The 243,793-nt window shown below is 41.4% G+C and overlaps 12 protein-coding genes and 1 long non-coding RNA gene across 22 annotated transcripts; 4 read left to right on the plus strand and 9 right to left on the minus strand.

The window, feature by feature from the left end:
- Nucleotides 1–24,211: 24,211 nt before the first annotated feature.
- Nucleotides 24,212–35,594, minus strand: relb (v-rel avian reticuloendotheliosis viral oncogene homolog B). 5 transcript variants are annotated; one of them, XM_051078913.1, is made up of 12 exons: nt 35,279–35,594; nt 35,005–35,148; nt 34,707–34,727; nt 32,961–33,133; nt 30,099–30,434; nt 29,087–29,253; nt 28,851–28,942; nt 28,606–28,737; nt 28,360–28,464; nt 27,637–27,852; nt 27,380–27,451; nt 24,212–25,783 (listed from the first exon to the last, which is right to left on the minus strand). In XM_051078913.1, exons 2-12 carry the CDS (start codon nt 35,063–35,065, stop codon nt 25,347–25,349), a joined length of 1,812 nt encoding a protein of 603 aa, XP_050934870.1. In that variant the 5' UTR covers nt 35,066–35,148; nt 35,279–35,594; the 3' UTR covers nt 24,212–25,346. The 5 variants fall into 5 exon arrangements, with proteins under 5 accessions (XP_050934870.1, XP_018557612.1, XP_018557610.1 ...); XM_018702096.2 differs by lacking the exon at nt 35,279–35,594 and adding an exon at nt 33,654–33,716 and having other exon boundaries at nt 35,005–35,272; XM_018702094.2 differs by lacking the exon at nt 35,279–35,594 and having other exon boundaries at nt 35,005–35,272.
- A 1,774-nt stretch (nt 35,595–37,368) lies between these two features.
- clptm1 (CLPTM1 regulator of GABA type A receptor forward trafficking) lies at nt 37,369–49,324 on the minus strand. Its single transcript, XM_018702093.2, has 14 exons — nt 49,167–49,324; nt 45,564–45,706; nt 44,009–44,132; nt 43,611–43,769; nt 43,302–43,419; nt 43,101–43,186; nt 42,581–42,701; nt 42,165–42,409; nt 41,284–41,377; nt 40,981–41,171; nt 40,759–40,854; nt 40,356–40,491; nt 39,362–39,529; nt 37,369–38,595 (listed from the first exon to the last, which is right to left on the minus strand). Exons 1-14 carry the CDS (start codon nt 49,215–49,217, stop codon nt 38,414–38,416), a joined length of 1,914 nt encoding a protein of 637 aa, XP_018557609.1. The 5' UTR covers nt 49,218–49,324; the 3' UTR covers nt 37,369–38,413.
- Nucleotides 49,325–51,052: 1,728 nt separating this feature from the next.
- On the minus strand, nt 51,053–55,510 carry tbcb (tubulin folding cofactor B). The gene is given in 8 exon segments (XM_051078915.1): nt 51,053–52,343; nt 52,472–52,544; nt 53,056–53,247; nt 53,725–53,821; nt 54,424–54,498; nt 54,500–54,568; nt 54,720–54,875; nt 55,342–55,510. Coding segments are annotated over 7 exon segments (741 nt in total). The 5' UTR covers nt 54,840–54,875; nt 55,342–55,510; the 3' UTR covers nt 51,053–52,228.
- A 2,273-nt stretch (nt 55,511–57,783) lies between these two features.
- Nucleotides 57,784–66,259, plus strand: six5 (SIX homeobox 5). Its single transcript, XM_018702099.2, has 3 exons — nt 57,784–58,844; nt 60,921–62,437; nt 63,252–66,259. Exons 1-3 carry the CDS (start codon nt 58,159–58,161, stop codon nt 63,932–63,934), a joined length of 2,886 nt encoding a protein of 961 aa, XP_018557615.1. The 5' UTR covers nt 57,784–58,158; the 3' UTR covers nt 63,935–66,259.
- A 182-nt stretch (nt 66,260–66,441) lies between these two features.
- six9 (SIX homeobox 9) lies at nt 66,442–69,261 on the plus strand. Its single transcript, XM_018702103.2, has 3 exons — nt 66,442–67,116; nt 67,624–67,784; nt 69,091–69,261. Exons 1-3 carry the CDS (start codon nt 66,721–66,723, stop codon nt 69,242–69,244), a joined length of 711 nt encoding a protein of 236 aa, XP_018557619.1. The 5' UTR covers nt 66,442–66,720; the 3' UTR covers nt 69,245–69,261.
- A 112-nt stretch (nt 69,262–69,373) lies between these two features.
- On the minus strand, nt 69,374–75,490 carry qpctla (glutaminyl-peptide cyclotransferase-like a). The gene is given in 8 exon segments (XM_018702101.2): nt 69,374–70,602; nt 71,565–71,681; nt 71,772–71,802; nt 71,804–71,872; nt 72,149–72,310; nt 72,745–73,038; nt 73,129–73,275; nt 74,720–75,490. Coding segments are annotated over 8 exon segments (1,185 nt in total). The 5' UTR covers nt 74,939–75,490; the 3' UTR covers nt 69,374–70,456.
- A 1,001-nt stretch (nt 75,491–76,491) lies between these two features.
- On the plus strand, nt 76,492–81,309 carry LOC108900846 (ribonucleoside-diphosphate reductase large subunit). The gene is made up of 4 exons (XM_018702100.2): nt 76,492–76,662; nt 77,851–79,832; nt 80,501–80,689; nt 80,791–81,309. The coding sequence occupies exons 1-4, from the start codon at nt 76,644–76,646 to the stop codon at nt 80,980–80,982; spliced, it is 2,382 nt and encodes a 793-aa protein (XP_018557616.1). The 5' UTR covers nt 76,492–76,643; the 3' UTR covers nt 80,983–81,309.
- A 591-nt stretch (nt 81,310–81,900) lies between these two features.
- On the minus strand, nt 81,901–150,766 carry sipa1l3 (signal-induced proliferation-associated 1 like 3). Its single transcript, XM_018702130.2, is given in 26 exon segments — nt 81,901–85,676; nt 86,306–86,387; nt 86,831–86,957; nt 87,676–87,825; nt 88,118–88,292; nt 88,386–88,548; nt 88,899–89,129; nt 90,953–91,404; nt 91,500–91,615; nt 92,670–92,794; nt 93,369–93,551; nt 93,859–94,110; nt 97,791–97,966; nt 98,086–98,184; nt 99,460–99,980; nt 99,983–100,041; nt 100,149–100,306; nt 102,065–102,088; nt 102,090–102,169; nt 102,830–103,004; nt 103,698–103,886; nt 106,180–106,310; nt 108,559–109,546; nt 109,685–110,429; nt 118,723–118,808; nt 150,599–150,766. Coding segments are annotated over 24 exon segments (5,337 nt in total). The 5' UTR covers nt 110,186–110,429; nt 118,723–118,808; nt 150,599–150,766; the 3' UTR covers nt 81,901–85,496.
- Nucleotides 150,767–154,952: 4,186 nt separating this feature from the next.
- Nucleotides 154,953–190,437, plus strand: map3k10 (mitogen-activated protein kinase kinase kinase 10). The gene is given in 13 exon segments (XM_018702134.2): nt 154,953–157,708; nt 157,710–158,094; nt 174,919–175,099; nt 176,192–176,340; nt 178,533–178,708; nt 179,616–179,862; nt 180,826–180,948; nt 184,331–184,469; nt 184,991–185,103; nt 185,199–185,503; nt 186,594–187,106; nt 187,108–187,138; nt 188,801–190,437. Coding segments are annotated over 13 exon segments (3,384 nt in total). The 5' UTR covers nt 154,953–157,087; the 3' UTR covers nt 189,202–190,437.
- LOC108900870 (uncharacterized) lies at nt 158,101–166,137 on the minus strand. The gene is made up of 5 exons (XR_001963805.2): nt 165,673–166,137; nt 165,308–165,410; nt 163,136–163,213; nt 160,840–160,928; nt 158,101–160,558 (listed from the first exon to the last, which is right to left on the minus strand). It is a non-coding gene; the product is annotated as an uncharacterized LOC108900870 (long non-coding RNA).
- Nucleotides 190,438–194,194: 3,757 nt separating the features above from the next.
- ttc9b (tetratricopeptide repeat domain 9B) lies at nt 194,195–220,810 on the minus strand. The gene is given in 5 exon segments (XM_018702140.2): nt 194,195–198,729; nt 199,751–199,933; nt 219,967–220,003; nt 220,005–220,061; nt 220,063–220,810. Coding segments are annotated over 5 exon segments (759 nt in total). The 5' UTR covers nt 220,450–220,810; the 3' UTR covers nt 194,195–198,634.
- A 4,398-nt stretch (nt 220,811–225,208) lies between these two features.
- lg21h19orf47 (linkage group 21 C19orf47 homolog) lies at nt 225,209–232,441 on the minus strand. Of its 2 annotated transcripts, none has more exons than XM_018702144.2 (8): nt 232,372–232,441; nt 230,802–230,889; nt 230,435–230,549; nt 230,147–230,228; nt 228,650–228,775; nt 228,445–228,519; nt 227,289–227,362; nt 225,209–227,208 (listed from the first exon to the last, which is right to left on the minus strand). In XM_018702144.2, the coding sequence occupies exons 1-8, from the start codon at nt 232,388–232,390 to the stop codon at nt 226,669–226,671; spliced, it is 1,119 nt and encodes a 372-aa protein (XP_018557660.1). In that variant the 5' UTR covers nt 232,391–232,441; the 3' UTR covers nt 225,209–226,668. The 2 variants fall into 2 exon arrangements, with proteins under 2 accessions (XP_018557660.1, XP_018557659.1); XM_018702143.2 differs by having other exon boundaries at nt 228,370–228,519.
- Nucleotides 232,442–232,708: 267 nt separating this feature from the next.
- On the minus strand, nt 232,709–241,806 carry fosb (FBJ murine osteosarcoma viral oncogene homolog B). 5 transcript variants are annotated; one of them, XM_018702139.2, is made up of 6 exons: nt 241,493–241,806; nt 240,896–241,083; nt 239,051–239,434; nt 238,451–238,558; nt 237,626–238,000; nt 232,709–237,465 (listed from the first exon to the last, which is right to left on the minus strand). In XM_018702139.2, the coding sequence occupies exons 1-6, from the start codon at nt 241,554–241,556 to the stop codon at nt 237,400–237,402; spliced, it is 1,185 nt and encodes a 394-aa protein (XP_018557655.1). In that variant the 5' UTR covers nt 241,557–241,806; the 3' UTR covers nt 232,709–237,399. The 5 variants fall into 5 exon arrangements, with proteins under 5 accessions (XP_018557655.1, XP_050921337.1, XP_018557653.1 ...); XM_051065380.1 differs by having other exon boundaries at nt 232,709–236,547; nt 241,493–241,803; XM_018702137.2 differs by having other exon boundaries at nt 232,709–238,000; nt 239,081–239,434.
- Between the last annotated feature and the right edge of the window lie 1,987 nt (nt 241,807–243,793).

Below are 243,793 nucleotides of genomic sequence, written 5' to 3' on the forward strand. Positions count from 1 at the left end.
ATGTATGTATTTGTCACCATTTCCTTGTTAGAGATAATGAGTGGTGCCATCATAAAAACAAATGGCGTCATAATAAACCACACATCTGCCCAAATGAAGTAAAGATCCTTATATGGTACTCCTGTTGACAAATGGGAGGAAAAAGACGGAGGTTTATGAAAACATAAAAAGCCGTTTCTCGCCTGGTTTCGCTTTCAGCACCTCTGGTCTGATCTGTGTCAGTTGTATTGGTGTTTTGTCACTTGTGGTTGCAGCATGCTATTATGGTAAGATGGGGAGTCCCTACTGAGCTGGGGACTCCCGTGGGTGTGTAACTTAGGCAACGGAGAACAAAAATGATACCTGGCACCTGTAAACAGACAGATTCATTCCATATATAGATACAATCACAGCTTGGAATTTCCCTTTCATATTGTGCACATGATCAAATTCGTACATATGAACACAAACAAACTCTGAAACTGACAGACCAAGTGCCAAATATGGTGATTTTTTTCCTTTTTTGACAGACAGATCATAGAGGAACATCTGGCTGGCTCATCTTCACTCCACTGAGCTAAATAAAGATTAAAATTTGAAGATGTCAAACCCCATTTCTTAAAAATTTAAAACCAGGTCATGAAGATCAACTGTTATTAAATCTGACTAGTTTTTCTGAAACTGTATGTGTTACATTTTCCCAATAAATCCTTTGCCAATAACTTTGAATTGAGAAGGGGTAGAGGTGTCAGTAGAGGTTGACATTGATCATGGCTGCAGCTGCTCTCTCTTGTTCCATATCTTTTCTTGCCCAGCACTGAATGTCATTACTTGTATAAATATTTATTATGACAGATGCCTCCTTATCAGTCTCCTCTCCAGTCCACCTTTGGCCAAATATTGTTTTTATATTATGTAATGTTTACTGTCAGGTGTATTAAACTTCGAAAGGGACACAGTTATAAAAAAAAAGTTGTCCTTGATCCTTGATCCTCACAGACTGGAAAACCAAATAGATTTTTAAACACACTATTGGTGTCATTTTACTACTTTGGTCCAGATTACTTACTACATCCAGACACAGCTTCACATTTTGGATGCTGAGTATTGCAATTCTTGTATGTTGAAAGAATGTCGCCTCACATGGACAAGATGTGGAGAGACACTGTTTTAAAACTGAAAGACATACAAGTTTATTACTGAAACAATAACCAAAAAACATACTTAACGGAGTGAGGTGTGTTAGTCAGAGTTATGACCCGATGCTTGTCACCATACCCCCCTCAGCAACCTGGTGGGAGGCAAATTAGAGGAGTGAGGAGAGATAAGGATGCAAATAACATGAATACACATAGGCGCCCTAGAGACCCCAGGCGGAAAGAGTTGGAAAAACACACAGTTGAATTTTGTTGTTGTTGTTTCTGTTTTTTTGTTGCTGTTTTTTGTTTTTTAAAGTTAAAAAAGTTAAACTACAATATGGACTAATTTGCTTTCTTACTACATTACAACATAAACAAGCACAATTCAAACAATGAAAACAAATCAACTATTAAGGAGAAAAGAGAGTGGACAAAATTGCACCATGCAAAACGCTGTCTTTAAAATAAATAAATAAATAAAAATAACTCTGGCTACAAAAACATTGCCACATAAGTTACATTTACCATAGAGGAAGTGGCCACACACAACTTGAGCACTGGGCCTAATGGACTCTGCTCCAAACGCAGGTGAAGTTGAAGCCTATGTGTTTTGTCAACATTTTTTGTTTTATTGTTTTTTGGTGCTTGATAAAAGCTTCTCAGGATTTCTCAGTCTAATCAATTTGAGCATTTTCTACATCTAATCTCTTTATTCCCTGGGCTCTCTCCCTCTGTGTCTGTGTGTATCTGTGTAGCTTCACAGGTAGTAGTGTACTGATCATTTTCTCTTTGATTTCCTCCAGGTGTTTCCACTTCATCCACAACATCGTCCACAATCGCTGAGACGTCGTCCACGATCACAGAGACATGGTCCATGATCGGAGAGACATTGTTGAGGATGAGGGGGGTTTTGTCCACGATCGGAGACATTGTCCATGACTCGCAGAGACGTGCGAGAATCGCAGTTGATGGAATTCCCCGATTCGACAGCATCGTCCGCGATCAGAGACGTTGTCAATGACCACAGCGACTTTGTCCATAATCTCAGAGACATTGTAGGCAATCACAGAGACGTAGCCCACGATCACAGAGAGACATTGTCCACAATCAGAGAGACATCGTCTTCATACAAGTTGTTTGAGACCAGGACATAAGTCTCCAGGTAATTCACAAACAGCTTTACAGAGCACTGACATTAAATTGTTTATGTGCAGTATTCAGTATATCATAAAAGTGTAATAATAGAAATAATCTGCAAGATAAAAACTAATGTATAAGTAATCTGTATTAATGTAAAAGTAGTTAGTAATATTAGAAGTAAAACGTGAGAGTCAGTCTGTCACTATATGTAGTTGGAAACAGTAAACATTATCTGTAAATCAAAAATATGTAACAAGAAAAGTAAAATGTAATGGTTAAAGTAAGCTAATATTAGAGGTAATAGTAATCTGTAGTATGAAAGCAATTCAGAAGTAATAATAATCCAAAACAGAAGTAAAAATGTCCTGTTATATTAAGACAAAAGGAAATGTTGTAGTATAGCATCTGGTCAAAAATGTCAAAAGACATCACAGTGTTGTAAAGCATCAAAAATGTGAAAAAAAAATGACATGGTATATCAAAAATACCATAGGCATCACAAAAATGCCATAGTATAGTATGGCATCAAAAAATGTCATAGTATAGTATGGCATCAAAAATGGTCCAAAAATGTCATAGCATAGTAAGGCATGAAAAAATGTGAGAAACATGTTATAGTATAATATGGCGTCAGAAAACATCAAAAAATGTCATAAATGTCAGTAAGGCGTCAAAAACCATCAAAAAATATAGTATAGTAGTAGTAAGTATAATATGGTGTCGGAAATTGTTAAAAAATGTCATAGTACAGTAAGGCATAAAAAAATGTCATAGTATAACAAGGCATCAAAAAATGATATAATATAGTAAGGTGTCAAAAAATGTTAAATGTTCAGGTTCTGCTGTAATGTTGAATTTTTATTTGTGTTTTCATGGTTAAACTGTTGATGAGGAATAGGTAGTAGTGTATTGATCATTTTCCTTTGTCTGTTTCTCTTTGATTTCCTCCAGGTGTCACCACTTCGTCCACAACATCGTCCACAATCGCAGAGACATGGTCCACGATCGGAGAGACATTGTTGAGGATGGGGGAGACATCGTCCACGATCAGAGACATTGTCCATGATCGCAGAGACCTTGTCAAAGATGAGAGAGACGTTGTCCGTGATCAGAGACATTGTCCATGCTTCGTAGAGACCTTGCGATAGAATCGGCGGAGACGGGGGTCACCGATTTGACGGCATTGCCCGCGATCAGGGACATTGTCAATGACCACAGAGATACCGTCCGCGATCACAGAGACGTAGTCCACGATCACAGAGATGTAGTCCAAGATCACAGAGAGTCTTTCAAGTTCTTTCAGACCAAGACAGAGGCCTCCAGGTAATTCACAAACCACTTTACATCAACTGTCCAACATAGAGCACTGTTTAGTACAGCATAAAAAATGGTTAAAAAAATGTCATAGTACAGTATGGTATAAAAAAAAATGTCATAGTTTAGTATGGCTTCAGAAATGGTCCAAAAATATCATAGTATAGTAAGGCATGAAAAATGTGAGAAAATGTCATAGTATATAAGGCATCAAAAATGTCAAAAATGGTCCAAAAATGTCATAGTACAGTAAGGAATGAGAAATTGCGAGAAAAATGTGATAGTATAGTAAAATGTCAAAAATGTTCCAAAACTGTCATAGTATAGTATGGCGTCGGAAATTATTAAAAAATGTCATAGTACAGTAAGGCATAAAACAATGTCATAGTATAGCATGGCGTCAAAAATGGTTAAAAAATGTCATAGTACAGTAAGGCATAAAAAAATGTCATAGTATAGTATGGCTTCAGAAATGGTCCAAAAATATCATAGTATAGTAAGGCATGAAAAAAGGTGAGAAAAATGTCATAGTATAGTAAGGCGTCAAAAGCCATCAAGAAATGTCATAGTATAGTAAGGTATGAAAAAATGATATAATACAGTAAGGCGTCAGAAATGGGCAGAAAATGTTAAATGTTCAGGTTCAGCTGTAATGTTGAATATATATCTGTGTTTTCATGGTTAAATTGTTGATGAGGAATAGGTAGTAGTGTATTGATCATTTTCCTGTGTCTGTTTCTCTTTGATTTCCTCCAGGTGTCACCACTTCGTCCACAACATCGTCCACAATCGCAGAGACATGGTCCACGATCGGAGAGACATTGTTGAGGATGGGGGAGACATCGTCCACGATCAGAGACATTGTCCATGATCGCAGAGACCTTGTCAAAGATGAGAGAGACGTTGTCCGTGATCAGAGACATTGTCCATGCTTCGTAGAGACCTTGCGATAGAATCGGCGGAGACGGGGGTCACCGATTTGACGGCATTGCCCGCGATCAGGGACATTGTCAATGACCACAGAGACACCGTCTATGATCTCAGAGACATCGTCCACGATCACAAAGACATAGTCCATGATCGCAGAGACATTGTCCATAATCTCAGAGACACTGTCCGCGATCACAGAGACGTAGTCCACGATCACAGAGATGTAGTCCAAGATCACAGAGAGTCTTTCAAGTTCTTTCAGACCAAGACAGAGGCCTCCAGGTAATTCACAAACCACTTTACATCAACTGTCCAACATAGAGCACTGTTTAGTACAGCATCAAAAATGGTTAAAAAAATGTCATAGTACAGTAAGGTATAAAAAAAATGTCATAGTATAGTATGGCTTCAGAAATGGTCCAAAAATGTCATAGTATAGTAAGGCATGAAAAACTGTGAGAAAAATTTCATAGTATAATAAGATGTCAAAAACCATGAAAAAATGTCATAGTATAGTAAGGCATGAAAAAAGGTGAGAAAAATGCCATAATATAGTAAGGCGTCAAAAGCCATCAAGAAATGTCATAGTATAGTAAGGTTTGAAAAAATGATATAATACAGTAAGGTGTCAGAAATGGGCAGAAAATGTTAAATGTTCAGGTTCAGCTGTAATATTGAATATATATCTGTGTTTTCATGGTTAAATTGTTGATGAGGAATAGGTAGTAGTGTATTGATCATTTTCCTGTGTCTGTTTCTCTTTGATTTCCTCCAGGTGTCACCACTTCGTCCACAACATCGTCCACAATCGCAGAGACATGGTCCACGATCGGAGAGACATTGTTGAGGATGGGGGAGACATCGTCCACGATCAGAGACATTGTCCATGATCGCAGAGACCTTGTCAAAGATGAGAGAGACGTTGTCCGTGATCAGAGACATTGTCCATGCTTCGTAGAGACCTTGCGATAGAATCGGCGGAGACGGGGGTCACCGATTTGACGGCATTGCCCGCGATCAGGGACATTGTCAATGACCACAGAGACACCGTCTATGATCTCAGAGACATCGTCCACGATCACAAAGACATAGTCCAAGATCGCAGAGACATTGTCCATAATCTCAGAGACACTGTCCGCGATCACAGAGACGTAGTCCACGATCACAGAGATGTAGTCCAAGATCACAGAGAGTCTTTCAAGTTCTTTCAGACCAAGACAGAGGCCTCCAGGTAATTCACAAACCACTTTACATCAACTGTCCAACATAGAGCACTGTTTAGTACAGCATCAAAAATGGTTAAACAAAAAGTCATAGTACAGTAAGGTATAAAAAAAATGTCATAGTATAGTATGGCTTCAGAAATTGTCCAAAAATGTCATAGTATAGTAAGGCATGAAAAAAGGTGAGAAAAATGTCATAGTATAGTAAGGCGTCAAAAGCCATCAAGAAATGTCATAGTATAGTAAGGTGTGAAAAAATGATATAATACAGTAAGGCGTCAGAAATGGGCAGAAAATGTTAAATGTTCAGGTTCAGCTGTAATGTTGAATATATATCTGTGTTTTCATGGTAAAATTGTTGATGAGGAATAGGTAGTAGTGTATTGATCATTTTCCTGTGTCTGTTTCTCTTTGATTTCCTCCAGGTGTCACCACTTCATCCACAACATCGTCCACAATCGCAGAGACATGGTCCATGATCGGAGAGACATTGTTGAGGATGAGGGAGACATCGTCCACGATCAGAGACATTGTCCATGATCGCAGAGACCTTGTCAAAGATGAGAGAGACGTTGTCCGTGATCAGAGACATTGTCCATGCTTCGTAGAGACCTTGCGATAGAATCGGCGGAGACGGGGGTCACCGATTTGACGGCATTGCCCGCGATCAGGGACATTGTCAATGACCACAGAGACACCGTCTATGATCTCAGAGACATCGTCCACGATCACAAAGACATAGTCCATGATCACAGAGACATTGTCTATAATCTCAGAGACATTGTCCGCGATCACAGAGACTAGTAGTCCATGATCACGGAGAGTTTTCATGCAATGAAGAAGTTCTTTCAGACCAAGACAGAGGTCTCCAGGTAATTCACAAACCGCTTTACATCAACTGTCAAACACAAAGCAATGTTTAGTAAGGCATCATAAATGGTCAAAAAATGTCATAGTATAGTATGGCGTCAAAAATAGTTCAAAAATGTTATAGTATAGTAAGGCATAAAAAAATGTGAAAAAAATCTCATAGTATAGTGAGGCGTCAAAAACGGTCCAAAAATGTCATAGTATAATATGGTGTCAGAAATGGTCCAAAAATAAGCATGAAAAAATTTGAGAAAAATGTCATAGTATGGCATCAAAAAATGTCAGTATAGTATGGCATCAAAAATGGTCCAAAAATGTCATAGCATAGTAAGGTATGAAAAAATGGTTCAAAAATGTCATAGTATAATATGGTGTCGGAAATGGTTCAAAAATGTTATAGTACAGTAAGGCATAAAAAAATCTCATAGTATAGTAAGATGTCAAAAACCATCAAAAAATGTCATAGTATAACAAGGCGTCAAAAACCATCATGTCATAGTATAGTAAGGTGTGAAAAAATGATATAGTAAGGCATCAGAAAGAGTCAGAAAATGTTAAATGTTCAGGTTCTGCTGTAATGTTGAATATTTATTTGTGTTTTCATGGTTAAACTGTTGATGCAGAATAGGTAGTAGTGTATTGATCATTTTCCTTTGTCTGTTTCTCTTCGATTTCCTCCAGGTGTCACCACTTCGTCCACAACATTGTCCACAATCGCAGAGACATGGTCCATGATCGGAGAGACATTGTTGAGGATGAGGGAGACATCGTCCACGATCAGAGACATTGTCCATGATCGCAGAGACCTTGTCAAAGATGAGAGAGACGTTGTCCGTGATCAGAGACATTGTCCATGCTTCGTAGAGACCTTGCGATAGAATCGGCGGAGACGGGGGTCACCGATTTGACGGCATTGCCCGCGATCAGGGACATTGTCAATGACCACAGAGACACCGTCTATGATCTCAGAGACATCGTCCACGATCACAAAGACATAGTCCATGATCGCAGAGACATTGTCCATAATCTCAGAGACATTGTCCGCGATCACAGAGACGTAGTCCACGATCACAGAGATGTAGTCCAAGATCACAGAGAGTCTTTCAAGTTCTTTCGGACCAAGACAGAGGCCTCCAGGTAATTCACAAACCACTTTACATCAACTGTCCAACATAGAGCACTGTTTAGTACAGCATAAAAAATGGTTAAAAAAATGTCATAGTACAGTATGGTATAAAAAAAAATGTCATAGTTTAGTATGGCTTCAGAAATGGTCCAAAAATATCATAGTATAGTAAGGCATGAAAAAATGTGAGAAAAATGTCATAGTATATTAAGGCATCAAAAACCATCATAAAATGTCATAATATAATATGTTGTCAAAAATGGTCCAAAAATGTCATATCATAGTAAGGAATGAAAAAATGTGAGAAAAATGTCATAGTATAGTAAGATGTCAAAAACCATCATAAAATGTCATAGTACAGTAAGGCATGAAAAAATGTCATAGTATAGCATGGCGTCAAAAATAGTTAAGAAATGTCATAGTACAGTAAGGCATAAAAAAATGTCATAATATAGTATGTTGTCAAAAATGGTCCAAAAATGTCATATCATAGTAAGGCATGAAAAAATGTGAGAAAAATGTCATAGTATAGTATGGCTTCAGAAATGGTCCAAAAATGTCATAGTATAGTAAGGCATGAGAAAATGCAAGAAAAATGTCATAGTATAGTAAGATGTCTAAAACCATCAAAAAATGTCATAGTATAGCATGGCGTCGGAAATGATTAAAAAATGTCATAGTATAGTATGGCATCGGAAATGATTAAAAAATGTCATAGTATAGTAAGACATAAAAAAATGTCATAGTATAGTAAGGCATGAGAAAATGCAAGAAAAATGTCATAGTATAGTAAGATGTCAAAACCCATCATAAAATGTCATAATATAGTATGTTGTCAAAAATGGTCCAAAAATGTCATAGTATAGTAAGGCATGAGAAAGTGGTCCAAAAATGTCATAGTAAAGTAAGGTGTCGGAAATGGTTAAGAAATGTCATAGTACAGTAAGGCATAAAAAAATGTCATAGTACAGTATGACGTCAGAAATGGTCCAAAAATGTCATAGTATAGTAAAGCATGAAAAAATGTGAGAAAAATGCCATAGTATAGTAAGATGTCAAAAACTATAAAAAAAATTCATAGTATAATATTGCATCAAAAAATGTCATAGTATAGTAAGGTGTCAAAAATGGTCCAAAAATGTCATAGTACAGTAAGGCATTAAAAACCATCATAAAAAGTCATAATATAGTATGGCGTCAAAACCCATCAGAACATGCCATAGTATAGTAAGATGTCTAAAACCATCAAAAAATGTCATAGTATAGCATGGCGTCGGAAATGATTAAAAAATGTCATAGTATAGTAAGACATAAAAAAATGTCATAGTATAGTAAGGCATGAGAAAATGTGAGAAAAATGTCATAGTATAGTAAGGTGTCAAAAATGGTCCAAAAATGTCATAGTACAGTAAGGCATTAAAAACCATCATAAAAAGTCATAATATAGTATGGCGTCAAAACCCATCAGAACATGCCATAGTATAGTAAGATGTCTAAAACCATCAAAAAATGTCATAGTATAGTAAGACATAAAAAAATGTCATAGTATAGTAAGGCATGAGAAAATGTGAGAAAAATGTCATAGTATAGTAAAATGTCAAAAATGTTCCAAAACTGTCATAGTATAGTATGGCGTCGGAAACGATTAAAAAATGTCATAGTACAGTAAGGCATAAAAAAATGTCATAGTACAGTAAGGCAAAAAAAATGTGAGAAAAATGTCATAGTATAGTATGGCTTCGGAAATGATTAAAAAATGTCATAGTACAGTAAGACATAAAAAAAAATGTCATAGTAAAGTATGGCTTCAGAAATGGTCCAAAAATGTGATAGTATAGTAAAAAGTCAAAAATGTTCCAAAACTGTCATAGTATAGTATGGCATTGGAAATGATTAAAAAATGTCATAGTATAATATAATATGTTGTCAAAAATGGTCCAAAAATGTCATAGTCATAGTAAGGCATGAGAAAGTGTGAGAAAAATGTCATAGTATAGTATGTCATCGGAAATGGTTAAAAAAATGTCATATCATAGTGAGGCATGAAAAAATGTGAGAAAAATGCCATAGTATAGTAAGATGTCAAAAACCATCAAAAAATGTCATAGTATAGTATGGCATCGGAAATGATTAAAAAATGTCATAGTACAGTAAGACATAAAAAAATGTCATAGTATAGTATAATGTCAGAAATGGTCCAAAAATGTCATATCATAGTAAGGCATAAATAAATGTGAGAAAAATGTCATAGTATGGTATGGCGTCTGAAATGGTTAAAAAATGTCATAGTACAGTAAGGCATGAAAAAATGTGAGAAAAATGTCATAGTATGTTATGACATCAGAAATGGTCCAAAAATGTCATAGTATAGTAAAATGTCAAAAATGTTCCAAAACTGTCATAGTATAGTATGGCGTCAGAAATTATTAAAAAATGTCATAGTACAATAAGGCATAAAAAAATGTCATAGTATAGCATGGCGTCAAAAATGGTTAAAAAATGTCATAGTACAGTAAGGCAAAAAAAATAAGAGAAAAATGTCATAGTACAGTAAGGCATAAAAAAATGTCATAATATAGTATGTTGTCAAAAATGGTCCAAAAATGTCATATCATAGTAAGGCATGAAAAAATGTGAGAAAAATGTCATAGTATAGTATGGCTTCGGAAATGATTAAAAAATGTCATAGTACAGTAAGACATAAAAAAAAATGTCATAGTAAAGTATGGCTTCAGAAATGGTCCAAAAATGTCATAGTATAGTAAGGCATGAGAAAATGCAAGAAAAATGTCATAGTATAGTAAGATGTCAAAAACCATCAAAAAACGTCATAGTATAGTAAGGCATGAAAAAATGTGAGAAAAATGTCATAGTATAGTAAGATGTCAAAAACCATCATAAAATGTCATAATATAGTATGTTGTCAAAAATGGTCCAAAAATGTCATAGTACAGTAAGGCATTAAAAACCATCATAAAAAGTCATAATATAGTATGGCGTCAAAACCCATCAGAACATGCCATAGTATAGTAAGATGTCTAAAACCATCAAAAAATGTCATAGTATAGCATGGCGTCGGAAATGATTAAAAAATGTCATAGTATAGTATGGCATCGGAAATGATTAAAAAATGTCATAGTATAGTAAGACATAAAAAAATGTCATAGTATAGTAAAATGTCAAAAATGTGAGAAAAATGTCATAGTATAGTAAAATGTCAAAAATGTTCCAAAACTGTCATAGTATAGTATGGCGTCGGAAACGATTAAAAAATGTCATAGTACAGTAAGGCATAAAAAAATGTCATAGTATAGTATGTTGTCAAAAATGGTCCAAAAATGTCATATCATAGTAAGGCATGAAAAAATGTGAGAAAAATGTCATAGTATAGTATGGCTTCAGAAATGGTCCAAAAATGTCATAGTATAGTAAGGCATGAGAAAATGCAAGAAAAATGTCATAGTATAGTAAGATGTCTAAAACCATCAAAAAATGTCATAGTATAGCATGGCGTCGGAAATGATTAAAAAATGTCATAGTATAGTATGGCATCGGAAATGATTAAAAAATGTCATAGTATAGTAAGACATAAAAAAATGTCATAGTATAGTAAGGCATGAGAAAATGCAAGAAAAATGTCATAGTATAGTAAGATGTCAAAAACCATCAAAAAACGTCATAGTATAGTAAGGCATGAAAAAATGTGAGAAAAATGTCATAGTATAGTAAGATGTCAAAACCCATCATAAAATGTCATAATATAGTATGTTGTCAAAAATGGTCCAAAAATGTCATAGTATAGTAAGGCATGAGAAAGTGGTCCAAAAATGTCATAGTAAAGTAAGGTGTCGGAAATGGTTAAGAAATGTCATAGTACAGTAAGGCATAAAAAAATGTCATAGTACAGTATGACGTCAGAAATGGTCCAAAAATGTCATAGTATAGTAAAGCATGAAAAAATGTGAGAAAAATGCCATAGTATAGTAAGATGTCAAAAACTATAAAAAAAATTCATAGTATAATATTGCATCAAAAAATGTCATAGTATAGTAAGGTGTCAAAAATGGTCCAAAAATGTCATAGTACAGTAAGGCATTAAAAACCATCATAAAAAGTCATAATATAGTATGGCGTCAAAACCCATCAGAACATGCCATAGTATAGTAAGATGTCTAAAACCATCAAAAAATGTCATAGTATAGCATGGCGTCGGAAATGATTAAAAAATGTCATAGTATAGTAAGACATAAAAAAATGTCATAGTATAGTAAGGCATGAGAAAATGTGAGAAAAATGTCATAGTATAGTAAAATGTCAAAAATGTTCCAAAACTGTCATAGTATAGTATGGCGTCGGAAACGATTAAAAAATGTCATAGTACAGTAAGGCATAAAAAAATGTCATAGTACAGTAAGGCAAAAAAAATGTGAGAAAAATGTCATAGTAAAGTATGGCGTCTGAAATGGTTAAAAAATGTCATAGGCATGAAAGGCATGAAAAAATGTGAGAAAAATGTCATAGTATAGTATGGCTTCGGAAATGATTAAAAAATGTCATAGTACAGTAAGACATAAAAAAAAAATGTCATAGTAAAGTATGGCTTCAGAAATGGTCCAAAAATGTGATAGTATAGTAAAAAGTCAAAAATGTTCCAAAACTGTCATAGTATAGTATGGCATTGGAAATGATTAAAAAATGTCATAGTATAATATAATATGTTGTCAAAAATGGTCCAAAAATGTCATAGTATAGTAAGGCATGAGAAAGTGTGAGAAAAATGTCATAGTATAGTATGTCATCGGAAATGGTTAAAAAAATGTCATAATATAGCATGGTGTCAAAAATGGTCCAAAAATGTCATATCATAGTGAGGCATGAAAAAATGTGAGAAAAATGCCATAGTATAGTATGGCATCGGAAATGATTAAAAAATGTCATAGTACAGTAAGACATAAAAAAATGTCATAGTATAGTATAATGTCAGAAATGGTCCAAAAATGTCATATCATAGTAAGGCATAAATAAATGTGAGAAAAATGTCATAGTATGGTATGGCGTCTGAAATGGTTAAAAAATGTCATAGTACAGTAAGGCATGAAAAAATGTGAGAAAAATGTCATAGTATGTTATGACATCAGAAATGGTCCAAAAATGTCATAGTATAGTAAAATGTCAAAAATGTTCCAAAACTGTCATAGTATAGTATGGCGTCAGAAATTATTAAAAAATGTCATAGTACAATAAGGCATAAAAAAATGTCATAGTATAGCATGGCGTCAAAAATGGTTAAAAAATGTCATAGTACAGTAAGGCAAAAAAAAATGTCATAGTATAGCATGGCATCAAAAATGGTTAAAAAATGTCATAGTACAGTAAGGCAAAAAAAATAAGAGAAAAATGTCATAGTACAGTAAGGCATAAAAAAATGTCATAATATAGTATGTTGTCAAAAATGGTCCAAAAATGTCATATCATAGTAAGGCATGAAAAAATGTGAGAAAAATGTCATAGTATAGTATGGCTTCGGAAATGATTAAAAAATGTCATAGTACAGTAAGACATAAAAAAAAATGTCATAGTAAAGTATGGCTTCAGAAATGGTCCAAAAATGTCATAGTATAGTAAGGCATGAGAAAATGCAAGAAAAATGTCATAGTATAGTAAGATGTCAAAAACCATCAAAAAACGTCATAGTATAGTAAGGCATGAAAAAATGTGAGAAAAATGTCATAGTATAGTAAGATGTCAAAACCCATCATAAAATGTCATAATATAGTATGTTGTCAAAAATGGTCCAAAAATGTCATAGTATAGTAAGGCATGAGAAAGTGGTCCAAAAATGTCATAGTAAAGTAAGGTGTCGGAAATGGTTAAGAAATGTCATAGTACAGTAAGGCATAAAAAAATGTCATAGTACAGTATGACGTCAGAAATGGTCCAAAAATGTCATATAGTAAAGCATGAAAAAATGTGAGAAAAATGCCATAGTATAGTAAGATGTCAAAAACTATAAAAAAAATTCATAGTATAATATTGCATCAAAAAATGTCATAGTATAGTAAGGTGTCAAAAATGGTCCAAAAATGTCATAGTACAGTAAGGCATTAAAAACCATCATAAAAAGTCATAATATAGTATGGCGTCAAAACCCATCAGAACATGCCATAGTATAGTAAGATGTCTAAAACCATCAAAAAATGTCATAGTATAGCATGGCGTCGGAAATGATTAAAAAATGTCATAGTATAGTAAGACATAAAAAAATGTCATAGTATAGTAAGGCATGAGAAAATGTGAGAAAAATGTCATAGTATAGTAAAATGTCAAAAATGTTCCAAAACTGTCATAGTATAGTATGGCGTCGGAAACGATTAAAAAATGTCATAGTACAGTAAGGCATAAAAAAATGTCATAGTACAGTAAGGCAAAAAAAATGTGAGAAAAATGTCATAGTAAAGTATGGCGTCTGAAATGGTTAAAAAATGTCATAGGCATGAAAGGCATGAAAAAATGTGAGAAAAATGTCATAGTATAGTATGGCTTCGGAAATGATTAAAAAATGTCATAGTACAGTAAGACATAAAAAAAAAATGTCATAGTAAAGTATGGCTTCAGAAATGGTCCAAAAATGTGATAGTATAGTAAAAAGTCAAAAATGTTCCAAAACTGTCATAGTATAGTATGGCATTGGAAATGATTAAAAAATGTCATAGTATAATATAATATGTTGTCAAAAATGGTCCAAAAATGTCATAGTATAGTAAGGCATGAGAAAGTGTGAGAAAAATGTCATAGTATAGTATGTCATCGGAAATGGTTAAAAAAATGTCATAATATAGCATGGTGTCAAAAATGGTCCAAAAATGTCATATCATAGTGAGGCATGAAAAAATGTGAGAAAAATGCCATAGTATAGTATGGCATCGGAAATGATTAAAAAATGTCATAGTACAGTAAGACATAAAAAAATGTCATAGTATAGTATAATGTCAGAAATGGTCCAAAAATGTCATATCATAGTAAGGCATAAATAAATGTGAGAAAAATGTCATAGTATGGTATGGCGTCTGAAATGGTTAAAAAATGTCATAGTACAGTAAGGCAAAAAAAATGTGAGAAAAATGTCATAGTATAGTATGGCTTCGGAAATGATTAAAAAATGTCATAGTACAGTAAGACATAAAAAAAAATGTCATAGTAAAGTATGGCTTCAGAAATGGTCCAAAAATGTGATAGTATAGTAAAAAGTCAAAAATGTTCCAAAACTGTCATAGTATAGTATGGCATTGGAAATGATTAAAAAATGTCATAGTATAATATAATATGTTGTCAAAAATGGTCCAAAAATGTCATAGTATAGTAAGGCATGAGAAAGTGTGAGAAAAATGTCATAGTATAGTATGGCATCGGAAATGATTAAAAAATGTCATAGTACAGTAAGACATAAAAAAATGTCATAGTATAGTATAATGTCAGAAATGGTCCAAAAATGTCATATCATAGTAAGGCATGAAAAAATGTGAGAAAAATGTCATAGTATGTTATGACATCAGAAATGGTCCAAAAATGTCATAGTATAGTAAAATGTCAAAAATGTTCCAAAACTGTCATAGTATAGTATGGCGTCAGAAATTATTTAAAAATGTCATAGTACAATAAGGCATAAAAAAATGTCATAGTATAGCATGGCGTCAAAAATGGTTAAAAAATGTCATAGTACAGTAAGGCAAAAAAAAATGTCATAGTATAGCATGGCATCAAAAATGGTTAAAAAATGTCATAGTACAGTAAGGCAAAAAAAATAAGAGAAAAATGTCATAGTACAGTAAGGCATAAAAAAATGTCATAATATAGTATGTTGTCAAAAATGGTCCAAAAATGTCATATCATAGTAAGGCATGAAAAAATGTGAGAAAAATGTCATAGTACAGTAAGACATAAAAAAAAATGTCATAGTAAAGTATGGCTTCAGAAATGGTCCAAAAATGTCATAGTATAGTAAGGCATGAGAAAATGCAAGAAAAATGTCATAGTATAGTAAGATGTCAAAAACCATCATAAAATGTCATAATATAGTATGTTGTCAAAAATGGTCCAAAAATGTCATAGTAAAGTAAGGTGTCGGAAATGGTTAAGAAATGTCATAGTACAGTAAGGCATAAAAAAATGTCATAGTATAGCATGGCATCAAAAATGGTTAAGAAATGTCATAGTACAGTAAGGCATAAAAAAATGTCATAGTATAGCATGGCATCAAAAATGGTTAAAAAATGTCATAGTACAGTAAGGCAAAAAAAATGTGAGAAAAATGTCATAGTAAAGTATGGCGTCTGAAATGGTTAAAAAATGTCATAGGCATGAAAGGCATGAAAAAATGTGAGAAAAATGTCATAGTATGGTATGACATCAGAAATGGTCCAAAAATGTGATAGTATAGTAAAAAGTCAAAAACCATCAAAAAATGTCATAGTATAGTATGGCATCGGAAATGATTAAAAAATGTCATAGTATAGTATAATGTCAGAAATGGTCCAAAAATGTCATATCATAGTAAGGCATAAAGAAATGTGAGAAAAATGCCATAGTATAGTAAGATGTCAAAAACCATCATAAAATGTCATAGTACAGTAAGGCATAAAAACCCTGTACCCAAACCTCTGGCTAGCAGGGGCTGAAAGCTGTAACCCTAACCCTAACTAACTGTCTACAATTGGCCTCTGGTCATTAAAAGATGCCACAGGATATTATGTTGTTAAAAGAAATACAACAGCATATGTCATGAAAAATAACAAAATAATTTATTAAAGTAACTTATCATTAAATAACATCATTTTAGTAATAGTACATTTTAAATTGTTTTCCTGTATTCATTACATGGTTCATGTTTATCTATTGAAATGATGAAATTTGATAGATAACTATGTAACAGAGTTTCAGAACTATTTCTAGTCATTACTGTGACTGTAATAATAACACACTAAAATATGTGATACTGAATGAGCTGTAAGAAGTTTAGTTTAAATCACCATAATTAGGTATCAACAATGAATAAGGTCAGTTTAGGAAAGAAAAAAAAATTTTTTTTTTGATTTACTGATCAGTTTCTGTGATTAACACGTGTTCTTGTCTCTGCAGGAGGAGAAAACGACAGCAGCTGAAGACCTGAAGTGGATGAAAGAAAACAAAAGTGTTAAAGTTTTAAGTGACTTTACCATGTATAATGTAGTCATGGGAAAATTTTCCAAAGACTAATGTGTCTTAATGAAACCCCTGTGAGAACATGAAATTACTACTTATGATACAACTATTTAATTAATAATTGTATCACAAGCAGGAAAATGTGCTCATAACTACATTAAACCTAACCACCTCTAACAAGTGTTTCCTTGTGGTCAAATGTCTGTCATTATCTTTGCTGCAATTTATTAAATGTCCGGAACAAAATCCATGAACGTTTCTTTTTAAACTTTTGAGTTGCATTTCTCTGATTTTAAACTGATGCTATACAAATCATTTTACTGCATTTTATTTTAAGAAAAATGTCATGATTCTCATGTTTAAATTTTTTAGATCCATTTTTAAACATTTTAAAAATATATTTTTTATAGTCATTATTCAGACATCTTTCAGACTTTATACTTGTTTTTAGACTTATTGTGCTAAACTTTTTATGGGTTTGATACTTATTTTTGTGACATTTTTTACAGGTTTCATGCTTAATTCTTAAATGTATTTTTAAAGGTTGAATATTTAAAGGTTTTAACCTTATTTATTAAACCTTTTTATAAGGTTTTTTAAATGTTTTATATTTAACTTAGACATATTTTTTGAAGGTTTCATACTTAACATTTAACGGTTTTCAATTTATTTTATTAAAACCTATGTATTAAAAGGGTTTCTGTTCTATTCTAAATTAAGGTTTTATATTTTCTGTTTTATATAAAAATATATTTTGTTAGACTTATTTTATACATTTTATTTTATACAGATAATGACAAGAGTCAGGCTGAAAAGAATAAACTAACACTGACCTTCTGGAAATGTCTTCAGGTCTGTCTCTTCTCTCTCTGATTTAATGGTTGGAGTTTGAATCCTGTGGAGAAAAACACAACAAACTTTAATATAAATATGTGACTTTTAACACATCAAAATAAAGGCACTGAGAGTTCCTGAGTATTGAACTTCAAACTGTCATAGATAGAGAAGTAAAAGACTACAAAAAAAAAAGTGTGGACTAACTGGTTCTGAACTAGTCCAAGAGGTGCTTTCTATACAATGACTGAGGAAGCTGCTCTGACTGGAGAACTGATTCCATGAGCTCCTGATATTCACACAACAGCAGTGGAGAGAAATGTTTTTTTCTCCAAACTCAGTTAAAATTTGGTCTAAATTTAATTGATAGAAACCAATATGAACCAAAATGACAGTGTTTCTAGTGTGAAACTGAACTGGATGAGTTCTTCACATTTTTATGATTTACTGTACTATTGCGAAAGACAGAGAGGGGGAGACAGAGAAAGAGAGCGAGAGGAAGAGAGAGAAGGTGAGTGGTGGTGGGGGGGCACAGACAGACAGAAAGCATGAGTGAGTAATAGAGCAAGGAAGAGACAGGAGGCAGAGAGAGAGGGGGGAAGGAGACAGACAGAATTAGAAGGAGCAAAGCAGGGTACACACCAAAAGATAATAGGGCAGATTATTGGCCAAATCCCCCCTCCTGATCAAACTAAGCAAAGGCTGATTATTGTTTGGTTTTAAAGTTGATTTTGTCTGATTTTCCTGAGGTGTGAGGTGTGTTAAGAGTGATTTTACCCTCCCTGATCTGCTCTGAAGACGATCAGATCGATAAATATTAAACATGATCAAAATTTACAATCGAAAATCTTGTATTGGGGACTACACCAAGGAAAGCTGTGCATGTGCTCTGTGGATTGTCACATGGAACAGAACAATAGCCAATGAGGAAGCAAGCTGACTGAAGACAGAAGCACAACAAACGGGAGACATTGTTGTCCGCCATGTTTGTTTACTCTAAAGTTGTGAGATTTGGAGTTCCGAGAGTCCAGACTCTGGTTGTTGGTAATGAATCGGTTAGTGTGTGGTGTGGTGTGTTGGTCTTCTCTCTGCACATCACACATTATCACTCACAAAACTCTGAACTCTGACATTATGTGTCATGTGTATGGTCTCTCACATTTTCTACATCAGATAGGATTTTAAAAATCTTTTTAGTGTGTGCCAGGCTTAAGAGAGCGAGGGAGTGAGATGGAGAGAGAGAGACAGAAAAGGGGGGAGAGAGAGTGAGAGGGAGCAAGAGTGAGGGAGAGGGAGGGAGGGGGAGAGAGAGACAGAAAGAGATAATTCATTTATGTCAGTGCTCTGTGTTGGACAGTTGATGTAAAGCTCTTTGTGAATTACCTGGAGGCTTCAGTCCTGGTTTCAAAGAACTTCTTCACTGTACAAAGACTCTCTGCGATTGTGGACAAAGTGGTGACACCTGGACAATAAAAAGAGAAACATACAAAAAAGAAAGATCAATACACTATGACCTATCCCTCATCAACAGTTTAACCCCAAAACACAGATAAATATTCAACATTACAGCTAAACAGAACATTTTCCAAACATAACAGGAGTGTCTAAGTAAATGGGCTGTTTACTGTCACATATAACAAGAAAAAGCATCACATCTTTAGGAATCAATAATAATAAATATTTAGGAAAATTTAACTGAAATGATTATCTTAAACCTTAAATTTCTATATTAATCGTCTGTCAACTAATCACTGGAGGAATCATGTATATTACTATGAACTGCATAACAAAAGCTTTCACTTAACTACATTTCTGAAAGCGAGGTTTTAATTTGTGCTATTTTTAAATTATACTTTAGTCCACAGGCAGAAAACTATCACCATAACACCATCATTAACATCAACACATTTTTTCAGACTGGGTAAATCTTAAGGACACATGCCTGTTTGGTGGTGAGAGCTGGTATTTCTGTCCACACTGCAGCAACTGAACAGGTACAACACCTGAAAAACAAATAACCTTTTTAATAAAGAACAGTTCACCTCCAAACCTTGAACAGTGTAGAAGAATACAACACTGAAAACTTAACACTAGATCCTTGACAATCACACTTTGAGTTTTGAAGTGAATAAATTAATGATGTTAATAGAATGACTTAATTGATCTCAGAGAGAAAAGTAATTTTTAAAATATTTTTTATAATGATTTCAATCAGTAATCTCAGCTCATACAGTATGACCTACTCTTGAACCTTAAAACTTGTGGAAGATCACAGACCCACATACCATGCAAAACAACCACAAAGAGGCTGACTATAAATAGATGTAAATGATCACATAGACATATTAATCCACCAAAGAATGACCAAGATGGAGCACAAAATTATAAAGAAGCAGTAAAATGTCTGCAGGATAATTGTAAAGAAATGCAAATACAAGCAAAACAGACAAACTGACTACTAAACAGTTACCACACTCCACAGCTCATGTCAGGGACACTTTAGTCACAGAAACACAAACACATTTTTAACCTATGCAAATAAAAACGACGCCAAAAAGGAAACAACCCCAAAGAAATCACTTAAGGATAAGGCTAATGCTAACGATTGACACTGATGCTAATGCTCGCCACTTATGCTAATGATAACACCTAGGTGCAAAATAGCCAGGTAGAGATGCACAATGATATAAAATGACCACAGATAGCCACAAACTAGTGACAGTGACATGATAGACCACCATAAATTGAGTTAAAATGACCAGGATGGAACAAAAAATAACAAAGAGACGCAAAATGTCGGTAAAGTGAAAACAAACGGGGATTTACTAAAAGTCCTTTGCGCTATCATCTGTCGACGTTGGGGGTCCACAACTCATGTCAGGGACGCCTCAGTCACAGAAACACAAACATACTCTTACCCACGCCATATAAGCGACTGATAATAGAATGAAACGATATCATCAAGGTAATGCTAATGCTAACGCTCGCGGCTAATGCTAACGCTAGCTGCTGTTGGCCTTACCTTCGTGCTGCATGTGTGTTCGGTGTCCAGCCTCACTCGTGTTCGACAAAAAAGCAGCTCCAGAGTTTGTTTTAGCATCCACACCACTACGTTTACGACGTTTTCTCATAGTAGTGACAAACCGAAGTAAAAGTTCAAACTTGGTTTTAAATCTGTTTTCCTACTTCGTTTCTCCGCCTCTCTACGCCCCTCCCCAAAAAGTCATAGCCAATGACGAGCCACGTCGCTGTCAATGACGACATACGTCACCCACTGTAAAAAACAGAGAGAGGCTGAAGATGTATTATAAAATCTGGCTGGAAGCCGTGCGCCAGACGCATCGTCAGTGCACAAAATCTGAAGGTGAAACTCCTTTATTTGTGACTGTTTTCTGACGAACTAAAAGTGAGCCTCATGTCATTTGTAATAGCTAAGATAATTAGCATGCTCCTGTAATATATATGTACTCTGTAGTAAGTTACAGCAGCTTTATTGCTCTTGATAGTGGGTTTAAGGGTATAAAATATACTTTGTTACTCGATTTATTTAACAGTCTTTCACTGGCGCCTGGGGGCGACTGAGGAGAGGATGATCAGCATCCCCGGAAACTTCAGGTGGAATTACTGCAGGTCCCGCTTCATCCAGCTCCATCTGTGATCTACTACATGATGAGGATTTACCACAATGAGACAGTTAAAGCCTTCAATAAATAGATAAATATGAACAGATGACAGGTTTGATGAACTTAAGTCGCCATAGACTGTATATAAAAATATGAGACACTGCACAGGTCACATAAGCTATCACACATAAGGTAAACAACAAGAATTTAAAATACCTCTGTCAAAGGCAAAAAAAACTGTCATAGGCAAAAATGCCCTCCATAAAATGTGTGTAAAATACTCCCCCATAAAATTGCTGCTGTAGCATGATGTGTACCCATGATGCTCCCTTCATATTTCTGACTGCCGCCACATATATGCTTGCCTAGAACCATCCCTGGTTGAGGTTAAGAACTGTACAATCTCCTCCGACTCTCTCCATACTATCATTTCTATATTAGATTGTTTCCACCACAAATGACTCATCCTGTGAGCTCAGTATTCCCCAGAGTCTCCGCAGACCAACAGACACCTGCATAAATCATAAAACTGAAAGTTTGAGCCAGACCACGACACTTTTATGCCTGCAGTCTGAAATTGGTATTTCATTATGTTGAGAAATATGACAAAATTATTATCATAATAATGACTTAATCAACAACTGTTTAGAGAATTGATGAATAGGTTAAGATATACATTTTTAATAATCTGGTTCTCTGGTTCCATAAGATTTTTGAAGATGTCTCTTTGGGTTCTAGGAAACTGTAATGAGCATTTTATTGACAAACAGTTAATCAATTATCAATAAATAGGGAAAATAATGTGAAAACTAATTGATCATTAAAATATCCATTGTTCGCAGCCCTGGAGAAAATTGCTCACTCAATTGTTCTGTTTGGCTTGGTTGATGCAGCCATGCCCAGTGTTCACTGAGCCACAGCCTGGACAGGTGTCCCAGTTTAGTATGGGGTGAGTACACATCATATCTGAGCTTTACAAGAACATGATTACATGAATAATATGAATATACAGTCCCTGATGTCTTTCGGAACTTCTTCTAGACGTAAACATTTTAATAGATGCCTTTTTCAAATTTCACAAAACTCACATGGAAATAATCTTTTTAATAACAAAGACATGTGTCGTGTTCACAGCTGTGAGCTTGACACGTGTCTTTGTCAGCTGTGAACCTGAAAGAAGTATGTTAATATTTAATGTGGCTGTTACAAGTCCATTGGAGCCAAGCTACAGCTTTAACAGAGAGGATGACCATGTGTTAAAACTGATAGTATGAACATGTCTAAACAAGTCTTAACAGCTGGATATGATGGTACCATTTCACAGGAAATAATGTCTATCTGTGTGTGTGTGCACTAAATCAAAGGCCTTGGAAACGAGCCCAGTGTGGACTTTCCCAGTGGCTGTAAGCCATCTGCGTTCAGGTCAAATCAGCAATGACGGGCATAGCCAGAAAAGGTAACACCTGCTCTAACACACTCCCAACAGCAGCACATTAAGTAACCAGGCGCACAGAAGCAAGTCTGACAACGCTGAATTAAAATTACTCATCTGTTACCCTTGTTATGACTGCGCTGCTAAGGTGTCTTTTACTTCTCTGTACAAATGGGTTAGGATGTGAACAAATGAGCTGAAATAACTGAGTCACTAATCAGATGAAGCAGCCATCTTGCCTGTGAAGCAAAAATGCTGAACATTTACTGGTTTCAAATTGTACATACAATGTCACCTTGGACTCTAGTGATGGGACATTTTTCACTGATTTATTATGTTGTATAGACTAAACAATGAACAGATGCAGGAAACAATCATTAGTCTTTGCTAAACGAATCTATGTACGCAGTAGTAGTGGAAGACTTAGATCTTTTACTTAAGTAAAAGTAGCAACACAACTGTATAGAAATATTCTATGTTACAAGTAGAAGCTCTCAAATGGTACCTAAATATTAAGTAAATAAATATACCTAAAGCCCCAAAAGTAAAAGTACTCAGTATACAGAATGGTTACTTTTAGAATAATGTATTGATCTATTAATGTGATAATACAGATAAATATGGGGCTAATTTTAATAACTTTATGTACCTTTGGGTAGCCTGAGAATTTCATCCTCTATAAAACCTTATCTACAATATATATAATGTTTTATTAACTATGTTTTGTAATATAATCTTAATCTGGAAAGTAACTGAAGTTATCAAATAAATGTAGTGAAGTAAAAAGTACATTTGCCTCTGTAAAAGAGGTGTAAATTATGAGTAACTTTACACATGATGTTTTGAAATGGCAGTTCGAAGAAGAATGGTGCTAATTTCCCAATATGTCTCAATCTGTAAAAATTTCTAAAGTGGTGTTAAAAGTTTCCCTAAAAACATGTGGCCTTACAAAAGACTGGGTGACTCAGCAGAGACCACAAAATCTGAAGGAGGAAGGAGAAATAAGAGACTCCTTTTAGCCTGGATTACAGGAAGATGTGACAGGCTTAGTTTTTGAGAATAAAAAAGGCATTAATGCTTGTGTGAGGTTAAGACGCTGTTACTGAGGTGTTCAATAGTCATAAACAACAAAGGACAATTGTCAGCCTGAGTGTCTCTGTTGTGACACCGCTGACATTTAGAGCCAAGATGTGAAAAGCATAAAACCATCTTCTACATGTTGTTGCCAAGATTCATTGTTTTTATGACTGAGCGAGCAGGTTAGGAATGTGTGTGGGCAGGCAGATAAATACAGGTCACCTTCAAGTGTCCCTTTCTATCTGCAAACTTTTCCTTTCGGCGTCTAACAAATCATTACAAAAGCAGTTGTCAGTTTCAGAGGAAGTAATGATGTGACAAAAATAACATGTTTACGTTTTATTTGCTATATTTACAGTGGAGTGCCACAGCGAAGGGGGTGGGGCGGGGTTGGACATGTTTGAATTAGCACGAGAGTGAAACTGCAGAACAAAAGGAACTGACACAAAGAGAACTATGAATACAACACGGACTGGTTTCTATTGCATTTGTGTTGATTAAATATTAAACAAGCCGGCTGGTGCAACAACAAAGAGCAATAGCAAACAAGAATATTGTGAAGAGGAGACTTTTTGTGTTGTAAAACTAAAATCCTTTCACACTGCTGACATCTTCTAGTAGGAAGTCAGCCTTTTTTTTTGTTTTCTTTTTTTTTTTGGAATAAGCAAAACAGATCTCACAAAAACACTAAACAGGTATTTCAGTCTTACCAACAATTAACTACAATAGACAGCAATTTACAGAAGGGTTCTGCTGTTTCCAAGTTACAGGGAGAAGTTCATGAGTTCTCTTTTTAAGCTCCACTCGTACTGTGAGAGTCACCTTCTTTTCACCTTAAGCCATTAAGTTAATGCTAGCAGCATTTTTGGACAAATATTTAGAAATGTTAACCTTGCTAAAGCCTTGACCAGCGAGGCTTTGATGCAGGGCTAAAGTGAGGGTAACAGAGCAGAGCTGTGAAACTAAATTACTTTACAAACACATTACAGAGCGCAAGCAGCTGGCACAAATGAGGCATTTAGCTTCATCTTAGATTTGGGACAACATAATCTCATCTAGCTCTGAAAGGTTAAAAATGTAGGTTGGCATTTCAGGAAGTGCACTTATTCTCTTCCTTGCAGAGAGTTATGCTTTAATTACAGAGCTTTAGAGGAGCTGGTATCAAGATTCTTTTACCTTCGGACTGAGGCAGGCCAGCTGTTTCGCCCTGCTTCTACTCTTTAATCTAAGCTAAGATAACCATGCACTGGCTGTAGTTTAACATCCAGAACATGAGTGGTATCAATCTTCTCAACTAAGGAAAGCGAATAAGCGCGTTTTTCAAAATGTCAAACTATTCCTTTACAGAATAAAGAGAGAGAGAGAGAGAGAGAGGAGAGAGAGAGAGAGAGAGAGAGAGAGAGAGCTAGAGAGAGAGAGAGAGTGTGTTAATGATGCTGAATGTTAATGAAGATCCCGTCCTCATAGTGCCTCTTCTTTCTTCACCTGAACCACATTGGACAGACTGTCCTGTGGCTCTGACTGTGGAGTCTGGTTCTCATTGACTAGCATGTTGAACTGCAAGTCATTGAACTGGGAAAAGTCCTGTGGGTATGAGCTGAAGTTCTGGTTAAAGTTCATATCCACGTTGGCAAACGTGGAGTTGCCATCAGGTAACTCCTCTAAGTCACAGGACAGGTCGAGGTTGGGGTTGCAAATCATTTCCCATAATGCAGGATTGTCTAGCAGCTGATTAAGGATGGCCGTGTCTTCGCTGTTTGAGTCCTGGGGTACATTGTAACACGCCTCCCCTACAGCGGGCACCACAGGCTGGGCACCGCAAAGCCTCTTATCTGGAGACATCATGGCTTGAGGCGGCGGGAAGTGGAAGGTCTGCTCTGCTGCAGGTGCACACTCGGCTGCGGGAGAGGAAGTAGATTGTGTTACAGACTGAATAAATACCTGTGAGAAATATGATGCAAGGTCAGTTATTACGTAGTGAACTTAATACATGGATCATGATGTGTGATTCTTGCTGTTTGACTCTTGATATTATTTAACTATTGGCAATATATGACTGCTCTGCATCATTAGAAGTTTTCTGATGGCGGTGTGAGAACAAAATGTGTGTGTGACAGCAAAAACCAATTTAACGTTCAAGATGTTAACATAAATACAGAGGCATATATTCAGTTTATTAGGTACACTTAGCTAAAACAAATGCACTCTAACACAACAGTCCTGTAATAAAACACAGCTCTAAAGCAATTCCAATAAAAACACAACATTATAACCTTCATGAAGGTAGGATTTATCGCATGACTGCCGTATTACACTGCTTTAGTTTTAATTGTGAGTGTAAATGTACCTCTCTGTACAGTTAAATTCATTGTTTGTAACTTGGAAAATTGTAACTGGTACTATTAATGCACTGCACTTTATTTGTACTTCTATTTGAATCTACTTCGATATGTATTTGATTTGACTTTGTATGTAGTATCTATGTCCACCTTGGTCACTACATAAGAGTTTCCTATAAGAGTTTCTTGTTTAATGTTTTTGTAATAAGCCTACCATACATATTATAGAGAGTCACATTAACTGTATATGTGACAGTCTTCATTCATATTTCTGTACATTCCAACAGCCTGTTTGGGCAGCTGTGGCAAATGTCATGTTATCATGTGATTACAATTCTCTGCCGACTCATCACCATGTGAATGAGTAGGCAAATATATTATCACATGATGATAAGATGAAATCTAAGGTCACATTTTGTTGCAGGGAAATATTGATTTTTTTTTTTTTTTTAAGTCAGCGAGAGGAGAGTTTTTCCTTATTCAACTCAGTGTAGGTCACGCCAGTGTGTGAGCACAATAGGGCTTTTTCACAGAGAGCACAGGTGTTAATATTAACATAATAAAATTAATGATGGCTGAATTCCTGTTTAACTGCGTCAGTTTGAGGGCCCTGACCGCCTCACTGTCACAGCTCACTGGGACACTTGAAGCTGGGCAGACAATTGGCTGTTGCGTATCGTGTGCGGCTGATTAATTGTCTTATTTATTATTAGTCTTGCAGCATGAGCAGTTCCTCAGTCCGATGTTCCAGCCGGCTGCCGTCAAGCGGTCAATTATTTACAGTTACTGCAAAAAGCAATTGCTACTTTTGCTCCAGTTAAACGATCAGAGTATGTCTTCCATTGTAAAAGTCTTTGGATGTGTAGAAAGGCCAATTAAAATGTGTAATTTCACTTAACACAACACACAAGTTATAGAATAAATGCACAGTGTCTGCCCAGCTTTAACAGAGCAGAGTTATTGTTAATGTTACTAGTAACATCTGTGCTTTTCCTTCAATGACAAGTCAAAATGTCTGCTGTGAAAAAGGCCTGACAATCCCATAATGTCAAAGGCAGACCACCTCTTAACTGCTTCAACATATACCAGGACAAGTAAACATGAATAAGAAAACATCAAATCGAAAGACAGAAAGGGACGAGATCCAGGCCTCACCTGTCAAACAAGATTTCTCTCTGAAACTGATGTCCGTTTTTATCCTACTCTTCCGCTTCACCTCGTATGGATCTGAAATGGAAAACAGTTTGGAAATATTTAAATTGACCTCCCTGTTATTGTTTCTGTCCCAAAACAATCTGCTGCACCTGGTTAAATTTAAGCCCTGACCTGCCATCTAGACTGATTTAAAACAATGACAGGAGCAAAAAGATTCCAAAGACCAGACGGTTGAGCGTCACACATTCCTGACTGACCTGGGTTGTGCGGCAGGTACGTGAAGGTGACGGGCTCGCTCTCCATCTGGTCCGAGATGCGACGTAGGACGACATTGACGTCAACCTCCTCTGTGATGTTCTGGTCCTGGTAGGGCGGAGTCTTAAACACGATGGCGATCTGCCGGTGCACGTCCGTCTGGGCAAACTCACCGTTCGCCTTCCACGACCCTCGACTGAATCTGATCTCTATGTCATCTGTGGATGAGCAACAACACGCAGAGCCATGTTTGTCAATATTCATTTTTATTTTTTAAATCCATCAATCAGTTTCCTGCTTCTTATCCAGGTTGTGTTTAAAGATATTATCATGAATTATTATTATATACCCCTGGAAGGTACTGACAAAAATGTGATATAAATGTCAATAAATTCACACACTGGTCTCTATCTTTCATTCTTTGGCCAGTACGAGCGAGAAACAGGTGTTAAATGTCATTTTATGTGGTATTAAAAATGTCTGAAAAATTCTGAAATGTAACTTTGTGAACCCTGTTTTTTTTCCTGGTTTTAACTATGAACAGCTTTTACTATAACCATATACTATAGAGGTGCAAAGAGGCCAATAAGATGCTGATTTACCACTGAAAACCACAGACAGAGCTTATTTAATGTACTCTGTTGTGTCCACCTAATTTTGTCCAGACTGTTTTTATTTTATTTTATTATTTTTTAAAACTGCACGACTGAGGGTTTTTCTCACACCTTTCTGCACTTTGTCACACAGCATGTAGATCTCCGTCTTGCCTGTGCAGGGGCCTCTATACTGGTTCAAACAGGTGATCTTCAACTGTGATGTAGTCGTGGCCTCTGGGAAAGAAATAAAATACATACAAAACAACAATACATGAGAATCAGGGAGTACATTTTCTGTGCAGCTGGTTATATTGTGGTAGAGAGTCATAAGTGTGTGTTTGTGTGTGTGTGGTTGGCATGTGATGTGTGTCTTACTCTTGTCATAGATGGTACTGGACACCACTGGGCTGAGACTGTCCTTTCTGCCGTCCTCCCACTCGAGCTCACACTGGAAACAGAGACGCACCGCGTTCATGTCCAAGTCTTCAATGCCCTTCGAGTGACCAGCTGAGGGATAAAAAGATGCTAAAATGAATTGAAATTGTATCTACGTAAATACATGGATGTGTAGAAAGCTCTGATGTGGTGTGTGTCTGTGTATATGTTAGCATGTCACTCACTTTGAAAGGGGTCGATATTTTGGCTTCTTCTTTTCTGAAGTGACATGTCAAGCTCTTTCCTCCTCACACACTGGATACCAAGGTTAGCAAAGCTGCAAGTTCAAACAGGTATTAAAACAAAAACACATTTTGTCAGGACACTGAATGAAAAAAAGCTAAAAATACATGGTGACAGTAGAGTCTAAGGTAAGAAAGAAACTTATTTTATACATATTATGTTGTTGGGAGATGTGCACCTGTGCCGCCGGTTGGTGTGAGGGTTGACCGTGACCACACAGATTCCTGAACCAGGAGGGCAGTCTTTACCCACAAGGCAGTGGGGGTGAGGCCGGTGTGGGGGGTCTTTGGTCACCAAGGAGACGGTGACTGTGACCCTCTTTATGTGGTCAATGGGACCCTGTATCTGAAAGAGGAAATAAAACAGGAAGATAAATTAATGAGTAAACACATCGTCCCCCACATCTGATGTAGCCCCAACAAACATCCTGTTGCCATCTGTCATTATGGCAAAAAGTTAAATCTGAGACATCTGGGCCATATGGACAGCAGGAATTCCACCTTCACACACACAACATGACAATCGACTAATCATTGCAGCTCTAATCCAGTGTTCTCTGTGCTGCCGAGTGCCTGTATTTGTTCATATTAAATGTTCTTACTTTTTAGGCTCCCTCATGTGTTATCACTGACCCATTTGGAAAGTCTTTTTCCACCATTTCTCATGGAAAATAATAATTCATCCTAATTTTTCCCCCTAATTGTGATCACTGGTGTCTATGGTCCCAATTTCAAATCAAGAATAAAAGATAGGCAGTAATGCCAAAAACAAATCTAATCTGCTACATTGCCCTAAATATCAATCTTGAATAATTACATTTCAAATAGACAAAATATGAAATCCAATGTTTTTTTGCTGTTAAAATCCCCTCACAGTGTCTTTCTGTTTGCATGAGGAGGTGGTGAATATGTAGGAGTGTTTGTTAGTATGCAGGCAGGGGATAAACCGCCTGTCTTTGACCACACATGAGATGGGATTTGCGGGGACTTTCTAATTGACTCCAACAACCCACATCCTCCAGCTCCACCCATCTACTCTGTCTGTGCAGGGGGTTTAGGTGTACACACCAAACTAAATAATTTGTGGTTAAAATCTGCCTAACCGTCTTCGAGAGCTAGTAAACCCCCGTTTGAGGTCAAAAACTAAACCCAATTTTAAGTAAGAGGAGATTGATTTGACGGTGGCTGTACCTCTATCGCAGGCTGAGTCTTGTTGGTGTCAGTGCTGGACACCCCCAGGATGCTGCCGGCCGAGCGTCCTTCACACTCATACCGAAACCTCATGCCTCTGTCCTTGGGCTCCTCCACCACCACGAGTTTGGGGTTGTCCAGAATCCGCTCCAGCATCTCTGTGTCGCTTCGGCTCTGAGAGGAAACGCCAACGGATTTCCTGGAGGCAGGCAAACACAAGCCTTGACCGCGGCGAGAGGGATTGGATAGTGAGGTGCCAGGCCGTGACGGAGGAGCTGACGCCATCTCATTGGAATTGCCTAACCGCAGCTGGGGCTGAGGAAAGGTGCAGTTTGGCTGTGGAAAGAAAAATATCAACATGACGTTATTGACAACATTATTCAACCATGTCCCACTGAGGTCGGAAACCTATTTTGCAACAAACACCTTGCCACAACCGCCGCCAAAAAAAGAACTAAAGTTGGATAAAACAATACAAAGGGTTTAAGGCTGAGAACAGACAGCATGAAGAAGGAAGTCATTAACCACAGTGGACTTTAATTCTGACTGAATTATCATCTTCATCAGTTACATTTCGAGTTGAGTCAGGTTAATGACTCGTTGGTCAAACCGTCAACCAAGTTGAGTAATCATTCCAGCCATTTTTCAGCCTCTCATTAGAGAGGATTTGTCTTTTCTTTTATCATTGTAAACCAAATATAGACTTTTCGGCATACAAAACAAAACATTTGAAGATGTTACCTTTAGTTCATCAAATTTTTTTGGATACTTTTTTGACATTTTGTAGAAAACAAAAAGACAAAGAAAAGCCAATAATGAAAATTATCATTAGTCACAGTCCTTGAGTTGTTAGCAGTTTGACCAAACAGATTTTTGTCCTCTAAACATCTCAAATCCAATATTTCATAAAAAAGTCACAGTCAGATATAAGTCCAAAATAGAATAAAAACATGTTAAAGGCTTTCTCATAACATTAGAAAACATCAACTTACAATCAGAGAAAGTCACAGTCATGTTCTTGAAGTATATAACAGAGAACCAGATGTCTGTGATCCATAACAGCAGATGACAGCGTAGGTGAAACCAAACAGCAAGACTGAGTCACTGCATGTTTTTCCTTCATACATGTGCTTTTTATCAGTGCACAGAGTTAACCATGTGCTCTTCGACTCCTCCTCTTGCATTTTGAAGTCTTATTTTTTCCGTTACACCACAGGCCATGAAGCTTTTCCGCTCCCACAGACTCAGTGTTTAGTCTCTCTCTCTCTCTCTCTCTGCTGCTTTTACTTTCTCTATCTGCAATTGTCCCTGACATCAATCACCAGTCTCCAGTGAGGTTTTCAGTGGCCGTAACGTAAAACAAAGCAAAAGTATCACAAAAGACACTTAAGTTTTAGTCTATGTGTGGCAGTAGAGTTGAACAAAATATGAATAATCAAACCTGCAGGGAACAAAGAAGCGAAGAGGTTGACTCCTGTCGCACCCGTGTGGCAGTAAAATCAGCCTCAGGGCTCATTAAACCGTTGCCTCAGAGATCTGGATGCTGCCTCTGCATGAGATCATGTTTCACAATATCCTGTCGAGCATATGTCGGCTGCACTGTTACCATGTTTATCTGGGCATACCTGTTCGCCTTTAAACAGTGAAGCTAAACAAAAGCCAGGCAGACTTAGCCAGCGAACAGGAAATAGGAAGTAAGTTAGACCTGACGCAGACCAACCAATGGAAGAAGCAGTGTGGCGCGAAGAATGTAACCTCTAACCTCCACCGGTGGGTTTGGCTAATAAACAGAGAGGACGGCAAACTGAAAGTAGGAGTCAGGTTACAGTTCTTCCCAGTCGTCCACCCGCTGCTGCTGCTGCTGCTGCTCCTCCTCCTCCTCCTCTTCCTCCTCCTCCCTCTCAGCCTCCTCCCACAGAAAAGCATGCTGGGGAGGTGTGTCAGCCTCTCTCACAGGCCGCAAAGACCCAGAACTGTTTAAACCAAACTGTATTTACCCCCCCCCCCAAAAAAAAAAAAAAAACCAAAATGTTGTAATCACACACTGGCAGATCATTTCCTAATACAGAGTTAAAGCTGTTTTCTGATGCCCTACATTATTTGCACCCATCTGTGTGGCCTACAGCGTCACTACGGTCTTATCAGATTACAGCACTTCTGATCTCTGATGTCTGTAAATCACGTGCTTTATGGTAAGAGTCTGACCTGCCTGACTACTACTGCTCTGCACAACAACAAAAGATCCAACCATCTGCAGGCTGTACATGCTCCACACTGCAGTTTATTCCACCATCATTTAATCCTTCAAAAAACCTCCTCACTAAATCAGAGAGGAAGCCGAACAGAAGCTTCCTCCAAAATTATTAACCAAGTGCATGAGTTCAGTGAAATTTCTGTCACATTTTTGCTTGGACTTTCTAGAAGTCTACAAAAAATAATTACCACATCATAGTATATATCATTAATTAATCAGTAAACACAACCTGGACGTGTATAAGCGGCAAAAATGGATGGACAGATGGTTGGCGGTTTGGAGTAATAATTTCCTTTCGACAGTTTTTTGCTAAAAATAAAAAATAACTTTCCAAGACCTGCAGAGACCCTGTATTAAACCATGCTTGTATTTATCACTGCCTTGTGGTGCCCCAGTTTCCCATAACAGGCCACTCTCGCCTTCTTTTAGCTCACCGCCCACACCTGAAACAAACATCTTCATGCTTGACTGTTGGGTGTTTCCAACAATCAGGAAACCGCTAACTGAGGTAGAAACCAGACAGACACAACTACACAAATGACCACACTGGTTCAAACATACAACACTGGAAGAGGCTGCACCCCAAAGATGTCTTTGATCCCACTCACCTGGTGTGCGGTGCCTCTCGCCACCAGCACTGGCTGCGACGGACTCTGCTGGTGCATCCTGGAGTGCTGGCTGCACGGCAGCTGGTCGAGGAGGTCGGCAGGAGGGGGACCAGGTCTAGGGAAGGGGGCACTTGGCTGTTCAACGTACTCTGTTATGATTTCCTGAATAAGATCTATAAAAAAAACATTGTTGACAAACAGATAGCATATCAGCACTGAACCAATGATCCACAATGATGGGGAATGGAGTATGCGTGTAACACAAGGACACTTTATGAATAGAAAACAGGCCAAAAAACTATACTAATAAGAAAAACATGGCTAAAAATACACAAGGATATAAAATGATAGGTAACACATCATTTTACAGGCCCATTATTTCTTAATAATTTCCTGAAAGTTTCCTGGAAAGAACCATGTACTGGTTCAAACTGCAGGAAAAACACTGTTTGTTCACTTGTGTTGAGTTTATTATTGATTTCCAGCTGAATTCCCATGAAAGACGTTGCCCCATTTAAACCCAAGTGAATACTTATCTCTCACTAGAAACTTTATTTTTCATTCTTCACTTATGTATACTTGTTTGTAGATACATTCTGAATGTTTAGCTCATCTGCTGTCCTCTTAATTAAAGTCTGTTAGCCTAACATTTAGAAATAACTAGAAGTTCACCAGCGGATCACTTTCTATTACCTGTCATCAATTTCCAGGAAACTTCTTGGGAGATTATTTGGAAATAAATTAGGATTTACGGACCTGTAAAATAAAGAGTTATCAGATAATAGAACGAAATCCAATATAACAGACAAATATGATCGCTACAGGTGGATCTCTATGACAACATCTGCTTTAGTTAATGTTTATACTGTAAGTGGACCACTCTGCCTCCACTAACATCATAAACAACCTTTGTCACTTTTAATAATATCACATTAGCCTTGTTTGCTGAAATGTAGTGGAGTAGGAGTATAAACTAAAATTAGAAGTGGAAACACTCAAGTACAGTTTCAAAATATCTATATTTTACTAAAGTACAGGACTCGAGTAAATGCGCCTATTAACTTTCCACCGCTGCTGAACGCACCAGTGAAGGTTAACCAGTTAACCATGTCTTGTTGCCATGGGAACCCACAGTTAAATTTACCTTGTGGTCTGATTTAGACTTGTGGTTGAAGCCTACTGTGTTTAACACTAACAAACCACACAGAAACTACAGTTTCCTGCAGCGGCGCCACACAAAATACAAACAAAGCAGTCGTAAAACTTAAGAAAACAACTAGTTCCTATTATTGGCTACTGATTTCCTCGAACTTAATGTGACAAGTTACTGAACATCTCTAGGTTTTGAGCTGCAACTGTAACAAATATAGAGTAAGTATACTATAGACTTATACTATATATAGACAGTGAATGTGTAATGGATGAATAAAATTAGTTAGTTTCATCTTTAAACTCGCCACATGTGTTTAAATGAATGCTTTAAAATGCCATTAACTTATCTGAAATGTTATTTTGTCTTGTGTTTTGTTGGTTTGTTTTTCTGAGATATTTTGCACTTTCCTAACCAGAGGCAGCGTGTGAAACATTACAGCACGAGATAAGGAAGCAGAAATACCAATGATGGTTTACTTCTGCTTCTGCATAAGGTCATTTCAGGTCACACTTTGCAATAATGCCCTACATCCCTCACATGCATGACCCTCTTGAGCGTAAATATAAAAGGCAAAGCAAAGAGTCCATACTCACCGAAGTCTGATGGCCCTCGGTCTGCAGGACAAACAGAAAGCATAGTGTCAGAGAGGTCAATAAAACTTGGCTGTGGTTGTTCGTGTTAAACTTGCAGAGCAGCAGAGAGGGAGCAGTGGGAGCAAGGGAGCCGGGCAGGAGCTGCTGTGATCCCGGGAATGGGTGTTGGCTCCTCAGCTCTGACAAATCACATGCCTGAGGATGATGTCAGCTCTCTCTCGCTCTTTCTCTCTCCCCTTCTCTGTCTCTCTCTCTCTCACACACATTCACAAACTTAAAATTAACACTTAAAACCTACCAGAGGCACCACTGAAGACGTCCATGTCTTTCATCGCATGTGAGGAGTCCTTTAAGACCATGAACTGTCGTGTCCTTGAATTCTTTCCAGGCCGGATAATTCCCTGTATTAGACGTCTCTTCTCGGTCAAATCTTCTCCCTTTACTTAAAAAAAAAAAAAAAAAAACAGCTAAATACCCATGGGACGAGGCGTCAGCTCTGAATGTTTGTACCAACACGTGAAGAAGTGCTACATCGACTTGGCATTATGTCTCGAGTGAAGTCTGGAGCTCACTTTGCTTGACTTTTGTGTTTCCGCAGCAGCCTCGGCGCTGATTGGCTGATTCGGGGCGTGGAAATCCCCTCGGCGTGGCGTCACGTCACCTCACAGACGGGAACCCCCCCCCTCCTCTGTTGAAGCCTTGTAAAGTTGAACGCTAATATGCTAATTTGAATATCCAAAACCATTTGAAAAACAACATCGTGACCTCAAAAAGTTGATGTTTTTCCATTAGGTAAGCTAACCGCACGACCCGGCGCTTGTTTTTACGCAGCTCTGCTGTATACACAAAACCACCTGGCAATATTCAAATGAGCCTCCATCCCAGTTAACGCGACACCACCTATTTAACCAAGTACCGGTACCTACACGCCAGATCCAGCTTTTCACAGCTACAGATATTTGAGATTGCCCCTGGTTGCATCATGCCACTATCCTGCTGCGTCTCAAACAAACTGAGGCAGAAGCGGGAGAAACACTAATTTTATGATAAATTATAGTTTTGAAACTGCACCAATAACCCCCAGGCACGTTTAGTAGCTGCCCTTAAAAAGTGTTTCAAAACTTTTGACTGTTTTGTGAAGTTCTGAGGCTCGGCAGTGACACCTGCTGCTCACACAGAGACAGGACAGGCGGTTTAAGGGAAACGGAAAATGAAAGTCGAGGCATTTAGCAGAAGCAGCGAGTCAGACAAAGTTAAAGAAAAACAACTAAATACATGGATAATGATCTCAGCCGTAGGGTGTGGGCGATAAATGCGCTAAGGCCGTGAGAAAACTGATAGGACAGACTGGTTTCTCAACTCCCTTCTGTAAAAGTCTGAGTGAATCTTTAGAAGATGGTGAGGGTTAAGAGGCTGGTTCACACGATAGGAAAGAAGAAGAAAACATTTCTGCGACACAGTGCTATAACCTTTCGTTAGAAATACTGAGGGTGCATCTCCTCAGGACTGTAAACACATCAAACTGTTCACAACCTACAGTTCAAAAGGAGCCAATGCTTGGCTATTAAGGGCCACAAGCATGGATGAAATACTGATGAGCACCAGGGCCTCAAGGGTCAAGGGGCTTCTGGACCAGAGACTGTCTGAACTGATTGTTAACAGTTCAAGTAAGAAAGTATTTCAACTGACTAGAGAGATGCAACAAAAGCCGCAGACACACAATGTGACCATAAAAAGACAGAAAATGAAAACGGTTTCAAATCAACCACAAGGAGGTCCAGCAAGACCAAAACAGCACACAAAACCACCAAAAGATCTGAAATGACAGCTAAACACACAAAAACGGACCATAAGGAGATAGAAAACAACCACAGAGAAGCAAAAATACTACAAAATGACAAAATGCTGAGTCATTTGTAGTTATGTGTTGGTTTCAGTCTGGGTGTGCTGTAGGAGAGTTGGGGGCCTTTTGTCCCAAATTAAGTGGATTGAGAGTTTGACCCAGCATCAAGGCTTGGGTGAAGATTAATCAAACAAATCAAACCATCTTAAACATCAGCACCTTACTAACTGGTAAATGCATCATTTTGTGAGGGCAAAAGCAAACACTCTAATTTGGCCTCCTATCATTCAACCCTCCAGCTTGATGACCAGAATAAACTGCCATCATTTGTGCTTAACGATTGAAACATACTACAACAAGAAGTTATGATTTCCAAAAAGGGCTAGTTGAGGATCAAAAAAGGTTTGCATTACATACACATGTACTGTATTTAGTACGTCTGTCCACACATGCATTAGAAAGAGATACTGACCATGCCTCTGTCAAATTAATAAAGTACAGTTTAGCTGGAATGACTTAAATCAAAAGAAAACAGACTATTTTATAGCAATCTGAAGTAATCAACTTGGGCTATGGGAAACTATGATGAGCATTTTTCACAAATTCCTATCATCTTTTAGACAAAAACAAGGCATCAGGAAAATGAGAATGAAGATGTGAAAGATTACAACGACCTAAATAATGTGCATGCTGCATAAACTGCATCTCCTGTGAAATCAATAAAAATTTAAAGGTTTCATGCCAAAAAAATATTGTTCTTGGACCCAGCATAGTAAGTAAAAAAAGTAAAATTGGGGAAAAGAAAGCTTTGCATAGACATTTTAAATCACACTTAAGTTTTACTATAAACATGAATGCTCAAATTAATATGTGCCAACATGGAACCCTCTTTGTTTCAGGATTTACAGCACTCAAAATAAAAACAAGAGACACTGTAATTCTTCCAGCACACACCTGACCATCTCCACTGTGTCTGTCAAGGCGATCTGGCTTGGAGCGTGACACAATTTGAAAATCAGACATCCGGCTGGGGGGGGGGGGGGGTAAAAATTAGACTTGCAGATTAGCTATTGCTAGACAGTTTTGACATCTGTATTATTAACATGACAAGCTGAGATTCTGTACAGTCTGAGGACATACAAAAGAACGTTTCAGTGACTGAAAAACAAAAATTAAGTCATTGACAATATTAATATATTTATATTAATACCAACAAGGCTGTTATTTTTTATGTTCAAGTTTAGAACATTAACCATTTGTTTAAAATTGAGGGTAGTAGTCACTGTCTTGCACGTTCATCCATCTCGTCTCCAGTCACCACCTCTCTTCTTCATCCTCCGTTGTGACTCAGGACCTTTCCAGTTTCCTCCAGCACTACTCACCAGTTTCTAGGCAACCCGAAACATGGCGCTCACATGGAATGAAAAGAAAATTTCACAAGGAATCTACACAAAGAACAAAAGTTGCACTTGGCCTCTTTCTTCCCTGTATTAAAAAAAAGATATAGTATAATTGCGACCCGTTTCCCTCCCAACCTCTATTCCAAGACACTGTTACCCTCTGAGAAATCATACAGAATACAGTACATCACGTTTTGTTTTACTTCACTTGAACTGCAAAACGAGAGGGCGGGAATGGGCAGGAAACAGAAAGAAGAATTTACCAAGTCTACACTGAACATGAGTCTCTGTGGATCCACACAGAAATCAGAGGGAACAGTTGAACTGCATTATATATATATTTTTTTTTCTGTAGCGGCGTCCGTGACAGCTAAACGACAACTCCCCTCCCTGCCTAAAAATTCCACAAGTCCTCTTAGCCCCAGCAGTGAGGGCCAGGGAGGCAGATAAGGGCGTGGTCTTGCTTAATCGTTCTTCTTCTCCCCCTTTGGTTTTTCTGTGATGGCGGCGGCCACGGCGGGAGGGGAGTCTCCCGCTGTTGTGTTGTTCTGGTCATGGTCTACTCCACTGGTGCCAAACTCGTTGACCCTGTTGGGATCGACCCGATAGATCCAGCGCTGGTAAAGGTAGATGAAGAACACCACATCTGCAGGAGAGGAAAGACAGATTAGTCCAGTGAGAAAAATAAATAATTACATTGCCATTTGCCATCATCAAGACCGATGCATATTTCAGTGACCACTGGGTTAAAGAAAAGCGTTTGTGACACATTTAGGAAATCAGATGATCAGCTGAAAACTCAAAACCTGGTGTAACTGATTTCAATAAAGTAGATCTCTGGTTATTTCACCAACATAAAGTAAATTACTCCACACAGTTGTATTTAGTGCCAACCTCGGAGCTTGGTTAAAAATAATGAGTCTTTATATTTAATTATACTTAACAGTCTATCATAAATAATCCGGCAACAGGACAAGGCATTATGGGAATTATGGGTGAGATCTAGTGACCTGACACTAGGTGGAGTTAGAGGATCATTTACAACCTGCTGTGATGGACATCAGAGGCTGAAGTGGATTTAGACAGTTGGCCTGAGACCACAAACACAGAGCCATTTCCTCTGAAGTCAGCGTGCTCAAGTCAAAATAGAAGGACCAGAGGGGAGAGCAGCCTTTCCTTTAAACAATCAGCAAATCTTGCTGGATAAATTGCACGCTTGTTTTATCTACCACCATGCTGAGTAATGAGTCGAATCTGAGACCACCTCCGGCAAAACACAGCACTTCTGAGCTCATCTTCATGGAGCTACAAACTTAAAATGGTTCCTCTCGAATGTGGGCAGAGGAAGTTGACACAGCTTCTCCTCCCACTGGTTGATTTAGGTGATTATTTAACAACCAGAGAAGACATACCATCTCTGAGGCATCCTATCCTGTACATCATGGGCATCTTGATGACGAAGGCAAACAGGTCATCAATAAAGGTATTGAGAGCCTTGTAGGTGAGCATCCTCCATGGGAGGTGGGCCACAGACTTCATTTTGTAGTTGATGAATAGCTGCGGCGTCATCGTAATGAAACCTAAAACAGAAAGAAACCAAAAAAAAGAAAAAGAGAAAGAAAGGAGGCACGTTAGGTGATATAAACACTTTTACACCAGAGGCAGTAAATTAGACTGCAGGCAATATGACTGAGAGCACCCTCACAAAGTCTATTAATACACAGCACATTGGCAGAGGCTCCTGGGAATTGGGTACGTAACCATGATGCAAGTATGAAAACATTAGCTGTGTGTACATCCACTACAGTAATAATCAGCTGTATCTCTGGCATTTAAAATACAATCACATCAGCAGGACCAAAACCTGCTGGACATACGTGTCCCCAGAGAGTAAAAATCAATAAAAAGGTGAGTGCTATGAATTCAGTATGCTAACCTGTGTTCACTGCATCCTTTCATGTATATTAGTTAATTCACAAGCAGTTACATTGCACACATATAAATCAAGGTTATTTCAAATAGGTGAACACCTGTCCACGATGTTCTCCTTTTCCAACCTGTTTTTCTTTTACTAAGTGTTAAGTTTGCTTAATATATACAACGACAGAACGTCGAAGAAGATGTTATATCCTTACTTTTTTGGAATAGTGAAAAGCTGCTACTAAATTAAGGTTGTAGTTATGCTGTGTTTTATTTATTATATTTTGTTCTTATTTTACACCATGTGTCTGACTTGGTTACCTGTTGCTCACTGATATTCTGTAATATGTTGTCTTGCATTGCATTATATTCGTGTATTAAATCCTCCCCATGTGCCATCAGTCTATGTATCAAGTTTCTACACCTGACATTCAATATTTCCTCCTCTTAACTGTAGTAGTATAGAAATACTTGAGACAGACTTACCAAAGGTTAACAAGAAGCCATAGAGCATGCTGAGTACCCACGAGTACCAGCCTTTGTGCTCTACATACAATAAACTGTAGACCGCATAGCAGCCAAACAGTGGGTAGAGCAGCCACGACAAGTACTTGAAGGCCATCTGTTCACAAGGCAAGAGAGCGAGGAATTATCATTCAACTTGTTTCTTAAAACAAAAAAAAGTAATAACAAATTCACTTGTACAAAATATTGCTCAGTGGTTTGCTTTCATACAACATGTTTGAGCTGTTTTATTGATCCCAACAGAAAAATATGTATTTAAGATTCAGACGATCACAGAAATGTGAGTAAGAATTTGATGTAGCAGCATCTTCTGAATGTGGTCAGTGTTTAATGTGTTGCATTTGTGAATATTGGTTAAACTCACATCATCGTAGATTTTGGTTGAAGACTCCACATATGTTGACTTGTCTGTGAATACCAATCTTGGGAATACCCCTGCGATTTTGTTCTCTCTGTCCAACTATTAAAAGACAAAAGTAAGTGGTTACTGGAACATGGTAATAGTGGCATAAGAAGAAATGTCATGTATTAATATAAACGGTTCGCTGTGCATGAAAAAAAAAACATGAATGTTGCTCTGACTTACTCTGACATCCATGACCTTGGTGATTTTCCACAGGTCAATAAGGAGGCCAATGAAGACGCTGACCTGCACCACAAAGTTGGTTTCGTTGTCGAGTATATACAGCAGCACGACCAGAGACTGGAAAACTCCAAATATGATGGAGCGCACAGACAGACCTTCTAGAGACTGTCTGCTGTTCCAGAACTGGATATCTGAGGAGGAGATGGTGCTGAGGTGAAGCTGGAGGTAGACAGACACTGTACAAACCATTCCTTAGTTGTTAAAAAAAAAATCCTGAATACAGACTGGCTGCTGTGACCTTACCGTTCTTAAAGGCAAGAAACTCGAAGATGCTGTGCACAATGGAGACAACAATGGTGAGTCCAAGCAGGTATGGGTTGGTTTCCAAAAGGGCCACCTACACAGAGAGTGTATATGTTAAAGATGTTAGACAATCTCAGTTTTTATATTCAAATCAAAAACTTCACATTTAGCTGCAGGAGCACCCACACAGTAGTTTTCAGATTCGAAAAAAAAGTACTTGAGAATCATAAGTAACACTATAGTACAATACTCCTGTAATATGATTAGAACTGCAACCAATGATTATTGATTAATCTGCTGATTATTTTTGTGATTGGTAATAAATGCCAATTAATACTGAAAAAGGTTGCAAATGTTATTATCTCCTACAGACCAAGGTGATGCCTTCAATACCCCAAAATTCACAAATAATTTACTTTTCTATCATGTGCGACAAAGAAAAGCATCAAACCTTTACATTTGCGAAGCTAACAGCAAATAGTATCTTTAGAGGAGATGCCAACAAAAATGATGTGTCCCAATACAGGCTATTGCAGAAGGTGCATTATATTGTCAAACAATCAAATATAATACTACGTGATGTGTGACTGAAGAGCAGGAGTTACTGCATTATGAAGTAAGTATTTGTATTTCACACAGTTCATGGCATTTCATACAAAAGTGTCTGTCGTTAAGATACACCTGCCTGTCAAATCTTTTCAACCTCTATGAAACATGATCACTATACTGATTTAAATATCTAAAGAAGAACCACTGCCATTGCATCTCAGCTTAAAGAAACCCAAAGCAAATCTGTGTCAAAGAACCAAAAATACTTCTACCTCATCACATTTTTATTGTTATTATTGTATTTTCTGTCTCTGTGACCCTTGACCTCCTACCTTGACAGAGTCTTGGTCCTCATCAGACTGCTCGTAGGTGTCCTCAGGCAGGAAATTCCATGGTGAGCGAGCATTCTGGGCAGCATAAAGCTGCCAGCGCCACAGTGACAGTGGGCAGTAGGTGAGGCGCAGTGGGAGTTTTGTCAGGGTCTCGTTGATGGGATAGTAATCCCTCTGAAGGTTCCAGTAGTCATTGAAGTACACAATGGGGTAGTAGTCGCCACTTACAGCATCAAACTTAACATCTAGTGGTAGACAGGGTGGAAAAGAGGGTAGGAATGTCACAGATGGTTGAAAACAAAACTATAACTTTGGGAAGATTAAACTTCTGATAGAGCGGAGACCTTTAAAAAAAAATATTTAAACATTTTCAGCATAGTAGAGTAATGGCAAAAAGGTTAGTGAGTTGAACTTACGTTGATCTAGAGGAGGGGGCACAGAGCCTTTGACCCAGGCCGTGTGGTCATCTACCATGTTGATGGTGAGGTTGGGGTGCCAATGAGAGATAATCTCCACTGGACCGTGGCTCTCTGCTCGCTGTGAACAAAACACATTTTACAGTTTTCCCTAGGTTTGTGGAGGGTTAACACTGGTAAAACAAGGCTTATATTTTCATCCTTTCACAATGTAACAGCACTAGGCAACTTATAAACTTTCTATTCACTTTAACATCTGGAGGCAGGTCTTTTTATTTTTTACTGGCAACTGACTGAGTTATTGTAGCGAGTCAATTGCTCTCAGAATCATTTGACAGTTAACATTTATGAGACTAAATTGCTTCATACCTAGTTTGACATTTCTGTACGGCAATTTCTCTCAGCTGACATATACACAGATGCCAATATATAAATTTAATATATCTGCAATAAGATAATATCAGCTGGTTAATCAGTCAAATTCTACAGTGTACAAATAATAAAATAAAAATACACCAACCTTGATCATTTCTGGATCTGCTTCTGTTTCTCCTGTTAGCAGATTCTTGGTCTTCAGAAACTTTCTTCGTTTAAATTTATTCAGCACTGACAGAGTAAAAAAAAAAAGATTACAGAACATTTAGATATAATGAACATAGAATTATTTTATTTGACCTTTTGCTTGAAGTTTACAAAATGTGTGTTTTGCACATGTGCTTACTTCGTGTTGCGTGAACTGTTGCTAGTCTGCGATACTGCCCCTTGCGTTTGGGGTCTGGGTGGAATCCACTTTTAGTGAAGTAGACGTGAATGTAAAGGGAACCGTTCTGCTGTACTTTCTGCAAACACACAACACCAACACAGAAGTATTAGTTTCAGGTAAAAACACATGCCTGTAACAAATCTATCAAGTTCATTACCTACTCGTCTTTCCTGTCTAACATCCATTCCCTCTCACCATACAACTCCCTCTGCTACACCTGCCCCTCCTCTCACACAGCACCTCCCCTCCATCCTCAGTCAACCCCACCTCTGGGATGTCCATCTCCATATTATGCTGGTAGCAGCCGTCCCCGTTCTCTCCCATGTTCCAGTCTCCATAGACCAGGTCCCTGTGGAACCAGAACAGGGACTCTGTGTTGTTGAAGTCAGTGAAGACCTCCTCCTGGGACACGTACACGTACAGGTCCTGTAGGCACGGTGAGAAAATAAAAGGTGTTTATGATATTACAGAGTCAGGGGAGAGTGAATCAGCTACTCTGACTGGGAGAAATAACACTGGTTTTCTGTCCAGATACTTAAGGGGATCGGAGTATGCGGGGTGTATTAGAATGAATAGCTTTAATTCAATTAAAAAATGTTTAATAAAACAGCTGGCTGTGCAGATAAGGCAATGGGAATTTTCTGAAGAGGGAACAGGTGTGATACCATGAGGGTGTCCTTGGGGAAGAGGTTCCTGCTGGGTACCCTGGGTGCCCCTGCTGGCGTGTTGGGGTCAGGCGTGGACGGCCCCCGGCGGAACCAGCTACTGATCGCCCAGATTATGAAGATTCTGGAGAAACGAGAGCAAACAGAGCCAGAGGAAAAGAAAATTGATATAAAAGGAATTCCAGGAATTCAAAGATAAGACAAAGGAAAATACATAAAAAGAGGAAAGCAGAAGGGGCTTGTGAGTTACATTAACGCTTAATCTTGTTTGTAAATGGATAAATACTTGGTACATTAATTTAAAAACTCAAACAAATAATTTAGTTTTGACTATTTCCCTTGACATCTAAAGAACTGCTTCAGGAGAGTGAAACCAAAGGGGGACTAATCTAATTAAACTGTATCCAGTCAAACTGCATTACACTCAGACTTTAAGAGAGACGCCCTCCTTGCATCATAAAATCAGTCATAGGTCAGAAGAGGCAAAGTGGACTGAAAGAAGAACACAGTGCTCTGTGGCAAATAAAAAAAAATATTGCTGACATATCTTGGTTCAAACTGACAAATAATGCAGAATCAGTTACATTAGGTACAACAGTTTTATGGATGTGTAAACAATAATGCTAGAATTATTATTTTAATGAACTGGCTGAATATTATGTGTATGAGGGCAATTTCACCTTTTAGATGCTGGAAACAAGAATAGGTACAAATAAAAATACATTTTTCTAACACATCTAAATTTCCAGATCATGATACTGACTGATACTGAATCATTTGTTGCCAAAGACTGGGATTTTTAATGGATAATGCAGTGTGTTCTAATAAATGAACCTGTTCTTTTGCTGAGTGGTTTGCAGTAACTGTAACTGCTTGCCTAAAGCAGGAAAAACAACCATAGACAGTTATTCAAACTAGGTGCCAAAAAAAAAAAACCAGCTCCAAACATGATGTGCTTTGCATGAGCACTTCTAGTTCAAAATAACCTTGCTTCTAAGGTGCTGTACATGTTGTTATACAGAAACATATCACTTAGAAGTTAACTGGTTCCTGAATCTTAGAAATTAAGTGTTAAAATGCCCTGAACACAAGAATAAGGTAACACTTACTGTAAACTAAGCTCTTACACAATAGAAAGACAAACTCTGACTGTGAAAGAACCAGAACAACTGACTAGAGACAGTAGACAAAACACTCAACATTAAGTAGACCATAATTAGAGATCCATTCAGAGATCTGACCTTTGTGGACCCACCAAGTCTAGCAAGAACAAAATTTCATGCGCAACTGTATCAAAACAGAAATGGCAATCCATCAATAAACTATTCATTTTTTCTGCGCACACTGCGGCATAAACAAGCGAGGCAAATAGACTGATTTTTAAAAAGGGACAGAGTGAAGAACAGAGTGATCTTTGTAAGTAGTGAACTGAAGTCCAGCTGAGCTGCAGATCTGCTCGTTATTTTATACTTACTGGCTACTTTCTGCTCACTGTAAGCTTTTACCTGTGGGATGGCTCTGAGAGAGATCCTTCCAGATTTAAAGAAAAGCTCACCTGAAGAGGACTCCTTTAATGACCTGCCATGCATTAGGTGCTTGTTGCTGCTGCTGCTGTTGCTGCTGCTGCTGAGGGTCCTGTGCGTTTTCAGCCGTCTGCACCTGGCCATCTGTTGCTGCAGTGGTTCCATTGCTGCTCACCTACAATCATGCATACACACAAACAACACATGGTCAGTATGGCACAAAAGAATGTCACAATGATAGGGCAGCGATGGCAGCATAATGAAGTACATCATTAAACGAAAGCTGCTTCACTGAGAGTCAAAAGGAGTCACTTACGTACTTATAATGTACTTTAATGAAATCCTGAAGTGACGATATAATGATACAGTATCAATCTCCAGTCAGAGCAGGGAGTACATAGTAGAGTACATCTTTAAGGATTAAAAGATATAAAAGAAGTGACAAAAATACAATTTATCCTGGACTTTATAATGCAGTGACCTCACATAATGATGAACTACTTAATGACCTTTGTGTTTAAGCAGTTTATTAACACAAATTTAAGACCTGTCACTCTGTGATGTGCTAAAGTGAGGCAATTATGGCACACAGTTATTATAGCAAGAAATTTGCACTTAAACATGCTTGGAGAGTAACACACACATCAGATTGGAAAATTGAAACAATATTTTGGAGTAGGTAATCAGCAACCCTAATATTAATGACTGATAACATTTTAAGTCATCTATTTATCAAAAATGCAAAATATTCTCTCACCACGGCTTCAAAAAAATGAAGATTTGCTGTTTAGAAATTACAGGATATTTAAAGAAACTGTTCTGCTTTGATTAATCAATCAGGCAAAACTGGTATTGACAGGGTACTTATTATTTACACCACCATGATGCATGTCTGTCATATTAATAAAGCCTTTGTAGTCTGACATGGTTTTATCAACTCTTCTCATGGTCATCTTCATGTGAGCATCAGCATGCATATTTGCATATTAGAGAGAGACAGTAAAAATCTGTCAGTTTGTTCTTTAACGTAATTTCACCCTTGACAGCTTCAGAGTTTCTGTGTAACCCCCCGCCAGCCCTCCAGCAAGGCCACACTCTACTCAAGTGACACAATAGTCAAGCACATGCCAAGTCATGAGACTTGTTCACTATCTAAACATCTAATCTCCCCCATTGTCACCAACACAAGGGAGACCGGCAGTTGGCCTCGACACACAAACAACACTTGAGAGTAAAGCTTTTTTTTCTGTTTTAACTGGTTATTTTCATTTATTACGGCACAAAGGAGGAAAATGAGTTTGAGATATATTAGTGTCCCCACATTATAAACATAACATTTCAAGGCCATAAAGTGGCTCAAAATAGGGCTTTTCATCCATGCTGACATGTCCTGTTGTGTTAAAATAGAAGCAATTCTATTATCAGAGACATGGATCTCTGTCTCCTGGAGGGATCAGCGTAATAACCATCACACAGACAGATCACCAATATGCTCAACTAGAGAAACAGGGTATCTGTTCCAGCTTAGGATAATAATTTACAATTTACAGGCTGAACAAGGATTAACAATTAACCACCTATTCAGGGTTCAGAGTAAATACTTCACACTGGATCGTCACAGTGTCTAGCAGGAGGAGGGCAAAAAGTTCAGATACGACAATGTTTCACGGATAAATGGAGATTGCTCCTGTAGTGTTTGTTGCACATGGTGACAGTTTCTCCTACAAATGAAAGCAACATAAGGCGTATAATAAAGTAAAAAACTCTCTGTTTGTGCTACTTTACAGGTTACACTGGTACTCAGAATGAAACCATAATGGATCTGCTACTAGCCCTTTAGTGTTTCCCCCTAGATTAATACCACGGAAATTTTTCTCAACAGATTCACCGGCAGTGGGCCTCAATAGCAACATAACCACTCCTTCTAAAACTAATAGCACATTTACCCTGACAGAGCAATTTTATTAGAAAAGAGACACTAAGTACATGTTGTAGCTTTGGCCTAGTTTCTGCCACTTGTGTATTCCCATTACATTTCAATCACAGAACTAAGCATCAGCTTTTCTGGAAGATGAATCCCTGGCAATGCGTAAAAAACAAAATAAAATTGTTTAATAACATTTAACTGATGCTTTGATGGCATTTCCAGAATCCTAACAGACACTTGTAACTATCTAGGTAAAAAAACAGAAAAAACATTTGGCTGAAACAAAAAATATTTGTAACCCATTTCTTGAGGTTTTCCTTACACCCAGATGGCTGTAAGAGACTGGAAATACTTTCAAAACAGTGGTAAATATTGTTTAGCAATTATCTGAGTCTGTCAGGGATTAATCTTTGCTTTATCTATGCTTGGCTCTGTGACTTCAGCGTAAGGATAATAAATGAAAGCCGTAAACTGGGGCTGGAGAATAACGTAGTTTATAGTTATACCTAACCCTGAAGCGATTCACTGATCAATTATTAGTCAATTTACAAAAATTACTGGTGTTTATAAAGTAAAAATCCCAAATATTTACAGCTACACCTGATAATCTGATCAGATAAACCCTCTTCTGTGGGATTTACAAATTGTACACTGAGCCAAAACGTTTTCTTGGAATAAAAAGCAGGAGAAGAGATTTAGGAGTAGGTGAGAAATGTGTGAGGGCTGCTGGAGACTGGCCTGGGTAGGCAGTCCATTTATACTTAGCTCTGTCACTTCAATATAATGATAATACAGGAGGGGTTTAAACTGGGGGCAACAATACCCTAGAATAGAAACAATAAAGGAACCTAAAGAAGCCAGTTTGTTGAATATTAGCTTTTTCCTACAAGATTTACAATCTGTTTTTATCTCATGAATGTTTTGTATCACTAGTTATTGTTGTGTTTTTTTAGCCAAAGACAGACTGTGGACTGAGCACATAAGAGACCAGTAGTTTTCCTTCAAAGAGTGATGATTCACTTTGACCTCTGCTAACTTGTGATAGGCATTGGTCACTGCGGAAAATAATTGCTAGATTTCTAGTCACAACCCCAATGACCTCCAGCAACCGATAACACAATCAATTTAAGAGAGAGGATTTTCCAAGGTTAGGAGAATTTGACGATGGCTACACCTGATTCATCTCACTTGTCAACGTTAACAAGACGAGCTGCCAGATAAACCCTGTCCTGTGGGATTTACAAAATGTACGTTGAGCCAAGAGTTTTCCCTGAAGCGACTGTAAATAAAAAGGCAGGTGAGATGTAACAGTGGGTGAGAAATGTATGAGGGCTGCTGGAGACCGGCCCGGCAAGCTGCGTCGCTCAGGTTCAGGCCTTGTGGTGTCTAACTGACACCCCGCAGCAGTCAGCTGGCTCACACCGACACACCTGGAGTCAGCTAATTATCTTATATACCGTGTGTCTTCGGGTGAGATTTCACCGTTAACGCCACTCTGTCTCCGCACATCCACCCCGCTAATGGTCGGGATTTCTCGGTTCGTCGTTTCAAAACCAACCGGCACTGACAACGTCACTGGGACTCGCGTAACGATCGGTAACACGTTTGTGTGTTAGAGGTCCCGGGCCCGACGCTCAAACGTACCGAACTGCCCCCTTCGTCTGGACGGAAAAAGTTAATGTGGTGAGAGGAGTGTCATTCATTTTACCTCGCCGTTGCTCACGGTAGCCTTAGTCGCTTCGCTCTCCTGCGTCGCCATCTTTCCTTGTCTCTATCGCGCACACGCCACACCACACCACACTGATGTCTGGGAAACTACGCGCAATCTCGCGAGACGTAAGTTGTAGCGTCATTGGAGTGACGTACGGCTTCGGGGGAGTGACGAACACTCAGTCTATGCGATAAAAACCGGCTGATTTTTTTAAATATTTTATATTTTATTACAAAATATGCAGAACAGACACTACACAGACATCATTACAATGTCATTACAACAGTAATTAGGATATAGGTGTAACATAAATCTTGACACAATTACTTCCAGTATCATGGAGATGGACACATTGAAAAGGCAGTGAGATAAAATAAAGACTTATATAGTCTATGGAAAATGCAGGGGAAAAGGCAAGAAATGTGATTTGACAAAGTCAAGAATGAATCTGTTATAAAATGTCACTAAGCTACTATAACTTTTTCAGATGCAATAAAGGGCCATCATTACTCCCTGATGTCTAAGTGAATATATTCAAATTGCTTGTTTTGTATGACCAACAATCAAAAACTCAACAATGTTGAGATTACTGTCAAAGAAAACATTTGAGAGGCCAATGCCAGAGAATTTTTTGACATTTTTGCTTTAGAAAAAAGAAACAACTTAAACAATTAATCAACTCCCAAACTTGTCATTTTCATTTTCTCAGCCAACGAATCAACAAATCTCACTTTATTCGTGAGAAGAGCACTAGTGTAGTGTTTTCCATGCTGTGAACCAATTTAACTCATGGTGAGTGGTTCATTTGCTGGAGTAGACTTCCTGTGCAGCTGATAAATATTGTAAGCTGCTCGTTGTGACAAGGCTGATGAAACAGCATGAAACGCTATGCCTAATCATGCATCTTCAGTCATGTAACTATGAAATGAAAGCTACCTCAGAAGGGAAAATGGAACATGTATTGCTTGGGTTTGAAAATGGCTACAGACATCTTAATAAACACTAAACTCAAGCAAGCATTAGATCCCCGGTATCATATTTACAGCAGTGGAAAGTAAGAGAAATCAACTCAATTTGATAAGCTACTGTACTGGCAAATTATTTTTATTATGGAATACCCTTTGGCACAAAGTGACACTAGCACCTTAGAGATTAACAGAGGTTTTAAAAAAAGAAAAGCAAACAACACTCCATTTTTGTATATGTGGTAATGACATTTCATTGAAAAGAAAAGGCATACCATTCATTTGAAATGTACATTATCAAAAGCCGAATGTTGTGGTGATTGTAATGGAGAGAGAGGCAGTTGACTGGAGAGTGATTGATGTAGTTCACTGTTGGACAATTCAACAGTGAACAGCTACATCAACCCTTAACACAGAAGACACAAGAGCGGCAAATACATAAAATCAAAGTTACAGTTTGCTGTTCTTGTGTTTGAATTATTAGGACTGATGGCCAAACTGCTATTGATGTGTGTCTGATTAGAAATATGCATCTCATGCTACTCTGTAACTCTAAGTAACTTCGTATTTAAACTTCTCCACTAGACAACCTATTACTTAAGCCACCCACCTGAACAGAAAATACTAATTAATGCTAACAGAGATTGTGCTGCTTGAAACAGCATCCAATTCATTGTGTCATGCTTACACAGAACTGAAGGGATTTTAAAAAGTGCAGGGATTTTTTAAAATTGCCTTAGGTTAGGTATGACTTGAGAGGTTTGACTTGAAAATAGAATAAAAAAGTTCAGGTTGAGTTCTCTGATTTTTTTTGGATTTTGTCATTCAATTTGTATGTTTTTAAATTAAGCAGACAAATTATATTTGATAAATTGCATTTAAATTACAGAAAAAAATATTGAGCCTTGCAATTTCAAATTTTAAACTTGCAACAGTATTTTTTTATTTCAGTGGTTCAATATAAGCAAGATACATTTAAGTGCAGACAATTAAATGTTTAACATCATATCCACTTGGAAGCCAAAAAATGGGACTGTTTTACACACCACATACAAACACAAAATGAAATTTAAGGAATTTTAAGTTGTTTTAGAAGGGAACTATATATTGTTGCATACTTTAACACTCTTACCCGAGGCATTGTACATCTATGTAAACAACAATAACTGCAAGTATAACAGATAAAAACAAGAGTTTTTGCTCAAAAAGGTGAAAGTGCTAACCCCTGACCCAAAATACAACCAGCAGCTGTGCTTCACTATGGACTACTAAGGCAACTGCTGATGTGGATTTATTGTTTTTGTCTCTTGAGCTGTGAATTTCTTGTCTGTCATTTGTTAGTGAAAAATGCTAGAATGAATCTGTCCATTGAAAACTGATTTAAAACAAATAACTGGAAATGTTTCTCCAGTTTCACTCAACTGAACATCATAGTCAGGGCAACAAGTGACAATGCAACTTTAGATTTTAGTGTCAAAGTATTTTAGGATAAATTTTTCCTTCAGCAAACAGTTGTCCAATCCTTAGACCACTCAGCAATTTACAATCGTCAAAAAATATTCAGACTACAGTTAACTATAAACAGTTATATACAATCGTCTTTGTACACACTGATATAAACTAAATGAGGAAAATGCAGCTTGTATCCAAACTGTCAACATGACTGTCAGATGACACTGAACACTCCCATTCTGAGAAAGCATGGGAGCAACAAGTACTACTGAAGCAAGAAAATTAAACTGAATATAAATGTGTGAAGTGGAGAACTTCATGTTAACTTTCATTATGCTGCCTCACATCAACAAATAGTCTCCTTTATCAAACCTTGTTGGTGTGAGCTGCTCTTGTGATTATCCTGTATCATTTTCATTTCCAGTGCACCAAGAGACCACCACCTGACAGTCACTCCTGTCATGTTGCACTGAAGTTACTGAGGCTAAAATGCCTTTGGATCAGGCTTCCAGAGTAGCATGGGACAAAAACAAAATAAAAAACAATTTAAAAAAGACTCTCCATCATCTCTCGGTTGGTGAATGGATAACTTAAGCTGGGTGTTTAAATTTCAGGGACAGAAAAACTGCAAACTACACAGGCCTACATCTCATCTAGACCATAATCCTCCTCAGGGAAGTCTCCCACGGTCACACTCAGGGGCTTCACAAATGCACCGTATTTGTTCTCACATTCAAAGTATCGCTTCCCTTCAACACTGCGGAGACATAATTTTTAAAAAGGGTTAAGGTCAAAGTCAGGGAAAATCAAGATCAACGTAATTGAGATTGTGCGCTGCTAATAAAAAATAAAATAAAACAAAATAAATAAAGATAGTTCTCTTACATTCCATTGTTCTTTCCTAGGGGCTCATCGTACTTCACACCCACCCAATAGCCTGGCTTGAAATCTGTTGTACCTGCAATGAACATAACAACATTGTTCTTTACACCAGGTACTCCTCCTCATATTCATAGTTCTTTGCTTAGTCACAACCTCTGAATTCTCAGTCTTCATAAACTGCTAAAACTGATAACAAGAAAAATCTAATTTTACATTCATTCTTAGTTAATTATTTACATTTTTAGCTAGTTATTAGTGAGATGACATAGTTTCAACCACTGTTCTGTGTTACATGTAAGATCAGAGATTAATTTTCCATAAATCTGAAGATGATTAATCTTGACTTCTTCCCCCTGTGTGAACTACAATGAATTACAGATTTTTCTATTTATATATGTGCACATTATTAACATATCTGTATCTGAAAATGTAAAACAAATGGCTACAATTCCTCCTCTTTTGCAACAGGCCTTAGTCACCATGAATTAGAACAAAGTCTGCTCTGTTGGAGAGAAAATCCTCAGCAGCATAGGATTTAAACCAGTGTCTCGAAGAAAGTAAACCAGCTATGCTTTATCCAAACTCACCGACATACATGACTGTGCCAAGCTTCGTGGGCTGCCCAGGGACCTGCACTTTGCATCGGCTGCCAACAGAAATGACATCAGCAGCAGCCTTCTGTTCCTCCTCACGAGCAGCATGCTCAGCTTTCTTCTTGGCCATTTCTTCCTCATTGAAGTGACCAATACGTTGTTTCCTCATGAATGACCTTGCCGTGTCTGAGGGAAAGAAAAGTTGGACTGTGCTAAACACAGAATACTTCAAAACAGACTGTAAATGCTGTAGAAGCTGTTCTAGTAAATAAAGTTACTCCTTTACAACATTTGTCAGTGGTTAGCAAAAAATGTAAGCTTTTTAGAGACATTGTCTGATGATGGCATTAAATTTTTTATCGATGGCTGCAACTACCAATTGATTTTCATTATGGTTATCTCTACCAATTATTGTCTGGATCCAATGATTAACATTCAGTGAATAATTTTCAGTCCACTGACCTAATCATCAACTAATTAACTGAGCTAAAATCTTCACTACTATATTTTTGTGCTGCTGTAATGTTATCCTTTGCTGCTGCAATATCCCCATTACGTCATAAAATAAGGAAAATATATCTTATTTTAAAAAAACATTGGTAAAAAAAAGTTAATGGGATGAGAATAAGAAATTGGAGAGAAGTGTAAGACGGCAGACTGTACCTGTTTTCTTATCATATGCTTCATCTGAGAGTTCAAACTTCTGTACTTTGGAAACATCTGTGAACTCGCCCATCTGACCTCCACTTCTATCAATCACCTGAGCAGGAAATGAGATTAAAGATGAAACAAGGCCAGTTTTAAAAAGACCACACCAGCAGCATGTTTCAGTCAATAAATATAAATCACTTCTGTCTGGTCACAAGCGAGGAAACCAATCAGTGAGCACCGCAATATGACACTGTTGCATGGTAACAGCAGCTGTGAAGTTTATTATAATGGGAATATAGGGCTTGTTCATAACACAAAGAGCTTAGAGGTGTTTGCAATGGGATAATCATTTTATAAAACATTATCCACCATCTACACAGCAGTTTTCTCACTTTCAAACAAGGTCACTGAAGGGAACCAGTATTTCCAAAATTTCAGTACCTTCATCACTGATAGTGCAAGTGTAACATTTATTACATTCACAAAGATAATCAAGGATATTGCTCTGCACACTCAAAACCACTATTTTAAAAACACATTAGAAATGTAACAACAAATTTTGTTGTGTCAAAGATGTTGTTATTGTATATAAGGCAAGTTTGTCCTTGACTAAAGATAAAAAAGTATTATATTGTATTGGATCTACTACATCATCTACAGTCCTGAGACTATGTGAACGTTGCTACAATATGACACTGACAAACTACATACATGTATTCTGCAGTCATCATCCACAGGATAGGAACCCAGCAAAGCTTCACTGTCGTCCATTTTCTGTAGGAACTTCGTCAGAGACACTGAATAACTCCAGGTCCATGCTGGAGGCAGGTGCACCCACAACCATCTCCAATTTACCCTAATTACAGTAAAAACAAAATAGCGTCTGTGATACTGTGACACGAGGGAGGCAGAAAATACTAATAATCTCAACTGTAAAGTATATAGTGCAGGTTAGATCTGGCAAAACCAAACAGTACAGTATAATTTAAATGTAAGATGATTCTCACCTTCAGTTCTGCAATACTAATCCCTCTATTGAACCTGCGCTGCACCTCAAAGGAAGAGATGGTGCTTGTTAGACGCACATTCACAGTGGGATTGGTAATGACTGTCACTTGGCCGTCCATTATCTAGACTGTTTGGACACAGCTGCTGGTCAAAAACTGCAAAGAGTAAAAACAATGTGACATATTAACCAATGGAACTGATATTGATACATTGTCTCACAGCTGCAAACACATATCATCCATGATAAATACACGTCAATAGCTTAACTTGGATTCAAGCTGTTTTGTAGCAAAGCATTCCCTCTCTGTGATGACCCACAAAAATAAGGACTACGCCTACCTCCAATAGTTAGTTTTAGTAGCTAGCACTTAATCTCACATCGTTTTGACATTACTAAGCATGTTGAAGCATTGAAATCAACTGTTATGTTTGCCATCCTTTCTTCTCTCACTTTCAACCATTTTTTTTCAGCTGTGCTCGTTTAACTTTCACTACACATTTACTCATGTTAGCTAGCATGTTGGCTAGTTCAGATGCATTAGCTAACAGCAGCACAGTCACGTTGGATACACTGAGGCTGGATACCCTCGGCGAGACGGTAAGGTTGCCATAGTTACTTACAAAGGTGTATTTTTCTTCGATGATATACAAAACACTTTGACCACTCTCTATATCACAATTTAACCTGATGAATCCATCACTTTTACGCTACAATAACAGTGACGATGATACAATCAGCCTCGCAGTGTGGTGGGAAAATTAGAATACCAGTTCCTGCTACGCCCAGCTCTGGAACGTTCCACCCGCCCCCAGCATGCAAAATAACCAACCACATCGGGGATAAATTATTTTGACCAATAGTATTACGAAACGTAAGAAAATGGCGCACAGCAACCGCCTATTTACTAGTAGATTGACACGATTGAAAACCAACCACCAGACAGGAGTGAAATTGAGCGTAGCCACACGGTGGCACTGTCCTCCAATCTAAACATGAAGACTGAACATGTTCTCTTAATGAGGAATATTTTAAGCAGGAGGGAATCACTCACACATTTGGTCTATTGTCATGAAGTCATTTACTTTACAATAAGAAAATATAGGCCTGTGCATTATTTTAGCCTTCCACAAGTTTGACCTGAACAAGTGGCTTGATCTCCATCACTGGGAAGGAAATACCACACACCACAGGTCACTTCTGTATATCTTTTAATCACCCAAAAATTATTTGCTAAACATGAAGCAAGTATTCTCTGTATTACTTAATCACATGTTGCAATTTGAAAGCATTTTTATTTTTATTTTTATTTGTAAACTATGATTTATTTGATATGCCATTTCCCTGAAAAGATGTTTCCCTGCCTTTTCTTATATCAAGGACTTGCAGTGAACCAAAGTGTTCCACAGAGAACAAAGCAGAAAGCTACAAGAAAGCTAATTACCAGACAGGGAAGAGCAGAGGGGGGCTATGACAAGCCCACAGCCCCACAGAGAAGATTTACATTCCTATGGTTGTTGATGGAGATGCAGGTCTGCAAACCTGCCTGGTCTCATTCAGGCGACAGGTTACATCTTATCATTTCTTAAAGACTACTTTCTGTGTGACTCACATGCAGCTTCTCACAAATCTCTGAGATTCCTGGACATACAAAGTGTAAGTGTTTAGTTGTTATCATTGTAACGGAGAGGGAAAATAGAGATACATACAAGATATATCTTGTATCTTTTTTATAAAAAGAGACCTTAACTAATGCATATAAAGTATGACAGTGTTGGTTTTATGCATTAAACATGGAGACGCTGCCACAAGTTCTAGGATGTTCTCTTCTTTTAATAAGCATGATGTACATCCATTGCAAAAGATCATGTCACAAATGCAAACTGTACTTGCTGTTTAAGTCCAAATGTAATTGTGTGTGTTTGTACCAACAGTATTTGCATTGGAAACCACCTCGGACACACCAAACCATGAGATCCGGTTGGAGAACTGGGATGACAACAAGTCTTACCTGAACAAACATGGAGACACTGTCTTACAAAGGCCTTATTCTTTACACACAACACTGTTAACAGTGTTATTCTTTTTGAGAGCACATATCATGAGCCATTTTCTTCTTTTAAAGAAAATTCTTACATTGTCCCAGGGATATTAACTTAAGACTACTGTATGAATAAAATACAAACAAATTTTACACACTGGATTAACAATTTAAGACACATGAATACTCTTAAAATCAGGAGATGTCAAAGCAGAATTTCTGATCTGTGACATGTATTTAACCATAAACATCATAAATATGTCAGGAGTATTATTAGAACATTATTTAAAAATAAAATAAAAGTAGGATAAGATTACAGTGAAGTCACCTCCATCTGTACAGATCTGGGCTGAGATCTGAACACTGTCATAGAACTGAAACAATTAGTTAATTAACCAGTTGATCAAGTGACAGATTGAATAGTTCACTGGATTGATCACAATGATAATCACAAGATAAAGCTGATAATGAATGCACCTGTTAATTATATCTTCTCTAGTCTAATTACTTGCACATTGAGCACAATGGACAGATGTGATCTGCAGAGGTACAAAGTACTTAAGCTAAGGTTGAAGTACTTACTTACTTGAGTATTTACATTTTCTGCATTACTTTATATTTCTACTCCATTACACTACAGAAGGAAAACATCGTCATTGTTTGTACTGTTTATTCACTTACCAGTGAATAAATATGACGCACTCCTATAGCTTTGCTACCATTAGCTCCACCTTCAAAAGCAACAACTTAAAATTGCTGCCTGTAATGCACCAGTAATAATACAATAATAAAACAATCTGACAGAGATCATTCAAGCCACTTGATCATACAGATTTCAGAGGCTGGCATTTTATGCTAGAAAGCGACTGTAAAGATCACCTGCTCAACTAAATACATGCTTCTCTGTCAGCTGGACTTCAAGTGAGGAGATTTTTCTATAAAAATGTGTATTTTACTGCAGTAAAATCATGAATGCAGGACTTTTATCTTATTTGTATTTATCAAACGTTGACTCTTTACTCAAGGATTTCTGCACGCGCTCCATCATCCACACGAGTCAGATATTTGTGAAATGTCATATTTACACGGAACAAGTTTTATCCCGCTGCAAACGTGAAAGGTTCAACCGAGGGGAACATTGGTAGCGTAGAAAAGGAAAAAATGAGGAAGGAAGTGACTGAATAATATTCTCCCGCATTAAGTTTGGTGTTAGTAGTACTATGTAACCTCTGACAAAGAGACTGTATTAGGTTAGAAAAGGGGCGTGACAGCTGGTGGTTTGCAGGCACATTCACGGTTTGGTCGGCTGGCGGAGAATGGGAGCGAGAGCAGCGCTGCAGAGGGAGGGAGGGAGAGAGGAGGAGGAACTACTGGTGGAAAGAAAAAAGTTAAAGTAAAAATGGCTTCCTTGTCTTTGGAGTCTGCAGAACAATCTGAGAACAGCCCAGAGGAGCCAACGGCACCGGTGACCAAAGAAGAGAAAGATCCAGTTCAGGTTTCGGAGGAATTGCTCCAAAGTTTCCAAAAGTCGGCTCTGAGTTTTTCCACTGACCAAGTATCATGTCTCTGCGAGGCCCTTCTGCAGGCGGGCAATGTGGATCGCCTGTGGAGATTTCTATCCACCATACCTCCTTCGTCCGAGCTGCTACGTGGCAACGAGACCCTGTTGAAGGCCCAGGCACTGGTGGCTTTCCACCGGGAGGAATTCAAGGAGCTGTACGCCATCCTAGAAAGCCACGACTTCCACCCGTCTAACCATGGGTTCCTGCAGGACCTGTACCTGAAAGCCCGCTACAAGGAGGCGGAGAGGTCCCGGGGCCGCAGCCTGGGCGCAGTGGACAAGTACCGGCTCAGGAAGAAGTTCCCCCTGCCCAAAACTATCTGGGACGGAGAGGAGACCGTGTACTGTTTTAAGGAGAAGTCGCGAAATGCGCTGAAGGAGTGTTACAAGAGCAACAGGTACCCCACTCCGGACGAGAAGAAAAATCTGGCCAAAGTTACCGGACTGTCCCTCACACAGGTCAGCAACTGGTTCAAGAACCGCAGGCAGAGGGACAGGACCCCGTCCGGGACCCACAGCAAAAGGTAAGACCAGCAACATTAGAAACTCATTTCAGTTATTGCATTTATCTAGACTCTTATTGTGACTCTGACATTTTAAAATCATAATCAGGGCGACAGCTGCCTCCAACCTTCCTTTGTTTATCTGAGAGCGACTTGTTTTTATTTTGTGTTTTCTAACAAAGCCCACTCTGAAAAGTCACTGAAGCTCACACACCAAACCTTAGTGGTAAACAAAGCCTGCAGGCCTGCACAGGGCGCCACAGAAAGGACTAAACACATTAAACCGCGGAGTAACAAAACGAACATCGAAGAACACTGCATTGATTAACAAGATGGACAGAGGAGCAGACATTTGACAGCAGTGAAGCCACACAGGTCTGAGATCAGGAGCATGTTGCTTTGTTATGAAATGTGAGATCCAGGCGCCCACCGTGGCTCAAGTTTCCTTAAAGCCTGCACCGCTGCCCAGGGCCTGCAGAGCCGGGGTGACCCAGGTTAAGAGTTTAAAAAAAAAAAGAAAGAAAAAGAAAAAAGCTTAAACTATTGGGAAGGTGGGGGTGGCAAGAAAACGGCTGACACAGGCTGATATCTCAGAGTTTTACTGTGGGGGGGCAAATTGTGAGGAGATAAGAGGGAATAAAGCAGATTTATCTTATCAGACTTGTGGGTTTGTGGTGGTCTGGCAGAGAGTCAGTCTGAATGAACGACCAGGGTGATATACTCTCCAACACACATTAACCAACTACAGACCCTAAAAAGAGTTCAAGGAATCTGATCTGGGTTTGTCTTCCTGTCTACACAGAGAGGAGAGAGCTTTATACTGATCCACTGCACAATAAGGCTGGTTTTGTAGACAGGATGAAAATGATTAATAATAATACTTAATGACTGATGTCTTACCACAAGTTAACCACTCTGTCAAATACACAGGAGGACAAACTAGAAGAAAAGTCTGAATGTTAATTTGAATCTAAACATGTAAAAATATTTCATCTCTGGTGGACTTTCTCCATTTGAAACAAGTGATATATTTAATACTTTTGTTTTTAAATAGATTGCTGACTAATAATGGAAGTTACAGTGAAAATGTTACTGCAAATCCTGTCACACAAAGTACTTAAGTCATTATCTTTAAATAGCCTGATAATATCTATTTATGGGTTTATTGGTTCACTTACCAGAGACTGGACTTATTTATAAACAATGCAAATGAGGCTGAGTTTGCTAAAAGAAAACAATTAACAGATTCAGAAAGTCACCCTTAAATATATACATATAACAATATTTATACAGTAACCATTAACATCTTGAATGGATATAGACATATTTTGTACTTATCACATAATAAAATTAGCCAGAGCTAATGTTGAGTGTCATTACATGTTTAAGTGAGGATGTTGTTTGTCTGAGAATCTCTGGATTGGAGAATCTCTCATTGAATTTTTAGTAAACCAGAAAAGATCATGTATGATAACTTTTAAATGTCTCATGGAGATGCACTTTCAAGAACTGAGGGCGGGTGTGGTGGTGAAAAAAACGTCATTTTTTCATCATCATTTTGGAGTAGAAAGTTAGTGCTGCAAGATTTTAAGCTCTAAAATATGAAGTAAACAACTGTAACTCACACGTGCAGCAGATCTCAGATGAATTCCAGTTTTAGAGAATGAGTTACTTGTGGCAGGTAAAAAATCACCTTAAAACATGCAAATGTTAAAACTTTCACGTGATGATGTGAATTTTAGTCTTCATACACATACTAGCAAACTCAAAATCTAAAGTGAATAAATTCTCAAAAGTGGTGTTGAAGACCCAAACAAAGATGAAGCCTGATGGAGACACTTCTGTTGGCTAATAACATACAATTATCAGAAATCTAAATCTATATAACAGTGTAAATTTCCATTTACACTTGTGAGTAAAGTGTAGGGGGGCAGAGTGGTCTTGGTCCACCTCATGATCATGAGCTCAAAGCATTAAAAGGATTAGAAAATGTGTTAAAGTTGAGCACTGATAAAAGGATTTAGCCCAGTGCTCAACCCTCTAAAGCCACAGACATTCCCCTTTTGGTTTAACTCATTTGTTTTTCCTCCACTTCAGTGAGTCTGACGGGAACCACAGCACAGAGGACGAGGCGAGCGCCATGGATGACACCCCCGATAAACCGGAGGAGGCCTCAGGCTCCACGGCCTCAATCATCTCTCTCTCTGCAGTCCCCTGTAGCACAGGGAGCCAGCTCATCCTCAATGGGTCCAGCGGCTTCCTCACGGCCACCCAGCCTTTACTGCTCAACGGGAATTCCCTGATCTCCAGTACCGGCACAGGTGTCATAATTAACGGGCTGAGCTTGGGCGATTGCCAGACAGTCACGCTGAGTCCCGTCACAGCCAGCTCTCCTTTGATACTGAACGGGGCTCAGGTAATAACCAAATCTAGTGTCAGTATGCAGCAGCAGCAGCAGCAGCAGCAGCAGCAAGCAGTTTCTGTGGCAGAGCAGGTATCAGCCATGGAGGCCAAGCCGAGCAGTCTTCCAGCAGTCGTTCTTAGCAACACCACCACACCGGTCTCAAACCCTCCGTCCATAATCTCTCTTCCTCTGCAAACCAGGACAGACAGTGGCAGTGCAATGGATTACATCAGTGTGCCAGAGTCAGAGGGCAACAGCCAGACAGTATCTTCCTCCTCTTCATCTTTGTCCCCTGCTTCACCAACTCTGTCCTCCCCAAACGGTCTCCCTTCACTAGTTTTAAAGCAAAACACCCAGGAGTCCCTCACCCTCCCGGCCTCTATGTCGTCTGCTAGTGTGGATATCTCCAGTTCTGCCGTGCCTCTCTCCAGTCAGCATGGGGAGTACATTGTCTTGGCCACCACCGGCTCCCAGATGAATCCTCCTAAATCTGTGGTTTCCTCCAGCAGCGTCACCCCTCAGGTCTTCTCTCTGCCCCAGGTTGTGCCTTCGATCCAGGGTATACCAGTGTCCCAGCTGGTCCAGCACTCCTCAGGAGCCCAGGTGCCCCAGTGCCCTCAGTTGGTCCCAGTATCGCCCCTCACGTCACCAGCTCCTCCGTTTCAAAGCCCCCAGGCGGTGACCGCTGGCAACAGACTGGTGCAACAGCAGCACGACACCTCAGCAGCTCTGCCTGAAGGTGCCACAACCGTAGTCTCTATCCCACAGCTTAACAACAGTCAGCTGCCGCAGCGAATGGTGCACCAGCTCGGGGAACAAACCACAAACTCCACACCCAGCAAAATCCAGCAGCAGGTTATTTCCATCACCTCCCCAACACAAGTTGTCCCAGTCCCCCAGGCTAAAGGCACCACACCAACTCAGTTAGTGCCGCTCTCCATGCCTCAGCTGGTCCCGGTGTCTTCTATCCAAACCTCCTCCACCATCTCTTTCCCCCAAGTGGTGCCTGCCAGTCCTTCCCTCTCCATCCCCTCTGCTGGAGTGCCCTTACAGATCCTGACATCAGGCCCTGGAGCTGGAGCGGTCGCACAGAGTCCTCTCAGGATAAACCAGCTGAGACCCATTCAGAGCGTAGGTCCCCCAACCAGCATGGCCCCCGGGGTGCAGCTGCTCAACTCTGGGATCATTCAGCTACCCTCTGCTCCTCCAGGTACACTCACTTGATCAGATGTTTGTAAATGCTGCAAGCAGAACAACTGTTTTAAATAAGTGATTAACAGTTTAAATACATTTCCAGCAAAACTGCTTCCAGCCTCTCAAATGTGAGGATTTAATTTTAAAAAAAATTTTCATGTATGATATTAAACCAAATATCTTTAGGATTTTGACTGGTCAGATAAAACAAGCAATCTGAAGACATGAACATGAAATTGTCATATGGGCAACAACATCAACAACAAACAATAACAAAATAGTTTCCTTAAACCAACAGCTTTATACATTAATATTCATTTAGTTGGAAAAGAACAAGATTTGTAATTGTTATTATTCAGGATTCAGGAAATGATAAAGCTTACTATAGCTCAAGGTGTTGTCATGTTTATTTTTTTTGTTTTACCATCAGCCCCAAATCTACTCATTCACTTTACATATCACATAAGCAGAAAACACTCACAGCTGACACAGTAACCAGAAATATTTGCAATTTCTCAAAATATATATATATGTCATTGATGAACAATCATTCCAGCTTAAATATTTCTATGATGTTGTACTATTACATAAGAAACACATATGTCTTACATAGAACTGTCTGTGACAGTAGAAATGTAAGGAAAAGACCTCATTGTGATCCATGAAGCATTTGTTGTTTTTAAATTAAAACTAACAAGACAGACAATATTATTAATGACCGATTATTTTCCTTCCAGCACAGGTTTATTGTTTGAATGCTGAAAAAGATGCTTCATCTCACTGTTACACAGTTTTGATTGCTATCAACTTATCACGTGTCACCACTGTAGGTAACCTCCTCCTCGGTGGAAGCCCCTACCTGAGTGTCCAGCAAGGCAAGCTGATTCTGACCATCCCAGCAGGCATTCAACTCACTAGTTTACCCCTGAAACCAGTCCCAGAGGCTTCAGCCATCCCTGCTAATGGGCTTAGCCCCGTTCTCACGCCCTCCACGCCTCCTGTGGCCTCCCAGCCTTCAACCACCTCAGGCCCAACCCCCGGGAGCCTCACATCATCTCCTCTGAACTTCATCAGCTCGTCTCCACCGTACTGTGCTGCGGAGACCGGGGCCGCAGCCAGCCAGACGCCTGCCAACCCCTCCCCTCACACGCTGGACCATTCGGTCACCCCCACAACACCAAACACTCTCACCCCAGAGAGCATGCTCACCCTCAGTCCCATGTACAGCGGAGTCACACCCAACGCCCAGTTGTCCCAGCCAGCGTGGAGCCCCGTGCCCCTCTCCACCTCAGCCAGTCTAACTCTGTTTGATGTCCGCAGCAAAGGCGACCTACCTGTAGACCCGGCTTTGTTGGGTCTCCCTGGAGGAGAGTCACTGCTTCTAGGAAGCCCCTCTCCGGAGCAGGATGTGGAAGCCAGCTCACCACTTGGGAATCCAGAGGAGATGGATGGGGACTCCAAGATTCTTACTCAGCTGCAGTCTGTCCCTGTGGACGACGAGCTGGGCTTGTAGTCCCCATGTAGCAACCCCATGTCTCTAAAAACAAAAACGATGAAACACACAGTCAGTTACAGACTCTGCTGTGTGTTTTTATATTAATCTAAAAGACTTTATTCCACATTGTCAGTCCTCAAAGACATAGGTCTGTCTTTTACAGTATGTTGAGGTTCTAACACGTACAATGATACTCTCTCAGTAGGACCTGATGCCATCATGGTCTTGGCTGCCACTTTTGAGACAAACCCTCTGCAGCTCTGTCTCACATGGATGGGAAAGATTATATGGGATATTCACCTGTTCAACACCAGAATATTCCTGTTTCTGCCTGAGAATTTTGTGTCTCAGAGTTTTTTTTTTTTTTTTTACTAAAATCCGCATGTGCCTTACCGGTTTCATCAAATCCAGACAGAAGAACTAACACAGCTTGGTCCACTTACAGGTCCTGGTGTTTTTTTTAAAAAAATACCATATTATACAAGACTTCATGACTTTGCCTAGTCTCTCAGCTCCTCTTTGCAGTTCTTTGGATTGTGCTCCTTGGAAAAAGATGTCTGGGGATTTTGCTGGCAGTAGAAGTAGTTCGTTGAGGATCCACCACAATGGCTACACACCGGACTATCTGGCTATGGGACAAGTCTTGAAATAGTTGCCTGCCTGTCCAGAGCTCAAAGAGATTCAGGAGTCTGGTTTGGTTTTCTTTTTTTTGTTCACAGCCTGAACACATTCTACCGACACTCCAGGAATATAGTGAGGATTATATTGCTCACAAACAGATGTGAGCAGAGTAGGTTGAGCTTTATGTGATTCGGCTGAAATTAGTTTTCTTCAACTATTATTACATCACAGCTTCGAGGGCGATACAGTGTTTTATTATTACACGTTTCTGAAGTCTGGGTTTAAACATGCAGCCTGCTGCCCTGCCTTAGCAAAAATATACCACAGGAAATAAAAGGGTTTATACTCTATGCAATGCATGTTTAGTACTTTATAGGACACTAAGTGGCACAGTGGTGGAGTCAAAAAGCCAGTGCACTTGGGAGATGAAAAGCTTTAAAATACTGAGCTTTTAAATGGGGCGTGACAGTGCATTACACTAAAACATTTGCTGTGATCCTGCTAAGTGACATTTATTGTCAAACGCATCCAAAATCTGATCATTCATCTATACTGATAAGTGCCTTATTTTAAAGCATCTGATGTTGGAAAAACAAAAGGTTTTGACATTTTACAAATACCCACATTTCTGTATCTGTTCGATCTCCAGTGAAACATAATGTGACAGTTTTGGTTGCATAGTCAAAGCTCTATCTCTCTTTTTTGTATATTTTGCACATTTCATTCACACAATGTTTACGCTGCGCTGCTGTGTCATTATGACAGTGGTAGGACTCATTCTGTTTAGAAATGTCCTGTTCTCTCTTAATTGGACTGTAATAATCTCCACTTGAAAGAACAGCTTAAGAGGTATATGAGAAAACTGAAATCTGTTCAATTTAAACCTAAAATACAGTATGAGCTTTCTACTGTCATAACGCAGGTAGCAGTCAAATCTTTGGCCAATTATGGTACACAAAAATATACTTCAGTGTCGCATCTAGTTACAATAATGGTCTATGTGTTTTTTTTTTTTTTTAATTAGTATGTTTGTTGTTTGTCTCTTTTGTACATTTAATCTATTTAAAGCATGTATCAATCAGTTTTTAGTTTTAGCTAAATGAAAATGAGTCCTTGGGGAAGAAAAAGCTGATAGGAAATGATATTCATTTTCACTTGGAAGGTCACATCGCAGTGCAAACTGAGGTTTTGCAATCTCAGACGACAGGTATTAAATAAATTTTAAGGTCATTAACACTCATTTTGAGATAGGTCACCCCTCGATAAAATTTTAAAGTTATTTGTTCTCAGTCCCATTTGGGTTGATAATTAAATGGCTCTGACAAATCAGTTTTAGTCTGACTTTTACTGAACATTCAAATTAATTAAGAGTAAAGGGAAATGTGCTCTTTATATATGTAAAATATGGTAGCTTGCGTTTGTTTAAATGAGCCATTTCTTACCAAAGTATGTTGACATTAAAGCCTGTGAGGGTGTATGCACATTTTTAGCCCTGTTTTGTTTGTAGCATGGGATTTGTTTTTACTCTCCTACCTGACACGTGACGTACACGACTCCAGATTTAACCAAAGATATTGTGTGTTGATCGACTTGTTTTTATAGTTCTGAAAGGGATCGTTTGTGTTTGTCATTCCAGGTTCTTGTTTTTTTCTCATTTTTGTATTCAAATGCATTCTATTTTTTATATTATATGAAATTGTAATAAACTACATTTACAAACTGGTTATGGGTTTGTTGTTATGAGTGTGAATTATTGTTAGCAGTAAAACTATTTGTCAGGGAACTTTGCTTCTAATTTGGCAAGAAAATTTTATTCAAATGCGTTTTCTTCCTGCACTGTGAAACTGTCATGCTCTCTCTCTCACTGGGTGAATATCAGTACAATAGCAATGGTCCAAAATGTGTGTGAGGGTGTGTGTGCATTTGTTTGTACAAGACAGGGAGGGATGTATGGGATGTTGTTATAACCCTGATGGACTCAGGTTACCTGTAATTCAATTCTACCAGGGCATGATGATGAGTAATGATAAACACACAATCAAGCCACAATGCTCCACAGAGGCTTCGTCTCACTTCACTACAAACTTGATGTTAAGAGAGGTTGTTAGAGGATATCTCCACACTAAAATTTGGTTTTACTTACATGTCAGGACTTTTTGCATCGCCATCCAGTTTGCACAGTGATGATCTTCACAGCAGAGCAGGTGGCTTGTGTGTGCGAGGTCCTACTGCAGAGCGGCTACATGGATCGTCTTGCTGGCTTCCTCCGCACTCTTCCTCCTCCTTCCTCCTCCTCCCTCTCCTCTTTCTCAGGGGAGCTGGAGAGCGTGCTGAAGGCTAAAGCCACGGTGGCCTTTCACCAGGGGCGCTTCTCTGACCTCTACACTTTGCTGGAAGGCTTCCCCTTCTCCCCACGCAGCCACCCGCTGCTGCAGCAACTCTGGCTTCAAGCCCACTACATAGAGGCTGAGGGGCAGAGGGGCCGACCCCTGGGAGCTGTGGGGAAGTATCGCGTAAGGCGAAAGTTTCCTCTACCAAACACCATCTGGGACGGAGAGGAGACCAACTACTGCTTCAAGGTAGACAAAATCTTACATTATCCTAAATGTGCTCCCCAGCTGCTACTTCACATTTGGGGGGTAATATTGTACTTTTTACTCAGTATTTTTCTGACATCTGTAATTAGGCTATAATTAGTTACTCGACAGGTTCAGACTTTACAGGAGAAATAAATGATCCTCTAAAATATGGATTAAGTTTCTCAAAAGTAGGTTCACGTCAAGAAGTTAAACTTGGCTCAACTGTAAAATACTGACATTAGTATATAACTAACAATGGCTCTCACTGCTTACTGATAATGTTGCTAGCGTACTTTCACTTCAGTAAAAAAATTGAATGCAGGACTTTTATTTGTGATGGAGAATGTTCACACTTTGCCATTGCTATTTTTAATGTAGCTAAAGACTTTTTCCTCCACTGGGGAAGTTACAGTGGTGGCAAAGTGAAACAGCTGCTTAATGGGCTTACGGTCAGCTGAGGTGTTACCTATATAACCCTCAGATATCACTCTATTTATTCATTAACAGGAAAAATCCCGGAGTATACTCCGGAAGTGGTACCATCATAAACCATATCCCTCTACACGGGAGAAGCGGGAGCTCGCAGTAGCCACCGGCCTGACAACCACACAGGTCAGCAACTGGTTCAAGAACCGCAGGCAGAGGGATCGAACCACCGACGTTACCGGGTCAGTGACGGGGTAGTGGCTCACTATCTGGGGAACCATCTCATGATGGTTGACTTGACAACAGATACGTGTGGTGAGGTAGCTACTTAACCTCGACTCACATGGATGGACACATGGTGTCAGAACTAACCACTGGTGCTTAATGACAGTCTCAAGCCATTTTCACACTGTCTGAATTAATTAAAATCAATACTTGGTTAAATCATGTATAGATGGAAAAAGTAATGGTTGAAGTGAACATAAACTGATCAGAAATCTGTCAAATCTTTGGAGTGGTCTGACAAATGACTTGATTAGCCAATCAGAAGTGATTATCAAACATTACAATCAAATGATCCAGATGACAGCCCCTAAGGTACAACATCAACTCTAACAGGTCCTCCATCTTGTGGATCTGGTCTTGTTGAGGGAAATTTAGTTTATAGACCTTGTTTTGGTTTACATAAAGCTCATTTGTTTGAAGCAATTTGATAAAACACTTTAAGAGTAATTAATGAACAGAATACCTCAGGCATGGAAGTACTTCATCATGGGAGAATTGTGAAGCTGCTACCAACAATTATTTTCATTTTTGACGGTTATTTTCTTTAATAATAATTTAATAAATAAACATCATTGTTCCCTGAGGTCCAAGTTAATGACAGCAACAGCTGAAAGTTGTTGTATCAAACATCCACATTCGAGGGCATCCATTAGGAACAACAAATTTTTGCTCCAGGGATCCTCAGGAGGTTAATGAAGCCAATTAGAAGAAACTTCTATTCCTTTTCTGGTGAGCCAGTGAAAATAAACAGCAATGACTGTGTCTATAAAATCATATTTTAAGCACAGACCTCAGTGATCCATTGATTATTTTTGTTTTGTTTTTTGGCCATTGTTCTGTGGTTCCTGTTTGAGAACAGAGCAGGTTGAAGTAAGAATAATGGTTTAGGTGTTTAACGCCACCTGAACATCTGTGAACTATACAAGAGCTCAACTCATCCTTGCAACAATCTAAACATATAAAAACTGAAAGGAACAGCAGTCAACAGTCCTGCAACAAAGCCTACCCTCTCTTTTTACTGACATTGTTTTATAAAGGTGTTGATTCAGCTGCTGATAATTTTGGAGGCTGCAGTTTGTGGTGCTGGTGAATATTAGAAACACCTGTCATTAAAATGCAATACAATTCAACTCAGCTTTACATAGGTGTTCCTAATAAACTGCTGACTGAGTGTACGCCTGGTACATTTTTACTCAGTTTACAGCACCCTCTTGTGGTTAAATTAATGTAATGCTTTCTGTTGCTCCTCATCTCTGCCCTCAGTTTCCAAACAGCTGACTCTGGAGGACCCTCAGGAGAGGTCAACCCTTACTCTGATAACGACCTTTCACCTCCAGGCAGCCCACATCCCCAATACCATGGTCCTCCACCTCCACCCCTCTCTCACCCACCTCCTCCTCTACATCACATGTGCTGAGACCTCATCTAAGTCAAATCTTCAGATGTCTGATTTGTCACTTCTCTCACTCTGCTGTTTCTTTTTGACATAGTTTTGCACCTTCTTCTTGAATTTAAAGTCTCTTTTCTGGTGTCAGCAAAACAAACATTTCCCAAGTAAAGTTTTATTACCAAAACATGACTCAGCAGACATTTTACCTTGGCGTAAACATATATAGAACACAATACAAGACAGACATTAAAATTAAGCATCATATGGCTGGATTAAGTTCAGTTTACCAGTTCACAGGTGTGCTATAAAGCCATCTGGCAGATCTCTACACTCATCCTTCACCACTATGTTCCTACATGATACCAAGACATTTCTAACATCAGATTCTTCAACTCGTTAAAAGGGAAGATAAGATGGAACAATGCTGATAAATGCACTGTATCAAGAAGCTACAGGATTCTTCTAGTAACAGTGTTTTCCCGTGTTTTAGACTTCCCAAAGCTGCATCACATTCTGAGAGAAACCTAATAAACCATTTTAAACCATCTTTATTGCAGACTTTTCTCTACACCTTTCACGTGGCATAAAAGAGCAAAATGTGCAGAACAGCCACACAGTATATCTAACAATTAACAACAACAGGTTGTAAGGCCAAGAGGATCTTCACTCAAGTGAAGGTAAAGTGAAGGGAATTATTCACAGATATGACCTCGCTGTCACTGATCACTGTCACTGTATGAACAGTGTTCACAGCAGCTCAGAAAGCTCAACCTATTGTGACGTCTGTCTTTAAGAAGACATTATTGCATCACAATCATATTAACAGGGTAAATAACGGATAAGGCGATAATTGCTTTGTTTTTTGTTTCACAGGAATGAAGCAAAAAAATTAATTCAGAGTGCTTTTAAAGACACAGACACATTTCCCAGCTGCACAGCAGGTACCATGCTTGTGTGCCATTACAATATTATTTAAGACTCTGTATCCACTTCACATGCCCAGACATTTGGACATGTCTTCAACTCACCCATTACATGAAACCAAGGAGACTGGATAGTTCAGTTTTTGGTAAAGTTCAGCTGGTATCCCAGTTTAGTTTAGTTCATTTTTCTGGGGTCTCTTTTTGTGCATGTGGTTATTTATTCATAACCAGTGTGATAAACAGCACTCGTACTCCAGTCCAGAGTAAAATGTGGACCTTCAGTACAAATACACACACTGTCAGTGTTTTCATATGTTTAGAAGCCCAGGTACTCAGCCAGAAACACGGCCATGATCTTGGTCAGGTTCTCTACAGTGGGCCGGTGCATGTTCTCCTCTGTGTCGTCCAACGTGTGCCAGAACTGTGGGAAGGGAGTGGCAATGACATGAAGCACAGGGACACCTGCATGGACCGACGGAGAGGAAAGAGGAAGGTAGTGATGATGACTGACAGCAGGTGTTATATACCTACGAAAAACACGTATATTTCCTAACAAACTCTGTGATGCAGTTTGCAGACAAACAAATACATTAAGGGTACAACATCTAACAAAGGTACAGGCTGCTTGTTAACCAGAATATAAAGGAGGATTGGTGTTCTGAGGTTGTTTTATTTATCTATTTATTGGACAGCAGTCTATTGTGTTTTTTATTTTTCTATACCACTTCTGTACTGTTGGTATTTTTGTATAATATCAAAATATTAAAACAACCTAAATGACAAAAGGACAGGGAAGAGTTGAGGAGTGTAGGGTTTAACCATGGCTTTAGGTTAGGAAGGAGCAGTTCTCTTCAGGGCCCTGTAGGCCGGCGACAACAGAGTTTTGAATGTGCTGCAAAATGGAAGCCAGTGTAGTAAATGAACTGAAGAGCATCCTGGACCAGCTGCAGAGGCAGGAGCTACGGTGGGGAGGGAGATACAGGAGATGACAGATGCCTGGATGAGCACCTGGGCTGCCTCTCTGGTGAGGAATAGATGAATCCTCCTGATGCTGCAGGAGGAATCTACAGGAGCAGGTTTCATAGCTCGGTTTTCATCCGAATGTAGAAAAATTCAATCGGAAACTCTGTGTCCATCGACGACTGTTATGCAAATATTAAGAGTTGGTTCGTTGAGATAAACCGCTGTTTCCAGTCAGGTGGTTAAAAGAGCGCTGGTCAAACTTCCAAAGGTGGAAAACAATGTAGAAAACTCAAAGCTGTATCGCTCTGCAAAGATCTGTTGCTTCCATAGTTTGCTTTTCTCAATACACAAACCTTTCCACTTCAGCCAAGTCTAAAAACTGATATCGTAAGAGTTTTTACCGGATTGAAGATGTTGATATAGAACAAGTGTGTGGAAACCCACCTAACAGTATCACTCACCTTTGTGAAGGAAGGGGATGTGGTCGTCCTGGACGGGTCCGAGATACACATCCTTCCTGAAATACGTCTGCTCTGAGGGGTGAGACGTCAACAGACCCTGTCGATGGAGTCTCTTCTCTGTGAGTGAGAGGTAAGAGAAGAGAGTTAGGGCCACGTGACACAGAGAGGGATTTAAACATTCACAACAAAGTTACAGCTGCTGCTCACCTGCGGCAATCAGACGGTCAAACCAGCGCGCCTGTGTTGTCGAAGTGATTCGCAATCAGAGGATCGGGGCCGCCAAGCAGGTCCAGCAACACAAAGAGGTCCTAGGGAGAAGGTTCAGGGTGATAAGCAGGTGGAGGGTAGCTGGAAATTGCTGCTGAAAAATTAGTTTCATGTTGCTAAGATGTAAAGAAAAAACACATAGCACACAGAGACAGTGGTGTAAAGTTACACGACCAAATGAGAGACAAAGCAGTAACTTGATTTTGCTTGGGCCGTGTTCCTGCTAAATTAAGCCTGGTCGTACATAATTCAGTATGTGTCCGGATCAGGATGTGGGGACGTTTATTTCTGTGCAGAGCAAACACAAGTTTCCTCACCACGGCCTGGAGCGCAGTGGTGTGTGAGGAGTCTGCGGGGTGAGGCGTGTTGGCCATGCGCTCAGCCAGGTGACGAGAGCCGTACAGCGAGTCGGTGGCGGTCCACTCTTCAAACGACTCCTCGCCGTCGAAAAACACGAGCTGGAGGGAGACCGGAAGTCTCTAAAGGGGGGGTGGGGGTGGGGAGAGAAAGGGAATCTTATGAAGGCAGACTTAACAAAAAGCAGCAGCTGAGGCCAGTCCTCTGTTTCTGCAGTGTTGTCGCAGTGTGTGCATGCACATTATGTGTGTATTCCTACAGTAACTACATAAAGCGCAGCCTCTGGGGAGACACTACTATATACAGATGACTGCTGCGCTCAATACAGGGGGCTAGAGTCAGCATTTTCTATCCTATACCGCAGCCTCAGAGGCAGAGAGACGAAATGAGGAAATAAAGAAAAAAAAGAAAGAAAACACTCAGGTCAGCACCTCAGATCTTTACTCTTTGTCATGGGAAGGAACACAGGAAAGTACCAAACAAATAGGAAACTAATCTGCCAAGCACCTACTCAGGTTGTCAGTGCAAATGTGAGAAAACACAGCTGAACACACACCTGCTGTTTGAATGATCTAAGCTGAGCGTCCAGAGATGTAGCAAGCTCCAGGATCATAGCACAGGGCACGGCAGAGTCACTGGCCCCCAGAAACACCCTCTCTGGGGCCCGGGGGTCTGGAGGCAGGACCTTGGAGTCATAGTGGCAGGCCAGGAGCAGCCTCCGAGGGGCTGAAGGGTCCAGAGTGGCAACGATGTTGGTGAAGGTGACCTGGCCTCGAGGGGTCGGAGACTGGAAGGAGTCCAGGTCTATGGACCAGCCAGCAGACAGCGAGGACAGGGTGGAGGTGATGTGCTGAAGTAAAGTGACAGAGACCAGATTAAAGATGAAGGAAGGGGAAAAATGTGCACTGAAGAAGAGGAAAGTGTTTTGTTTTATACACACCTGCTGTACGACCAGACTGCCCTGCGTCCCCGGGAGCCTCTGTATCAGGATGGGCCTCAGGTGAGTCTCCCACAGACGAGTCCCGTCCACCTGAGAGGCCAGACGGCGGATTTGAGCTGGGGAGCACTTACTGGGTTTGTGAGACAACTGGAGGAAAGACGACAAGATCAATGATGAAAACGCAGATGTGGGAAGAAGAACAGCGAGTTCTGTGAACACACAATTAGGCAGGTGGTGTTGTAACAGCACAAAAAATGAGAAGTGAGGATGCGTACTTTCTCCAGGTCTTTATGGTGGCAGAATTACTTGGCGTCCTCTCTGATCCATTTTCTTTACATATATTCAGTCCTTGTTCACCTCATGCTGTCGTTCTGTTACTCCATATTATGACTTTTGTCCTTGTTTTAAGTTTTGTTTTGTGTTTGTCTTTATTTCTCTCGAGGGTTTATATCCTCTGTAGGGCTGAAACAATCATCATTTAACTAATAAGTCGATTGAAAGAAAACTATTTTCAACTATTTTGATATTTGATTAATTAACTAATTTGATATTTGACAGCTGACATCGAGTTTCACCAAACTGTTCTCTATCACATACCATAATAAAGTGCACGTCTTTGGTTTTTGGACTGTTGGTTAGACACATCACTCTGGGCTCTGATGGACAATTGTTCACTGTTTTCTGACATTTTTTTAGACAAAATGATTCATTGAGAAAATAACTGGCAGATTAATCAGCTCAGTCCTGATGTCGCACAGAGATGGATGAACAACATCAAAACCAAACCATCCCTGTTGAAGTGAGACACGAGATCAGTGAGAACTGGCACACCTGGACAGCTCCAGTGACTGTAAGTAGCTGAATGAATATTATCACCACTCTACTCTTCAATACACTTTGATGGGTCCAAAATAAACAGGGGGAATATTACTGTGGCTGCAAATAACAGAATCTAACTGATTTTTTCCTTGTGGATTTTCTTTCTTTTTTTTTTTTTTTTGTCAATTTGGTTTAGAGACCGTTGAATATGTCACCACTAACTTGTTATATCTGGTCAGAGGTGGAAGAAGTGAACAGGTCTTTTATTCAAGTAAAAGTAGAAATAACTACAGATAAATTACTCCATTACAACTAAATGTCCTACAATCAAAAATCTTTCTTTAGAAGAAGTACTAGCACAAAATGTACTTTAAGTATCAAAAGTAGAAGTACTCATTATGCAGAATGATACCTGTCAGTGTCATTGGATTATTAGACTCACTACTGTATAAGCTGTATTTTATATAGCTGGTTAAAGTATGTTTAACTAGTAACTAGTAGCAGTTTAATGTCTAACAATTCATCATATTTCAGAATCTGTTTGTATGTGAAAGGCCAATATTCAAAGTAAATAGTAACTATAGCTGTAAAGTAATGTAATGGATTAGATGGATAAAGTAAAAGAAAATAAAATACTCAAGTAAAATAAGGGCAGTTCTTGAGTAAATGACAAATGAAATGTTATGACAATGCAGCACCTTCTGAGGTCTAGTTTTTTTTGTTTTTTTTCTTTCCTCAGAGTCAGTGTTTATTTTTCAGTCGTAACCCTTACCCTATCTTTGGTGATATCTGCAGCTGGCATGCGGTTCACGTGTCCGCTGGTGGAGTCGTTGGACAGGTAGACTCCCAGCACCACCGCCAGCACCAGAACCCCGAGGAGACAGAGCAGCAGCACCCGGGCCCGGGGCATCCGCACCCGGTCACAGCCGGGGAGAGAGCCGCCGCCGTTGTTCTGCTGCAGAGGTTTGTATCGCCGACTGGACCTGGACATGACCGGAGATAACGAGCGTGTCTCTGCTGTCGCTCAGTCAAGTCCTACAGGGCGACGTGTAGATTTCACACAGGAAGTCGAGCAGGGGACGCTGAACTGAAGAAGACTCGGTGGAAACAGGCTGTGTTTGCAACAGTCTGTGGTCCTGTTTCAACACAACGACTCATCCTCGGCTTTTAAAAGTCTGTCTGTCCATTCACACAGACAGAAACGACTCCAGCAGCCCGGTTCTCCGAGTCCATGTATGACTTCAGTGCTGCTTTAATCCAGTTAATCCACAATACATTTTTATGATTTCACACAGAAACAGACTGATTCTGTTGATCTCTGGTTTCTGCTGTGCAGCGCAGCAACTCTTCACTGCTGTGTTAAAACCATTTTCATGCAGTAACAGCTTCTAACGACAAAAACTGCAGCAAAGTGACCATGCAGCAAACTTGTCATAACTCTTCTGGTGCAGAAGTCCATTAAAAAAATGTACAAATTTAACGCTTTCTCATCACGGGACATCTTCGTAGTCTCTGATCAAATGGCGTGACTTCTTCTGTTATTATTGTAGTTGTAAAACCACTTTGTGGTGACACCTATTGAGCAGGAGTATAAACTACAATTAAAAAAAGAAAATATTTTGTTTTTATTTACTCTTATAGAGCTGCAACCATTTGCCGATCGATAGAAGATTAATTCATTATTTTGATTATGAATTCTTGTTTTTAATCGTGCTTTGACTGGGAGAGCATTTGTAATAAATTCCAGAAATGACTGATGAAGTCCAGCAAAATGTGTGAGAACATAGGTTGAACATATTCTTAGACCTCACGTGGAGGGTAATTTAATCTTGCATCAGAACAAAGTGGACTGCAATCGGGTGGTGCATTATCGCCATCCACTGCGGTGTTACAGAAATAACATTCCCCCCCCTGATCTGTCCTCTCTTGTTCACACATGCCTGAAAACTGAATTGAATTGCTTTAGATTACAGTTTCCTCATCAATAACTGTCTTTTATTTGCATATGTGAGACTAACAGAAGAAATCACGAGCCACATTCTTTCCAATGGGGCAAAGAATTTAATTTAGTTTAGTATGTACTGATCAGACTCTTTCCTATTACCTTCCCACTCCTGATTCTTGCGGGATCTCATTCCCCCTTTATGATCTTCATCCCATTACCTCTGTTTCCTCATCTTGATGTTGCTCTATTCTAAATATTTGGCTTCTGCTTCACTTATTACATCAGCCGCTCTGCTTGATATGTTTTTATTTTTATTTTTTGCAGGCTGGTTGACTTATTTGATTCCCTCGAATGCCTACATGAGCTGGTGCCCATAAAAACTGTTCACCCAATCCTTATATTTACATGACCTACTTCTGAGTCCCGCCAGATTTGAAGCACGGAAAAGGAAACTGAAGTTCTGATATTCTATTATGACATTCTGCTCTCCTCTGATTGGTTCTCAGACATGAGGGTCCGTGTTCTCTTGCTGCTGATTGGTTAAACGGGCTGTCAATCTTCTCTGTCGTCGATGACGTCTTCCGTACAAATACGACGTTAGCGGGATTTTTCAGGAGTCATTCGCGCGTTCTTCTGTGAGTCTGAAAGGGGGTCCTGCTCAGCCGCACACCGTGACACCGAGGAGAAGTTAGACCTGTAGCCGGAGAGCTGCTGTTTTCTCGGGAGACGAATAACACCACACCGCGCCAGTATGCATGTGATCAAGCGAGGTGAGGTGTTTATCTTGTTGTTGTGGGGCGGAGTAGGTCGGGCCTCAGTTAGCTTAAATGCTATCTCTGTCAATATACCGGTGTTAGGACAAGTTACGTGTTATGTCACACAACCGAAACTCACGCTGTGCTTGAGTCGGTGCACCAGCGTCATGTTACTGTCGAGCTCATCCACGTGCTTGTTGACATTATCTTATTAAAACGCTGAGTCCGTCTGCTTCGAGTATTGATTGAGGTTATTGTTTATGGTCTCAGCCATTGAGCCTTTGTCATAGTTGGCGCCAAAAAGTTAAGTTATACAGCACAAGTATCTACAGCCAAGTCCAGTTGCTCTTGATTCAACCCTACCTTGAATAACTTATACAGTCCCACTTCAGTATCCGCGGTTACATGAAGATTTTTTCATTTTGCTTGAAATCATTACGATTTAAGATTTCACGATACATCTGTGTGACATTTGTCTTCCTCATTGGTTATCTATCTCTTCCTGAACATGGACATTTATCGTCTGTTCAGCAGAGTAGCTGCAGTTATTATTTATTATTATTATTGTTGTTATTATTATTGTTGCTGTATTAAACATAATTAACCGTAGATGACCAGCGCAGCTTGAGAGCAGCCATTAATGCTAAGAAACGTTCGTCGCCCCTCAGTGATGTAAAGACAGAGAGCATGCGCAGGACAAACACAGCCAGAGAGAAATCAGGTTAACTAGTTTACATTGTACGGTTTTTCTTTTGGCAGGTTTATGAGAAGGTTTTAACAAGTCCTCCGTAGCCGGTTGGCTTGTTTATTCAGATTGTTTTATACAGCGGTGCCGTGTGAGCCATACGGTACCATTAATGGTGTCCCCACCGTAAATGATGCATTCAGGGGTCTGCCTCCTCCCCTCCAATGTCCTTGTTGCCTGGCAGCCTGTTGTCACTCCTGACTGAAAGGGACAGTGACAGTTGCATCATGCCTGACCACGGCCACACTGGTGCTGTCGGTGGTGGCTGGTTAATAATATGGCGTTCTTGGCTAGGCAAGGTTTTGTCCCAGGCCTTTGCCCGTTAATGGCAGCCCCTTCATGCCCAGATTTGGCTCTCACTAGAGTGTCATGAGTTAAATCTTCTCAGCCAACTATTAGAGTAGTATATGAGTGTAATTTTTACTTACTGACAACTGTGTTTATTCTCTGTTTTTCAGATGGACGCCAAGAGCGCGTCATGTTCGACAAAATCACCTCTCGCATCCAGAAGCTTTGCTACGGGCTGAACTCTGACTTTGTGGACCCGGCCCAGATCACGATGAAGGTGATCCAGGGTTTGTACAGCGGAGTCACCACAGTGGAGCTGGACACGCTGGCCGCAGAGATCGCAGCCACTCTCACAACCAAACACCCAGACTATGCCATCCTCGCCGCCCGGATCGCCGTCTCCAACCTGCACAAAGAGACAAAGAAAGTGTTCAGTGATGTCATGGAGGACCTGTACAACTACGTCAACCCTCTGAACAAACGCCACTCCCCCATGATCTCCAAGGAGACCCTTGACATCGTCCTCGAGAACAAAGACCGCCTCAACTCAGCCATCATTTTCGACAGAGATTTCTCCTACAACTTCTTTGGCTTCAAGACTCTGGAGAGGTCCTACCTGTTGAAGATCAACAATAAAGTGGCCGAGCGGCCTCAGCACATGCTAATGAGAGTGGCTGTCGGCATCCACAGAACAGATATCGAGGCGGCCATCGAGACCTACAACCTGCTCTCAGAGAAGTGGTTCACCCACGCCTCTCCTACACTCTTCAATGCTGGAACCAACAGGCCACAGCTGTCCAGCTGCTTCCTGCTCGCCATGAAGGACGACAGCATCGAAGGCATTTATGACACGCTGAAGCAGTGCGCCCTCATCTCCAAATCGGCCGGAGGAATCGGCGTGGCGGTCAGCTGCATCAGATCGACGGGGAGCTACATTGCCGGAACCAATGGCAATTCCAACGGGCTGGTCCCCATGCTGAGAGTTTACAACAACACGGCCCGTTACGTCGACCAGGGTGGCAACAAGAGACCCGGAGCCTTCGCCATGTACCTGGAGCCATGGCACTTTGACGTTTTCGACTTCCTGGAGCTGAAGAAGAACACAGGGAAGGAGGAGCAAAGAGCCAGAGATCTTTTCTACGCCCTGTGGATCCCCGACTTGTTCATGAAGAGGGTGGAGAGCAACCAAGACTGGTCCCTGATGTGTCCGAACGAGTGCCCCGGGCTGGACGAGTGCTGGGGAGAGGAGTTCGAGGAGCTCTACACCAAATACGAGAAGGAGGGGAGGGTCAAGCGAGTGGTGAAGGCTCAGCAGCTGTGGTACGCCATTATCGAGTCCCAGACAGAAACCGGTACACCATACATGCTGTACAAAGACGCCTGCAACAGGAAGAGCAACCAGCAGAACCTGGGCACCATCAAATGCAGCAACCTCTGCACAGAAATCGTTGAATACACCAGCGAGGATGAGGTAGCGGTCTGTAATCTGGCCTCCATCGCTCTCAACATGTATGTCACACCTGAACGGACTTTTGACTTTAAAAAGCTGGCGTATGTGACCAAAGTAATCGTCAAAAACCTGAACAAGATCATAGACATTAACTACTATCCGGTGCCTGAAGCAGAGAAGTCCAACAAGCGCCACAGGCCAATAGGAATCGGTGTGCAGGGTTTGGCTGATGCCTTCATCCTGATGCGTTACCCCTTTGAAAGTGCCGAGGCTCAGCTGCTGAACACCCAGATCTTTGAGACCATCTACTACGCCGCCCTGGAGGCGAGCTGCGAGCTGGCTGCCGAGCTCGGCCCCTACGAGACATACCAAGGCTCCCCCGTCAGCAAAGGCATCCTCCAGTACGACATGTGGGAGAAGACGCCCACTGACCTGTGGGACTGGAAGCTCCTGAAGGAGAAGATCGCCAAACACGGAGTCAGGAACAGCCTGCTGCTGGCCCCGATGCCCACGGCCTCCACCGCCCAGATCCTGGGCAACAACGAGTCCATCGAGGCCTACACCAGCAACATCTACACCCGCAGGGTCCTCTCTGGAGAGTTCCAGATCGTGAATCCTCATCTGCTCAAAGACTTGACAGAGAGAGGACTGTGGAGTGAGGAGATGAAGAACCAGCTGATCGCTCACAATGGATCCATTCAGGTAATCCGTCCAGGTCGCACCATTCACAGGAATTTAACTTTTTACAAGATCTTGCATTGAAACATCTGCTTTTGTGAGCTTCAGACTAACTAAAGTAAACACATCACAACCTGACTTCATCATAATTAGAGTAAAACTGCTGGTTCCAGCTTCTTATGTGAGATTTTCTGCTTTTCTTTACATATCTGACATGACACAATTTTTCTGTGTTGTTGAACAAGTAGATATTTGAAGGTCACTTTTGCTCTAGAATTATGATAGACATGTTTTTTAAACAACTTTTTTGGCAATTTATACACGTAATTAATCAAAGTAATTGGTAGAATAATCGATTAGGAAAATAAGCGTTAGATGAAGCCTGGTCATGATGGACTAAACAGAAAGTTATTTTCTCCATTGTTTTGTCTATAAAATGTAAGAAAATGGTGAAAATTGTCCACCAAGGCTACACATTAAAATAGCTTGTTATTTACAACTAACAGGCTGAAACCCTACAAGTCAGTTCATTATCTTAAGACAAAGAAATGGAGAAAATCATGTTTTAGAAGCTGGAACCTGCTGATATCTGGCATTTCTTTTTGAAAGCACTTTTGACTAATTGTTTGAGCTCTGTTGCTCTGACTGTTGTCTGACCTGTATGCTAAATAATCTGATGTTTATTTCAACAGGACATCAGTGAGATTCCAGATGATTTGAAGCAGCTGTACAAAACCGTGTGGGAAATCTCCCAGAAGACCATACTGAAGATGGCTGCCGACCGCGGAGCCTTCATTGACCAGAGCCAGTCCCTGAACATCCACATCGCCGAGCCAAACTACGGCAAACTGACCAGCATGCACTTCTACGGCTGGAAACAAGTAAGTGACACCTGCAGGACAAATCAGAACAGGAGGAGAAAGGATGAGAACTAAACACCGTGAATGTGACATGTTTTAAATCTGCCTCACTCTCACCACAGGGTCTGAAGACAGGGATGTACTACCTGAGGACGAAGCCCGCCGCCAACCCCATCCAGTTCACCCTCAACAAGGAGAAGCTGAAGGAGGCGACGCCGACCAAAGCCTCAGAGCAGGAGATCAAAGAGCGTAACACTGCAGCCATGGTTTGTTCGCTGGAGAACAGAGACGAGTGCCTCATGTGCGGATCTTAAACGTTTCCTCACTCCACTAAATAAACCTGTTAAAGCTTGAGGTTGTTTTAATACAGCGGCTCTGACTTGACGGTGAAGTTTTGGATGATGTGCCTGATTTTGTTCAAGTGCTTCCCTAACAGTTTACAAACTTAAGCATTTTTCATTAATCACTTCTTGGGTGCACTGTTGGGAGCTTGTCACAATGTAAAGAGTAAATTTTATTAAGTGTTCTGTAAACTCACAGATGTCAGCAGAAGACAACAAGTACTTAACTATCAAATGTATTTTATGTTTGAAATAAAACGGCTTTGTAATAGAAAATAAAATGTTTTATATGCAAGTGGATCCATTGTGTTTGTGTGCGCTGGTGAATGATGACTTACGATGACTTTCACCATCAGTTAACTGACAAATTATTTCAGCTGTTTAACATCAACTTAAAGTGGAAGCCTGAGCCTGAGGAGATAAGACCAACAGTCCAAAACTCAAAATACGATTTCCTGTAATGTAAAACCAAGAGAAGCACACATTCTAGCAAATATTTGGCTTTTTTTTGCTTGAAAAATAACATGATTAGTTGAGAAAGTTCATCTGCAAAACATGTTCATTAAAATAGTTGCCAATTGACTTGCAGCAATACGCTGTGGCATGTTTAAAGTGTGAAATCTAGAGTTTTACTAACAGTTTCTTTTCCTGTGGTGTTGAAATGATCAGTTGATAAACTATAATATTGATAAATTGATGAATCAGTTCAGACATGTATCAAACAAAAGTGCCAAACACTGAATTCAGTTTCTCAAATGTGGGAATTTGGTGCTGTTTTTACAGTAACATACAATAAACTATTATTCTTCATTTGAAGATGTCACACTGAGCTGCGTTTACAACGAACACGAAACAATCTTTTACATTTCAAAGAGAATGAAAATCAGCAAATCATCTGATAGTTATTTTTTAATATATTTTTTATAAAATAATGAAAACATAATTTACACTTTAAAATGTACAAGTTATTATTACAACCCAAGGAAAACAATGTCCGACCAAACGTTTGTGTCTACGTGTCATGTACCCCTGCCACATGCAGAATGCACCGATGCACAAGGAGGAAAGACGACGTCAGAAAATAGAAAACAATGAAAGAATCATACAAATCAGTTTTGTACAGAGATCAGAAGTAAAACAGCATACACAAATAAAAACACAGTACCCTCTCATCTTCACTATTGTCTGCAACAGTGGCCAATGTGTTAAAAAATAAATTATCAAAATATTTAACATCTAAAAACAAACCTAGTTGTACAATATCACCATTAACCTTAATAATGCATTATTGATTTGTTCAACAGGGATTGCTGTGTATGCTATAAATAGCTTAAAATTATACATAACATGAACAAAATTCATATATATATAAAAAAAGAAGAAACCTTGCCCCTTTTACATAAGCGAACTAAAGATTAAGACTTGTAGAAAGTAAAATCACAGCTACACCTGCAAAGCTGCATGAGTGAAGGATTTCCTACTGGAGGAGGAACAACAGGAGTGTGTCACTCGGAGCCTGGTCCCCTTAAAAATGCCCAAACCTGAAACCAGAATAAACATGGGAGCTTTCTGAGGAGTGTCTGAACCTGTCTAAAGCCTGTATTTGTTTAGGACAGACTGGTCAAAGTAGTATTTCTGAACCCAAAGCAAAGAGGTTTAAGTATAAACGTTACTGGTATCAAAGTTACTGTGACGACAACAGCCCAACATGAAGCTGTAAAACCGGCTGCAGAGGAATAAGGAAGTAGTGACATCGAAGTGGATCAAGTATTTCTTTTTTTTATGGGCTGAAGAGAAGCAGGAGAAAATAGCAGTTTTCTGTCAACACTTTTTCCCTATTTTAACAGAGAGAGAAGTATTTTTGAGAGTAGGAGTGGGCGATATGGATAAATATCTTTTATCACGGCATAGGCAATTTTATATCAAGATATTGATATAGTCGACTTTACAGAAACTCTATTTAGAAATGGTTTATGTTTGTATGTTTTGCACTAATCTAGAAAATTAAATGCTAACTGATTTACCTACAATGACTTAATACACCCAGAAATATAGGGATAAGCTACTGTGGAATAAACAACATGTAAAAATCTGACTGCAGACAAACTGAAATTGTCTCGCAGCACGATACATCATATCGCCCACCCCTAACTGACGGTATAGTGTTACTAACAGCATCTTGAGAAACCTGAGCGAGTTCAAACAAACAGATCCAGTCAGACCAGGGAGGAAACCTGATGAGTGATGAGTAGCTGTTCCACAGGGCAGAGCAGGAGATGAAAATTTAGTACAATTTTATCAGCAATTACTAAACTGAAACAGGAAGATTAAGAGTCACCCTCTGCAGGGATGTGTTGTCCAGTCAGTACCAGCATCCAAAAAACACAGACGGACACTTATTTCTGTATGAAAAATAGATATAGTAGACAATATCGTTAAGCAAGCTAGCAGTATAAATAGTGTCTTTTGTGTTCATTTGGGTTTATCACAGAGCACAGGGACAAAATCCTCTCACACACACAGACAGACTGGTTCTGATATGAAGGAGCTTCAGTGTTGTCCAGTGAGTTTCATGTACAGTAAATGTTTTCTATAAGCACACATTACTGGTGACATAGCTTCATTTCGATTAGTACGCAAAGGAGATGCAGTTACAGGAAGAGTCAGACATTTTGGGAAATAAATTTGTGCGCTTTCTTGCTGAGAGGTGACTGATACCACTCTCACGTTTGTCCATAACTGTGTTTGGTTACTGTGGTTTGGCCCACTTATCAGCACAATTCGTCTGCTCTCGCTCAGTTAAATTTCAACACGCAGACATGATACACATATTTTTAGATTCAGTGTGACCTACACTTTCCAATGATACTATTATCTCTGACGTCCAGCGAGAGTAAACGTCAATAAACCCACTTAGAAATCATAGCAAAAAGAGGCTCCTTATAACTCCAGAACTTGTATGAGAATTATCACGTTTTTAATTTTTCTGCATTATCAAAGAAATCCAGGAATAGTTCTCAGTTCTTCACTGGTACATGTCATTGACAGAAACGGCTAAAAGAGAATTCGGCTTGCTTTATTTTCCAAAATGCAAACAACTAAAGGCTAAAGCTATAGTTATAGCCCACTGCATACTGCTTACTGAATCCATGCATCTCGTCAAAAGTGACGGACTTTTAATGTTTAAATCATTTAATTATACTGATATTTGTATGAAAAATATGCAAAGCTGACGACTGTTTGTTATGACAGACGATATTAGATTACTGAAGTGGTTAAAGTGACAGTGGTATCATCTTTTAATCTGACACTCAGCCAGAAAACCGGTAAGTGTAGATACTTCCCAAAATGTCCGACTACTGCTTTAAATAATACATAAAAAGATTATTTAAAAGTACTGTACTGTGATAACGACTCAAGGTTAAAATAATTATCCAGTACACTGAGATCTGAGATGATACAACACTACTGGAAACAGTGGAAATTAAATTCAAAACAAACAACGCACTACATTAGAGATATGATACTGGTAATATATCACTGAGTTTCTGACACCGACCATTTACACTCAACACGCTGATGGCTTGTTTCACATCTATGGGCCACGGTTCATCCATGTAAACGGAGGAAAGGAAAGTATTGTGGCCCACTGAGTTTCATATTACAGTAAACTAATTTGTTCATCACTCAGTTGTTCTTTAACAGACCATCACATTCAACTGCTTTCTCACACACTCCCACATTAACACACAAGCACGCACGCACATACACACCAAAGGGTAATAAAACGCATCTAGCCTTGAGCGCAAACACTGTTGTGCAGTAATGCTTCTGAGTATTCGCTGTACCATCAGTTACACTCACACATACCTCTTTAGTACGACTGTTATGCAATATCAGTACAATGTGGATAATATTGATACATGAGAATTGTACCACACAGGCATCTATCTACAGTACCATGTCTGTAGAGCTTCCATTACTTTTAGTGCATTCTGGGAGATGCAGTCTGTAATGAATCTGTTTTTATTTTTATTTTTTTGTTTATTTATTTATTTTTTTGGCTGATTCGCTGCAGGAACAGTATTAGGCCTCTCCAGGTGATGTAGTGTTCTTGAAAACAGTCAGGTTCTCCTCTCCTAGTCGCTCCTCCGGCATAGTAGCATATATATTTATACACGACAAGTATATAAGACTTTTTGACTTCAGTTTATAAAAATAAACACTCAGAGAATAGAGAGGGAGGGTCTCTACTTCGTCTATGCACAGGCTCGGTGGGGCTTGCTGGGAGTGTTGCATTTAAAAATTCGTCTTTCTCTCACTCTCTCTGGTTTAAGGCAGTCCACTGGAAGCTGAGTGAGGTGACGTCTGTGACCTCTGCCTCCTGAAAGAATATTTCTCTCACACTCACCCTCCCTCTGGCCTGAATCTCATTCTCTTCTTCTTTCTCTTCTTCTTCTGCAGCTGTTGATCACTCCCTCTTCGAGTCATTTTCGTGCGTTAAGGAAGTGAGCCTCGTGGTCACTTCCTGTCTTGTTGAGGTTGGTAAAAAACATGCTGAACTTGCGCAGCTGCTCACTTGCTGTCTGGCTCTCCTCCTGCAAGCGCTGGTTGTTCTCTCTCAGGTTGGCCATCTCAGCGAGCAGAACGACTTTGTCCTGCTTCTCCTGATGGTCAATAAATAAAAAACGCTGTTAAATTAAAGGAATAGTTTCACATTCTAGGAATTTTATCTGCTTTCATGCTGAGTATTAGCTAAGCCAGGAAACAGTTAGCTTAGCTTAGCTTAGCATAAAGACTGGAGGCAGAGGGAAACAGCCATGTCTGAAGATAAGAAAAATCCCATCAGTACGACAACCTGATGTTTTTATACAGACATTTTTGTACAGATTAAACAAATAAGATATCATCTGTTTTAGTGAGCTGTGTGTGTGCTGGTAGGCAGACTTTGTTACCTTTGAACAGAGCAGGCTAGCTGTTTCCCTCCGTTTCCAGTATTTATGCTAAGCTAAGATAAATGACTGTGGTCTGATGCTTCATAATAAAAGGACACGTTACAGCTTGGAAAACCTAAGAGTATTGTATTTACTTCTTCCCACTTCATAAATCAACAAAATATGTAAACAGTCTGATATATTCTTTTTAAATACAAACAATAAAAAAAGAAGCATGCATCTTAGCATGTGCACATAACGTTACGTTAAGTCCTGGGTTAAAATCTGGCACAAGACTTTCTACTTGTAATGGCTTAGACAAAGACAGAACAGAATAATAGTGAAGAACAAAAGATTCTCACTCTCTCCAGATCATTATTCAGCTGTTTTAACATGACTTCCAGGTGGTAGAGTCGACCAGACAAATCGTTGGGCGCCTCATCACTGTGAACAGACACACAGCACATACACAGGTGATGAAAGAAGACAGGGTTTGTTGATGTTTGTGTGTGTATGTATTCATTATTGTGCATGACTGAACCTCCTAAAAAAGGCTCTTCAGTTCCAGTAATATCTTCTTACTCCTGCTGCTCACTGGAAGAATAAATACCCTCTCAGACAACACACGAGCTGGGACTACAACTCAAACAACCAACTGCTTACTCTAGTGGGAATACAGAGAGGAGTAAACAACCTGAGGATTCAGTTCAAATTACGACAGCTCGGTGAGCTACCATAGGGTGGCAGTAGTGACAGAGTAAACAAATGCCTGAAGACAAAACAAAGCCATGAATATTTAGAGGAGTTGAATTTCTAGGGCTCTGTAACTGCACTACTTTACAACAATGGCTGATTGTTTCATCTGTTTGGCAGAGAAATTGACCCACCTGCTGAAGGTCGGTGTGGTCCGTGGAGTCTGAGGAGTGTGGAACTGAACTGGACTGATGACAGGTCTCATGTCTGGACTTCCAACCTGCGGCTCAGTCAGTGAGAAGAGGGAAACCGCTCTTTGTGCTGCAACAGAGACACAAGATCGTACTTTCAAAAAGGTGCATAAATTAGTCGTTTTACTCAAGAGTCCCTCAGGATATGTGCCACAGTTACACCTAAACACAGGTGGACCTGGCAGCAGGTGAGGCTGTGGATCAAGTGTTGGTTTCAGCTGAGTGTGTTTGCGCTGTGCTGTGATAGTCTTTGTGGCAGCAGAGGACACGAGGGACAGTGAACAGACCCAGGAAAGAAACAGTGGCTGGGAAGCAGAGCAGGTGATCGGGTACGAGGTGTAGATGAACGCACAAATCCCGCTTTCTTTCCCAGGAGTGTCGTGTGACAGGAGACAGCCGAGACGCGGTGAAACCAGTTAGCCCCCAACGGTCAGACAATAAATCCCACACTCATCTACATGAGGTTATAGGATTTTACCGTGGTTATAATTATATTTAATGAGTCCCACTTTTTCTTTTTTAATCTTAAAAATTCATCATTACAACAGAGTAAGCATATTTTTGTCCAATCTAGCTTTGTTTAAAACCATAGATAAATAAGCAGCTGTGCATGTGTGTGTGTAAAAGTAAACATTAACACTTTCACTCAATTTTAAGCTGCTAATTCAAAACTTTTTGGTCCAAACTAACTAACAGGAAAATCCACAAAACCCCACATTCATTACACTAAGAGCCCCACACTCAGTCTTAGTTGAACGAACCTAATCGTGAAGTGTCTCCATCCTCACCTTCGTAGGCTTTGGCGGCGTTGACCAGGCTGGACCACTCCAGTCCACAGGCTGTGTCAGGAAGAGGCATCAGGCCAGGATCGAGCCTCCTCAGGGGGGGAACCTTGTCTCTAACTTCTGTGAGAGAAAGCTCTGACGCAGACAGAGGCACTGGACAGGGGGACAGGTGAGGAGAACAGCTGCAGTAAGTAAATAAATCTGCATGACAGAAGGGCATTTACATACTACAAGGCTGCAGAAGTTATGAAAGCAACAAATACCTTGTTCATTACAATCATAACAGGATTGCTCTCAAACTACCACTGAGCTCCGTATGTCTCCAAAGAATGAAACTTGGCAGCTGGTACTCTCAACACAGCAGTGGATATTCAACAAAGCTTTCATATGTTTTATCCACCTGCCTGAAAACAAAATGACACCAGCTGTTGCAGTCTGGACTCACCCTTCTTGCTCTGCGTGTGATTAGAGGACACGGCGTGTCTGCGTGTCGGCAGGGTGCAGGTGAACAGTACGTCAGTGGGAGTCGTCTGGTTCTCAGAGTTGGCAAAGCTGGCGTCTCTGCGCCCGCTGCACAGTGACTCATCTGAAAAGGTGCGCTGCAAGGTTCGTCTAGGAGACTGCAGGGAGAAAAGCGAGAGATCAGACCCGTGTGCGTGAAAGTACAACTAATAGCTGACATGACGGTCCGTGAGCGTTCGCATCTTCCTCACTGGATCTCTTTGTGGCGTCTCTCCCGGGTTGTCCATGATGATCAGTTTCTTCAGGTCGTCCTCGATGGTGCTTTTATATGTTCGCCGTGGAGAGCGCAGGTCCCTCAGTGATGCTCGGAGTCGAGGTTGTCCAAACACATTCTTTGAATTCGTATCCACCTGCCTGAAGACACAAGACATGAGCACCAAGAACACATTGTGTATTTTCTCAGTCATGACTTTTTCGTGTCTCCCCACATTGAAAATTGGGTATTCACTGGTTTACACTACCAATGTAGCATATGATCATATTTTGTATGAGAAGCAGATGGATTTTTCCAGAAAGAACTAGCAAACTCTTTCCAAGATTATATGACTGTTCTTCCCACTAAAGATACACTGTCATGTTTTAGCAGCAGATAACTGAGACAGTCTGAAGTCGTTGTGAGCTCCATTAACGATAATGAAGATAATGTGTCTGTCTAGGGAAAGCAGCACTAAATCAAAGCGGATGCTTTTAAGTCTCTGTCTTACTTCTTGCTGTTACTGCTATCAGAGCTGGATGTCGTGTTTGTGTTTGACAGCGATGGGCTGTTGTCTTCGGTCTGCCAGGCGGTTTGTCTGCCCTTCCCGTATAAGGCCTTTGGCGCGGAGCTGGACAGAGGGATGGAGCCTAACTGAGCTGAAGTGGGTGTTGCCGTAGCAGCTCGGACAGGCCGCGCTTTCTCCGCCGTCGGAGTCTTGTATCCCTGTGGCGTGTAGGCCCTGAGAGATTTGAGGGGACACAGATAAACACATGATTAATGCATCAAAATCATCAACAGTGTAGCCAGCCACAGAAACTTAACTGGGTTTGGATTTCACTTACCATAATAATGGTAGCACATCAAAAAATAAAAGTGTTAAGTAAACCTCTGTATTGTAACTGTACTTAAATTATCTTAACTTTCTTTTAGATAGATAATGTTGTAGCTGCATCTTTATTATAAAGAGTACAGTGCTTTACTATCTTATAATGACTGTAAATAAAAATATAGATGAAATGTTTGGGGAAAAAAAAGCCCAGACAAGCTTCTCCAGTAAGGTAGGGTAGTTTGTATGGAGCCTGAGAGGCAATAAAAACTCTGCAAAGCATCCACTGCTGCTTGTTAAGCTTATTGCTGTGAGCCCATGGTGGTAACTGAGGGCAACGATAAGAAGTTTATCAACATGTTTATCAACTCTATCTTCTCTCATTTGGATTATGGGGATTGGATGGTGAGAGAGAGTTAATGTTCAGAGAGAAAATCAACCTGAGGCACAGTGAACAGTGAAGGGGGACAAAAACATGGGACATGTTCTCCTATTCCCCAGAAATAGAAATTATGCCTTTAGGTGTGAATAATTAGACTGAAGGTAGGTAAATGTGACAGGACACATACTACTGGCCACACCTTTTCAGTTTTTAGGAACTGGTGAAAGACTTTTTAGAGGGTAAGATTCTCAAATGCTCTTTTGCAGGTTCAATGAAATATTTCAAGGCACAAAAGATCCGTCTGCTACCAAAGAGTTACAGCCTTTTGAGACATAAAAAAAGGGACAGCTGTGGTGGATCCTCTGGTGAATAAGGACATGATAACCATGTAAAACACAGAAAAGCACCTGGATTTTAGTCATTTCACTGCTCTATGTCTATGTCATTATTTATACTGACAGAGCACGTTTTCCTTTCCTCCTCTTCATTGATCAGGCAGCGAAGACAGAGTACGCAATTAAAGTCCAGGTGCCAGTGTCCATTTAGCAACACTACATACATAGCAGATACTACATTACTGTCTGCCGATACAACTGTATTGACAACAAAGGTAAACAGAACAAGAGTTATGAACCACTACTACTATCATTTATCAACTCATTTAGCTGCCTTCCCACGCTGCACACTACAAAAGCAGGGGACTGAGATGTCTTTTATCTACTGAACCAGTTCTTCTCCACAGCAGAACAAACTTATTAACAACTGTATTAAAACATCCAAATTATTCCACTGACCTATTTATCTCTGAGAAGGCACCCAATCCTCTAACCAAAACAATCCATACGCCTTGCAACATTATTTTCCAAACTGCACACTATATCTGTGATGAAGCACTGGTGTCCTAAAGCCTTCTGGTCCGACACATCTGCACAGGCACAGGACTGCAGCATCAGAGTCAGTGACACTCAGGGTTTAAACAGAGATTGTTTTAATCCAGCACAGTTGGGAGTGGTTGAAGCCCATTTATGCTTGAGTTTAATGGCTGTATGCATTTGTGATGTGGGGGTGGGAGATGAGATCACGTGCTGACCTGTACGCTCTATGAGGATTAGGCTGCTTTTATCCTTCATGTATCCTTTAAAGATGCATTCACAGTGTTGTGATATGTGATCTGGTGGTGGTATATAACTGCTGCTTGTTTAGATCATTCACTAAAGATCTCTATAACTTGTTCTTACCGAGTACACACCTTCTCCATTCAGCTAAGCAGCATGAAACTGCAAAATTCACTCTCTCCATTAGTTAATATTAGCTTCATAAAATATGCATCTCATCAGTAAGTTTTTTCTCTCACCTGGGTTTGAAAGCATCCATTTTATCAGCACTGGAGCCAGGAGGCGGGAACGTCCTCGTCCGGTACCCTTTGTTCTGATTGGCTGCAGCTGGTATGATGGGTGAAGACTCGCGTCTCTTTGCTTCTCCCCCTCCACTGCTGCTCCTTCCCACGGACAGCTCCTGGATGCCGCTGTAGGTCGCAGAGCAGTGCATGGGCTTGTGGGACTGGTTGTTGGACATGTTCCCGTGGCGCGTGTTGTTGTAATGGGTGGAGGCGTCGATGCCGCTGTCGTTGGAGCCCCCTTTGTTGAGAAGTTCGGGGTCTGTGTCAGCGGGGTCACCGAGGCAGCCCCCGCCTCCTCCTCGCTCTCCCCCGGTTCCTCCGTCAAACCAGCGCTCGTCGCTGTGGCTGCTGGAGGCGTTACTGGACAGAGTGTTGCTGCTGGAGTGGCTGGAGTACTGAGTCTCGCCCTGTGGAGGACACGAGAAAAACAGTCGGACTGAGAGGCAGCGAGGCAGAGAGGGTGACAGGTGAACAAATGAGATGTGGTGATGACAGGTCTGACCTTGGAGTGTCTGTTTGGAGAGTCTTTGCCTGGGACATCCTGTCTGGTTATTCTCCTCTGCCCCCCTCCACCGCCTGGTCCCCGAGACGACGACGCTGGCACATGCCAGAGGGGTTCTAGACAGAAAACACACACAGACAGTCACAGGATTAAACCAAATTACACTGAACCTCCACGGCTGGCAAAGAGGATTAAATACTTATAGCACATTTAAACACTGACCTCCCCCCACACACCAACGCACAAAATCACACTCAGTTATCTCTGCCCTACTGTGCAACACACACTTTGAAACAATATAGAAAGCATGAATGTTGTTAAAGAGAAAAGTCTGATTAATGTACACCCTGCAATAACTAATGTTTTTGGCCACATATCACCTTTTAAGGTAGCAACATTGGCATTTATTTAGCAATGTGACAATGTTAAAGGGGCTGTTCATAGTGAGGAACCTACAGATTATTGAGAATTTGTAGCTCTGCTTGGCTTTACAGGGGTTTTATATTGAGTTGTCATTGTCTACCCACAACTTTACTGTTTTGGTTCCCTCTGGTTCCCGCTCTCATAGTGTTGTTTTGGCTACAGCAGGTAACTCTAAAACCCCACTGTGCCACTACATGTCACAGCTACTAGACAGACTAGTAGCTGGTGAATGTAGTGGAGAATTTAGCAGCTACAGAGCCAAATATTTCCTTCAGAAGCTGGTAGAGATCAAAAACAGAGCTTAAAAAAAAAAAGAAAAAAAGAGGAAATTGGACTTAAATTCACCAGGTGGACAAAAAACACAGCTCCAAATGAAAGAAGATAATTGCTGAATGTGTAAATACATTCACCATATCAACTTAAATACTGATAATATGCTTACAACTTGATAAAAAAAAACTATTGTTATTGCAGGTGTAAACCCAGTTTTTCCTCTTCACTAACTCCTGAGGGGAGTATCAGGCTCTTTAGCTGTCAAAGGCTCAATCAGTTGAAACCACAGTGAGAGAGAATCAAAACATTTAAGTTGCAGGCTGTAAAACCTAAACAATAAGCTGAAAATGCTAAAACACTGTGAAGCTGAGAAATAATTCCTAATATCAACATTAAAAAATATTTATTTTAGTTGCCTTAAAGTGACATTAAATGCAACAAAGTGGGGCCTGTAGTTTTTTGAAGGGGACAAACCTGTTTTGCAGCGCTCCATGGTGCTTTCCTGGCTGGTGAAGCCTGAGGAAGACTCTCCACTGGAGGTGATGTCCACGCTGAGATGGGGCTCATACGGCAGCAGGGGGCGCTGTCCTGTTCCATATCTGCACAGATCACAGGAGCAGGGGTGGTATGTGATTAATGAACACATCCATACATTCATGCTAATATCTATGGTAAATTTATAGTAACTTTCTTTTTTTATTCAGACCACAGGCTATCCAAAAACACATCACACATACACACACACAAACACATAATCAATACCGCACTATACTGGAGTATAGATAGGATCATGGGACACACACACTGAAGAAATTCTTCAAAAGCAAGACTTAAAAATGTACAGTTTCAATTTGACCAGAGGGAGATTTTCCGTTTATGTTTTGCATCCTGATGGCAGTTGAAAAAAACACGCTCCTCTGGTTGGGTGAGATCTTATCAGCCTCCACACTGTGAGGAAGAGCCACCCACACAACAGATCCTTCCTCTAGGAGACAGTGTGTTCATACACGTCTAACTGCAGACCTGAACACGCCACATTATTCAGCCTGTCTTATGGACCGATATAATCCGACTCGAGCACACAAAACAATACTTATGAGTAACATATGCCATGTTTAATCAAGATCAAAGCAGTGACGGAGGAGATCTCAGAGAACAAAAGACCACACGCACCTGTCGGGTGAATGTTTGTAGCGTACAAATGGGCCTGGTGTGATTCCAGGCGGCCCCATCGTGGAGAGGCCGATGAGACCCGAGGAGGGTGAGGAGAAGCTGGCTGAGGGGTTTCTGTAGGGCAGCACTCTGTCGCCTCCTGCAGGAGACAGAGTGTAGTGGTTCTCTGGGTAGCTCACTGGCCTGGAGGACATGGAGAGGGTGATGGTTGAATGAGAGAAAAACACACAGATCACAGAGAGGTGAGGGGTATGAGTAAGGCTGCAACTGCAACACAAAGAAAACATTAATCTAAATTTAGTGAGAAACCACGCTGGAGAAAGAGTGATCCAGTTGGAACCTGTAAGGATCTGACTGTGGCTGTGGTCTGTGCTTTTATATTTTATTTTAGTGATTTATCTTCTGCCCTGTTATGTCCCAATAAGAAGACAATTATCATCTGTATTACCTGAGACAGGTAAATGTACAGTCGACAGAGAATAAGTCTCACCTCTTGGAGTTGAGGTGTTGGGGCTCTCTGTAGGGAACAGGCATTAGGGCCTTGTGTGAGCGGGGCAACGGAGGAGGCGGGGGGCCCATGGGTGCCCAGCGCTGTGGGTTGGGGGTGCTGTGGAGCCCTGGAGGGATAGGTGGGCTGTCCCATCGCCACGTTGGACGAGGGGAGGGTCTGTAACCTGCCGCCAGAGGCTCAGGTTCTGGCTTCTGCTCCATAGTCTTCATCTCATACTCCTCTGTGCAGCCCCTAAAGAGACAGAGGGCGAGAAGACATCCAGCACAACAAGTGAACCAAAAGCTTGACTCTGAAATGTCGTTCATTTGTTGCTCCCCTCCCCCAAACCCCCGCCCCAAATTTAGTCTCCTCGACGCAGCCTTCATCCACAGTGTTTGATTCTTGAATGCAGGTCAGTAAAAAAGCAATGATGAGAGGCATCAGCCTCCTCTCTGAAGACCTAAACTGGCAGCTGAACCAGAACCGTGGCTTCTGTGCTGAGTTCACTGAGGAAAAACTGCTCGATAAATCTCCACAGAAAGACTCCACATTATCGTCCTCTCATAACATGCGTTGTGGATGCTCAAACACAAAGCAGACACATAACAGAGCTCACTAATGAGCTCCCCTGACACCGATGGAGTGAGAAAGAGGGGAAAGGAAACTGATTATTGGCACATCAGGACTCTTTCTCGCCTACTGTGAGACTGAGGTCAAATGTGTGCGTGTGAGCTAAGTGATAGCCCTCTAATCTCATCAAAGAGATTCTCACTCAAGGTCTTAGTATATACAGTGGATTTTTATATATGTGCACAGTTACTGCAATTTAAATTCAAGCTCAGTTCAAGTGTTTTGATTTTTTTTTAAAATCACATAACAGTATCAAATAGCAGTTCTTCAATGAAAATAAAATGAACATGCACCCTTTTAGCTCCCTGTAAGAATAAAAAATTAAAACATCATGAGAGGAAAACAGCCCTCAAAAGAAGATAAGCTGGCATTTATTCTCATCAATTATGAAATCACTGAGAGAGCTCCCAGCTGGAGGGTTGGTCATCTTTATTTATCAGCTGAGGACACAAACACAGCACTCAACTAAAGATGTTCTTGTTCTCATAGTAGCCTCACGCTATCTTCTACACATCATCATATTTTATTCACAGAGCCTATTACACAGGGCAGGAGGCATCAAATATGCATAGACGATATAATCGAGACCAGACAAATGCCAAGAGCAAAAGGGAGGAAGAGATGAGGGAGGAGGGTGACAGTGGAAAAATGGTGTTGGAGTGAAGAGTTAAAGTGAGATGAAAGTGTAATTCACAGTGAGATGAAACAAGGCATGAGAGGGATAAAAAAAGAACTTAAAGAGAACAACCACAACACAGAAGAGACTGAAATAACAGAGGTGAGGACAGTGTGTGTCCCTTAAAGGGTCTGTTCACCCAAATTAGGGCTGCAAGTAACAATTCAAGGTGACGTCTTCCAATGTGCTGTTTTGTCTAACTGAGTCTTCAACCCTAACACAAGCAAGTATTCTTATTTGAGAGGCTTCAGAATGTCTTCAACAGTTAACCAATTTTTAAAGTTTGTTGCAGGTCTGATCCACCTTTTTATTCACTTCCTCTGTTTTGGTGTGGAAGCAGAAATCTGTAGTGTATATCTATATCCCAAAATCTGTGTAAACAACGCTTAAACCATCTGCATGGCTAGACAATAGTACATGTTAGTGTGAGAGTGGACTTTCCCTTTAAAGTTTAACCTAGAATCTATGTACAACAGGAACGTAAACACATCATCAAATGACAACTGTAGAGAGACGTGGAGCTGCAACAATTACTCAGTTAACTAACTGGTCATCTATTTGGATAATCCTTTTTTTCATATACGTGTCAAATATTTGCTGGTTCAGCTTCTTAAATGTTAAAATCTGATGCTTTCCTTTTTCATACATGATAGTAAACTGTATCTTTGAGTTTTGGACAAAACAAGACATTTGAACACATCACTTAGGGCTGTCAGAAATGAAACTGATTTTTACAATAGTCTGATTTGTTTTGGATAAAATGATAAACCTAGAAAAAAGTCTGCAGAATAATCAACAATTTAAAATAATCATTAGTTTGGCAGCACTTAGTGATTATTTTCATTATTGATTATTCTGTTTTGTTGATTAATCATTTTTGTCCAAAAAAAATTTGCTGAGCTGAAGGTGACGTCTTCAAATGGCTTGTTTTGTTCAACAAAAAGTCCAAAACCCCCAAAATATGCAGTTCAAAGTGACACATGACAAAGAAAGGCAGCAAAAAAGAGGCTGAAATCAGCAAACAGTTGCTTGAGTTTTTGCTTGAAAATGGACTGAAATGATTGATCGATTATTAGAATAGTTGCCGCCCTAAAGGGATGTAAACAGAACAAGGATACTTTGCATTTCTCTACTCAGAAACACTATTTCATGCACATGAACACAACATGTTGTCAGGACATTTTGATCAACCTTTGAATATTGCCGAATCAATCAGTATCCATACAGTTACGTAACAGCAGTACATGCTGACTGTGTACACACACACACACACACACAACGTACAAACCTTTAGAGCGAGCAGAGCCTGCATCTGTTGACATGCAGTGTTTCTTCCATCACACTGGCTGAGGTGACACAGCTGGAGCTCCCCACACACACATACACACTCACATGGTCAAACACACCGCTGACATCACACCTCTTCTCCACTGTATCTGTCCATCTTTCCTGTGCACAGCCGAGGGAGAACGGCAAGGAAGAGCACTTCCTACTCTCGTCTCTCTTTCTCTTTCTGTCTCTCTTCCACCCACTTCTCTCACTCTCCGTGGTGTTGAGACACGTCGTCCTCACCGAGCGCTCAACTCAAATACACTCAACCCTGCCTTTCTCTTTCTCTCTCTCTCTCTCTCGCTCTCCCTCCCTCCCTCCCTCTTTTCCGTCTTTTTCATTCGCACAGGGCATGCATTTTTAATTAATCACTTCCACTCCTTTATTTATTTATTTTTTTTTGTGGTCTCCCTTTTTTTTCTCTTCTGCAGATTCCAGGCCTTAATCTCATGCAATCTGCTTGCCTGGCACACAACGACAAACGAGTCAGGGAGAGGGAGAGAGGGGAAGAGTGAAATGCAAGACTCTAATTATCAGCTCCTCCAATGCCACAGTAGAGTGTGAGTGTGGTGTGTGTGTGTGTGTGTGTGTGTGTGTGTGTGTGACAGAGGGATTTAACTTGGTGTAATTAAACTGCCTCCAACATTAAAGAAATCTAACCACCATGCGATCACACAGCCAACCACAATTACTGTATTTAGGAGCCCTGGTTCTCAGTCAGAAACACACACACATTGTGGTTATTTCTTCACCTCTGTAACTGTTCTGTAACGCCACATCAGAGTCTCATAAGGCCTCGTTATTCTGTCTCAGTCAAGGCCTTATGTGTAGATGAAAGGTTGGAAAAAGGGTGACGGCAGCGGAAAGAAATAGATTGTGGGAGGAGAGAAAACGAGACGAGATGATGAGATATGAAGCGGGGAAAGAGACAAAGAGCGGCAGATTTTGTTAATTCGTGTTAAACAAGCGCTTCTTTCTTTTTTGTCTATGTGCCTCATTTCGCCGATTTCCTCTTGAACCACACTTCGTTCTTTTCTCTCTGTTCGCTCGCTTCCTCTTCTCACACACTCCCACACAAAATCCTCTCAGAACATTGGAGTCTGGCCACTATCTCACTCATGCTTTTGTGTGTTTGAGTGAAGAGCGTCCTGCACTCACTCCCGCTCACTCTTGTCCTTCCACTACTGCCCGTTAACGATCAGCACCCTCCTATGCTGTCAGTCACTGCCTCAACATCTGCATCTGACTCACTCTCAATAGTTTGAAATACTCAGTAACCATGCAGACTTTAACGCACCTGCGAGGACCCCCCTCTTCATACGGAGGGATGATGACCACTTTGACCGTGACTGACGTCCTCAGCAGGTCAATCATCTGCTCGTGAGTCAGCGTCACCGCGGCCACCTTGCAGATCTCCACCAACCGACTGCCCTGCCGCAGTCCCGCCTGCCAGGCGAAGCCGTATTCCTCCACCTGCAAAAGAAAACCACAAATGAAAGTCTTCAAACAAGCCAGTTATGTACAGCCAAGATTCTTCACAAATGAGTATTGCAGTATGAGATCTGGTGCGGCAGATGGTGATCTGACAGTACCTCAGCCACAGTGCCGTCCAGGCGAACATGGAAGCCCAGTTGTCCCAGTCCGTTTCTTCTCAGAGTCATATCCACTGTCTCACATCCAATTGTCAATGACTGGACAAAAAGAGGAAAAAATAATTAGATTTACACCATTAATGTGTTCTTATACCTGTAATAAAATTAGTCTCTAGGTATCTTTAAAAAAAATCAAAGGAACTGTCATAAAACAGCCTGAATCAATACAAACAATAAGAGGCAACATCACCTGAAAATATATCAACCACAATTCAGTGAACTTTATCAGTCTCCGATCTGCCTGTATTTGGTTCCCTCAGAGAGATTCATTCATTTTCTCATATTCTGTTTTCTGCTGGATTAACACAAAGCTCACTGGAGTCCAGGAAATCTCCTTTTCCCAGCATTTAATTCATCAAATTTTTCAGGGCTTATCACAACATGAAATGCTGTTTATCAGCCAGAGCATGCAGTTGCACAGCTTCATTTAAAAAGTGAGTTACACAGCCATATAGAGTACACAAGTTCATGTAATAGTCATCACAGCTTCTCCTGGTAGCATTAATGTTGTTTTCCCTGAGTCTAAAATTAGTCTTTGAATTCACTACTTTTCCAGGTGGCTCAGGAAAGCTTTCAGGGAATGAAAAACAATACCTTCTGTGGAAATCCCCTGAGCTATACACGTCAAAGCAGATACAGCAGAACTAAGATTTTATACAGCCTTGTAATGAAAACAATTCCAACAAGTTTAAAGATAAAACTGTAATAATCACATATTAACAAGATCACAGTGACTTGACAAAGTATAATTAAGTACTTTACATGGTCTGAACTCTGAATTACAGCACTGTGGAGTGCTGTAATTCAGCACATATGGATCAGCACATATTTGATTCCTGATTTAGTTTCAAAGGTTCTCTGTGGAGTTTTTAACCACCGCTAGCTCTATAGGACAATGTTTTTACAAGGGGGTGCCCATTTTGTTTGTACTGTGCACACTCACAAATAGGCACATGCATGCGAGTGAGCATGGTTTCATGCTAATCCACTGACAGTTGGTGGCAAAGCAACAAAACAAATCCACAAACAAAGGCAGTGAAGAATAAACTGCAAGCTAGTAAAAATGAATATAAACACTGCAGGAAAATACTGTGAAGCCATTAGAAAATCGTTTATGGGGAAGAAAATGCACTAAACATGTTTGTGGGGCCTCAAGGACAGATAATATCAATGTGTTCTGGTGAGTAACGCTGAATGTAAACATCGTTTTGTTTGTTTACAGAAAAACCTCACTCTGTGTTCTTACACACAACACAAGTTATGTGCCTCAAAACCCACCACCACCACCATCCTTTACACTGACTGAACTCTCACCTTTAACCTCTGCACCACTTCCCTGATGTCCTGCGCACAGCCCTCCGGTACACGCACAGCAATGTGGTCTCCTCTGCCGTAGAAGATCTTCAGTGCCAGACGTTCTGGTGTCCAGCCGATCACGTCCGCACAGAAACAGTTAAACACCACCTCTTTGGTGGAACAGTCTATCAGGAGGACATACTCAGCCGACAAACCCAAGGCACAGGGGAGCTCCGTCCCACCTCCGCTGAAGTCCTGGGCCTGGACCCTCCAGGCGATGGCCCCCGCAGCTCCCAGCTCCGCTCCCTCTCTCGCCTTCGAGCGCTCGCGTTTTTTAGAAGCAAGGGAGATGAGGTTGTTAAGCTTGCCGGCTGAGTCGAGCGGCGTGCTGCTGATGTAGTTCTCAGCCAGGTCGCGCAGGTACTCCTGCCGTGTTCGCGTTGCCATGGTGTGGAACTTCTCCGACTTGTGCGCTGCATTTTCTGCATTGATAACTTTGGCTAGAAGGAAGTTCCGAAAGGTTTCTGGGTCACGGAAGTGACGCCACTGGGAATGGGTGGGCCAAAGGGGGGCACATCCTTCATTCTTGTCACAGCAACACTGAAAGCAAAGGGGAGATGGAAAGAATTTACAGTGTGAGGCACCAAAATATTTCTATATTTAATACATATCACATGAACATGTGCTTGTTCTGTCTGATCATTTACCTGTAACAGGTGTTTTCAGAGCAGGGGTTGTGTACACGCACAATAACGAAGACGTGCTGGAAGTGTGAACGAATATTCTGAGGAGTGAAAGGCAATGCCCCTGGCTCCTGGAAGATTATGGTGACAATGTCGTTCCCTATGTGCCTCTTCCTCAGTAGCTGAGGAGAGGAGAGGAGAGGAGGAGAGGAGAGGAGAGACAAATTAATAAAATGGGCGAACACAATTGGCACTGATACTCCTGACTCAATAAACCAGAGAAAGTCTGACAACGGAAACAAGAGATTGCGACGCTCACTACTAGACACCAAACAACAGCTCTTTATGTAATTTGTTTTTCAGATTCTGTGTGGGCTATTTGTGTCTGTGTGTGTCTGTGTGTGTGCTGGTTTGTCCGTCTATCTGTGTTCATGTAGGAGACGTGGTACACAGTCCAGGCTGTGTCTGTGCTGCAGCACTTGCCAATCCTCTCTTCATCTGCAGGGGGAAGTGTGAAAGTACCAATTATGTAATCCAGCCCACTGTTTGGCCACAGATACACAGACTCTCCAGCATGGTGCCACAGGAGCATCCTTCACTTGCACTCAGGCTGCAGATTGGAAAAATCTGATTACTGTGTTTGATGGAGTATACAAACATTAACTATGACTGCTTGAATTGATCACTTGGGGCAAAGAAGTTTACAACCTTTTATCAACACTTTGACTATTTGCCATTTTTGTTTGAGTTCTAAATACACTAAAATACTGCTGATGTGCAAAACTCAACGCTTATTTATTGTGAAAAACCTGGCTTGTGCTGTCCTTTCCTCTCCTTAAGCGATAGAGCCTTCATACTATTTATATTTCTACTTCATCCCTGATAGCTCAGCTCATCCACTGCAGGTTGTTTTTGATGTCAGATGCTGCCACCTAGAGGTTCATCCAAGCATGTGACTGTCTTTGCTGCTGCAGTCTCTAAACCTCTGGATGGAGTTATTGTGCCATTTATAAAATTACACTGTATGATTTTAAAGTTGATTCTAACAGTAACTGTTCAAACGCAATTTTAATTTGCTCCACTAAAAGCTGAAACCCTCATTTTTTTTATGTTAACTCACTTTTTACAAGATGTTTAATAGGATGATGTAACTGTCAAAAAAGCTTGTTTGTGCAAACAAACAATACACTGCTGTGTACATGGCAATAAAAGTATAGTTCTCCAGTTTACAAGATTAATTTATGATGATGATTTTGAAGTGTTTGAAATAATGTGGCCTACACAGTTCTACAGTGATGAGCTGACACTTAAAAACACTTAAAGTGTGTATACTAATCCTGGGCACCCACAGGGCCTGTGCTAGCACGTGTTCACCCGTGTGTGCCTGTCACGCAAAACACTTATGCAAACTATTAAAAATACCCACACGCAAAATGTTATCGTACACACAGGTCACTCACACGCGGCCCACGCTGCAAACACACAGCGCCCAGGAGAATGTGTAGGAAGGCAGAAGTGAAAAAAAGAGGGAGAAAATAAAGAAACTACTCACTACTGAACCCCACCCATCCCTGATCCAGTTAAAGAATGAGAGGCAGAGAGGGCAAAAGAAAAAGCCAGCAAGTAGGAGAGGAGAGAGGAGCCAAGACACAGAGGAACAAAGACTATAAAAAAACATGAGAGGCCGAATAAAAGAGGAAAGAGACTCTAAATGAAGAAGGCGACACAAGTCATGAGTTTCCACTTGGTGAATTCTTGCTGTGGTTTACGACCCAGAGCAAACGGCAGAACTCACAACTCACAACCACAGGCAGACTTTGAAAAGGCTTTGTGTGATGGATGCATTTTTCAGCTGTACACGCCCATGTTTGACCTGCAGCACGGCACACAGCCCCGGGCGACGGCGCTGTATTTAGGTAGGGGCGTTTGTAAGCTCTTACCTGCTGTGGGTTGTTGGGCATGTATCGGCAGCATGGTGGATACGTGGAACATGACCTCGTAGCCCTGGTAGGTGGTGTACAGGGAGTGGGTGCCTGTGGAGTCAGCTGGAGAAAAGACAAAGAGGAGGAGGAGAAGGATATTTTAATTTCACCCCAGAAGCTGTCAACCATAAATACACACTGTGATGTGTGAATTACACTTTCTGGTTCAAAGAGATATCTGTCACTGTGCTTTTCCTGGGGTTATGGCACTTGGCCTGTTTTGTCCCTAACAGCTTTATTCAGATATGACAGGACCATTACAGAGAGTCTTGCTGCTGGAGAAAAGTTTTTTTGTTTGTTTTCTTACAGGCTGCATCAGGAGACGATATACAAATGTGTTTTGGCAATGAAGTCTTGATTAATTAGGATTATGAAGGTAAGGAGATGCTAGCCTCTGCTTTGCTCTAGTGAATATCATCAATTTCCTCAATGAACATTGAGAAGGAGCACTATTATCATTGTCACAGTAGTTGCACTGAAAAGGACAAAAAATCATAGACTGATCTTGTGTGTGTTTTCTTTAAATATAGGAGATGAAAATTCAGTGACACATTGCTCAGTGCATATTTCTGTGGGCTAAATAAGGCAAACAAAACACGCTTGCTTTACTTGGTGCTGCTTGGTGTTGAAATTGTTACCAGATCTGCTGCCATGACTTTGACTGACATGTAAAGCTCTCGTCACATTTCCAAAACGATGTGCGTGTCTGACAGAGGCTCTTACTCTTTGTGTCGAGCTGCGCAGCGTATTTGGTGAATCCTTTGAGAAGCACCTGCTCCCCCAGCAGCTCCAGGAAAGCAGAGAAGGCGGGCGACGCCTCCTCGTTGTTGTACATCTCCTCCTCTGTGCTCTGGCCTGCACGGCACAGCAGAACACCCACCTTGTGCTTCTGACTTAACTACAAGGCAGAGGAGAGATAACATTAACACAACGAACACAAACAGCTGAAACACCACATTCAAACACAGCTGAAACACTGCACTGTGTGAAGCTCGTGCTTCTATTGAAACTTAATGACAAGGTAGATGTTACAGATAAACATTTACTGTATACCTCGGACGTGCTCAGACACACTCATACAGCACATTAGGAACAATTTTATTGTTGTATAAACCACCTGCACAAACAACAAAAAGCCTACTGCTGGCAAAACACCTCCACCTTGTACTTCACCCTCCATTAAATAAAAGGTGAGATAACCTGGCTAAACTTTAAAGCTTTTAGTGTTGCACACTCATGCTCAAACACACCACGCCCTGCTCCACACAGCTTTCACTGCCCTCAACCCAATTTCGTACTTTGCACCGATACTAAATCAGTTACAGAAGTTTCAGACACTTATATGACTCTGTCTCTGCATACCATATGTCGCTACATTACTTTATCAGTTCATTCTCTTTGCTTTGCATTCATTTTAGTCAGCCTGACTGTTACTGACTGACTGAGCAGGTACACTTTACTGTGTGTACTTTGCCCAAGGACAATCTGAACAGAAGTATCGTTGCTGCTGGGGACCAACCGTCCAATTTCTGGTTTTATAGCACAAGCCCAAAAAATAAAATGCAAACACTGTCAAAGACACATAACTCACCCCCTGTTCGTCCAGTTTAAGGAGCTGCTCTGTGACTTTGGGTGTGCTGAGTGCCAGTCTCAAACAGGACACATTGAGCTCGGGGACGACCTGCTCCAGGACCTCTTTGAGCGGCAGACCCCGCACCGTGCCGTGTCTCCCCGTAGACGCCACCGCATCCTCTAAAATGCAGCCTCGCAGGGTCACCAACTGTATGTAGGGAGAGAACAAGAGCTGTAAAACTGGAGGCAGTTTAAGACTATGAATATTTCAAATCACACTGAAAATTTAATTTTCAGCACACTGTATACTACATAGTGTTGATTTAAACCCTTAAACAGACGTTTTTGCTTAAATAAGATCCACATTTTAACTCTTCCTTTTCTCTTTCAAGATATTTTCTTGGCAACATATGTTTATTTTCTTCTGTTTTCTTTTTCACTGTTGACAGGGATTACCCTCATTCTTGTGTTAACTCTATTGCATCACATTATAGTGGCTGTTATGGTTAGGGCTGTAACTAATAATAATAATAATTTTCACTTCTGATTAATCTGCCTACTGTTACAAAATGTCAGTAAATAGTGTTAGGAGCCAACTATAATTTCTCCAAAGTGAAAAGATGATGTATTCAATTCCCCAAATGTTCAGTTTGAAATCTAATACGAAAAAAAAAAACAGCAAATTATCATGTTTGTGTTGCTTAACATAACAGTTGTAGATTAGTTTTCTTGCAATAAACTATTGAATAACTGACTTTCTGTATTGTGCCACTTATAAAGTGCTTTTCAAGATTACCATTTTGATCAAACAGCTAAAAACTATGGGTACATTACATACTTTTTATTTCTGTAGTGAAAAGAGGTAAATACAGCACCTGCAGCAGTCCTCCTGCAGAGTACTTGAAGTTCTGAGATATTTTTAGGTCTAGTCTTGCACACACAGCATGTTCAAGATGTACATGTATATAACTGTATGTAATGATATAACTGATCGTAAGATATTGATCCCGGTCTCCCTTCACAGAAAATCCAAGGGTCAGGGTACAGTACATTGCCTCTAAACCTCTTCTCCCTGTCAAACACACATACACACACACAGTGAAAGTGCTCTGTGTGGAGGGTTTTAAGTCCGGCAGTATTGTGTATTAATATTCTGCTCAGCATTGTGCTGCCACAGTGTGCTGCTCCCTGGTGAGGGGAAATTGACCTGCTTCAAAACAGTGAGACTATAATAACCTCAGATACAGTTGGGAGGAGTGGGTTGCTCCTTCTCACCTCACACACACACAAACACACACACACAGGTTCATTAAAAATGCATGCCAGACTCTGGAGCTGGCAGGGGCCGGAGAGACAGTTGAACCTCTGAGACTCAGGTCTGCCGCAGAGAAACGAAACCTGATTGACACACAGCTGAAGTTATGGAGCTACTGTTTCAACTCGTCAGCTTCTGCACGACAATGACAGAGTGAGTGACATGCTGAGTGCGAGTGTGTGAATGTGTGATGGAAGGAGAGAGAAAAGGGAGAAAGAGGAAAAGTCTCTCCACCTTGCTGTGTCAGCACTGCTGCACAGAATTAAATGACAGACTTAAGGGGGTGGATATCTGAGAGCAGCTGCGGCTTGAGTGGGAAAGAATAAAGTCTGCAATCAATCTCTTTTTTTCTGTGTGGGAACAGTAGGTCTGGGTGTACTGGCTGTGTCTTTTAGCTGAGCTCTGTGTACTTAGATGGCGGAGAGGCTCCATTGTTGTACCAGAGCTAAGGTGATGAGGCCAGACAGCCATGTAATCCAGCTAAAACCAACACCACAACAGGCGCACAGAGGAATAAGCTCAGATGAAGACTACATGAAAATTATGAACACAGGCAAGCTCTCCTGTCTGTATTGGTGACCTTGTAGTAGATTAAACTAACTACCCACAGAGGTGAGACCTCTCTGACCCAGCACATGATGTCTTCACTTCTTTTCCAACAAAGGAAAAAACAGAAGACAGACACAGATAGAGCTGAAACAATTAGTCAATTGGAAGAAAGTTGCAACTGTTGTTTAAGCTCCTCTCAAAGTAGAGAACTCCAGTCTCTGAACAAATCTGAGGAAGACTGCAGAGAATCTTAACTAATTCTCCATAATCATCTGCCCATCATTTAATACAAGTATTTGATCAATCAAAGTGGAAAAGTGGCTGTGTGTGCCCTCTGAGAGCAGGCCAAAAGCTTTGGGCAGAGCAGCCAGTGTTTGGTTTGGCTTTAATGTGCAGAGACTGGGCAGGTGGAATTTTCCACTGGCAGAGAAGAGGATGGGGGAGAAGAGGGGAGAGAGGGAGAGGGGTGAGGTTATAATGAGGGCAAAGAGGGTGAGAGGAGTCACAGGTAGGGACACAAAGGGAGGGCTGGGTAAAATGAAAGTAGGAATTACCTTGAGCATGAACGGTGAGTCATCACTGTCTCATCACTCAGAAATCCCCATGACAGACAAACACAAACAGCAGATATGCATACCTCGCTCGTCCTGACGATGAGACGGTACTGGTACTGGTCTTTCAGGTCTTTGGTGTCTTCCAGTTTCTCCCTGCGGATGCTCACGGCCACAGGCCCCAGCTTATCGTCTGTCCCAAAGTAGTCTGAGTGCTCTGTTGAAGGACGGGAAGAGGTGGAGAACAAGGTTAGAGTTTGTGCTGTGGACAAAATGTTCATTCATTCATTCATGTCTCAACATGTGCTTGTGTTACATCTGTGGTTGGATACATCCTTAACAGCAAGGTCAGTTTTATAAACAGAAAAAGTAGGGCTGGTTATAATTTGACATACATTCACTCATCGCTATTCAGACATTCAATAGTAACTTTCAGTAGTTTTTGATACTTGGTGCTACAGACGCATTAGTGTCAGTAACAAAAATGTATTGAGGTTCCCAACCCAACACTAATAAGAGTGTTGAGAGAGAAGGGTCTGAGGAAAAGGATACTGATACCAGGTACTGCAGTACGACATGTGCAGTAGGTGGGACTGACAGAGGAGGGTATTAAGTCAAGGACAGGACTAAGATAATGACAGGTTATGTAGAAATCAATACTCAGATCTATCCAGCTAACACAAGGAATAACACAGACAAAAATGACAATTGCTACTTAAGAAAAGTGAAAGTCACACATAGGCATAGGGTCAGTTACTGGTTTCAAGGTATACAAGGTTTCAAACCAGTGATATTTAAACAACAAAAGCTAAACTGTGAGACCATGATATTTTTTCTTAAGGTTATCATACAGTCAGAATCTCATACTGGCCTAGTCACACATGAGAGATGCTGGACATTTTTCTGACATTGTGTGAAGGAGCTTCTTTAAAAAACAGGATTAAATAATTCGACTTTTTGTTTAAGAATAGCCAGGATAAAACTCTAAACAAATATGTCCCGAGTCTTGTGAATTCAAGAAATTAACAAAATGTGGTGTCATAAGTCGCCAGTTAATGTTCTGTAGCTCATTAGCAGTGTTGGCATAACACGACATGTTCATCCATTAAGAGGCTGAGACAACATTATCATCATACTTCACAAGCATCGTGCATGTCCTCTGCTAAAGCTCCTAAGCTAAGCCGTGCTAATGCCAATGCCATAGGCAGCGTGGGGGTCTAAATACAAATTCTCCAGACACTCCAGGAGGAATCCAGCTTGATAAGTATTCCTCCTTTGTCACCCCCACTGACTGGAATGAACCGGGACGACGTACATGTTGAAGGGAGTTGAAGGGCCTGACTTGCTTGCTATGCCATGTCTCATGGTAACAATGTCAGGCTTTTCGATGAGGCTTTTCTGACGTGCACACAGGGCACGTCACGGCACACACACACAATCACAGTAGCGTTGAGCTGGAAACGAGTCAGCAGATGAACGTATTTTTGGAATGATAACCTTTATCTGTGTGGCTGCAGGCCCGTCTCTCTCACACACACATACACATGCTTGCTTGCACACATGTGTTCCTAACAGCATCTGTCACTAATTAGGATGCAGCCAGATGATGCTCGCCAACGGGAAGTTTCATCCGCAGCGTCTGAAGAGGTGATGTTGACAAGAAATGCCCACACGCACTCGCATGGACAGGCGCGCACACACACATTACACACACACCCTTCGTCTCTGAAGTTAGGTGTTACTTCTGACGCTGAAAACCAGATGTAAAACCAAAGCTGCACTCGCTGACTTTGTTAAGTGGTACTTGTGATCATGTAGAAAGGCGGGCGGTGTATCATCAACTCAGAGTTTGCCAACAGTCCGGTGGAAGGTACATGTGTAATAAAAACTCTGGGAGCGTTGCCAGTTTGGCCCGATCTGCTCTGCTCTGCTCAGACCCAGCTGGATATTAACAGCCGCAAGATAGGATGTGGGGAACGACACTGGAGAGACTTTGGCCGGACAAACGCCATCTACGCTGTCTGATTCACACAACTAATGACAAGAGGCCCAGATCAGAGATCAGGGTATAAAACGAGATCAGTATGTCTATAGTGTAGGGCAACCAATTATTACTCATTAATACCAGTAAGCGCAGTATTGTCTGCTTATGTTGGATATCTGTGGATATCTATATTTGATTAATTGCTTAAGTCATGTATCAGTCTTATGGGGTCTTGGACTGTCAGTTGGACAAAACAAACAACACAAAGGTGTCACTTTGGAACCATTATGAATTATTAAAAAAAAAAAAAATATATATATATATATATATATATACGTGTGTGTGTGTGTGTGTGTGTGTGTGTGTGTTATAGAGTAAATAATTAATGAGGACAAGTTTTTGTTGTCAATTTTCTGGGTAGTGACTGATCAATCATGAATATGTTTCAGTGTGTGTGTGCGTGTGTGAGACTCAGCATTACCTCTCCCATGGAAGTAGTCTCTGTAGTACCTGGCCCCCAGGTCTACATGTTCTATGCTGTACAGCTTCAGTCTGTCCAGTCTCGTAACCTGCTGTTCAATAGGCACCTCCAGCACTGACACGCTGGCGTTACTCCTCCTCAGCCACCCCCTTCCTCCCTCTCCCCCTCCTCCATCTCCTCCTCGCTCTGCTGACGAACTCAGGAAGCTGATGTTGCGCTCTCCATGGCCCCCAGTTTCATTGAGGAAGTGGGGACAGCAGAGGAGCAGAGGGCTTGAGCTGTGCGCTCCAGGAGGCCCGTCCAGAGGGTCCATGCTGAGGGCAGGTGCTGTGGAGCTGGGGTCGAGGCTCAGTGTTAGGTCCTCAATGCTGGAGTAAATGGGGTCGTTCACGCTGGGAGCGGAGGATCTAGATACGGACAGGGACACTGAAGCAGCTGATGCCCCTGTGGCGGTGTTCCTCCTCTGGGTGACGTAGCCTCGCTGGGCTGCCGCCTCGTGGAGGTCAAACAGGATGCTCTGAGCATCAAAGTGGACGAAGCTCTTGGGGCACACCCACTGTTTGTAGGAGGCATCTGTCGAACTTCGCCCTCCGTCCTCACCAGTCTCTCCTTTTCCTCCGTCCAGCTCCCCTCTGCTAGAGCTCCGAAGTTTCCGGAACAAAGAGGAGGTCCCCAGTGATGACTCCGTCCCTCCACTTTTCTTTCTCACTCTCTCGGCTCCATCCTTTCTTCCTGTCCCTCTGTCGTCCCCGCCTGTGGGACCAGGTGAGGGAGCTGAGGGGAGAGCTCCACTCGGTGGAGAGTCTGGTGCGCGCAACAGCTCCCTGAGGCGTACGGGTGCTGAGCTGCGCTGGTCGGGCCTCTCCTGATGGAACTGGCTGAGCATGTCGAAGAAGCTCTGCTCAGGAATGCCTTGGATGTCGATGGAGGAGGTGCTGCCGTACTCTCTGAACAGGTTCCCCATCCCGCCCCCTCCACGAACCTCCACCTTGGAGCAGAAACAGGAGAGAATATGAACTGTCAGAAAAGCTCTGTTATAAGTAGTAGTGTAATTATTTGTGCTAGAGCTAGTAACAGTAACATGTATGTGCTGATGAAGTACGGGAGTGAAAGGTTTAAGGCTCACCTCATTCTCGTCCTGTTCGCTCAGTGTCACTTCACTGTTGGAGCGCTGTCTCAGTGGAGGGAACACTCTTAGGCTCAAAGGTGAACCTCTGTCACCTCCAAACCCTCCTACTCTGAACTCTACATCCTTCGACCGTCGTCGTGGCAACCTGGCGACTCCACCCCGCACCAACCCCACGTCAGATGACAAAACTGACGATGACACCGAAGTGGAGCAATCGTCTCCATAGTGATTGCTGCCCATTTGCCCATTTTCAAGCAGCGACTCCCGAGACTGTGCACGCCGTGGAGGCCACTCTGCAATCCGTGCTCTAACACCCATTTTGGGAACAGACATGCGCAGTTGGGTGGCAGGGTCTGTGGGGCCAGGGGCCGGGTGGCCATTGGGGGTGTGACGAAAGGGAGTGTGCTGGGGCAACCCTCCTCCTCCTCCACCTCCTCCTCCTCCATCAAGAAGGTCCGAGGAGGTGCAAGTGACCCCTCTGTCTCTGTAGCTGTTCATGGCTCCCCAGGAGAGCTCAGGGTTGGGGGGCAGGGGGCTGGCATCCCATGTCAGGATGGGTGCTAGGGAAGAGGAAGAGGAGGGGCCCCACACACACTCTGCTGACAGTGCTATGGCCTCCAGCTCCCAAAAACATTGCTTTCAACTGGCAGGGTGGGGAAGACTTCACTGGTCCACAACGGACAGACGTCTGAGTTAAGACCAGTCCTGTTCTTCTTCTTCTTCTTCTTGGATTCTTTTCAGTCTGAGGAAAAAAACAAGGGAAAAACAATCATTCCAACAAATCAGCCTCAGACAATCAGCACTAAAAATCTAAAACCAAAACAAATTAGATTTGAAATCCTGGAACATTTTTAAATTGCTGAGCTTGTGTGACCCAAATTTTCTCCACAGGCCCGAAGAAAAACCGAGCTCTGAATTCAGAAAAGAGCGAGTCACTCAACTGTAAAACAAGACTGATAAGCCAGAGAGAGGGAGCCAGAGACAGAGAGAGAGAGAGAAAATAAGGTGAGGGGATATGACAGAGGATTTCTCCCGTTGAGGCTAATCTTCAGGAGGCTGACAAGGGATATTATTATCACACACTCTGTGCACTCGAGTGCATGTGCGCGCACACACAAACACTTACCCACAGGACATGAAGGCTGTGGCCGCCCTGCTGCAGATTAAAACCACTGAAACATTTAGCTAATATTATCTGACTAGAAAGTAACACAGATCCAAACAGAGGGAGTACACAGACAAATTAAACACTTCAGCACTGGCACATATTCACAACTCCTGTGTACTCATTTGAGAGAGGGCCTGCAGTGATGATATACAGCAGCTTATATGAGTGTTTGAGTCAGCTCTTGACTGATCTTGTCATCATGCGGACCCTGATCTAAACACATGAGCTACTCTATCAAACAGAATGACACCAAACAACAAACACAAATACAACTTTGTGTTGTTAATAGTCTTTGAGGTGGGGGGAGATGAATAGGAACTTCAGGAGAGACAGAAAAGGGCAAGCACACAAAGTGACCTAGCAGCTGGAGGGATGAGATGGGGCAAAGCCAGGAATAGTGTGATTGGACAGAGTCAAGGAAGAGCCAGGAGAAGGGCAGCACATTGCTCAGTGAACCACAGGCGTGCTGTAATCAGCCCAAGAGAAAAGATCGAGTCATGGTCACATTTTTTGATTTTGAATGCTGCGGCTTTTCAGAGTGGTCAGCTGGGAATTTTCATTCAGGAAGATTACAATGCGGTTATGACTCCACTGGGTGACACAGCAAGTTATGACATACAGTATGCCACCACAGAGGTCTGAAAAAAACAAAGCCGTTGGTCTCGACAGCTTTGCACAAAAAAACACATTGTATTCTGTATGTGTTTGGGTCCCATTATCAGGGTTTCTGCAGGACTCGCAAAGTAAAATTTCAGATTTTTTGAGACCTTTTTAATACAACAGAAAAAAATTAAATATCTGTTTCACTTTCATATCGACCAAAGTATTTAGCATTTTCCAGCAGTATATAATAATTTCTAATGATGTACTACAAATAAGATATATACAAATTAATGTGACCTAGAGCAGACTAAGTGGCAGAGAATGAGTACATTGATCCTAGTTCATTTTTGTTTTTGTTAAAATTGAAACACTTGCCCATTTTAAGACAACAAGTCTCTACTGCTGCCACTGCAGAGTTGACAGTGTTTCTATAGGTCTGGCAGTGCAGCTCTTCCAAAAAATAATGAATACAAATAAAGGACTGAAAAGTCTCCTGCTGCACAATGTACTGTCAAAACAATTCCAGTTTTAGTTTTAAGTGTATAATGTCTCAAATCAGCCCGCAATTGGATACAAAACTATTTTATAATGAACATTAGTGTGTACAGCAGCAAGAAAAATATTTAAGACTTTTTAACACCAAGTCTTTCAAGATACCCCAACTACACAACTTATCCATCTCTGCTGTAATCAAACTGAAAGTGTGTCCAGAGCTACTCTTCCTTTCTCCTGAATTTCCTTCTTTTATTCTCGAGTCTCTGTCTAATCTCATTCTCTATTTAGGTCTCTGTTCCTGGATTTAAGTTTCTTTATCTACATAAGTCTCTCTTCAAACTGCCAAAGTCATTCACATATCTATACTAAATTTGCTCAAAGGGCAAACGTACATTATCTGCACATATACAGTATATACCTTTTAAAATGTTCTCTTGTTAGGATCCAGGCTCCAGTCTTTACCATGCTATTTCTCTTCACACAACTGTCATGAAATCAAAGGTTTCTGGATCTATTTAGATTGTATTATAAACTATGCAATTCAACCATAACATTTAATTTAATGCTGCTTATTGAAGCAGCTTTTATTCAGATGGATATTGAGGTTTTAAAATTTCACAACTGTAAATGGTGAATCAGACAGAAGCAGTATAATTTTTATTCCTCAGACAAAAGCTTTAAGGAATTAAATCATATGATTCAACCACAAGCAGGAAAAACACACACCCACACAATGTTTGACTGTTCGGACTCACATCTAACCACATTAAAATTTAAACACTTCAACCGATACTGCTGTTACACACTGGGGTTTAAAAACTGGGGGAAGCTACATTTGCGTAAAAAGAGGAGCAACACATTTGACTCTTTCCAGTAGGTTCAACAGCCAGCAGAAATTGTACATTACGACCAGTTTTGTTGTGAAAACAAATCTGTGCTTGTTTTTCTCCAGCTGCCTCATTTTTTTAATTATTATTTATTTATTTATTTTTTTTGGTGAATCCTACAAATGTCAACTCCTGGGGTGACTATCTGTTATGAAGTCCAATTTGCATAAAGTTGAGCTTTTCATTGTGTCGAGGCAGCTCAAAGTGGTTTGTGTGTTTTATGATACACAACGCCTTTTATGAGCCCTCGCTGAATTCATTTTTGGCCCCGAGACCGCATTACTCATTCACTCATACAGGCATGCAGGCACCATCAACAAAATCTCATTCATAGCAAACAAAATCCCCCTATCGTCATACGGCCACGCAAATGTATCATGTCTTTGTTTCTGGAGAACCACAGGCACTTCCGGGCCAAAGGCTCCTGCTCTGATCATGCTTTCTGACAGAGTCTTGCCTCATCCGGAGAGCTGTCCTGTGATCCCGCTATCAGACCCAATCCCAGATTATCCGGCCCCAGCTGCAGGGGCTGCAGAATGGCTTCATTATGCGTCGGAGGTGCATGATGAGAGAGGCAATGGAGGGAGTATGGTTTGCTCTTTACTGGTGGCTTCTGTCCACACACAGCCCCATCAGAGAGAAACATATCTAACTTCAACAGATAGCCACAGAGTGATAGATAGAAACTGGTAAGTGGAAATAGCTGGAGCTTTCCCAGTGAGACAGTTAACATCTGAGATGGTGGCGTTTCTAGCATCATCAGTACAGCAAGAGTGTTGATAGTCATGCTAGAGACTCAGCGAGGTTATACTGGTGGCACAGTGGTGTTAACATTAACAGCCACACACTAACAATGTTAACATGCTGATGTGCAGGTATGATGTTTACTATGTTCACCATCTAAGGTCACTGAGTTGTTTAATGTGTGTGTGCAGCTGAGGCTGATGCACAATACCCAAAAGTTATTGTGCGAGGAAGAAATACCACAGCCGTTTATAATCTAAAAAAAAATATCTGTGAGCATCAAACCCCTTTCAAACACTCACACAGCGAGTCTATTAATTAGTAATAACAACTGTAAGATTAGTAAAAACCATATTTCATTTTGAAGTATTATGAAAAACTGAGTTATACGTCAGATATGATGGACAGCTATCTAAATATCATCAAATAACACAGAAGGAGGGAAAAAGCCCAAATACTGTAAATCAGAAATAATCAGATGCTAACTGGAAAAGAGAGGAAGAGGTTTGAGTGTTCAAAAGCAAAATTCAAAGTAAGCATACTAAGGTAAAAGAAAAGAAAATCCAGAGAAAAACACACAAGAAGAAAGAATTAATCGCCATCAACTACAGTAAGATTTGGGCAGACGCAACCAGCTTTAGTGCAGACTTCAGGAGATAAAATGCAGACATTTAATGCCTTTTAATTACTCACATATAGTAATTAGTTAGCTCTAGGATGTACCCATTCATGCTCTCTTCCTCTCCCTCTACACCCACTCCGACTTGCCCTGCATGATGCTGGCTTAGCTCGTGCACCACAAACACACACGGAGGCTGGTAATTACACTGGTTAGATGGTTGTAATGACAGAGTTAGCACAGGAGTGCAGCTGACTGTACTCGACATGGAGGAGGTGCCACTGCTGCTGCTGCTGCTGCTGCTGCTTACTGGTATGTCACAGAAGTGTAGACAGACCTGGGATCAGTGTGTAGTGTTACTGAGAGCCTGTCACAAATGTAAAAGGAAGAGAGATGAGGAGAAATAGACCGGCCTCATGTTTCTGTTTCTGTCAGTGCCAAAACTGAACACAGTCTAATTATATCTGCAGCAGGGATGTATGGCAGCAAGTCACATGAAAACATGTATACAGATCAAAAGTGTCTGAAAATCTACAATTACTGTTTAAATAATGATAAAAATGTAACCACAGACTGCTGCTACAAGACAAAAACAAACTCCCGAGACATAAAACATCAGCAACCGTTACTGTATGTAAATCAAGCAACTGCCGCCAGAGCGCGAGCTACATTATGAGCCGGTTTGAAGAACAGATGGTGGTACATATGAGTGGCAGACGGCAGACAGGAGCAGAGCAGAGCACGACACTGTAATACAACACAATAAGAGTGCTGGCAGGCAGCCGGGGGACAGCACCATGCAGCACTCATGGCACTGTGACCTCTGAGAGAGAGGACAGAGCAGGAGATCTCACCCTCACCCTCATCAACCATGTCTTATTTAGAAATGAAAAGTTCCCGTAGAGCCAGTTGAGGTGATGAATTAAAAAAGAAACTTAAGTGAATCTTCAACAGCTGAGCATGTCAGTCAGACAGTTTAAAAGGTGTGTACTATTAGCAAAACAGAACTTTGCTTCCGATTAACAAGCCAAAGAAAATAAAAAGCAGTGCTGCAGACTTGAGACTTAGACTAAAGTCACACCTCAGAAGCTTAAGACTTGACTGCTTTCAAGTCTTAAGCTTAGGACCAGACAAAATCCCAAAACAATACACAAATTAAATGAGAAAGCTCTAGACAGGCCTTGCTGGGCCACACACACTCTTTAATATTTTAATTACTGGGACTGTACATTCAAAGAACTTCAGCTAAGGAAACAAAACACTCGAAAGCCTGTCCTCCCATTTCTTACAGTACAGTTGCGACACAATGGAATATTTACACAGCCTGTATGGCCAGGAAGACAGGAGGGAGACAAGTATTGCAAAGACCAGTAACCAGTAATTTCAACATACAATATTTTTTTTAATTTTGCATTATATAGACTACGAGAAACTTCAAACATTAAATTAAATGGTCAGTATTCAGACCTGAAGGAGCCGCAATTTACTGCAGGTTACTTTCTGCAAGTCAATGCAGGAGTGCAGGAATTAAAAGAGATCGGTGAATTGCTTTTCAAAGGAAGTGGTAGATGGGACAATGAGAGTGAGTCCAGTGACCTGCATGTTTCACTGTGCTCTGTAGCGGAGCCGTCAGAAAGGATCATGACGAGAGGTTACAGGATGACTGTCAGTGTCTCTCTGCGCTTTCCTGATGTGATTGTAGAGGCAACCTGGTTTCCCTCTACAAAAACAGATTTGATAAACAAATATGATGACGTACTGGCATACGTGCCAAGTGGAGCTACAGGGCTCTGCTTCTGGCCAGGGGTCACTCTTAAACCAGGCTGCATGAGAACAGGGTTTTCTTTCCTCTGCAGCAGGAAAACATCCTCTACAGCTAATAATCAACAAAAAGTAAAGTCATCATTTAGCCTTGTTGCTCTAGCATCAGTGTAATTGACCATGCCTCCTGATAGATAACAAAATCAGATGTATTAATCCAAATGTAATTTAAACACCTGTTTCACAGTCATACCAACCAAAGTATGAAAGATATTAATGAAAACCACTAAGGCGGATATGGCCTAGAATTATTTACAAAGTCCATGAGAAAAAAATGGACACATGGATTTGTTTATGGAGGTCTGGAGCAACAGCACTGGAGATTTTCAAGCCATTTTTTGCTAAAATCATATAGAAAATCATTTTATAAGTAACATTACCAGCAGGAGTGGGATAGAGAAAATATACAAGACTCGGAAGACACCTCAGGGCGAATTTGAGTTTCGGATACAGACTACCTCGAGTCCCCTCCATCAACAGCCAAACTCTACAGGAAACTCTGAAAACAACACTGACATATCAGAACATTGGGCTGGAAGGAAACACACAGTCGAACCCTCTGACTCTGTTCTATATTGGGCTCGTAAAGTGTGTTTGGCTTATCTGAAGGCGACATCTCCCCCCTCTCAGGCTGGAGTTTTACTAAGCTGCAGCTCTCTCCCTGTCGCCCTGCTTTCCTCTCCACTCACTTTCCTCCCCAGTCTCTTCCTCAAGTCTCTCCCGACCCCGCTGTCATTGTCTCCATTGATTTCCATCTACATTGTTTTGCTGAATCCCGCTGATGTCGCTAGTGTCACTTCCATCTGCCTGTCTGTCTGTCAGGCTGCTGTCCCACGACACTGAGACAGCTTGGGAGGAGGAAGAGGAGGATGAGAAAGATAAAGAGTTGGGGTGAAGAGAGTAAGACTCATTTAACACGTACACAAACACACAGTCGGAGATCTACATAACAAGTCTTATGATTTGCATCCAGTTGGAGGATTACGAAACGCAACCCACATCACCTTTCATTATCATCGTTATTCTCTGGTTCATCTGTGGGAGACGGATCAGATGAATGGCGATGAGAAAACAAGGAGGAGTTGATGAGACGGAAGTGTAGAGGAGAAACACAGGGGAGGTTTAGACGAGTATGTAAATGTTCAGACACAGCAGCACTTGTATAAGATGTCACAATTTCCCTGGTTGCCCAAACCTCTCTGAAAAAATCCAGGTCATTGGCAAAGAGAAATCTTCTTTTTACTCTCCATTACTCTGAGGAGGAGGAGGTCAGAGGTCAACACGCCAGGAACCTGCTCATTGCTTTGAGGACATCTTAAGAAGTTAGAGACTTGCCAGCAGGGGGTCATGAACCTCAGATGTCTAGTTGAACGACAGCCTCGCTAACTTAAAGCAACTGAGTGTTTAACAAGCAGCTGTACTGAATAATATGAACAAACATCGTCCTTCATTGTTGTGTTACTATATGTAGTCAGTTAGCTGTTACCCTAACAGCAGTTGGTTTTCTGGGAAATCATTTGATAAACTGTTTATGGATAAAATATAAAATCATCAGACAGATATGATGCAAATTCAGCTGCTTAAATACCTGATGAATTAAAAACATTATCACATAGATGCATAGATCCTGCTCACTGATTAGCAAACAGTCCAAACCCTATACATACTGATTACTAACACTGATAAACATTTATATTTAATAAATCTAAATATTTAACTCTCGTGAATCAGAACAGAAAACATCCATACATGATTGAAAATAATAGAATCACAGAATGAATATTACTATAATACCAAATGAATTAAAGACTAAACATTAAAGAAGAATAAAACAAAAGTATTTCAGCTTTTGTGATGACCACTAAAGTTAAAAATAAAATTATCACAAGTACATCAGAGGCAAGTCAAAGTACTTCCTGAAGCCAACAAAACTTTGAGTGCAGTAAAGGCTGCTGATAACAACCAGAATGAAACTGATGAAAGCAACAGTCAGCTGTTATTTGAATAAGAGAGGATTAGTGTGCAACACATCAGTTCACATCGGGAGTTCAGGTAGATTTTGTGTTTTCTGACAGTGGATGCTGGTTCAGGTGACCTGCTATTGGTACAAAACTCAGATGAGGAAGTGCTTTATCTACAAAATAGCAGGACAGACAGCAACACCCCCATACAGCAGAAAAATATCCAATTCATCAAGTTAATAAGTCTTTCACTGAGTCTTTGAATTTTACTTTTTCAAATAACCAAACACTGTGGGTGAAGTGAGTGATTTTCTGAGTTAAAATGAAATAAAAATAAGGTAAATATGATATCACAATAACTATGAAACAAGTTTCTTACTTGATTAAATACTAGATTGAAAACATAACATGTTCCTACCACCTACACACACATACACGAACAAATGCAAATCAAAACCAAACGCAATGAGCTTACGTTCTGGCAGCGGCAGACAAAAATAACAACTTGCAGATTTCAGTGATTAGAAGAGAAATGCTTACAGTGAAAGTATCAAGACAGATCACATCGACCCAAAACAAATGTTTGGTTTAAAGTCAGCTAGATGTTACAGTCTGCCAAGTCCATACCACCAAACCTCAGATGACTATTAACTATAGACAAGGGTCTGATTAAGGATTAAATTACACACGCACACACACACAGATACATGTCATTATACAGTAGGAACTAATATTACCTTGTTCTGCCTTCAGCTGTGCAGGTGAAGCAGGTGTGGTGAGGTTTGACGTCACAGTGCAGAAAGCGAGGGCTCGGTTTTTTACTCTGTAAAAGAAGAAAAATGAACATTTTTAAACTACTTTTCAATGTTAGACAGCTTTTTAGCTCAAGCTCTACAGTTATTAGAAGGATTTAACCCTTTTTACTTAACACACACACACACACACACCATACAGAATCACTGCGACACTGATGTTTTTAACCTTTTATATTTTCACATAATCTGTGTGTGGCAGTAATAATTGAGAGTGTGTGAGTGTGTGTGTGTGTGCGTTTCGGCAGAGCAGCTGTAATCAGTTCCACGCTCAGCAGATCATCCACACAGACACGTCTATTGTTTGAGAGGAGTCTGAACAAAGATGCCTGAGGCGGTCTGTCTGTACTGTAAACACGTTTGCATACACACAGTCTGACTTGTTCACAAACAGAGTTAAAAACACCACTTTTGCCTCTGCAGAAACTGATGTCATTTTTAGTATTAGTTGAAATACTGAACCAGAAATTATGTGTATGGAAAACAAACTCCTGTGCTCTGAGTGTCAACCTCTGCTTCATGTCCTGCATCCTCCTCCTCACCGTCTATCTCCATCTTCCAGCTCTTTCTTGAGCATAGATGGATGGAAATACAGTGGTAGCAAAGTGAAGGAGGCTGTGCACTACGATTAAAGGTCAAGGGTCCTGAGAACAGAAGGAGGGGGGTGGACTCTTCAAATGCAAGTAGGGCATAAAGAGCGGTTGAAGTCGGGCTAGAGGAGGGGGTGGGTGGGAATCAGCAGACATAATGTCCTGAGGGGGGAGGCCCATTACTGTCTGACAAATACAGTTCTAATCAATACCGATCAATCAGGGTTCACTTATCCTGCCACAGCTAGCATAACAACACTGTCTTTAGCAGAGGGGTGGGGGGCAGGGGTGGACAAGGGTCAGCGAGTGAGAGTGTCCGTTTTCCTACAGAAAAGCATCAGCTCTCAAAAAGCTTGCAGCGTCAGCGTGGATTTAAGGCTCAAGCTTCACTCCACTGCCCTGAAAATGAAATTAAACTGTAAGTGAAAACTTCCGAACCATGACCCCGAGACCCCGGCCTCAGCCTGACAGTGATTATACCTGCCCAGCATCTGTGTGTGCAAGCACATATCACATTAGAGAAATCAAATCCCCAGCAAACACAAGCACTCACACACTTAGAGCTGCCCCGTGACAGAAAATTAATCAGCAATGACGTTGATACTCAATCATTAAAGTGAAATTGAAACATTTGCTGTTTCTAGGATTTCCTGAATATCTATTGAACCATTAATACACGACAGGATATCTGAAGATTTCACCTTTGACTGTGGGAAATTGTAACAGGCATTTTTTAAAACTATGCTGTGGCAATTTATAGACAAAACAATTATTCAATCATGAAAATAAGTGTAGCTGCTCTATTAACACTAAAATATACACACAAACAAATATACTTGGAGCAAACTAATAGAAACACCTCATGAAAACTGAATCAGTAACATTTACACAGGGCACCTACACCTACTAAGTTGAATGTAAACTAACAGGAGGAAACAGGTATTAAGACCTGAATGACTGAGAACAGGATCTACTAAATACTGTGTATTCATACGTCTCTGGGGCTACAAATATAATGTTGTCAAAGTGCTATATAATATAGTTGTAAGCAGATAAGGACATTTTAATGTTTATTTATGTGATTTACAACTCGTTTTACTATATAGTCATTTATTATCTGTTTATACAGCAGCCTCCACTGATGGGTGCCCACAGGAAGAGTTATAAGAGTCATAGTTAAAAATGCTGCATTTACATTCTGTTACAAACCATTAATTAAATATATGTGTAAATGCTGAATATGGGGATTTACAGTTAAGTGTTACCTACTTGTTTTCTACCTAAAGTCTGACCACAAAAGCCATTTAAGTTGGTGACAAACTTAATTGCAACACACACTGGCTGAATCATGGTACACCTCATCAACTGATGCTCACAGGACATACTGGACATGCCATTCAGACAGCAGTTGCTCCAAAGCGACAACATGCAACCAGTGTGTGGGCCCGCATAGAAAACAAGAGGCATGGGTGTTGATATGCACATTTCAGCATTAACAGGTCTCCACAGAGGCCAGCCGACACCCGACTCACAGGTCACAGCCACAAATGACATTGGTAATGCGGTCAGCAGAGAAGGGACTCATAGCTGGTAAACCACACACACGCCACAAAAACGCCAGCCTCACAAACTGCCACAGGGTTGAATCATCACCTCTGTGACACGCTCAGCTTAAAATGTTTGTTGTGAGGATCATAAAGCTGGTATCTGTGGCATCGCTGCTATTCCTGAAGTACCTGTATCCGTGCTATGTTTTTTTTTTCAGCTATTCTCTTGGGTAAACAAAGCGTGTGTGTGAAAGGTGGTGCATCTGTATAAGCATGAGCAACCTCCATAAAGTCCTCTAGGTCTGATGAATGCATGTATCTCAGCAAATGTCTCGAAACACACGGAAGAGGAAGTTCAACAGAGGCTTCGCGAACTGCCAGGATGAAGACAAATGACCTCTGTGGCTCCACAAACACCACATCTAAACACCAGTGAAGCTTCACGTGAAGCAGTGGAGCGCAGACGTCCATACGTTACTGCTGGAGAGTCGACCAACTTGAGAGGCTCTAACTGTCGCACAGCCAGAACAGAGTTGGCTCACTCCCTCTCTGTGTGTACATACAGTATGTTTTCAGGACAGTAGGACCACAAGACAGCATAAATAATTCTATAAATAAATAAATTCATCTGCTATCACATTACAGTGGAAGCACTGCCACCACTGATGGGAGAAAAAGAGTGTGTATATTGTGTCTGCAGGCGTGTCTGTGCCTTCACCATCACTGGTATTATGTTGTGATTAAGATGGGATTACTGTCACAACTCTGATGCATGAATATTTCAGAGCATTTGCTGTGTCAGTGCTCCTCCACAGCTCAGCCAGATGAAGTTTTTCCCGTCACACTGTGCAATGACAAGCAGTGAGCTCTTTTCTAGAGAATAGAAAGGATCATCACAATATCTGCCTCACACTGCTGCTTCAAATCAGGGCGTCGAGTAAATACATGTATGAAAGTAACACAATGACATCTTGAAACAAAAAAACTTAAAAAACAAGATTTTGCTGGATTTATCAAATTTTTCCAAATGCATAATGCCTTGGTGAGTTTTCAAAGCATGTCAGTGTACTTCCAGAGAACTGCCGTCAAAATCAGCTGCTATCAAAGCCTGTAAATTTAGCCCTACCTTAACATTAAAGAACTTAACATATCCATTTCTAGTTTGCCGACTTTAACATTTAAATAAGAATTACATAGCCTTAGCATTAGAGCTAAAAAAATGATAATAATGAAATAATAAATTAACAAGCATGAGCAAATACCCACTATTAAACATTCATGACAACCCGATTCACCAAACATTTAATCTTGGAATATTATGTTGTTTAATTTTACATTTAAAAAGAAAGATTAGGCAGGTAGAAAAATTAGGCAGCCTTCTGTTACTATAAAAATTTTTTTTCCTGTAACTTACTTGAATAATATAATTGAAACTGCACTTCTTGATATAAACCACCCCTAACTTCAGTGTTCTCTAAATACTGTGTATGTCTGCTGTAGTCTGGAGGGTGTGATGAGTACACAGGCTGCAGGAGAGGGAAAGAACCCCCTGCAGAGAGGGGTGGGCAGCCCCATTCACACTCCAACACTGGGGGGGGTGGAGACTACCACACTTTCATCCCTTTCGCATTTCCGTTCCTCTGCACACCCCTCGGTCTTCCCCCATGATTCTCGTCGTCTCATCTTATTCGAATTGAAATGGAGCGATGTATGCTGAGAATAAAATATGACTCTGGTTTGGTTCGTTCCTCTATAGTGACTGACATGTGGTGCTGTCCAGCTGTGAGGGTCTTCATTAAGATGAAATCAGGATGGAGTGGGAGTGTCGCATGAGGGCAAACCACAGGAGAAGCAGCAGAATGAAACCAGAGAGCGTGCTCTAAAATTATCCCTGTGCACACTATAAATAAATCAAGCTGTGGGTTGCTCTGATCGATCAGCAGCCAATCAATATGAGTAAAGATATATTCTAAAAATGAGACTGACGATCAGCTGATTCTGGTGTTTCCAGTATGAATTTGCAGAGTAAGCATGCTCAGTTTGCATTATCTGATATGCATCAAAGACTGAATTATTACTGTATCGCAACAAGTCAACAAACACCATGTTTCCTGCCATCCACCAGAACTGTTGCTGCAGGGTTCAATTCAGACTCTTTAAGAACATTTAATACCCTAAAGAATGCAACTTAATACCTGTTCATACTGATTAAAGTATGAAAGAGATCAATGACAACAGTTGGAGCGATATAGCCTAGGTATATTTCACAGGTACATGAATATATCGACATTTGTCATATTTTTGTCTGTGATTTCCAACACAACTATTAATAATATAATTAATTATTTGTTAAACATGGTTGTTTGTTTGTTTATTTTTTTTAGGAAACTGAAATCAACACTTTTTAGAAAAATCTTAAACTCACTCTAAGTTATACTGACTAGGATTATTATTTTAAAGGCTCGCATTTTTAATTATTAATGGCTTAGAAACTGATGATTGCACTTTGTTGAGCTTCCACCACACAAACAAAAACAATAACTAACTCAAAATCAGACAAGTCTCAAATTTTTAAGGATAGAGTGAAGTCCACTGGCTGTGCACATTAACTCTGGGCAACATAAAAGGAAAATACAGTGATGAAGTCATATGCAATACACAGTGCTCCTTTCACCAAAACCACTTGGAAATGCTGCTGTAGCTGTTTGATCGTTATGCTGGCGCTGGTTGCCATAGGAACGGGAAGGTGCACCAACAAGAAGATGGACGATGTAGGCGGCGGGCTGCAGGCAATCAGGACGCACAACCTGAGAGCAGAGCAGTAAATACTGAGACACAAACACAGTAATCCACATAACGCAGCCATCAGTTGGTCACTTTGCAGCCTGGTTTCTGTCACTGCAGCAGACTGCAGCAGAGCTCACACACTGCTTCACTGCAATAACTCAACAACTCTCAAGTTGAAGCTTTGCACAGGTGCCGCAGTGGGGCTTTTTTCCCCCTTTAAATTTTACGTTCCCATCTGTAAAATGTTCACCCAACTATTCTCAGATCTGTCCCTCCCTCCCCTGTGGTTTAATCAGTCTGTCCATCTCCCTCCACTCTTGTTTCTGCAGGCTACTCATGACCACGCACCACGCGAGCATCAAAGCAAGTCTGAATGGGCCTTAAACTCCTCAAAGACATGAAAAAGCTCAGGGCTGTTAAAGTACACTCATCAGCAGACTTTCCAGCATCTGTTACTTGTTTTAGTTTCTATAGCATACTCCAGTCGAGCACATTCCTTGCACTTTCTATAGATGGTTATCTTAGACGTTATCTATGCTGAGTTTACCAGCCATATGCTGAGCTCCAGAGCCAGCTGTATGGAGAGGCTTTTCAATTACATCGGTAGAGTTTGAACCTAGTGACAGAGTAAGTAAGAGGGATTAGCAGGGGAGTTTAAAGGGTGAACTTACCAACTGGAAGCTGACGGGTGAGGCAACTGCAAAACCTACTCTGCCCTTCCTAAATAACAACCTTACAAGTATCTAAGAAAGGGCCTTAACTCACTGTAGTGAGTATGTGCACGAGTCCTAGAGCTGCAACAATTAGTTGATTTACTTTTATACTCAAATAACCACTTTAGTAATTTTTTGAGCAAAAATGTGAAATATTTGGTGTTTCTACCCTTTAAAATGAGAGGATTTGATGCTTTTCTTTGTCATACATGATAGTAAACGGAATCTGTTTGATCTACTGATTAACTGACATTGAAAGTAACAGTTAGCTGCAGCCCTAGTCACTACACATGTACTGTAATATACATCTTCACCTCTAAGTGTCCTATACAGCTACTGTATGTAACAATGACTTCCAGGTCTGTATGTTTAGCACAAAGCACATATCAATTAGTCACCACACAGACATTTCTTCACACGCAGCCATCAACGCACATCACCTGGTGTCAGGTGGCTGGCAGGACACATCTACGATAAGCATCTAGATTTTGTCAGCTAGCTAGCTACCTGTTGCAGCTACTGCAGACCGCCGCATTGTGTCTAACTGTCGAGTAAGCTGCATTCCTGTGCAGTGACATGCAGGTCAAACATAAGACCAGCTGAAATGAACACATCAGTATCTGTGTTTTTTGATCTAACAGGAGCACATTTCTGACGTACATGTGTTTCTCTGCTGTAAAGGCAATGGCACGCTGAAGATTAAGTTGTAATTCAACACTTAGACAATGAGTTATCAAACCTAGGACTTCACTGTTGATGATTCACTCAAATATCGGTCATTACACTGTTTAAAAAAAACCTTTGAACAGTTGAAACTACGCAAACAGAACAGTAATAAAGATTGTAATAAAGATGCTCAGCTGACAGATCACAATGCAACTGGAGGAGAGACATTAAGAAAACCAAGCTGCATGCCCTCAGCCCTGCTCTTGGTTTCACCCTCTGTCTCCATGGGTGTGTGTGTGCGTAGCAGCAGCGGATGCTCAGGATGACTTACACCGTCACAGCTGTTGCAGCTCCCACAGAGACGTCCCAGGGGAGAACAGCGGGCTACTGCTGCGCCACACTAATTAACCCGAGGGCGTGCACAGGGACTATCGAGGAAAATACTCGCTCACATGCACATTTACACACACAAAGAGGCAGGGCTGCATGTTTATTACAGCACTTAAAAATGTACTCGCTTTATCACTTTGCTTTGATGAAATAATTACTATACTATTACTTCTGGCTATAACATAATGCTAAATTTACCTGAGTTAAATCTTTGTTGAGTTCTTTCATCATATACTCCCATAGTTTAAACAACTTTCCTGAATGTTTTTCCCATAGTGAAAACAACTCCAGCACTAATGAGTCTCACTTTGCACAGTTATAAGTGTGTGGGACAGACAGTGCCATCGCAGTTGGCAGACGTCAGATGAGAGTAAAACTACCTGGCACACAGACAGGAGGTGAAAATAAAATACTGTGTAGTCCAAACAGGTGCACTGTCTGTCTCGTACCTTCATGTTAAGTTGTTGTGGATTTGTGAATCATTTGGATGGAAACATCAGGGTAGTCAAAATAAAAGATTTTATCTCACTACCGTTGGTCACAGCACTGATGAGAAAAATCTAAACCGTCCAAATACCCACCCATCTTTAGTATAAAGTCAATAAACTGTTTTTACAATGTTTGTTTTTCTGAGCCAAGTTAATCCATACTATCGCTGCTACTACTATCACTATGGCTTATGCAGTACTAGTAGCGGGACGATGTAAAGTACATTTTATTATGACATATGACTTATTATGAAATAGTATAGTATACTGAATGCTTGAATTTGCACTTTTCCAGTAACAGTAGATGTAAAACTAAAACTAAAAACCAAAACTAATGATGACCTTTATTACATTATCTGAAATATGCACTTTCTTGAGTTACTGTATTATATGTTAATTTGTGTCAGAAGGACTGACAAAAGGTACAATATATATATTGACTAATCATTACAGAGATATTTCTCTTTAAATATATATATATATATGTGTGTGTGTGTGTATGTGTGAATGTCGTGCCTTGTACATAAGACAGCCGGGCAAGCACACCTGCCATTACACTATATCAGTGACACGTGCTTTTATAATTGGGAATAACGTTGGATTCATGTTTGCTCACCTGTCAAGAAGAAGACAGCTCTAACGGCTGACTGTGAGAGCAATTCAACTACAGTAAATACATCTGCCATGTTTAATCCGTCTGACACAATAGTGATTAACTGGCATTTCCCCTTTGTACTCAACAAGTGCAGTTTGGCAGAGCAGGAGCAGACACAGGAACTGTGTGATGTGGCAGAAACAGCAGATTAGCAATATGTGCTCCTGTTTTCAAACACTCACCACTAAGTAACAGATTTCCTACAAATTACATTTATAACATTTACAGAGCTGTACGTCGTAATTTGGATGCCTTCTGATGTCAGCTAGAGAGCGTCCAAGGAAAATCAGCCAGCTGATTGTTATTATGGGGTTAGTAATCATTGGTCTGTTATCATAATCGCTCATAAATCCTATAAACACACACACAAAAGAGAGTCACCAGAGCAGCACAGGATGTGTTCAGGATATAATCATTTCACAGCCTGCAGGTAACAAATCATGGTCTCCAAGCTGAGATGAAGGAGCTGACACAGGATCAGGAAATTTTCTTTCACCTTGGGACAGACTCAGACTAGTTGTTTTCCTCGGTTTCCAGTCTTTATGCTACGCTAACCAGCTGCTGGCTTTAGCTTCAGTCTGTCATGAACAATCTCAGGTATGTTTCTACAATACTGCCTTCACACAGAGGAAGTGTGGGCAAGAGTGTGTCGATGTATAAGTGCATGAGAGCTGCTGGTTATTTCAAGGTTCTTCCTGTAACCGAATCAGAGCAGTGACAGACTAATGAGGCTAAATGATGATGAGGCTTCAGCAGGAGACGGCCTCCAGCAGGGAGAAGAGAAGATGTGTCAAACAGCTGGGAGAGAGTCAGGGCTTTCCTCCGGAAGCTTTACTTTTATAGAAACACTATATCTGGCAGTTGGAGCCATGGTTGGAGCTGCTGTGGGAAAGAAAATGCCTGAAAGTCGTGTATTGATCATCATGTGATGAGTATTGATACCCAAAAGGAAATTCCCTCCTTCAAAGGAAGGCCCGAGGTCAGGCTTGGTCTCAGTTCCTTGTGGTACCCTCGTTCTACCCTGCAGCTCTCAGCTCATTATCAGAAATACACTGTATACTGTGCTGCTGCAGTGTACTGACGTAAACAGATGTGGGCTCTCATTCAACAGCCCCCACCCCCCAGGTCAGACTCCCAGCCAAGCAATAGACTTAAGAGTCCATCTCACTACTTCCAGTGACTGGATCAGCAAGGGTCAAGCACGGGGTAAGCTTCAATCAAAAAATTCCTAAAGCACATTCCTCCATGCACTTCACTAAAAACAGATTATTTAATCAGTGCAGGCGCAGAAATGAGCCAAAAAGGGTATTTAAGGCTAAGATCGAGATCTGGCAACATTCAAGAATTACTGAAGAAAAAGAAAAATCAGACCACTGCACAACAGTCAGTGTTTCCTGACCACAGACAAGAGAAAACAGCGATAACTGATCACGCTGTATTCATCTCTGACATTCAGGTTCCTCTCACAGGTATCAGACTTCATGGTCAGTGCCTTGCTCAGTGACACTACAGCATGAGCGCTTGACTGACTTAAGAGCTGAAAAATCTGCCAACAAATTGATCAATAGAAAATGTATCATACTGGAGGTGCTCAAGTGGCCTAAGATTTAGGGCACAGACCATGAACCACCTGGCATCTCTGGGTCAAGTTCATGTTATATTGTTTAGACATTATTATGAGCAGTGGGAAAAAAATGCTCACTTTGGCATCTGACTTGTAATTCTGAGTCAAAGATATCAGGAATTTCTGACACCAACGATATCTCTCTCACTCAGTGAAAAGAACGACTTGTCAGCAAACCGTTGACAGATGGGCTGTAAATGCTGCACCACAGGCTGTTACATCAAAACAAAATCCAATATTAACGATACTACAATCAACTGAGCTGACAGACTGCGGGAAATACGTAAAATATAAAATATGTAATGGGTGAATACAGCATAAAAATGCCAAAAAAAACTTAATAAAAGAAAAACATGAACTATTTTGATGATGGACTAATTATTTCACACATTTGTAACAAAGATGGAAACCATTTGTTGGTTCCAGCTTCTCAAAGGTAAGGATTTGATGCTTCACTTTGTCACGTGACTGAGCATCTTTGGATTTTTGACTGTTGTTCAGACAAAATAAACCACTCTCCTTAATCTGAGGGGAAATTACAACAGACATTTTATCACTATTTTATGGAATTTTTACCGACAAAACAATTGATCGAAAAATAACCGTCATATTTATCAACAAGGAAAATAATAGAATAATATAATAATAGCTGCAGCCCTAGTCTAATCATTTAAAAAAATTACTTTCAAGGGTTTCTACCATCATGGTTAATGATGGCACAAGAGCATAATGTCTTCTTGTGCTCAGCTGTGACACACCCTCTTTTCTACATGAAGGAGATGATGGTACTTTGAGTGACATTCCCATCAGTTTTGTTTATAACACAGCTGATTAATGAGAAGTGACACTGCTGTCCTCTTTTTCTGCAGCCTACCCTGAATGATGCATCGACTACAGCAAAAGAGCAGAGGGTCAAGGGGTGTGTGCGTCTGTGCGGTGGGGTTACAGTGTAGTCAAACAAAGAGGGCCTCTGACACAAATACAGCCAGTGATTCTCTCTCTCCCTCTCTTTTTTCACTAGGTCTCTCACTGTTTTTTCTGATTTTTTATCCCTGAATGGTGCCATTGAAAGAAGAGGCAGTTAGGACCTTATTCTGTGAGCTCCCAAAGGAATAAATGAGCTCTCGGAGACAAATGTGACTGACTGCAGATCATTTTTCTCTCAGTCATTGTCTCTCCAGACTGAAGGACTCTCACAGAAAGAGGGGGTCAGAGTTTGTACTTGGCTAAAAAAAAATGTCACTACACTTGAAAATCAAGATACAAACAACATGATTTATGATGGAGTCATGGGTTTTTAAAAACTACAACCACAGCTGGCTCCACCCAGAATTTGTGTAGCTGTATGGCCTAGATATGTTCAGCTGGTGGAGAGAGAGACCACGGCAGGGCTGAGAGATAGCGGTCAGCGATAGAGATAATAGTGCCCTGCAGTTCCCTCTGATGCCTGTGAAATGATGGACTCCTTGAGGGTTTTCTACACAGACAGTATGTACTGTAACTGGATTTGTACCACAGTCAGTGGTTAGGCCGACACAAAGTGTAGAAAAGGCTTGGCATACTCTGGGTGTAATACTGTAAGGTCAAATTAATCTCAGAACAAGGGAAAAGGTTTAACCGCTGATGAATTTGGAGATTATTCAGTGCAGCTTCTCCTCCAGGAAGCACAGTTTTTCCCGTTATAAGCAACACCTGACACTGACTGCTTGACAACACACACACACAACACAGCTGGAGGCGGCACACAAGAAAACCTGCACACAGATAACCCTGTCTGAAAAAGAAATGTAAACCATCGCCTCTGTCTTCCACTTTTATGCAGGACAAGACAGACAACACAGATCCAAAATATACCTCCCTGTATTTCCTCCTCTCATCTTTCCCATCATGACATAACATGATGCTGCTGCTGACTGCCAAACATCCCCCAGAGAAGAGCCTGGGAAAGATCTGGGCCTGACCTCGCCAAATTGAAGGCTGCAACTAATGATTATTTTTTACTTTGGATTAATCTACAAGTTACTTCCTAGATTAACCAATTAACTATTTTATCTATAAAATGTCAGAAAACCATGAAAAAACGCTGTTATAATTTACCACAGCCCAAGGAGATGTATTCAAATGTCTTCTCTTGATTTGCCAACTGTCTAAAACTAAAAGATATTCAGTTTGTAATCATATTTGATGACATAAATCATGAAATTGTTAGATTTGTCAGGATGGGATTGCTTGGAAATGACTAAAACCAAAGACAAGAAGCTCACCGTTACATTTAAAGTTCCAATGTATGAAAGCAACTTGGTCTGAACAGCAGAAATCACATGGTGGAAATAATGATCATAAAGAGCAGCTGACATGAGGCTTATAGACTCTGGGAGGTACAGGGAGTTGAGGAAACAATGTCTGACTGAAGCGGAAAAGATTGTAAAAATCTGCAGTAAAATTAACTGCTCTTGAGAAATCATGTCTTTTAAAGGTCACCCTCCTGTCCTCACTCAGTCTTTTTCATTCAAGTTGATGGCACAGGCCCCCCTCCTCCTCCTTGTCCCGAGGTGATCCTGATCCAGACCCCTTCAGTCCACTGCAGGGACTCTACACGGAGGCAGCAGAGCAGCAGCAGCAGCAGGCTGAGAGCTGCTAGAGGAAATTAAAAACACATCTACCACTCCCTTGTTCCTCCCTTTTCCTCCCTCTCCTCCTGAGCGAGGCCAAATGTAAGTACCTCCTGGTAAAGTCTGCGTACTAAGTTTCAAACCTTTTTCAATATTTATTGCCACAATCCCAGAGTCCCAGATGATGAGAAAGAGCTGTGACTGCACCTCCTCAGTGTGTGGCTGATAAGAAATCCACAGATCACAACTGTTTTACTCCAGACTCTTGCTTTAGTGCACCACAAGACAAGAATGACTTGACAAAATTACAAATCGTTTTCTCCAAAAACACACAAGAGTCATAATTACCCAAAATCTATTTATAATGGCCTGAGTCACATCTCCTCTCTCTGCTCCTGTGGTCGAGTTGGTGAGAGATTTCTGGGATCAGTTTGCTTTTTGCCAAAGAGAGACGCTCAGAGAAGGTGGGGGGTGGGGGGGTGGCATACGTGGAAACGTTGAACAGGAAACACAGGCAAGGGACATGGAATATACAAGGAGGAGGAATGCATGGGGGAACCCCAAAAATATGATCCTCTATGTTTTCACAGCCACTCAAGCAAATTTTAAACGGCTGACTGAAGCTTCCCACAGTCTGAAATTTGGTGAGCAGAGTGCTTTAAAACTGCTGAGTCTCAACACAGCTCATGTAGAAATATTACAGTTTTGGTATACAGAATGTTTGCCGACCATTGTTAATATAAACTTATTTATTTAATATCTATTTTCTTTTAACACATTTTCCGAGGTCACATGTCCATCATTACTGTGTGGACAGGCCAACGTGACTGATGTGGACAGAACTGACCGAGACACTGTTCGTTTTCACAGTGTGTCATGGTGTTCACGTTAGCAGGATTTCTTATTTATGGTTATTTCTGCCACCCTAACCAATCAGTAGCAAGTGAAGCGTTCGTCTCGCCAACATTGTTTTCAGTTGACGTGGTGGCTGTGGTAAAGGCAGCTAGGAGCGGTTAACTTCATGTTTTTCCACATTTATCAAAGAAATGTTTTGAGTTGTTTTTTCTGAATGTGGATTTCCAACAACTCCACCAGTTATGTCAATCTCATCCATGCCTGTTACCTGACAGTGGAAAGTAACTAAGTACATTTATCCAAGATTGCTACTTTTCCTTTAAGTAAATGTCAGCAAATGATCCAGCAACCTTTCACCACTGCTGTTTCCATTTTTCCGTAGCTATTTTTCATGGATGCAGCTTGGAAGCTATCTAATAAGGGAGTCGTCACTGAGCACGACACCAGATCAAACAAAATCACCAAACAAATTAGAGATGTGGGTGGCAATTGAAAGGGTCTGGAACCAGGCCATGCACATCACTTCCTCTTACAGCATCTACATCCTCTAAAAATTAAATACTAAATCCTCCTTGTTCCCTATTTACAAATACACTTACTTATTATTCAAACAGATGAGTATCCAAGGTGCATTTGCTTCCTTGTTGTTGGAAGTTATATGTAAATATTAACAAAGATATTACTCGAAAAAAAACAAAAACTAACAAAAAAGCGTTGCTGGTTGGACTGTCTCTCTGTGTCTACATACTTGCAGTGCAGTTGATGTACTTGCAGCTTTAGTCCAGACATATATTATATTTCTACATTAGAATGTTGCAGAGGCCCTGCAGCTGCACGGTACCATTGGAGCTGACTTGGACTACACATTAAGGCTACTGCGGCTATGGAGATACCAAAAGGAGACCACAAGGACTGTGATTGGTCCCCTTTCCATTTTACTCTTTCATAAAACCATACTGAATATTAATCTATAATAGATATGTCTTTGCGGTTTCAGTTTCCCCTCTTGGCAGGGACAGAGCCATGAAAGAGTAACTGGCCGTAACATCGACCTTAAAAAAGACTTTACAAAGGTGATCTCACTTCAGTGTTCGCCAGTCAAAGAGAAAGTCAAACTATTTCTTTGTGTGTATCCTGCGTGCGTCTCCTTGCCTGTCAGTCTTGTGGAGCAGTTTCATGTAAACACGTTCAAACAGCCCAAACCCACAACCCCCCAAACAAAGCCGCTGGTTGCTGGAACTCCTGGCAAAACAGGAAATACAACTTCATTGCTGCAGCACGCATGACACAGCGAGGATGACTTTGAACAAAACCAGGCAATCGAGTTTCACTACGGCATGAGTCACCGCACACCTCCATGAACAAAGAGTAATAATTTGTTTTTTTGGCAGCCATACCGACAGCATGTTGGCCTACATACACACATAATAACCTCCTGACCTAACACAAACAGAAACTGTAGGAAAGATTTGCTTTTATAAATGTCAGGTGATCTTTTTTGTTTGCAAGTGAAAAAAAAAAAAACACCAGAAAAAATGATCACACTGTAGCTTTCGATGAACAGGGTGGCAAATGTCATGCAACTGGGGTGGCGTGGTTCCCTTCAAAGTCTCTGCAGAAGCTCTTGTTAATGAGACAACCCGGTGTCTTTATGTGCCACATGTTTTGCAGAAACACACACACACTTTTACCCTCCGTCCACACCTCTCTGCTCATTAGTATCTATCTATCTTTTCCTCTGTTTTTTTCTCCCATCTTTTTTTTGGCAGCCTCCTCCTCCTCTGCTCTCTTTTCCTCGCATTTCTTTTGTGTCATCCTGGCCGCTCTTCCCACCTGTGTGTTACTGTTCATTTCTCTCTTTCTCCCTGCCAGATGGACAGAGCAGAGGGAGAAAGAGAGAGAGGGAGAGAGTGACAAACAGCAGAGCGTCCAGTTCTCGCTGGGTGGCCTGTGTCCAAGCTGTTTGCTGACGGCGTGTCACAACAGCAGCTAACAATGCAAACGTTAAGCTAAAGCAGCACACACATACACGCACGAATGCTGTACATTTGAGCATCTAATGAAGCCTCTGCTGCAGCCACCCACTAACCACTTAGTGCTGTGGTTTTTGCTCTGATGCTTTTTATAAACACAGACCTGGAGAACATGGGGAACAGGTGTCGCACATACTCACTGGCAGTTGTGGGAGGTTTAACATTGACAGAGGAGAAACTCTGCACCTCTGTGTCTGTTTAGGTCTCATTCTCTCATAAGAAATTTGCCAGACCATTTTAGTTTGTTCTCCTGCCAGTGGCTGGGCACTCACAGAGGCAAATATTGACTGAGGGCTGGCTTGGGCCCTGCCTCTGTGCTCCAACACATCACCTTGGATTTAAGCTCAAAATGCTGAAGTACGCGCACCAAAGACACCCAACCCATTTCAGTAAAACAGATTTTTGTTCCTGGTTAAACTTTTAGTTCCATATTTCCTTTGAAAAAAATGTTTATTGTGGTCACATATGGGGAAGGTCAACACAGTGATTCAGACAGTGACTAGTTTGAACAAGCTTGTGATTTCTGATAAGCCGCAACCAGCTTGTCTCTAAATTGACTCATACAGGATTAGAATCCGGGATCTCTGACTTGGCAAATGTATGCTTTACCAACCGAGCTAAACCCAAACTGACTCCGCAGGCAAACTCAAAGAGTCTGTGTAGCTGTATCCTGCAGTGGTACATGCTGTTTCAGGACCAACGGACTGTGTAACTTACATTTGCTTGGTTTTGAAACTTCTTTTTATAAAGTGGTAAAGTTATTTTAAAGGAATAGAGGGGAATCTGAGAAATAAGCTGAACTGCTTTCTTGCCTAGAATTACACGAAAAAGATCAACACCACTCATGTCTGTACAGTGAATATGAAACTACTATTAGCAGCTGGTTAGCATAGCTTGGCATAAAGACTGGAAACAAGGAGCTGGAAACAACTAGCCTGAAGTCCAGCACAGACCAACCAACACCTTTAAAGCTCACTAGTTACCATGTTATACTTTGAACTATTCAGAACAGAACTATTCTTTCCTGGTGTTATGTAGTTTCATTGTGAAACACCTGTTTTCCCTGCCTACTGGTTCATATTTAACAGATCCTCTTGTCCAACTCTGAGCAAGAAATATCAATTTATGCAACTTCAATAATCTACACAGCTGCAACTAGCAAATAGTTTCATTACTGGGTAATGTAGCAACGATTTTTTTGATTAATAAATTTGTTTTTTGGTTTATAAAATGTCAGTAAATGGCAAAAAATGCTCATCACAGTTTCCTGGATCCCAAGGTGAAGTCCTTAAATTACTTTTTTTTTTTTAATCAACAGTCCAAAACTCTAAAATATTTAGTTAACAAAGACAAAAACAGAGAAAATGCCTACACTGAAGAGTGACATTTTAGCCTTATGAATGACTCCATGAATTAACTGATTATTAAAATAGATGCTGATTCATTTCCTGTCGACTGTCTTATCTATTCATAGTTGCAGCTCTAATCATATGGCTCAGATCACAGTAAGATCATAGCTTGTTTACCCCCACTGAGGACTGTTACCGAGCTCACAAACAAAAATTCACAAACAGGGGTCACCTTATCATCAGGAGGCGGGTATCAGCTGATCGAGGTATGGCCAGAGGAGTAGCCACGGTGTCACTTGGAGCCCAGATGGTTAAAAGTCCTCCTGCTCGGTCCCTCCCTCCACTACACTGGCCTCTACTGAGCCATCTGTTTAACCAACCAGACTGTGCCAGGCCAGGCCAGGCCAGGCCAGGCCGGTCCCTGCCCTGCAGCCTTAGAGCCTTAGAGAGAACTAACCCTCTTCTTCAGAGATGCAGAGGGTTAGTTTTGGATATCATCTGCATTCCCTCTTTCAAACTGCCTTTTTTGAGTAAACAAGTAAAACCTGGCATGCACAAAGCAACAGGATAATGCACTATTGTCCTGTGAGGCCAGAGCATCCATTTCATGAGATGTGATTAGATGAGAAAAAAAGAATTAAGTCCTCAATTTCAATGTGTTTATGGGTAATATAAATAAAACTTTTATACAGGAATAAAAACAGTAATGACACAAAGTATTTGTACTATGGATGCACAGCAACACAGCACTCTTGTGGTGATTCCAGAGATAATGTAGTCTTGAGGGGGCAAAGATCTTTTATGAGATGGTAACAAGTCTTCATGGCTGTCTAAACACATCAGAGCAACTGTGCAGTGTTGGACTACATACCACTCTACTGTAGGCTGCTTTTAAAGTAGAGTCCTGCCATTGTTTAGCAGCTTAGACTTGGCCAAAAGTTGCATACAAAAACAGCACAACTTCTTTTGGATCACATCACTCATTGTGTCTCATCAGTGTGCTTTTTTTTCTTTCCTCCTTCAGCATCTCTCTGATATGCTGCATAAAAAGTCCAATTTGTTCACCCTTCTCTCACACCACTCCCCTTCATACACACAGCTCTTCCTTTCAGTGCTCGAATAAGCCTTTGTTAATTATAAATCTCACCCTGTCCTCTTCTCCTAACAGGCAGGGGAGGAGGGGGGTGTAGTACCCAGAGCAAATGCATGAGATGAGGAGAGATATTTTTTAAAAAAAGTAAGGGGTAAAAGAACTGTGCTTCGAAGGAGGAGGTCAGATAGAAGAGATGACACATATGGAAAGGGACATGGGGAGGAGAGAGTTTGTTTTGGGGAAAGAGGGATAAAATAAGGACCAGGCAGCAACTGAAGAAGCATGGCTGACCCCGATTCTGCCATGACTCCTCTCTGCTTGAAGGAGGGGAGGGGGAGTCCAGACGTAAACCTACAGTGACAGGGCTGCTGCTCAAACAACACACCCCCCACCAGTGAATCAGCCTTCGCTTGCTCCTGCTCCCCCTTCCTCCTCCTCCTCCTCCAACTCTGCTCATCACTTTGCACTTCCACTTGCACAAAAGATGAAACTTCTTGAAGTGTTGTGTGGAAATCTGCTATTTTGCGAGTGAACAATATTTGCATATATCAACTGAGCTAAAACACAAGAATGTCCAGCCACATTTAAAGCACTGTGCACAATTTGGCTTCATTAATAGTGTGGTCTACATTTTGCTGTGCAATCCATCCACGCATGTTAAAAAAGGGGGAGAGAAGCCTGCACATGAAGAATGCAAGGAACGTGGCGTTATGAGCCTGTTTTATTAAGAGAGGGAGCCCAGCATAGTGTGGGGAAAACAGGCATGTGATGCTGGCAGCGAGCTGGGAGAGGATGGACTTGCTGGAGCTCAAACTGGACTGTAGTCAGGCCCCTCGGGCAGAGGCCAGCCCAGCACAAATCAGTCTGGAGGGGGGCAAATAAACATGCCTGCTTGTCCTGGCTGTGAGCGCTGGAAGGACCAAGAGGGAGGCTCACTTCAAACCACAGCAGCGCTACTTCACTGGTGTGTTTATGACCAGGAAACTCCCTGACAACTCACATACACAACTATCACAAACTCCCCACAAGACGCAGCCCATCCACACTCATATGCGTCCACTTAAAAAGACAAATAAAAACATCAAGCTGATGAGGAATAATCATAAATTGTGAAAGGAGGATAAAGAACGCACACAGATAACATTTCTAAGCATTAAGACAAGAGCAGCCGTGAGCAACAAACTATCAGCCCACTCTGGAAAGAGGATTAAAAGCACTAAGCTCACCATTTTGGCAGGAGACCTTGAGATGGTGCGCTAAGTGGGTTAAAGCACACCCAAGTCTCATAATCACCCAGCCACCCCTCCTCCCCCTCGTCCTCCCTCCTTCTCCCTCCGTCTGCCAACACCAGCCGAGGGGAGCAATTTCAAGTCCCACAGAATACTTGGAGATGCCGAGCTACGAGGGAGTTGAGAATAAATGGAAAAGACGTGCACACCAAAATGTGAACACGCAGCTTCATCTGGACACAACTGTGCATCAGAATCAAATGCAGGACAACAGCTGAGTCTTACTTGCCCTGGGGAGGATGTACATCTTTCTTTTACAAGGGTCTGCTGCTCTTCCTTTCACACCCATTGTGATGTGTGTTCCCACCTCCCCTCCCCCTCCTTTCCCTGTCTTCTTTTGTGAGGCTATATTTTGACTGTTTGTAGATCTAAAACTTTACATCTGTGTGGCTCTTTTTATCAATCTGTGTGAGCTCAACAAAAAAAGAATACATCTGGAGTCCACACCGAGCCCCTAGCCGACACTTGTAGGCACACACACACGCGCTTCTCGCACAACGTCACCATCCAGACATTGTGGTAACATGAGTCTATGGTGAAACTGTAGTACTGTAGCCCGGCTCCACTCTAGCACAGTCCCAGGCCCCAGAGAGACCAGGCACTGTTTGCCTGCAGGACTTTGACTGGGGAGAGCAAACAGAGTACAGTCGGTCCATTGAGACCGAGCTGAAACACAGAGCTGCTGCAGAAAGCACTGTACAAACTGACGCTGTGAGAAAAGAGAAACACAGAATGCAGCCAGCGAGCAGGGGGGAATTACACTAGAGCAAACAGCACCAGAAGTTAATCTCAAACGTTACTGCGCACTGCATGTTTGTTAAAATGCATGCATATGTGTTAGCTGTAAAAAATAAAACAGGGCGCGTATCCACACTTTTTGCCCTCTACTTTGCAAGGACTGGACAGGCATTTTAAAAACTTTCAAAAAGCCGCTTGGGATTTCTTTCAACCCACTGATCACAATTTTTGGGGCATCTGCTAAAGAAATTAATCCTCCACAATATAAATTTAATGCTATTGCCCTTATGTCTCCAAGTGCTAGAAGCCTGATCCTTCTAAAGTGGGAGGATGAAGCAACTCCCACCTATACTCACTGGATAAGGGATCCAACACAGTTTTTCCAGTTAAAAACGGTTAGAATCACTCTGGCTGCTGTTCATCACCCACCACCCATCCATTGTGTGGATGTGAAGGTTGCTGAAATGTGCACAACTTATTTACATATCACTTTTTTTACACTGGCTTTGTTAGTTTATGTGTTATCTTTATGTATTTCTTCTTATCTGAGTGCTATAAATGACATCCTTTGTTTCTTATTGACAGTTTTAGGATGGAAATCTGCAGTTAAGAGTCAAAAAGAGAAATGTGTGCACATGTAAAACGAGAGGCAGGTGGTGAGCACCAGGTGAACGCTATTCAGAAGATATTATAAAGAGGGGTTTGTCTCGACTGAAAGAGGATTACAGCAGCAAGGTGTGGTTCCTTTTAACTCACAGTAGCATTGTGTGTGTGTGTGTGGGTGTGTATGTGTGTGTGTCCTGGACTACCCCATATGAACACCCCATTATGGAGAGTTTAATGGAGATACAGGATCTGACTGAAGCTCTGTCAACGCCTTCTCCTTCAGAAACCAGAGATCAACCTCCACTTACATTAAAAACTGCTTCCCTCATAACCAACATATGGTTTTGATGTTAAAGTATCAGTGATAATTTACGTATGCTTGTTGGTTTTCAGGATGCAGTATCAATCACACGGAGGAGGTGAGGGGGAGTTAAACACGCAGACGGTGATCTCAGGCCCTCAAAACTATCTCAGGCATCTGGACTGACAGCGGCATCTCTGAAGTGGCATTTGGCCAGTAATAACAGCCGAGTGGAGGGTGTGTCGGTTCCAACCAGCCTCAAATGAAACTCCAACAGAGGGACTGTACCACCAGATCACCATCATCACTTTGCTCCTCAAACTTAGCTGAGTCTACAGGAGCAGAAATGGTGTGAAGGCCTGCGCGGATGTCAGTTCGCTCATTCTTTACCCTGCAATCCAGAGTCATCACTGTCCTGGGCCTAAACTAGCGCAGAGCGCTGTCACAACAAGCTAAATCCATCCAGAGGTCGTCTCTCTTTCTCTCTGTGTTTGGTTTCAAGCGTGGCGTGAGTCCAGGGTGTGGTTCTACAGCCATGCAATGCACTCACGCATGCATATGCACCCACACTGAGCTGCACATGTGCTCACAGAGGTATACACTGGTTTACTTGTTTTCCAGGTGCAGACAGCTGCGGTGTGGAGTGAAAACATTTGACTAATGACAAAAATTTTAGAGAGGAAAAATGAGAGAAATGGGGAGCAAAGGTGAAGAGAGGGGAAGAAGAGAGCTTAAAGGAATAATTTAACATTTTAGGGAAATATTAGATGAGAAGCCACTCTGTGCTTGTGCACTGAGCATGGAGCTAGGACCTAGAGTGAATTAGGTTAGCTTAGCATAAAGACTGTAAAAGCGGGAAACAGCTAGCCTCGATCAAGGAAGTCAGTGCATCTGTTGAAGAAATACTCGAGTACATAACCACAACTTGTTGCTTTTTACATTTTCTTTTTTAAAATGGATTTATTTGGATACAGCAAGCTTTAGAGGTGCTGGTAAGTGGATTTTGTTGCCTTTGGACAGAGCCAGGCCAGCGGTTTCCCATTTCAGTCTTCACGCTAAGCTAAGCTATCCACCTGCTGGATCCAGGTTCATCTAACTCTGCACAGAGGTAAATCAGTACATTTCCCAAAATGTTGAACCTTTATAAACTGTGAATGGGAGGGGGGAAAAACCCACAGCCTCGAGGCTCCCCATGGGGCTGCCAACATTCCTGTCAAATACAGACGTGGGAACCACTGAAAAAACATAGCCCTCTGTAGACAACTGTGCATGTGAGTGTGTACAAACACATCAAGGAAAAAAAAGAACATCTGCAGTAGTTGCATGGCAGAAATGTGCTTAATGGATGCAGCCATGTGTGTGTGTGTGTTGAGGTGTTTGGGCTGAGAGCAGCGACAGAGTTCATGTCTGAGAGAGGGAAGGGAGCAGAGAGGTTGTCTAAGTGCATGTCTGAGGCGGCGGAGGAGGAGGGAGGCGTTGCGAACGTTTGAGTGCGTTTGGGCAACAAAGTGGGTCAAGCGAGTTTCAACAAGGGGTGGGGTGACAGGACTGACCTTCAGCACACACACACTCACATACACACAAGCAGTCACCTGGTTGCTCCAGCACAGAAACAAAACATCCACTGTCTCCTGCCTCTCCCTTGTTCTAAAACCTTTTTGTGTTGCATCTTTTAACCATACTCATCACAGCAAGAGGAGATCCGCTCCACATACGCACCCTCTCCAGAGACAACCACACAACAGACTGTGCATTTCCTCCAAAGATTCACACACAATACACCCTCGCTCCCCCTCCGCAACTCTCACCTCTCTCTAGGGGGGATTGTATCACATTCACACACTTTTTATCGTCACTCACTTCCACTGTGTTTTGTTCACCTCCTTTGTCTTTCCTTCTTTTGATTATCATTATTATTTCTCAGGTAAAGCCTTCACCTGACACACCAGAGCAAGACAGTTATCTAATCAGAGCTCAGCTGCAGAGGTCATGGGGAAAAGAGAGAGAGGAGAAAAAGGGGAGGACGAATCAGGAGAGGTGAAAGAGGAGAAGGAAGCATGTGGGCTGGCTTTCTTCTACCAACAGACCACCCTTTTAGCCTCTCCCTCTGTCTGTCCTCCTCTCCCTCCTCCCCTGTCAGCCCATTTCTCTCCCTCTGAGTTATCAGCTCATCCGTCTCCCCCTTCTCCCACGATGATAACAGCCTCTGTGTTTGTGTGGAGCAACACCCAAACTTCTGTCACTTCCTTCTCTCCTCCACTGCTCCCTGGTCTACTCCTGTGGGACAGTTAACAAAGCTGTCACTGCTGTCTGGGAAAACAGCTGTTTTTATCACTATCTTATGCTATGATAAATAATTTACGCTTATGATGTTTGTTGAATGATATTAAGGAGCATTTACTATACAGTCAAGTGTCACCCATCACTTACAGCAGTGGCATGCATAATCTCAAAGCGACTGGGCTGCAGCCAAGTGTGCAGACTAAACCGAAGACTAAAAACAGTCAGAAAGCTTTGCAAGTGTTTCAAGAGGTGGCATCAGCAGAGCTAATTACAATACTACTAATTTAATCAGACACTGGAAGGCATACAAGTTCTCACACGTAGCAACAGCTCAGGAGACGTCTGTGCTCAGGCTCAGCAAAAAAAGCTACATGGGAAAAAAGCTATTATTATGTGTATAGAGCTGGATGAACAGAGGCTTTACTGGGAGGGAAATGGAGCAGTGGCTCCCCCTCTTCGCATATCCTTTGGGCAGGATACTGAACCCCTATAGTGCCATCAGGTATGATGTGTGTGCTGTATAGAAGCATTGTATGAATGTGTGAATGTGACTTGTGTAAAACAGTCGTTAAGACTAGAAAAGCGGTACATAAACGCAGTCCATTTACCTTTATGGTTGCATTTCTTGAAGAGCTCCCACACTCTGCACTACACTTTAATCTTTGTTTTGACAGGTTGCTGGAAGACTTTTGAACTGTGGCTTACATCAGCCATATTTTAAATATACAAGAAGATTAAGGCCATGTGTTGACAGATATCATCGTTAGCATCATTCATTTCTATGAGGTCAATGCATGGACACAGCAGGATGCTATAACAAAAAGCCATCATCTGGCAAAAACTCATCATCCGTCATCCAGCAACACACTGCAGTGCAAATTTCTGGTCGACAGCTTCAGCATAACTCTACCTGCTTACCCCATGATAGCTGCGATGGAGTCTCACCATGATTTCCAGAGTTGTAAAATTCTTCCTCAGAGTATTATAAACCACTGTGCAGTGTTTTGGCATCCAATCATCTTCTCACCATTACCTGGAACAACATGCCCCCGTCCCTGCATTTTTTTGCAGTCTGAATGCTCACTAAGAGAGGCAGTGAGCATGGTTATCTAAGGACAATCTCAACACAGGAAACACTAGTATGTATGATTAAAAAATGTTGACCATACCAGAATAATTTCAACTTATATAGCCATAGCATGCACACAGACACACATACAGTGGATTAGATTCTTAGCTTTTTCTTCTTTTTCAAAACAGCTGCATATACTACATTTCTCAGAAATCCCTTTGTGTCCCTCTAATAGAACAGACTTAACACATTATCTGCACTGCCCTGCCTCAGCGACAGCATAAACACATTAGCATACCATAGCCTCTCTGTGCAAAGTAGACCAAATGAACTTGTGTGGAAATAGCCCGCTAAATAGCCTCCATCCCAGTATCAAATCAGATTTGTAAATGAGGAGGAAAAAAATGCACATTTTGATACAGTACCATAAAAAACCAGGCCAAGAGGCATTCATGGAATGACCACATGCTATACTCAATTAGCATTAAAACAATGGCTCCACAGTCAGCAGTCGTAGCCTGAGATCTGAGCTGTGAAGAGGCAGAGGGAGGGAGAGACCATATGTATGTGCGCACGCCTCTCCACACACATACCACAAAATGAGGGAAAGGACACACTGATGTTAAATGTAGTTTCATGAAACACTTCACGTCGAGGCAGAGGAAAAAGTAACTCAAAACCTAGACATGAGGCTGTCTAGGTTTGTATGCTTGGCTGTATGCTTGGCTGGCTGGCTGTCTGTGTTTTCAACAGGACAAGCAGGTCAGTAAAAGCACAACATCCTGAGAGACAGAGGAAGGGGAGAACATGCAAATCTATCCACACGTTTCCGGATGGTGTTTGGTGTTACACCCTTTTCTCCAACCATTTTTTTCCCAGCGTGTAGTCAGAGGCAGCGCTTGTTCCTCCCCAGAAACTAGGATGAGCTAATCTTAAACTACCCCAACAATGAATGGCAAAAGAAAAGAAAAAGGACAGCCTTGCTCAAGACAAACTGTGTTACATTTTTAAGAGCTGGGAAAGGAATGTTTTTACTCATGCCCTGTGAACTGGTCATTCGTCTTCGTGACTGATCTCTGTAGTGTAAGGTCACGTCTCTCCCTGATGGCTAATGTCTGATTCACAGCAACACTCATCTCCACCACACACTCACATCCTCCTCAGCGCTAACTCACTTCCTGTCCAAAAGCTTGACCTCTCACAGGCAGCACAGAAAGCACAGATGATCACCTCCAAATAAAATACAGATGGAATTTCAGATCAGGTGTCTGGGGGCTACAAAGATGATTTTATTGCTCTACAGAAGGAAACAAAAATGTGGTCGCACACACACATACACACTCTTCACGATGAAGAACTGACTCATTGTTCAGACATAGTGGGCTCAATCATTACAACCTTTTGAAGACATCAACAATGCATTTTCAGTCATTTAATGTACTAAATGGACAGTCAGTAGAGCTGTAATGATTAGTCGATCACCAGTAAATAAATCAGCAACTATTTCTATAATTGAATAGTCTTTACAGTTATTTTTTAAGCAAAAATGGCAAGCTTTAGCTGGTACCAGCTTCTCAAATGAGACGATTTAATGCTTTTCTTTGATATTTAAAGATGTTACCTCAGGCTGTGGGAAATTCTGACAAGCATTTCTCACAATTTTCCAACATTCTTCAGACAAAATGATTAAGTGTTGGTGAAATGAATCATTAGTCACAGCCTTGGTGTGATCATATGGTCAAGCTAACACAGAAATTAGAACTGCAGCTAAGGATTATCATTACTGATTGAGCTGCCAGTTCTTTTTCTCAATTTATCTAACATCCATTTAGTCTGTAAAATGTCAAAAAGTGGTGAAGTAATGCCCATCAAAAAATCTCAGGGACCAACTTAAACTGTTCTGTTTTGTCTGACCAACTGTCTAAACCCAAACATTTTCAGTTTACAATGTTACATGGTAAAAAAGAAATCTTCACACTTGAGAAGCTGGAACCAGAAGGTTTTTGTTGTTTTTGCTTGAAAAAAAATCACAGAAACAAAGAATCAACTACAACTGTAGCACAAGCCTTAATATTCTCTGTTGCAGCTCAGACTAAAACACGCATAGCAAGTGAGCTTGTGACTTGACAGGTGTGTGACGGTCAAGCTCATGTGCATGTGGAGCACATGAGGTTAATTTACTCCTCCTCACTGCATAAAAAACAGATGGAGACAGAATCAGCTGTTTCTTAATCCCGTCATGCAGGATTTCCTCTTTCCAGAACATTTCTGCCATGACAGGGCTCTTTGTGGAAACACACACACATGCACACATATATACCACCTGTCAACCCTACGTGTGAAGCCTCGGGACATAGGGACAGATATGAAGCAGGTGTAAAAACAGGCTCTTCCCCTTAGAGCAGCAGACAAACTCAACTCCCAAGACACGAGAAACAAGAAGGAGGAAGAATAAAGACATTACAGAAAAAAGGTGGAGGCTGCCCCTCTCAGCTCCATGACAATTCATGTTAATAGATGTGTATCTGAATGCTTTGGAAGTCTCTAGAACAAAGCCTGTTTCCCCAGAGATCGAATGCATGATTTGTGCTTCTATCATCAACAGTCTTTTAAAGCACAGCACTGAAAAACCATTTAAAATCATCAGTCCCTTCTGAGAGAGGCATATAGGCTGGAGAGAGACATTATGGGGGGGGGCAGATAAGAGCTCTTAATGTTATGGAGATGAGCACATTCAGTACTGTTCAGGGACTAAGCAGGCCTATAGCCAGTTATTGCCATGCTTCCTACCCCTCGTGGCCATGGATTCAGTGTGAGAATTCAGAAATAACCCAGTCAGACGTTTGCTTGCACACTTATTTATTTACTCTAGTTCAGTAAATTCAAATGTCCAAGTTTAAAACACCTGACGGGGCTAAGTAGATCCATTTGTAAATCTGTAGAGTGGCCTCCACTTTAAATTGCTAAATGGACAGTGATATACAGGCCTGTGTAAATCATTAGCTCTTTGTCAGGCTGTCTAAATGCTTTGTAGCCTGTGTACACATCTTCTATAAGCCTGTAGCTTCGTGTTTAGTCCTTGTTTAAGTGTTTTGTGGATGGATGGTGAGGCTTTTCCTCTCACTCTCTCCCTCTGCTACCAGCGCTAACCAGGGGGAGGATGCAGGCAAGAACCTGCGGCAAGAAAGACCTCCTCAACATCTGTGTTTATCCTCGAGCTAAAACCAACAGGCTATATTTACCCCAGTCAAACGTACCCAGCACAGAGAGGAGTCAAGAAAAGAGAGATGTAGCTTCTGCTACGCCTGGGAGTCCCATTCTGTCCTTTATCCAAACTGAGACGAACCTGCCCTCTGAGAATAAGATAGAAAGTGCAGCGCTATCGGCTGAACACACGCATATTTTGGACATTTACACGCAGGACTGTGATTCTCTGATTCATCCTCTTGCCTGATAAGAAGACACAGATTGGTAAACAACACCTTGAGGGAATTTGACCTCTGGAGGAGTGAGCAGAAAAAAAAGAGGAGGAGGAGGAGGCAGGCTTGACAGATCAACTGCCTACCTAGCAAATGTTTTGTAGCTGCACAGAAGGCCATAAATCAGAGACTCGTTTAAGGAAACATGGTGTGGTGCTCGTCTTTCTGTAAATCTGTGACCTCTTGACACTGTCATGTACGCTGACTTATGGATTAGACCCTCAGGGGAAGCAAATACATCAAAGAGAGTGGGGACAGGGGGGCTGCAATACCATTGGTGGTCTAATGCTGTTTCATCTTGTGCTGTACACCTGCACCCTGACTAATAGACGAGTATGACGCAGGTCTACTGAACGCACATTCAACCTGTGTTTGACCCATTTAAATGAGACCACTGTCACAGGTACATCTCTTGAATAAAAGTTAAACATGTCCTGCACACTATCTGTATTTTTATTTACAATGTTTAATGTCTACATGACCTTCATCAGGCTTATGAACACGCATCACAACAGTATAATATCTCTGTTATTTTAGTAGAAGTTAATCCCTTGTTTTCACAGAGACTGCAGTCTAACACTGTAGATCCATACACATCACCATAGAATTACATAGAACTACACTACATTACATAATTATCAAATAAAATTTCTTTTTCAGTTCTCTCTGCATGCACGCTGGCTCTCACCCACACAGTGCGCTCCAGGTTTCTGTTTTGCTCTCCTTCTGTCTCTTGCTAGATGAGTCCGATTTAGTTTAAACATCAACAACACAGATTCATAGGAATATTATGATTAATATACAGTGTCTGGAGTCTGCATATATTACTACACTGACGGTAACTGCATTATAACTAACTAGACTATAATGTTTTATTTTATATCAAATACAAAGATATTTCCACTTGCCTGATGTAAAGCACTTTGAATCACCTGTGTTTTTAAATGTGCTATGCAAACAAACCAGTCTTGTTTTGCCTGTAGATTTAGTTTCCAGTCTTAGATCAGTCTGTGTTTACACTGAGCTAAATTTGTCAACCTAAATAGAAACACCTGTTCATTCAAATTAATTAATGTCGTTCAACACTGGCTGGGTGGTGGCCACGATGCCAGGCGTGATGACGTGTGGTGACCCGTTCAGATTAACGACTGACACAGGTCTCAGCTGCGTCACAGTGCTGGTTTATCAAGGACTATAAACAAACAGCATGAGCCAGCAATAAACACAGAGAGAGAACAGTGTGAAATACACTTCAATAAGAAATTAATGGCTGTAGCCTGTGGCAGGAAAAGTCAGCTGATGATGGCTGAACTCCATAAGTTCAAGTTCCAGACAATGCTGTATGTTCAGCTCCCTAAAACACACACACGTGTCACTATGCACTCTGACATAGACCAGATGGCATCCTTAGCCTAAGGTATCGATCTCCCTCCCTGTGACCTATCAGGATACGCCCAATGATTGTGATGCATGTTGTTTGAAGTGCTTGACTGTGTGTGTGTGTGTTCTTGTACACACTGTGAGGACACACAATTGTTCACTTCTATTAAGCGTTATTTAACTAAGACGCCTCCAAGGATTAAATAGAAACCTGGCAAGAGACTTTTCGTTCTAAAATTACAAACAGCAGGAGGGCTGCCAAGGTGTCGCGGTTGGGAAAGGAGAACTCTAACCGGAGCTGGTGCCAAAACACCATCTCTGCTGCCTTAAAAACATCATAAGAGACCTTCTTGGAAAAACCCAAAAGATGACCGAGGCTGCGTGCCTGTGTGTTCAGGCCCTTAAAATCCATGTCAAGAGTAAATGAAGAGGGGGGGGAAAAAATATCAAAAGCTGATGAGTCACCTCCGCCAAGATACGACACAGTGATTCAATGAAATGTTTACAGGTGAAATAACTCCGGTGGCCCTTGTTCGTCTCTCTTTGAAGATGGGATCCTTTTGTTCCTGCAGCTGTCTGCACTAAAACTACAAGACAAGTAGCAGAAAACATGAGATGCTCTTCAAGATCACAGACTGTGAGCAATCGTTATCTGGTACTCGGTGGAGCCAACTACAAGCTGGCTGCTGGAGGGGGTTTACAACAAAGTGACGTGGGTCCAAAGTTGTGAAATGAGCATAGATAAGCACGAATAATGTGATATCACTGTAGCAATACCAAAACAAACATGAGATGTTACGGATCTGGCAGTGCTTTCAAAAACTGTGTCGTATTGGCAGCAAAACACATTCTAGACAAAATTTAAGAAATGAACCATATTCATGAGCATTCCCAGATACATGTTTTGATTGGAAGGGGACCAGAGAAATTGGATCTTACATGTGTTCATTCTTGAGTGACACATTTTTACGACCAAAACCAAAACTCAGAGTTCATAAATATGGACATCCCTTTACTCTCAGAACCCTGAGGTTTAGGTTTAGTGACTGTAAAGATGTGTTGCATTGGCCTGAATCGAGGTATGTGACCTTAATTGTGAAGCCTGAAAGACAACGGTCAATTAAACTGTGAAACAGGAGAATTTCAAAAACCTTCATTAAAACACAGCAGCATAACATCTCATTGAATTAAAGGCCACACCATAGTGAATTTAAAGACCAACAATTACATCTTTCCTTATCGCAATTGCAGTTCCAGGTTCTCGCTCCCCCACTGACATTCCTGCTACCTTCTGCAGGTTTGCGTCATCCCTTTAAATCACAAGCTCTGGTTCTTTACAATAAATCCATCAGAAACAGCCTGCAGGGACACACCGCTGCACTGACTGATGTAATGTGCCATTCTGAAGTACACGTGTATTGCAGTGTTTTTTACAGCAATCAATTTATGGAGTCTATGCTTTGGCAAACAGGTAGACTTACAAAAGAAGACATGTGAAGTAAGTGTGTTTGTGAGCTACAACAGTGAAGGTTGTGAACAGTGAGGTGAACTTGTGGATGGGGATTGTCTCAAACCATAAGGTCTCACAAGACCAGTGTGTCTGATCCAAGTATCATTGAGCAGGACACATAACTTCTGTTCACTCAATAATTCAATAAGTCAACAACAAAGTCCCCAGTCCGTAAATAGCTGCACTGCTTAGTTTTGCTTCATGGAAACTATAAACAAAAGGAATCCGGAGAACCATGTCATTATTATTCAGCACAAAGTTTAGTGTTCAGAGCTGTACTGACTGCATTCAGATCTGATTTGCTTTCAATCAGAAAATGAAATGCAGGATTTCCCCACTGTAGAGCTCAACACACACTGTTACAGCCATGGGACGATTACTGAGGGCACAGGCACAGCGGGTGAAGTGGTAAGGGTGCCCCTGAACCAGAGTCTTTACGTGAAGTGACTTAATATTTGTCATTGTGAAGTCAGTAAAACTACTATAGAGAGACTTAAAATGGCCACAAAGAGATGCAAATGGACCACAAAAAGACACAGAATGACTGCCCCTATGTATGAGGGGGTGGTGGTGGTGAGGGGGGGCTTTCACATGCTGTGCCCTGGGGCCCATTGTTACGTCCATGGTTACAGGCGTGTAAGCAGTGGGATAACCAGTTTGAGACACTTGATCATTCTCAGATTTTCCCCGGTAATAATTATTCCATTAGTTCCAGATGGGAAACAACCAGACTAAATGATGCCCAGAATATGCAGTGCTGCCATGCTCTGCTGCTCTTGCATGACAGATCCATCATCCTGATCCTCGACGTGTCATTTCCTGAGGGCTGGGGAATACGGCAGCAACACGGGGGGATCTCTATGAAAGAGAGACGACGCGCCGGGGCATCATCACCTCCCCATCCAGTGCACACACACGCACACAGACACAAACACGCGCGTATATATAGTGTATATCTACTATGCACTTGTAAAACCTGTGCACTGTACACACACGTCTTTTGACAGCTGAACACAGTCTGCATGTCCAAACACGCAGGAGCACGGTCAATCCTCCCTTTATTACCACGATTAAAACATGTTGCACAACATATCACTGCAAACCACTGCCGTTTACAACTACTGCAACACTTCTACCCAAAAAAAAAGTGTGTGTGTGTAGAATATTTTCCATGCAGCTCCCTCTGAAACAAATCTCCAGCCAGGGCAACTTCCGATTGCAGCACAACTACTCGAAATTCAAAGCTCGTCCAGGCTAACTAGCTGGCTAGCTGCGCTCCCAAACAAAGCTCCCATTGTCTGGAACTTGTAGTTTTACCGTTTTCTCTTGGCCCTCGCAACTGTGATTAACTCAGGTACGAAAAACTACAAATCCGAAGTCTGCAGAGCACTACAAGCATGCGCACTGGAGCCTAATGATGAGGAAGGTTGTAGAATATTTTGTCGTTAATAAATTTTTGCGGGTAGCGGCGTAGTTTTGTCTCTAAGTCTACTCTGCTGAATGACCGGAGGTCGAAGAGGGGCACCGAGCCGGTGTGAGCGGCTCCAGGTGGAAGTGAGCCTCACGACTGAGCCGTAGTAAAGCGGCTCAGCTCTCTGCATTGAGTGAAGTTGGTCGGCTCGGTGCCTCTCGGTGTTTGCTCGCTAACGTTTAGTTCACTCGTCACTTTTCAGCGCTTTTGAATCCCCCGCACTGTTCAACAAAAACTGTTCACTGAAAACCAAAAGAGCACACACCTTACCTGAGGCTGCTCCGGTGTTTCCGCTCGGCTCCTACTCCGTTAAAATATTTCTCCAGACATTGTGGAAACACTCGCTGACCGACGGTCGACTGTCTGTTCACCGAGCGAGACGTTGCCAAGAATGCTCAACCGACACCACGGCGGAGCTGCGCCCGCACTCACTGCGCATGCGCGGCTTCGGTTGGTGCAACCTACTGATAGTAACACGCAGGACTACTACTACTGATTGTGGACATACTGTACAGAATACTGTACCTATATACACTCAGCTGGACGTTTATAAGGCACACCTGGTTGAAATAAATGCAGTAAATCGCCCTTCCTGACGGTTATAATGTTCAGTTTGTGTTGAAACTGTGTCAGAGAGGTAATTTTGGACGCTTCAGTTTGTGGTGCTGTTGAATTGTATTACATTGTATGGTCAGGTGTTCCTATTACTGTACTTTGTCCACTGCATTCAAATCACAGAGTGTAGGCTAAAAAACAGACACACCTCAGACATCAAGTCCTCTTTCAATAAAACTGATTATAACCTTCATGAGGGAGGATTTATTCCAGGAGCGGTGTATTAGACTGCATTAGTTTGAATTAGCTAGGTGTACCTAATAAAGTGACAACTTAATGTAGAAGAATAGACACAGAATAGACAATTACATATTTCACTGATTTTTAAAGTGAATGGAAGTAAATGCATCCCCTGCAGCAAACTGACACTATGAATATTCCAATGTTACACATATTAATGTATACATCACTGTAAGGTTGCAGCAGGTAAAGGTGGGGCTAACTTTAATTACTTTATAAACTGCTGGGCAGGTTGTGAATTTACCGCCAGGATCAATAAAGTCTTGTCATAACCTGTGGTTATATACTATGATTTATTTATTGAATATACTAATATAAAAGTTATAAAATAAAGGCATTAGAGTGAAAATATAAAGTAGCACACCATGGAAAAATTTAAGTAAAGTACAAGTACTTCAAAACTGTAATTAAGTACAGTACTTGTGTAAATGTAAATTCCATCAGTGAAGAGAGAACTGTGTTTCACTTTGAATATTATATACACATGAAACTACATCTGAATTTAAACATATTTAGAAATGGCAACAGAGGAGCATTATACGTGATTATCTTGCTGCATGAGCAAATTTTGATTTTATACATCATCACAAATTAGTCAATAGCACAACCTTGTGGTCACTAAATATAATAGGTCTTCCGATGCCAACTGGTATGTTACAAATTAACTCAGGTAAGTTTACAAACTGTAGAAGTTTAGTTGTTAAATTTAATAACAACAAAACAAAAACAACAATCTTCATTTTACAAAAGTATAATTTGTCCACTGTGCACACTAAGAGTATCTCTCTCTCTCTCTCTTACACACACACACACACACACACACACACACACACACACACACACACAACACAAACAAACAAACAAATAATACCATTTGTCTTAGATATTAGATTAATGGGGCAGGAGAACACACCAACCTGGTGCAGAAGGAGCTCACAATCTATACACTATTCAGGGAAGATCAATATTGCCGACAGGATGCCAGCTTACAGCAATGTGGGGTTGGGCACTAAAGACTGGAATGAAAGTCGATAAAAAAAGAAAAAGAAAATCCTCCAAGGTAGTGGCTCACTGGCAACAAACAAAACAAAGACATGAGTAACTCCATAGAAATATTATATATAACAGACCAAAAAATATAATTTTCACTTTCATCAATTATCTAATCATGTTCACTAATCATGTGATCAAATACACACTGAAAAGAACAGGAGACATCAGCAGCAAAAGTAACTATAATAAATCAGAAGATTAAACATAAGATGATTAAATTACATGTAAAGTTAAATTCTTAATATGTTTTAAATTTACATTTTCTATTTTTGTCAGCTGGTTATGATCATATCAATACATGAGAGATGATAGAGATCTTTGTGCAGTGCGCTTTTCAAGATGACTTCAATTCATATAATAGATTAATAGAAAAAAGTTCATAATAAAGCCACAAAGTAAAAACTGACTCTATCAAATAACTGGCAGATTTTGTTATTGAGCCTGTTTAGGAACAAATTCATTGTAACTTGCCTGGTTAAACAGAGTAAACAAAAGGAACAACTGGTTAGGTATTGAGAAAATAATACACTGAGTCACATTTATGTCTTTTCCTTTTTGTGTAATTATGGGCAGTACTGGAGCTTGACTTTTTGCAATGAATTTCAGGTAATTCTGCTAATCCATGAGTCCAAGTTTTGTGCTTATAATAGAATACTGTGTGATGTTTTACACAGTACAGTGAACTATAGGTTTCATATGGACCAGTCACTGAGAATGTGTATTTCTCATTAAACCAAAAGAGTATGTCTGCTCTGTGGTCTTAGACAACAATGTAGCAGGCAGACAGAAAGTCTTTTGATCAGCTCTGATACTGGACCCAAATCTACAGTCTGTTCATTGTACTCATCCTGATTTCACATCTCTGAACCAGATGAAGGTGCTGAATGAGAACCAGTGATGAGAGTGACTGGAGGTGAGCCTTGATCTCCACCTCAGCCCTCTATCCTTTAAAAGTGCAAGCAGCACACTGACCTGGAGGACTGGAGAGTACAGGAACAGAGATACATAATGACACAAATCACAAACTAACACAAAGAGACACAAAATGATGGAGTGTGATGAAATGCTTAAATTGCAGATGGTTTGAAGTGGTTTCACCAAACAAAAAGATGAACCAAGAAGCAGAAATATATGTAAACTAAGTATTAAGTATTTGAACTAGAATAGGACATTGAGCCACCAGTAAAGACTTGTGTTTCACTCAGTAGACACCAGGGGTCAGTATAGCTTAAAAATTGATGGGCGTGACTATTACCATTACTACTACTGTAATGTTTATTGTCTGAACAATCCAATGATTGATTGTATTTTAAATTGCAATGAAATCACGACCCAGTATTATTTTTTGTGAAATAAATTACACTAATTATTCAGGTGTTTGTTTTAATTTGAAAATAAGGTGAAACCTCACAATACAGTCTGCAATTTACTGTGTAATTATGTTGTGTGAATCAGGTACTAATAAAACATTTAACAGTTTCCATAAATGTGCATACAGTGTAAGAGGCTATGGTGAACCATGGAGCAACAATTGGGCATTTTGAAAGAAGGAAAAAAAGATAAATATTCTAAATATTTTTGTAGGCAGTAGGTGGGCAGTACTGAAAAACAAGGGAGAAAAAAACAACAAATGTCTGGTGACAAAAACTGCTATTATATCACAACATGTGGTTCCATTGTTACTCCCTGATCCCTACATCTTGTGTCTGTGCTTAGTGTGCACAAGACCCTCAACCATGTCTTGTAAGGTCATTTTCTCAGGAAAGTGAATCTAGGAAATGATAATATTTTCCCCTCACTTTTTGCTCTCCTTGCATAAAATAAAACCCCAGGGAACATTGTTGCAGGTAATGCAATTTTGAACACCGTCTCCAGCTCCTTTCAGAGTAATTGTTTCATTTAAGAAGAACATTAGATTCACTGCTCATTGACAAAATGAGGCTTAAACTACCAAAGTGTCCTTGGGCAACACAGTCAATCCCTGCCAGCTTCAGGGCTGCTGTTCTCCCTCTGACCTTTATCCACTGACCATGTGGGGAGGAAAAAAGTTGCTAAATGTTCCAGTGAGAATGTAAGATATGACTCTGTTATTATATATAGTATAAGGTATAGTATAAGGTATTCCCAAATAAATCATAGTCTTTATTCAATGCTGCAGTGCACTGTTATGTAGAATACATGAACTGTATCTTTGATGATACATCCTCAGAAGTGGAGGAAGTTGACAGATATTTTACTTGAGTACAAGCAGTAATAACACAGTGTAGAAGTACTACATACTGCTGCAAGTAAAATGCCTGCATTCAAAATTTTACTTAGGTACTAAGGTAATACTCATTATACATTTCTGAACAATATGTATTACATTATTGAATCACAATCATTGATGCTTTAATGTATAGCTGGTAAGCTAATTTTTGTAATTCAGTAAAAAGTACAATATTTCCCTCAGAAATGTAGTTTAGTATAAAGTAGCAGAAGATTTCAATAGGCCTAGGCTGTTAAAGGACAGGTACCTCAGATGTGTATTTAAGCACAGTACTTGAGTAAGTGTACTTAACTACCTTGCACCGCTGCTCATTCTTTTCCTTAATATTGTTAATTATTTAGTTATATCAGCTGCCAGAATGATGTAGGTCAGCAGGAGATCCCTCAGAGACTACATTACCCACAGTGCACCAGCACACCCTCACCACCAGCACAGCCTTGTCTCGTTCCAACAGTCTGTGGCGTCCTCGTCTCCGCCCTGCGCGCTGGGCTGCGTCCTGATCTGCGCACATGTGAGCTGAGAGTAGGTGCGTAGACGGCCCGCGCGCCGCGACAATCCGTACGATTTGTAGATCGGCGAAAGAAGAAGCACTTGTCCCCTCATATGTGAACGGCAACCCGGTGTATTTGGATGCAAAGTCAGCCCACAGACTGACAGCTCGGCGCTCGAAATGGCACGTCTTTTAGGAGGAAAAGCTTGTTTGAATACGATGGACCTCCGGACAGCTGGCTGAGCAGCTACGACAGACACTTCCCGGGAGCGATTTCATTTGTCTCCGAATTGGGTTACGGCCCTTTGGATGGTCCTTCTTACTCGGATGCAACCACACGCCCATGCGACGATGTCGGTGGATATTGGTGCCCTCAGTGTCCAGGTTAGGTTACAGTAAACGCTAACTGTTTACGTATTAAAATAAAGCTGTTTGGGGCGGAAGACGCAAGCTGGGACTGGATACCTACAACATTTTGCGTGCATAATAAAAAACGAATTATTGTTATTATTATTATTATTATTATTATTATTATTATTATTATTACTAAGAGGAGGTGTCGATCTATTGATAAAGGCAACATGGAGACGGAGTGGCTCTCTTCATCACATTATTTCATCTCGTCCACTCGGATCAGTGATACTGTAATGCTGCAATGCCTCCACACAAACCTTCGTTGACAATATTTTCCACCTTATTGCCACCGTGCGATTGTTTCTGTGCCTCCTAAAGAAGTCGCGGACATTTAAAACTCACACCTTCGCCACAAGACTTACTGATTGATGATCTGAAACTACCGTGCGCGCGGGGAAAGCGGCAGGATAATGATAAATGTTGGCATCCCTTTACTATCTCCGGCGCACGAGAGTTTCCTTTCCAATCGAGGACCCGTCTCCATCACAAATGTAGCCCAGCAGAGGCGACTGAACCAGGCCGCTGCACAGACACGGAGGCGGGTTTGTTGTCGGCTGGATGCTGAACATGGTGCCACTTTACAGCTCTGTATCGAATACCTGCCGTCCTGCCGTCGGCTTGTTTCTCTAATTCCCCAGCTGTCTTAAAATGGACGGGGCCTTTTTGGTTTACTGCTATTCAGGGAGACGCTGAACCGGCTCGCGAGTTGCCATTCATGTAGGATTTAGCCTGGACCGGCTTGTCGGGATGTAGGGCGAACATCCGCGGATATTTCCTAACATAATATAGAAGAGAAAACTGCACATATTCATGGAGAGATGGCTGGCGGGGGAGGTGCGTCTACGCTGGGCTGGATGAGAAATAATGAGGACCCCCGCTCAGAGGATTTCACTCAGCTCAAACACAGACTGCGGTTTTTATTGGCACCTTAAATAGTCTGTATCCCAAACTGAAATTGATCTGACAATCAGTTGTGATTTTATGATCAACTCTGAGTGTCTCTGTCAAGACAAGTACGAGTTCTCAATGGGATGATAATAACTTCAGAGGAGGTTATGTATTTATTAGACCAAGAGATTCAAAACTGTAAAGGCATCATGAGCTCAGATTTAGTTTTTGTTCAGTTTATATGAACTTAACTTAATTGTAACAGCAATGTAGGGAAATCCATACTAAATATGTAACTGTTTATTAACTGTAGGCAATTCATTGAGAGACCAGAGAGAGAAATAATGTCTGGATTTAATTTTGCAGTTCACTCTCTGATCAGGAACTCATCAGAGTGAAGGCATCTTTCCAAAGAATTTCATCAGACCTGCTGCTTCTTAGATAAACACACATTCAGTGAGAATCTGTGGCAGCTTTTTAAAAGACACATTTGTGGAAACAGTCAATTAGGTTTCTGGGTGGTGGTGGTGGTGGGGGTTACACTCATGGCTCTGCTGAGAGTCATTGTTTGACCTGATGTACATTGTCCCTGAATGAACTTGCCTTTGGGAATACATGTTACTTACACACTGCGTAGCAACAGTGCAGCAGCAACCGGTGACAGGATTTGGCACAGTTTCAGCAGCGAGATGTGGTGATGGGGGAGAGCAGTTGCAGCTCTCTGATCCTCTGATCCCCTCTCCCCCCTGCTGGTGGTCGAGGACACCTCGTCTCAGTCAATGGGCCCTGTATGGATTTTGTGCCTGAGTTGACAGAGGGCAGGCCGACAGCGTCAAACAGCAGTCAGGCTGCCATGAACCCATACGGCAGAGCGAGCAGCACAGCAGCCCCCCTGTCCTGCACCAGCTGTGGGGGCTGCTGCTCCCCGCCTCCCCCTTGCCTAATCCCGCCTGGGCCTCCCTCCTCTACTACCTCCTCCTCCTCCTCCATGCCTCCAAATATGACCCCTCCGCCACTGATGTTTGCAGCCCCGGTTGTGCAGGTGGAGAACGGCAGCAGCTGGAACTCCTCCACCATCTCTTCCTCCGGCTCCCCAGACTCCCACCCTGGTCACCGCTGTGGGGCCAACAACCCCAACCCCTACTGGACAGCAGTGTTTGACTATGAGGCCACAGCAGATGAGGAATTAACCTTGCGGCGTGGAGACCTTCTTGAGGTTCTCTCCAAAGACTCCAAAGTGTCTGGGGATGAGGGTTGGTGGACGGGCAAGATCCAGGACAAGGTGGGTATCTTTCCAAGCAACTACGTCACGAGGGGGGACGCTGCCAGCTACCAGCAGCTGACTGCAGGAGGGCTGGTGGCAGGCGGGGTGGGTGAATGCCCCTTGGAGATAGACTTCTCAGAACTGCTTCCTGGAGGAGGTGATAGGAGCTGGTGGGTTTGGGAAAGTGTACAAAGGAGTGTGGCGGGGAGAGGAAGTAGCAGTAAAGGCAGCCAGGCAAGACCCGGACGAGGATATCAGCGTCACAGCAGAGAGCGTGCGGCAGGAGGCCAGGCTGTTCTGGATGCTCCGGCACCCCAACATAATCGCGCTCCGCGGGGTCTGCCTGCGGGAGCCCAACCTGTGCCTGGTGATGGAGTACGCCAGAGGAGGGGCTCTGAACCGAGCCTTGGCTGGAAAGAAGGTTCCCCCGAGGGTTCTGGTGAACTGGGCAGTCCAGATTGCCACAGGAATGGACTACCTGCACAACCAGGCATTTGTACCTATCATCCACAGAGACCTTAAGTCCAGCAACAGTAAGTACTGCAAGCATGTATCTTTTCTCTTCTCTGTAAATACCTGATTCTTGCAGTTCTATTAAGACTGAAGAGGAGTTGTTTTGGTAGGTGAAACACATACTGTAAGATCAAGGGCCAGAAGGTCAGTCTCAACAAACCTAAACTGGTTTTCTTCCTAAAATATAGCAGTCTGGACTAAACACAAGAATTTGGTCGAGCTGAGCTCCAGACGAACACTTTTTCCTCAGTGTTTTGGTCTGCGTAATAGAAACGTTCAGGATCTCTCAATCACAACTTGGTATTCATCAGAAGAGGAGGTTTGCACACTTGTCATTAAGATGATTCAGTTATCTCATGACCTACATGTGGACACGTGATCGCAGGTGCTCGTATTTGGGGGCGAGGTCGAATTCCTGTTGTCACATGATTACAATGTAGCTGATGGAGCCCCAGATATTAACATCAAATGGACCTTGCGCACATTACATTTTCCAAGTTTGTATACCTCCTCCTGCATAGCAGTCCTGCAATAATCCTGCCTTCCTGAAGATTATATTCAACAGGTTCAATAAACACCAATAATAATGTTTCCTCCTGTTTCCAGTCTTTATGCTAAGATAAACTAACCATCTCCAGGCACATATGAAAGTGGTTTCAGTCTTCAGAAAGAGAACAAGTGTAATTTCTCCAAGTGTTGAACTATTCATTTAAAATTGACATACAACGTAAATCAGTAATTTATGATATTAAAGAACAGAGCAGAAAACTCAAATAAGAACAGTACCTCATACTAGTAAGACATGTATTGATGACAGTTTCAAATATTGTGATATGCTGCTCTATTGATCAGTTGTCCCACTTCTAATATTGACCTGTTTTCGGTCTAGATGCTTGATTTGTATCACTTTGTCAGTACAGTTATGGATTACCATACAAATCCACTGGGACAAATAAGAGGACAGTTGTAAATGTAGAAACATTAAGCCTTCTCCTAATCATTTTATGACACTGCAGAATTGTGATTATCAAGTCTGTCATTGAATTCCAGTGTATAATGGGAGGTTTTAGGAAGCTTGACATTGGGTGAGAAACTTAAATTGAGCGCAGCAGGGATGCCTAAGTCTCGGAGAGCTGGTCTCCCTTCTGCCATCTTTTCCCTGTCATCTCTCTCTGCACCTCCTCCTGCCTCTTCTCCTCCTCCTCTTCCTGCTCTTTCCTCCCCTCCTCAAGGAGAGCAGTTCTGCTCTGCAACTCACTGTGCTATTTTTGGTCCTTTGTGCTACTTGCTGTTTAAAGACGCAGTTGCAGTTGTTGGTGCATCAAAGAAATAATACACACTGAGCATCTTAAGTGCATGTGTGTGTGTGTGTGTGTGTGTGTGTGTGTGTATGTGTAGGTCAGACTATGTGTGTTTATCCTGAGTGACATGAGTGATGGGGGAGGGAGTGTACAAATATGGGTGGAGTGTGCAGGATGCTGACTAAAGGCCTTTTAAAGAGGGAGACAGCAGAAGCGAGTGTAGCTTAAACACTCTCGCTGCTGATCTGCCCGAAATATTTCCTAATCTCCAATCCTTCCCTCCTGTCTCCCACTTTTCCATCATGTCTCACTGTCAAACATGTGTACCCCCTGCTTCCATCTCTTCACTCTCCCTCCTCCCCCTGTACGGCCCCAGCAGTAACCGTGAGGGATCAGATGCGTATTGGACAGCAGAGCCTTGGCAACAACACCATAACGATGCCTTTTCCATGGTGACACGGGCACTGCTTCTGTGTCACTGAGTCATACAGCTGCTAGCCGCTGTCAGCTGCTGCACAAAATGTCAGTCCCCTAATTTAGAGTATTGTCTGTGTGAAAATAGCAACTGAAGAAATGCAGGAATGTCTCAGGAAGGGCTTGGACCCGGCTTTCCCTCTGAATGATAAAAATCGCGTGGGTGCTAATCGTTAAGTATGTGATTATATGACTCACACTCACGCTGAGGGATGTTTGCATTAGCCTGGCGATGCCTGAGGTGGGTGGGTGGCTGGGTGGGGGCATAGGAGGAAAGTGAGACAGGGACAGAGGAAAGAGGTGGTGAGTCAAAAGATTGGGAGAATAACAGGGTGGAATAGATCAGGTTTGTGGGGAGAAAATAAGCTCGGGGACCAGAGAGAGCAGAGATGTATGAAGCCAGAGAGGAGACTGATGGGAAAGAACAAGAGAAGGAGAGCGTGGGGGATAAACAGCGATTCATCCCAGTTTAGGGTTACACCTCAGCTCATTGTCCAGGTGCGCTGGTCTCAGGTGTCCTCTTCAAACCGCCGACCACTTGGCATCACTGCGGTTACAGAGCAGCTCAGGCCCCCGAGCTTCTCCTCTGTCTTCCATCAGCCGGTTCCCGCACCCAGTAAACACAATCTTCATTCTCCCACTGAGGAATTCATCATCAAGGCAAAACGTGACACTGCTGCTCGCAGAGTGAACGTGTGCGTTTGAAGCTCTGTGAAAAAAAATTTACAACACAGGAGTTTTATTTTTGGCTCACTCAGATGCTTTCTTCTAAAATTATCCTGTCCCCTGTTGACGTTTTTCAGGGCGTGTCTGTGAGCGTGTGTGTGATTCTTTGTTTTATCCCGCTGAGTGTTGCTGTCGACTCACGGTGACTGAGCGAGCGAGGGAGTTTGTGTAACGGGAGTTAAACTGATTACTGTGACCTCCTTACAGTGATGTCACAGCATGTTTGTGGGTTGGCAGGTCATTGCCCCTGTAGTCAAGCCTTACCTGTCACTCCGATCCTGGATCAGCCTCTAGTCTCTCAAAGCATAGGGCACTAGTCCTCTTCAGTTGGACAGATGCATAGGATTTAAAGCCTGTAGAAAGGATGCAAAGGTTCAGAGTGCCATTGATCACTGTAGACATGACAGATACAGCGCATTCATACGAGTAAAGTCAATTATTTTCTTGATACATCAGTTAATCATCCATAAAATGGTGAATGTCCAAGTTGACATATTCAAAGTGATTGTTTTGTTTGACCAACAGTCAAACTTGTAAAGAGCAGTTGACTAAACAGTCTCAACTCAAGGACCTTGTATTTGCTTATTCTGGACCTTTTGACCATGTCATGCAGTCCTCATTTAGGTCGGTTGATTTACTTTAAAATTAACGTGGATGAGAAGTCCAGGAGATGTTTGCAGTCGTGGAAATTTGTGAACATCTACAGCTTTTTCACAACTGTGCAAATGCAGTCCGCTCATGAGAACTGTGTGATGCAGTCAAAAGCTCCAGGATAAGCAAGCAAGTGGACCTTGAGTCTGTTTAATCTGATTAATTTCCTATGCCAGGATATCGAGACTGAGTCATGGTTCCTTTTCAAGTCACTGTGAGTCATTGTCATTTTATGTAGAGCTCTATAGAGACAGTGAGTCAGCTGCAGGTAAGACAATACAGGTGAGCTGATCACCTGTTGCTAACAACAGCCAGACACAGGCCGGCCCATATCTGTACCTGTAGCTTGCTTTTACATACAGACTGTGCCTCACTGAGGACATTTATATACATACAACATATATCTAATATTTGTCTTTCCCCTGCAGCGTGTGTTAGATAACATGTCTCTGCCTTCATTCAACAGCCATTAAAACAAATGAACGCCGATATAAATGGTAGTTTTATGGTCCAAGATGAAGGCTTCTGTGATGTTTGAACGTGAATGCAGAGGCTAATAGACACACACAATAAAGACTGAGTGAGGTTGACATTATCTGCTGTTTTGGCCGCTGTAGCTTCAAATGGAAGCCATGTTTACACAGTCAACAATCATCTGAATAGTGGGAGCCTCGTGTCCCGAGGCAGGCTTGTCAAGTTTGCTATTTGCTCGCAGAGTATTTAAATTACAAAGCAAGAAAAGACAAATGACAATTACTAAAACTACCATTTCTTTACCTTTCTTTTTTTCTCCCTGTTAGTTGATGTGTGGAATTAGTGACCATGACATCAACAACAGCACTGCACACAAGTGCTGTAATAGCTACTTAACAGATTAGCAAGGCAAGATATGGCATATAGTTGCTGTCACTGAAAAGCTTGCGTCTGGCTGTTCGTGTGAGAATATAAGAGTGAGTCTGTTGAGGAAAGGATTAGAGTGGTGGCCAGTGCCGGCTGCTAATCCCACAGAGAGACAGAGTGGTGGAGGCCGAGACTGTGACTAACTGGACTAGTGCGAGCTAGCAATAGAGGGAATGAGGCAGAAATAGAGGAGAGGAGACCGAGATCATACCAGGGTCTTTAAGACTGAGGTGTGGAAGTATTTCATTTGATTTGAGGAATGACACACATGTATGTTATGTGTGGATATGGCATTTGGAGGCATCATATAGATTAAGATCATGTGTTTGATTGAGATTTCACAACAAATTTTTGGGTTCTTTGACCAAAACAAATAAACATGCAAACAAGAAATAAAAAAAAAATGAAATTTCATGTTAATCACTATATTATTATCACTGATAGAGACCTGGAGCTGGTTGTATCACATGTTTATCAGTTCAAACTTAGCTTAGTTATGATATAAATGTTGCTGAGTAGAGATTTAGGCAGTGATTAATAATAATCTGTTGCTCAACACAAACTAGTTAGTTGTTACTTTTTACTAAACACTTTGACCCACTATCTAATTGCCAGGTTTAACTGTTATGTTGCGAAGTGAAACAACTGACAAACATCAACTTTTTCATGTCAATAACTTCAGACTAAATGAAAAAATTGTGTTAAATGTAAAAATTATTTGTGGATTGTTGTGTAAAGCATAGGGATTTATACACAAAAATAATATGAATTACCAAAACATTTATTTTTCATGGTGCAACCCGATCAGAGTAAATCAGCAGTTTCTAGGAACTTAACACACAAACTTAGTAATGGATTTATGAATAGCTGGTAAGACCCAATCTTCATAAATTTACTGTTGCATTGTACTTATCTTTGATTGTTGTCCAATGTAGTGCGTTTTTGGGGAGAATATTTTAATTATTGTCAACAGAAAACTACAATATAGATTATACTCTATATTACTCACATTCATTTTGTTAGCGCTGAGCAGCATCTGTTGATCTTTATCCTTTCGTCCTCTATTCAGATGCTGAGGACAGCCAACCTGAGAGGCAAAACCCAGAGCAAAATGTAAATAAAGTCCTCAGTGTATCACCTGAGGGCAACAAGTTTATGGACACTGTTTTTTTTAAATCAACTGTCAGACCATACTTATCTAGATTTTGGCAGATGGACAGCAGGAAAATACAGTTTGAGAATATTTTAGAGTAAATCAATCTGAAGCTTTAAAAGGGGGAAGCTGGATTACAGAACAAGTGGCTGTTTAAATTTCATGTGTTTTACTGGACATGTCTGCAAGCCTGATGCACATGCAGTGAGTATGTAGGCCTGCGTGCGTATGGAGGTCGGACAGCGGGACACGCCGGCGCTAGGACAGAGGACTCACACTTCTACTATCACATACACATGTACACACACACACACATAGACGCACACTCATGTAAACGCTGCAACAGAGCAACAATGACCCCATTCTCACACAGCAGCCCAAGACAGAGCGAGAGCAGGGGCTCACAATGGCAGGAGTCACTGCAGGGGGGGTGGGTGAAGGATGGGAGATGGAGAGAGGCAGCGAGGGGCAAATGTAGACCATGAATGACAGAGCGGAGAGATGGGTGATGGAAGCAAGGCAGGATGGGTAGAGGAGGGAATGCAGTGGCTGTGGAGAAACCCCCGGAGGCTCGGGTTGGGAGAAGGGAATGGAGAGATGGTTGGAGGAGGGAGCGAGCGATGAAGGCAGGGATAGGGAGATGTGTAAGGCCAGTTTGAGAGGAGGTCAAACCATTCTTCTTTCTCAACCAGCTACAGATCAAAGCTGGCAGCCATGATGGACTGTAGGCTGCAGTTTTCACTGTCTGTCTAGTGTAGGCCTCATCATGCCAATACAGTATCTAACACAACCATATGAAGACCAGCAATGTGTGGGAATTGTGATAGATTTACCACTATACAAGACCTTTGTAACCACAACCTCAGTCATAGTAGATGGAGCATACAGTATATAGTGTTTTCAAATCATTTTGTACTGTGCCTCAAGTAAAGTGCATTAAATTGATAAATGTAAATTCAACTTCATTTTAGACTCACAATACCTGAGGGATACTAAGCTCTTCACTGATAGCTGCATAAATAGGACTAGAATTTAGTGCTGCTACCAGACATGCTGTATGCAGTACACTGAGTGAGGCCTGATTTCACAGTTTTATGACTACTCTCTTTCTCTTATTACTGCTATTGTTATCTCAGTTTACTTACAACATACAACTTAATACAACAGGTTTAGCCAGCTTTCTGGGAAGTTATCAAAAGGGATTGTTGGGGGATGGATGGGGACATTACAGTGCTTGATCAGAGACTACCTCCAGTAAAACAGTTTATCAGAGTGTGTTGATTGTTAGAAGGACTTTGTACTGCGCTCCGCGCTCTGGCATCGTGTGAACTCGGCCATGCCGCAAACAGATGTTTGAATCGGCTCGCTGTCAGAAGGGAACGCTGCCGAGTTTCAGTCTGTCACAGTGAGTGAGAGACAGAGCGAGAGAGCTACGGTGACACAACGAAACCAAACAGTGATGCCACTCGACGGCTGCATGGTTACTAATGAATACATATGCATATGCACACACACACACACACACACACACACACATACATACACACACACACATCGCAATTATTTTCTCCACTGGTCAATAAAAAGTTGATTTGGAGCCAGTTACCAGTGATGACTCTCTGCTCTCTTTACCGCATTGCAGCTCAGACTCCCTGTGGATCTGCCAAGCATACTGACACATATTTACACATCCCCATGCTGTATGTTGTACATTATGAATTGCATAATGCAGCTGAGTAACAGTTTTAGCGATAAACACAACAACGTGATGTGGATCTGCAGCATACAGCGGGTGCTGCATGGTTTGATTTGCTGCTCAAATGTTCATTAAAATTTTGTCACATTTTGGTCTTTGAACTGTATCACACACGCACACACAGTCAGTGGTGGAGAGTATGTTTACACAAGTGCTACACTGTCACTGAAGCAGAAGATCTGAGTACGTCTTTCACCACTCACACACAATCATGCTCTACTGTACACCAGTGGATTATACAATTGTGTTGTACTAAGAAGGGAGCATCTTACAGCTTCTAGTCAGGACACAGGCAATCAGTGGTGCAGTAAACACAGGCAGTGTGTTTCCTCGGCATCGCCTCATATTCAGCTCAGCTCCTCAGTCAGAGGTCGCCTGAAATTAAAGTCAACACGACAAAATAATGTAACTGGGGGGGGGAAAAACTTGAGGAGAGCAACAGAAACAAAAGATTTGCCACACTCTTTTTACTTTAGAGATCAACTGACTTTAGGTTTCAGAGGCTGAAGTTTTTAATAAATGTTCTGTAGAGAAAAGCGGCTGATTATAAACACAGTGTTGCTTTGTGTTTCTCACCAAAGCGACACTGGGGAAAAGCTATACATTTCAGCAGACAAAGTGATAAACACACACTTACATTAGCACCTCCTGGGCTGTTGTATGTTTGGTGGCTGTTGACTCGCGCTGTTAGAGGGTCATTGTTGTTTGCCAGCAGCCTGGCACGGAGAGTGGGGAGTCAGGCCAAGCAGAGAAGGCGCCGGGTGTCCCCCGAGCCAAAGGTCCTTCACCCACTTTAGTAGTGGAGTCAAGCAGAGGACACTTCAGTCGCACAACAGACAACTCACTCACTGCATGTTTAGAGTGCATGGACACGAGTCAATACTAGAATGTGATGTTTTATTCAACGTGTATATTCACTACTGGAGAGATTTGACATATAAACAAGTTGTCACTTTGTGCACTTGAGTTGATTCCTCGACTACCCACTGAGAGCTCAGGTCCGTTCATAACTCATGAATATTAAATGAATTCAAATGCATGCATCAGACAAGACCGCTCAGTTTTATGTGTTTTATCAATCTCACCCTGTACAGCGACGTGGTGGTTTTCACATTATTCAGAGAATGACCATCTTTTAAAATTGATTTAAAAAAATTCTCAGTCCTCATTTTAAAACAAGTGAGAAACTGTGAGTTGGGTGAAATAACTCCAGTGACTGGATTTATACCAAAAAGCTAGATGTTTTTTCATCATAATTAATTAGAAGAACAAAGACACACTTTAACACTGTTTGTTTTCGCAGCTTTTTACTTTTTTTTAAACAGTGTTAAAAAAAAGTTATAAAATCACCTTATGTCTTGACAAATTGAGTTGTGAAGCCTTCATGAAGGCATGCTCATCAGCATCTTAGATTTGATGAATACCTTGTGACAAAGATTCTTTTGTCAGCAGGTAAAATTTTTTGGCTGTTTGCAATTTGTCAAACTGATGGAGCTGTTAAAGTTAAAATCTGTCATGAGTCAAAGAAAAAAAAAACCCCTCAAACATTCATTTCCCACAGTGTAAGTACTCCCATTTTTTCATACCACACACACACACACACACACACACACACACACACACACAGATAACACACTCCACGCAAAAAGAGCCAAGAGAAAGCCGCCTCATTTAATATCTCCATCTCTTCTGAGAGAGAGGCTGCCTGGTCACACGAATCTGGCAGCTGCATTTGTGTTCAGACAAAGTGAATGGCTGCAGGGTGAAACTGTGCCACGGTGTGGCTCTGGATTAGAGCCCCCCGATGGCCTGTGGTTGTACAAGTAGAGCCAAGCCGGGGTATCGAATGACATGGGAGCATACTCACTACAACCTCTGTATCAAAGGGGGGGGGGGCGGGGGGGGGTGATGGGAAGAAACCAAGCATTGCATCTGGGCTTTTCTGCCTTTAATGAATGTTGTTTATGCACTGAGATGCTCTAAATGCAGCAGATGTGATAGGTAAACCTCCTGTCTGCAGTGTGTTAGTGTAGCATTGTCAAGTTTTGGGGGGAATGTGGATGTTTCTGTGTGTATGGACAGATGTTTTATGTCTTTCTCTCCTTGAAATCTCTTCAGAGAGGAGATATGAGAGAGAAAGAAAAAGAAAGAGAGAAAGATGTAGAGACCTATTGAGATACAAAGACATCTGGTATGTGCTGCCAGGAAAATTACAAAAGCTCTTCCCCCCGAGTCATCTCTCTTTACCTCTAGCAGCCCACATCTTTTCATCCACTCATTATTTCCCTCTTTCTCGTCGTCATGCTCCTGCCTTTCCTCCATCTCGCTCTACGTTTCTTGCCTTTTCTCCACGCTCCTGCGCCGACTCTCCTCCCCCTTTTCAGCTGCTTCTTCCCAATATTTCATTCTCCTCTCCTGCCCTAATTTCTGCAGCTCTCTTCCCTCTTGTCATTTTTGTCCCTCTCTTGCCTCTTTCCTCCTCTCTCATCTTCTGTCTCCCCTCCCCCAATCCTTCATCCTCAGACTTTCAACCCCGCCACCACCACCACCTCCCACATTAGATACACACAATCTACCTCTCAGTTACTCTCTGTTTCTTTGACTCCCTCCACCCTCGTGCTTTCCCTGGGTCTCTTCTTCCATTTCTTCTCCCCGGTGTGTTGTGATTGTAGCCAGGCTGGCGACAGCTGCAACAGCAGACAGTCAGGCAGTGGGTGCTGGCGGAGGGAGGGGATGACAATGGGTGGAAAAGAGGGGATACGAAGATGATGAGGCAGTCATAAGGCACTAGGGTTGGAGGGGATTGTTTTTTTTTTTTTGTTGGCAAGGCTTTAATCTTTGCAGAAACAGAGACGAATATGTTGGGGCCTGCAGGACGGGGAGTAAGGGGGGGCATCCCATGGGCCTGAATCTCATTTGCGTTGATGCACCGTCGGCTCGCCGCCGTGTCAGTCAGAGTGCTCTATTTGTCACACTGATGTGCTCTTGCATACCAGCAGAGGCAGACGGTTGGAGCCAGCACTGAGGTGGAGCTGTTGGACCTAAAGACCCAGCAGCGGAGGTGCAGGGAGGATAGGTGGATGGGAAATGTGGAGGTGTTGGAAGGTGTTAAGGGGAAGGTATCGGGGGAGTCTGTCTGGGGTTTGTTGGAACGCTGGACCTGATTTGCTGACTTGGCACCACGGCAACAGCTGTTCCAGCCTGCAGGCTACACCTGTTTATGGATGAAGGTTAGGAGGAGGAGGAGGAGGAGGAGGAGGGGAAGAGGAGACTGATGAGGGGAGGGAGAAGAACGGGCTAGAGGAAGAAAGAGGGAAAGCAAACAAAAAAACTTTGCTGTAGTTGTTGAGATAAAATGTTCCAAAAAGTGTCATATGTCCGGAGAAACAATCATCCTCGAGTCACAAAGACTTTGTTAAGTTTTGTTAGTTTCAAGTTAATTCATCTTAGAATTACTAGTTTGTATCTTCAGACTACTTCTTTAACTTGAGTTGAATGAATGGGCTGATGAGAGTTGACTCAACCTATTAAAGTAAGATTTTAAATGAACAAAACTAGCATATTAGCAGAGCATGCATCAGCTCCAGTCTTGGGAAAGAAAGGATCCTCATAGGGGCATGAGGGTTTCTCTTCTCAGAGTCGCCTCCTCTTTCCCAGAGCCAGTGTCTTAGTCTGTGACCTCTGCCCTTGTTATCATAACAACAAGTTAATGGCACAGCAGACTGAACTGATCTTTAGCCAAAATAACAGGAACAGTCTTTAGTTAACCGGTCGAGCTTTACTGTATGTGTCCCTCTCTGTTCATGGTAAGACTGAATAGTTGAGTGACATTAGGTCATACGCAGATGATTTGCATTTGTGAAGTTCCTCGTCTCTCAGCACAAGCACTGGAGGTTCGCCATCATCAGCCTCTGACCAGCAAACACTTTAGTAGCTCTAAGCCCTGACAGGTTGAATAGATCCCTGATCAGCTGATCAGACAGGTTAAATCTCTCAGCTGACTGCTCAGGTGACCAAGCCCAAAGCTCTGGCAGCTGATTGCTTGCTCTCCTGTCACATCGTTTATTTAAGGCGAGGCAGCGCAGAGAGACAATAGTGGTTTGGCACAACTGGTCCCTGTAGATACACTGTATTTGTAGTGCTTATAAAATGCTCAAGCAATGATAAATTGTATTTATTTTTTTCACAATTTGTCAATTTGCTGTATGAAATTTTGACATTATTACCTCTTCACCAAATGGCGTCATGTTAATTTACAATGTGTTTTCAAGTAACTTTTGTAATTATATTTGTCAACATTCTGCTTGAAAAAATAGGTAAAGATTAAAATTTAAGGCATGAGATTGAAACATGAGAAACTACATTTTCAAGTAAAGTGTAATATAGTAGCCTGCTTATTATGTATGAATTTTTCTTAGTATTTTACCAGAATTTTAAGTTTTTATCAGAGAGGGGGGATTCGAGGATGCAAAAAGTTATTGAACTTGCAACTTTTACAACCATGTAAAGTTTTGTTTTCATTCAGACCCTCCTGCTGTGTTCGACTGGTGATTGTCATGTTGGACTTTTACTTTTTCTGGGTACTTTTATTCTGCTGTTGATTGTTTTCTTGCATCCAAGTGCTGACTCATGTGAACTAGCACTGTAGTTTCTCTTCTGTTTCCAGGTTAAAACCACCACATGACAAACACGTTGCACTGGTTGTTTAAAGGGGTCCTCTTTCTTCTGATAGAAAGCCCAACACTCAGAAGTTCTTTGAGTGCATTCCTCTGTGGCAGACTGTAGGCTAATGTGTCACCTGAGCTTACTGCACTGACTAACTAGTCTGGAGGAACATTCATCAGGTTAAAGCCTCACTGATTACTTCTCTATCAGTGTTCAAACAGTGACTCAGTGGCATTTCTCAATACGCAGCCGGGGTCAGGGTCCAAGGATGGAGGAATGAACAGCGGGAGTTTAAAGGTTAAATCAACACTTAATCACATGGGGCAGAAAACTGACTGCTGCTCTGTTTTCTTTGGGCTGAAAACTTGACTCCCGGGCCACACCCCAAGCAGCGGGTGTTTTTGACAGCAGATCGATAATAGTCTCTGGATTGTGTCCAATACTGCAACATGCTACAGAGTTTCACGCTGTCCCAAATAGCATCCAAAACCCTGCAGTCTTCCACTAAGTCGATGACAAACTGGTGCATACTTGTAGTGTTATTGGCTTAAATGGTTGCTTGGCCTCTGTCATTCCAGCTTGCAGCCTTCTTGAGAGCATCATCCAAACGACTTCACTCTTGACACTGCATTATTTGGGCTTTTTAGCAACACAGTGCTTCATCCTTCAATTAAAATCCTGGCATGTACACGCTGTAAATTGTCCAGGTGGTGCTTTGTCCTCGTAGTGTAGTTTCAGGTTTTTCTTCACCTCAAGTAACAAGTAAAAAAGTGAGCTTTCTCTAGAACTGCACATCCAAAAGACTCTACGGTTGACACTGCACTTCTTTAGGTCCTCTGCAATACACCTGCCAAGTTTATCAGATGAGTGGTTGTTGAGAAAATCGAGAGACAGACAGATAGAGAGAGATTCCACCATTTATAGTTAGATGTTTTTGGACTTCACAGACAAGCAAAGATGCAGACTGGAACAGTTAAAGTCAATAATTTAAGTGGTGCAGCAGCAATTTTTTCCTGCTGATTAATGGCACAATATATTTAATCGAATTGTGCTGTAGTATTAAACTCTCACACTATCTCACACTGTTTATGATAATGGAGCTGTGTGAATAATCTGTGACACATCCAGGCCTGTGATATGTCCCATAACGCATGTTGCTATGGAAGTAACCATGGAGCCCGTCAGGAGCATTTCTTGCTTTCCTCTCGTTCATATGGACTCTATTTTGAGATAACATTTCCAACAGTGCTGGCATTGCATTGTGTAAAAGCCACACTATCCTTGAGGACTTTTTTTTCTCCTTCACTGTGATGAAATGTGCTGTGATGCTTCCCACACCCTTGTGGGTGTTATTTGTGTATCACTACACCGGAGGTTTCTGTGCTGCCAGCTGAACACAAACATGTTGATTTTTGTGTTTGACATATGCATGGAGCGCTGGTGGTAGTGAAGAACCTGTGGCAGAATGAATGAACATGCGCAGGTGGTGTTAAGAAGCAAGTGAGCACGGAGACGATCCAGAGGTGTGAAAGTAACACGACAATGTTATAATTACATCAGGAGGAGAGGCAGAGTGGGAGCAGGTGGAAGTGCTGCTTCAGTTTCTGTAAATATGTGTCCATTCAGTTTCTGTTGTCCCTCCTCGCTCTGTCGTCAGCCTCCGCTTTCTGTTTCCACCCTGCCCTCCACCTACAGGCCCAATGTCATGTCATGTGTTTGTACACACAAAAGAAACCGAGGGACGGGAGACTGTGAGGAGGACACACCCATCTCTACATGCAAACTTATCCCAATCTCTCTCGGTCTGGCTCCATCTTTTACTTCTCAGAGACAGAGAGAGAGAGATAGAGATAGAGAGAGAGAGAGCGTTTGCCCTGAGGAGACAGCTGTCCCTCACCGAGACGACAGTATCAGAATAGAAAACTCAGCTGGAGGATGACGGTGGCTTATTATCACTGTCAGCAGCCCGCACTTAGTCCTTGTCTGAAGACTAGACATACAGTTGCATTATCTAAACATTGTGGTGGAAAGTAACATTTACTCAAGTACAATTTGCTAAACACTTCTTCACTGTAGCATTCCCCATTTTATGGTCATTTATACTTCTGCTTCACGACTTTGTAAAGTAAAACACTGTATTCTTCTACATTTATCTGACAGCTGTAGTCACCAGTTATTTTTCAGATAAAAATTTTACATATCAAAAATGTGATCATCTTATAAATTATTGTCTTGTCTTTTTATAGATAAAATAGCGCAACAGTAATAATATAAATTCTTGATTAATCTGCTGATTATTGTTTGTTTGGTCTGTAACTTGTCAGAAAAGTAGTGAAAAACATAATTTCACATTGATATCAACATGTTAAAATTTGCTTGTTTTGTCTGATATTCAGATAAAATGTTAACTTTAATAGAGGATTAAGAAAACCAACAAATATTCATATTTGGGTGGATGAAATCAGTAACTAATGTCATGGATGTTGTCAATTAATTTATGGTTGCTCCACTAATTATTTTCATTATCAGTTTATCTGCAGGTTATTTTCTCTATTAACTGTTTTGTCCATGAGGTGAGGATGAAAATAAAAAAACATACCCAAGGTGACATTTATTAAGTCTTTGACTTAAATAAAAGTACCAATATCGAATTTTTGATTCAAAATTCTACTTAATTAGAAGTATTGTCAGTAAAATTTACTTAAAGTATCTAAAGTAAAAGTAGAGTACAAGTAAAAGTAAGTAAGTAAAAGTATTGTCAGAACAGGTACAGGTGCTGCAGTAAGGAGTTCCTGTTTATGATATATAAATGAGTATATAAAGTACAATTAAGGACTTCAAAGTTATACTTCAGTACAGTGCTTTAGTAAATATACTTAGTTACTTTCTACCACTTCTTGTTTTATCGAGCCAACTGTCCAGAACCCAAAGATATTCAGTGTATTGTCATATAAGACAAAGAAAAGGAGCAAATTTTAACTGGAACCTGCAAAAGGTTTTAAAAAATGTCTGGTGTTTAAACAATCATCAAAACGTTTGTCAAAAACAAACGATTAATCAACAAATTATTTCAGCTGTAATATAAATTAGTTAAATCTCCTCAACCTGCTTCATCAGTCAAATACTGCTCACATTTCAGCGCATCAGTAACAATATCCAATATAATCTATTATAATGTATCAGTATGAAAAGGACCTTTTGTAAATTACATTTTCAATGCATTACTTTTATTTGTAATAGAGTACTTTTATTGTACGGTATTGGCTTTTTCACTGAAGTGAAGCTACTCATGTAACTTCTTCCTGACTACAGAAATATCTACAGACTGGTCTGAGATCAATTGTTAGTCACTGAAACTGGTCTCCTAGCGAGTTTGTGGACAGAGCAGAGCACGGAGAGGCACACCTTTATCACGTGAAAGGTTTTGTGTGTGTGTGTGTGTGTGTGTGTGTGTCTGTGTGTCTGTGTGTGTGTGTGCTGGAGTGCCTGTGTGTGTAAACAAAGACACCGCTGTATGTGCAGCCTTTCTCCACCACCCTTTGCATACGCCTGTAGATAAATGAGAGAGAGAGAGAGAGAGAGAGAGAGAGAGAGAGAGAGAGAGAGAGACAGTAACCCCCACCTGCCTCCCAGTGCCTGTGAACTGTGTACACTCTAAATATTTCCATAGCCAGCTCTCACACGGAAATGAAGGAGGAAGTCGTACACAGTACATGGAAGAGAGGGAGAGAAAAAGAGAGAGAAAGATAGAGGGATGAAAGAGGTGAAAGTCTAACATGAACAAGTATACATTGAAACGACTGTCGCTGTATGGAAATTAAACTCCGACACACATACACACACACACACACACACTGCAGACTGCAGGCCCAGACATGATAGTCAGTTCCATATAGCAGAAAACTGAACAGCACACTGGTTCGACCACACCTGTACTGTAAACATGACAGTGTTATTGAATGTGTTTTACGCTGTTTTTGTTTTGTTTTTCTCTGTGGAAAAATTTTCTGACACAGTTTTAGGTAATTGGATGATGAAACTGGATCTGAGACTGGATTTCATTGTTTTTTGCACTCATAGAATGCATGCATAGAAACACAACATATATGTAAATAAAGACTTGTAGTTTGCAGAAAAATGTTGCTGATTAATTATCAGTGTTTGTATTAGAGCTTCAACTGTTGCTTGCTGCTCAAAGATTTTTAATTTGCTGTCATAAAGAACTAAGAAAAGCAGCAATATTCACATTTATGAAAACAGAAACTGTAAATTTTTAAGCCTCCACATCGGAATCGATCAAATTTCATTACGTGTCACGTCTACTTGGACTCAAGGATGACCTGACTAGAATGTGGTGGTCTCGAGATCTCGAAGATGACCTTTAAAAAAACGTTTCAGATCGTAACTCAAGAATTCACACGCTAATCATGACAAAATCTCACACAAATGTCCAAAAGGATAAAATGATGCAGTGATGATGTTTTATATCCAAAAGGTCAAAGGTCAACTTCACTGTGATGTCTTAAAGTTCTGCAAAAACATGTTCTTATTGATGCCATAGCTGCAGAACAGAGGGGGGCCATATTTCACATTTGGTCATTTGGTGACGCTAATCTTGGGCGCCCATCTTGAAAATGTGGTGGTTGTACAGATCATCTGTCCCGCTGGGTGTTTCTACATTTTAGAATTTGTAGTTTCTTTGCAGCAACATCCTTATTTGAAGCATCGTCTGCTGTCAAGGCTACAACTTTGTGTTTATTGATTTGACTTGTTGGGGTCCATCCCTTTCACTTCCTCTCTCCCTGGATGATAGCCAGGACAGAGGGCCTCCTGTTCCTCTCTCCGTCAGTCTTCTGTACTCACATCACACATCACACATGTAAATGCAGTGATAACTGCATCACATTACAACCGCAAGGTGGTGATTCTAGGAAGTGCTTTAGTTTAAAAAACACTTAGTTGTCATATAACAAGATTTGTACTCTAATGATTCATGACTCCTGGAGCTCTCTCTGCTGTCTGTGTTTCAGCTTTTTCCCTCCCTGTAGTTTGACCGGCTGTCAGAGAGCATTCGCATATCTCAAAGACACAGAAGCAGTTTTTTAAGAGTATCTGTTGTATTTCTGTGTTGCTGTCAGACTGTCATCTTTCAACACAAACTGTTCTTTGTCCTTTTGCTTCCCCCTCTCTGTCCTTTCCACCTCCTCCCCTTCCTCAGTCCTCATTCTGGAGCCGGTGGAGCGGGACGACCTGAGCGGGAAAACCCTAAAGATCACAGACTTTGGTCTGGCCAGAGAGTGGCACCAGACCACCAAGATGAGCGCAGCGGGGACCTACGCCTGGATGGCCCCGGAGGTCATCAAGCTGTCCCTCTTCTCCAAGAGCAGCGATGTGTGGAGGTACGACTCTTGTCTCTGTGTGTCACCGTATTCCCTGATTTTACAGAGACAGACTTCCATGCAGGCCATCAGGGGAGATTTTGTTCATATATTTAGTTAAAAGAAAATTGGATAAAATGTTGAATATTGGGCATTTTTTCTTTCATATTGCCTTCAACAGTCATCAGAGACAGGGCTAGACGGGAGTATCCACACAGTTAAATAAAACAGAGATTCGGTAATTGTAATTAAAGCAGGTATTAGTAGGTTTATGTCCATTTTTAATCCAGTAAAATCAGATTAAATGGCCCTAAAAGTTAATTTGGGAGAAGTTGCAACACTACAACATAAAAGGAAAAAACCTCAATTACAAGTAAATGTCCTGCATAGAAAATATCCCTTTCTGCAAACTGATGAACTGATGAAGAATAATTTCCATTATAACTTTTATAATTTGTCATTATTTTGTATGTAACTTGTATCAGTAGCTAAATTTAATAAAAGTATCAAAACTAAAATAATTCAGAAAATCAAATGCCCCCTGTGAGTTTTAGATTTAAAACTCTTCCAGTATTTAACATTTTTAACTGAATTATTATTTGTTATTTATTTATGTGTAAGCAGCATGTTACTGTTGTAGTTGGGCGAGTGAAGATAATTTGATCTATTTTACAATATAAATAGAAATATTCAAGTAAAGTGCAGCTACCTCAAACTAGTCTAATGTACTTGGTTAGTTTCCACCACTGGTGTGTTCATACTTTGAGAGGTTTTTACAACCTGATTTAAAGTGAAACATTCACCGTTTCCTCTCACAACAACAAAATACCATAAAAGCTTTCTGTGATAATTCAAGCTAATTTTCTGTTTTAAAAAAAATTCTTAGCGTGACGTTAACTTGCTGGAAATCTGTGGTGCTTTCAGCTGCATCTTGTGGCCTTTATCAGCGCTCAGGTGTAATTACTCCACTCAAGTCTGGAGCCGTGGTCTCTGATGAGAGGTGGTCACTGTCATCCTGTTTGAGGATCATTTTTGGCGTCGGAGGTGACATAAAAACATAGAAAAGAAGATTCGTTTTTTGCATCTGTTTTCTCTCCTCGTCTCTCCTCATAGTTTCGGCGTGTTACTCTGGGAGCTGCTGACTGGTGAGGTTCCTTACCGGGAGATAGATGCACTGGCAGTCGCTTACGGTGTCGCAATGAACAAGCTAACGCTTCCCATCCCTTCAACCTGCCCTGAACCTTTTGCACAGCTACTTGGAGGTAAGCAAGCAACCATCCGTACACTTTTTCAGGATCTTTATATGGACTTGTGCCTTTCTCTTTAGGGACTGTACTGTACTTCACTCATCAAGTATGACCTTAAATGTGTCGCTAAAGACACAAAAACGCTTTGAAAAGGCCCTCTGGGTGTTCACATCCACTGACGTTAAGATGTTGTAACCTGACGTGATTTTTTGAGGTTACAGCGGGCGGATTTAAAACCTTTCCTCACTGTATCTGGGAGCTGAGAAGTGTGAAAGAGTTAAAATGGATGAAGATTCATTAAGTTGCTTTTTATACATCCTCGTGCAGTCCTGCGCCTGAGCTCCCCTGGGCCGGATTTCTCCTTTTCACCTTGCAAATAATCCTGGCAGCACTCTGTTAACAGTGGTAGAGTATTAACCGGCTCTTGTTTCACAGTTCAGGTCATCTCTGTTTGAACACACACCTGCCTTATATCCAAATTGCCTTAATGTGCTTATTCCTAAGCTACTTTTTGATGCGATTGGGTAAGCTGCACACCAGGTTTTATGTCTAATAAAAAAGAGAGAGAGAGAGGGAGCTGTTTCTCAAACTGTCAGCCCCAGCAGCAAACTTCAGTCACCTTCCTCCACTTCCCTCCCACTCTGCTCCTAAAGCTCTTTTCCTCTTCATCCCCCCCTCTCTCACTCCACTTCATCTGATCCATGTTCATCCGTTAATCTCTCCTTTGTCATCCCTCACTGCTCTCTACACTCTGTTTACTCCTGTCATCATCTCACTTTCATCTCCCCTCCCTGCAACTTCATCCACATACTCTTTATGCTAATTTATCTTAACCTAATAAATGAATGGTACCTGGTAAAAAAAAAAAAAAAAAAAGTTTTTAACCCCATTAAAACAACTCTCTGCATCTGCACTGAAATGATTTTCTTATACTCTTTTTGCCATGAATTGTGTCAGGCTTGTAGATGTTTGTGGCTGTGGTTTAGTGTTGGAGAGACAGTGCTGATCAGTCTGTGGCTCGGCAGATTATTGTAGGTGTTTCTGCAACACTGTCAGTCAGGGTTTGGCTCACGACGGCTGCCATATGCTGTCCCATCTTGCTCTCTTCCACTTCTCCTGTTGCCTTCACTACTGCCAGAAAAGGCAGATAAATATCCAGACCAACAATTCATGGTTCAGTTCTTTGTATTATAACAATGATCTGACTGTATGTTAGGCCGTTTACAGATTTTTGCTTTTTTATTATTTATCTATTTATTTATTTGTCTTACTGTCAACAAATCCTACTGACATGTATTATCTGTCTGTCTAAGGCTTAATATAGTTTCTTCCTTTGTGCCATTGAACTCCATTGTTGTCCTCAAACTAGCAAAAACACATCAGTGAGCAACACTGTTACACTGGATAACATGTTTCTTCATTATGCTGAACATGGGTACTGTAGTTTATTTTGATTCAGTCCCAAATACACCGTCCTGCTGCTGGATATATTCACTGCAGCACCAAATGTGTCTCAATGCGCAGCTGAAAATAGTCCCTAGCAAGAGCACTAGCTCAGCTGTTTTTAGAAGTTACTGAGCCTTTTTTTTTAGGGGTTGAATGCACTTAGTGTAAAAATCACTTGGGACAAAAGCTCCTACTAAATGAAAGCAGTAGAGGAATGTAAGTAAGTACATTTACTCAGGTACTGGAGTCAAGTAGGTATTTGTATGTTACTTGGGTATTTTCTTTTCATACCACTTTATACTTGTACTCCACTGCATTTATTTGACAGCATTAGTCAAAAGTTATCTTACAAAATCTAATTTTTTGCAGACATAACATATAAAATGCTTATAAAATATGATGTGCAGTTATACATTAAATTTACTGGCGACGATTGTAATCATTTCTTGGTTTCAGCTTCTTAATTGTGAGGATTTGCTGCTTTTCCTTCTAATAATGTTAATAATGTTAATTTATTGTTGATAACTTTAACAACTCACTATTGTCAGAATTTTTATAAAAAACAAACAAAAAAAAATCAATTGATTCATTGAGAAAATATTCAGCAAATGAAAACATCATTAGTTACAGTCCTATGGGAAATAATAAAATATGAACCCCACCTTGCAGTAGTGATGACAGTTGACCTATAAAATACATTATACATGACACTAACCTCATGACCTCTGAAATCACCCGTTGTCTTGTCTCTTGTCTGTCAGAGTGCTGGAGCCCCAACCCCCACAGCAGGCCCTCATTCACCAACATCCTGAGGCGACTGCTGGCCATCGAGCAGTCGGCCATGTTCCAGATGCCTCTGGAGTCCTTCCACTCCTTACAAGAAGACTGGAGGCTCGAGATCCAGCAGATGTTCGATGAGCTCAGGGCCAAAGAGAAGGTGAGAGATCTGAAAACGCACATAATGACAATTACAAACATTTCGTGCTTCCACCTTCTTAAATGTAAGGATTTGGTGAGTTTGGTGAAAAATGGCTGCACCTAAAGCAACTACAGCAGTAAAATGCTGCTTAAACATTGATACATCAGTAATAATAACCGATTCATATAATGTATAATAGCACAACACTTACAGGGGCTTCAGTACTTTTACTTTAAACACTGTACATTAAGTACTTTTGCCTTATTATAGTTAAATACTTTTACTGGAATAACTTTGTCATTGCAGGACTTCTACTTGTAATGGAGTGTTTTACATTGTGATATTAGTACTTTTACTTAAGTAAAGAATCTAAATACCTGCTCCACCACAGTGTATAGATGCTAATCGAAAGCTCAGCAATTGGCACATACTCTAAAATACAGTCTTTAGTTGGAAGGAAATGGGTATGAAAGACTGAATGAATTAATATGTGACTATCTAGTTTTAAATTAAACAAAAACAGTCTTTGAAAGGAATGGAAAATACAGTGAACTGTCAGTAAAAGATGATGATTCCTTTCTCTTTTATCTGAGTTTGACATTTGTTTTTAGAAGAAGTCAGATATTTTTTCATCTGTCTGAGGTGTTCATGACATTCAGAATTACTTTAGCAACAAGTCTGCTGTGAAAAAAGGTGTTAGGGGAGGTGTTGCTACTAACAACCTCCTCTCCTGATCATCTCATCTGCTCCTCTTTTCCTCTTCCTCACTTCCTTGTTTCTTCCTTTCCTCTCTTCCCCTCTCTCTCCTCTTTTCCTTCTCCTCATTGTTTCATCCCTCGCCTCCTCTTCTTCTTCCTCTCCTCATCTTCTATCTTCTGCCCCTCCTGCTCTCCTCTCCTCTCCCTCTTTCTCCTCCTCTCTGCAGGAGCTGAGATCTTGGGAGGAGGCATTGGCTCGGGCGGCCGAGGAGCAGAGGGAGCAGGAGGAGCAGCTGAGGAGGAGAGAGCAGGAGCTGGCGGAGAGGGAGATCGACATCGTGGAGCGAGAGCTGAACATCATCATCCACCAGATGTATCAGGAGAAACCCAGTGTGAAGAAAAGGAAGGGCCACTTCAAGAAGAGCAGATTACTGAAGCTGGGCCGAGACAGCAACTGCATCAGTCTGCCCTCTGGTGGGTGAAACAAAGAACTGCAGTTTGTTTCAATCTGATGAATCAGGGCCATTATTAGTCAAACCTATCAATAACTGATCACGTGTGTTCAGAGAAGGAATAGCCAATCAGAAATATAGATCTGCTGTACTGTACATTCTTTAAAATTCTGCAAAAACATTAACAATCAAAATTTTTGTTGAGATTTTTACTTTTATAAAGGTGTTAAACAGGAGCCCAGGTGCACAAAACTGGCAGAGCTCCTGGTATGATGTCACTTATTGTTACATAGTGTTTTTCCCAGTTTAGAAATTTAGGACACAGACTACTTGAAGGTAACTTGGACAAAAGTTTTACCATTATAAAAGAAAGAGGAGGCAACATTAAAAACAGCAAAAAAAAAAAAAAAAAAAAAAAAACAGGTTTAGTATAACTGCAAAAGTGAGGGCCTCCTGCCTTGAATAGATTTATACAAAGAAAGTACCATAAACAGGAAAAAAATTAAGTCAATATTTGCTGTGACCATCCTTTCTTTCTCTTCATGTAATACCAGACTGAGTCCATGATGTTGAGATCAGGGCTCTGTGGGGGTCAGACCATCTGTTGCAGGACTCCTTGTTCTTTCAGACTCTGGCTATGTGTTGGGCTTGTTGTCAAGCAGTGGAATGACTTTGGTACCAATCAGACGCCTTCCTGATGGTATTGTATGATGGAGAAGAATCTAAACATCTAAAGTGCTGAAAACCAGAAGGCTTTATGGGAAAATGGTTCAGGGTCATGACCTCAGGGAACCAGGGGAAAGAGAGGTGGTACAGTTCATGGCTGACACTTTAAACCTCGAACACCAGGGCGTTTTAATGCAACTTATACTGAATCTCACACTTGTCTGCACTTTGCTGTGTGTTCCCAAAAAGCTAGAATTTACTAAAATGTTTGACACGTGAAAAATGAGTTGTCCACATTCTCTCTCTTTGTGTCCCGCAGGCTTCGAGCATAAGATCACAGTGCAGGCGTCTCCCAGTGTGGACAAGAGGAAGACGCAGGGAAGCGAGAGCACCACCCCGCCTGCCAGCCCGGGGGTCATACCTCGACTGAGAGCCATTAGATGTGAGTGCAAATACCCAGAATCAGAAAGTGAGCGGATTCAACAGAAATGTTAAATGGTTTTCTTTTCTTTTTCTTTTTTTTGGTAACTTGTGAATTTTGTTTTGAAATGTAGTAGTAGCTCTATACATCAGAAAAAAGATACAGCCTATAGTGACTATTTGGTGCAGTAGGAACAGGAGTGACAGTCTGAAAACAACTGGTCTATATAATAGTGCACACTGACACTGTGAAATCCCTGAATGTAGATTTGTGTACTGAATTTAATAATAATACCAGAAGATGGGTTCTCTAAAAGCTTGATTGGTAATGTAAACATAAATTGAGTGATAACTTAAGGTAACTTATCTGATGACTAAAACTTAAATGCTAGTGCAGGTGGTTTTCACATGAAAAAAAGCAGTTGCAAGAGAAACTTTTTTTTCTCTTTGAGTTTATTCAATCATGGTTTGTTTTTGAAGAATGTGGGGAAACCGGAGTGCCCGGTGTAAACCCAGGGTAAACGGGGTAAACTCAGGGTTCCCAATTGCATTGTTTGTTTGTCTTGGTGGAAAAAAGAAACCCCGGATAATTTTTTACCCCAATGACGCCTTTTCAAATTTTCCTGAGAGGCGTGCAGATGGCTTCACGCAGAGATGAGAAAAATCTGCGGATTCTGCTGAATTTCATTGGTGTCATCTTCAGGTGAGCTTTAAAAGAGCAGGCAATGTATTTTTCGATCTGCGGGTCTCCCAAAGTAAGCAGAGAAGGCATAATATCTGCACAATTCCAGTTTTTGCACAGGCTGTTATAAATGGCCTTGTCGAGGTGTTTCACCATGTCCAGGGTGATATCAAATTCTTCACCCTCGACTTCAGCCCATATTATCTCGAACAGCCTCTTTATGATGGTTTCTGGGTTGTCAACAGCGCAGTTTGCCTTTGCTTTGCCAAAGACCCTCGAAACCAACTTCTCAACAATGATCCTGACGAGGAGCCTGTTTTTTTCCACCTTCGCTCTGAGATCTTTTTCCTCTTCTTCACGTTTGGCCCGTGTCTCAGTGTCTGCCACAGCGAGTGACGTCACCCTGTCACTGTGGGTGTCAGCCTGTGTGTTCAGCCACCACCCCATCAAACCGAGGAAACGCCACACTCTGGTGCTGATGTCAGCAGACACGAGTTTGCGTGGCGGAGCAACAGCCATTCTGATGGAAGATGAACCCGGACCATTTGATTCCGCAATGGGCTTTGGCCGTATCTCATTCATATGATCGTTGAGGAGATCACCAATTTCTTTTCTGAGGACTTGGACTTCTCCATTGTTGATGTCCTCCATCCATTTAGGTTCACAGACCTCATTCTCTTCTTGTTTTTTGTCACCATCTGCTGTCGGAAGCAGAGAGTCAATACCAGCCATGAGGGACTGCACTGACTGCCTGCTTTCAGCTTCTGTGTGGTCGAAGAATGTGGCCTTCAGTTGTTCCGTGATATGACAAATTGATGCCTGGGCAAACTGCTTTGCAACAAATGTCTTAATCTTTCTCCCCACTGTGTTCAGGGAGAATTGATGTTCTGGTGCTCCGGCAGCACCTCTCTCTTCAGGGCTCTTGACCTTGTCCACAATCACCTGCGCGATGTCATCTCCCACAGTTTTAATCTCCAGGAGGGAGCCAGATTCCAGCTGCTTATGATCATAGTGCATCATATCAGCCAGAATGGGCGCTGTAATTTCCCTGACCTCCTTCTGGATTATCTCCTGGACAGCTTTCGACGTTGCAGCCACAAAGCTGTCCCTTGATTTGGTTGATGACTGATGGTGAGCATGACTCTCTTCCAACTCCAGATTTCCATTGTTGTCCATTTGTGGAGGGGTGACCTCAGTTCTCTTCCTTTGTGGTCGAGGTGTGCATCCAACGGTCATCTTTCCCATGAGCTCTTTGATCAGTTTGCAGGCGTGACTTACCATACGATTAAGTCTGCCAGGGGGAGTGACACGTGGAACACTATCTGACACACCGTCCACTTTAGCAGAGAGAGCAGAATTGATGCTTTCTGTTACCTCTCTTACGATCAGCTCAGTCAGGCATTCTGAGCTGACTGTATGGACCTCCTCTGTAAAATCCAGAGCCTGAGCAAAGGTAAGAGGAAGTGCGTTGCTCAAACTGGACAACACACCCTCCTCAGACACGGCTACAGTGGTGCTCTGAAGAGCCATTGGGATGGATTTGGTCATGATCAGTATGAGATCCAAAAGAATTTGTGCCATCATGATTTTTGAGGCATTGTCAGGTTTACCTGATTTAAGATTTTCAAACTGATCCGATGTGATTCTTGCGAAGAAGGATTCAACGATGGGGAGTAGGATGTCCACGTTGATCTCTGGTCTCACTTCTGTATGTGTACTGTGAGTTCTACTCATGGTGAGTAGTTGGGATTCACCCTGTGAAATCTCTGTTCCACTCATGGTGTTTTTTTTTTGTTCTGATCCGCTATCCTGGATGCTTCTAACTTGGCTTACTTTTCGTGCGAACTGTTGTGTAAGTGTAATGAAGACTGTGTAATGTGGGTGAATGTGTCCTATATGCCTACGCTTTGATACGTCATAGGAAAATAAATACGTGTAAAGGAATTCTAGAACGCGCGTTGCTATAGGTACAACAACCCGATTCAGGCAGGAGGCGCGATGGGCATGTTCCCACTGACATTAGCCGCATCACAGGCAGCCAGGGCGCGCGCTGTATTTGCCGAGCATCTGCATGTATTAAAAGACAGATTTTAGCGCTATCATTGATGACTGGATTCCATTCACTCAGGACTCCTAAACACAAAAGCTCACTTTGAGAGGGCGTCAGAGAGAGAGCGAGAGAGAGAGCGCATGCGCAGAGCGCGCGAGCCTCGCCTCTCTGTTGAACGGGACTTGCGCGTGGCCCTCTTTTCAGTACCACCAATAATGAAAATAATCAGCGAGCACAGACAGGCTCACGTTTCTCACTAGCTTCTAAATAGTAATAGTAGTAATAGTTCAAGGTTGGTTCAAAATAATAAGTTTCTGATCAAATATTTAACTATCTCTCCTCTTCTCAGCCTGGTATAATTTCACATGGAGCCTTGATTTATTTATTTATTTTGATAAATATACAGTTGTTTGTCAAAAATTATTTGGCATTAATTAAAAAAAAAAACATGTTTACAGTGTGATAAGAGTGATAATGCGTTAAAGAACCTAAATGAACTTTAATTTTATTCTCTGATAATCTAGCAGCATTTTTAATAGATAGATGCTCCATGCTTTCATCAAGGAGCTCAAGACTTTTACTCATCTGCTGACTTTGGGTGGTTGACACAACATGCAGCATAACGTGTGGAACAGTTAAAGATTGTGTCACACTGTTCGTATTGTCCCTCAGTGACACCGAGTGATGGCAGTAAGACGTGGGGACGCAGCGCAGTGTGTAAGAAGGAAGACCTGACGACCAACAAAAAGAAAGGACGCACATGGGGACCAAGCTCCACTCACCAGAGAGAGAGGGTTGGCGGGGAAGAAAAGTACGTACGTTAGTAATGAAAATAAATAGATTTTTTTTTCTCTCTAATGAGTATTGTCAGTAAAGCATGAACAATTCATTTACCAGTTCCCAGAGGATTCATGATCCCACACACTAAAAGGTGTGTGTAAAACCTACTAGTCCACAGAAAGGAAGAAACATAAGAGAAAGTCACAACTCTTTCTACACAGATTTAAGAAGGTTAATATCACCAAACACAACTTACCTGACAAACTGTGGATTGTGATAACCGCGAGGCTTGATATCACGGGCAAGATGAAGCTGACTTTTCTCATATTGTTCTTGACAGATTATTTCTCACAGTCAGTATCTCATTACCGTCAGCTGAGCAGCCAGAAGCAGAGCAATTAAATCTGTGAATAAGAAGAAGATACCTATCATCATATCATGAAACGTTTTGCATTCTGTCTGAAAATAAGTAATTGTTGTGGCACTTACTGATTTAATTAATTATTTAGAAATGTATTTTGATTGTAGTTGGGAATATTTCTCTGTTTGCAGGCTGAAATCACTGGGTGAGGGAAGCAAAGTTTGGTCGTCCAGCGCACCAAATCTGGGCAAATCCCCCAAACATGCACCCATGACTGCTGGCTTCTCCAGCCTGAATGAAATGGGTGAGCATTGGTTTTTTTCATTACAAGCTGTTCATCTCTAACTTAGACCTCATCCAAGCTCTTTTTAAAATTTCCCCCGATTTCCTCTTCAACAGAGGAGTGCTGTGAGTTCGAGGAGTCACCAGGGTCCTTGCTGCCCTCAGAGACCAGCAGTAACGGGGCCATGGAGGACGCAGGGTCTCTATGGGGCAGCCTGGGGCCCAACACGATGCCTGCTGTCGCGGTGTCCAGTACGGGCTCCTGTCAGGGTCCTGGAGGTCTTGGGGCGGGGGTGAGCTACCAGGACTCGCTCCGGCGCTGCAACCAGAGGAAGAAAAGCGATATGTTGTTGTTGGGCTGCGCCTCTCTGCTCGCGTCCGTCGCCCTCGGACAAGACCTGCTGCAGCTGGGAAAACTGCAGGTATGATAAACATAGAAAAAGCAGAGACTTATAAAACCAAAGCATTAACACAATAGTCAAAGCACTGATAAGTGACAACACACAGAACAAAAAAAACTGCCACAAAAGCAAAATAAAACATAACTTCCTGTCAGGCATCAAATTACAAAATGAAACACAGCAGTATGAATTTCAGGACCAGTTTCTGTTTTTCCTGCAGGTATGTGTCAGCGTATTTCAGCTGATATTTTACTTTGGGGATTGGAGTTTATTATGGGATGCTCTACACTGTATGTTTAGTGCTTGATATCTTGCCAGTTTGTGAGATTTGATTGTTTTTAATCTGTTTTTATCAGATCTTTTTTATTTTACACCCCTGTCTGCAAACAAAACAGGATAACAAAGTTTATAGACTCCTCCTGCAGCCACTCACTTATAGAATTAGTGTTTAATAGTGTTTTCTTGGATCAGATTAAACTTCTTATAATCACATTTGTTGCTGATCAGGTGAGTCTCCTCATGGCCACAGTCAATAAATACTTCAAATGAGGTAATGCACCATGCCCCAAAGCATGCCATGCCTCCCACCGCAGTACAGTAACTGAAATCACACCCACTGTCCCTGGATCTCAAACAAGGGTCTTACCAGAGGAGAATCAGAGTGTACAGTGAGAGCATCAATGAGCGTAATGATGTGGATATAATCTTTTGCTGTTGTTGGTTTAATAGGGTGTTAATCAGATGAATAATATTATGTATTTTTTCAGAGGAGGAAACTCACAAGATAGAAGTCAAACTGTTCTTATGGCAGCCTTACTAACCATGTCAATCCCAACAGCACTTTGGTTTTGCACCTTCTGTTCAGTCACTTTATTATTAACCCTGATGCATATAAACAGCATAAACTATTACTCTTGGTTGTACCAAGTCTTTATGTGTTGTTATAGAGATCCAAGCAACATCTGAGCATCATTTTTCTCCCTAATGGGAAATGAAGCTGCACAGACTTAACCGTGTTTGTTCAGTTTTTTATCCAACCTGGTGATATTTTCTAAGAGACTAATCCTCATTGGCCTTACAGCACACTAATGTGACCTGATGTTGTCATCAGGTGCTTCAGGACGAGCAGGACCTCAGAGAGGAGCAGCGCAAGAAGAAGGAGGGTCTCTTTCAACGGACGGGACGTTTCCGTCGCAGCACCTCCCCACCCAGCCGAAACCTCTCCCTCTCCCTCTCCAGACATCACGACTCCACGCTGCCCTGCATGGACCCCTCTCCCTCTGTCACACTCCTCTCTCTGTCCTCTCTGTCCGACTGCAACTCCACAAAGTCCCTCCTCCCCTCTGACCTGGACGAGTACCCCCTGACCCCGATGGCGGGGGTCAAAACGCCGGCGGTGGCGGCTGCTGCGCCAGCTCCGGCCCTGAACCCGCTCTTAGACCTGCGGGCAGAGAGCTTCAAGAAGGAGCCCAACCAGTCGCTCACACCCACCCACGTGTCTGCGGCCATGGCCCTGAACAGAGGACACAGACGCACCCCTTCGGACGGGGCAATACGACCGCGAGCCCAAACTCTGGGACACCACAGGACGCCGTCGGATGGGAGCATGCCCATGCCTCCTCCACCCTGGGGTATCGCACATCACAACAAACAAAGGTAAAGTGACAAATAAGTCTGAACATGCTTTTTATGGTATTAAAGGAACATTCAGCCATTTTTCACTGAGATATTTTACCAGAGAAGTGGAAACTTTGACCAGTTGGTGGTGCTAATTGGAGGATCAACAAGTCATGAGGATTCATACTCTGTTGACAATGTCTGAACACAATTTACTGACAATTCATCCAGTATTTGTTGTGATATTTCACAGTTTTCATGATTTATTTAATTATTTTTTAACTGGGAATTCTCTTTAGATATATCATCTCTTTTATAGGAGCAAGCAAGACTATTATGGCAGTGAAAAATAGTGTATGAGAACACACACAATCACAGGGAGGCACTTACAGTCTCTGAAGGCACAATACAGTATAACTTGAAAGAAATCACCCTCCTGCCAATGTAAAACAATTATACTTTTCATGAATCAGTTTAGATTGATTTCTTACCTTCCAGTCCGACATTAAATCAGTCCACACTGGTATGATATTAAACCTTAGATAATCCATCCCTGCACAGGAGGCAATCACAGTCTAGACTAGTTCTCGTTTGTGGCTCCCTGATGATGGGACAAGCTCCCGGTTGCTATCAGAGCAGGGGCGTCCCCTTCTATCTTTTTCTGTCTCTTTCTTCCCAGAGCAGCTCCTCCCTCACCTAACACCTCTAACACCCTAACATGCCTAACTCGCACTTACTTTGCACTTTGGGTGCACCTCTTTACCTGATCTCCTTTCACTTTGTCTTATTGAAAAAGATTTGGAACTTGGTACTTACCTCAAGGTCTCCTCCTGCACTGAAGCTTTAGTGTTGTTCCTCACTTGTAAGTCGCCTCGGAATAAAAGTGTCTGTCAAATGAGTAAATGTAAATGTAAATTCAAGGCTTGCCTGACAAGATTGAAGGTGAAAAAGAATCAATTATAAAGGAGGACATTAGGCAAATAAGAATGATTTTCATTAACAGTTTGTCTAGAAAATGTCAGAAAACGTATCCATTGTAAAAACCTAGAGGCCAGTGTGAAGCCACCATCACCCCCCCTGCTAGAGCCTGAACACATGAACACATATACAAGAGGAGGGTCAGAGTGAGAGGGAGTTATGTCTCTGAAAGCAGCCAGCAGTGCATCCCCGAAACCAGAGAAAGCATTAACAACAAAGGGGGAAAAAAACTTTCATAACACTCATGCAACACAGTAAATCGCATCTTGACAGGGTCATGATTTTTTATCAACAAAACGTGACTATGAAAAGCGTGTTGTCACGTCGCAGTGTCGTCACTCATGACAAAACCACACTTTTTAAGCGCTACTGTTGGTTGAAAGCTTGATTTGAAATTAATTTTGTCTGTGGTGGAGAGGCTGTCTGTATCTGATCCAAAGCCTCTGACACAACCAATCAATAGGCTGACAAATTATAACAGGAAGCTGCACAGAATATAGGAAACCACCTGGAAAACTGTTGGTGGAAATCTGTTGGCGACGGGCCCGCAGTGTTGTACTGGTGAAAATAAAGACAAGAACAGACAAGAATCAGCACTTCATGTTGATATGGACTAGTTGGACATGTGAATGGAAGTTGTGTGGAACAACAACATACCCGACATCTTTGCTTGAACAAAGACCATGAAATATTTGTTTACATTCTTCTCTCTTCATTATCCAGGTACACAGGACACCCTGGACATCCCCCGCCTTCCCGACCCCTCCACCATCTTCCCAATCCCTCATCGGCGTAAAGCCCCCGCTCCACCGATCCCTGAACCGGATCCTCTCTGCCTCATCAGCCCCCTGGAGAGACCCAAGACGCTGGAGTTCGCCCCCCGGCCACGGCCCACCCCGGCCAGGATGAGAGCCGACCCCTGGAAGCTGGGCTCTCTCTCTCGGACCCTGAGCTCGTCGCCGGGCAGCAGCTGCGACAGCCCGCTCGGTTCGGGGGACAGCAGCGCCAGCGCTGCGCGACCCAACCTGATGGACATGGACATGGAGGGCCAGAGTTCGGACCACACTGTCCCTCTGTGTGGACAGCTGCAGCCTGCCACTCTGTGTGGACAACAATACTCGTAGTGAAAAAAAAACTACAGCGAGTAAACATTTCCAATTCTACTTTTTTGCATTCAAACCTGTTCCAGGACATTAGAGCTTGGGCTGAATAAAGAACGCCTTCTGATGTCTGAGCCGAGCAAAGTGCACTCACCGAAGTTTGCAAAAACATCCTACTTCTCGTCATGTTTTTAGGCACTTACTGGAAGCCATCCCTCTCGTGTGCCCTTTTAGCGTCCTAATAAGGTGTGAAACACTTACAGCAAGCCTTTTCCCCGATAGTGCTCTCTAACCTGCACGATACTGAGGGTCCTAGAGGCCTCTTAAAAGCCTTGTAGTACGTTCACCCACCTACTTTACCCAACACTACTTCCTTCCCACCTTGGAAACCATCTCTACCTGCTTCTTAGTGCCCCATGACCAGGTTGCACAACCTTCAAAAGCCATTCAAATACTTAAAAAGGCCACTTTTTGACTTTGCTAAGTGTTCGTTTCAGTCCATCTGCTTGTGCTTTTGCCTGTCTGTGTAGCCGCCCACTTCCTGCTCTCATCTTTCCTGTCTCCTGCTCCACAAAGACCACATAAATCTTCCATCGCTCACTAAGTCACCTAAACATTTGTCATTTCAGGAGTGTTTCTCTGATAGAAAGAAGAGCTGGACTGTAAATTCTTAATTAGAGTGTCCTTGTTCTTATTTTGCACGCCCTTTGTTCCACCGGTGCACAAACATCTCCCATTTAATTCCTCACGTTTCTCTGCATGGGGGGAGTCATCGTCCTCTTCCTTCCAAGACTGAGACAGGAAAAAGCCTTTTTCTCAAAGCACTGGTGGACTGGTGATATCCTCAGCCTTGTACAGTAAAAAAAAAAAAGAAAACAAAAAAACAGAGTTTATTTTCTCAGTGCTTGCACCATCCCTGCCGCAACCTGTTAGCAAAAATGTTTTTCTATTGGTTTGGCAGACCAGGTGTGTTTCTCTATGTGTGAATGTGTATATACTACTGTACATGTGTATGGATGAACAAAATGGGTTCTTTTTTGTTGCGTGCTGGTGCTTTTTCAGTGCATGTTATTTTACATGTGAATGGTTGGCTGTACACCACATGCAGCACTTCTTCTAAATAAGACTACACACGCATTCACATCCGTTTGTCTTTTACACGTTTTATTTCAATGAAGACATTCCTCGCTAGCAGCCAGTAGCAGTCTGTATGGATTCCGGACACACACGCACACACACACACACACACACACACACACACACACAGAAAAAAAAGGAAACGCTGAGGGAAACAAGCTACCTGATTTCAACGTCAACCTCATGTTCATGTAGGACTGTTTTTGAAGCTTCATATCCTCTCCTTTGACCTGCTGTATTCAACATCAATGGCACTTTAGGAGCCATGTCGTGCAACTAGTTAGTCTCTCTGTGGACTGGTGGACTCGGCAAAAGCTGCTCTAGTCACGACTGACAAATCAACTTTTATCTCCGGAGTTGTTTTTCGTACAGCGTGGACAGTTTGTCTTGGCTGCAGGTGGTATTTACTTGACTGTGCAAATTTCTCTGGGTGAGCGTGCGAGCGTGAATACGAGTGTGGTGTGTGAGTGTTTGTTATTATTTGTATGGGATCAAGACAATCCCATTGGTAGAAGAGTGAGCCCAAACTCATTCTCCTTGTGTGGTTAAGAACACTGAGTATTTATTAAATTTATTGTTATTATTGGAAAGGATTAATTATTATTACTATGCTCTTCCTGGGATATCTGTATATATTTGTTAATATAACAGGAAAAACCAAGGAGAACTGAGGAAACTGCGTACTGAAATGTCCATGTTGTCTCCAGTCTCAACCTGTGACTTTTCTGGGTTCAATGAGGAATAAGTGTGAATTGTGATGAATGAGAGACAAATAAAAAAAAGAAAAAAAAAAACAATGAAAGATTCTTTAGTGTCAGTGCCACATCTGTTTTTGTCATGAGCTCATATAGTATATTCAGTGCAGTGATGGAAGAACAACTCAGATCCTTTACTACTAAGTAAAAATAGCAATGAAAGAGTATAAAAAATACAACATTTACTTAAGTACTTTCATAAATGTAAAGGGTCTGAGCTTGGAAGGATTACTGAATCGGTCTCCCAGACAAAAAAAAGGTCAATCATACAACTATAGAGAGGCTCAAAATGACTCATAATCAACACACATACAAAGTGACTTTGTAGTTGTCTCTGAGTCTGGGTGTCTTGCTCCTATAAGGGTGGAGGCCTTTTCACAGGAGGAGCCCTTTGTCTAATAGTCCTTCCATGGATCCAAGTGCTTCTTCCACCACTGTACATTAGCAGAATTGTACTTGATTTATAAATGTACACTGACTGCTGATGGTTACTGTGTCGCTGTCCCACCAGCAGTTTGGTGGTTACATGCCTGAGATCAGCTGAGACAAAGGCGACTGCAGTAACAGATAAAATCCTCTAGGTGTCACTACTGTGTCCTATGATGTCATATCATTCCCAAGTCTGCTGTTTTTCTCCATGTGATGCGTTCCTATAGTCGCTCTCTGACACTGCAGTTGGCATAAAAGGCAGACGAAGGTGCACTCATGCATTCAGCGCAGCTAATGAAGGTTTTAGGGTTAAATCTGAGACGTTAGTGAGGAGCGAAATATTTTAAACAGCCAAACAAAATGTGATATTTCACACTGAAACGACCACCTTTGAACGTAAAGACAGATCCAGACTCATGCAGTGTATACAGATGACACAAATACACACTCACACACTCCACTGCTTTGTCTGTCAGTGTGACCGCCAATCAAACACCAATCCAGACGCCAGCCAGTTACCTAGCAACCCCTCTTCACTTCCATGGCGATGCTATTAAAAGCAACAACAAAGAAAAGGGTGAAAAAGAGAAAAAAAAGAGATGAAAATGAAGTGAAGAAGAGAGGGAGAGGTGTTAAAGAGTCACCAGAAAGGACTGAGCAGGCTGAGTGTCACATGGTCGGTTCACAGCAGTGTTTGACTCTGTCATGCGTTTATCACCCTTTCTGGCTTTCACTGCATTTCCTGTTGTCTATCAGTCCATGTTCTCTTTTAAGTTTAAGGGAGCAAATATATCTCAGTGTAGATACTGTTGGAAATGTGGGATTTCATGATACAAGGGAGGTGGACAATGATGATGCCACTTCAGAGAGGAATGAGGAGAGATGAAAGTAAAGAGGAGGTGGACAAAGAGGGAATGATACACACTGTGTGTGTGTGTGTGTGTGTGTTTTTGAAGTGAACAACTAACCAGATTGCCTGCCAGTTGGTGCGTCCTCAGATCTGCAGACTAACTCCCTTTGTCCTTCACTGAATCTTTGTCAGATCATTACATCTTTTCATAGTTTCAAAATGATCTGTATATCCAGAACATTATAAGGAATCTGAGCCGAGTGACACGGTTTCAAAATGACTGATGAATAAATATTTAAGCACTGAATAATTGAGCTCCATGTTGGAGAAAATGGTGACAAAGACGTGGAGTAAACAAATGTCTAGGGGTGATTTTTTAAAAATGCAGTTTATGATCAATCAGATCCTGAAACAAACTGATTCTACTCAGTTTACTTGTCACAGATAGTGCTGCTCTGCCTGTGGAAAGAGTTTAAGATCATCTGTGGCTCTCAAGCAGCTCAGTCAAGTCATGGGTTATCTCAGTTTGGGCTTGTTGACTACAATTTTATCCAAAAAGCCTGAGTTACATGGATTTGGAAAGGGAGGAGGGAGATCTCAGTCAGTTTTTCAGCTACACCCATACAAAATAAATAAATAAATAAATAAAAGTCAGATATTCTCACCTCTGCTGCTTCACTTTTAACCATTTAGTATTTCTTCTTTGTTTGTCTTTTCATGCTGACTCTTCTCTTTTGTTCCAGGAAGTCAGAGGATGTAGTTGAGAGCTCGTCACTGATGCAGTACACCTGAGCAGGCTGGGCTCAGGTATCTATAACTGGCACTGCAAAGTTCTTTCACTTTCTGGTTCCCTTTGTTTTGTTGTTTCATATCCACACTCTCGCACGCCTCATTGCACTCACACCTCTTCTGTATTTTTGTGCTTTATGTACTTAAAGTACTTGTTGGAGACAGGTCCATTTAGAAGCTGTTCTTAAGATACACAGTCACACAGTCTTCATCAACAGACAATGTTTGCTCAGTGTTGTGGAATTGTAAGTGTTCAATTTTTATTTTTTTCTCATCACTTTTAAAAGGTCAAAATTGAAGCAGCAGAAGTGGAGTCAAGCTTCAGAAACACTGGAGCCTACATTTCCCATGATGCAGCAAGGAACATTTTTTTTTTACCCTCCTCTACCTTTGACCTGAGATAATCCTGAGCTGACAAAACAATCTCACCTAAAGAACAAACGTGTGGACAAGACATCGTGTGAGAAAACATTTACACCTCAATGACACTGAGCAACTTACATCCGCTGATAAAGACTATGTGGTATGATTGAAAGTTCAAGAACAGCTGCTAAAGGGACCTTGCCATTTGCTGTCTTTAAGGTTAAGAGTCTGCTGCTCCAGAGCCACAGGTGACAATACACACCTGTTTTCACAGGCTGTGTAATAAACTGATCTTCATGTTTAAAACTGGTGGAGTGACCCTTTAAAAGAGTACACCAGTGTTTTAACATTGCACTCCTGAAACACTGTCACACTCATGATGGATGTGTGTTAATTTTACTGCAGCATCTGAGATAACATCTTTAATTCCACGCATTTGTGCTCCTTGTCAAAACCTGGCCTTCCTACATTACCCACAATGCCACTTCACTCAATTCACTCCACATTACATATTTGGGTTGTTATGCTAGTGGTGGCTAACGTAGCGTTGAGCTTCAGCACCAGATTTTTTTTCCATTTCTAAAACTTTTTTCCACATGTGCAGTAATCCTCCTAAAGGCCTGTAAACAGACTTTGACATGTAAAAATTTCCTTTAAATGAACAACATTAAGTTGTGATGACTCAACAACAACATTCCTCTTCATTTGAAACTTTATTCATTATCTTCATTTACCAATCAATAGTGCATTCCCGGGCTAGCAGTTCAGTAAAACCAGTGTTGGAGGCCTGGTTGATGTTTGGATGTTGCATGGGGGAAAAAAAAGGCCTCTTGGGAGCGAGGCAAGACAAAAACGCAGTCGTAGCCTTTACATCCCCGGCTTCATGTCCATTCTTTACATTTTTTTTCCTTTCAATTGTCTCCATCAACACATAAACAAACAGGACGGAGATCTGTGGCTGTGAGGAGCAGCCCTGCGCTTGGGCACCAGTTCCTCAGAGTTCTCATCCACTCCTGTTATTACTGGTCGTCTTACTGTGCAGAAACAGACTTGTGCGGGGGGGGGTGTCATTCAGAGGAGGAAACAGGGGGTGGGGTAGGGGTGGGGTTCAAAGGGCATTGCACGTACTCTGAGCCAATTCTGGATCCCTTGACGAAAGGGACGTCAACAGAAATACCAACAAATACAGACACAGTCACAAAGCAGCTCTGTGGAGGAGCTATAGTAAAATTCTTTTCTATCTCTTGCTTTTCTTTTCCATTGATAAAGTAATTCAGTAAAGTAAAGCTTTTCACAACCATAAAACTTTCCATTTTTTGTTTTTTTTTGTACATTTGTATCATATATTCACAAAAACTACTTTGACATTTGACAAACATTTACCTCAAATGACATCAAAGTAAAAAGAGCAAAAATAACACAGCCAGTAGTTTTACTTTTCCGTCTCTTTTTTTTGTTGTGCTTTTTGTTGTTTGTTTTCAAAGCTACACTGATGTAGAGATCAGGTCTCTCTGTCTCTATTTGCACAGACAGCGTGTTGTCAGATTATGCTCACAATAACAGCCTCGGAGTCAGCTCTGCTGTTCATCAGAAACTGATCAGCCAGAAATGCAGCTAGTTATTCCCTAGACGGTCATAACAGCGCACGACGAGCCAGAATGACTTAGCACAGCAAGACAAAAACAAGATGGCGGACTGGTGCCGTGGAGAGAGGACCACGGCAGGAGACCTATCCCCGAGGGGCCCGTGGGTGAGTAGGCTCAGCCCAGGCAGCCATGGAGACCGAGCCTGCAGGTGCCGTTTCCTCACTGTTGTTTGTTGATTTATCTCCTCTGGGAGACCAGGGCCAGAGAGAGACAGAAAATACAGAGGCACATCAAGAGTGAGGACGGCTTCTGCGTCTACTGGTTTAGTCCTAATCCCAGAGCTGAGTGACACTGACAGATCAGATGTTTATCATTGTCGTGTCATCTTGGTATGTTTGATAACTGGTGCTTTACAGCATTGAAATTGTTCATAGTAGTAGTAATATTAGTTGTAATATTATCATTTAATTCAGCAAGAGTAGTAAGATAACTTAAAGGAATAATTCAACATTTTGTTAAATATGTATGTAGTGAGTCCACTGCATAAAATGTTACGTTGTTACACCTCAATATTTTGTTCCCTTTGGAACAGAGCCAGGTTATTTTTCCCCCACTGTTTCCAGTCTTTATGCTAAGCTAAGCTAACAGGCTGCTGTCTGTGGCTTCAGCTTCACCATATAGACATGAGCGCTTTATCAATCTTTACATCTAATTTGCTGCAAGAAAGCAAATGAATGTATTTCCCAAATGCCATCATTTTCCATTAATAAAATGTCATTATTTTACTGCACAGCCACTGACATATAAGATATGTTACTGTATTAAGATATATCTTGTATGTGCGTCTGAATGCTGCAGCACACCGTCATTTTAAACGCAGCTCATTCACTTTGGGATCAGTAGAAAGCCAGAGCCATGACAGTAAAAAGTTGGGGACCCACTGTTTTAGACAACTGTGTGCTTTCATAAATTAGTAGTTTTCGCTGACCTCAACCACATCCAACACCTTTGGGATGAACTGGAACGTCAACCTAGGATCCAGGCCTCATCTCCCAACATCACTACTGATGTTGTGGTTGAATTGGACCAAATCCCTGCAGCCGAGTCACAGTATCGAATGGAAAGCCCAGAACAGTGGAGGTTGTTACAGCTGTAGATTACTGCCTGAAGTTGTGGGGAATGAGATCAATCATATACAATGTGGGCGTAGCTCACGTACTTTTAGCCAGGTAGTGTATAAGGATAAATCAGCTCTAAACTTTTCTGTGTCTCCGCTGCCACAGTAGAGCTTTTAGCTTCTTTACTGAGGCTGATGATGGCCTACTTCTCCCACCACCGGAGCCTCTCTGTATCATGCTGGTCTCTCCAACGCGTGGTGCCGTCTCTCCAGAGTCCCATTGACACACTTAGGTCCCTATTTACCTCCTAGCAGGTCACTGGAAAAAATTGGGGAGGGGAAATCTTTTCTAGCCTCTTTGATTTCCTCTTCCAGCTCTTTTTGAATTTCCTAAGCAGAGGAATTACCTCTTATCTCTCACCATGGCCAACGTAGAAGGTGACCCTAATTTATTCAAAGATCCCCTCTTTCCAGTTACATTTGATACCTGTTCTACTGGCTGTGATCACAGTTTGTCGCCACCTTCTGTGTTTATAAAGGGCAGAATGGATAAAATAGAGGTATGAGCAAACAGTTTAGTGGCAGCATGCCATGACAGAAAGCAATAGAGCAGATGTAATCCCCCCAATCCCTAACATCTGAAGCAACTCTCTGGAGCCGAACGTTACATGCAGGTGGTGGGCTTGCACACGGGAAAGAGGAAACTGGGTTTCATGGCATCAGAGACGAGGAAAATTCAGGTCATGCTTTCACAAAATCGTCAATCCAACCTTCTGCAGAACAGGGCAGGCAGATTTCAGCCTGTGGTAAAGCTATCATAAAAGCAATATTTGCATTATCAATGATTCAGCTTCACAAATCACAAGAGAAGCAGTGGCAAATTATTTATGTTTCTTTTGACAGCTAGTCATGGATATCCACAAACCATATCATCAGTAGTGTCTAATGCTAACGTCGTGTGTTACAGTATCTGTCCTCGTCTGGAACAATTTTCCAAATGCAGGTATTTTATCTATTAACAAACCTAAAGAGGAAGAAATCTCAAATGGCTCACGCTTGTTGAAGTGCACTGAAAGCTGAGTGCTCCAACACTGGAGATTTGGACTGTCAGGACAGAAGTGTGTGATTGTTTTCCCTGCACTAACGCTGACCGGAGTCTCCTCGGGCGCGTTTGTTTGTTTGCTGAGGCCCCGGGGGGTGGGGTGGGGTGGGCCTTCAGCATTTAGCAATAAAAGGTCGGGACCTCCCTTTTAGAAACACTGTGAACCCTTGAGAGTGGATCTCCATTGAGCCAACGGCAGGTTGATGAAACTCTGATCCCATTGGCTATTTTCCGTTGTGACATCATTGACGGGAGAACAGAGGTGGGGGAATGGAAGGGAGAGAAAGGGATGTGTGTGTATGTGTGTGTGTGTGGGGGGGGTGGGCTTTGACAGTCTCAACAACATCAACAATGACACACAACCCAGGAGGGGCTTCAGACGACAGATTCAAGACACACCAGTTTCCACAATAGCACACCTGACTGATTATGTACTACTGAGTATGATGAACACCTAAAGCAAAAAAAAAAAAACCCTAGTAAAGGATTACAAACACTTGAATTAGCCCTTGAATTGAAAAAAACAGTCCAGAAACCGAGATACATGGCATCCAGGAAAGAAAAGTGAGACAGGAGAGCGATAGATTAAGAACAGAGGCAGGCTTTTTCTCTACTTGATGAAAGGTTTCTAGTCCCATAGTCTGGGTAAAGGGCCTGAGTGAGCCCTGTTGGGGGGGTGTTAAAAGGATGTACAATCAAATTGGGCTATGGTCTTGATATGTGTCACACGCACCCCTCGCTGTCTCCTGCTTTATGCACCAACTGCCTCCACACACACACCCCTGCTCCCCTCCTCCCGTTGTGGTTGAGCTCCCCAACCCCCCCACCCAATATTCTCCTCACGATTTCAAAATAAGACAAAGAGAGAGAGAGCGAGAGAGAGAGCAAAAGAGAGCAGAAACAAAATGCATTTTATGTTTTTAAAATGTTTACTAAATCACGCAGATGTCCATTATTCATATGTATGTTTTGAAGCTCCTTTTTCAGTCCATCACAATGACTGTTTCGTATGAGTATAATACATCTTTTTTTTTTCTTTTTATGTTTGCTCGGCTGTCTGCGTCTAGGGAGAGGAACCACAGCACCTGAGGGAGAAAAGGGGGAGAAGAGGAGGGAGGAGAAGGACAGAGGAGATGGGTCGCAGACAGCTCTTGATATGTCTCCCATTTTTGTCCATTGCTGGCAGGTGATTGGGTCCCAGTCTGTTTCGGTCTGCGGGCTGTGCTGCTGTCAGGAGTCGATAGAGGAGGCGGAGGAGAGGGAGGGTCGATCTGGGGTTGCTTGTAGGGTCGAAAGGTCCAAGGGTCAGGAGGGTGAGAAGGTCGAGGGTTAGCCCTGGGTCTCTTTGCCGCTCTCTCGTTCCCGCTGTCCACTCTTGCTCATCTTCATCTCTGTCAGCTGGATGTACCGCAGCACGTTGGTGTCTGTGACGGGTGAAATTAAAGAGTCACATTTTTACTTCAATCAATGTAACCTCATCTGTTAATGCAGTTACATTTAGGCTTCTTTCACATCAGGCAAAATAAAGGCACAAAGATGAGTTTGGTTATGACGGAGCTAAAATGTGACACAGGTTTCCAGAGTAAACTGTCATTAATTTTTTCCACTGGCATTTCAGAAAATATCTTATAATATGAGTCTTGAACCACTGAGACAGAACATTACCTTATAATTATGTATCCAAAGCAAGAAGAAAACTGAAACTTTAGTGGAAAAAGGCAAAATACTTAATGTTTATAACTGAGAATACTGCCCCGTGCAGTCACCTGCATGTATACACATACTCTCTGATGATAAAAACAGAGCTTGCAAGTGGCTCTGCTTTGTTTATCTAAACAACCAAACTTGTTGACTTAAGTGTATGTGGCTCATGGTGTCAGACAGAGAAACTCTGGTGGAGCAGGTCAATAGCAACTACGGATGTAAACAATGAGAACTCTGCGAATGAAGGAAATAGAGTTTAATGGGCTTTAAGGACATACATGGCAGTGAATGTAAACATATTGTACTTGGTTCACAAAAAACCTCCACATGGTACCTTTAAAGGCCTCTACAACACAGTAAACAAGAGCGTTGAGTACCACCGACCCAACCCTCACCACTCAAAGACAATTTTAAATGTTTGAATTACACTCGGTCTAAAGGGAGTTTCAAAACCTTCCTCACACTTTAGAAATGCTAAATAAACAAACAGCAGCAATTAAGACTTGACTCTTATAAGGAAGTGAAAACCTTATTCTGACATGTAATCCCTACTGAACACATTTAAATTTAAAAAAACACATAATCTATGGCACCAAAATGTTTTAATTTATTTGAATTCATGTGGTCAGATTTAGTAAGTAATAAGTCCACTGAAAACGCTAAATTCCACCTCATCTTAAAACTGCATCACACTAATATCAGCCAGTCATTTATCATGTGACGGGACTGAAGTCTTCTCACCTGTGGGTTCACGGTTCTTGGCGTCACGCAGGTAACGTAGGGCACATTCGTAGTCACCCAGGTGATAGAAGGCGATGCCGGCTCGGTACATGGCCTTGAAGTGGTCTCTCTGGTGGCTCAGCACTTTCAGACAGTACTCCTTCACCCTCTCATAGTTTACCAGCTCAGACTGCAACAGACACGCTGCGGGAGGGAAACGAGGGAACGAGTTAGTGGTTTGTCAAGTTGAAAAGGTTTAAAAATGCATCGTAATGATGATTAATTTAAAATATCTGCCTTATTTTGTCCATGCAAACACCTCAGGTCTCATTTAGTGGAGTTAAAATGACAAGTGGGTCCCATGAGTGAGAAACAAAGACGGGGATATTTTGCTGACATCTCACTCTGTACCCTTTAATAGAGCCACGGTGAAATTTAGCCCCCACAGTACTTCTTCAGCATGGCAGTGAGCCGACTATAAATAGCTAACACTAATGTCTCACAGAGTGGAGAAGACAAAAAAAAAGTTGCACAAGCAGTAATGTCTCTACATGCTGCTGTTGAGCTCGACGTGTAAAATAGACGAATGGGGAAAAATTCAGCTTGAATACAATGAGTGTGCTTAAGTCTAATTTCCCTGACTTGGCAGGTGTGTTGTAAGTACTGAGGGCAGCAGGAGAGGGAGGATGCAGAGATCAAGTGGGCGACAGATACCGCAGGAGAGATGCAAGCGGTGAACTACAGTATGGAGACAGAGCGAGCAAAACTTTACTGTTTGAAAAACTGCCCATAAAATGCAACATAGGGTGCTCAAGAATAAATGTTTCACTGTAGTCATCAATCCTGTACATGCATCTCGCAGCAGCACTTCACTGGAGCAATTCTCAACAACTCTGAGATCAGCTAAGGTCAGAATAACTGCATTAGTAAAGACACACACACACAGAGATACAGCTTTTAGCCCACCAAAGCTTTTAAGAGGCTGCTTATGGCTCAGATATTTGATCAAACACTATTCCCCTGGTGATCACAACCACTCAAGGTTTTGTTTCCACCTTGTGTCACTTTGCTCTTTCGCTCCCTGCCCTGCCAGTGTCTTAATCTATCAGATGCCATATCAAAAATACCCCCCCTCCCCACATCCCCCCATTCTCCCCTCTCTCCTCTGACTCTGCCCTTGACACTCAGACAGCTCTGTGAATAACATGAGTCAGGGACTGTTAGCTGAGAGGCAGGGTGAGTCAGGAGTGAGAGACGCAGAGGAGGGTGGGGGGAGAGGCAGGGATGGGTTGGGTGGGAGAATGTGCGGGAGGCTGGGGGTGGAGTGGAGGAGAAGAGGTGAGACCGATGGGATACTATAGGGTGACGAGAAGGGGAAGTGTGTTAAAAACAGTCCGTGCTCCTCTACCTGTCACCTCCCCTCTGAACCTCAGAGACTGTGTGTGTGTGTGTGTGTGTGTGTGTGTGTGTGTGAGAGAACAGCTTGAACAAAAAGCAAATGCAGAGTGAGGAGTGGTCAAGGACCAAGTATTTCATCAAATGAGCAGGACTAATGGAGCTCTATCAGACACAGACACACACACACACTGGCCTTGCCTGTCAATAACACAAGTGGCAAAACACTAAATAATTAATCATGGACATCAGCAGACAGACCAACTCAATAACAATCAGTGTATTTTGGTGTTTAGTGGCTGAAGCTGCATATATCTGGAAGATGCATAGAGTGTGTTGTGCGCACTGCGTGCGTGTGTGTGCGTGTGTGTGTGTGTGTTTCAGCAGTAGACATGAACTTTGCTCCTTCACATTCTATTACTAATGAGTTAGAAGTATTTAGCCTGATTATCTAAACCTCTTTATTTAGATGGATGTTTTATGGATGCTCTATTTCGTTTGCTTTCTTTTTTTCCCTTCCAAATAAGTTTGACTAGCTTCTGGGTTTGTTTATATCCTGTATGATTTTCTGGCTGCTCATGTTTTTTTCCACCCCACTGGACTTCTTGGTTAACGTAATGAGGACAGTGTTGTTTTTGCTGATAGAAAGGATACCCATAACTATTCTAATAGACCTAAATTATCCTTGAAATAAAAATTTAAAGCTCCCTCTTTTCCATTATTGATTTTAAGTGAAAGGTTTAGTTAGTTTTGTCTCCTCATAATGCCAAACCCTTTGAGATGCATTTGGTGTATGAAAGATGCTTATAAAAAGTAGATTAACTTTATTATCATCAACCAACACCCTATTAGTAGGAGGAACAAAAGCCTTATTTTCTGTAAAGCTCGTGACTCAGCGCGGAGCAGCAAGGTTTCCCGTCTTCAGTCTGCTCAGCCCATTACAGTGGGAATCACCTCAGATGCCCTCTACCTCTCCTGCACACCTCTCTACAGACTCCACTCCTCTATTTGTTTTTACAACCGTCCAGCTACAACATGACTTGCTCTCCTCCCTCCACACACACACACACACACAGACACACACACACTCACCCGTCCATTATCGCCCTCCAGCAGTAGATGTGAGCTGAGCTTTCAGAGGATTCGGTTACAGTCTATAATGGCCTAATGGCTGACGCAGTTAGAGAGTTCAGTGGGACTCGCACACATCGACATACGCAATCCACATGACACGCACACACCTACAGCGCACACAGCAGATACACAGTTACCAATGACAGAGGCACAAACATATTCACAGCAGCAGAGGCGACTGCAAAGAAACAAGTGTGTGTAACAAGGGTTGACAACAACCATGCAGACAAACACAGGATCCCAGTGACTTTAAATGAACTGCTTGATGCAGACAATAGTAAAAAAAAAAGAGAAGAAAAAGAAAACATACGTGACTGCACGAACAGATACAAACGCGCACACACAAAAGCAGTGTTCACAAGTTATGACTGGCTGGCCGCACCCTACTGGCCCATTAGGCAGATGGATGGCACACCAGAGAGAATGTAGAGTGTGGTGAGATGCATTAAGGGTGTGATAATAATGACGGGATCATCGGAGCAGCCTGGGTAGAGACACAGAAAGACAGAGGCACGATAAAAATGTTAGAAAACCCAGCTGGAGCCAAGGTGTCCCAGTCGCTGTCTGAGGAACAGGTATGGGTCAGGGTTTCAGTTTGTGCCATATATAGGGGCAATGTGGCTGGAGGGATAAGAAAGTTGTTCCCACTAATAAATTGAAAAGGTTGTTAAATGTTTCACAGAGGAGGAAAGCAGAAAAAAATAGATTTCTGCAACAAAGCAGCTCTTATTTTTCACTTTCATTTCAAATCTTTGCTTTTTGTCATGTAAATTACAAGCACTGGAAGTAGTGTGTCCTATATGTAAGGAGGCACACTGTACAGCTGTTCAGTATGGAGGATGGCTTGTGGAGCACAGCTGGCTTTCATGAAGGAAATCAGTTTGCCTCCGGTCACAGATCTCTAATTAATGTTCATGTTTTTGTTTATTGTGACTGTGATCTAACCATAGTTGATCTTCCATAAGTACAGTATTTTTTTAAACTGAACCGCACCATAGCTTCCATGTGATTTTTCAAGCAAAAATACTAAAAATAATCTGGTTCCACCTTCTCAAATGTGAAGATTTGCCATTTTTGAAGATACAAACTCTGGGCTCTGGGAAATGTAATTGATGTGTTTCTCTATTTTCTGACTTTTTTAAAAATAAAATGATCAAGTGATAAATCTAGAGCCTTTGTCACAAACCAAAAGGTAATTAAGGACACAGTCCATCACATTCATGTTGTGTGTCCATGCAGGGCTGCAGAGCTGACCCTGAACTTTGATGTATCCACTTCTGAAATCAACAAGATATCAGATATGGCTGGCAGATTTTTGTTTTGATTAAAAATGCAGTGTTCCTACAGCTTGAACATGTACATGTGAGATGAGAGAGGAGGAATAATGAGATGTGAGCCTGCACAAAGGAAACAAAGTGGTGCAGACAAGGCAGATAGATTTGTCTTAATGAGGGACTTCATGTAAGGACAGGGACAGAAGAATAAGCTGAAGCTTTGCTGTGACATTGGTTTTGTGTGAACCCATTTAGTGTCAATGTCGAGGGTGTAAGTATTTCTTTCTCTTTCTGAGAAACCTTTGTCTCAGTGCCAGATTTTAGAAAGGGGCAGAAGAAGACAAAATGCAGGAAATTTGACCAAAAAAATGGAGCAGAAAAAATGTATTTGAGAATGTATTTGAATTTCTAAGCCCAGTGAAAGCCCAACAGGTGCAAAGGCAGCTGTCAAGCGTGAGTGTGCGAATGTGGGCAAGCGTGTGTGCTTGTCTTCATGCGATTGTATACATGTGAGCGTGTGTGTGTGTGTGTGTTTCCACTGCTTGAATGTCGAATGAAAGGTGCGGTGAGTGGGAGTGGTTAACACATGCTCAGGAACCCCACTGGTTTGCCTGAAGCATCATGTCTGAAAAACACAGCCTGCATAGAGACTCGCTTTTATTTAGCAGAGTGAGCACCAAAGCCTGCGAGGAATGAAAGAGAGAGAGAGGGAGAAAATAAAAAAAAGGCAGGAAGCTGAAATGAGAGACAGGGGGCGAAGGAGGACAGAGACAGCACTGACAAAACAAAATCCAGAAACAGCCAAGGGAAAAATAATGACAGGATTTCCTGTAGGAGAGGTACAGAGGACAAGAGGAGACATTTAAATAAAGGGGAAGAAGCAGACAGAGCAAACAGTGGAACTGGGAAAGCGTTTTTTTCTTCTCTGTCTATCACTTTCCTCTTTTTCTGCTCTTTCATGCTACATTTATATTATCCTGAATCCTTTGCTTTCTCCACATCACCTCATCTTCCCTCTGGACCCATGTAGCCCTCACTCCCCCCTTCTCCTGTTCTTCTCCATCACACCAGGCGCGACACAACCATCCAGCTAATTCAAAGCCACTGGTGACCCGTGGTGATTAGTCTGCTGTCCATCACCTTGTAATTAGTTCTACAGGGGGAAGATAATGGCAGATGGAGAGACCCATCACTCTCGCAGATGCTCTCAGACACACACACACACACACACAGTCACTCCCTCCACTGTCTCCTCACATATCCCCTACAAGGGCATCCATCTTTGACCCCCTCGTCTTTCCCTCCTCCATTTCTGTGACCATGACTGTGCCCTCTCCTCTCACTTTTCACCAGATCTTACCATCTCACCCTTCACAAACGTCACACTCACAGATTTATTCACAAAGACAAAAATGAGCCGTGCACAGTCATCATCGTGAAATTGCCTCACATACACGTGTTGGAGCAAAATCTGATCCAACGTGTTGACGTCACGGCTCTCGGACAGTGTAGCTGGTCTCCCCGGGCCCACTAAGAATAGCTCCACCCAAAGCATTTTTTATTTTTTATTTTTTTGGGATGCCTTTTGCTGTTATTGAGAGGGACAGGGCTACACAGTTCCTAGCCCGCTGCATCACAGGGGCTTGTCTGCACTGACATGACACAGCATTTACTCCACCTTCAGCAGCCACCACCTGCACCACCATACTCCTCATCAGCTCCTTTGTTTCTCCTGCAGCCCAGCTCTTCTCCTCTCCCCTTGCACCTTTTCTATCTCTTGTTCTTGTGTCTTAATTTCTGAGAAGCTTTCATATTGAACCCCACATTTTATAGCTGCTGCAGTGGTTGACTTTCTGGTCTGCGTTAGTGCTTATGCACACAGGCTGGGTTAAAACACATACAATTCAAAGCTTTTGTTATTTACACACAGATACTGCACATAGATTTTTTTTCTATTTGCCTATATCTCATTTCTATCTACCTTTCTGGTCTCCTTCTGGTACTGTGATGCAAACGTTACATTTAAAGTTTGATTTAATCATATCGTATCTTTTTCAAATTGCAGTCACATGGTCAGTGTTTAAGCACAATTTTATCTGCTCTCTTATATCACCCAAAATGTGACATAAGGAATATGAAATAGGCTCTTTTCCTTAGAGGAAATAGACATAACGACTACTGTGATTTATTATTACACAGAAATGATAAAAGCTCATCTTGTCATCAAGTAACATTTTACTTTAAACAAGTGGTGCAGATGAGCTCTTTGATTGTGTGTCAGAGTAGCGGAAGACTAATGCAGCTCCATATGGTATCAAAAAAACCCTCTTAATGACTCACTCTCACTGCTCGTGTTTGCCTGTGTGCATCTCAGAGGCCTTCACAGGCCCCTCTGGGGGGTAAGCTGGAAATGTAGAGTGCCGAGACCAGTGTTACAAATGAGTCAGTGAATATTTTTGATGAGCATGAATACAGACTGAGAGTGTGGGCTGTTGACTGTGAGTATGGTAAAGGTTTGATTAGTGTGCATTTGTGTGTGGAGTTTGGAGAACAAGTGAGTAAGGAGATTTGATTTGGACTGGAAATCTCAATCATTTGCCCCCATAGGTGTAATGTGCTGAAATGTGCTTTTTATGTTCTTGCTGAGATTTAGATGAGAAAGTCGAAGTCACACTCATACCTATATGTCTACTACTCAATATAAAGTTATAGCCAGCAGCTAGTTAGCTCATTCAGACTATATCTGAGGGCAGTTGATCAGAAAGAAACAACAACTTTGTTATCTGTAAAATTCCTGATATCTTGTCAACAAACTGTAGGAAAACTGGCACCAAAGCCACTGCTGGCAGTTATATAAATGAATTACAATATTAACACTATACAATAGATTAGATTTATTTAAAAGGAGAAATTCACCACAATATATATGCAATATGTCAGTGAACGGTTTCAAATATGTAAGTAATTTAGGGTTAATTAAATAACGTTACTCTGTGGCTAACAGCCAGCGTGACCATTTTGGAATGATAAACGCTACCAAGTAGAAATAAAAGTCTTTGTGTTATTCCCATTCTGTTAATATTGTCTGAATACAGCATTAGTATAAAGGCTGCAAACACATAGAGACCACGAGTGTGACTGTCTAAAATCCATCCACTCACACATCTAGCACACACTAATTAACATCTTACATCTTGTCAGTTTAATTCATACAAAACCCAAAGTGCAAATGTAGAAATGACAATTTCTGTTTCCACTGGGTGTATGTTAATTAATGAGCTTTAGAATTGCTGGTAGCTGTATTTTATTACCTGCAGACAGAGCTAGACCAGCTATTTCCTCCTACTTCCAGACTTTATGCTAAGCTCAGCTCGCTGGCTGTAGCTTCATATTTAGCGAACTTAGATGAAAGTGTTATCAGTCTTCTCGTCTAACACTCAGGCAGAAAATGAATAAGCAAAAACTTCATCCTCCTTTTATTCCTCCTTATATATTTGTATTGCTAACCTCACAGCACACCTAAAAAACCCCCCTGCCATGTTGACTCCTTCATAACACTGACACCGCCCGTCATGCCTGGAAACTGCTGGTACATCAAATATATTTGCATGGATTACCCACAGTGCAGCATTGATCCTTGGAGTGAAGGGTAATCAAGTAACCAGATTATTCTGTTAGATCTCACAGAGAGTGGTGGGCAGAGGGAGGCCGTTTTTTTTAAAATAAACGAATGAAACCACTAAAATCCACTCCCTTTAATGTCTACTGTTTACTGTAAGGTCTACTTTCAATCATACGGCGTGCAGAGCGTCTCCACCTTTTACCACACATCCCTGTCCACGAACTTCAACTCATGCATCACAGAGATCCTGGCTGTACCCATCTTTTTACCTTACTCTATCAATTTCCACCCTCCTACATTGTTCCGCTCTCCTAAAATAGTCGCTGACTCAGGATTAATGCTCATCTACTTAAATATTTATACAAGTGAGGAAGCTATCTTCTCTATGACTTCACCACAGATGAAATCATTTAATGCTCTCTGTTGCACTTTGCAGTTTCCAGAACTTTGGGCTGAGCAATTTCCTCTAGCCTGTAATATAAGCCTGTGGTACTCAGTGTGGGTCTTTGTGGGGTTTCTTGAGGACTTGAAAGGAAATGAAGAGCAGTTATGATTTTATTTAACTCATTACAACTGGTATATTTATTTTATAGCCTTAAGAGTCTGAGGGCCAAATGAGGATCTGGGCCTGTCCATATTACTTTCACTCTCCTGAGTAAAAACAGACATTCAAATAGTAGATAAGTGCAGTTTAATAAAGTATAAAGAGACTTCTACCGAGGTTATATCTGTAGTTGAACTCCCTGACAGGCATATAATTTTGTTGTGGCCCTTAGCTCAGCCATTATCTGATTGGTGATGTCAACTGTGGACGCTGGGCAGGCTCATGCCTTTAGCTCTGCAGATCTTTGGCTACTGTCTTCTGCTGCTGTCAAATACACTGCTCCTAAATTCTAACCACACACCCTCAAGTCAAATATCACCAAGCAGAATTAAAGCTGTGTATACTAATGTCGATCTGCACCCTGTAGTTTCCCACATTTGTTTGGATAATCTATGCACCGTCGCTGTGAGAAACATGCTCTGTGCATTAAAGCGGTAACAGGATGAGAGAGAGTGTTTGGAAAGGTCAACAGAGAAAAGTGCCAAATGGTTTGGCTCAGAATTTCATGGAGTCAGCCTTAATCTGTGAGGTAGTAGAGTTTTCCCATTAAGTACCTGAAGTGAATTAATGGCTAAAGCATGAGCATAATCTCTAAAAATGATACAGCCATGTGTTGGAAGCCAGTTGTGTTTAGAAATCAGTGGCTTCTCAGAGGCAAGGCTGCAAAAAAACACACAGTCCATCCAGTAGACAATGGCTTACTCTAAACAATATGCATCTTCCTGTTTAAAGCTACCGATGTAAACACACAATTTACATCTTATCAATAACTTTAAATCAATCAGGGGCAGCGTAAACAAACACAACATCAACATATCATTACCTTTTAAGCTAATACACTGAGGAAACAGTTGCTTATTTACACATCCAACAGAGAAGGAGAAACATTTTTTCTTTAGCTGTAAAAAGCTCCACTATGTTCACTGGCTGATTGTTAACTGTGTTTGTCTCTGGCAGGTAGTGTGCAGTTGGTTTTTAGAGCTGAAAACAGCTGCCTGCTGCAGCTGAAAACACGGCAAGCTGTAAAACTAAAACATGAAATGTGTTTCCAATCCACTTGTTTCATGTATTAAAAAAAAAACCACTGAGTGGAAATACTGGAATGTGTTTAAGCTTGGCTGATTTTGAAAAGACGTATTGCTAAAAACAACATTCAAAATTCAATGGAAAAAGACTGAATGAATCATGACGTACATGAAGCACGTGACTTGTCACTGAAGAGACAAAAAACTTGTTGCGCCCTCTTCTTCTTCAAAGGTTTAATAGCACCCAACTCTAACAGCAGATGAACACACATATTTGTAGCTTCCTCTGATGATTTTTTGGAGATTTGCTCATAATTTGCTCTACATTTGGATACTTCAAAGCGCCACAGAGCTGAAGGGCACTGCAGAGATAATTCTGTGTGGGTTAATGACTACAAGCGACCCCTTTTACATACAAATATTACTTTAATCCATTGTTAATATAGAATTATTACTAAGAGCAGCTTTATATTTCACATTTAACTCGAAACCAGTCAAAATTTAATCTGGTAAATCTACTGGGCTGAGGATCACCCTCAGAGCTGAATCAGCAAAACAGGCTCAACACAACCTTTATGTTTCACTGCCGTCACAAACAGGGTGTAACAAGGACACGTTTTCAATGTCAACCCCCGGCAGTGTATGTAATGAGGCATTCAGTGTCAGGCCGAGCAGAGAAAGCTCAGATAGGGACCAACATGGCTTTTTATCAGCATAGAGCTCTTTGGATAAATATAAACAGCCAATTGGTTTACTCTGCTCCGTCCACCAGAGCACAGGGTGTTAGATATGTGCAAATAGCTTTGGCAAATTCTCATTACTGATGGCTTACAGAGGATGAATATTCTGCATTTCTCTATCTTCCTCTGGCACTTGCTCTCCTCTCTGAGGGTCTCAGGAAAGGGCATCTGTTTCAGTTTTCTCTCAGCTGATGCCATGACTTTCAACTACGGACTAAAAAAAGCTTTGACAGCCACTTTCAGTTTATTCATTATTTCACACAACTGTCAGTCCACATCAAAGGGGATTACATTTCAAAAATCAAACACACGTATTACACAGAAAGTATTGAAAACGCAGAGTCACAAAAAGCATTAGAATAAATCTCTGAGCAGATTGTGATGAATTAACTGTCAAATATGGAGCTTTATTTCCTTTTGTAACCTGGTAAAGGACGACATTTTAATAAACTTGCAAGTGTACACTACCTTAGATTGTATTTGGTTTGGCTCATCTGAAACCCTGACCTGTAGGGATGGCGGTGTGGACTGGTCCATCACTTTGGTCCAGGCTGAAATATCTCAAATCTGTATCAGCCTGGTTTGGTCTCTCAGTAATTTCACAGATTTTTTTCAGTGAAATTCAGAAATCTACACACATAATGCCAGACATATAAGTCATTTACATCTTCAAAGATTTGGATCAGCTCTGTCAATACTACTTTGTACATACTGTGGCCAGCACAGCTGTGAAATAAATACCAACATACTGCACAACAGTCCTCTCTCACGACTTTAAATTCAGGCTTAGAGCTCATTTAATGAGCCAGACTGATTGAATATTGTGGCCTTTTCTATCCTAATATCTTCTGTAGCAGCTGTAGAGTATGCTAGCTAGTAGCATTTGACTTGTGTAACATATTACATGAAATAATCAAGAGCCCTGTTTTTTTTTTCTTCTATTTTCTTTGGTATTTACATCTGAGTCCCTTAATTGATTTTAGATGTCCATTTTAATTATTTTTTTTTCTCTCCTTGTAAGTACTTACGGGTTTTTTAATCTCACCAACACATTCCTAATCCCTGTTGAGTCTTTTTTATTACTTTATTTATTACTTGCTATAGCTCAGCTCAAATCAACTTAAATGATCTTAAATGTCTAAATTTGCATTTGTCCCAATTCTTTGATTGATGACTAAATACCTGCAAAACTGATGGCACTCCCATCAGCCTCAAATGTACTTGGTTTCGTGCCACTAAGCAAATGCTACTGCTAAACAGTGGCAAGTTAGCAAGGTCAGTGTGAGCATGTTATAGCAGCTCAAAACACTGCTGTAGTGCTGTTTATTAACTTCTTTTTTGGCCTGTGTTGTTGGCTTGTACGCTGTTGTGTGTTTTTGTGTGCTCACAATGTTCTGTGTTCTGCTGTACCGGCTTAGTTTTATGAAGGACTGAAGCATGCAACTGTGCCAGTTTTGGATCACTAGAGCTTCAATACAATGCATCATAATGAAAATAACTTTAGCCCTCATTTTTTCTTGCTACTTCCATTTCCTTTCCTTCTCCATCTCCCTCTCCATCTCTCCCCCAGTCCCTGCCTGTCCCCCTTCTTCCTTTTCTTCCTGACAGATGACTGAATCTTATTTACTCTTTTGACAGGAGTCATCTGGGCCTGTCAGGGCTTTGATATAAATCAGTTTGGTCTGGATTGGATTTCTCAGCATTTGTCCTCCCCACAATGAGAAAGAAAATATAAATGGAGCTCTGAACCCCCCCTCTTCACTACTTAGAGGTCATAGAGGCAGGCATTTTCCTTCTCTCATTCCCTCCTTGTCACTCTCCTTTACAGTCATACCCTCCCTCCTCTGCTGTATAATCCCCTCATATTTAAGAGTTCTGTCCAGTTTCTCCTGCTCCTTTGATTTTACTCCCTCCCCCATTTCAGCCTCTGCATCTTTTCTACTGACTCACCCCTTCCCCCATCCTGCTCCTCCAAATCTCTTGTTCCCTCTCTCTCTCTCTGCTGTGAGGTAATTCAGAGATGGTTTGTACAGAGAGGACAGTACAGTGTGAGTGGTACAGTAGAGGGAGTGCCAGTCGTACCCCTAACAGCAATGCCACGCCATCTGCAGCTCTGGCACATAACGTTCCCACGGCTCTGCTCCGGCCACCTCTCCAATGGCAGACGTGCATGCACAGAGGGGAGGAAAAACACCAACCTAACCTCACCAACCAAACCTCTCTCCAACCATCCCCCCATTTCTCACCCTCACATGGCATCTCTTCTCTCCTCCATCCTCCCACGAACACGCTGCAAAGCACCTCTCCCAACAGCTTATACAACCCTGCTTTCTCCTCATCTTAACCCCTCTATCTTACATTCTTCTCCCCATCTCCTTTTGTCCTCACGCTCTTCCTCTGCCTTTATCTCATGCACCCCACCACGTCCCCTGGTGATGGAGCTGGCAGGAGATGAAAGGGAGGAGTTTTCTGTTCTGTTCTGCTTTTGTAAGCAGGCATTGACTGTTCACTGGGAGTGGGTTAGAGTGGACTGGTGAAATCACTCCGTCTGTGGTGCTGACGTTATTCTAATGCAGGCCTCCATCTGAGGCAAGACTGGGTTTAGAGGCTGTGATGTGGTGAATCTTCAAGCGTGCTGAGGAAGTGGGGCAATAGCACGTCGTATGTCGTACGTCTTATGAAGGTCCCTATGGCGAAGGAAGGACTTTTATTTTTGGTCCGGCAGTAACAGATGTTGATGTCACTATCAGACCCATTAAAAGCTCATTTAAGAGCTGTTAATTGCATGTCATGGTTCAAAAGCTCATTGATGGTCTCAGTCAGATGTTGCTGAGGCTCTCAATACAGGACACACGTTGGGAATTGAACACATTCAGAAAAAGAAGTACGTGGGCAGAAAACCGCCAATCAATTATTGGCAGGTCATAAAACTATGATCATCATCTCTCGCTAAACATAGAGGTAGTTCAGAGTAGTCTCTGGTTCTCAAGAGCGTTTTTTGATACAGGGAGAACAGTCACTTTTACCTCAATCTTGTGCTATAAAATCCTCCAGTCCAACAGGCTGTCATCTCTAAAGATATGCTCACCTTTCCTCTACAGTTTCAAACGGGCACATTAGCAGAAATTACATTTAAATTAGCACATTCTCACAGGCAAAAATGGGGTGTTTGTGTCCAGACGTGAATTTAGCTGTGACAATTATTTTCATTACTGATGCTCTCTCTTTTACATGATCAATCATTTCATCCAAAAATATCAGAAAATAATAAAATACGCCCATTACAGAGTCCTAGAATGCGAGCTGACATTTACAAATTAATTTGCTTTGTTTTGTCCGACCAACTGTCAAAAACCAAAAACAAAGAAATGCAGAAAATCTTCACTAAACATTGTAATCAGCAAATTTTTGTCAGTTTTCCCTGACAAATGAAATAACTGCTAATCAGTTAATTGATTCATAAGCAAATAGTATCAGCATTGAAAGAGTTTCTTAGCCACACTGTCACCTTGTGCTTGTATCCCACAGCTTGTGGCTTGAACATGTTGTATTTAACAGGGAATTGTAACTGAATGTGAAGTTTACTGTAGATAAACAGTTAAAGCCCAGTGGGTCTCGACAGACAGAGGGAAAAAGGTTTGTTGACTGTCTGTAAATGTCTTACTGGAGTTAAATTATCCAGAATGTAAATACAAAAGATCAAGATCATTATTTAAAATTTGAAACCCATATTTTTCTTAGTTTCAAATTCATGTTTGTTTCACTGCTGAAAGAAAAATGTTTGTGTGTTTATTTTCATTCCTTTAACAATTTTTTTAAAGTGTGATGAGTGGGCGTAAATTGCTGGATCATCATCATGGAGAACAGAGCAACTGTGAGCTGCAGCAGTTGAATAAAAAGGTGGATGGTGTTACGAAACAAACAATTCCACTCATCCCCCTCCTGCTGTGTCTTTCCCAAGGCTGTGACTTATGACTCATTCACAGATTGAGCCAGTCAGGAGGAACAAAGGGAGATTTTAGGCAGAGATCAGACAGAGCAGAAGTTAATGAAAACTCAGACTGATCGCTCTCACAACGGGATCGCACCATCCTGCTCCCCGTTTCATTCTCTGTGCTCTCTCTAATGTGCGTCTGATTAAAACTTACCACGGCTTCTACACCGCTTGATACAAGTTGGTCTAGATGTGCCGTTTTAGGAAACTGCTGTTCCTGCTGTCGAAAGCGCTTGTTCACGATCGATATCAGGGAAAAGAGCAAACAAACTGCAGTCACATCTGTTATTTCTGTATGTGCCTCACAGTGTGTTTGTGATGGTGGGTGGATGGATGGCTGAGGGAGGCTGGCAGGCAGTCTGCCTCTGGCCAACATGTTGCACCACTGTGAACTGCGACAGACACAGACGGTGGTGGTGGTGGTGTAACCCATTTAGATACAGCCCTGCAGGGACACACAGACTCAGGGTGTCTCCTTAACAAGGCCAGCAAATAGGACATTCATCATCCATCGTCTTTGTGTTTGACACAATCAGGTGATGTTACTCTTGGTGCTGATTCTTATTTCTTTGTTTCGCGGCTCTTTAACCACTTACACTCCCCTATAGAACGTTAAAAACTCATATTTTCACTGTTGCTGACACATCTCCTTCCTGAATTATTTCCCTTTTTCTACAAAACAGAATTTAGTCTCTCTGCTCTGCTCTTACCTTCCTCTCATATTCTTTCCTCCACTTATATCTTCCTATCTCAGGATATTGAACTGGTGGTAGAGTCACTCAGTATTCAGTAAAAAAACTTCACTTCACCGACATTTTAAAATGATGTTGCGACTGATACAAGACACCAGTGAAGCAGCAAAGCTGCACTGTAAAAAGACTTACAAGTTAAAGTCCTGATATGAATGTATAAGTATGTAAGTATTCTCAGCAACATGTAGTTAATTAGCACTTAATGAGGAAAACAGTACTGTCATATGTAGTATGATAGTACTGGATTATTATTAATATGCAAGAAGCATTTTACTGTTGTTGTTCATTAAGGCAGAGCTTATTTTAACAATTTCATATATAGCTTCATATTTTAATCTAGTGAAACAATTATTCTTATTGCTGATTAATTTCTTAATTGTTTATTCATTTTGTCAATAGATTCCGATCATCATTTCCTACAGCAAATGCTTTGTTTTATTTGGCCAACCCAAAGACTTACTATCATGCATGACAAAGAAAAGCATCAAATTCTCACATTTGAGAAGCTGGAACAAGAGAATATTTGTTATTTTTGCTTGAAAAAGAAATATTCAAGTAAAAGTACCTTAAAATTGCACTTACACAAGCACTAAATATACTTATTCACTTTCCAGCAATGCAAGACACACAAAAGCAACAGAAAAGGCTTGACGTCACCACAACAAAGTCAGGACGATGAGAAAACACACAAATGCACACGCACACAAATACACTCCACTTAAACAAAATCAGCAATGTCAGCAATGGGTACAGAAAGAATGGCAGGACGAGCAGTGCTGGAAGCAACTCCCCTTCCCTCTGACACCACTCACGCACAGTCTCCACATCTCTGTTGCCGACTGCTGTTCCTAAGGCCTATGAATGCTGAGGCAAACACACACACACACACAAACAAACACACACACACACATTCTGCTTGTTGCTCTCCCATCCATACGTCAGAGCCACAGAGCAGCCTGGGCCAATCAAATGGCAGCTCCTCACTCATAACCACGGTGACCACCGTCTGCCCAGCAGAACTCTGGGCAACCAGGTGGAGCTGCACAACAAAGATCTGCAGGTGGATTACTATGCACCCAATGAGTCACTGCTTAATTTCAGCTAGTGAGAGAGTTACTGAACACAGAGAATTTTTAAATGGGCCTCTCTTACATCTAGAGACTATTTTTGATCTCTCTTTCAATATTTAACGGCCATTTTGTTTTACTAAGTGAATCAGTGACTCTGTAAAGGTCAGCAGGGGCCACAATAATCTCATTAACCTGTTCAAGACAATACTTTGAAAATGAAACCATTACCATGTCTACCACATTTTGCGACATCTGACTTTCACCTGAGGAACGCAGTGGCTGGATTAAGCTTCACTCATTAAGATATGCAGAGTTGGGATGGGAGATTATCACAGCACTATTTTTGATTTGACTCCTCTGTATAAAAAAAAAATAAAGATCTCACTCTCAGATTACCTGGTTAAATGGGTATTCACAGAATAGTTACTAAAGCATTCAAAATAACAAGGCAAAACATGAGTCACCTCCATCTCTGTGAGTCAAATGTTTTTTAGTGTGATCTGGTAGAACCAAATGCTTCAATTTCAAAGAACAGTACTGTGAAAACATTTCATTTCATTTCTCCAAGACGCCTTGAACAACCTACCTGCTGCGTACCATGAAAAACTGTACACAAATCCACTGACATGTACCGCACTGCAGCCAAACCCTGATATCTGCTTCCTGCATGTCATAAAGCTCCACTGCCGTACAAAAACTATTTAAAAACACATCAGCGGGCCACAGTTTCACTGGGTGACATGTTCTTTTATTACCACAAATATTGGCACTGTGGTGTAGATGATTTTGAGTCACTCCCACGTACACTGTCCTGCTGTAAACACTCACTACAGCACCAAACATATATTAATTGCTTAAAATAGTTCCAAACAAATACAGTTTACTCTTGTTTGAGCTACTTGAGTATGAGGAACTTACTTGGTCTGTTTTAAAAACAAAACTTTCTTTCTTTTTTAAGATTTACATACTTCAGTAGGAACCAGTGAGCTGGGGTTTGAGACAAACAGGGGAAGGAAGCTGGAAAATACTGAGACTAACATATTGTTGGCTTTGGTCTTTTCATGGGAATTGCTGACAGTGGCTCATGGCACATTTTAGAGATAGAGATATAGCCACAAGGGAAATGCACATGGAGACATGAAGCAAGAAAAAAATTAAACTCAGTATTTCTGTAAAAATTATGGTACTAAAGAAGTAAAAAACAGAACAGCCACACATTATATTACAGCCCACAGACCCCATCACTGCTGTGTAATCAAAACTAATTAAAACATTTACTAGATTCTTCATTAAAAACAAGTCATGTTCGATCCATCTACATATACATTACCTTCTACTTTTAGAAAGTAATGATTGAAACCTCTTATAACTTCACATTTATAAAGGTATGTTTGTTTTCTACTCCAGTGTACCTGTTACGTGCTGCTGCAGTGCTGGATAAATACACCTGCTAGGGGCAAATTTTCAAAAGCCCTCTTTGTCCTTATTCCAAACCATACAATGAGGTAGAAGATGACATAAATAAATGCCTTAAGTGTGATTCTAGCTGTTTGTGAAAGGCACAACTGTAAACTGAGAACCTCCTTTCTTCCTCCTTCCATTTTCCCCTACACATCCAAATATTGTTTGTTAAAGAGTAAACATTATATATAGTTGGTATTTTACATTACCCAGTAATGATAAAGATGTGTGGGCCTGTGATATAATAATATAATATAATTACTCTTTAAGTGTTTCTCAGTGCTGCACCCCATAGATGTCCAGTATCAAAAATAAGAGTAGAATTGATTTCTTCTTTCCTTTAAAATGCCTCAATTGTTACTCCCTTGTTCCTCATAGTCTCATTTTCCTCCACTGCACCCTATATTTAAGTAGAGTAAGGAAGTATCAAGGGCTGCATTATAAAGTCTTCATCAGTGCACTGTCTTATCAAAGCACATACATCACTGTTGTCCATGTAAACATTGGCACTGGTGGCAACGCAAAGGTTGAAGTGAGGTCTCTTTGTGTGTCTACGTGTGTGTGAGTGCGCATGTGCACACACTCCTATTTGAGGCAGCGGTGAGGGGAGGGTATGAGCAGCATTAATACAACAACAGGGAAAAGGCCCAGTCATGGTTGCCATGGTAAATATGGCCCCCTGTCGCGTGCTAGCAGTCCCTTCCTCCCCGCTCCTCCCCCCTTTACTGCTCTCTACTGTTCCTCTCCATGCTGGTTTTTCCTGTTGAACCACTCTGACTTCCTTTCTCTGCTTCTGTCATTTACACCATATCTGCTGCTTCTCTCCTTCCTCTTTCTTCCCTAATTCCCTTTTTTTTTCCTTCCTTATTCCACTTTCCCTCCCCCTCCTTTCGCCTTCCCTCCCCCATCTTTCCTTCACGCCACAGTGGCCTCCCTACAGGCTCCAGACAGGCCCTGAATGCTACGAGGAAAGAGGCGACCTTCAATGCATCATGACAGGCTGACCGCACCGCGCCTGGCACACGGCAACGAAACACAACATCACCACTGCTGCTGCTGCTGCCGCCACGCTCATGACCCGAAATCTCAACATTCACATAAGTGGTGATGTGATAAAGGTGATGTAGTGCCAATGTGTGGCATTCATCATCATCATCATCATCATCATCATCATCATCATCATCATCTCCCTGTGGATGCCAACATTCATTGTGATCAGCTGTTCACACATGCTGAGCACATACTGTGGCCATAATTAAGATTTTACAGCAGAGCTACGTCCATACATTATTTATCATTTTTCTTCAATAATTACAATAACAATATGTGTATTTATTCAGACAGTAAAGCTCTTTGTCATTTAAATCAACATAACAAATCTAATTAGACATTTTCACTGATTACTTTCTGAAATATACAAGAGTGCTTAGTGATAATCCAGCTTGGCTTCCCATTACGGTGAACGATGTCTAGTCAGTTTGATAAATGATTTTCTTCCACCTCTGACACTGTACACTGTGAGAGTACAGTGCAATATGGGAAATACTGTCTAAAGAGAAACAGCAGGTCTTATTTCAGTAAACTTATGTCACCTTACACATAGATGTTAATTCTCTCCACTGACCCTGTTACACACAGTTTCATTGGCACCCAGAAACCAACAAGTTCTCTAGAGTATGATTGTTTATTTGGTTAATAGATTAGTTGATTGACAAAAAAAATTAACTGGCAACAGGTTTGATAGTCGATTAATCATCCAAGTCTTTTTCTTTCTTTTTTTTTTTTACCCCAAAGGTAAAATGCTAAAATTTCACTTGTTCTAGCCTCTCAAATGTGACATCTGTGCCATTTTACTCAGTTTTCTCAGACAATAGACTCAACATGTTTGAGTTTTTCACCATTGGACAGACAAAAACAATAAGTAACATTACATTGCCTGAGGTTTTCTGTGCGTTAATTACTTGAAACAAAGAAGCAATTTAATAAAACATAACACAAGACACGTTCAACCTTAAAACTAGAATTTTACCCTCTTTAAGAACCAGGGCCACAGGGTAGAGGACGGAGGACTCGACATAGCTGAGGTAATATTTCACTGGTGCAAATTAAACAATCGATTAATTGACTAGTATCTGCAGAGGATTAATTGGCAACTATTTCAATAATGAATTAAATCCTTTGTCATTTTTCAAGCACAAATGCCAACCATGTCCTAGTCCCAATCTCTCCAGTGTCAGGATTTGCAGCTTTTCTCTGTTTGTTTGTTTGTTTGTTTTCGTTAAATCAATTTAACGTGAATATCTTTAGCTGGTCAGACAAAACAAGACATCTGATGATATCATCTTGTTAATAATTGCTAATTAAAATGATCATTTATTACATATTTAGAAGCTTGAAATTGAGCACTGACATGAGATGATGGTGTAAATGCTACAGAGACAGACCAGCGGTGAGCTAATCTTTTCTAACCCTGTAAGTGACTGCAAAGTGCTGCCATTAGCCTCAGCCTTACATCACCCATCACCCTCCTCAGTTGTTGACATTATAACACAACCGCATGGCGAACTTGAGCTCATACATTCATAATGAAAACATGTATATATGAGGCTTTTGGCCGAGTGACTTCTGTCTTATTTTCTCTGCCTCAAACTTAAACAGTGGTAGGACTACATGTTCACTTGAAATAATGATGAAATCAGTGGAAGAGGCAGCAATGTGCTGAAAAGAAATGGCAGATAAACCATTTGAGAAGTTGTGTAAGAGCCTGAAATTGGCATGGCAATGATAGGATGTGTTCATTTAACAGTGACATTTCTGTGTAATGGCTGGTAAATGGCCTCACCAGACTAAATAATGCTCTAATTTGGTCAGACAGTGCACACACACACACACACACCCTCCCCATTTATTCCCCATTAAACCTGCACCCTGTACTGTTTGGCAGCTGGCTAAGACACACCACGATCTATTTCTGCATTCTGACAGACTAACACCAGTGTTATTTTCACCTGCCTCTGCACAAGAGAAACCCAGCACCTGCAGAAATACCTACAGCCCACCAGCTTGTGTAAACCCGATGAACCGGAACGAACAATGGTGTCAGCAGTACTTCAAGGCTACAGAGGTCTGAGTGTTTTTGTGGGGGGTGTGTACCGGTGCCGCTCACCTGTCAGGCTGTCGTAGCACTCGATCTCGGTGCTCTCCTACGGCTCTCCGCTGCTCCTCGGTCAGCTTAGCCGCGGCTTGGTTCAGCAGGTTGACCTTCGGAGCCCGTCGTCCCGTCGACAACATGCACCCCTTTGAGCTGCAGCAGCGCCCGGTGGTACTTGCCTATCGCTTCCCGAAATTTCTTCTCCTTGTAGCAGCGATGACCCTCCACCTTGAAGTCAATGGCTTTCTGGATTTTCGTTTCCATCTCCATCTCAGCCGAGCCGGCACGATACCCACCACCACCGCCGCCGCCGCCTCCTCCGTCTCCGCCGGCGGCCGCTGCCAGGCTCCGGCCGCCGGTCTCCGGGTAGCTTTTTAGACTCTTTATCTGATGCTGCTTCGCTTCCATGTCTCTCAGTGAAAGCGGCTGGAGCGGGCCATGGTGCTCGGACACGAAGGTGTGTTTCGTTGGGGAGGACCGGAGCAGCGTGCTGTGCATAAAGGATGCGGGTTGGAGCGGCAAAGACGGCTGGGCAGGCGGCGGCACCGGAGAGACGACGAGCCTCGAGAAACAGCCGAGAAAACGGATTCAGAAAGGTCTCCGGTTTGTAGCCTGTGCTTTAAGAACAGATGCTAAAAGAAATGTAAACGCTGCTTGTACTCATAAATAGACAAACAAGGCTTGAACAGCTGGTAGAAACATCCTGAATCCCCCCCCCCAACCATCAGTTTTCCAACCGTGGAGAAAAAAATTCCGCGAATCCTCGCGCGCTGGTCCTCTCGCGGAGGGATGCTCGGGTGGATTTCTATGGTAGCAGCCTCCGAGGCACGCGCAGCTTCAGCACCACAGACAGCGCACACACACGACAACCCCTACCGCAAAGCATTGTGGGGGAAAAAAACAGAAGTCGTGAGGCGTTGCTGCAGTCGAGATTTTACATGGCAAAAAACGAAAAAAAAAAAAAAAACGTAAAGAAATGTCCAGAGACGGTCGATTATTTGTCAAAAACGTGTCACATTTTCGGAAATTAATATGAAACAAGTACAGGTATTCTAAACAAATACTTGTGTTTACATAAATAACAGATTATTTGCATATTTATTGGACTATTAGGCAAAGGTTACGCCCTGACACCAGTGACAGTCCCCTGATATTCACTATATTTTAAATGATGAATTAACAGCTTTATAAAACATTTCAGATTACGTCATTCCCATTGTTTGGAAGTGGACACTCCTCACAGTAAAACAACAGGCCGATGGCAGGCTAATTCAGTTTTTACTTTAGATGATATCCCCTCTATAAACATCAGACTATGGCCAAACTGGAGCGACTGATGACTTCAGCTGATAAGGTTTTCAAGGAGATGGAGACGGAGAGCAGGAGGCTGCAGGGAGCAGAGGAGGAGGAGGAGAGAGCGCGCGACCTCAAGGGGCCAGAATGTCAATTACACTCATTTTTGATGCGATGGTTGGGTTCATCTGAAGCCCGTAGTGGTGGAGAAAGTATTCAGTACTTTACCTAAGAAAAAGTACCAATACTAAACTGTACAAATACTCTGTTACAAGTAAAAGTCCTGCGTTGAAAATGTCAGTTAAGTAATAGTATGTAAGTATAATCAGCAAGTATTGAGAGGTAAAAACTCAATACAGACACTGTGAGTGTTGAGTAGTTTATCATAACTTATGAAAGCAGCGTTTTACTCTTGTAGTTTGGTCAGATTGAGCCATTAAAAAAAAATGAAATAGTGCAAACCTCAAAAATACTAAAAATGAAAATGAAAAAAAGCAAAGCATCTGACTTTTAATAAGTTTGATAAATTTAATAATGGCTCATGTTCTTGAAGCGAGAGCAATGAAATGTCTTGTATTAAATGACAATTTTTAAAAAACAAACAATTATCAATTGACTAATGAAACAACTGATTGTTTAAGCGCTACTTGCTATTTACCATCAGGTATTTTAATTTATAACAAAGCATCAAGCTCCTTAAGTAAGGCTGTCAAATAACCGTGATGGAGTAAAAAGACTCAACACTTCCCTTTGAAATGTAGTGGAGATGAAGAGAGTCTCATAAAAAGACTAAAGTAAAGTGTAAGTACCTCAAACTGGTGCTTAAGTACAGTAATTGAGTAAATATAACCTACTTTCTCTGCAAAATTGTCTGATCTTTGCCAGGTTATTGTCTTATTTCCTCCAGATTTATAAACTGATTAATCTGATCCATCAGAAGCAGCACACACAAACAGACATGAGCTTCATTCAGTCCAGCAGCAGGATATCTTCTCAGTGAAAATGAAAAGTCACATAAACATATGTGGTGTCACATCCATATTTGTTACCTGGTTCATGGATCAGGGACCTGTCGTGTATCAGCTCCTCCTGGGTGAACTGTCATTTTGACTTCAGTCAGCACACAGATAAAAACTTCACGCTACAGTACATGCAGGTGTTGGGAGTACAGCCAAACACTGACAAGAACAGCGCCATCCATTCTCTCCATATGCCGCTGTCAGAGCGAGTGATGGGACACTACAGTTGTTCTGATTATTGGCAGCTGTTCGGTAAATATAGAGGTGGTGATGCCAACTGATTGTATTACGTTTTAAAAAGTGTCATAAAAGAGTAGTTCAATTTCTTACTGTGGGGACACTTAGCTTGGGTTTCATTGTAGGATTAAAAACCATGTAAATAAATATACAGCACAGACAGATTACCACAAAAATAAATAAACACAAAAACATATGCAGTGCGGGCAACAGAAAAGCTTTTTTCTTCTCATAATTCAAAAGGATTTTAGAGCCCTGAAGAGGGAATGTATGCAACATTTCACACGAAAAAAAAGGTTAACATATCTTTGTGTACACAAACATCCTTTCCTTATTTCTTTGATCATCAGTGGACCTTTCAGGTCTTTTGGGAACCTTTTTCAGGGTTTAATATCCAGAATAGTAACTACTGGCCAAGACAACAAAACAAACAACATGCATTTCAATTCAGTCCACTCATCCAAAACACAAGCACATACTCAAGTGGTACTGAAGATGTTATGTTTTGATCCTATCAAGCTTTACTGCCAGAGACATAAATGAATGTTTAAGATGGTTTGGTTCACACAGAGTAACCCTACATGTTGTACCAGAAGCTGGAGATCAGCTCAATAAGGAAAGATCAAATGGACGTGAACAACAAAACTCCACTGATGTGAAGCATCTTCATTAAGTGTCCATGCATATGAAGATGGAACAGGAAAAATAAATAAAAGCAGAATGATTCACCTCTGAGAGGAGAGAGAAACAACATGTTGTGAAACATAATGCACAAGAAAACTGAACAGTAATCACAGTGAGCAATAAGGAGTCGCCTCACCCATATGGGATTAGGAAATACGACGCAGAGGGATAACCTGAGATAAAAGCTAGAGGCCACTGCGATGTTGTCGTGCCATGAAGGCCAGAGGAGAGTAATGATAGTATACGATCAATGTTAGAGGGCAGTAGAGAGATAGATGATGGCCTGTGATGAAGGTTAGAGGACAAGGAGAGAGGAGACAGCAGGAGGACACAGGGAAGACATAGGTTAAAAACTATGCAGCATCTGAAGGAGTGGACCAGTTAGACATTTGAATATCACTGATATATGTTGAAGTTTGTGAATTTTGCACTAGATGTGTTCAATACATGTGGCCTACACACAAATGTCTCTCAACAGATCTCCAAACATAAATTACCGACTGATTCACCACTTACTGACCGAATAAGGAACTGGCGACTCATTGTTGTGCCTTTGGTTGATTGGCTGGCTGGTTGCTCGGTTGTTTGTGAGAAGCACCAGAGCAGAAGTGTCGGAGGCCATGGAAAAATGGCGAGGAGGTGACGATGGCTGAATCTGATCTGGATCGATGTTCACAACTGATTTACTGGATAGATCTGGAGGGACAACGCGTGAACTTCCGACTCTAGATGGCCGATCTTCCTCGTGATCGTCGCCTCATCAACAAGAGCCCTGCCAGAAACTGAAACAACTGAAAAGGTGAGCAGTGCACGCGCGCAGGTGAGTTTTTAAGCGCTCCAGCGCGCCTGCGCTATGTTAGGTTTCAATGACCGACGAGCTTAGTTGCAGTGATACTTAAAGAAGGGCATCCAATGATTGATTGGCTGGAGGAACGCGGGCAGAAAGATCATTGGTCAGATAAGGTGACGTCGGGATTGTGGCTAAAGGTAACAAACAGCGTGGGAGAGAGGAAGTGACAGAGAGAATGGATCAGAGTATAAAGCCAATAATCAATCGAGGAACAAGACAGAACATTGGAGAAGAGATTTTCCCTAGAGAACTTTCACTAAAGCTTCAGTACAGAGGAGTTGGATCCTGCAGTATTTTCAGCACAGGCTGCTCAGTGAATACCTGGAGAGGTTTCTAATCTTTGCTATGATCTGTTGGTTTGGTGATCTCTGAATAACACAAGCCTACTGGAAATAAAATGGTGCATGTGTGGGCTACTGTAAAGGTGTTGTGACATAATAAAAGATCTTTGCCAGTTACATCAAATGTTCACGATCAGGACACTTTCAGCCTCAAGAAAATGCACTAACAAACATGTGAGGTGTTTTATTTCATAATTACTGGGTTTTCAAACTAAATGTGATTTGGCCTGTCACCAGATGTGGATATGACTATCCCCTGGTTTCTTGCCTTGATGACATGCTGAAGTGCTTCAGTATTTCAGTATTTTTTGTATTGCTGTATTTTATTTAATATTATTGACTGCTGTCTCTGAACTAGATTGCATCTTTGGGCCATTAAAGTCTTCCTCTAAGGTTATAAAAACAGCATGAATTTGTACTTAACACCATTTATGTAAAACATGCAGGTATTCATGAATGTCTGCAAACCAAATATGTTTCTTATTTCTACCCACGTACAGAGGAGGATATAAAGATGGAAATAGCTTGACAGTCCTAAAGATGTATTTAAGGTCTAAGACACATTTTAAAGTAAAGAAGCATCTTCTGATCAAACCTGATTAAAATAACACTCTCATAGTTCAGTTGTTAGTATGCAGCCGCAGCCTCACTGTGAGATGAGTGGGTGTTTAATAGATGTATTGATAAATGATAGGCTTAATGTTTCCAGGGGAATATAAATATTGACTTTGCTGTCAAGTCGATACTTAAAATAGTTGCAAAGCAGATTTTGTGCCATCGACATGTATTATTAATGTCTCCTTTACAGAAAGAAAAACAGAACAGTAAAAGTGTTTGGACCCTTTTCCTCTTTTAATTATTTTCCAGGTACAACTTCTCTAAATTCTGTGACTTTTTTTTCTCCCCAGGATCTTTAAAAAATCATGACAGTTTATGGTGCGTTTTGCTCTACTTTGTTCCTTAAAACAAACAAAAATAAAATAATAATAAAAATCATTTAACGTGATTTTAAACATTTCAAAATATTTACAGTGTAACAAAGTTCTGGTGTGAAGTCTGAAGGACCAAAACAGTACACAGGTGTTAATGACCCATACTGGCTAGGGTGAACTACCTACTGGAGCTACAGTACAGTACCCCCCCACCCCAACACCAGGCCTGATAGCATCTCTGAGTTTCCTTACATGGATACATGATACAAGAATGTCCACATAGAAAAATATGCAGCAGAGCAGGTCCTGTGCTGTGCTGTGTGAAATCAACTAACAAATCTATACATTGCATTTCAAAATAAACAATATTCTACTGATCCGGCCTTCAAGTAGGTGGTTTTAGAAAGAGTTCAGTACTGTGGTAGAAAAGTTGACTTGGGTGTCTATAGCTCAGAGGTGTGAACTTCTACTCCACAAAGCCCAGAGGGAGGAGGAGGAGGAGGAGGAGGAGGTGTGGTACTTCTTGATTCAAGTGTCTGTATAGGTCGTTCTGTGTGACCATTTGAATTTCCTTTTCCTGCTCACGAGTCCAGGGCAAAAGTTCAGAAGCCTTTCATCAACACTTATCCTACTTTCAAAACATGATGCAGGCGGAAATTCTGAGGTGAAAGTATCAAGAAGAGAAAGATTTCACCGTCTCATGTCCAACTTCGTCCTCTGTATTTATCTTGTGGGGAAAAAACCTCAATCTATACCTTAAACGTAACTTTTTTTCCAGAAATATTTAACTTTCAGGCAAATATCAACACAGTGATCACATGATTCATCTTGAGGGACAAGCAACATTTTCAACTAGTCAACGGTATTCATTCAAGAGGAATCTGAAAACAGGGAAGTTTAAGCAGCAGCATCCTTGCATGTGGAGTTATGGGGTAAAATAAGAACCACCATCATGGCAGCTTGGTTGACGTCATGCTCATTACTTAACCTCACAAATATAGTTAAATACGTGTGTGTAAAATAATAAATGGCAGATCAAAATGTGATAAATAGCTTTTTGAATGAGCAACATAATACAATGAGAACTCGAGTTCTTTAATTAAAAGCTTTGCCAGTAAACAACCTTACTGATTTTCAAATGGCAGCATAACTAAAATGTTTTTTAAAAAATTGAAATTTTTTATCTAAGAGTAACCCTAAAGCCATTAAAATCATCTTTACACTCAGGCTGAACAAAAAAAAAAACACTCCAGTTAATAACAACCTGCAGTCCTGCGTGTAACCAGGACAAATGCAAAAAGGTGGTGATACAAATTCTATAAAGGAAGTACAGAAAGAGTCTGAACTGTGTTTATTTTTTGTTAGGTTCTCTTATTGCCCAGTCTCTTAAAAACACTGACGGCCTTAACGTCCATTCGGGCCCCCCCGGAGTCTCCTCCTCCTCCTCCCCCGGCCCCGGTGCTGCTGCTGACCTTGGAGCTTGCTATGGTCGGCCTCTCCTGGGCTCTGGTGCTGGTCACTCTGTTGTCCTGCGTGTCAGCGGGTGTGGGCGTCACAGCCGTGTTTGAGTGTGTGGCAGGGAGCTTGCCCAGTCTCTGAAGCACACTGATCTTGGCAGGAGGGAGGCCATTAGGAGGACAAGAAGAAGAAGAAGAAGAGGAGGAGGAGGGGGTGGGAGCATCAGAGGGAGGTAGCTTGAATTTTCCTCCCAGGCGCCGCAGGGTGGTCGGGGCAGGTTTTGTGGCCGGCTCTTTCTTCTGGGAGGGAGGGGGTTTCTTGAGGACGCCGGCATACTGGAGGACGGAGCCCTCTCCATCACTGTCCTGGTCGTCTACATCCATGTTTCCCACCCTCGGCCTGTCTCCATCCCCTTGGTCGAGGCGACTGAACACACCGGTGGGCTGCCGAAACATCGACATTAGGAGCAAAGAACTTATCTTTATCTTATCACAAAAAGCTACGATATGCTGACATGTCTCACCTTGTTATTGCTTGTTGTTGTGTCTGCCTTTGATTCAGCCCCAAGCCTCGCAAATACAGAGGTGCGTTTCAAACCTTTATAAGGAATGGAGCAATAAAAACAAAACAGAAATTAACATGACAGCTTGACAGTGATGGGTTTGGTTCATGTTTTCATAAATCATTTGAACAAAGGACAAATAATCAGCTAAAAAAATAAATGGAAAATTCTACATTATCTTGATCGTACCAGAAGATAGAAATTGAAGAAAATCTTATCACTAATTTTGTGCAGTATTTTAAGATGAAATGGCTCAGAGTGATGCAGTGTGCAACAGTCCAATTTTACCAGGTTTTATTAAAATGGGCTCTAATGTAACAGTTAGTAGTTCACTAGATTTACACCTACACTGAGGATAAAAGGTCAAAAGAATGATTTACTTCCACAAGCTAAAGTTGACAAAATAGAAATCATTAAAAACAAAAATGGCTCGTCATTCTCAAGCTTCAGTTTTACAGCTGTAAGAATGATTATGTGATAACTTAAACTCAACTTTGTTAGGGTTGTGAAACGCAGCAGACATCTGTATTTTATTCTTGTAAATATTCTATTTGACATTGTATTGTCCATGCATCTAGTTTTTATTTTGAAACTTCTAATGGGAGGTCTCCGTTTAAAGAATTAAATTTAAAAAAATGCATTTATAACCCTAACTGACAGAAGCAAACCTGACACAGAGCAAAATGGTTTTCTTTCATGAAATAAATCTGAACAGTTCACAGTTCCAGTGACAGAGCCCACTGCAGAATTCATGCCATGGAAAAAAAAGAGACCACAGTCCAAAGATTTTAGGGTCAGGTAGACAGAGGAAAGAACAAGCACAGTTTGACAGAGGGAATGACTGTCGTTGTATTAGTAAGAAAAGGGATTAAATTATGACAGATATGAATGAGGGTTAAACAGGCTCTGTTTATCAACCCAGAGTCACCTGATTCAGGTTTAGAATGAAAGAGCTCCATGTAAAGGTTTAGTATTGATTAGCTGCAGTGAGAAACGGCATCATTTGAGCGAGGTGTCGGCGAGGCCACTGGGTCAGGCCTACCTTTCTTGGCCTGCTGGGCCAGGATGCGGCGTGTACGAGGTGTGGTGCCTTTGGGCATGTTGATGATGTACTTGCCTTCCATCTCGGCTGTCACTCGCCGGCGCTTCACTGCTGGCAAACCGTTCCCTTCATCGGCCGGCTGACTTACAACTGACAAACAAAGCCGTGGGTACATGGGGATTACACGTACGTAAAAGGAAACAAAAAAAAGAAGACAGGACTCGTGGTTCCAGAGGGACAGGAAACAGGAGATTCAGTGGGGAAAATGTGTGATATCTACCTGCTTTGCTACTCTTGTTCGACTGCATGTTGGACACTGTGACGGAGAGGCGGCTGTCAGGTCGACGGGCTGGAGTGGCTGGCGGGGAGTCGTGGCTCAAAGCGTTGGCAATCATACGGGTGGCAGCTGAGAAAGAGACAGAAACATTCTTAAGTAGCTGTGATTCAGCTTGTTTCCCATAAAACTCTTCATGTTCTGTACCAAAGACCAGATCAGAGGACAGCTGGGCCTCACAGTTGTCTTCTCAGATGCGTGAAACCTTTTGAGATACGTCAAATTTAAAAGTGAGCATAAAAGAACATGTTGTGAAGAACTGAAGTAAGGCCAACAAACAAAGTGATGCAGTTTGTTGTGGTAACATTAGATGAGGCAGATTTACTTTATCCTCTATTAGACACAATTACCCTTTAACACGCCCTATTACCTGACATAGCAATGACAAAATTACCTTGTTGTGTACAGTTTTAGTCCCTTTCAGGTCCTCTGTCAAAATGAGACTGGAGAAGAAAATCTCTCAGTCAGTGCGTTTTAATTAGAACCACACCAAGGTGTTAAAATGATGGTCTAAACGTAAACGTCATTTAAACTTCTGATCCAACATTTTTGTTCTGCTGGTGCCAAGTTTGTGTTTCATCTTTTGAATGCCACACAGTCTTTAACTTGACGAATGATACTGACCTAGGAACTGAGGTACACAGTGCTCAGTCTGCAGGATTTCAGTGAAAAATGAATCCTTGGGGAGTCAGGCTGTATTAATACCCATTGTTTTACTGCTGCAGGTGTAGCACCACATATTGTGGTTCTCCTGCTTCTCTCTTTCTCACAGCGCACTAGTTAACATCAGTGCAAATAATCATCATATTCACCACCACAAAAAGTCATTAGTGTCAACAGTTTGCTCAGTCAAATTGTTTATAGGTTTAATGGAAAAATATGTATATTTTGTGCACTTGTACATTTAATAAAACCATCAATAAATGGCACCAGTGTATTAATAACATTTTGTCAGAGGACGCATTGTGATACATCATTGTTTGTCCAAATCTGATGGCCGACACTGAAGTAAACAGGAATCTAATGACATAAATGTTGTAGTTTGTGTGTTTACATGGAGCCCAGGGAAAACAAAATCCCATCAGAATAAAAGCCCAATCAGACTAAAATGCACAATGTGAACACCTTTAATCACAACTGAGTGGCCCATTCAGAGACAAATTTGATTCTGTTTAACAGAATTATGGTTTAAACCTTTTATATCCCACGTGAACAACAACTTCAGCTGCTCAGTCTCATCCACTTGTCCCAGTTCTGACTCATGGCAGGTGCCACGAGTGGCTCATCTTCGCCTTGTTAATTACTGTGACATACTGTATTATGATACAACTGATGATTCATATCACTTCTGGAAATCCAAATAAAATCCAAATAAAGGCCAATAACATTTCAATCACAATCCACATAATGCTTTATCTAGAAAAGTAAAATACTGTTACTTACGAGTATTGGCAGTTCTTCTGAGCTCAGCTTGAACACTAGTCTGTCCTGAGGAGATGGCCTCTGTGGCCATTTTGCACATGTCCTGAAGACAGGAGGGCAGGAATACACATTAAGGATTATTATAAATTTGCAGTCTAAGCCAATAACTGCATTCATCAAGATTTGAGCTAATGTTTAAATATAAAAACACTTTCATGATTTTGTTTGCACTCGCCTGCTCAAATGAAAATGTTTACAGTGAATCATTTTTCACATTTTATTAAATCAAAACATAAAGTCTGAGCTCACCTGCCTGTACACCTGCTTGGCATGTTTAAGAATGGCAATGATGTCGCCAATGACTGTAATACCAAGGTCCATCATGATGTCTTTGCTGAGGTCCATCAGCATGTTCTTCTGGATCCTGCAGATGCATTAACAAATTAGAAAATAAACATGGGGGGATTATATGAGTACATATGATCAATCACAGTTGTGGGGTTAAAGCGTCAGGGTTAAATGTAAGACTCTTAAAGACCTTTTAACCACCACAGAGTGCATTTTAACACTTGGTCCATGATCGTACAGGTCAAAATATGAAATGAATGAAATGTTTTACAATGTGTAGATACCTGATTGTACTATATCAGGCCTGTGAATAGGTGCTTTGGGTTACCTGTTGTCCACAAAGGACACTGCATAAGTGACAGCGAGGCCGGCTGGGATCCCTGCATCCTTAAAAAACTGAATCCACTCTGAGGTGGCTTAAGAGAAAGAAAGAAAGGATTTTAACAATAACACAACAAAGAACTGAAGAACACTCAACAACTGACAAAACCACTGACATATTCATAATTCATTTCGTTCACTCTATTTCTCAGATTATTCACTGCTTAGTCTACAGTGTCAGAAAATGCCCAACACTTTCCACAGATGTATCTTAAATGTGCTTGTTTAGTTTGACCAACAGTCAAAAACCAGTAAATGTTGAATTCACCTTGATATAAAACAGCAGAAATCAGAAAATCCACATGTGAGAGGTTGAAACCAGCACACAACGGCCCTTCTGTTTTATACGTAACAACCACAACTAAACAAAACCTGATTCAGTTTCTGATCCACCAATCAGTTAATAATTTCTGTGCTAATTGAGGCCATGGTAACAGCAAACTGGCCTCTTCAAAGTTAACAAAATACAGTTATAGTGTTGATATGGTGTGGTTCTGTGTACTTCAGTAGACTACAGTGGCAGAGAGGCCTGGCACAGCAAGCCAGAGGGAGACGTAAACCTGAGGAGACAGCAGTATGCTGAGGTCTAACACATGCCAGCTGGAGGTTATTTATAACACCAATTATGAAACGTCTTGTGGTTGGAGTATCAGATACGGTGTGAAGGGAGAGCACAACAGCTGCCACAACAATGGCTCTGCCCATCATGCTCTGACTGTTACTGATGAACTCACGGTTACACAGAGACAAAATTCACACTGTGGCTAAATTCTCATTTGGCACTAGGACGCCTGGGTAATACAGAGCCTTCAAAGATCTTGTTTTGTTTGCAGGATATTCAGTTTCAGTATCCGTGAGATATTACACAGAGAAAAGCAGAAACTCTTATATCATATATGTAAATATATTTTGGGTTGTATTTGTTTAAATAAAAACCAAACCCGTCTTAGGGTCTAAGATGCTAAATCAGGCATTTTTTCATTTTAAATAATCGCCAAACGCTGACTCAGGAAAACAATCCGCTGATCAATCGATAACGCAAACAATCGTTAGCTGAGACCACGACTTTAACAGTGTAAAACTAGATAAAGGGTTTAACACCATGAACCGGGTGTGTAACTGAATTAAAATGTGATGTAGACATACAGCTGGTTAGCTCATGTTAGCACAAGGGGATGGACCAACCAATCTAACCCATTCATACATTTAACAGTCGCCAGTTCAGTGCACAGCTCTCCCACAGCTGTTTGTTTGATAAGTACAAGTAAAAGTTAAAGACAGCGTTGTGTTAACACCGCTTGTGTTAGCATTCCGCATTAGCATTGTAGCCGCAGCTACAGTCGTGAATCAGAAGGCGCTAACGGCCATCTGCGGCATCAACTGTGACCACAATTGGCTGTAAAAACAACAGACATGGTTCCTATTTCCCTCAGCGACTACATTTAAAACCGAAACACCGAAATATTTAAATTGTTATCAAGTGGTGCGGTCGGCTAGCCGGGCCTTTATGCTCTCACCTGTTGTCACGGACGCCATGTTTACAACAAAGCGGTAGTCTGCGCTTCCGTGACGCAACTTCCGCCAGTAACCCGGTGATTTTTTTTTATTTATGGACGCTAGAGGGCGACACAGACCGATGACTTTTTCAATGACACTGTTGAGACTTCGTGTGTATTTAAATGACTGTAGCAATTGAAGCACTACTAGAGAAAATTATACTAAAACAATATGCATAGAAAATGCAGTCTAAACTCAAGTAACACAAATCGCAACTTAAACAATGTATACATATTCTATTATACATAGGTCAGAGTTCTGTGAATGTCAAGGATTTAAAAGGAAGAGACATGCACCTTATAATATGTTGTTTATTTATGTAATTTCTTCACAAATTCGAAATGAATAGCATTTGGTCAAACCATCATTAAAGGAGACAGCTCATCCAGCTTTTGCAGTCTAGAAACTGAGAAAAAAAACTTGGTCATGTAAACTTCTATAGAACAGCAAAAAGGGCCAGAAGCTGAAATATGGAGACAGAGGATCAGAGAGCAGGGACTGCAAAAGCGAAATGGCAAATATGTGATACACTTTGGTCCTCTTCAGGAATAAAAATAAATGAAAATATAAAATAAGTAAACCATACTTTATAGTGATGTGCTGAGAACTAGTCAGTTATGTTGAATTTTATGCACCAAAAAAAAAAAAAAAAAAAAGATTTCATATCAGAGCACCTTCATGAGATAAATGACATTTGCCATCTAAGACTCACAATGTCACATTTAGCACAAGTTCCTTTAGGCCTTTCACTGTTCAAACTTCAAAATGTATCAGATAACATGTTTTCTGTTTCCAAATGTGACACTTTGTAACACATTTGCTCTCAGAAACAAAGGGTAAATTGTTGCAAAAAAAAAACAACAAAAAAAAACTGAATGTTTTGTCATAAAAGCAATGACATTTTGAAATGGAGGAACATTGCTAGTCATCAGTAACTGAAAAAATATATTTTAGATAAATTGTAACACACTTGTTTCATGAGGATTGTCTCCAAACTAAATGTTATGATAATTAGTGAGGATAACTTTTAATATTGTAACAAAAATGGATAATTAAAGCAATACATCATCACACTTGACATAGAGTAGCAGTCAGTTTGAGCACTGCATGATTTGCTACATTATGTTTATCCAAGAAGATAATAAGTATTGCATGTCATACCAGGGAAAATATGAAATCAGAGCAGACTGTATATGGGACTTGTGGAAAAATAGAAATACATAACAACATTCACCTCATCATAGAAAAATAGGAAAGCTCTTGTTCAGTTAACGCTGATGTAGCCATTGTACAGTACAGGTAGGCGCAGGCAGTTTCTCTGTCTCATAACTGGTAGCTAAATATTTCTCATTTTAAGCTTTACCAATTCATTAGCAACCCAGTTGTGATTGTGACCTTACAGGAAAATAAAGATTTAAAGCAATTTCAGACCACTTCAGTTAAATCCAAGGTAAAAGGAATTAGATGAAAGAATGAGTCTAATATGTTGTGTGGTGATCAGGGGCACAAGTGTGGAGTGCAGGTACAGTGCAAGGGCCCTCTGAGATCTGTTTATCACACTTAAAGAGCAGACAATTGATATTAAACTATAATGAAATCACAGAGTGATTAATGGGCTCTCAGAGCTTCAGCTGCGGGGAATTCACTGTGTTATTGGCTTCCTTTCAGAGTAAAACATCCTGATAAGACAAGCAATGTGTAACCTTTCCACCATACAATGTGAAACTGCTTCGTCATTGTAGTATACTATAAGTAGCACCACAAAAACCTATATACATGAGAACTATTGAATATGTTTTATGCTTACTCTCACACCAGAACATATTCTCATCACATTTGCATTTGGAGAGAAATCAAAAGGCATCTCCAACATCTGTACATACACAGTCCTTATTCAACATTTAAAAAAATGAGGTCTGCCCATTTCCTGACCACCAAGAGCCACGTGTGAACGAAGATTTATGCCATTAATCTAGCCATTGCTTTGAGTAAACATGTTTGTTTATTGAAAATAAAGCTTCTTATCCAGCAAATACAATCACAATGTTGTTGTTGTTGTTGTTTTTTAAACTCAATTAGACAACATGTTTGTTTGAGTACAAGAATGGAAAACTAACATCATAATGTTTATATCAAGGCTAAAGCTGCAGTTATCCTTCAAAACACACATTTCAGTTAGGAAATAACAATGCTAATGAGTGATATGTTTATACTGGACAGAAATACATACTAGGTATGAAATACTTTGTCCTTAAATGAAACAGTTTAGTCATCATGTTGTAGTCTGAACACTTTTAATATGTGTATATTAATATGTGTATTGACATTCAATCACACTTGTTATTTTTTTTTTGTTGTTGTTTTTTTCCCTCATTTTGCATCTGCTAAGGATCAAGTGGCATTAAGGTGTCAGTAGCTTTGGGACAGACCTCACAGAGAAAAAACAAACAAACAAAACAAAGGCGTTACCACAACCTTCTAACATCATAATTATAAACATACATTTAATGTAACTGGATAGTGCTTTATATTGTTTATAAAACATAAATACACATTGATAGAGGCAGTGACATCGTGCTTCATGTTGAGGGACAGGGCGGTACTTTAAGTCTAATATAGGTTCTTTTTTTTTGTTCCTTTAGAAAAATATTCATTTTAAAACTAAACCTCAGTAACATTTTATCTTGTTCTTCATTGACAAAAATATCCCATTTAGATCTGCAGACATTCATACTTTACAATCATGGTACATACACTTATATATACATGTTACCTGTATATATGTATATGCATATAGACTTATAATTAGGATTTTTTTTTTTTTTTGTAGTGCACAACATGCCTCTGAAGTTGCCAAATGAAAATACAATAAAATAATGAAACAATAGTTACAATGCAATAATAATAGTAACAGTTATGAGGAAATCTCCCGATTAAAAAAAAAGTTGAAAAAAAAGAAAACAAGAAACGGCAACAGTACAAGAGAAAGCAGAGGTCATTGCAAAACAATCAAACACACAAACAAACATAAACATTAAAATATATAACAATTCTCACTCAAACATACAGGAAAAACAAATTGTACAAATTCACAGGCAAAGAAAGGACGCTCACTCCACAACATCAGCCCACATGTTCTCCTCTTTTGTTTCCAGGTCTTGCTTTGTGCTCACTCGCCACATCAACCTCAATAAAGAAAGAAATAAACGGGCCAGGTGCCTCAGAGTGGACACACTCACAATAAATGCACCCCCCCACCACCACCACCACCACCTCATCTCCTCTGAGAGAATGGAGGGGGGGAGGGTACGGAGACCACTGAGCCCAGTGCTTAGAGGTTGTCTGAATCACTACAAAAAAAGGAAGAAAAAAAACACGTCTCTCCTCTAAATAAAGGCATCGGTTCACATCTGATTGATTCTGAGCAAAACACGGAGCTGGTGCGATGCAACAAAACGTCTGTATCTTCAGTTCAGAGACTTGAGAAGCGATGGTGTGAATATGCGCATGTAGGCCCAGGGTGATGAGGCTCTGCGGTATGGAGGTGTGTTTACTGAGGTCACCCTTCCACACAGTTGGCAAGAGCAGGATGTTTTTTCCTTTCTTTTTTTTTTTTTTGCTTTGTTTTTTTAACATTTGGCTCTTTCTTTCTTTTCTTTTTTTTCTTTTTTTTTTTTTTTAACATTTGGTTCCAAAAATAGATGGTTAGGATGGAGGTCATCCTCTATCCATCACCTCTCCATTTGAGTCTGTCCAGCTTGCTTGCGCTTCCTTCCTCCCTTCCCACTAAAATCTCTCTCCATCCTCACTTTTAACTCACCTCACGACATTAGATGTGTCTAATCTTCATCATCGTGAACATCAAAAAATGGCTCAGCAGAAGACAGTGGCGTCCGTCTTGCATTTTGAGTTCATCAAATTATGCATCTATGTGCATTTGTTAAAAGTATTTAGCTGCTGTTCACTGTTAAGGATCCTCATTGAGCAATGCGCTCCAAGATAAAGGTTCTTCTGTATTGAGGGGTTGCGTCCATGTCCTTGTATGAGAAGGGTGCAAAAGGGCGTGTTAGTTGGGCCGGCATTCACTCAAGGTCCCAAGGGCTGGAGGGGGTCTTCGGGCTCTCGGGGGTCGAAGACTTCAGAGAGAGGGAGAAACACAGAGACAGAAGAGGAGAAACAGAGATGGGTAGAGATGGATCGCATGGCAGGTAGGCAGATGGCAGAAGATTTTTTTTTTTTTAAAAACGAGAGAAGAAAGCACAAGATTTAGCGGATGCTGTGATACTCAGATCCCCAACTCGCCAAAGTCCAAGCAGCAAAATGAAGAAGCAGAAGGAAGTCGAGCGGATGGAGGGTTAGAGGTGAGCGGGGAGGGAGATCAGCAGTGTGTCTCCCCCGCAAGAAAAGACCCTGAACAAAGTGTCCTTCATCCCTATTTCAGACCTGCACAAATACATTCAGCGAGAAGAAGAAGGGAGAGAGGGATGGAAAAGGATGAGAGCAAGAGCACTGGAAAGGGGGGCAACCGACAGAGGGAACAAGGTGGGGGCACTGGTGCTTGTTGGAGTGTAAAGTGAGCTTATGGCATCTTATTTGATGCACTGTACATGTTGTAGATTGAGAGTATTCATTGTGAATGAATCTGTTGATTCAGAGCACGTGACAATTGGCAACTTGGACTTGGTCTAGTGACTCAGTTTCAATTCACTGCGTCTTGTCCAGTTGCAGGTACTCTGATAATACGAAATACGAATTTACTCATTGTTTAAGCTCAATGCGGGTTGGGTTGTATGGCTCTTAATTGGAATGCATTTCAGAAAGTGTAAACTTTAACCCCAATCAGATACAAATCTCAATCTGCGAGACTGATTGGCACTGTGCATGTACTTGCCTAAGCCTTTACTTCCAGCGAGCATAATGTGTGTGCGTGTTGATATGTGTGCGCATGTGTCTGTCGGTCAGTCAGAGCGCCAGCAGCGAGGGCGAGTTCAGGGAATCAGATGACTGCTCGCTACTGCTGTTCCGCTGGTTGGCACTGACCCCGCAGGCTCCCTCTGGGTAGGTGAACACAAATGAAGATGTGTATGAGGTGTTGTAGCTGCCAATGGCCGCATCGTCATGGTTACCACCACCACCACCACTGTCGCTGGCCATGAGGCACGGCCCACCAGGTGCCGGCTCAGCTGAGCCATAGAAAGAACTAGAAAACTCTACCTCCTGCATTATCCCTGGCTGAGGCTGCTGCTGGACTTGCTGCTGCTGCTGCTGCTGAACCGGCGGCTGGGACTGTGTGGAGGCCGGGTGGGGTGTGTAGGCAGGAGGCAGATAGAAAGAGTCTTCCTTCACAGTCAAGCCCACGATGGAGACGGGGGGTTGCAAGGTCTGGGGAGGGAGCTGGGACTGGACCGGAGGGAGCTGGGACTGGACCGGAGGGAGCTGCGCTGAGCCCTGCTGAGGCTGGTCCTGGTATGGGATCTTGCAGTTCGGCTGGTGGGCCACCAGGACAAACTCCAGGCGCTCCTTCTCCTTCTGCAGCTCCGAGATCTCAGCCTCCAGCTCTGCCTTCTCCTCCTCCAGTATGTCGGTCTCCTGCGGGAATGTACAGAGAATGAAAGAAACAGGGGACATGGGGATGAAGGGAGCAAGACAGAGGTGGGTGAAATAGGTAGAGGAGGGAGGAGGATGTGCAGCAGAAAGAGAGAGGATATGAGTGTTAGCTACACCAAATTTCTACTTCAGTGTTTGTGGAGGTGGATGTGCCCATAACAGTGGAAATACCTTCCTCACCTGCAGTTGAATATGTAAGGTGGCTTATATAAGAGCTCAATTATTAGGCCATAAATACTGTGGGTGCAATAGTCTGCTTTGAGGACTATAATTGTCTTCACCACAACGAAACACCCCATTACCACAATCCTCTCTCTTATACACACACTTGCAGACATTTATTAACACACTCTGCAATGCTATGGGAGGTAACATAAAGTATGTAATTATAATCATTACTCATTCTGGCAGCTATAACAGGACCAAGCTCACCGACTGCAGTCTGTCTGTGAGTTCTCGTCGGCGGTTTCTGCACTTGGCGGCGGCCAGCTTGTTTCTCTCTCGACGAACACGCCTCTTCTCCTCCTCCTCAGGTGTTAGCTAGGATCAGGAGAAAAACATAAAATGGATTAGGGTACGAGTTTTGTCTATGCTCTTAAAAATGTAGCCATATTGCCCGAGTAGCGGTGTTTTTGGACACTGGATAGAGCAGGCAAGGTGACTTTTGCCTTAAAGAATAACTAAAACTTTTCCCTCACATATTGGGGGTATCTTTTACCTGGCTAAGGAGCAAATTTCCTCAGTGTTGTCAAAAGAGAAGTCACATTTGACAGATTTTTCTCCCATGTAGCCCTCTATATGTCCCTGTTTTGTAGGTTTTATGAGAAGGGTCTACAGTAGACAGTGGTTCCCCTTTTTGTTTATTAATTGTCATGCCCCTGAAATGTTTGTGCACACCACTGCCTAACACAACAGTGCAGAGAAGTTGTTGTATAGTAGTAGTAGGATCTGATTCTTTTAGCGCTCTTATAAATGATACACAATGTAACATGCGAGGGTCAACAAACAAACCGTTCAAGCACACACACTTACTAACACACCAACATCTCCATCTTCACTCACAGACTCGTCTCGTGTACGGCGGCTGCGGGTTCTGGACTGGCGGATTGGGCCTGGTGCCGGGCCTGGAGTATCTGAACTTGGAGGAGTGAATCCAGATCTTGAAGAATAACTGGGGCCTGGCATGTCATATGGGTCAACCAGTGACACTGGCTGGGTCATGGTCGTGGTGCCAGTGGACCCGCTCTGTCCAGAGGCCTGGGAAGAGATGAGGGTCGGCTGCACCATCCACTGCAGGTCCTGACTGGTGGTGATGGCGGTGACGGTGGGTACAAATGATCCGGGCATCTCCCCTCCGACACTGGCCCCTGGCCCGCTGCCCACAATGCTCAAGCCAGCTCCCGCTGACACACACTCCTGAGCATGAACAAATACACAACATGTAAAGCCACTGTAAGACAGTAAACACATTTATATAAGCAGGGCCACATGACGCTCTGCCCCTAACTTCTCCCATTAAGTTATATCACTGTAACTGTATTTTATGATATTATCCTTCATTACTACATTGTAATAAATGTAAGTGTGATAAAGCTTCAGTAGGCTACAGAGCAATTTTTTTAAGTAGCAAAAGTAGCATTAAACTACCTAACAAGAGGAAAACATTACAAATGCCACCATTAGCTGTATAAAGACACGGAGAAAATAACAGGCATTTAGTCTCAATCTTGAATTCACCAGTTTTTAGTCTGTTTTACTTTGTTGCTATGTCAGATTAGGACAAATGATCCACATAAAAAGCTCAACTCTGTCGTTTGTTTTCTTTTGTTTCATTTTAGACCAGAGGAGGAGAGTATCGACTTTCATTAATATTCATACAAAAGCGTGTTAAGAGACTGGGACAGGCGGCTCTGAAAGCGGCCACCTCGACCAATCGTTTCCCTCAATCGGCGTCTCCCCCCTCCTTCTTCCTCCTCCCCCGTCACACTCCCGGTGTTCCCCTTGGCAACGCGACCTAGCACTCCAAAATAGAACGAGCATTTACGTCACGGCGAGGCCTGTGAGAGGAGAGCGGAGCGCGTGGAAGGAGGGGCGGGGTCTCGGCGCTTACGTAGGAGAGTTCCAGAACGCTGTCATCCGTTCTGCGGCGTGCTGTAAACCGAGCACGTTGTCAAAGCTTGAGAACCGCTACCGGGGCTACCATGGGCAACACGCAGAGGTACATTTTTATTGAACTGTTGTTATACTCGGCGAAACTATGACAGCAGGGGCACAGTAGTACAAACTTAATGGCTTCCAACAAGCGCCTTCCATTAATAACATCACCAGCCTCCGATTCAAATAAAGTCCCATTAAAAGTGAATGAGTCTGAGTCATTGCTAGGCTATATATTGTATATATTTCAATGCTTTATGTGTGCCCTCTGTTTTCTTTCATACGATTATAGCCACTTTCATGCAGACTTAAGATAAGCCTACGTGCCCATTACTTATGTGCCAGTGTAATAGCACATTTTAGGTTATACTGTTTTACTACTGTTTTGCGTGTTGGTAATGATATAGCCTCACATGTCATAAATAAAACACACTGTAGGAGCTTGACTACCACATGCAAAAACGTATGTAATAATAGCATATGAAACTGAATGTGTTAAAAAAAAAACACGCTGGCAAAATAACTCGTCCTTTTTAGCCTATATACCTATACAGTATAATGTCAGCACAGGTCCATCTGTACATAGAAGTCAAACCTGTTGTATTTCTGAATAAATAAACAAAGTAGCCCCCCGTAATAATAATTTAATTTTTAGGCCGAATATGATTGTAACATGGGCTACATGCATTATGTTGCCTTAATAGTCTCGTATCTCTGACTTACCTGCGGAGCACTGGTGGTCGGCGGGCTCCCGAAGGAGTCCACGGAGGAAAGGTACTGGGACTCTATGGACGGAGACGAGCTTCCACGGGATCCGCTGTCGGGGTCGCCGGGGAACCCTTGGTACATCTCCCCGCAGGGACCGAGAGAGAACGAGACACCTGCAGTTACCGGAGAGAGCGCGATGTCACCTGCAGCGGCAGGGCAGCGGCACACACAAGAAGATTACTAAAGGAGGGGGACTGTAGGGAGAGAATGACTGGTGTTATAGGCAGTGCGGCTGACAAAAACACAGTGAATTACTTTGATAATGGTGCTAAAAGAGCGGTCGCTGGTTAAAGTTGGATGACCCGCACCAACAGCGTCTGCACAGATTCACTTAATACTGAAGAAAACTCTGCGATAACAAGTATGAGTGTTTCATCTGTAAAAACGTGTTATTTTGTGAGAGCAACATCAGCAGGGAAGGATGTCTTTAAGCATCTCACGTTACGCAGACTGACGGGCAGCGGTGGACAGATGTTTCTGACCTACTCTAAGACCGGAACGTTTAAGCAAATGTTGATTTCAAATATATCATCCACATAAAGTCAGTCTTACCGTTACTGGTCTTCTTGTTATTCCCCGGCGAGATGCTCTTGGTTTCTTTCCAAAAAAGTTGCATGAAGAAGCTTAATCCAGTTCCCCGCGTTCAGGGGGAAAAGCGTCCCAGTTCAATCTGTTAAGAAGTCCTCTCGTTTCGCTTTAAATCCTCGGAGCGCTCTCCTTTTATCCGCTCGTCAAATCATGCGGTTATAGATCCATAAAGTCCGTTCACGGTGCGCCGGAGTACGTTAGCTAGTTTTACGGTGCACAGTAGCCGATCTTGTCTTATGAATGAATCCATCCTGCTCGAGTACAACCAAGGCATTTCTAACGTCTAAGTCCCGCCTCGGAGTTCCGCTGACGTACATGCCCATATTTGTGCTTCGGTGTTGTGTTTGGTATCCTTGGTGACGTTGAGGGAATCCCTCTCCCACTGAAATGGACCAGAAGCTCACCTCGCCGACGGATAATAATAGATGTTTTTTTTATACTATCACAGGCACGAGATATTTCTCACCGTCTGACAATTTCTGAGAGGAAATTTCAAGAAACTTCAGAGTGATAAATATGGAAAGTATCTATTTAGGACTACCTATAGGCGTTTATCTGGATTGGAACATTTTTTGGGTCATGGCTACGTCAAGAGAAGACATTATAATATTCCTATAATATCTACAGCCTTATCGGTAAGCATTTAGAGAGTGTTGTTGCGTTCATTTAACTGAAATTCAACGGCACATATATGGACTTGAACGCGATCATTCGTTATTATGGGCTAGATAACCGCAAATCTTAATATTCTACAGCCATTCTGATAAGTCTAAATATCACTGGAAAACACCAGAAGAGATACAATGGCTTGTTTATGTATACAACACCGTAAGCGCCATTTATGTCACTCCAGGACGGAATCCCGTCAGGCATGCAAGGGAAATCCTGCTGAAAAGTTTCTCAGGACACGCCCTCGGGAGTCCTCCGAGCATGAGAGCTTAACGTTCTTAATGGGAGGAAAGCCTCCTTTTCATCTGTGTCTGAACACTCCCTATACCTGAAGTCAGGCACTGTACCAAGTAGTATGGATTTACAGCAGACTGAACAATACAAAATGTACAAGTAGTCCAGACCCTACCCAGTCGTTCAGTTAGTATTACATGGATCTCAGTGTAGGCAAGACTCTGTGTCATAGAGCACACTGAGCAGCAACAGCAGTCCTCATTCAGTTAAGAAAAAAAACACACAAATTGGTAAACAGAAGTGTAATTCTGACATGGACAGTGGGCAGCAGTGACGGAAATCGGCGCCTGTCATTGCAAACATCACTGAGCAGAAAAGTGATTCATTATTATAGCCTACATGCGGACACCAGTGGGAATGTGGCAGGTGGGAGGTTGGCTCTGGCTGGGGGGTTTGCTCCACAGGCTAAATGAGGGAAGACCGGGAGGCAAAATCATGAATGAAAAAAAAAAGAAAGAAAGAAAAAAAAAGAAAAAAAATGACAAGGCCCTACGTTTTTTGGTTGTGATGTCAAACAATGTCACGGGGCGGGCATGCTGCTGTGTAAGGGCTACAGCTACAGCCGATCTGTGAAAAGGCGTGAGCAAAAAGGGAAGAGCTGGGGATAACAAGTTATTAGTCAGCGCTACATGAACGTCAGAGACGAGGATTCACGGAGGACGTTGTGTCCCATCCGGGCTGCCGTTACCGGTGCTGTACGTGCTGCTGAACTGGGATGACTAACTCCGTCGATACAAGTTGTTCATGATGGAGAATTGTTGAGGTGAATAGCTGATAACGCAGACGAACAGCCTACATTCACGGAAAATAACTCGAATCAACGATAACAGCAAGACTTGATGGTGTGAGTGCAAGAAAACTCGGAAATAACTACTGACTAATACTGAGTATTTTAGCTGTGAACCCTATTCAATATCCACAGCGACAAAGTAAGACACGTCTCACCTCCTAATGTTGTTGAAAATACCATATATAATCAGTATAATCGCGTTAAAGGAGATTTTTTAGGTTAAAACATGCGGCAGAGACCATGTGCTATCCACAGGTCTGATGCGTGTGTGTAGCGTTCTGTCGCCATGGATACGCCGTTGCCTCTGACGCAAGGACGTATAAATTTGGTCTTTTTTGTTATGCCGCCTAGCAACCGGTTTCCGTGGTAACCAGCTCTGAGTGACAGACAGCAGCAGCACACAATATGGCTTCCGGATTCTTTCTGTGCGCAGAGAACAGCAGCAGCTCCGACTATGCTACAGCGATTGTTGTTGTTGTTTTAGCGCAGTTTTAACCGTCAAGCGGTTGTTG

The sequence above is a fragment of the Lates calcarifer genome, linkage group LG21 (genome assembly GCF_001640805.2).
Source record: "Lates calcarifer isolate ASB-BC8 linkage group LG21, TLL_Latcal_v3, whole genome shotgun sequence".
NCBI classification, from domain to species: domain Eukaryota; kingdom Metazoa; phylum Chordata; class Actinopteri; family Centropomidae; genus Lates; species Lates calcarifer.

What these genes read in the sequence shown, in the direction of transcription:
- relb (XM_051078913.1), bottom strand. Translation starts at nt 35,065, where the DNA reads ATGGTCTTAAAGGACTCCTCACATGCGATGAAAGACATGGACGTCTTC. An exon ending in CGTCTTCAGTGGTGCCTCTG is followed by an intron (nt 34,728 to 35,004) that starts GTAGGTTTTAAG and finishes TTTGTCCTGCAG; the next exon opens with ACCGAGGGCCATCAGACTTC. An exon ending in CCGAGGGCCATCAGACTTCG is followed by an intron (nt 33,134 to 34,706) that starts GTGAGTATGGAC and finishes TTTTTTTTATAG; the next exon opens with ATCTTATTCAGGAAATCATA.
- clptm1 (XM_018702093.2), bottom strand. Translation starts at nt 49,217, where the DNA reads ATGGCGACGCAGGAGAGCGAAGCGACTAAGGCTACCGTGAGCAACGGC. An exon ending in ATTAAAGGAGTCCTCTTCAG is followed by an intron (nt 44,133 to 45,563) that starts GTGAGCTTTTCT and finishes TCGTTTCTCCAG; the next exon opens with AATCTTCATAATCTGGGCGA. An exon ending in CAGATCCAGAAATGATCAAG is followed by an intron (nt 42,702 to 43,100) that starts GTTGGTGTATTT and finishes TTTTGTTCACAG; the next exon opens with CGAGCAGAGAGCCACGGTCC.
- six5 (XM_018702099.2), top strand. Translation starts at nt 58,159, where the DNA reads ATGGCTTCCTTGTCTTTGGAGTCTGCAGAACAATCTGAGAACAGCCCA. An exon ending in TCCGGGACCCACAGCAAAAG is followed by an intron (nt 58,845 to 60,920) that starts GTAAGACCAGCA and finishes CCTCCACTTCAG; the next exon opens with TGAGTCTGACGGGAACCACA. An exon ending in GCTACCCTCTGCTCCTCCAG is followed by an intron (nt 62,438 to 63,251) that starts GTACACTCACTT and finishes TCACCACTGTAG; the next exon opens with GTAACCTCCTCCTCGGTGGA.
- six9 (XM_018702103.2), top strand. Translation starts at nt 66,721, where the DNA reads ATGATCTTCACAGCAGAGCAGGTGGCTTGTGTGTGCGAGGTCCTACTG. An exon ending in AGACCAACTACTGCTTCAAG is followed by an intron (nt 67,117 to 67,623) that starts GTAGACAAAATC and finishes ATTCATTAACAG; the next exon opens with GAAAAATCCCGGAGTATACT. An exon ending in CGAACCACCGACGTTACCGG is followed by an intron (nt 67,785 to 69,090) that starts GTCAGTGACGGG and finishes CTCTGCCCTCAG; the next exon opens with TTTCCAAACAGCTGACTCTG.
- LOC108900846 (XM_018702100.2), top strand. An exon ending in CTCACAATGGATCCATTCAG is followed by an intron (nt 79,833 to 80,500) that starts GTAATCCGTCCA and finishes TTATTTCAACAG; the next exon opens with GACATCAGTGAGATTCCAGA. An exon ending in ACTTCTACGGCTGGAAACAA is followed by an intron (nt 80,690 to 80,790) that starts GTAAGTGACACC and finishes CTCTCACCACAG; the next exon opens with GGTCTGAAGACAGGGATGTA.
- lg21h19orf47 (XM_018702143.2), bottom strand. An exon ending in GTGTCCTTTGTGGACAACAG is followed by an intron (nt 230,550 to 230,801) that starts GTAACCCAAAGC and finishes ATGCATCTGCAG; the next exon opens with GATCCAGAAGAACATGCTGA. An exon ending in CAACAACAAGCAATAACAAG is followed by an intron (nt 227,209 to 227,288) that starts GTGAGACATGTC and finishes ATGTTTCGGCAG; the next exon opens with CCCACCGGTGTGTTCAGTCG.
- fosb (XM_018702136.2), bottom strand. Translation starts at nt 241,556, where the DNA reads ATGCAACTTTTTTGGAAAGAAACCAAGAGCATCTCGCCGGGGAATAAC. An exon ending in ATGGAGATGTTGGTGTGTTA is followed by an intron (nt 238,559 to 239,050) that starts GTAAGTGTGTGT and finishes TCCTGATCCTAG; the next exon opens with CTAACACCTGAGGAGGAGGA. An exon ending in TCACAGACAGACTGCAGTCG is followed by an intron (nt 238,001 to 238,450) that starts GTGAGCTTGGTC and finishes ACATTCCCGCAG; the next exon opens with GAGACCGACATACTGGAGGA.